This window comes from Stegodyphus dumicola, chromosome 2 (assembly GCF_044657685.1).
Source record: "Stegodyphus dumicola isolate Sdum_Otavi_A_Nest chromosome 2, ASM4465768v1".
NCBI lineage: Eukaryota > Metazoa > Arthropoda > Arachnida > Araneae > Eresidae > Stegodyphus > Stegodyphus dumicola.
This window is the reverse complement of record NC_140769.1, coordinates 105,523,534-105,796,026: the sequence shown is the minus strand read 5'-3', so window position 1 is coordinate 105,796,026 and position 272,493 is coordinate 105,523,534. Positions and strand designations below refer to the sequence as shown.

The 272,493-nt window shown below is 32.8% G+C and overlaps 3 protein-coding genes across 4 annotated transcripts; 2 read left to right on the top strand and 1 right to left on the bottom strand.

Annotated features, from left to right (window-relative positions):
• Positions 1–24,338: 24,338 nt before the first annotated feature.
• On the top strand, positions 24,339–30,470 carry LOC146998535 (uncharacterized). Its single transcript, XM_085810986.1, has 2 exons — positions 24,339–24,592; positions 25,293–30,470. The coding sequence occupies exons 1-2, from the start codon at positions 24,437–24,439 to the stop codon at positions 27,972–27,974; spliced, it is 2,838 nt and encodes a 945-aa protein (XP_085667112.1). The 5' UTR covers positions 24,339–24,436; the 3' UTR covers positions 27,975–30,470.
• Positions 30,471–91,206: 60,736 nt separating this feature from the next.
• Positions 91,207–109,928, top strand: LOC118195839 (uncharacterized). Its single transcript, XM_035367171.2, has 2 exons — positions 91,207–91,489; positions 104,622–109,928. The coding sequence occupies exons 1-2, from the start codon at positions 91,207–91,209 to the stop codon at positions 105,083–105,085; spliced, it is 747 nt and encodes a 248-aa protein (XP_035223062.1). The 3' UTR covers positions 105,086–109,928.
• A 1,372-nt stretch (positions 109,929–111,300) lies between these two features.
• LOC118195838 (betaine--homocysteine S-methyltransferase 1-like) lies at positions 111,301–257,266 on the bottom strand. 2 transcript variants are annotated; one of them, XM_085810984.1, is made up of 9 exons: positions 256,795–257,266; positions 255,610–255,786; positions 232,414–232,552; positions 148,229–148,347; positions 147,827–148,018; positions 141,526–141,673; positions 124,338–124,520; positions 113,185–113,413; positions 111,301–111,696 (listed from the first exon to the last, which is right to left on the bottom strand). In XM_085810984.1, exons 1-9 carry the CDS (start codon positions 256,945–256,947, stop codon positions 111,498–111,500), a joined length of 1,539 nt encoding a protein of 512 aa, XP_085667110.1. In that variant the 5' UTR covers positions 256,948–257,266; the 3' UTR covers positions 111,301–111,497. The 2 variants fall into 2 exon arrangements, with proteins under 2 accessions (XP_085667110.1, XP_085667111.1); XM_085810985.1 differs by lacking the exon at positions 256,795–257,266 and adding an exon at positions 256,664–256,788.
• Positions 257,267–272,493: the final 15,227 nt, after the last annotated feature.

Here is a 272,493-nt window from a genome sequence, read left to right as displayed (position 1 = left end):
GAAAAATTCAAGCTGAGGAACGAAGACTCGAAAAAAATAAAGAAGCAAAGTTTTTTTGAAGTTGAAGACTGAAGTTAAAATTCAAGGTCTGAAACACTCTTTGATGTTTGCTTCAATCTGAAACCAAACATCAAGTGAGCATTTGACAATTTTTTTTTAAAACAATATTTTTTTCCAGTCTTTGGTAAAAGAACCCAGTATTAAAAAAGGTTGTAATAATTAATATGATTAATCTTTTTTTTTTTTTTTTTTTTTTTTTTTTTTTTTTTTTTTTGTAATTTCTGTTGTTTATATTTGAGATTGTTTAGAATCTTACACCAGCTTTCAAAATATCGGGAATTTAACCTTTTTAAATGCTGGGTAATTTTTCCTAATATATGTTAGGTAGTGCAGGTTTCGGGGATCTAATCTGTAGATAAAACACTAATCTCCTTATTTTCTTTCATCAGAGTATTAATTTAGTTCTTAATATATAGCATAACTAGTAACTTAACCATTTAATATGATTAGGTTATTGATTTGTAAATAATATAAATCCGTCTTATCTTACTAATTAAATGGTGTTGGGGGAATCATATTTTAATGCCAATTTCAATTATGGCCTTTGGAGAATTGTAATGAAGTTACTGTGCATAGAAATTTTGTTGCATAATTATATTTGCTTAAATTTATTATATTTATTAAAAAAAAAAAAGTTTGGGATTTTTCCTCTGCTGTCAAAAGCTGTTTTTGATGGTAGAAGAAAGCTTCCTGTTTTGAAAAATGAAAGAACTTTGCAGGTGGTAAGTATAGTTTTTTAAGAAGAGGTTATACCTGTCTAGGCTAGAAGTGTGTAAAAAGAAAAAAAAAAGTGTATCTAATTAATAGTAGTTTACTTATAAATTTGTTTTAAAGGATTCATAACCAGTTAATAAAAAAAATAAATATTTTCATAAGTTTAGCTTGTACTAGAACAAAATATGTGATGTAAATGCTTTATATTAGAAGTATATGGGTGGAAATTACAAGTATTTAAAATTAAGTGTATGTAATTTAGTACAGTTAGTCTCTGGAACCTTTAAAAAACTTTTTAAGGATTTAGAAACGGTTACGAAACAGAAGACTTAACGAAATATGTAATATTCTTCATTTTTAAATTGTTTAATTTGATAGTCCAGATTTAATATTTCAAAATAAGAATTAAAATTTGAATTTTTATTTAACAGTTATAAAATATATGTATATGCAATGAAACCTCAGTTGAAGAACTAAATTCTTTGAGCAGGGTTGCCACACTACCTGGAAAACCGGAAAAAGTCAGGGAATTTAAGTGTTTTAGTCAAAATCTGGAAAAGTCAGGAAATTTCATACAACGATCCTGCCAAAAAAGGGGAGTTTTGCACCGACGTCGGAAGAGATCACTTTTTTGGCGAATTGTGTATCACGTGAGTGTCATTCGGGCAGCTGGCATAGAGCCAATTTTCGCAGCTCCAATTTGATTGTTTTTTAGAAAGGCAAAGCAAGTTTCCAGTAACCTCGAAAATAGCATGTGCAGTGCATGAACTAAAGAAAGTACCTGTTCTCGTATAAAACAAAATGGGTTTAATCCTAGTATACGGTACCGTGAAGGTTAGAATAAAAAAATATGTATTGTAAAGAAGGAAAACCTCTCTGCAACAGACGTGGCTCCTTTCCATCATAGCGGGAAACAGCTGTGCATGCGCGATATATCTGTTGCCAAAGCTCAAAACCGGTGTCGAAGTTCGCAGGTCACGTTATCAAGAGTTCATAAAATGAATATCGTTTAAAATTTCCTTAAACTCTAAAGGAAAAGAAAATATTTTTTGGCGCAAGTAAATTAATTCATGGATTAGTTATTTTGAGGGGGGGAAATTATGAAAATCCGTTTTTAAAATTATTGCGAAAAATTCAAGAAAACTCGTTCTTTGATAAAACGTTTCTTCTTGGATTTTTTCGCAATAATTTAAAAACGGATTTTCGTAGTTTTCTTTTTTGTCAAAGAACGCTTCTTCTTAACACGTGTTTCTCAATTTCCTGTACATATCGCAGAGAGGAAAATTCTGGCCGCCAAATCCCTTGGCAAATTTTCCCTCTGCTTTTTACATAGACGTTCTTTGGTTAGAATAATCTCCATGTATGGTACAGCGGGATTTGGCGACATGATGATGAGCAGTAAACGGGTCATTTTGTTCTTGGCGACAATTTTCAAAATCATGCGAAGGCCGTATCGTATACTAGGATTTTACCGCAAAATCTTCTTCTTCTTCTTCTTCTTCTTTTTTTTTTTTTTTTTTTTTTTTTTTTTTTTAATAAATACCTTGTTATTTTGCAGTAAAATAAAAAATAGTAATCAAATCATCTAGGATAACCATGTAATATAACTATAATTGCTAAAATATCGTTGATTATTCTAATTAAATTTTTAAGTAATTATCCTTATTTTTATGTTATTCATATAATTTAATGTTGCTTCTTCCCTCTAAATTTATTTATCATTAGTAAATAATATTTCCAAATTTCAGGAAATTTTCTCTGGCATAATCCTGAAATTAATTCTAGCAGTATGATGACATCACGAAATTTAATGCACATATTTTTTCCTTATGTATGCTGCGAAATAAATATAAAATACTTCAATTTAGTAAAAAAATATCATTAAATAGATTTCTTTCTTTCGTTTAGCTGCAGAATGTCTGCAAAAAAAAAGCCTTATTTTATTCCAGATTGGGCAGATTCTAATCTTAATCTTCACTGGAGAAAACAACTCCTATTATAATAATATTTGTGTTCTCAAGTGTTAAGGTGCCTTTTAAGAATACACCTCACACAGATTAAATTTACCTAAAATCTAACCTAACTTTTAGCATTGCGTTGTGATTTATAAGAACCGGATTAGCCTCGTGTTGAACTGGGGATGATCATGAACAATAATTAAATAAAACATACAGTTGTTATCCAATGTATATATCTTAAATTTTATTAAGTTTTTTAAGCGGAAAAGTAAAAAAAATTATCAAACAAAGTGTACCAAGAATAATTAAGAATAAATGTTCTCTGGGATTTATTGAATAATTAAGTGAATTTGCTACACAGTACAAGTAATACCATAATTAATTTACCTCTTAGCACAGCCAACGTACATTACGCGGATAGACTAGAATTTTCTCGAAACATACGTGGAAAAGTCGGGGAATTTCATTCTCCTGTTTGAGTGGCAACCCTGTTTGAGGCTGTAACATTTTATCACATCATAAGTATTGATGCAGAAAAGAGAAATCATTTCCTAGACCACAAATGATTGCTTATTTAAAAGTTGTTATAGTACTTTGCAGGCAAGTTCATTAATATGAAAATATTGGAAATAACTTAGTCTTAAACGAAGAAAAAAGAAAGTGCAATATTAAACAGATAAAATAAAGAAAGTTTAATTTTATATACCTGCACATGGGAAATTGGGTGGAATAAGTGGAAAGAGGTGTTATTCTTTGGATGAGGAGTCCACTCCTGTTTTTCTATGACATGTTCATTTCTTTGTCCTGTAGTATCATTGGGTTGTGCTTTAATCCCTAGACCTCTGTTTCACTCCAGATTTATCCTGTGTGATATCCACGTTTTTAAATGTTTCTAAAATGAGATATGTCATTCCTTGCTTATGCTTTATCAGGGTGATATCTTTGCATGAAACATCATATTGCAGTTTGCATTAATTTTGCAGATCGAAGAACTAGCCATATTTTTCTGATTGTTCCTCTCTGTCTCTGAAGATACTCTCTTCACAATCACGTCCCCCTCTTTTAAATGTGTTTCAGTATTTTTTTTTTTTTTTTTTTTTTTAATAAATCATCTAGTAACACCACACCTTCATTAACTTTAAAACCCATAGTTTTGCATAAATGTGCTAGCATAGTTAACAATGTTTTCAGTATCAAATCTTTCAAAAATCTGTTTGCAGCACAGTTTGGCTATATCTTACAGGTCTGATCCACTAATTAACTTGTTGCCAGACTAATAAGCAGTGATCTTTTACAAGTTATGAGTGTTCATGCTTTATTGAGGTTATCCTGGACATCTTTGAAAACCATTTGTTCTTGATCTCTTGTTAACTCAAAACATTGTTCATCATCGGGTACATTTTTTGTTCAAGATCCGAGGTTTTGCTATATATGTGTTTCATAATATTTGATTGGAGCCAAGAAAATAAATAACCACTTGATTAAATATCAGAAATAAAAAACAAAGATGTTTGTTTACATTTTATTTTAGTACCCATTCCTTCTGTGAAGAGTTCTAACTTTTCAGCTATCTTAAAATGGCATTTGTAAATTACTTTTTATTGCATGTTCCCTCTGTGCTTATGATCTTATGCTAGATCAGCTTTGTAAATTACTTTTTATTGCATGTTCCCTCTGTGCTTATGATCTTATGCTAGATCAGCTTCAAAATTGTTAAGAAATCTTCAAACATTGAGAAGTTTTAAGAAAATTGAAAGAGGAGGTCATGATTCTAGTCCTTGTGATGGCTGTTGGAACACTTGAGCTTCTTAGGTGAAAATGTAAGTTGGTTTCTATACAATACAGTTTTTCTTGAAAACTTTGGTTGAATGAAAGTGAGTATTTGCAACAGGTAAAGTTTTACTTATTTTTTATCAGAATAAGATTAATAGTTGCAGTGAAAGCTTTTTAAATTAATTGAACATTGTAATTGTATTTTTAAAAAAGAATGCCAAAGAATTTTTGGACATGGACTTATGAAATATCGGTAAGCTGTCTCTTTTATAAACTTTTAATTATTACATGGTAACACACACTACCAGATGCATCCATGTAATTGCTGCCGAGATTTAATTTATATTTCATGAGCTTGACAAATAATAAATTTTTCTGTTTGGCATTTGCCTAATGGAAGTGACTGAAAGTGTAAGAGCAATAAACACCTTAATAATTTGTACATCATTTTTTGAAATTATATATCCAATTGCAATTTATATATCTGGCTAAGTATTTTAGCATTAAAGGCATTGTAATGATTAAGAGTAGTTTTATTTGTCAAGGTTTTCTTAGAACTGGAAGATGTAAATTTGAAGCCGTATTAAAATTTTGATTATTATATTCCATTTTAAGTTTTAAAAAATAGAAAGAAAATGATAAGAGTTTTCTCTTTTGTTATCACTTTTGCTTGTGAGTCTTATGCAAATTGTAGAAATTTAGAAAGTCTCCCAATAAAAAATGAGATTGTAAGTCATTTGAGGACTGGGAAGTTTTCTAGTGCTGTGTATTTAAAATTTAAATAGTAATGGCATTTAAACATTGATTATGATTACTGTGTAGTCAAGTAACACCTTTATTATAAAATCATTTGTGAAGGATTTCAGGAGGTTTTAATCAATAGAAGTAGATTGCATTCCTTCATAATACTTCTCTTTTCCTTGAGAAATAGAATATAATCTAATTAAATGCATAGATTCCAGGTACTTGAGATTACTGTAATGTAATATTTAAAAGAACCAGTATATAATGTTATGCCATATGTTGAAATTATTTGTAAAATGATGTTAATTCTGATAAGGAATTATCTGAGTTGATCCCTTTTCCCCCCATCATCATGAAAATAAAATTATTACATTTGAAATAATAGGCAAAGGTTCATGTTAAGATAACTTCTCAAAATTGTTAGCTGTTGTGACTTTGTATGTTACATAAGATTTGAGATGAAATTTTGGAAGAAAAGTTTTAGCTGACATTCTGAGTTGTTTTTTACAAGCCTTGAAAGATAAGTGATCTTATTAATAGCTATGCTGTTTTATAATTGCTGATAAGAAAAATTTATTATCTGAAAGATTATTGTTCTGTATGTGATTGAAAAAATTAAAATTCTTTTGCCAAGTTTAATAATCTAAGAGATTAGGGATGATTTGTAGCACAAATTCAAATTTTTCCCCCTTCGAAACATGATAAATATACTGTTCATGTGAAACAAATTGTTCTCTTGAGATTATTATTAAATTTTTTCCAGCAAAGATGGTTTATCCATTTACCTAGGATCTCCAAGTTCTCTTCCGTAAAGTATAATGTTATATATGCAGTTAAATCATGTAACACTTTTTAGTTTCGTTTCAGGTTGAAAACTTTTAGTGTTTCAAGAATTACTGCACTTCTGTCAACGGATATAATAAAGGATATTTTCAGAAATTTCTAATAAAATTTTTTAATTAACTGCCTTATTTCCTTTCACGTAAAAATTACACACAGTGAAGTTATAGTTGAGATCACATGTACAAAATTAATATTATGAAAATCCTTGAACATTGTAGGTATGGTTAAGAAGTAAACATACAGAAAATAACATTAAAATTTGTTTCATTTTATTAATTATCAAAACAATTCATTAACAAACCTTGATACAGAAAAAGGAGTAGTTATACTTGAATATACAATGATAATAGTTTTAAATATATATTTGCAGACTTCATATAAACTTTTATTGTATCCTTGTGCAATAAAATAGCACCTTGATAATTCTTGGACAGCATTAAATAATACCTATTCAAATACATTTAACAGCTGAAGAAAAATAATGTATTACTGGGAAAATTAACAACTTCCAAGAGATAAAAATTTAAAACTGTCATCTTGTTAAAAAGCTTTATCTGTTTGTATGTAAGCTCATATGCCTAAATATTATTTAACATATAACTTACTGTTATGATTAACCTGTCAACCAAGGCATGCACCAGTGTAGAAAGTGTGCCTATTTGATCTTTAAATTGTCTGCATAGAGGGGGATAAAGATAGTATCTCGTTATTTTACAATCGCAAGATTTTGTTCATGCTTCATGCATTTTGTCTGTGCAGAATGTACACAAATAGGCAAGCAAGTGTAGTTTGCTAGCCTAAATGCTTCAGGGTGGTTGCATATCAGAAGGTTAATTGATTGAAGGGAAAGGAAGTTGTTATGTACACAGATAATACCAAAAAACTATGCTTTTGTAATAAAGGGAAAACATATGAAGAGCAGATGATTAAAAGTTTTGATTACCAAGTTTTTATTTATAAAATTCATAAAATAAAGTGAGGAGAGCAATAATTTAACATGTAACGAAAGCTCCCTGGGAGCTAAAGGTTAAAGGATATTCATAACAAAATTCATCTATAATTTTATATCATGAGCAACAAAAGCATGGAGCAGCCTTGATAAATTCAAAGAATATATTTCTGACAGTTTTTGTTATTTAAGCCCTGGGTTTATTAGCTTTATTTTTCTTTAATAACAATGCAAGTATCGGTTTTAATGAACGGAAATTTTTGGGAACTGACTAAAAAAAGTAATATTACAAATCGAGAAGATTAAAAAATGTGATGTTACTTGAAGAATAAACTGCTGAAGTAGTAAATAATTTTGGGGCTATATTTATTAATTTGGCAGTTGTTTTTACAGTTCTCCATCTCATAATTGATTTGATTTGAATAAAATAAAAGATGTTATTCCATTAACCACGTTTAAGCTGTATAATTTTTAAAATCTTTAAACAAATTATCTGTTTTTACTTTCACATAATAGAAGGTATAAAGGAAAGTATTGTAATCGTGAAAAATTTTTGAGTATCGGATTTCAACAGAAGTGTTATAAAGTTTTTTTTTTCCCTTTAAAAATATAGGACGAGCGTATACATATGCATGTCTTGTGGAACTCAAAAATAATTAGCAGTAGAATGTTGAAATTTTGTTCATGGGACAACTGTAGCATCTAGTTATGTACCTCCCTTTTTTTATTGCAATTGGCAGTATGAAGCATATACAATACTGTACATCTGATCTAAGTATATTTGAGTGCATTAAACGGCTGAGTTTATTCAATATTAAAAATTACAGTATTAGTGTTGAACTTATTTAGGAAGGTAGTAACTGACAATCTGAAAATTGAGACCCATATTATTAATTAAAAATTATTTGCAAAATTTTAATTTTTTTATTAAAACAATTTCTATAATTACATGATAAATTTTTGAATTTTTTTATCCATGTTTGTTTTACATTGTTTATTAGCAGACTTTCAATTGTATAAGTTAAGGAACAACATGTTATTTATGTCTAATTTGAGAATGAAACGACTTAAAAAGAAATTTAGAAAACATGTTCACTGAACAGTTCTTTAATGGGTGTGACAGAATACTTCTAAAGTTCAACAAAAACATGAATTACAATGAAAATAATGCATTCTTTGTGGAGAAATAGTATATCAGTTTTTTTTAAGGGAAAATGTAGTAGTAACAACACAGAAATGGATTCTAATAAGGAATGAATTCAACCCTAGGTACAATGCACTGGTGTCAGCCGTAAAAGTTGTCAGTGAGTAAAATAGGAAGCAACAACCAGACAGTAATCCTTATTGAATCTTCATCTGACAACCTTGGAGGAAAACTCAAACCTCGGATTCAGGTCTGGAGATTGAACGGGCCATTCCATCCGCTCCATACCATAACTCTCAAGATATTCCAGAGTCATAACTACAGTTTTCAGCGCCCGGGGAAAGCTGAAGATTTTGCACCCCCTCCTATTTTCTAAGAATGTAAAACATTTACTTCTTTTATTTTTCTAACGTCAGTTTGGTGCCTCCTGAATGCTATGCCCAGGGACAGATGCTCCTTGTCTCACACCGGTCAAAATTCCTCCATGGAACACAGCAGGTCAGTGTCTCTACCGGGATAGTTCCCAGTCCTGAATCTGCCCAGTGTGAACCTGGATTCATCTGAAGAGAACAGACATCCATTGTTGACTCTTCCAGATGCGTTTGCTTGGCCAACATAAATGGTCACCTCTTTGTCCTTGGGTCAATGGGACACAAATAACTGGTCGTCTTGCTTACAGACCTGTATTGTGCAGTACTACTACTACAGTAGCTGAGATTCTTGTTCCAGTTGCTGCTAAATGAGCTCAGGCACAGTAATGTTCCACCTCCTTTGGGCTGAAAGAGCTAAACAGTACTCTCCCATAAGTGTTGTAATGCATGGTCTTCCTGTAACATATCTTCTAGACACAGAATCCTTGGATTGAAAACGATTCTTTAGCGTGTGGACCACGCTATGAATGTCGGGCAGCATCCAGCTTGTGACATCTCTGTTTACATCCATTCAGTCACCCGCCACCTCAACAAATTGCGCAAATGACATCTAGGTATAATAAGAGTATCCTGGATATTGTCAGTGAAATTGTAATAACTGAAGATTAACACTTGTGAACAAAATTTACAATTTTGTTTTCTAGCTACTGTATAAGTAATATTGTTACGAATTTGGTATTTAAAAAGCTAATGTTCAATTATAAATTAAATGGTTTTATTTCTCGCGCAGTGCAGCGCGTGACGAATATTAAAAGAAAGCTAAGCCGGAAAATTGAAAATACAAGAGCGCGTGCATTAAATAAATAAATATCTCTGATTTCGAGAAAGTATTGGAAAATTCTAGCGCGTGATTTTAAAATCTTATGAAAAGGAGGAAAACATCTCAGTTTGTTGTTTAGAAAACTGCTCTTGTCGATTGTAGCGAATTCGCGGATTAGCTTTCTTTAGCTGTTTTGAATTACATTCTATTGGACATTTGAGTAGTTAAAAGATAACTATTGTGAGATATTGTAATGCTGCATGATAATTTGAGAAGATTTAAGCATTTTTGTTGTGATAATAATAAATTTTTTGTTCATTTTTCATCGGACTTGTGCAATCATTTCGTAACGAACCCGTACGCACGCAACAATTTTTGGTGTCAGGAGTGGGATTTGAATGCCAATCACAAGAGCGATGGAAGAGCAGTTAAGACAGTTGATATCAGCCTTTGCTGCATTTAAAGAGGAAATGAAAGATGATATGAAATCTGGTCAGGAAAAGATGGAAGAATCCGTTAAAAAGTAAATGGAAGCCGTTCACGAAAACTTGGAAGCTGTTCAAGTAACTTTTCAAGAAGATATAAAAGCTGTACAAGAAAACATTGAAGCAGGTCAAGACGAAATGAAAAGAGAAATAACCTGCGTAATAGAAAGTAAATTTGAAGCTATGAATAGGAAGGGAATAGGAGCTGTCGAAAATAAAGTTGGGCAAATTGAAGAAAAGGTTTGGCCTGTCAAAGATGAAATAGAAGATAAGAGTGTCGGCCGTCCAACAACAAATTGAAGAGAGAGTTTCTGCAGTTGCCCGAGAAATGGAAACTTTAAAAAAAATTCGCAGCGACGGCAGGGAGCAAGAGTGATGATTTTAAATTCTTACCGATGCCTGTTCGTCCATCTCTGAAGCTATCCACATATGATGGGAAGACATCCTGGCAAGTGTATAAGACCCAGTTTTCTGTCGTTGCGGATGCGAATGGATGGGACTCCCAAGCTAAGGCCTGTCATCTCGCCGCTTCTCTGAGAGCAGACGCAGCGGATATCCTGCAGACGCTTCCCGAAAATCAAAGGCTAGATTTCGAAGTTCTGTCCGGCGCCTTGGAGCTGCGCTTCGGCGAGAAATGTTTAAAAGACTACAGCAGGCTCAAATTAAAATCCCGTCAACAAAAGCTCACCGAAACACTTCAGGAGCTCGCCACGGATGTTGAAAGGCTGTCACATCACATTTCGGAATGCCCGACAGAACTAAGGGAAATCCTGTCCCTGCAATATTTCATCGATGGCATCCGGGACCCTGAAATACAGAAAGCACTGCGAATGGCGGATGTTATAGATCTGAAAAGCGCTTTAGTGTACGCCATGAAATTTGAGGCATCCCAGCAAGCCACCCAATTAGAGCTGCTCATGTCCAGGAACCAAGGGATCAAGTTACTGTTCGTCTAGACGATATAACCAGACAACTCAATGACTTAAGAAGAAATATCAGTGAAAAGAAACCGACCTTAAAATGTTGGAACTGCGGTGCTGAAGGACACATACGACGAAACTGCAGAATACCCCAGGGTACGGATGTTAGGACCACTCCTAACAAACAGCAGGGAAACTAATTAGTGGCCATCTCGCGGGGCGGAGGTTGCCAGATAATGAAAAGCCCCAGTTTAAAGCGTTTCAGATTTCTGCAGTGAGAGGCGGCAGTAATGGACTTTTCATAATAGGACATATTAATGGAGTTCCCTGCAATATGACGATAGATACAGGAGCCAACGTTACCATCATCCGAAAAGATTTGGCTCAACAACTGGGAAACAAACTTATCTGGACGCCGCCCTACGTTACCCTCCAGACTGTGTCTGTCCGGTGAGAAGATCGACATCGACGGAAAAGTAAATGTTAACATCACGTTTGGAAGTGCCACTTACTATCACACGGCATATGTAGCAGAGATCACTGATTCTTGCATACTCGGATTGGACTTTCTAAGGAAATACAATTTTTCCTTGGACTTTAAAAATAACGAATTGCATTCTAGATCTGAGGACATAGCGTTATTTGAAGTTATTGATGAAGAAGGTAAATCTGTCCATAAAATCATAGCACAAGACAATATTACAATACCGGCAAGAACAGAAATTTTACTTCCTGGATCCATAGCCGAAAACAGAAATTTCCGCTACGGCATCATAGAATATCCCAATAACTGTAATAGTCCAAAAGGAGTACTAGTAGCCTCAACACTCGTCGACCTATCCAGAACGGTTATCCCGGTGAGAGTCGCCAATGTAACTGAGAAGGTGAGAATTGTTAAGAAAGGTGAAGTGGTTGCAGCATGTACTCCAGTAACCACCGTTGAAAGAAAGAGTAACATCCAAGAATCCGTGTCTTCAGAAAACATTACATCAGAGTTACTTCAGAATGCGCAATTAAACGATGAAGAGAAGAATGCTGCCGATCGGGTCATTGAAGATCTTCAAGTTGTTTTCTCCCGCTCGTCTTCTGACGTGGGTCGAACCAGTTTGACACAACATAGAATCGATACCGGCAATCATCCCCCGATCAAGCAACCAGGTGACCGTACCAGGTGTGTTTCAAGAATATTCCAGTCTATGCACGTTGGCTGTGATGAGAGATAAATTAATTGTGGTACCACTTGAAAAAACAAATATTTGCCAATTACATGTATATAATCTCGAAAGCATTAGCTATAATAGAAGTTGTTTTCTCCACTGGAGATTGAGATTAGATTCTTTTTAATTCTGATTTATTAATGTTTACACCTGAAAACGAAAACTACAACTCAAAAGAAATTCATGGAATACAGACAACGTGCCACACACCAAAAAACTATCCCGTTTTAAAGAGTAAACTCATATTTCATGGAGCTGGTAATCATTTTTCTTCACATTGCAATGAGAAATAAGGAATTGAAACATTCGTAATCAAAAGTCTAATCTCGGGCTCTTCTTGTCAACTCTGTCATTTAAAACGGGTACATTTCTCTGTTGAGGTGCTTTTACTGCAGGTTGCCTTTAATTTATCCCTAAGTATCAAAGGTCCTGCAAAATCAATGCCGGTAATCTAGAGCAAAGGCATCTTAAAAATCATTGGGCCTAGAGGATTGACACTTTTGCTGGAATATGTTTTAGAAATAATTCAAGATCTGAAGATGGATGAAACAGTTCGTCCACATAGTAACCAGAACCTTTCTCCTAGAGAATTTACGGCGTGAGATACTGCTCTTTTCGTCGTAATGATTCCTTGATCTAGAACTGTATTTAGTGATACTAAACGCTTATCTCCAACTCCAGCAAAAGATTCAGTTTGAATTAAGCACCTTCTCAGCTTCATTAAGCTGAGGAACGTACACCTTTCCTTTTCTTCTCATACTTGCAGTTGTTAATGAATCGACAAATCCGAGCCATCATTCATTAGTCCGGTGGTAAGTTGAGAAACTGAAGAGCAGGTAGCGTAGCTAGAGTTTCCAGCGCCCGGGGACAACTGAAAAATTTGCGCCCCTTTCTGTGTGCCAAGAATGGAAAACATTTCATTAAAAAATTTCGTAGCATCAATTTGGCGCCCCTTGGATGCTGCGCCCGGGGACAGATGTCCCCTCTTGCCCCACCCTAGCTACGCCACTGCTGAAGAGTAGTTCCTAGACCAAAGGTCTAGAAGAGAAACACGCTAATGTGACAATCAAAATCGTAAAAACAACCTTGTATTGAAGCGTATCAATATACTTACGCTATATACAAGGTTGTTTTTACGATTTTGATAGACCAACGGTATTTGTGTTAATCAAAGATGATGCAGTATTCTTTTACTTTCTTCATTTACAATGAAGTCGTTGTTTGGCCAGTTTTCTTTGCGGTGAATCATTCCGGTCCCTTCCAGGAATGAGACGCGACTAAATATCGGGCAGAAAATCCACTACCGGGCAAATTGGCAGAGTTCGTTGTTCCGGGGATGTGTCTCTAGGCGTCCCTTGGAGTAAGTTGTCTTATTTCCATAAATTGTTTGAACAGACGACACATCCCATGCTACATCTCTTCGTATCTAGGCCAATACAATTGAAAAATCGGTCTAAAAACAAATTTTTTCTACTCTTTTAAAAATAGATGAAGCTAAACGAGCGCAAATAAAGCAGGAGTTCTAATCGGTCAATAGAAATCCTTTTTTCCCAGTGCTACTCTAACCCAGTTCTAAAGTCTTGTTTTAGCATGCAACAAATTAACTTTTACAGTCTCCGCTTTCAACACGAATGAAAGCTGCAGTTGAATATGCCAATTTACATGTATTGCAAAAGAAATGAAGTGATATTTCAAACTCGCAATGCAACCACCTAGGTACTAAGTAATTCAAATTATTCATCCACTTCTAAAATTCTGACTTTGTTACAGAATCGACTTCTTGATCCCAAGACAACGTAGCTTTCTGCAGACTCTGAAGCATAAGCTTAGGAAGCAAGGTAATAGGAGATAATATTAGCAGAGGATCAAATACTTTATGAGCAGTTGCTAAAATTCTTCTCTTGGTTCACTTTTCGGGCAGTTCATTAATAATATTTAAGCTTAGTTTGTCCCTATTACGTTTCCATTGCATTCCTAACATATTCTATTTTTTAGGATTAGTATTGTTTAAGGAATTTTTTGATGTATCGGTGTATTCTCATCCATGTAATTCGAATTTCCTATCAGCTAAAATGTCTGTAGCTATCTACAGACATTTTAGCTGATAGGAATCTGTATGAAGTAATTCTTGATAATTTTTGACGCTCCGTACACAATTATCAACATAAAAACTTCTTCAACTTTTCAACCACTTCTGTTAAATATTTTAATTTTCCTTCGAGAGCATCTTTCAAAATGGAATCTAAATGATATTGAATAACAAAACCGAGTAAAAAAGGACTACTGAAGACAGTGGCGTAGCAAGAGGAGAAAAACTGTCCCCGGGCGCAGATTGATGCTACGGAATTTTTGAATGAAAGGTTTTTATTCTTGGCACAAAAAAAGGGGCGCAAATTCTTCAGTTGTCCTCGGGCGCTGGAATCCTAGCTACGCCACTGACTGGAGACGCCAAACACAACAGTGACTGTAATATTTAAGTTGGCTGTAATACTTCTTTGTCGATATGAAGCAACTCCAATGATGGAACAGAGCAATAACTTTTATTTAACACTCAAAAATGGCGACATACAAACAAGAGGAGAAAACATATTCTAACATTTAAAAATAAATTACATTCTTTGTGCGAGAGTCGCACGTTGCACTCGAGTCTGGTTTCAAATATTGCCATTCACAAATACCTCAATGTTCATCTATTTAAATTATTTAAACTATAATATTTTAATAATATGTAAAGCTGTTACAACGTCTCCCCCAACGGAGAGACTTTTGCCGAAGGGAAAAGTTCTGTAAAAATTCGAAAGTTTATAAGCTCGGCTTGCTCAATTGCTTAAAGAGTAAAGGTAATTTCTCTTATAAATTTACAAATTTCAGGCCAAAGATTTTAAGTTTTAAATAAATACTTTTACACCACATTTAAATAAAAAGAAATGGAGATCGTTCAAATACATCAGTTGAGCATACATTAGATAATAAAATAAATTCTAAACGTGGTTACATACTCTTATTATATATTTATATTACTTAATTCTACTCAGAACATCTACGTTCTTGTGCAAAGTTCCTTTGCGATGAATGACCTTAAAATTATAAGGTTGTAATGAGAGTGCCCAGCGCATCAATCTAGAGTTACATTTGGCGTTGGATTGTAGCCAGACCAAAGGGTTATGATCAGTTTGAATCAAGAATTCTTGCTGACCATCCAGATAAAAATGTAATTTCTTGATAGCGTAGATGATAGCAGCGCACTCCTTTTCAGTAGTACAATAATTCTTTTCAAACTTAGTAAATTTTTTGCTTATATACAAGATAGGATGTTCACGTTGTTCATCATCTAATTGGCATAGTACTATACCCATGCCATTGTCTGTGGCATCGGTTTGTATAATAAACCTTTTATCAAAATCGGGAGCATACAGAATTGGTTTCTTGCATAGCAACTCTTTTAAATTTTTAAAAGCTTTGTCACATATTTCAGACCATTGTATATTTCCTTTTCTTGTTACCCCCTTCAAAGCGTCCGTGAGGGGTGAAGCGATTTCCGAAAATCTCGACTGGCGATAATACCCTACCAGTCCTAAGAAAGCACGTACTTCTGTTTTGGTTTTAGGTGTAGGATACTCCTTCATAGCCTGGATCTTTACTTCATCCGGGGTTCGTTGTCCTTGTCCCACGACATGGCCTAGCTATCTCAATTGATCTTGTGCACATTTACATTTTGATGGTTTTAGTCGTAAGTTTGCTTTCTGTATTCTCTCTAGAATAGAAGTTAGGTTTTTAAGGTGCTCTTCCCAGTTTTCTGAGTAAATGGCAATGTCATCTGGCTGTCACCGCTACAGCATCTGGATATTTGGACGACATACACAGAGCTGTAATAATATATTTTTTTCCAGTCTTTGAAATAGGTAGCGGACCAACAGCATCGACATTTATTTTAGTGAATATTTCGGAAATTACTGGTACTAATGTCATTGGAGCCTTCTTTTTGTCATTTCCTTTTCCAACGCGCTGACAAGCATCGCAGGGTCTTACAAAATCCTCAGTTTCTTTGTAACACCTCTTCCAATAAAAATATCTAGCAAGTCTGTCTTTGATCTTTTTGACACCCAAATGACCAGAAGTTCCTTCGTGGCACATCTTTATAATTGACAACTTGAGTTTTTCAGGTATAGCTACAAGCTGTCTTTCAAAGCCCATTTTATCAGTCGTTTTTTTTAACTAAAAGCTCTTTTCTTGTCAGACTATAGTTTTCATTTTTGCATGTACCTTCTTTAACTTCTTGGATGATTTTAGACTGTTCCTTATCAGTAAGCTGAAGTCGTGCAACTTCTTCTGAGTCAATTTTTACCAGTTTCATGAGAGCTTCATCTTCCGTATTTAGTTCCGGTAAATTATCTTCTTTTTCAAAAACATCTCTGGATGCTTTATTTTCTTCCTTCATCGGTTCCAAGAGCTTCTCTTCAGCTATTTCTCTTTCCCTTTGAGCTCTAGTAGAGACAGCATTAACCTGGTGAGGACAACTATCAGGCTCCTTTCCTTGTTTATTCAACAGTGCAAAAGTTCGATTGCCTAATAAATACCTTCCTTTGTCGAGTTCATTTCTAATAATGGCAGCCTTAGTTATTACTCGCCCAAGATCGCAATTTAGTTCGATCTCAGCCAATGGTAAACAGGTTGGATTCAAGTCTAATGGCTGTTGCACCCACACATTTTCACCTGTCAGCATTTCCGGCGTGATGTATTTGCGACAAACTATATCAATACTAGCACCTGAATCCCTTAATATAGGAATTTTATGACCATTTACGTAACCCATACTAGTATAAGGTAATAGAAATTTATCCTCTGGTTTTGCACTAATTCTGTTAAGATTAGCAGGAGATTCAGTACTATTTTTAAGTTTTGGACATTGGGGCCTTAAATGTTGATAGGACCCACACTGATAGCATTGTGGCGTCTTTCGTTTTTCATATTTATCATCTGGACATGGACTTCTAGGTCTATGAAACAAGCTTTGCGTATTAAATCCTGATGACATTTTGTTTTCAGTTTTATTTTTATTATCTGAACTCAATTTATCTTGAGTTATGTATCTTTCTTTCTGCCTATCCACTACAGGCTTTTTTTTAAAGTTTCCGCAAACGTTTTCATAGGCATCAAGTTTTTCAGCTAATTTTTTAGATGAAATCATCTCTACCCACTCATCAAGAAAAATGATCTCGAATTTCAGGAGGAACTCGACGCTTAAGTTGGTCAATCACCATCAAATCTAGCAACTGATCAAAAGTCTTAACTCCTAGACCAATTACCCATTCCTTGCAATAATTTTCTATTTCATAATTGAAATCCACCCATGTGGATTCGGTACTCTTTTGATGTTTCATGAATTTCTGCCTAAACTTTTCCGGGCTTAGTTTAAAACGTCTTAACAACAAATTCTTCACGTGTTCATAGTCTTTAGCTTTATCGGAGGGTTCTCTAGCTATTAACTGGGTTACTTCGTAAGGAAGTAGTCCTAGTAAATGAGATACAAATTCTTCTTTATCAATTTTAGCCCATTCTGCTTGCCTTTCAAACAATAGCAAATATAGACTGATATCTCCTTTCTTGTCATCGAATTTCTGCATAAGGCGACGCAGCTCCGTTTTCTGCCGGATCTGTCCGGTATTTTGAGACTTTGTCTCTGCTTCAAGTCTTAATCTCTCTAATTCATACTGTTCGTTCCTTCTCCGCTCTTCTGCTTCTTCCTGTCTCTTACGTTCTTCTCTTTCCCTTTCCTCCCTCTCTTTCCGTTCTTCTCTTTCCCTTTCCTCTTTCTCTTTCCGTTCTTCTCTTTCCTCTCTCTCTTTTTCTCTTTTCTCCCTCTCTTTCCGTTCTTCTATTATTGTGTCTAAGACTCCTTTGACGAATACTTCATCATAATCACTACTTTCAACAATTTTCTGTTTTAAATCGACTATTTTCATATCTGCAGTCACATGAACTCCCAGTTCAGCCGCGAGATTTTGCAAATCTTCCTTACGAGCTCTTCCCAAGTAGGACATTTTTTTATGTTTAAAATTAACGAACACTGTGTTCTTTATATTTCCTCAAAATAGCTCAATTCAATTACTTTAGTTAATTAATGCAGTCAGGAATCACGAAATTAAATGCACTTTGTTAAGTACGTATACCTCAAAAATGAAATATTTAAATTATATGAAGTTCATTCTCTGTACCACATTAATTGTGATTAAAATAAGAATAATAACATAGAGCAATATATATATCTACCGTCTGGACAACTAAAATGAATATTAAATATAATATCAAATACGGTAATAAAATAAGACAATTTATTATTAACAGGAAGTAATAATCTGGTATCACTAATATTGCGTTCAGTGATGAACTAATAACATAAAGCAATTCTATATAAACATTAAGTAATAATCTGGTATCACTAATATTATGTTCAGTGATGAACTAATAAAATAAAAATACGCACGATTATTCGATCTCGGTCAGTGCCTCCAAAATAATTAAGACTGTGATGCTTCTTTGGCGAAATGAAGCAACTCCAATGATGGAACACAGCAATAACTTTTATTTAACACTCAAAAATGGCGACATACAAACAAGAGGAGAAAACATATTCTAACATTTTAAAATAAATTACATTCTTTGTGCGAGAGTCGCACGTTGCACTCGAGTCTGGTTTCAAATATTGCCATTCACAAATACCTCAATGTTCATCTATTTAAATTATTTAAACTACAAGATTTTAATAATATGTAAAGCTGTTACATGGCCATCGGCTTGATACCATAAGAATCTCAAAATATCGTTGTCTCTATGATAAAGGCTGATTTACAAAAAAGCTTTTCGTATGTCGGATGCATGGAGGTAGGAAGTAAGATGGAGTAGCCCTAAACAGGTTTCTCCCGTACCTGCTCTGAAGCACCGACGATCCCTACGTGGTGACCAAAACATTGGGTCATTTACCGTTAAGTTCAATGGGTTTTGACACGATCGGATGTAAATATTTTGTAATTACGTCGTAAATATACATATAAATGTATATATTTTCTTTTTCTACAACACTTCAGAGTCCTAAGTGTATGAAAACAACATATTTTTAAACATTATTTCATTCTGAACGGAATTAAATGCTATACTTTTCGCAGAACAGTTTTTTCAGAATGGTTTAATTTGAAAGAAATATTTTCACAAGTTTTCGTTAATTACATTAGAAAAAAAAATAAGGCAATTCGATTTTATTCGGTTAAGGTACAAAAATTAAGATCAAAGTTTATTGTATTATTAATATTAAAATTATGCATTATTTCTTTTCTATTTATAGAGCTTCTTCCTAAAATACTTTCTTAAATATGACATGATTTTTTGGCTTCTTTTAAATCGAAAAATATAAGTCAATTTATAATTAATGCTCTATTCGGTTCATTTTAAATTAGAGAATTGTTAGAAATTAGCGAAATACTTTAAATAGTACTTCACTTTCTCTGAACATTTCTGAAAGGGAATAAAAGAAGGATTTGTTTAAAGTATTATTTAAAACTTGTAACTGAGTTATTATAAAATGTAAGGGGAATAATTCTTTTAATTATACTTATCAGATTTTTTTTTTTTACCCTTCATTTCAACAATACATATTCCAAAACTCTTTATTACGTTCTTAAGTGCGCATCTCATAGCATTTGCTTTACAATACCTTTTAACAGATTGCTTTCCAATACGAACAATTCTTGCTTAAATAGTTTTATAACGTATTTGTCAACAGGATTTCTATTTATATTTACAATTCAATATTAAGGTTATTATATATTTAGATAACAATTATAATCATTATAAATTAGATACATTTAATAATTAGATTTCTTCACAGTTGTTTATAAATGAATAAATTCTTCATTTCAAATACATTTATAAACAATTTAATGAATATTTATGTATTTTGTTAAAGGCAGATACATGCTTTTTGCAAACACATTCATAAATACCCATACATATTTCATATTTTTTATTTCCGACACATGCAAATCTTTAATTTCTGTGTATTCACTATATTTTATTTTTAATTAACCCAAATAAGTAAAACGTGTAAGCTCAAAGGGATTATTTTTCAGATATATAAAATTAAAAGGATGAGTTTAAAATGAGCAACAGTAAAGCCTCTCCTCTAAAAAATTTTAAAAGGTACATGTTACAATAATATATGGATGTGAAAAAACTTTATTTTATTTAAAACATTTTGGCGTTTGGAACATAAAATAAAAGTAGCGAATACTCTATCAAGGGTATCGAAAGACGTATACAATTTTAAAGGTACCGTAAGGTATTTTTCATTCTTTAAGCATAACATTTTTGTTAAAATTTATATTTTTGTAGTTCAACTTCTTAGAATTTTATAACACAAAGTCATAATCAAAATCGCTGTTGTTAGTTATCGAAAAATAACCAAGATGTGATTTTTGCGTAAATGTCACTAAACTATACAAATTGCTATTATCTATCACCACTATGAATGTTTCTTTCATGCGGAAGTGTCCCTTTTTCGATTTGTATGGAACTGTCGTGTGTCGAAATACTATCAGAACATTGTCAAGCGAGCTTCTGAATGTAAACAAAGAACACCCCATCTGGTGACCGAAGCTTGGAAGCACTGCTTCACTTCTAGTGCCGGTTAACCACTCCTTCCTTTCTTACCTCCATGGTCGGATGTAACTCCTATTTTGCTCATCCGGAATCGCTGAAGAACTGAAAGAAATGAGTTCAATAAGATTCGACCCCTTTTCAAGGCGGCTGAGGCTATTCACACTAGCGGTGCGATTAGCCGCTTGAGCTATTTGCACCCAAGGTCCTTAGAAAGATTCGCACCAACATTAACCACGCATGCATGCACATTGAGTTGTCGGATCCGTCATTTGAACCCAATCGAAAAGAACGTATTCTATGTAAGCGAACTCCAACTCCAGCACGCTCCTAAGTGTTGTTGTGAATCTTTTTTTTTTTTTTTTTTTTTTTTAAGGCGGATTGTTACCTTGACGTAATTTATCATTTTTTAAGCGTTGGCGACTTTCAAAAGATTAGATAGGTAAATGCGTTCCTTTTTTTATATATATAAAAAGAAAGAACGCATTTCCTTTTATTAAAGTATATATAAAAAGGGCAGATTTTTATGTTCGCGGTGTTTATCGTTTTCCTGAACGGTTGGAATAGTTTAAATGACTGATTTGGGGGTGAATTGCAAAATTTTGTTTACGTTTTTCGTACTTTTTAGAACAAAGATGTGTTTTGCACAATCAACACTTTAATTCGTTCCTCTTTGAAAATTTTAGTCTAAGAAAAGATAATAAAAATTAAACAGAGGATTTCTGTGTAGAAAATTTAGACATGAAATAAGTTAAAAGCAATTAAATCAATTATTAAATGAACAATTAATCATATAATACTGGTTACTAAGACTTTTGAATCCCTGTTTATTTATTTATTTTTTTATGGAAATACTTGGCGTTTTCAGGACATAAAAAGTATTCCAAAGAACTTTCAAATATTAGTAAAAACACATAAATAAATTAAATTTAAATAAATAATCGGATGTAATTCAAAAGACAGAAATAATTTAATGTAAGAGATTTAGATTTAAAAATTTGCACGCACACAAATGATTTATCAGATTTTATACGTTTTTATTTCATAAATAACTTTGATTTTGAAATATGACATTTGAACCTATAAACATGCGTGGATACTGAAAAAGTGATGAATATATAAGAATATTATAATTTTCAGTAAGTTTTCTTATTGAATAATAAATTCTGACGGTCCTATGCTGTAAGACTAGTTTTTAAGTTTGCATAAAAATTCATCTGTTAAATAAAAGAATTTAAGTAAGTTCTGTAGCTTTTTTGTCCATACATTAAAGATTTTTTAAACTAATTACTCGTCCTCGCTTCCAATTAGAACCATCATTAAATCCCTATTTTATCTAATCCTTTCCTGAACATTATCACGCATATAGATTGACCTCCTCTTTGTAACTGATAATTAGTATTACTTGCAAATTATTCTTTTGCTGGTGAATTATTAACAACGCTTTCTATTGCTGACTTAAGGTTAACAACCTTTGCTCTCGCTACCGCCTGCCTTACGGAAATCGGCGTAAAATGCTGGTACCTGGGCTGATTGTGCGCATGCGCGAACGTAGGTGGTGTGAATAGCCTCTTAGCTATTCGCACCGTCGGTGCGACTAACCACTGCGTTCAAGCAAGACCAACTAGGGGCCGTATCCTTCTTGCCTGCGACGAGATCTCGATACGAGAGTGACGTGACATATGACGGGTTTTTCGTGCGGAGCGGTTTTCGGCTGCTTATGTGCAACCGTTTAAAAATCTTGCGATTGAAAAGTAATGTCGTCGGATGAATGTTTAGCGATGTATCTTTTAAATTGAATAAATATATCATCGTAATTCAATTCAAAGAAGAATGTTCCGAAGCAGACTGGATACGTTTGCATTATATGTTAAGCAGTTTATAAAGTTATTTAGAGGAGATAAACAGTTGTATTCTGTTCTGAACTAACAGCTTTTGTTCGAATATTCTTACATTTTACTGGATTGCCGCCTGACCTAAGAGTAAGTTACTTATTTGAATTGTTGAAATTTCAGTGTAAAATTGTAAATAACTTAATCAATTATTCTATAATTTATGTTTATACATTCTACATGTGTTTTGATTTCTGTTCTTCTGATCAATTTCAGTTGTAGAAACATTTTTTATGAATTCTTCTATACTTAACAAATAATTTTCTGCTTAATATTTTTTATGTATCACCTGAAACATTCGAAAAATTTAATTAGAATTAAGTTCCGAATTATATAGTAGTAAACAGAGAAGAATATGTTAGTTAAATTTCTCTCTGGTTTTCATAATAAATTACATCTTTGGTGCATAACATTCTCATTTGTGTTTTGTCGTCAAAAATCAGGATCTGAAAAAAGATAACTAGTTGGATTCATTTGCAGTATTATTTAAAAAGGAATTACAGTGTTTGTTGGGATTTTAGATTTGATATTATTCTTGAAGTCATCTGTTAATATTTTATCTAATTAGAGTGCTTAAAATTTCATGTGAAAAGGGATTGTAATTTTTTACCTATTGATGTCAAATACCCTGTTTCTTCTTATGAAAGATATGTTGTTATGAAATTGTTTGAAAAAACAGTATTCTTTTCTCCATTTTACTTTATCAGTATATTATTATACTATTTTAGAAGCATCCTGTGAAAATATTGCAAGTTTCTCATGTGAAAGATTAATACAGTTTATAAAAACAATTAGTAGGTGTCAGCAGGAGTGTAGCAAGAGGGGGCATCTGTCCCCGGGCGCAGAATCCAAGGGGCGCCAAACTGATGTTACGACATTTTAGAATTAAATGTTTTCCATCCCTGGCAAGCAGTAGGGGGCGCGAAATCTTCAGTTGTTCCTGGGCGCTGAAAACCCTAGCTACGACTCTGGGTGTCAGTAGGTCATTCGGATCTTGATTTTGGACACCACAAATGAGAAGGTTATGTTAATTTTATGAGAGTGTACTCATAATTGTTACATACATGTAAAACTATAAAACTGTGTATTGATTTTTCTGAAGTAGGATTAGTTTTGAATAATAACTGAGCTTTCATAATGTTATACACATGTATCTTTCCATAAATTTGAAATGAGATTTGTATATTGCTTATGTAATTTATTTTCTTAGTAAACCCAAGGATTTTAATTAACACTCCTCAATAATTTTATATTGTATAATATTATTTCATATTAAGTAGATTATTATCATTTAGCTAATAAATTTCAAAGCATTTAAAAGTTATGAAACATATGTATTTCTATAATCCTGATAAAAATTATATTTCCTGTTATTGATAGCATATAGTTCCTTTATTCTTGTTTAAGCCTTTAGATAAGATCTTTATGTACGACAGTAATATTTTGCAGGTTTCTGATTGTAATATGAAGATCTTGGCAATAAATGCAAAATGTTCTTGTCTTCATGACACGTTCATATGAAGACAGTGCAGTTCATAACTTCTTGGCACTGCAGGGAGGGACAAACTAGACCCCTATATTATGGGGTCTAGTCTGGACACCTGTCGAGATCGATATCGGAAAACCAGTAGGGATTCTCTTTCTACTCGACAGCAAACGGGAGAGCGAGTCTGACCAACACCTCCTTATAGAAGGAAGCCGGGACACTGAAGCGAGGGGAAGCTCTGACGTCAAAGGTAGTCGTCTCTGACTCACCTCGCTCCTTCAAACAAAATCAAAGCCCCGTAGTTGAGCCAAGAGCGACGAACGTGGAGCGGTTATTTGCGTTAGCGACAGAGTTTTTATATTGTCTCGTGCTTTTTTTATATAATGTCTCGTGCTTTTATAATTTCATACGATGCCTCATAAATGTGCTGTAGCCACATGTCGTGGTAATTATAAAAACGGACCAAAAGTGGCTGTATTCAAGTTTCCAAATGAGACTGAACTCCGGATGAAATGGATAAGGAGTCTACGAAGAAAAGATGGCTTTCAACCTACTAAACATACCAGAGTAAGTTCAATTTTACTGCATTTTTTATGTTTTGTATCTTTACATTTTTTTATTACTTTTATTGATAGGTATGTGATGTTTATGCTTACGATATTAGATTTTGATCTGTGGGTAAGAAGTTTTATGTTTGAAAGATTTTAATCTTGCCTGTTTTAATCATTTCAAAAAAATATTTTCCTTCAAAGTTTTATGAATGAAATAAAGTTCCATATAACAGGAATAATTCTAAATTTAGTAGTTACATAAATGCCAATAATTTGTAAATGCTTTCTAGTATACTGTGCAGGCAGATTCTGTAGTTATTCCAAATTTATCATAATTTATATGACAAGGAACTACTAAGTAATCATAATAGGTTTCATTTTAAAATTTTTGTAATGATATATGAAAGTTTGGTATGATGTATTCAAGGTAATTATTTGTATTTGGTAACCAGTGTTTGTTGTAAACAATTATCTCAAATATATAATTTTCTTTAAATGTAAATAAAGCTGTAATCATTATGATGAGCATTCCAGATTTTACAAATTACTTAAATTATACACGTAATTGAAATGATATTACTGGTTTTTTAATTCGTATTTATGTATCAAATTATTTATTTAAATCATAGGGCTTATTGACTTCTGTTACTAAATATTAACATGCATCTAACTTTTGTACTCACAACAAGTTGATTTTTGAATATTTTCTTTTATAGGTATGTGAATTACATTTTCGATCAGATGAAATAATACGAGAAATCGAAATGTATGATGAGAAATCAGCGAAGTTAATTAAAGCCCCAATTTCTAGGCCACGTTTGAAAAAAGGATGCATACCTTCTCAGTTCCCTGATGGCCCATCCTACATGTCATCAAATTCTGTATCGAGAATGTCACCAGAAAAGAAGAAAGCTCGTTTAGAAGAGAAATACCTGGAGAAAGAGATAGAAGAAAGTTTGAAAATGAAAGAACGGTATGATAATGAACGATCATTTGAAAGTTTAATTGAATTCAATAATTGCCTAGAACATCAGATTTTAGAAACATTTTGGACAACTGTACATACTGAAAATTCAACTATGTTACTTGATATTTTAAGTGACCCAGCTCCAGAAATTCAGAAATCGGTAGTAATAAATGAGGATTTAACAGTATGTGTTTATATTAAAAACATCGCTATAAAATCTATTGGTAAATTTGTTTTCCCTCTAAAAATTAGTAATGTAAATATGTTTCTAGAAGTACTAAAGGAAGTTGAAAGTCTGTCTCATAACTTACAAAATGAAGAATATATTAAGAATTCTATACAAATTGTGGATGATATGCTTTCAGAATTGAAAAGAGTGTTACCTGAAAAAGAAACTGAACTGAACTTCCTTTCAGAGCAAGTAAATAAACTAAATGTAAAGAAAGAGAAGTATCAATATACTCCAGATTTACTTATTTTTTGCAGTTTGTTAAACTCGATCTCACCGCATGCATACAAGTTTTTACGACATTCAGGTTACATTTCTATTCCCCATCCACGTACTATTCGTAGAATTTGTTCAATGTTTTCTCTTAATCCTATTACTGAGCAATTTAATGATGACTTTTTAGGATATGTTAAACAAAGATGCAAGGATTTAGAAGAAAATGATAAAACTGTAATTATTATGATGGATGAAGTGCATTTAAATTCATGTTTCGATTTTAAAGGAGGAAATTTGTGTGGCATGGCCTACAACTGTGAAAAAGCTGCTACAAGTGCTTATGTTTTTATGATACGTAGCTTATTATCACCTTTCAAGGATGTGGCACATATATTACCAGTTAAATCATTAAATGCTGAGGATCTGTATCAATATCTTAAGAAAATTATAATTGGTTTAGAAAATATAGGTTATAGAATTGTGGCAGTTGTCTCTGACAATAATTCAATAAATAAAAAAGCCATGTCATTATTTTGTATGCCTCCAAAAATTAGTATTGTGTATAAAAACCCTGCAGACTTATCTCGGCCACTATTTTTTGTTATTGACTCAGTGCACATCTTGAAGTGTGTCAGGAACAACTGGATAAATCAAAAAACTTCTGGGCAATGTTTATTTTATCCAAATTTTGAAAATTTTTCCAAGGTCGAAACAACGGCATTTGCATGCATAAAAAGTCTCCATTCATTAGAGGCAGGCAGAATTGTAAAATATAATTATGGTTTGACTCTGAAAGCTCTGTATCCAACCAATTTGGAAAGACAAAATGTCAAGCTAGCATTACAAATATTTGACAGTCGTCTTGCAAAGGCAATAATGGTTATTGGTAAAGAAAATAGTATTTTAAATTACGAAACAACGGCTGAATTTATTAAAATTATATCTACATGGTGGTCAATAGTCAATGTCAAAAGTATCTTTAAAGGACACCATAAGATGAATGAGTATCAAAAGCCGTTAACTGTGCAAAATGATGATGTTAGATATATTTATTTAAATAAGTTACTTGAGTGGTTAGATCAGTGGAAACTTTTAGGCTGTTCTAGTGGTGGACTAACTAAGGAAACACATTTTGTATTAACACATACTAGCTATTCGTTGCTCGAAATGGCAAGGTATTGCATTGAGGAGCTAAAATTTACTTACTTTTTACCAGGAAAAGTTCAGACAGATCTCCTAGAGAATAGATTCGGAAAATATAGACAGCTGGCTGGTTCACAACATAATATTTCTATAAGGCAAGTATATGAAACTGAAGCAAAATTAAGATTACAAAGTCTTCTGCCAACTGTTATTAAATCATCAAAGTATGGAGGAATTCCTATTTATCTAAATTGTAAAAACCTGTGTATTGAATCTCTGGAGCAAGAAAATATTGGATGCACTTTCTCAGGAAGAATAACTATTACAAATGAAGATATACAAAATGTTCAAAATGACATACCAATTTTAATGTATATAGCTGGTTACTGTAGTTATAAAGTTGTGAAACTATTAAGCTGTGATATTTGTAAAGGCAATCTAACTATTGATAAAGAATTAATTGTAGAAAATGAAGGACAGTCTTGGATAAAAAGATTTGATAGAGGACTTCTATATCCTCATCCTGATGTACTAAATTCAGTAATATATAATTATGTTGTTATTCAAAAACTTGTATCTGAAGAATTTGAGAATGAATTTTTATTTTCTGCAAATCAGAGGGATATAGCATGTAACTTAACTCTAGACATACTGATAGAAAATGACATTTTTTTAAATCTAGATGATTGCCCTAAAGCTCATGAGTCACAGAAAGTGTTAAAGCAGATTCTTTGGTCATCAACGAACACATTTTTAAATAATTATTGCAAATTAAAGAATGATACACTAAACCAGAAAAGCATTGCAAAAGAGTGCAAATTGAAAACTTTAAAGCATAAATAAAAATATAATGGGTGTTTAGCAATTAAACATTAAAACAATGTAGGTTTTAATTCAAATGATGCTGTATTTCATAGACTAGTAAGTTTAGTAACTTTAATGCATGTAACAAGACACAAAAAATTAATTTCAAAGCCTAGTGATGTTAGTTCAGATTTATTTCTGTTGAAAAAATATTTTCGCATCTAACAGTTACTGTTACACATTATTGTGAATTCCTTATTATTTTTTTTCTACTCATGTATGCTGTCTGTTTAACCTTGAGATCACTTGAAACGTAATAGTAACGAAAAATTCATTTCTATGCATCTATGTAAATAAGTGTCTGGGTTGTATTTTAAGTGGTCCTTATTATTAATATGGATATCAAATTAGTGTTAACATATGGTAAGATTCTTTATCATTATAATTGACTTGAAATATTGAAAAATTCATTTCCTTGCCCTTAATTTGTTGTGTAAAAAAGTGTCTGCATTATGTTTTTATGTGGCCACTACTTTTATCATTTGGGTATAATTTTGGTGTTAACATGATAAAATACTTTATCAAAGTAACAGTTATATGTTTCAAAATGCTTACAAAATGTTATGTATATAATAACTGCCACTGTTATACTGGTAATGGGTCATTATACTTTTGTTGATATGGACAGATATTGACTGTTTTACATTCAGATGACTTGAAATATTGAAGAAGGCATGTCCTTTTTTTAATTTCTCATCGCGTAAAAAAGTGTCTCGGTTTGTGTTTCAGTGCGGCCACTACTTTTATCATTTGGATATAAGTTTGGTGTTAACATATGGTAATATGCTTTCTCCTGATAAAAGTGATATGTTTCAGCATGGGTACAAAATGATATGTATATAATAACTGCCACTGTTATACTGGTAATGGGTCATTATACTTTTGTTGATATGGACAGATACTGACTGTTTAACATTCAGATGACTTGAAATATTGAAGAAGGCATTTCCTTGCCTTTAAATTGTCATTGCGTAAAAAGGTGTCTCGGTTTGTGTTTTAGCGTAGCCACTACTTTTATCATTTGGGTATAAGTTTGGTGTTGACATATGGTAAAATGCTTTCTCCTGATAAAAGTTATGTTTCAGCATGCTTACCGAATGATATGTATATAATAACTGCCACTGTTATACTGGTAATGGGTCATTATAATTTTGTTGATATGAACATATACTGACTGTTTTATATTTAGATGACTTGAAATATTGAAGAAGGCATGTCCTTTTTTTAATTTGTCATCGCGTAAAAAAGTATCTCGGTTTGTGTTTTAGTGCGGCCACTACTTTTATCATTTGGGTATAAGTTTGGTGTTGACATATGGTAAAATGCTTTCTCCTGATTAAAGTGATGTTTCAGCATGCTTACCGAATGATATGTATATAATAACTGCCACTGTTATACTGGTAATGGGTCATTATAATTTTGTTGATATGAACATATACTGACTGTTTTATATTTAGATGACTTGAAATATTGAAGAAGGCATGTCCTTTTTACTTCCTTGTACGAAGTAAAAAGGAAGTATTGTAATCGCGAAAAGTTTCAGGCAGCATATTTCACCGAAAATATCCATTTTGACCGCTATCGAATGCAATTTAACGATGTTTTTGCACCATATCTGTACGTAAGGACAGAATAAAATACTCTTTTCCTTCAAAAAAATTATAAAACTGCTTAAAAAAACTGAAACTAAAATTAATTCTGAAGAGAATTTTTCGTGGCTTCTGTACGAACGTATGTACGTACGTTCGTGCGTACGTACATATCTCACATAACTCAAAAACGAGTAGCCTCAGAAAGTTGAAATTTTGTATATAGGACTGCTATAACATGTATATGTGCACCTCGTATTTTGGTTGCAATCGGCCACACCAAACGTATATAAATATATTTATATATATATCCACTCTATGACTTGAAATATTGAAGAAGGAATTTCCTTGCCTTTAATTTGTCATCGCATAAAAATGTGTGTGGGTTATGTTTTAAGTGGCCACTACTCTTATCATTTTGATATAATTTTTGTGTTAACATATGGTAAAATGTTTTATCGAGGTAACAGTTATATGTTTCCAGCATGATTAGAAAATTGTATGTTTATAATAGCTGCTGCTATTATACTGGGAATGGGTCATTATAATTTTGTTCATATGGACATGCACTGACTGTTTTATATTCAGAGCACTTGAAAGATGATAATATTGAAAAATTCATTTTCGTGCTGTTGAGTGTTTGCTGCATAAAATGGTATCTGGGTTGTATTTAAATGGCTACCACTTAATGTTTAGTAAGTGGTTATCATTTGGTGTTAACATACTGTAAAATGCTTTCTCATGATAAAAGTTGTGTTTCAGCATGCTTACAAGATGACAAGTTTATGGTAACTGCTGCTTTTATACTGAGAATGGGTCATTATAATTTATATTTTTATATGGGCATGTACTGACTGTTTTACACTTAAAAATATTGAAAAATTCATTTCCTTGTCTTTAATTTGTTGTTGTGTAAAAAAGGGTCTATGTTGTGTCTTTAAGTGGCCATTACTTATATCATTTGAGTATAATTTTCATGTTACCATATGATAAATTACTTTATCAAGATAACAGTTATGTGTTTCAGCATGGCGACAAAATAACAGGTTTGTAATAACTCCTACTATTATTCTGGGAATTGGCTGAATAAAGGGTGTCTCTGATTAGGAGCACTCATTTCACAAACCTGTGATTTTCATGTGCATTTTGAAATTACCGGTGTCCCATAATTAAGACTGGTGGCTTTCTGGACAAATCATTTTGATATATTCTTTGCTTAAATTAAACAAGCCTGATAGCGAGTAACTTAGAAGATCACGATTTTAGCTTGGAAAAATTACAACAAAATTGTGTTGCATGTAGTGACCAGATACTTTCAAATTGGATACTGGTGCATAGGTAAAACATTTTTATTATTTTCTATATTTGAAACATTAACTGATAATCACTTCCTTTACACAACATCAATAAATGTTTTTACATATACTGGTGATGCTGACATCCATTTGCTGTTGAATGTATCTTTATATGCTTCATAAATAATAATAGCCATCGTATAAAATTTAATATCATTTGTGCACCTGAAGTGTTTTAAATGGTAATGGACGGTCTTCTCAAGTGTTTGCCCGATATTTATCCATATTATGGCAGTATCGTAATACATTTTGAAACTATTAATTGGCTGTTGTAAAAAGTTAATAACGGTGTTTGTAATTGCCAGACAAAATGGGTTGAAATTTAACGAATAGAAACTTGAACTTGCAGTATCAAAATTTAAATATTAAGGTCACATAGTCTCATCTTATTGTTTCTGATGAGACCCAATTAATATAGAAGCAGTTTTGAAATTTTCACACCTGTTAATAAATAAGAATTGATGAGATTTCTTAGTATGGCAATATGCTTAATGAGATTTCTGCTTCAATTTTTACAAGAAAGTTTGAACAATTTATTGATAAAAAGAGATCAGCTGGTTTTAACTTATTTGTATGTTATAACTTAGGTGTTGTGTTGTATGGAAATTTCCGGTTATGTTTTTACCACCAATCCTCAAATTCCATATCACAGATTATGTTCTTACTGCATTAATATAAATATTAACAAGACATAGTGCACAATAAAAATTAAACTTTATTTAGAAACATCGCGCATACTCCCCGACAGCCTGCCTGTTTCGCTCTGCTCGCTACTCGTAAGAAACTTCTCCTCTAGGGTTGCCACACTTATCGGAGGGCGCAAGGCGCGCTCCTTATCGCCATCACCACAGAGTTTCCCCCCAGTTCCTTTAATGGCTATTCAAAGGAACGACATAGGTTATGAAATTATCTCAGAGTATCCGTACTGTCGGGTATTTTTACATGATTACAAAATTAGAATATAAAATTAGAAAAGATCAAAATGAAATTCAATATATAACAAGGTATTGACACATATAATAAACATGAAATAACAAGAAATATGTTAAGATATGAATTTAAAAAAAATGTTTTAAATTGTTATGTAAGAAGCAAGTTTCTTAAGGAAGTGAACATGTCTTCCCGATCTGGTGACAGTTTGTGTCTTAGAGAGTTCGTTTGCAGATTTATTCTGCTGAACTGTCTTTAAGTCTTTATTTGTTTTCAGTTCAGGCAAATTAGAGTCCGAAAGCAAATAGGCTGGTTTCACACGGTCTATAGACACAGTAGATTTCAGACCGTTAACATCTATTGTGAAAGTTTTGTCCGTTCTAGAAAGGACTTTATGCGGACCTGTGTATGGTTGGCACAGAGGTGGCTTTACTCGATCGACACGTAAGTATACATGCGTACACGACTTTAAGGTAGCACTTACGTAACATTTTTCTTGGCAATGTGCAGATGTTGCTATTGGATTCAATTGTTGCATTCTATGCCTAAGATTCGTGATAAATTGTGTGTCATACGGAGATATCTTAGATGACGTTATCATATCACTAGGCAGCTTGAGAGTTGTGCCGTACACCAGTTCAGCACAAGATGACTGTAGATCTTCCTTTACGGCTGTCCGAATACCAAGCATAACAACTGGTAGTGTTTCAGTCCAGTTATTGGTCTCGTGAGCCTTGAGAGAAGATTTTAAATGTCGATGAAATCGTTCAACAATGCCGTTTGACATTGGATGATAGGCTGTTGTTGTGATTCTGTTCGTACCCAAAATGCGCGTGAATTCTGCAAAAAGTGCGGATCTCATTTGAGAACCTTGGTCTGTTGTTATGATCGATGGGCAGCCAAAACGAGATATCCAACAGTTGAAGATGGCTCTGCAAATGGTTTCCGTTTTCATATCCGGGATGGGAATGGCTTCAGGCCATCTGGAGAATCTATCTATTAGAGTCAAAAGGTACACATTGCCTTCTGATGGAGGTAACGGTCCGACGATATCCATATGGATTTCTGAAAAACGTGCATCAGGAAGATAGAATGTGCCCAGTGGTGCTTTAGTATGCCTAGTAATTTTCGATTTTTGGCAAGATTCACAGGATTTCACCCAATTTTTGATATGACGTTTCATATCGGGCCATACATAACGAGAACAAATAAGCTTCGTAGTAGCTGCAATTCCTGGATGTGACAGATTATGCAGATGATTAAAGATGAGTCTGCGAAAGGAATTCGGAACAAATGGACGAGGAATGTCTGTTGATATGTCACACAGAATATTACCATCAGAATATTGGCACGGTTTAAATTCCAGTTTCAAAGATGATGTGTTGTTTTTGAGAAGGTCTTGTACCTCCGGATCATGCCGTTGAGCTTCCGAAAATTTTTTAAAATCCAAAAATGGAGATTTTGTTATGGAATCAATTTCGATTCTTGAAAGAGCGTCAGCAACGACGTTTTTTGAACCTTGCACATGCCTAATATCAGTAGAGTACTGAGAAATAAAATCTAAATGGCGCAATTGTCGAGGTGAACATTTATGAGGGTTCTGTTTAAAAGCGTATATTAACGGTTTTTGATCCGTATAAATTATAAAATTTCTGCCCTCTAACATGTGTCGGAATTTCTTAATTGCAGAATAAATAGAAAATAATTCCCTATCGTACGCGGACCATTTCTGTTGACTTTTATTGAGTTTCATAGAGAAAAATGCTATAGGTTCCCATGTTTGTTGAGACAACTGCATAAGTGTGCCGCCTATTGCGACGTCTGAGGCATCTACCCAGATGCTTAGCTGGGCTCCGGGAATAGGGTGTCTCAAAAGGGTAGCCTGAGCAATGGCATTTTTGGCAGCAATAAAGGCTTGTTCAGCATTCTCGTTCCAATTTAATTGTGGGGATGAATCCTGAACAAGAGAACGAGATTTCTTTTTATTAATATAGCCTTCTAACAATTTTATTAAAGGAGAAAGAATATGTGCTGCTTTAGGTATGAAACATCTATAAAAGTTAAACATGCCTAAAAATCGGCGAAGCTGAGTGAGAGTGGTAGGTTGAGGAAAATCTAAAATACATTTGACTTTGTCAGGAAGAGGTTCAATTCCGTTTTCACTAAGGTGAAAACCTAAGAAATCAATAGATGTTTGACCAAAGGTGCATTTTGAAACATTTATGCAAAGTCCATATTCCTGAAGTTTGGAAAATAAAGCTTTCAAATGCCTGCAATGTTCCTCAGAATCTTTAGAGGCTATGAGCAAGTCATCGACAAAAGCGTAAACGCCTTCTAAATCCCGCGTGACTTCATCTATAAAACGTTGAAAAGTCGCAGATGCATTGCATAAGCCGAATTGCATACGGATACTTTCGAATAAACCGAATGGTGTGCATATGGCGGTTTTGTGGATGTCGGCTGGGTTAATTGGTATTTGATGGTATGCCTTAATCAGGTCGACATGACTAAAAATTTTAGTACCGTGCAATGCAGCAGTAAAATCGGCTAAACATGGAATAGGGTATTTGTCTTTTATTGTTTGAGCGTTCAATGCTCGATAATCTCCTACAGGTCTCCATTCCAGCCTTCCCTTTTTTGGAACCATGTGAAGTGGGGATGCATAATTGCTGCTCGAAGGTCTCAAATGCCCCAATTGCATCATAGTTTGAAATTCTTGTTTTGATATTTTTAAGCGATCTGGAGCTAACCGACGAGGTTTTGCAACCACAGGTGGACCTTTAGTTATGATATAATGAACGGTGTTATGTTTAACAGTAATCTAGTAACTGAAGGAAATTCTTTTAAAATTTTGTGATATGGTGTATCACTAAATACAGTTTTTACTGAATAAATGCTTGCATTTTTCACGCAACCGACGGTTTTAAAATGCGTTTTTAAATCTTTGAGACATTTGTTTCTGAGATCAGGCACCAATTCAAAGAAATGGAGAAAATCTGCTCCAAGAATGGGTGTACTAACATTTGCTACAAGAAAAGTCCATGTAAACTGTCGTCTTAATTTGAAATCCAAAGAAAGTGTTTTTTGACCATAAACATGAATAGTAGAAGAATTAGCAGCGAAAAGTGTTTGTTGGGACGAATTCCGTTTTTGAGAATTATTTGCTGGAAGTAAGGACACGTCAGAGCCGGTATCGACCAAGAATGAAAGGTTTGTTCTACGGTCACGAACGAACAGGCGACGTGAAACTTGAGGCAAAGAATAAGTCGCCTCTATTCTTTGCTGGTTTCGTTTCCCTGCCATGAGCAAGGTTTTGTACATTTGTCATCTCTACACTTAGGGATTTACTTCTAAAATTCTGTCGGCAATTTCTGCAGCTTTATCTACAGTTAAATTGGACACCGTTGCCAAAATAGACTGAACAGTCGAAGGCAAACGTTGAAGGAATAATTCTAACATTAAGTTATCAGGAACATTTAAAGATTCTGCTCGACGTTTCATATTTCTAAGCAAATCGGAAGGTTTTCGAGAACCTAATTCTTCTCCAGATAATAATTGGCGAATTTCTTGCTGAGAAGATTCTCCTGAACGATTTATTAACTCAGTTTTGAGCTTTGTATATGGATCAATAGGGTCTGGTTTCATAAGTAAATCCCGTACTATTGATGCAGTATCTGGAGGAAGATGAGCAACTATATAATTATATTTAGTAATGGATTCTGTGATAGGTTTGGGGGTGGCAAGACCAAAGGTACTTTCACACATAATAAACCATAAAGATGGGTCTGATCGGTTATAAACCGGAATTTGGACGGCATGAACATCAGACATTGTGCAAGGTTTTTAAGCCAAAATAAAAGCAAAAATTTAACTAAAGAAAATTAAATTAAATGATAAGTAGAAAACAGAATTATAAAATGATCTATAATTAGTACTCATCTGTGATTCGGAGGATGAAAACCGATGTAATCCATTACTTCTGGTTTGGAGATCTTGAGTGATGGCTTGTAGTCAAAACCGAAAGTGCTTGAGAACTGTTCATACGATTTAACACAGTCCAGGTTACCATTATGGTAATTTCCGGTTATGTTTTTACCACCAATCCTCAAATTCCATATCTGCATTAATATAATATTACTTAGGGAATGTGCCCAGTGGTGCTTTAGTATGCCTAGTAATTTTCGATTTTTGGCAAGATTCACAGGATTTCACCCAATTTTTGATATGACGTTTCATATCGGGTCATACATAACGAGAACAAATAAGCTTCGTAGTAGCTGCAATTCCTGGATGTGACAGATTATGCAGATGATTAAAGATGAGTCTGCGAAAGGAATTCGGAACAAATGGACGAGGAATGTCTGTTGATATGTCACACAGAATATTACCATCAGAATATTGGCACGGTTTAAATTCCAGTTTCAAAGATGATGTGTTGTTTTTGAGAAGGTCTTGTACCTCCGGATCATGCCGTTGAGCTTCCGAAAATTTTTTAAAATCCAAAAATGGAGATTTTGTTATGGAATCAATTTCGATTCTTGAAAGAGCGTCAGCAACGACGTTTTTTGAACCTTGCACATGGGCTCTGACGTGTCCTTACTTCCAGCAAATAATTCTCAAAAACGGAATTCGTCCCAACAAACACTTTTCGCTGCTAATTCTTCTACTATTCATGTTTATGGTCAAAAAACACTTTCTTTGGATTTCAAATTAAGACGACAGTTTACATGGACTTTTCTTATAGCAAATGTTCTTACTGCATTAATATAAATATTAACAAGACATAGTGCACAATAAAAATTAAACTTTATTTAGGAACATCGCGCATACTCCCCGACAGCCTGCCTGTTTCGCTCTGCTCGCTACTCGTAAGAAACTTCTCCTCTAGGGTTGCCACACTTATCGGAGGGCGCAAGGCGCGCTCCTTATCGCCATCACCACAGTTGTTATGCTGACTGCTTGCATAAAATTGTAAATAAAATTTTTTTATTTTTCACTTGTGAATCTTTATTTTCAAGTTCAGCTATATAACTAACACAATACAGTTAAGTATATATACAACTAATATTATTGGTTCTACAGATTTAAGCAATAATTTTAAATTGCACATTGAATTATTTGCTAAGCAAACCTCTGATATACTAATTTATTTGAAACTTGCAAGACACATAGCATATTATAGACAAAATTTAGTGCATTTTTATACCATTTTCTTTTAAAGACAAATTACTGATTGGAAGAAAAATGAAATGATAAGTAATAGTTTGTATGCAGATAATTTGGGTTTTTTTCATAAATATTAGAAAAATATAAAGCAATATTAAATTATGAGGGAAAAGTCAGAAATTCCTTTTTTGAGTTAGTATGGCTGATTTTTAACTTTTTAAATGCTGCTGTGAAACCTACAAGGAAGTATAATTCATTAAAGTAAAGAAATAAGAAACAAAAAATTCTCAAATTTATGTCAAATTTTATTGTGTTAAATTTTGAAGTAATTAAATTATTCATTATATTTATATATAATTGAATAATTGAATAATAATATAATAATTGAATCTCTGAATAAAATCCCACCCAAGTATCTATATCAAATAGTGAAATCAACGTTAAGTACGGCACTAGCGCGCAGCCTGTTTTGTTTCGTTGCTCTCTCGGGGTTTCGACATAGACGACTACGCGTGACGTCACAATCCAGTGTCCCGGCTTCCTTCTATAAGGAGGTGTTGGTCTGACCCCTTCAAATTCCGTCGGCGAAAATGGAGATTCCGTCCGGAAGTGACGTTTATTGCATAGCAACCAGTCTGTCTCACCTCTACATTGCTCGAGGCTCAGAGAAAGGTGGGTAGTTTGTTGTCAAAAGTGCTGCTTCGCACGTGCTTTTCAATGAGGATGGCGGTATCAAAAAAAATTACAATCAGTTGGAGTAAATGGTGAAATTTTTCGAAAACCTCTGCAGCTATTAAGTGATAAACTTGATAGAACATTTAGTAAAGAGCACAGAAAAAAGAAATGGGAAGAGTCAGTGGATATTTTACACAAAACTGCAGATATGTGAAGAGCGTAAGCATAATTTTACGTATGATCTTTTGCAAAATGGAAATTTTCTAAAAGGTTACATGTTTGTAAACTATTTGTTAACAGTTTTATGGTTAAAATATTTTTTGTCTTAAAAGGTTATGTAACAGTGTCATAAATCAAATCATTAAAATATAGCATCGCGTACGCGTGTTTAATATTCCTATTGAATTTGAATCAAAAATTTTTTAAATTTTGTTATCAGCCGATAGATGGCATTGTAGAAAAGCCGCCGATAGGGGGCGCACGATATCAATCGAGAATCGGGAAGCGAGAGATTAGGATTAATGTTAAGAATGTTCCGTAATGATATGTATATATGTATATAATTGTTGTAACAATAAAACATTTTAAAATGCAAGAGTTATCCAGATTGAATGAAAAGTGAAAGCCCGACTTACCCCTAGGCGTCCTGAGATTGATAACGGAGAATAAAGTTAACATTTCAGAAGCGGGATGGATTGATGCAAGCACGCATTGAATGACTCGCGTACCAAGAACGTCGAAGAAGGGGTAAGTTTCGTTTTTTAAGATTTGAATGCATGCGAACTGTAGAATAATTCTAACAGAATTTAGAAGTATAGAATTATATTATTAGGTAATATTATGGATGAGAATACAAAGAAAGCTTTAGATAAAGCAAAAACGAAACGTAAAACTTTAAGAAGGTTAACAACACAAGTAATTAACAGAATATGTGAACTATTGGAACAGGATATTGTAGATACAAAATCATTAGAAGAATGTGATATAAATCTAAAAGAAAAAACAGATCAAGCATTTAAGTTAGATCTAGAAATTGAGAATTTAATTCCTGAAGTATCTGATCTGGAAACGGAAGTCGAGAATAATCAGGAAAACAGAGAACGTATCATCTACGCGAAATCGAAAGTTAAGAATTATCTTCAGAATTCAGATAAAAATAAGGGAGATATTTCGTTGAAGAATAATTCTTCACTTATTTCGAATAGTGAAGCAGACAAACCAAGAATAAATTTGCCGAAACTTCATGTAGAACCGTTTGAGGGTAATTTAGAGAAGTTTCAGGAATTTTGGTCACAGTTTGATAATGCGATTCACAGTAACGAACGCTTATCTAAAGTAGATAAATATAATTATCTTAAAGCTTTCTTGAAAGGACCAGCCTTAATTAGTATTCAAGGACTATTGGTATCGGAAAATAATTATGATTTAGCAGGTGAATTGCTTAAAGAAAGATACGGGAGAAAAGAAATTATTGTAAGATCTCATATTAACCATTTGTTAAATTTAAATGCAGTAAAATCAGCTTCGTATTTGAAACAGTTAAGGGAGTTATACGATACGATAGAAATCCAAGTACGGGGTTTACAAACTCTTGGTGTCGAAATGAATTCATATGGAAGTTTGTTGTTTCCACTACTAACCAAACTTATTCCAGATTCCATTGTGCTAGATTTTTATAGACAGCATGAAAAAGACGATTCTTGGAATGTAACAGAATTATTAAAATTTCTTAGAAGAGAAATAGAAACGCGAGAACGAACATTTTTGTTTCGACAAACAAGGGAAAATAATGAATCAGTTAAAAGCGTAGACTCTAAACTGTCAGTTAATAAATTTTCGGAAAAGGGGAATAGATTTCAGAAGTTTAAAGGAAAGCAGCAAGATTCGATACCTAACGCAACTGCACTTAGCACATTTCAGAAAATTTGCATTTTTTGCAATAATTCTGAGCACAGTTCCGAAAATTGTGATAAGGAACGCGAACAGAAATTAGAAAGTTTAAAACGGAACAGGAGATGTTTTCTATGCTTCCAAAAATTTCACGTGGTCCGCTTATGTAAATCAAAAGAGCGCTGCACGACGTGTAAGCGTAAACATTCTAGCTTGATTTGTGACGCCAAATGCCTCCCGCGTCAGACAGAGAGTCGCGAAGAAATGAAGAAGGACAAAATGAAAGATCAAAATAGTGTCGCGAGGAATCATGATGGATTATCTGACGTTTCAAAGTATTTGAAGAAAGCAATAATTAACGACAGTGAACCTATCGAATGTTTGATTGATACTGGAAGCGCTGTCAGTCTATTAAGATTTTCGGTCTTTTTGAAATTACGATTACCAGTCCAACTCGAAACAAAAAAATTGTTTGGAATCGGGAGCGTAAATAACGCATCTACAACGACCTTGGGAGAAGTTCATGTTTCACTTCGAATCGGCGAAATCCAAACAACCGCGAATTTGTTTATCGTAAATGATGAAGTACAGCCGTATGACCTAATTATTGGTAGAGATATTCTGAACGATCAGATGTTGGCTTATGGGAAAATAGGGGATTCGCTTAATATATGGTATGCTAATAAAATTCCATAAATAATCCTGAAAAGAATTATCGAAATTTTCGCGCAATTGATAAACGAAACGGAGCGTAAACACATTAAGTTATATTCTGAGAAACCAATAGAAATAAAAAGTAACACGATAAACTTTGTGCATTCTGTAGCCCCATATATATATAATGGACTGATTTTATTTCAAAACAAGCATGGAAGTCCGGATTCAGTAATGTAGGTTACAAATGGTAAGGTAACAGTCCCACTTATGAACATAGGACACAATAACATCAGATTAAAAGAAAATCAGTGTATCAGCAGGGTAATAGATATAACAGAAGATTGGGAATTAAAGGAAGTAGACAAGCCCAATATAAACAAAGATAAAGAACGAAACCATGTATTTTCCATTTCTCAAGATATTGACCGAAGAAAGATAGATGATATAAAATTTGATGAGGCAACTACAGATAGTGAAGGAACTGATATCTTAAAATTAGTAAATGAATTTGGGGATTGCTTTGCTCTTAATTTAAGTGAATTAGGTTGCACGAACGTAATAAAAATGGACATCAAAGAAATTGACGGGAGTAAGCCTGTGTCTTCTCGCCCATATAAAACGATTGCAGCTGAACGTAATGTAATAAAAGAAATTGTTAAGGAATGGAAAAATAATGGGATAGTTTCCGAAACTAGATCGCCTTACGCTAGTCCAGTGTTACTAGTAAAGAAAAAAACAGGGGAATACAGACTGGTAATTGATTACCGCAGACTTAATAGTCAGACGATAAAGGTTAAGTTCCCTTTGCCTTGAATAGATGATCTTTTAGAATGTTTAGGAGGATGCAAAATTTTCACTAGTCTGGATTTAGCCCATGGCTATTTGCAAATACCCTTAAGTGAAGAAGCTAAATTGAAGACGGCGTTCATTACTCCAGATGAAACAGGACAGTTTGAAAGGATGACATTTGGGTTAGTAAATGCTCCTGCTCAGTTTCAGCGCCTAATGTCATATGTTCATATGTCCTAGGCCCCTTGTTGAATACTAAGGTGTTGTGTTATATGGATGATATACTTATTCCTGCAAAATCTTGGGAAGAGATGATTTTCAAATTAAAAGAGGTATTAGAATGCCTACGAAAAGCAAATTTAACCTTGAAATTATCTAAATGTGAATTTGGGAAAAGAGAAGTAGATTTCTTAGGTTTTATAAACGAAGACGGTATTAGACCGGGATCTAGAAAAATAAAAGCCATAACAGAGTTTCCGGAACCAAAGAATGTGCACGAAGTGCGAAGATTTTTGGGCCTGACTGGATTTTTTAGACAATTTGTGCCGAAGTATGCGTTAAAGAGAGAACCATTGATCAGATTGACAAAGAAGAATCGAGACTTCGAGTGGAAGCAAGAACAAAAGAAGGCGTTCGAACTATTGAAGAAACAACTGACTGATAAGCCCATATTAGCTCACTATGAACCGCATGCAGATTGTGAAGTCCATTGTGATGCAAGTGCAGAAGGTTTGAGTAGAATGCTAATGCAACGTGATGAAGATCGAAAATGGCATCTTGTTTATTGCGTCAGTAAGAAAACAACAGAAGCAGAGAGAAAGTATCATTCCAGCAAATTGGAGTTAATGGCCATCGTATGGACGTTGGACAGGTTAAGGCAGTTCTTAATCGGCATAAGATTTACAATTATTATTGACTGTCAAGCTCTAATATATATGAATGCGAAGAAGACTGCAAATCCTCAAATAGCCCGTTTGGTGTAGTTTGATTCAAGAATACGATTTTGAGATAAAGCATAGGTCAGGAAAAAGGCTGTCACATATTGATGCTTTGAGCAGAGGTCCTGTATCAGAAGCTGATGATACGATGACGAGAATAGCTGAAAATTTTGAAGTTTGCCAGTCCCTAACCGAAGAAGAGCAAATATTAATGATACAACATGCTGACCAAGACCTGAAAAGAATTATCGAAATTTTCAAGAAGAAACAAGAGGAACGAACTGCTGAGGAGAAAAAAGTAATTATGAATTACGTGTTTAAGAAGAATAGACTGTTTTGGAAAACCTTAGTGAATGGAAAGGAGAGACTACTCTATGTGATTCCAAAAAGCATGAGGAAGAGTGTAGTGGTGAAATTCCATGATTTATTTGGTCACTTTTCTGTGGATAAAACAGTTAGCAAAATTAAGGAATTATATTGGTTCCCATGCATGAAACGATACGTACAAAGACACATATCAGCATGTATTGAGTGCCTTATGAATAAAGCGACAGGTGGCAAGCAACAAGGACTGTTACATCCCATAAAACCTGGTAAAAGACCGTTTGCTATTGTTCACATGGATCACTTGGGTCCTTTCGTAAAGAATTCGAGAGGTAATCAAGAACTATTAGTGATAATTGATAACATGACTAGGTTCGTGAGAATTTTTGCAGTTAAGAATACTAGTGCTAAAAATGTTTTACAGTCTTTGAAAAATTTTGTTAATGATTTTGGACTACCGGAAAGAATAATAAGTGATAGAGGATCTTGTTTTACTTCTCACCAATTTAAGCAGTATTGTACAGATAACGGAATACATCATACTTTGAATTCTACCAAACACCCCCAAGCGAATGGTATGGTAGAGCGCGTCAATAGAACAATTTTAGGAACGATAATGACAAGTTTGATGGATAGACAACACAGAGATTGGGATTCGAAAATAAAAGAGACAGAAAGAAATCTTAACAACATGGTAAACAAAACTACAAATAAGACTCCATTTGAAATGCTATATGGATATTCTCCCAGATTTAATGATGGAATACTTAGGAAGTTAGCAGATGAAGATTCAGATGCATGGAAAGACCCGCGAGAAATCCAAGAGCAAGCGCGAGGAAGAATTGAGGAACAGCAGGTGAAAATGAAAAAGAGATTCGACGGGAAGAGGTGTCGTACACTAATATTCGAGCAAGGAGAAATAGTTGTGATGAGATGTGCTCCTAAGGCTACAGGTCAACCTACCAAAACACAGCCGAAATATCGAAGGCCATTTATAATAACGGAAATATTACCTAGCGATACCTACAGAATAACTCAACTAGAAGCGAAGAATCGAGGTCGCTACTTCACTACCACTGCTGAGCCAGCTGAAGCCATGGAGGTGCGATCCCAGCTCTGACGATGATGATGACGACTGCGACGATGAAGATAATTCCTCGACGGAATCCAATCAGATCTGTTCGTAAGGACTGATGGAAGTGCTCATCCCTGTGATTAAGGTGAGATCTTTCCTTTTTTTTTTGTGTGTGTCTGTGCTTATCTACGTATGTTTGCTGATAGAAAACTTTAGAAACTTTGAACTTTTGAACATTAGCTGAAAGACTTTAGTGCATTTGTTTTGAATTATTTTAGGACTGAAAAACAAAATTGAGTTCTGACAAATATCTGGTGCAACTTTCATTCCTGAGATATTGCTGAAACATTTTGTATTATTTCCGATTTTCTGTATTTTTGTCGTTAATTAAAAATCTTTCAAGCTTTCAGCATTTTCCTATATTCTTCAACTGCATGCAAATAATAATTATTTTAAATAATTTCTTTTTGCCTTAATTATTACGTAGTTTTAAGAGTAATAAACGAAATATTTGGGTGTTATTTAAGGGTGATAACATTAATATTAAATTTGCATTTTACTTTTTTATATACATTCAAGATATTCAGAAAGGGGATTATAACTTGAAACTGTTTTCAGTGTATCATAAATTTATTGATTCAAATTAAAAGTTCTTGTTTTCCTGTCCAAGAAACACTAGTAAACTTTATCTGAAATAGGAAAGATGAAACATATTAATAACAAACAAAGCAATTAATTTGGAAGTCAAAGAACAAAAATCAGCGTTATATTTTCAAATTTTCACAGGACTAGTTTCGATGGTTTTACCGAACCATCATCCTCAGCTGCAAAAGCGCAAACGAACGAGATAAGACACTATAATGAAAATTAGATTGTGAAAATTTGAAAATATAACGCTGATTTTTGTTGTTTGACTTCCAATTTAATGTTTGTTCGGCTTGTTATTGTATCTTAATTAAACAAAGCAATGTTGTTACTCATTAGCTTACAATATAATTTATTCAATATGGTATTTTTGTAAAGAAAGAGTGTTGCTGTACATTTGGTAAAGTATAAATAAGCATTGCATTTAATAATTATAAAAGTTATTAATTATTTAAACAAAAAATTCCGACTGCAAGGGAAATAACATACTAAAATTCTATCACATTCAAAAAAAGCAAATAAAACGAACTTTTATATTATCGTTTCATTGCTTTCCATACAAGCATGGTTATGTATTTATTTAATAGGCTGAAATTCCTTTTATACACATTATGAATGAAAATTATTAATGAACTCTTTAATTAATTTGTATTTCCCCAGGACCATCGAGATATTTTAACATGTACATTGGTCTGTGATTCATTAATCTTGCAGGAATTTTCATTTATGTAATCCAGAGCTTATGTTGAATTTTAAAGTGATTATAAAATGAATCCTTTTCTCAACAAGTATTCAATATAAAATCCACCTATCTTATAATGTTCACATAATTTTGATTTATTAGATAAGCATACAAAATGTATCAATATTAAAGACGTTAATTGTTAATTTAAAGTTGTTTTAGATTTAAATATCTAACTGTTTGGTATATTATTAATTGCTCTGATTTAGATTAAGTCCCATTATACCTTTTATATATTTTTTCTTTTTACAGTTGAATGTATGCAATACCCTATTATATTCTAGGAGCATTTGAGAATGCATTTTGCTCATAGATCATGTAAACAGAAAATTAATGCTAGCTATGCAATGTTCTAAATTTTACTAATTGAAAAAAAACCGTTATAAAATGAAGAATTATAAGTAAAAGAAAACAAACATATAAATTGAATAGTGTTTCACCGTAGTTATTTTAATTTCTGGAGTAGGTTACTGGGTGTTAAAATAACCTGCTAAGTAAAATTGCTACATATTGTAAGCTTACTAGTTTTCACTGTGCATGGTAGCATAAATCCTGATTAGCTTATTAAAGTGTTCCATACACAAATATATATATGAGTTTCTTATACCAATAACGCCTAACTTGTTCCTTGAATTAAGTTTTTATCTAAAAGCACTTACTGGTGTTTGATTTATTTGTAGTTGTTGCAGCCGAATGTAAACATGTTTTATTGTATTAATAAATTATGTAGATTTAAAAAATTTTGAAAAAGTAAAGAAAATCATGTGGAATATAAGCAATCTAAAAATGAGCAATCCACAGCAATATATTGTCAAACACATGATTGTGAAATTTTCACTCAAAAATCACATAAGAGCCTAAAACATTTGATTTCTGCAAGTGAACTCTTAAATATATAAATTCTTGTTTTTCTCTTTTTTATTTCATTACTTTAGCACTTATATTTCTCTTAATAATAATAAAAAAGGAGCAATTTTTTTAATGATTTATTTTTTATGTTCTTAAGTATAAACATACATATGTATACAAGTAAATTTGCACTTCTGGTTGTGAACATGTCAGTTCTCAAAATGTTCAGCAAAAAAGCCAGTAAATTTATATCCGAATGCCAGGAGTGAATGCGGATTGCTTTATCCATCAAATTGATGATTAATCATATTCTGTATTATCAACTTTTTGATTGTACTTCAATAACCAAGTGTTGCCTTCAAATAACTGAAGCGAAAAGTATTTAGGATGTAGCAATTATATGTTACTTGATCTGTGCATTTGGCATATGACAAACAACAAACATGTGCTAATTGTTTACGCTTTCAAAACTTTGCTAAAGCATCCATGGCTCTTTTTAGCTCAAAAGGGTTTTTAATTTTTTTAAACCCATGTCCAGTAGCTCTCGTGTCGTATAGACTCTTCACCTTTTCCGTCGCTAAGTTGACTCGCTCTTGCATCAGCTCAAATCCGGGCATGGAGATCATGGACTTATTCTTCAGGTGATGAAGGTGCATCCGGAGGGCGACCAAAAAAGACATTACATGGAATACGAGGGTCACGACCGATGACGATGGAGAATAGACGGTAGTCTGGTGTTTCTCTTCCCCCCCTCGTATAATTTCGGCAGCTTTCTAAGCAGGATCCTCTAGACAAAGATTCGGCGTTTCCAGGTGAGAATCCCTTTTGATGATGGCTGGTTATATCCTCTGATGCTGAAAGCAGTTTATTGTTTTTTGAGGTAAAAAAAAATTGTATTTCCTTAAAAAGTCCAATCCGAATATGCAGGGATCTATAATATCTGCCACATATACCGCGTGATAGTAAGTGGCACTTCCAAACGTGATGTTAACGTTTAACATCCCATCTATGGCGATTTTATCACCAGACGCAGGGTAACAGCGGATGGCGTCCAAATGAGTTTAAACTAATGAGCTAAATCTCTCCGAATGATGGTAACATTAGCTCCTGTTGTCAATGATCACATTGCAAAGAACTCCATCGATATAGCATTTATAGAAAGTCAATTACTGCTGCCACTCACTTCAGAAATCATGAGTGCTTTAACACGGGATGTTTCACTATCGTTTAAACTTCGCTTCGCGATATGATCATTAATTTGTTTCCTGCGTCGTTACTGGGAAATCGTCTTATATTCCGTGCGCTGGTATGTTCTGCAGTTCTTCCTTATGTGGCTTTTAGCTCCGCAGTTCTAGCACATCTGTTTCCTGTCACTCCTTTTCCATTTCATAGCATTTAATTGTCTATTTAAATCATTTGTCTTATTTTCCGTGCTCTACGGTGTTCTGCTGTTCCTTCGTATGTGGCTTTCAGCACCGCTGTTTCAGTACTTTAGGATTGGTTTCTTTTTATTCCTATTCCGTCTAAAGTCACTGACTTGTCCAGTCAAATCATCTGTTTTATCTTCCGTGCCTTGTGGTGTTCTGCAATGCTGTCGTATGTGGCCTTCAGTGCCACATTTCCAACACTTTAGAGCCAGTTTGTTCAAACTCTTATTCTGTATCAAAGCATTGACTTGTATGGATAAATCATCTAAACGCAGGGGCGTAGCTAGAGTTTCCAGCGCCCGGGGACAACTGAAGAATTTGTGCCCCTTTCTGTGTGCCAAGAATGGAAAACATTTTATTAAAAAAATTCGTAGTATGAATTTGGCGCCCCTTGGATGCTGCGCCCGGGGACAGATGCCCCCCTTGCCCTACCCTAGCTACGCCACTGTCTAAACGAGCCATCAGTTGATCCACTGACTCGTGGACTTGGACAGCTCTGACTGGTTGGTGGTATCTACGAGTTGCTTGCTGGGTTGCCTCGAATTTCATGGCTTATACTAGAGTGCTTTTTAAATTCTTTGCATTCGCAGAGCTTTCTGTATTTCAGGATCCCGGATGCCGTAGATGAAGTGTTGTAGGGACCGGATTTCCCTTGTTTCTGTCGGATGCTCCTAAAAGGCGAGACATACTTTCAACATCCGTGGCAAGTTCCTGGAGTGCTTCCGTGGGCTTCTGTTGACAGGATTTTAATTGAAGCCTGCTGTAATCGTTTACATATTTCTATCCAAAGCGCAGCTCTAACGCGCCGAATACAGCTTCGAAGTCTACTCTGTGGTTTTTGGAAGAGTTTGAAGAATATATCCGCAGCTTCTGCTCTCAGAGAAGCGGCGAAATGACAAGCTTTAGCTTTGGAATCCCATCCATTCGCACCCGCGGCTATAGAAAATTGTATACTTGCCAGGAGGTCTTCCCATCATACGTGAATAGCTTCAGTGAGGGACGAGCAGGTATGGGTAAAAATTTAAAACCACCAGAATTCCTCCTTACCGTCGCTGCGAATTGCTTTAAAGTATCAACTTCTTTGGCAACTGCAGAAACCCTGTCATCAATTTGTTGTTGAACGGCACAACCTCTTCCTTCGATTTGTTCTTTGACAGAAGAAACATTTTCTTCAGTTTTTCCAACTTTTTTTCAACTGCGTCTACTCTGACTTCCATAGCCTCAAATTTGTTTTCTATTATGCAGGTAATTTCTCTTTACATCTCTCCTTGACTAGCTTTCATCTTATTCTTAACGAAATCTTGGCCAGTTTTCATTTTCTAGGCCCGCTTTCATTTCTCCTTTAACAGCTTTCATCTCTCCTTAACGGAATCTTTCACCTCTACTTTAAAAGCAGCAAAAGCTGTCATGAACTGTGTAACGTCGTCAGCTATTTTCCCACGGACTCCCACGAAGTCTGGGAAAAGGAGACTTCAAATGGGCGCCAGATGACCACCCTGATGACACTTACGAATTCTTGAGGTCGAACGTGACCCCCAACAAAAGCATATTGTTGCATAAAAGCTGCGGAAAGCATATTGTTTTTACGAAAGGAGAAAACTTTCATACAAGTTCTCACGGGTTGTGGAGTGTCCATTGTGTGTATGCGGTAGACTGTCGCCAACTGCCTGTTTCTCGAAATAATTTAGATAGACCTCCCAAAAAGACGTTCTGAATTTTCCCACGGAAAATTTCAGTTTCTCAGGCTGTCAAGACAGTATCTGAGAACAAATCAGAGCCTGTTAACCAATGAAGAGATGCTCCGAAAAAGACGTTTAGCGAATCACTGCAGCAGACGCACAAGACACGCCCAGAAAACCTGGACATAAAAACAGTGAGTGAAAATAATTAGAGAGTTTTAGTCTGAAGAATACGCCGTCGTTGCGTAGAGAAGAGAGAGCCTTTCTCTTGTATTTTACGGCTCTTCCCGAGTCGCTAGCAAGCTTTAGAGAGCCCTTTCTCTCTTGTGTATTTCACGGCTCGTCCCGAGTCGCTACTAAGCTCTGTCAAGAGCGGAAAAAGAAACTCTCAAAGAAGCGTAGTCGGACTTTTTCTCCGCTACCTTTGTTTGGACTTTGTTTGAACTCAAGTGATTATCGTTTCCTATGTAAACGGACTATTTTGCTAAGCAAACTACTTTGTTATGATAAGCAGTTGAACTTACCTTAAAATTCAACTTGTGTAATTTAACCCCTATCCTTCAGTAAAAAAAGAAAAAAAAAATTATTTACGCTACCCAAAATAAAAATCTGACTGTTCTCAAATCGCTACAACTGCCTTAATTGGTTTTCCATCGCTGTTGTGATTGGCATTCAAACCCTACCTCGGACACCAAAAAGTGTTGCGTGCTTACGGGTTCTTAATAAATTGAAAGCACAAGGTCAAATAAAAAGTTAATAAAATTTCTTTTTATCACAAGAAATAAAACAAAATGCTGAAATTTTTCCTCAGAAATATCCGTACAATATCACACAGTAGTTATACTTTAAACTACTAAAACGTTAAGTCGAACGCATTCCAAAGCGCAGAGACTAATAAACAACTACTGAGCTGAGATGTTCTCTCTCTCTGGCTTTTATAGCTTTTTAAATCGGCCGCACGAGAGTGTTCTAGGAATTTCTGGAAAGCAAAAAGCGTAGAATTACGGTTACAGTTAACATTGTAGTCAATTACATTTATTCAAATTTAATATCACTTACGGAGCTAAACTTTTATTAAAAGTTAAATGCACGTGCTCTTGTATTTTTACTTTTCTGGCGTAGCTTTCTCTTAAAATTCGTTTCGCGCTGGTTTGCACGGAGAAATAAAAAACAATTTTAATTACTATTCTATTAAAAATAGCCAACAAAATTCAAAATCCGTAACAATATCATTCATATTCATGTAAATATAACGTGTTTATATTAAATAAAATATTTGATAAGCAGACAATAACAATAACATAAAAAATATGTTTATTTTTCTGCTTTTTACTCGTTATCTTATATATGCACAGATTTTTAGCTAAAAGGGTCGTTAACCGAGAAAATTTATTAGTCTCGAAACGGCATTTTGCGTCGAATCACTAAAAGCATTGAATCACATTTCAAAGTGTTGCCACCAGATTTTATTTATATTATATTTAAATAAATTAAATAATAAAGAATCTGGATTAATGATTGTACGTTTCTCACATTGTGAAAAAAGAACGGTACCTAGAGCCATCAAATTCTGAATAACGTAGTCCTCCACCTATGGGCACCTGGAAGCCCGAATTTTGAATTTCGAATTTGTTTTACAAAGTATGAAACAGTTTCGCTAAAGTTTTACAAAGTATGAAACAGTTATCTGTTTCATACTTTGTAAAACTTTAGCGAATTTTTGATTAAAAAACTTCAGAGACTTCAAAGCGAGCAGTCGCAACACTACGAAATAAAACATTTTTATCTCCAGCGCGAGAGACTGTATATTGGAAATTCTAAAGATATGCTGTTTTTAAATATTTTTAGCTTAAAGCGGCGTTAGCTCAAATGCTCTCGAAACGTGTATGTTTTTTTTAATGAGAAAAACGCCTCTTTGGGAGTAATATAAAACGTGGAAGCTTTCAGATTTTTAGCCCAAAGGAGCGTTAGCTCAGAAGAGCTATTAATTTCGTTTTGGAATTTTGGGTGGATTCACTCTTAACGGCGAATCACTTTTGAAATTGTTGCTACGAAATATTATCGCCCGGTATTAAAAGAAATTAAATAATGAAGAATCAGCATAAATGTATGTATGTTTCTCGCACTATAAAACAACGGTACCTAGAGCCATCAAATTTTGAACTCCACCCGAATATGGGCATCTGGAAGCCCAAATTTGGAATTTGTTTTACTATCTTATTTCATATTTTGTAAAGCATTTATGAGTTTTTGATTAAAAAACTCAACAATTTCAAAGCGAGCAATGGCACCACTGTACGAGAAAAAGAAGAATTTTGTCTCCAGCGCTCGAAACTATATCGGAAATTCTAAAGATATGCTCATTTAAGTATTTTGCGATATTGCTGTTGGATTGAATTTTATGATGTAAGTGCGAAGAACATGATATTTAATAAATAAGGATAATACACAAAACGTTTAAAAAAAAGGCCCCTTTGGGGCTGTAATATAAAATTTGAAAGCTTTCAGAGTTTTTATTTATTTATTTATCTATTTTTTTTAAAGCAGCTCAAAGGCCGTTAGTCCAGAAGGGCTATTTTCGTTTTGGCATTTTGCGTTGAATCACTATGAACGGAGCACAATTTATAAGGTATTTCTCCCACTTCCCTAGGGCGCCTTTGTGGTGTAGTGGTTCTGCACGCTGGGCCGGTATTGCCAGAGGTCCGTGGTTCGATTCCCGACGAAGGCGGTTGTTAATTTTTCATCTCTCTGGCTTCTAAAAATCCTAATGACTCTACAAGTGGTGCCCGAACTAAAAGGGTTGTGGATGATGATTCTCCGCACCCAGGATTTGGCGACTAGGTCCCCTAAAACCCTAGTCGCCCTTTAAAAAGGGGAGTATATAAGGTATTTCTCCCACTTCCCTAGGGTGCCTTTGTGGTGTAGTGGTTCTGCACGCTGGGCCGGTTTTTCCAGAGGTCCGTGGTTCGATTCCCGGCGAAGGCGGTTGTTAATTTTTCATCTCTCTGGCTTCCAAAAATCCTAATGACTCTACAAACTTTTCAAATTGTTGCCACCAAATGTTAGAGTCCTACCTTATATTTAAAGAAATTAAATAATGATGAATCTGCATAAATATTTCTCGCATTGTGATAAAACAACGGAACCTAGAGCCATCAAATTTTGAAAAACGTTTTCTTCCACTGAATATGGGCATCAGGAAGCCTTAATTTGGAAATTGTTTTATTGTCAATTTTATATTTTGTAACACTTTAACGAATTTTTAATTACCAAACTTAACGATTTCAAAGCAATGGCAACACTTTACGAGGTGGGAAAGCATTTTTATCTCCAGCGTGCGAGAATTATTTTGCGATATTGCTGTTGAATTGAATTTTGCGGTTTAAGTGCGAAGAACATGATATTTAATAATCAAAAGTGACGCACAAAACGTTTAAAAAATATCCCTTTGGGCGTAATGTAAAATCTGAAAATTGTTAGATTCCCTTCCCCTCTTAAATTTACTCGTCATTAAAAGATAAAATGAAAATGAAACGAATTTAGATATACGTTTTGTATGCAATGAAATTCGCAAATGAAACATAATTCATGACATTTTTTGGTCTGTGCTTGCGTTTGTTATATGAGGCACCACTGTGTATTGCATTTTCCGGAGTTTAGAGTATTATTTCTTCTTCGGTCTGTTGAGTTGAGGAGTAACACAAATTGTATATTATCATTCACAGTTAGCAAACGCTCGTAAATAAGCCTTTTGATATTCAAGCTAAAATTCCTTATTTTGTTTTCTTAGTCTCCTTAAAATATTAAATTTGGCATTTCTGTTAACAGAAAAACAGATATTGGGATATATCACGTTATGTGAATCAGTTTGTGAAGGTTTTTCTCACTTATTTTGCTTGACTCTGGTAGTACTTTTCTTTTTATTTGTTATATTTTAATATATTAATAGAGTTCATCAAATATGGTTCCAGTGAAATTTTAAATGTTTTTGTACACGTATTTAACCCTGTTTTGTTTGTTATTAATAAGCTTTTAGTGGTGATGCAAGTGTATTACATTTTTGATAAGAATAGACTATTCGAAAATCAAATTTATTAGAGAATTATTTCATTTGGTGTATGGGCATATACTGCATCAGACGGGTTACACGTTTAATCTGATATGCTCCTATATTCTGCGCATTAATTGTCCAAATATATTGAAAATGTGCTTTAGCCCACTGCTTGGCGATTTTCAGTAGTGGCGATTTTTTGAAAAAAATCTCAGAATACGTTGTGTAAACAAAGTTACTAAGGCGGAGCTAAGTGACGTCCATAAATGGGTGCGACTAAAATTGTGACGTCACAATGTATTCTTTATAGCTATAGAAATAAGTAATAAATTCTTTATATTTTAAGTTATAATAATGCAGTAAGTGAATTGTACCAGTTATTAAAACGGTAAACATCGTTGGAGTCTCTTATATTTGTATTTCATACAGCTTCAGTATTTTCAAAGATTTTAGAATTTATACAAATAAAAAAAGATTTTTATTATTAAATTTATTGCAGCAATTATATCAGAATGTTGCAAATTATTGTGTGTCTTTTAAATAAAATAGTATATACTTCAATTTATGTTAAATCTATTAATATAAAGGCTTAATAAATTTCAAGACTTACCCCTTTGATGATTTTTTTGATGCTGGATTATATTCTGGATAGCTACTAGAAAAATACTAACTTCTTTTGTGAATGATTCAAAGTAAAATAAATCAAAGATTTTGATTTTTTTTTGGGGGGGTTATGTTGACATAATATTATTTACAATTTTAGTTTAAAAGGATAATAATTTAAAGAACAATATCCGATTACAGCCGATTCAAAAACTACCAAAAATCGAGTTCAAGTTCTAAAAAAAAGTTGCTAGTTCTACGGTTTTCGTCTGGTTTCTCTCTGTTGCCAATACGCCCGAATCAAAAACTATTTCCCCTTATTTTTTTTTTTTTTTTTTTCTTTCTTTCTTTTCCCGGAGTAGTTGCCAACAAATTTAAATTCATATTATCGAACATTTTAATTTATCATTTTTACAAATTACCTTGTTGCTACGTAACGACACAATCCCTTAGGTACTAGTAAGTAGACAATCTTCATTATTTTCTAAAAATTTTAAACTTTACATTAATAAAAAAAAATAATAAATATTTTTATTGCAGAACATCATACACAGCTTTCATATCACTGTTTCTTAAATCACGTCATATTCTATAGTCTTACTAGAATTCTATACATTCTACAAATAAAAAAAATCTAATTTCTCACAATGAAAGAAAATAAACACTACAAATTTAGAACACTAAGCAATGCTTCACACACACACACACATATTATCAATAAACTCATATTATCAAGTGCAATTGCGATAGCAAATACTACGCATTAAAATAAAAAAGAGTATAAGTTATTTATAGGGTCAAATTTTGCTACTACTGAGTAGATCATCGGATTGTCGATATTTTTCGGAAAGCATTATCAACATGTCAAAAGCAAACAATTAAAAATACATTAAAAAAAAAAAAAGATGTCTAAAGTATAACTTTCAATTAAAACAACAATGCAAATTTAAAATACACAAACGACACATTAAACATTGCATATAAAATACGTTACATTACAGCTCGGTATAACATACGGCCCACCAGTGGCCGAGCGGTAACGTCGCTGAACACTGGTAGTTCGGTCCGAGGTTCGAATCCCGCGAACGCGCTGGCTTCATGGGTGTTTTCGTGGTTTTCCCCACGTGTAACGTATATACGAGCCAGTTTCCCTTAAAAAGTCCTCCACGAAGGCATCCCTCCCTTAAGGCAGATAGCCCTCGATTGCTTTTTCCGTAATCTAATAAACCAACCAAGCCAAACCGGTATAACATACAGCCTCGCTTTGTCCATGTGCACAACGATCTGTATTCGCTCGAAAAACTTCAAAGAATTGCAAAAACTTGGTGTCGATGTACACATCCATCTATTTTCACTAAAAAAAAAAAAAAAAAAAAACAGAGAATTGCACAAACTTGGCGTTGCGCATTGCCTTGGCTTTGTCCATGTGCAAGTCGATCTATTTTTACTTAGAAAACATTAGAGAATTCCACAAACTCGGCATTGCACGCTACATTGGTTTTTCCCAAGTACACATCCATTTATTTTCACTAAAAAAATCAGAGAATTACACAAACTTGGCATTGCGCACTGCCTTATGCAAGTCGATCTATTTTTACTTAGAAAACATTAGATAATTGCACAAACTTGGCATTGCGTGCTACATTGGCTTTGCCCTGTACACATCGATCTATTTTCACTAAAAACAACATCAGAGAATTGCACAAACTCGGCATCGCGCACAACCTCCGCATTGCTCACTGCATTGGCTTTGCCCATGTACACATCAACCTATTTTCACTTCGAAAAACATCCCAGAATTGCACGAACTTGGCATAGCGCACAACCTCCGCATTGCGCACCACATTCGCTTGCCCATGTGCACATCGATCTATTTTCACTTAAAAAAACATCCCAGAATTGCACAAACTCGGCATCGCGCACAACCTCGGCATTGCGCACCACATTGGCTTTGCCCATGTGCACATCGATCTATTTTCACTTCAAAAAACATCCCAGAATTGCACAAACTCGGCATCGCGCACAACCTCGGCATTGCGCACTGCATTGGCTTTGTCCATGTACACATCGACCTATTTTCACTTAAAATACATCAGAGAATTGCACAAACTCGGCATCGCGCAGGACCTAGGCATTGTGCACTGCTTTGGCTTTGCCCATGCACACATTGATCTATTTTCACTTAAAAAAATCAGAGAATTGCACAAACTCGGCATTGCGCACTGCATTGGCTTTGCCCATGTATCTATCGATCTATTTTCACTTAAAAAAACATCAGAGAATTGCACAGCCTCAGCTTTTGCAATCTTCTAGGGTCGCACAAACTCGAAAAAGAGAAATACAAAATATTAAAAAAAAAAAGCAACTTTAAAACGAACCATACAAGAAAAGTTTTTTCACTTACTCTTTTCAAGAAAAATGTAAAATCTTTTTGAGGAGTTTTATATATGTATATTGAATTTATCTCAGGGAGAAACCCTTTTGGATCCCCCTCATCTTTAAATAAATTTACTCCGTTTCCGTAATATATGCAGAAAAAACGCAAAAACCCACAGGGAGAAAAATACTCGATTAAAAAAAGAACCACCACATAAGAACATTCGAACCACAACAGAATTAACTGCTCAAATTAATAAGTAAAAATTAAAAAAAAAATAAAACTTTCAGATTTTATATTACGCCCAAAGGGGCGTTTTTTTAACGTTTTGTGTGTTACATTTCTTTATCAAATATAATGTTCTTTACACTTAAACCATAAAATTCAGTTCAACAGCAATATGGCAAAATAATTTTAAAATATCTTTAGAATTTCCGATACACAGTTTTGCGCTTAGCACGTAATTTCCCCCCCCCCCCACGTACTGTGTTGCCGTGGTTTGCTTTGAAATCTTTGAGTTTGTTAATCAAAAATTCGTTCAAGTTTTACAAAATATCAATCAGATAATAAAAAAAAATTCAAAATTCCAAGTTTGGGCTTTCAGATGCCCATATTAGTTTGGAAACGTATGTTATTCCAAATTTGATGGCTCTAGGTACCGTTGTTTTATCACAATGCAAGAAACATTTATGCAGATTTTTCAATATTTAATATCTTTAAATATAACACAGGGCGATAACATCTAGTGGCAAAAGAATAACAACAGAGCTTCAAAACATCGGGTTAGCCATGTTGGCGCGTTTATTGGCCATTGAAAAACAATCGCCAAGCAGTGGGCTAAACCGCATTTCAACCATATATATTTTATTTACTAAAGAGTAGCAAGACAACATGAATTAGAGAAACCTTAGTGGTCAATTTTGCGCACTGAGCTGCAAATTTCTTAAAAATTTTAGAAGTAAGAGGAACGTTTAAAAGCTTATGTTAAAAAATACATTTCACTGTATATTTCCTTAGCAAAAATGTAAAATCATTCAATAACTAGAAACAATAATAAAGTAGTAAAAGCAATCTCATAAAAACTAAATGCTAAAATTACAAGTCGAGATGATTTCAAAATCAAAAAGGGGCGAGAAAAAATTCATAAATTTTAACTCACAAATAATTTTAAAAGGACTTTTGTAAAATTTAAACATATAACAAAAATACATGATATGTACAAAAAAATGCAACAAATGGTAAATAGCTCAATTCGAGGTTTGAGCCGGATTTATCAAGGGAAAAGCAGCTTAAAATTCGAATCAAGTTAATACCTATAGGGCGTTTCGTCAAATGATAATAATTGAGACTATAAACGCAATTTCACTAATAGAAAATTCCAACTTAATGATCTAAAAAAGTAAGGTAAGTCTAAATTATGTCGCTCTTTTCCCGACGCGCCGGAATTTAAATTGAAAATGTAAAACTTACTATTTTACAAGAAAGCTCAGTTATGCAAAGGTACAATTAAAATAAAATACCTAAAAGGCTATTTACAAGCTGTAATTTAAATTGTAAATGTAAAACTTACTATTAAACTACAAAAAAAGATATAAATAAAAATAAAAATAAATAAATAAATACTATACACGAAAGCCTAGTTAGGCAAATGTACAATTAAAATAAATAGCTTAAAAAGCTATTAGTCTAAAAATTACACAGTTTTAAGGGATAACCCTCTAATTTGAAAATTATAAACTTTTTAATGAGAAGACCAAAAGAAACATAATAAAAAAGTATCGAAATGGGTCTTGCAAAGACCAAAGAATAAAACAAAATAAGGACGAAATATACTTACGTCCAAAGCTGTGGTCTATTAAACATAAAGTGATCCAAATAGCTGCACAGGGTTGCCGTAAAATGCAGCTTTCTAGAGGAATGTTACCAGATAAACAAAGTAGCTAAATTTTTCCAATGCGATGAAGCTTCGTAACAAGGGGAAAACTGACGAAAAAAAGGTAATAGCCAATGGTAAGCAACGGCCAAAGGGAGGGAAAGAACTTGCCTGTTTGGTTGGGGGCGGTGTCAAGAAGGTAAATGATGTAAGCTATTTTTTATCAAGATGGCATCTTGTTCAAAACTTTTTCGTGAATATATGTAAAGCTGAAAAACAAAATGGCTAATTTCTAAGAAAGTGCTAATCTGGCCGAAAGGAGTTGAAATTGGAAAAATTAGCAATTTTTTAATGAAAAGTCGTAATTCTTCGCGCTAGAGGGCGGTCAAGCGTCTTTTGAAATGAAAATAGCCCTTAAAATTAATAAAAGAATAGGTATGGCCAGAAAACAGGGATAACAAATAATAAATTTAATATTTTAACTGAGAGTCTGTACCAATTAAGAGAAAAAGGGAGTCAGTAGAAAAAACTGTTACATTTTTATATTAGAATCAATTGAATTAGCCATCCATCAGTTATCTTCCCTTGGGATTTAAGTAAAAATTTCATTATCTAATTCAAATAATCTAAAATAAGAGGTAAATGCCTGCTTTTTTTAAGGAATTTTTAATGATAGCTTTGGGAATAAGATTTTAATGAAGTAGAGCAGTTTTTCTTGAAGGAGGTCTGCGTTATTACAGATTCTTTTGATTCTAAGAAGTTGTGCATTAATGGTATTGATAATGACTTTTTTAGAAATGTTAGAAAACCAATTAGTAAGTTTGGGTGCATAAAAATTGAAGACACTGCGCTTGTCAAATATTTTAATAAGATTGTAATTGAGAATTTGAAGATCTAGGTAAACAATATCATTTTGAATAGCATTAGTGGCTTTAAGTTTGATGCAAGTAGGCTAAATATTAGTATATTCTAGTTTGTAAAAGTTGTTAAAGGCAATAACATCATCTATATATCGATATATGTGTTCGTAATATTTTCGTTCTTCAAGATCAAGTGAACATACAAACTTAAATTCCTGTGTAAAAAGGAATAGCCCACAAAATTCAGTTGAGCAGTTTCTGCCCATAGGTATTCTCTGTACTTGCTTAAAGAATATGTTATTAAATTGCAAATAATTGTTAGAGGTCCACAACCAATTTTTCCAAAAGCCTCAAGTTCATATTTATATCAATTAAAAAACTGAAACAGGTTTCGAATGGAAAGAAACGTCTGATTTTAAACAATCATTAATGACAGTTTGCCTTCAGCATATGATGATATTTCGAAGATAACCCGCAGTTTTATAGCGCCTTTTTTCCTCTGATTACGGCTTGATGCAGTAAAAAAGAACTTTTTCAGTTTCTAATACCACGATATCTTCTTGTAAATGCCTTGTAATGCTCGTGAAATTTCGGATTCTTCTAAAAAGCGACTTTTTCGGCTACCCCAAAATTTTCCCGTTAATATTCCTTTCTTTTTTTGGGTTCACTTAAACTTGGTTTATTTGGTCCATGTTACCACTTGAATTGGATATGCTTGTAATAGAGTTTCGCTTAAACCGACATAAACGGACAGCAGAACTTCGGATAAACGAATTTGTCAGATATTAGGCTGGCGTTAAGGAACAAACTATTAAATGTCATGTTATAATTTACGCATTACGAGCCTAATAGTCATATTTTACAACAAAGCAGGAAAGATTAATTAAAAAAATCTGATGTGGACACCAGACTTTTTTGTGCGGCCTATCACACACATTTTTGGCTGCAATTCATTTAAACTTATTTCCTCGAATTTCATAAGAGATATATTTGTTATTCAATCAATTCAGTTCTCACTCCGCGGTAAAGCAAAAATACATAAAAACTCAAAAGGTATTCATTTTTCTTGCTTTCATTCGTAAGAGCAAACGGTGTTTTGAATTGTTATGAGATGATTCTGGAGGAAAGGAAGATTTACAGGAGGGTTTAGTCTTCGTATTGTTGTAATCAGAAGCTGATGTACAAATCTTAACACCATTCACATCTATGATAAAATGTTTAACCAATTTTTAAGTAACTAGTCAGGAAGGTAAGTTTGCGCATGCGCGAATGTGCAGCTTACAATGAGAAATCGCCGACTAAATAGTTACAGGCGATTCTTCGAGTCGATGTTGGTTTAGACCATTTGTGTCTCAAAAAGCCTTGGTATATAAGATCCATAGATCTTGGCCTTGTAGACCTGACAATATCATGCCGTGGTTGCAGTTTATCTAGACTACTAAATTCGCTTATCGGGACGTTTTGTTAATAATTTTTTCTTCTAAGAAGGTAAAATTTACTCACGGTTACAAAAATATCAGTTTCTCGTTAAATCAGTTTTGTTAATAATTTTAATCTTAATTTTAATGTAGTTTTGTGTCATTCGGGAACAAAGCATTATAACTATAATCTGAAGAGATAATTTTAATACTCTTAATATCATAACTCTGAATATTTTTTATAAAGCAATTCTAAGTTTCTTCTGGGGTAAAAGGCAAAATTTGCTATAAAGGAAAGAAGCACAAAGGAAGACTGTGATGGCCGAGACCCTCTGCGTGAAGCCTACTAGCATTTTGGAAACAAATGAAATAATTAAGGAAGAGTAAGTATTCATTATTTTCATATAGGTACATAAGAGGGAAAATGTAACAAAATATTTTTATGCTCCATAACTGGCAAGACTAAAACGCTACAGATAAAGCGAGAAAGGTGGAAAAAAGTTAAAATAATGGAAGATGCAAAATAATGGAAGGATCATGTAAAATCGTATCTTTTTGTCAGGCAATAAAGTGCGATTCCACACAATCAAGATTTTTTAAAATTAATTTCTGGATAAAATTAAAAAAAATTTGAATAATTTTAAACTATAATTTATGAAAATTGCCCAAAACGAAACAATGGCATTATGATGGCAGTCGAGGAAACAGTGACATTTCGCAAAGCCAAAAGAATTTTCAGAAACAAAAGAATTAATAAAATCAAGAATGAACAGATAATATAAACAATACGAAGCTCTAAAAAAAGCCTGTAACAGACTGATATAGGCCAAAAATTACTAAATAAGCCTTTTATAACAAAATACCCTAAACATCACATTTCACAAAACTAATACAATAATAATAAAACAAAAATTTTATTTTTACAAAAATAATAAAAAACTTTAGTGAAGTAAATATTTAAATAAAAGCATTTTAATGCAAGAAAGAAAATTACGAAAATATTTTGTGTATTAAGAAATTCAGACGAATCTCCAAATTGGAGGAAGTAAGTTGTACGCTGCATCCAGTACTATTTGAATTTTTCTCAAAGGTATCATAAGTACTACATAGTACTTGACGTAAGAGGAATTTTCCTAGAAAAACACATAATTGTATTTGCCAAAGAATTCTTTACTTAAATCGCTGCGATCGAGCTACAGTTTTGGATGTGTGTGTGTGTGTGATTATGGCAAAGCCTCGAGGGCTATCTGCCTAAGGGAAGGGACGCCTTCGTGGAGGACCTTCTAAGGGAAACTGGCTCGTATACACGTTACACATGGGGAAAACCACGAAAACGCCCATGCAGCCAGCCCGTTCGCGGGATTCGAACCTCGGACCGAACTACCAGTGTTCAGCGACTTTTTACCGCTCGGCCGCTGGTGGGCCCAGTTTTGGATGAAAAATAATAATGAAGCTCTCTTTCATCTCTGTGTTTTATCTTGTATTACTAAGTTTTTGGGATTTTCTATCGAATCGCTTATAAATGCGTGGTTTCACTTTTCATTCGAGTCCGTTGCCATTCGGCAAAATGTACGATATTTTTCTTTCAGTCTGAATCTATCCGTTGTGGATTAAAAATCTATGCTATTTGGAAGCAAATAAGATGCGGTTAAGAATATTCGTTTCTTACTTTTGAACTCGACTGATTTAAATAATAGAAATCCATTTAATTTTTGAACTATCAAATTAAAAATATTCAGTATTTTTATAGAATGATGTTATCGATGTTTTGGTACTGTTCTGTTATCGGGATCGGATTTAGAAATGCATGTGTGTGTATACACACACATACAGTCATAAGTTCATATCATATGTGCATGCTTACATGAACACATACATCCATGCATACATGCGCACATACATACATTTCTGACTTCGGTCCTGATAATAGAAGAGTACCGATTTTTTATTATTTATTTCATATTTTGCAAAATTTTAATGAATTTTGATTAACGAACTCAACGATTTGAAAGTAAGCAGTGGCAACAGTGTACGGAAGAAAAATTTTTAACTCCCGGTCGCAGGATTATCTGTCGGAAACCTTAAGGCTGTGCTGTTTTTAAATATTTTGTGATTTTGAGACTAAATCGAATTTTATGTGTCGTAAGTACGAACAACATGATATTTTATTAAATACAACTAACATGCAAAACGTTAATGATAAAAAGACAAAAAAGTTTTGTAAATCTTCTTACTAAAACTGAATATTGATATGATGAACTGAGAAAAGACTGAAAGAAAAAAATAATTAAAAAAAAAAAAAAATGTATGCCAACACATTAACACTGCATCGGAAATTTTAAACATACGGTGGTTTAATTTTTTTTTTTTTTTTTTTTTTTTTTTTTTTTTAAGGGGAGGTTAGCGGGATTGTGTGCAACAGCAGGCTAGTAAACTGTGAGTTCAGGAAGAGCGTAAAAAAATTTAAGAAACGCTTCTGGACGATCGTTAAAATCTAAATATCTTCCAGTTTTGGGGTGGGTGGGAGGGCAGGGCTGAGAATGTTTGCTAACAATTCCTACATGTCTAATGCTTTCAGTTATTAGGGTTAGATTTTTATTGTGTATAGGGTTAATGAACGAAAGGTGTATTTAGTTGAGATCTAGAGCTGAGTCCTTAACGATCTTTGGATTCTTAACTATAAGAAAATTAGTATGAATCTTTCGAAATTCATAGGAAGGAAAAATGATGATTCCTGGGCAAGAGTTAATAACAAAATTGAAATTGTATGCATAGCGTTACACCAGAACTGGGGACTCAGAAACAATGCTAATGGTACTATGATCCATTGTTAATAGAGATGCATGGAACTCAAATTATAATCCCTTAGTTCTCCAAATAATCAAAAGTTTTTACAGATTACAATAAAAATTTTGTTGGAATTTGTTCCATTTTTTAAAGCAAAACTTGATTTTCAGTAATAGTTCAAAGAACTGTTTTGAAATAACTTTTCTTTGAGTTTTGAGTTTCTTTGAGTTGTACTTTGTGTAAGCTAATTTAAAGTATCGCTTATCAGTCTAAGCGAATATCTGCTTTGACTGATAAGCGATTATCGTTTCGTTTATGAAATGACAGCAAAGTCCTAAGAAGTTTTAAATATATATATATATATATATTTAATTTAAAACTTGAGCTTAGGAATTGCACAATTTGTGAGTACAAGTTAAACTCCGCCACGTGTGGATATTAGTTAACAGAAAAGTCGAATTCGCAAATTAAGGTAATTCGTAGCAGGAGACTGCAGTGTAAGTGGCCTAACTAAGCGTTGACTCAAATTCTGATACCCCAAATTAATTTCGGCTAGCAAAATGTCTAATTCCGGCTAACTAACGTAAGCTAACCTACTGTAAGTGCTGGGTGAGAGAAAAGTACATCTGCGAGTATCGCTGTTAAAAGCTCTGTATCTAAAACTTTTAAGAACTCAGTCTTAGAAAAGTAGAAGAGATAGTATAGATTTAAAGATTTAAATTATAAGGAAATGGGTTACTTACAGAAACTATATAAATTGTCTCATCATCTTATAGGAAGATTTTATTTATTTTCAGCCCAGGTTTTAAGTTTTATATTTCTCAAGTGTTTTCTTTTACTAAAGGAAAGATAAACTCCCATGGTTTAGCTACAGCATTAGATTAAAATTTTGTAAGTTATAGCTCTTATAGTTAGTTAAGTAACTAACGTGATGTTAAAAAAATTTTAGCCTATTGTACCGTCATTTTATTCACTAGCAGATTTGTAATTTGTATACCTATCCGTAAAGAAATTAAAAGCAAATGGATAAAAAGTTGAGCATATTTTTAAAATTTGCATTTTTTAGTAATTTTTATAAATCTTTCGAAAAAAAATTTAATTGCAACCAATAACATTTTTACTATCAGCTTAAAATACATGTATTTCTGGTCATACCTGCAAAAATTTAGATTTCTTTATTCAAAATTTTGGAACTTATACATGAATTTATATATTAGCGCGTTCTAAAACCTGACATTTTTTTTATAAGCGGTAATAACCTCAAATGTGATTTATGCTTTTTGTTAAAATAATAGCAAAGCTGAACGATACATTTTTTCCTCCTCGTACACAGTGAAAGGCAAAGGAATATAGGTTACCATAAATTAAGAATTTTGCCGAGTGAATTAGTCTTAGCGCAAACTGAAAAAAGATTGCCAAGATAAATTTTTAAATTTCTCGATAAATTTCCCACCAAACTTTACAAAATTTAATATTTAGGCATAATTTAAGTCCTAGAGTCGAAATATGAAAAGAACGCTTTCTAAACATGAAAACGCAAATTAAATTTCGTCGAGAGCATACCCAAGCTTTGAAACTATTTTAGATGATGAAAACCTTTATGCGGTTTTTATGCTATTTATGCGGTTTGCGCTATTAAATTTGAAGTACCAGCTGACAAAGCAACCGTAAATCCCACTTGCGTTTATAACCGTAAATACCACTGCCAAAGTAAAATCAGAATAAAACATTTATTAATACATCGACTTGACGGTAATACAAACTGAAATTGAACTTCCGCTATCTTGCGAGTAAAATAATAAGCTTCTCAATACAAATTTAAAGTAAACTGCATGTATTCGCAAATTTGAACAAAATCTATCTTATAACTTGGCTTATCCTCACTAACTACCATCGGAGAATTAACACAAACAAATTTTGCTGATAAGCTTAAGCAAAGACGTAAAGTAGAGTAAACGCGGTTCTCTAACTTTGAAACTTGACTTTCATTTCTAAATTAAACTAATTTGTATTTACTTTTTAGTATGTTTAATGCTAAAAATGTAACAATCTCTACCTCTGAACACAGAAAAAAATTATTCTTTCTAATCAGGTGTAAGAATTGTTTATGTTCTTTTTAAATTATTGTTTAATTTAGAAATTCAGTTTCATCATCTGTTAAGATTATAGCTTTGCTAACAAGAAAGATTAAATCCTCTGATTTAAAAATCGATCATTATTAATAACTGCACGATAGTTAAAAAAACGATTTTTTAAAAACCACTAAATTTCGTTAAATAATGTTAGAAATTTCGAAGTATATTCATTTAGAAGATTATTTATGATTTATCTGATAGTGTGAAAATCAAAATTTTCGATCATCAATCAGGGATCTGAAAGAAAATTTCATCACTAAATTCAAAACGAATTTGTATATCATCACAAATACATTTCAGTGAAAATTTCAAGAAAATCGACTAGGTAGAAGTGGGAGTAAACTGTAATTTCAAGATTTGTAGTCACTTGCAACGTTCTTTTTTATAATAATTTAAACGGCAAAACAAAAGGTAGAATATTTTTTTTTTTGAAATATAACATATTTATTTTTATTTGTGGCGCTCGATAAATACTTGTTGATTTTAGTCATGACAACACTTCAAGCTAAGCGAAAGGTGAAATGAAAGTAGTAGTTATTATCTAGTAGAAGTAGTTGTTATTATGATCAATAATAATTGTTGCCTACAGATTCGATACAAGTAAACAAACAGAGAAATCAAGTTAATCAAATCGCGTCAAAAACAATTCCTTTTTTACTTCCTTGTACGAAGTAAAAAGGAAGTATTGTAATCGCGAAAAGTTTCAGGCAGCATATTTCAACGAAAATATCCATTTTGACCGCTATCGAATGCAATTTAACGATGTTTTTGCCTGATATCTGTATTTGTATTTTGCATGGGCGCAGCCCCGGCCCCCCCCCAGCCGATTAAATCGGCCACATGGCCAAAATGGGACAGGCCCGTCCAACACAAAAACGAGAAGCCACCGAGCCGGCTGTGCTCAAAATTTACACAAGGAAAACCACAATTCAAAATTTACCTGAAAAGACTTAATATTTAAACAACCGAGAAACCAAAGCCCGAGACCCGAGTAACAAAAAAGGTTAAAAAAGGAAACATAACAAACACAAAATTACGAGAGCAAATGGTTGCAAGCCTAAGTTAAAACAAAAATCCATCATTCACACAAAAATGAAACTAAGGAAAATAATAAAATCCACAAAGTTAGTAATAACATGAAACCAAGACAAAACAACACAGAACCATTCATACAAAACATAAAAAGAACTTCTTGTAAAATCTTGATCAGCCTTCGAATTAGCACAAAATTATTGAATAGGTCAGAAGATCTTAACTCTCAATTCCGATCTTTTCTTTATTGCCATTAATAATTTTCATTATTTCTTGAGCAAAATCTTTAAATCTGTTACTATTTACGATCATTTCTTCAATCTTCTTGTCTCCATACTTAAGCCTCACACCCCGGGTAAGAATACACGACTCGACGAAGTGATCTGCGTCACCGATCTTATCACAAATGAGGCATTTATTGTTGCCCTGGAGATGGAATCTATGTAAATAGAAGGGAAATCTTCCATGATTGGTTATAATCTGGTTGGCATCAATATTCATATAACATTTCATTCTGTTTGAAACTTCAATAAAATTCAAGAACCTATTTCTTTTAATAGAGGTAGACCAAACCTGCTTCCATTTATCATAGTAAAAATTCTTCATAATTGAGATCATCTTTCTTCTAGCCGGTCTTACATCAAAATAATCCATACCATCCCCCAGGGCAGCCTCCTTTGCCAGTGCGTCCGCCCTCTCATTGCCAGGATGTCCAATATGTGCCTTAATCCAGTGAACATGGATAACATGATATCCTAATGCTCTTTTAAACAGATCTTTAATGTCTTCCAAAATTTCATTTTTAGGCTCTGGCCGGGAGAGAGCCGTTAGCACAGATAGGGCATCTGAGTATATATGTATACAGTGTCTCTTAGTAAGTTCTCTTAATATCCAGTTAAGAGTTTCCCTCAAAGCAGCCATCTCAGCCTGATAAACTGAATTATGTTCAGACATTTTAAATTTCTCTACATGTATCTCAAGTCCATAAAAATAGACAACAAAGGCTGAACCGACTCCCCCCTCGAAGCCAGAGCCATCCGTATAAATTTCAATTTCCTGTAGGTCCAATTTATTGCAATTAAAACTAATGCTACAATAGTCCATAGGAGAAACACTCTCTGGATTAAAATATTTAATAAAATTGGCACAAACTTTAAAATCATTATAATTAAAAGAGTCTCTCAATCCATTACTTAGTAAAAATTTTTCAAAATAAAACTGGTAAAAAATCGAGAGAGGGGGAACACCGGCAAGTATGCACAGAACCTCCGTCGAGACCGTCCTAAAAGCTCTGGTAACAGCCAAGAGCCAGCCTCTCTGCAAAGAGTCTAATTTAGTTCTTAAACGGAGGAGCTTCCCTGCCCGGACACCCCATGCGCCAATGCCATATATGATCTTGGGAAGAATAACGCTGATATAAATTTCTCTCAGGGTGGCACCTTTCTGAGCCAGAGTACTTGGATTAAAATTATAAACATAAAAAGTTAAAACCTTCTCTATCGTTCGTTGTATATCTTTAAAATGGGAAATAAAATTCAATTTCTGGTCTAAAATAACACCCAAATATCCTTAAATCTCATCCTTAAATCCTTAAATCCTTAAAGCGTAGCGTATCTCATCCTTAAAGCGTAGATTTTTTCCGTTAAATTTCAACCTAGGTGGTCTAGTATGGAAGCCACCCTTTGGAAAGAAAATAGCATTTGTTTTATCCAAATTAAAGCGAATAAATTGTTTATGGCTCCATCTATTAAATAAATGATCTATCTGGGAAAACCTTTGTTCCAACTTTTCCAAAGAAGAATCATACACCAACACCAGAATATCATCGGCAAAGCAGTTAATTTCAATATTTGGTAAATCGATAAGTATTTCATTAATTATAAGGCTCCAGAACAGGGGAGCGCTGCAAGAGCCCTGCGGGCATCCTTTCGTGATCTCATATTTCAGGTTAACACCATCACTATTACCTTGAAAGAACACTTGTCTATTTCTTAGATAATCTTCAATTAAGTAGTATAATCTTCCAATAACACCTAATTTCCTAAGGGCAGAAAGGAGTAAAGGCCAGGCAATAGAGTCAAAGGCACCATGTATGTCAAATGAGACAAGTGCAACATGAAAGTCCTTCTTTTCCCTAATCAACTGTATAGTGTGATAAAGTGCAAGTTCAGTAGAACGCCCTCTTCTAAATCCATATTGTCCAGGGCTAATAAAATCTTTCTTGTATAGAATAAAATTAAGACGATTTGTGAAAAGTTTATCTAAAACCTTACCAAAAACTTTCAGAAGACAGATTGGACGATAACGACCTTCACTCTTCGGAACAAGAACAATTTTTCCAATTTTCCAACAGTCAGGGAAAACAGATAAAATTAAACATCGATTATATAAAATTATAAAAAAGGAAGGATATTCACAAAACAATTTTTTAATAATAGTAGCACCTATCCCATCCAAACCAGGAGCAGATCTTGTTCTTAATCTTGAAATCACACAATAAATTTCTTCGTACGTAAAAGGGGAATCATAAACTTCTCTATAATCCTGACTATTTTCTTCATGTCCTATATCTTCTTCATAAGAGTCTCTCATCACAGAGTCCTCCACTCCACCGGAATGGCCCTCATCCAATTTCAAAGCACTGCGGATAATACAGTCATAGTACTGTTCGACTGAATCATTATTCTTATCTTCCCTATCCAAAATAATATGTTGTCTTCTTTTATTTGTAGCAATCCTGTAATACTTATCATAATAATATTTACTATTCAAAAATATTTCTTCTCTATATTGTCTTTTAGTAAACTTAATCTTTTTCTTATAAAATGCAAGGTTTCTTTTATAATCCACTTTCCTTTTAATACGCAACTCATCAGGAATGTTTTTAACTTGGTAGCTTTTCCTAGAGGCTCTTAATTTCCTTCTAAGACTGTTCAATTCATTAGTCCACCATACGGTATAGTTCTTATGTTGCAAGGTCTTCTTAATCAATAGATATCTATTCATATTACTAATCAACAGTCTCTCCATTTCACTAATACAATTATTCAACTCTAAAGCGTTGGAGGAACAACTAACTTTGTCTTCAATATCAAAAATATCCCTGCGACTCTTCTTCACCATTATTTCAATTCTTTTAATGTTTCTAGAGTACTTCTTTCTAATGTCACTATTGACTTTAATATCATTCAAATTAATCAAAATATATCTGTGGTCGCTAAGGGTATCCAAATCTAGAACTTCATATTTAACATTACTGATATCCATACCAGATGAACAAAGTGCAAGGTCAGTCCAGCCACTCCCCACAGAGGAAAAAAAGGTTGGAGTAAAATCTTGAATATTTAAAATTATATTGTACAATAAAATCATAAGTTAAAACTCCTCTTTGATCCATTTCCCTAGCTCCCCAATTAAAATTCTTGGAATTAAAATCACCAACAACTATAAAATCATAACTATAGAGTTTAAAAACATTTTCAAGTTGAAATAAATGCATCTCCAAATCCTCTGCAGGTGAAAAATAAACTGAAATAAGAGCTAATTTAACTTGATCCAGGAAAACAGTGATTGCGACAATACAATCCTGAAGTACATCTACTGTAAACTCTAAATTGTTATCCGCAACAATAATACCAGTCCTGCCATTATCAATTCCTACAACTCTCCAATTTCCAAGTAGATGGGCAATCTTACCCTTAATAGTATAGGGCTCTTGCAGCGTAATCACATTCAAAGGCTCTTTAATGATATCATTAATTGCAGAGAGCTGGCAAGAAGCGGCCGCACAATGATTTAAATTAATATTTAAAATATTCATGTATAACAAAATAAAACCAATCCACATTAAAAGCAATATTTTAAAATCAATATGTACAAATAAAAACAGTATTAAAATCAATCAATTAAAATCCAGTAAAAGTCTTGGCAAAAGTTCAATTGACATAAATAAATAAAATCAACACCAGAAGGTTCAAAGTCTTTATTAAAACCAGAGCAACTTACCAGGGGTGAGGGCAAAATCTTCTTCTTCTACTTCTTCTTTACTGGCTTCCAAAATAAAATACTTACCCAAAGGCCAATCAATAATAACAGAAAAAAGTAAAATAAAATAAACAATATCACACTCCTTTTTAGTATTGAATTAAAAAATAAACAAACAAAAAGTCCCCGCCGACACCTAGTCTCTCAATAGAATCTAGATGTCCAAATGATCCTTTATAAATTTCATTTCCTCTAAGTAAACGGAACAATCCTTAGAAAAAGCATGATGGTGTACATCAAAATCTGTGTGAAATTTCTTATTGAATTCCACACAGTTAATGCAAATAAACTCTTCACTTTGACAATCTTCCTTTCCATGCTCCTTAGAGCAGGCGGCACATATTTTGACATTCTCACAAAATCTTTTTGAATGTCCAAAGGCCAAACAGTTAGTACAACGTTTAGGTCTTAAAAAGATCTTAGTACTATAGGCCTTCCAATCAATCCTTAATCGTTGATCTTCAATAGTGTTACCCTGGCATTCTCTAGTAACCTGATACACACGATGTGACACGAACTGCTCTGACACGAACTGCCTGATATCTGTACGTAAGGACAGAATAAAAGACTCGTTTCCTCCAAAAAAATTATAAAATTGCTTTAAAATTAATTCTGAAGAGAATTTTCCGTGGCGTCTGTACGGACGTATGTACGTATCTCGCATAACTCAAAAACGAGTAGCCTCAGAACGTTGAAATTTTGTATAGAGGGCTGCTATAACATGTAGATGTGTACCTCGTATTTTGGTTGCAATCGGCCGCACCAACAGTATATAAATATATTTATATGTATATATCCACTCTGTTACCCGGCTCAGTGATCTCAGTTTCTTTTCTCGTATATGTTTGCAAATTGTACATTTTTTGCTTTAAAAATGATTGAATTATGGGTTTTTTATCTTCCGGTTTAGGTTTTTATGCCTTTAGTAAATCTGTATGCAATATTTTTAGAATTATCAACAATTTTAAAGTTGTTTAAGTGCTACTAAGCCTTTTTTTTATGGCGGCCACTGATTGTTTACATTTGAAACACAGACTAGAGGATTTGGTGCCAATCTATAGAAACTTAGCTTTGCAAGTACAAAGATGACGCCTTCATTTATTATTGCCAATTAAATCATGCTTAATCCTTTCCGGAATTTTTTCGAGGAAATATGTGTTTAAGATTTACTTCGTAATTTTTAATATAGATGTTTTGAGTTTTTATGTATTTTTGCCTTCTCGCGAAGTGAGAACTGAATTAATTGAATGAGAAATACTCAATCGTCTGTGAAAAACTGTTTCTTTTTTGTTTTGTTTGCTTAATTTCTTTTATACATCATTCTAGCCTTATTATAGTATTTGAATAGAACATGTGGCAACGATTAGATAATTCTATTCTTTAAATGATATAAATTTCGTGCATTATGAGTTATAATATGAACGAAATATAATACTGTTAAGTGAATCTAGCGTCAGAGTGTCGCTATGGTAAACAAATACTAGAGTGAATTTTAAAGAATGCATTTATTCTATTGTGGTTTATGCGCTGTCGGCGAAGTAGATTTAATTCAATCCAATAAGTTTAAATGAAATGCAATAAAAATGCGTATAATTTAATATTCCGTGCAAGGAAGTCATGTGGTGTACACATCAGATTTTTTCTTTCAGTAACCAAGTGACATCCCAGGAAATCATAAATTCTATTTCAGTATTTATGGTACGTGAAGGTGGTTTCCATTCAAAAAAGAATAATTCATGTGGCTTGTGCCATAACAAATATCGAATTGGAGATAGAGTGGCTTGCATACCGTGTGGGCATAATGTAAGTATATGTTTTTCTCGCAGTCATTCGTATATTCTCTTTAGTTTAATTTCATTTATGATAAATATTTTAACCCCTCTGTAGCCTCAATATTTTTATAACTGTCATAAATGTCTTTGTGAAAATTTACTAAATAAATCTAGCTAATAATAAGCAACAGGAATTTGTGTAATGTAAGTGAATTTGCGGAACTTTAGTTTCGAGCGTTAATAACAGCTCTCTTCTTTAGCAAAATGGCGGAAACTAACCGTATGTTAAACGAGTGCCACAGAGACTAATTTTACCTTTAACTGCTGTAAGCGGTCTCTCAGACCGCGCGACATTTTCCATTAAATGCTTCCACCCCTTAGAATAATTAATGGGTATTGCCATTCTAAATCAGTTGTCCAAGGTCACATAGCAAGTTGCATTTGGCTAGCTCAATTTCTTCTTTTATTTTTTAAAATTTTCTCCCCTCAGCAGTTTGTCGGACTGATCACAGCAGATACGATTCAAATTTCGGCCGATAAAGTTCACTTTTCGTTGTTGTTACATATTTCGCTTTTTTATAAATATTCTTGAAATGGCTTCAAATGCGTTCAGCAAACGTTCTATATACCTTACCTAAGACCAAATTGAATAAATAGTTCGAAATTTCTCTAATTTAGAGCTCTCTGAAGTTCCCATGATGAAATTATTGAGAGCGACTACGACACAAATTCAGAAATATCAGCTGATGAAAATGAAAATCCGTGTTCTCTTTCTACAAGAGATTGTTTCATTGGAAAAAATAAATTCAAATGGTCTATTCAAGAGCCCAACAAGGGTGTTCAAACTCGTAGTCACAATTTTATTCTTCGTTCAATCTCTTCAACTGCTCCTCGAACACGACGTTGGCCTATGGCAGTATTCTTCAGAGACTTGGATATCTGTGCAATAAATGCATTCGTATTGTTTCAAGCTTATCCATTAGCTCCGAAAATGAAACGAAAATATTTCAGGATTTCATTAGCAATTCGATTGGTGCAGTCTCATGTAAAACGGAGGATAACTTCATCATTTTTACCTAAGAACTCAAACTTACAATAAGAAGAGTTTTCGGAATAAATGATGATGAAGGAAACATTGCGATCGAAGACGATAAATTAGATAAAAAAAAAAAAAAAAAAAAAAAAAAAACGTGCTATATTTGTTCATCGAGCAAAAAAAGGAAAACAGCTTACAAATGTACAGCATTCAAAGAACCAGTGTGTCTACAATGCAGTAGAAAAGTATTTATAAAATGCAGCTCGAATTATAATTTTTAAAATAAAAATTAATTTTCTATATTCTTATTAAAGCATTCTTATCGCAAATTTTAATGTAAAATAAAAAAGTTCAATTTTAAAATTTAGTTCTTACATCCAGATACGTAAGCGAAGGAATTATTATCATAGTATATATTTTATTTTAATGAACTGATTTAAGTATAAAAATTGCTTTATATCTTCATGAAAAAGTTAAATATATGAAATTAAATAACAATAATTCAAATAAGAAAAATAAAACAATATCTTATTTCGTTTTTAGCAGAAGCGGTCTGAGAGACCGCTCACAGTAGTTATATGACAATTTAAGTCACAGTAGTTAAAGGTTTAAAACGTTCTAGAAAACTAAAACGCTAGTGTAATCTATTAATAAAAAAGAGAGCGAAAAGTAACTAAGAAACAAATTCTTGAAAAAGTGACGATAAAGAAGAATTAGAATTGGAACCATTAAAGAGAAATGAAAGTTTTTTTATACAGATATTAAACTTCTACAGGAAACTAATTCGTCATATAATGAAATGGGCTGTTTAATTATCAAACTGATAGACGCCTAATTCCAGATATGAACTCCTAGGGTATCGGTGATATTCCTGGGCAATGTGGTTTAATACACATTGGTAAAAAAAAAAGAGCTTTGAAATTTCGCACGAAAGAGCATAAAACTTGCGTTTGAATATAAATGCTCTATTGCAAATCAGTGTTTGTCAAAAATTCCCATTACTCTTTCATCTGTAGGCAAAGTTATTCAAAAAATGTCTTCCGTTCGTGAATTAGATTTCTGGAGGATGTTCCCAGTCATAAAAATCCTTCGGTTCTAGTTAATAATCTCAATTTGGATGTAATTTTACCATCATCTTTTCAAAAATTTGTTTTTAAGTTGTTATTTTTGGTTCACTTTTCAATCAATAGATGGTGCCAGCTCCGTAGTTTAGCCAGATTATTCTCGAATTTATTTTCTGTTGTTCTCTTGTAGAGACATGTTTCTTTTCCGTAATTGGTTAATCTTTGGATTATGGCAACTTGGCGATTTTTTGGCGACAAACCCTGCTACAGCAACCTGCTAGTTTTTGTTTGGACGCCATTTTGTTTTCACGAAGTAAAGGCTTTTTTTTTTTTTTTTTTTTTTTAACTCAACATTTTTTTCCAACAATCTGCTAGCCGAATTACGCTTATGCTAGAACTTTTAAGGAACAAAAGTGCTTAATCATGACGAAGATTAGGTGTGAAATTGGGAGGAAATGCAGAATCGCTAACTGCTTGCCGCGTTTTTAAGAATTGCACATACACATTATAGCCTAGTTACTAAGCGTGCACATACACTCTTAGTAACCTTTATCGCCTTACCAATATGTCGCCAAACTACCTGTTACCATATTCCAAAGATTAGCCCCGTAATTTTCACTTCCACAAATAAAAGTATTCCATGATTTCTTCGGATCAAAACAGAGAATAGATTAAATGAATCTTTAAGCCGTCGGAAACAGCTTTGCGCCTAACGAGCGATGCTTAGAATGAAAATTATCGCGAAAGGGGTTACATTCATTGCGCGGAGCACAACTGTACCGTATTGCTTTGCCCTCAAGTCCTTTTATTATTTACTGTCATAAGGTTGAAAGAAATGCTTTCTACATGATGCAAAATTACTCAAGACTGACAGACTTTCATCGCGCATTTATCAGGAATGAAAACTTATAATTTTATTTCAAAACTCAGTAAAGACAACTTAATGTGCTGGAAAAGTTTTGGGTAAAATTTTAAATCTTGGGACTGACGAAACCGATGAAAACACAAAGAGTTCTAGAAAACTGAAATAACCAATTTCAAGTTTAGAAGCGTTAATATTTATGCAAAAGAAAAATAATTTTTACATTATCCAGATAAAGAGTTTTATAAAATTCAGATCTAAAACCTTTGTAGAGCTTTACCTGTGTATATGACACTCTGCATCAGTGGTCTCAAACTGGCGGCGCGAGAGCTTTATGCGGTCCACCGTCCGCCAGTAGCCAAATAGCTGGCAGAGCAAAAATCTAAAGCAGTTATTGTCTGTAGGGCTTCCGAAGGGGTAGGGTAAGAACTTACGGAATTTGCGCGAAAAATGTGCTCTTGGCATTCGATGATGTGTTTTCTGAAAATCCAGAACGTTACAAATTGACAAGAGATTGTCATATGTCGCTTCGTTAAGTAGTTTTTACTTATATCTCTGGCTTTACTTGAACTATCCTTATAATTCGAATATGAATCGCTTTAGAATTAGATTTGCAACATAATACTTGAAATAAACACGTGCAAAGACATCTGAATAGCCGCTGATTCTGTTAAGTAGAAGTGACACAAAGAACTACAAAATAAACTTAATAAATAAATAAATAAACAAATAGAAATAGTACATAATATATGAAACTTAAATTACATAAACATAACCGTAAATATTTACGTAATTTACAACAATAATTTTACCATATGTATGCGACCTAGCATAATTGTGAATAGATTAAGATGAGCTCTTGTATTCTATGCGATAAATGTTAAACCTGCTAATATTATATCCGTAAAATAAAAGATAATCACAAGTTACTTGACTTTCTTTCAAATACACACCACATAAAATAAGTTCATAGACGTGCTTAATTAATTATAAAATTTAATAAACGTGAATTTCAGAATAATTCTTTACTTGCAGTTTCACGAGTACTGCATAGAGAACTGGCTAAAATGGGTGAGACCTGCCTGTCCAATTGATAAAAAAAGTGTGATTCGTGGGAAGAAGTCTAACGAGACGGTCAATATGAAGTAAGTAAGATCAACACAGGATAGTTTGGATATAATTGCGTTATTAATCTCAACAAAGGATCACTAAAATTATTTCCATGCGAGAACTGCGCACTTCATTTTTATAGTCAAAATTTACCTTACTATATTTCCGAACATATGCTGATCTGTGTAGCAGCCAAGAGATAAGATTTCGCTGCAAAAAATTAAGCCAAAACTGAAAATTCGTGTGGAAGACAAATTCGAAATTCTCCCCCCAAATCCTTCAATATGGAGTCAAAATTTACCGCGTTTAACAAAGCATTGAATTGACCATCAGTATATATTTATGAGGCCTTGGTACTGAATGTAGTATTCTTATAGAGTATAATTACTTGTTTTGAAAGTGTTGAAAGTGGATGTTATGCGTATATTTTCTTATTTTCAGATAAATATACCCAAATAAAGTGGATAGATATTATAAAAAAGAAGCCTGATATTGACGAATCCGATTCGGAAGCGAGCAAAAGTCAAGGGCATGTAAGAAAGCAAAATCGTGTTGAAATCGAAAGTATAATGAAAGTTTCTTAAGCTTTGGTTTCACTTGGACCGGAAGTGAAGATCATCCTTTGACGCTATGTATATTTGGTGGTCGTGTGCTTAATGCATGATATAATTAAAGAAAATAAGAGTAGACAATCTCCTATAACAAAAGAATATATTAAGTACTAAATTACAATTTAAATTACATTGCATAGATCAACACAGAGCTCGGAACACAGTTCATGCTACCGTCGCGTACAGTTGTCTCACGAGAAGTCTGAGTGAGTAATGAAGTCGCTTTGCTGCTCCGATTAAGAACTGGATTTTACACGTGGCGCCATCTCATGAATAGAAGTTGAAGTATCTGTCGGAACGCCACAGTACTCCCCCCAAGTACCATCTGTACGTTATAAGTACTTTGGGTTAAATTTAACCTTTCTTCCAGATCTGGTAGTTTTAGGTTGCTCTTTAACGGGATGTAAGCTTTCTTCCGGGAGTGATGTTGATGAGGAAGTTGTTGGATCTTGCATTAGAAATGCTGGTTTGAGACGATCGATTCCAATCACTGATTGTTTGCCATTGCAGATGATGGTGAAATGTTTCGGTGTTCGTTTGACAACTTTGAATGGACCATCATATGAAGGTGTTAAAGTTGGCTTAATTGCATCGTTGCGCACGAATACGTGCGAAGATGTCTCAAGCGCAGGATGTACAAAATAGCTTGGCTGGTTATGCGAAGATGCTGGGGTTGGCGAGATATTGCTCATGGTCTCACGTAAACGTTGAAGGAATGTTGGAGGGTCGATAACTGGAGTAGATTCTGGGTGAAAGAATTTACCTGGCAGACGGAGGGTTGCACCATACAACATTTCAGCACAAGTGCTAACAATGTCTTCTTTGAAAGCTGTGCGAAGACCAAGCAAGACTAGGAGTAAGGCTTCTCTCCAGTGTGTGCTACTGTGGCACTTCAGACCTTGTTTGAGAGATCGGTGAAAGCGTTCCACCATCCCATTTCCAGATGGATGGTATGGTGTTGTGCGAATATGGCGAATGTCAAGAAGAGAGGTGAGGGATGCGGACAAGTTGACATTGAAATTGTCGGCCTTGGTCAGTAGTGATGGTGGTAGGCATGCCAAATCTTGAAAGCCACTGGGAGATGAATGCTCGAGCTACAGTTTCAGCGGATATATTTTCAATAGGAATGACTTCAGGCCATCTTGTGTACCGATCAATACAAGTGAGGAGGTAAGTGTAACGATTTGAAGGAGGCAATGGGCCAACCAAGTCTAAGTGCACATGATCAAAGCGTCTTGCTGGAAGGTTAAATTGTTGAATGGGGCTGTGAGTGTGACGGGATACTTTACACCGTTGACATCTAATACATGAACGAGTCCATTCTGTGATGTCTTGATTCATTGCTGGCCAGACAAATCTGTCTGCGATCAGCTTTTTGGTGGCGCGGATTCCAGGATGTGCCAAATTGTGCAAGGCATTAAACACTTCACGTCTAAAATTGACAGGAATATAGGGACGTATTCTATTGTTCTCTATGTCACAGAAATTTTAAGCGTTGGATCAATGTGCAGCGGTTGTAACTGAAGGGAGGTTTGTGGATTTGAGATTAGGTTCTTGAGTTCCTCATCATGCAATTGAGCTTTTGCAATTTCAGAGAAATCTGGGGTAGTGAGGTTGATATTGTTTACCCGAGACAAGGCATCAGCGACACAATTATCAGTACCAGAGACATATCTGATATCTGTACTAAACTGGGCGATGAAATCCAGATGTCGAAGCTGACGAGGAGAACATGAGTCAGAGTTTTTTCTAAAAGCGAAGGTTAATGGTCGATGATCGGTGAAAATGATGAAGTCGTGTCCTTCCAAGTTGTGCCGGAAGTATTTAACAGCACAGTACACAGCAAGTAGCTCCCTGTCATATGTGCTGTATTTCCTTTCTGCAGTAGTAAGTTTTCTGGAGAAGAATGCCATTGGGGAAAGTCCATTAGTGGTATGGGCTTGAAGCACTGCTCCTATGGCCGTGTCAGATGCATCTACCATTATAGAGAGCTGATCACTAGGTGAGTGATAAGAAAGTGTGGCTGCATTTGCCAGATCGTGTTTGCATTGCACGAATGCTGCAGATGCAGATTCAGTCCAAGGGACAGCTCGTTGATCGTTTTTTTTTTTTTTTTTTTTTCTATTCTTCAGAAACTCATGTAGGCAGGCTTGTGTTTTTGCGGCATTTGGCAGAAAGCGTCGGTAGAAATTTAACATTGCTAGAAAACGCTTCAGTTCAGAGATGGTTTTGGGCTGAGGTAGGTCGTTAATTGCTTTGACTCTTTCCGGTAAAGGTTTGACTCCATTCTGGGTGATAAGACATCCAAAAAAGGAAACTGAGGGTTGACCAAGTACACATTTGGATGGATTTAGTTTTAATCCATGATCTTTAAGGGAGTGAAAATCTGACGCAGATGTTGAAAATGTTCTTCCGCATCTGTAGATGCAACCAGGATATCATCAAAATATGGGATGCAGAAATCGAGGCCAGACAGTACTTGGTGTATGAAACGCTGAAATGTTTCGCCAGCATTGCGAAGGCCAAATGGCATATATAAGTACTCAAAGAGACCAAATGGTGTAGTCACTGCGGTCTTGGGCACATCTTCAGCATGCACTGGGATCTGATGATATGCTCTGGCAAGATCGAGGGTAGAAAATATGTTTGTTCCATGAAAAAGATGGGTACAGTCTTGGATATGTGGGACTAGATATCTGTCAGGGACTGTGACGGCATTAAGTCGACGATAATCTCCACAAGGCCGCCAGTCACCATTAGACTTTTTAACCATGTGAAGTGGACTGGCCCATGGACTTTTAGATGGGCGAATGGTTCCCTGTGCTAGCATGAATTCAAATTCTTTGCGAGCAGCTTTTAGCATCTCTGGAGAAAGACGACGAGGCTTGGAAAATACAGGTGGGCCATGTGTTTCAATGTGATGATACACTTCTGGCTGATGAGTATGCCGACCTGACTTGGATGGGTTTAAAATGTCAGGGAATTTTGCTAATAACCGATGAAACCGTGTGCTGCCCGATACAACACTTATGTTGGTAGGTACGTTCGATAAGTGAGAAGCTTGGCTCTGTGATGTCAGCTGAGTTGTAGCATCAATTAAGCAATTATTCTTGACATCCACTAGAAGGTGGAAATGTGTCAAGAAGTCGACACCAATAATTGCTTGAGTTACATCCGCAATAATAAAAGGCCAGTTGAAAGTCCGGCGCAAGTTTAAATCAAGTGTCAATAGTTTGGTGCCGTAGGTTGCAATTTGGGTACCATTGGCTGCATACAGTACAAGTTTATTAAGTTGGTGAGCATTTGTTTTAGTTCTCGGGAGCACTGATATGTCAGCTCCAGTATCTACTAGAAAACATAACTGAGTTGAACGATCAGCCAGTACTATTCTGTCGATGTGGCGGACATTCTGTTGGCCAGCAGAAGACCGCCCATTTAGTTTCCCGCTTGTTCAAAAGTGCATGGAGGGGCACACCTGCGAGCTTGAGCTCCAAAATTCATATGATAAAAACATATGCCACTTGTGGGTTCTTTGTACTGCGTTCGAGTATTGTGACGAGATCGACTCCTGCTTCGGGCACGAAATTTATTAGGTGGGCCCTGATTTGATCGATTGTATCTCCGTGAAGCATGAAGACTTGTAGAGAGTTCAGATACTTTTTTGGTCGATTCAGCCACTTGTTGTTCGAGGGATGAACTGGAAGGTGCAACATTAGCAGCACTGACATAAGCTGGAGTAACGAGTTCATTAATTTTGTCAGCCATTGCTGCTAAACGGGTTATATCTTCATTGGAAGCAGCAAGAATTATTTGTATGTTATTAGGGAGACGCGAAAGCCATAGTGACTTCAACAAGTCGTCACTAAAATGGCTTGCTGCCAGATCACGCATTCGTGACAGCAAGTATGAAGGTCGCTGATCTCCAAGTTCAAGTCCTTGTAGTAAAGTATGTATTTTTGAAGATTCACTTTATGAATAGATGTTTCAATGAGCCGCTGTTTCAGTTTAGAGTATTTATCACAATCAGGTGGTTTGAGAATTAAGTCATGCACTGAATTCAGAATATCAGACTCAATTGCTGCAACTACATGGTTGAATTTTGTAGAATCCTCACTAATGCGAGCGATTGAAAATCATGCTTCGATCTGAGCGAACCACAATGAAGGATTATTTTTCCAGAAAGGCGGTGGCTTCACCGCAACGCGTGTGATTTGTGGCTCTGGTGGAATATCGTCGGGCATACTGATAGATAATTTTCACTTTAATTAATAAACACTTAACAGCACAAATATTGTAGCATGAGGATACACTATTGATATTTTACTATGATAACAATAAATATTTTAACCATGCAGAAAAAATTTACGTAACGATACACACACAAATAAGACAGGGTCAGAAATTACACACACAAATAATATTTTACCGAAATGCATTTGAAAAGAAACCCCTATTTGAGAAAAAAAAATGATGCGTTCATTTTGTATTGCGCACACACAAAATCACCACTTCACACTGCTAAGGCACTTTCGAAGGAAAAAGGAAATCACTCCTGTAGCACATGGGAAAAAAATTCACTACTTTCGAACACTGAGGGAAGAATTTTGCCGTAGCACGTTGCAGAAAAATTACCGATGTAGCACATTTAGCGAAAATCACTATTGTATCATATTTGTCACAAAAGTTGAATGATCGAAGAATTATTGCAAGACTGGCGAAGTCAGCGGAACGGAACAGATCACATTGATGATTTGCTGAAGCTCCTTGCGATGATATGCACGACTTTGAAAAAAACACAAGCAATATATATCAATACTTCTAGAAATAATTGAAGGGGTATGTTGTAGCATACGTTTAATGTCCATATTCGTTGTTATTTTTAGTCAGTTCTTCAGAATGCCTTGGATGCACGTGGCTTAGGGTCGTTGAAAATCCATTGTCAGTAGCGTGCTCAGTCAAAAGGTCACCACTTTTGGTGGTCGTGTGCTTAATGCATGATATAATTAAAGAAAATAAGAGTAGACTATCTCTTATAACAAAAGAATATATTAAGTACTAAATTACAATTTAAATTACATTGCAGAGATCAACACAGAGCTCGGAACACAGTTCATGCTACCGTTGCGTACGAGAAGTCTGAGTGAGTAATGAAGTCGCTTTGCTGCTCCGATTAAGAACTGGATTTTACACGTGGCGCCATCTCATGAATAGAAGTTGAAGTATCTGTCGGAACGCCACATATAGTATGTGGATGTAAAATGACAAATGAATCATCGTTTCCTAGAAAATTCAGCAATAATTTTAAAACTATACACTTTAATTTACAATATAAAACTGTAAATTTTTTAAGAGTCTGCCTGAACTGCAAACAAAAGTAGCGGAACACACTACATGTACGGATCACGCGTAACATAAGTTTGTAAAGGGACAATAGCCACACATTTATATAAAAATTGTTTTGTAATTTTATATAAAGAAGTGATAGCCATACATTCATATATATATATGTACTATATTGTTGCGTGCGTATGGATTCGTAATAGATTGAATGCACACACACCGATGATAGCTTGATAAAAATTATTTTACCAAAAGAAACACTTCACAGTTCTGAAACTTTCCAAAAAAATACTCGCACAGCTCTTTTCTGTATCACATAATACAAGTAGTTACAAGTAGTTACACTACTTGTATTATGTGATATTGAAAGTATTCACGTTACTACTAAAAACGTTAAACACAACGTAATGTAAAGCACAACTGAAGAGCGAAACTCACACGGAGATATCTTAATATTCCAAAGTGGACTTTTGGACTGAAAAAAACTGAGAACAGTGGCTGAACGGTGCTTTAGCACAAGGGTGCCTAACCCAAATCGAAACCAAAAATACAGTTTCGTAAATCGATTTCAGAGAATCACTAGTTCAAAGGAGTAAAAATTTATGAATTTATGAGAGTTTTTTTTTTTTCAATAATATTTTAAGGCAAGGTACGAATCTAGAAAAATGCTCTTCTGGTGACTAATAATACATAAATTTATATGAATGGTGAAACGATACCATAGGAGGAGTCACCAATAGAAATTAATGAAGTGATGCTATTAATTAATTTACGATTTTCGCTGTCAACCAAAAGATGAAAGTGAGACAAAAGGTCAATGCCTATTATTGGTTTATTAACATCAGCTATCACAAAAGGCCAATAAAATGCTCTTCTCAGTCCCAAATCCAATTTTAGCAACTATTGCTCGTAAGTATTAATTTTAGCTTCATTTGCAGCGAAGAGAAGTTCCAGCTTCGCAACAACTCTTTTTCTTTCTATAATGGTGGGACTCACGGAAATTTCGGGGCCAATATCGATTAAAAGTTGGGTGGCGCTCTGTTTGTCACGAATAAAAAGATGACATATCACTAACCCTTGCCCCTCTGTCGTCTGGGGGAGTCGTAGAACGCTGGTTTTGTCCCCCCCCGGGGTCGACTTAGAGAACTCTGCGAAGCTACTGTCTAGGATCTGTACCTAGGCAGCCTCAGCCACGGAGGTAAAAAAGGTAAAAAATTCATGAACCTAGTGGTTCTGGAGGTTCCGGAAAGGTCACTTATTGGCCGGCCCGTGATCTGGTAAGTCCCATAGCAGACGGCTCTAGTAACCTGGAGTGGCGTCCGGGGACGCTGGGTGATGTCCCTCTGCGACGGGCAGCCCGAGCGACCATGGAGGTAGGAAAGGAAGGAGGGGCCAATCGACACTAGAAGTGAAGCACTGCTTTGAAGCTTGGGTCACCAGATGGGGTATTCTTTGTTTACATTCAGAAGCTCGCTTGACAGGATTCTGATAGTATTTCGACACACGACAGTTCCATACAAATGGAAAAAAGGACACTTTCGCATGAAAAAAAAAAATTCATAGTGTGATGGATAATAGCAATTTGTATAGTTTAGTGACATTTACGCAAAAATCACATCTTGGTTATTTTTCGATAACTAACAACAGCGATTTTGATTATGAATTTGTTTTATAAAATTCTAAGCTGTTGAACTACAAAAATATAGATTTTAAGAAAAATGTTATGCTTAAAGAATGAAAAATACCTTACGGTACATTTAAAATTGTATACGTCTTTCGATACCCTTGATAGAGTATTCGGTACTTTTATTTTATTTTCCAAACGCCAAAATGTTTTAAATAAAACAATTTTTTTTTCACATCCATATATTATTGTTGCATATTATTGCAAAAACCATGTATCTGCCTTCGACAAAATACATAAATATTCATTAAATTATTTATAAATGTATTTGAAATGAAGAATTATTCACTTATAAACAACTGTGAAAGTACTGTGAAGAAATCTAATTATTAAATGTATCTAATTTATAATGATTATAAATGTTATCTAAATATATAATAACCTTAATATTGAATTGTAAACATAAATTGAAATCCTGTTGACAAATACGTTATAAAACTATTTAAGCAAGAATTGTTCGTATTGGAAAGCAATCTGTTAAAAGGTATTGTAAAGCAAATGCTATGAGATGCGCACTTAAGAACGTAATAAAGAGTTTTGGAATATGTATTGTTGAAATGAAGGGTAAAAAAAAAAAAAAATCTGATAAGTATAATTTAAAGAATTATTCCCTTTACATTTTATAATAACTCAGTTACAAGTTTTAAATAATACTTTAAAAAAAAAAAAAAAAAAAAAATTATTTTATTCCCTTTCAGAAATGTTCAGAGAAAGTCAAATACTATTTTCCTAATAATTCTCTAATTTAAAATGAACCGAATAGAGCATTAATTATAAATTGACTTACATTTTTCGATTTAAAAGAAGCCAAAAAATCATGTCATATTTAAGAAAGTATTTTAGGAAGAAGCTCTATAAATAGAAAAGAAATAATGCATAATTTTAATATTAATAATACAATAAACTTTGATCTTAATTTTTGTACCTTAACCGAATAAAATCGAATTACCTTAGTTTTTTTTTCTAATGTAATTAATGAAAACTTGTGAAAATATTTCATTCAAATTAAACCATTCTGAGAAAACTGTCCTGTGAAAGTATGGCATTTAATTCCGTTCAGAATGAAATGTTGTTTAAAAATATGTTGTTTTCACATACTTAGGACTCTGAAGTATTGTAGAAAAAGAAAATATATACATTTATATGTATATTTACGACGTAATTGCAAAATATTTACATCCGAACGCGTCAAATCCCATTGAACTCAATGGTAAAGGACCCAATGTTTTGGTCACCACGTAGGGATCGCCGGTGCTTCAGAGCAGGGTACGGGAGAAACTTGTTTAGGGCGACTCCATCTTACTTTCTACCTCCGTGCGAGCGACTGGCAGGTAGCAAATCAGTCAACGACCGATGTTGCAAAAGCGATGCGCCCTTCTCTCCAAGGTGTGAGGGCGGAGGTTGAAGCTCTGTGCCTGGTTCTAAGGCGTGAAGGGACTCATGCGGTTAAGTCTCCCGATGTGAGGAATGCTCCATATCTAGTTATCTAGTTGGTTTTGTTAGGCCAATTGCAAGGATTATTGCATTTGAAAGCCTTATCGCCAAACCTTGAGTGATAATAACATAAACTTTCATTTCCGCTAATAAGCCTATTAATAGAATTACTTTTAGAGCGGGATCTGAACTACTGACGTCTAGAATAATGTCTTTTATTCAGTTCGATAATTTCTACGGATAACTCTGAAATCTGTTCTTGTTAGTTTAACTAAAACATTGTCATCTATAGAGCAAGCTACAGCGGTATTCTGATATGACGTGGGTTTTATTTCCAACATTTTGTCGGTCGTCGCTAATATGGCTAAATCATCGCCACTGATGGATAAAATGCTCGAGATTGTCGTGGGTAATCTTTGAAGCCAGAGGGTTTTAAGAAAAGCTTTCACCTACCTTATCTGAAGCTAAATTCTACATTTCACATCAAAACTGTGTAGGTTTTCTATCACCCAATCCCCCCTCAGTTTCTAATTTTTGGGTCTTTTGCGTTTCGGTTTCGAAAATTAATCTCTTTTTAATAGCCATGTATTTGTCGTCCCTTGAGGGATTGATTGTCGTCCCTTGGAATGTTCGACACTTGCGATAACATTTCCGCGTCAATGAAACCCACGACATAATCGTATTTCGTTTTATCTCTCGTAATTTAAGCATTTCGAAATTGAGTTTCCAACTGATGAAACCATATCTTTGGGTCCGGTTTCCAAAACGCTGGAATTTTAGAGCTTACCTTAGCGATCGATGTCGAAGTGTCGCTTTTGTTTTCGTCTTCGTTTTCCAGTTTTTTTTTTTTTTTTTTTTTAAATTAAGAAAGCCACATTCTTAGAGTACTTTTACTTTAACACAAGCAAAGCAGCTCTAACACGAGTGTCATTGCTCATTAAATTATTTAAGAACCAGTACAAACATATAAAAATTACACGGAATTAATCAGAATAAAGAGTAATTCAGAAGTCAAACAACAAAAATCAGCGTTATACCTACAAAATTTTCACAGGACTAGTTTCGATGGTTTTACCGAACCATCATCTTCAGCTGCAAAACCGCAAATGAACAAGATAGGAAATAATGTTTAGATAAGATAAGAAAGCCTGGACAAGAATAAGCAAGTGGCGCCATCTGTTGGCGAAACCAGAACTAAAACATAATTTCTCTAAAAGCCGAAGGCAAATTTGGATTGGAATTAGGATCGTTAACTAGAACAGAAAGATTTTTATGAATGTGAAATGCCTCTAGAAAATCCAGTTCTCCAATGGAAGATGTTTTTTGAATAATTTTGGCAGCAGAAAAATTGAAAGTGTGATTTTCGGACCAACAATGTTGAGCAACAGAAGACCTCTGTGTTTCCTTTTTTCTAACATATGTCTCATGTTCTTTGACGCGAAATTTTAAGGCTCTCTTAGTTTGGCCAACGTAAATTAAACCACACTGGCAAGGAATCCTATAAATACCCCAGGAATTCATATCCGGAATGGGGTCCTTGAGTATAGAAGTTGGAATTTTATTGATGGGAGAGTAAATAAACCGAAAGTTAAATTTCTGCAAAATATGTGCAACTTTATAGCTAATTGATGGAAAGAAGGGAATGACAACAGAATTTTTATAATCTCCTAAAATAAGAGTGTGGCTTTTAGTGTGTTGAGATGAGAATTTTTTAACTGCTTGATTAATAATGTTGGGTGAAAAGCCCCTGTCAATAGCTATTGCTTTTAAATAATTTAGTTCTTCATCAAGGGCTAGTTTGGAGGAGCAAACTTGAAGAGCACGGAAAACATAGGAATAAAATGAAGCTAACTTTTGTTTAGTCGGATGACATGATTTAAAGTGTGGTGGAAGGCAAACCGATGAAGGTTTACGGTAAACTGTAGTACTGAAGTTGGATGTGTTACGTGTGACCAGAATGTCGAGAAACGGAAGAGAATTGCAAGTCTCAAGTTCAAAAGTGAACTGAATAGCAGGATCAATAGAATTCATTGTTGAAAGAACTTTATTTAAATCATCTTTATTACCTTCAAACAGGGTAAAAGTATCGTCTACGTAGCGGAACCATGCCGGGAAGTTTAAAGTTTCAAACAATTTTGATTCATAATAATGCATGTAGATATCAGCCAGGATGGGACTGAGGGGACTTCCCATGGCTAATCCCTCAGTTTGCTTGTAATATTTATTTTGGAAAACAAAATGTGTTTGTTTCAAACAGAGTTGAGTGAGAGAAATTAGCTCATCAATTTCGATGCAAGAGAAATGAAATTCGCGAAGTCTGGTTTCTAGACATCTTAATGCACCCTCCACTGGGACATTGGTGAATAATGATTTTACATCAAAAGAAACCATGAGTAAATTACTAGGAGAATAAAGAGATTAACACATCGGTCATTAGATGTGATTAAAAATGTGTCACACATATTACGAACGTCTGTCTTTGATTAAAATTGTCTGTTATTTAACAAATAGTAAGTAGCCTTTTTGAAAACGATATTCCAATGAAGGTTTATCTTTCGAACAGTCTTGCCATCTTACAAAAATTAAAACGTACAGAAAGGAAAGATAAGATGAAGGGAAAACATAGAGGACGCTACAGTTTTTGAATAACTGGACTAAGACATGCATTTGTGCAAGGATCGCTGTGTCATCAGCGTAATGCAAGGGTGTCGTTTACACAGATGTTGAAAAGAGTGGGACCTAATAAGAACTCTTTTGGAACACTGGCTAATATATCCCGGCGACTAGAATATGTATTTGAGATGTGAATGACAAACTGTCTACCTGTTATATAGGATTTAATAATGTTTGTGATGTACTCTGGGAAACCCAGAGTGTGTATTTTGCAGATTAGTACAACCAACCATACACGGTCAAAAGCCTTAGCTATGTTGATGAATAGTCCACCGGTGTATGTTTTGAGTTAAATCCATCAGAGACATATGCTCCACGACTCTATACAGCTGGTGGAATGTTGATAACCAAACTAAAACCAAGCTGTTGACGGATTAAGATAATTTATCAACCAGGTGCTCCTCACCCTTGGCAGAATAACAGTTTCCATGAATTTGCTGAATCATGGTAAAAGTCTTATTGGTCTATATGACGCAGACTCCGAAGTACATTTGTTGGATTTCAATATTGGTGTAATCATTGTACTCGTAATATTGGTGTAATCATTGTACTCGTAATTTTCCGTCATATGCCCTGAAATGCTGCCATCTAATAATGATATTGAAGATTCTTGTCAGCTTGAAAATGAGCTTAAGATGATAACGTCTTGTTCATTTTATTATTGATATAGTAAATGCCAGGACTTTTCTTGGATTTGAGCTTCTTTACATAGCCCAGTATTCCTGACGGTAGGATTGGGACTATGTTGTTTGCGAGTGGGCTTGGTATGTGCCTAGAGGGAAAGTCAGAGACTATGTGTTCTGTTGCTGAGTCATGTATGTTGTTCGTGCTAAACTGAGATTCTTGATGCGTTGCTAAAAATTGTACTTTTTCAATTTCGGTATAGTGGATCCCATCAGGGCGGAATTTGATTGTAGCATTTCTTGAATCTTGAAATTGCTCTCCAGATTGAATTTTCACCCCTGGAAAGGGAATTTAGATAGTTAGTCCAGTCATTTTGTGCCTGTTAATTGATAACAGAACTGATAGCATCATTGAGATGGTTAAGTTGTTGCTTGTCAGTAAGGATTTCTTGTTCTCTGGTAAAGCCTTCGTACTGCATTTCTTTGCTTAACCAGATTGCTTAACGAGATCGCTCGGAGATCTCTCAATATTCCGAAGTCAACTCTGAGCTGAAAAAACTGAGAACTGGTGCTCTCTTCGGGGTTACATAATGCTTCTTCAACCCCGAAGAAATTTCTAGTACTTTCCACTTCTCAAAATTACAGGTAGGCATATATGGTTGAAATTATATATAGGGGCCGTATACGGGTACAGTTGCACATAGGGATCAATAACAACTACTCCATTACGGTACCAGAACAAAATGTCGCCGAATGGTCACCAAGTTGGCAACTTTGGCGAATTTCACCAAATTTGGTGACAAAAAGTAGTCGCTGGGTTGGCGATATCTCGTCATTTTAGCGAGATAGCCATTTACTCAATGTTAAATGAATTTGCCCTGGTATTCTTATTATTCCAGCACAGCATCGTCTCTTTCAAGCATTTCATGTTACCATTATATTAAAAACATTACAATTTCACTAAAATTATTTACTTATGTGCAAAATCTGCAACACTAATATATTTAGTAAAATAATGCAGTCTGGGTTCCTAATATGGAAGAATTCCGTGAATAGACAGTAATTAGATTTAATTCTTTAAAATCCCTTTTTCTTTACATTACATTAACTTATAATACTAATTAGATTGCATGTGGAGAAGAAGAGAGGATAAGGGAATTCAGTTATGGCATTTTAATTGAAATTTGGTGGCTGAATACGCTTTAGAAAATATTTCGCCTAAAATGAAAACAATCTGAGAATAAAAGTGAAAGCTTAAAAAACATAATGAATATTCTTTAGTAAGAATTAGAAAACGAATTAAGTGAAATGGAGGATATGTTTGCGTGAAAACGTAAAACGTTAACTGTCTGTTTAGACATTTAACTGTGCGTTAAGCTTATTTCCATTGATAGTGAATAATAAACTTTATAGGCAATTTAGTCTGTTTTTACCAGTGTAGCTTTTTAAAAAAATGAATAGTTAAAAATAACTTTTTTATACATACTATATATTGTCGATGATAGCTGTAACAACTACTCATTGCAACGGCCATTCCATTTCAATACCGATTCACAAATCTTCAACTGATGGGAGAATATTTAATCTATTTTCTCTAAAACTACTCGCTGTAACGTCCTTTTTCTATAACTCTGAAAAGGTCGTTATAACGGGACACAACTGCATATGTATATTGTATATATATACATATATGAAGGGCCTAATTTAAGCAAAGTCAAAACGTAGCATGTGCCTTGAGCCTCCATAAAATGTAAAATTTTAATTATTTTTGTTTTCAGTTTAGCTTTTAAAACTCAGATGAAGAAAAATTTCAAATTTCGTGTTTATTTGCCCAAATGAGCATTAGCCTAAGATGACTGTTTGCCTCAAAACGGAATTTTTCGCTGAATCACTTTAAATTCCCGAATCACTTTTCAAATTGTTGCCACTAAATATTATCGCCCTGTATTATATTTAAAGAGACTAAATAATCTACATGAATGCATGCATGTTTTTCCCCCTGTGAAAAAACAACGGTACTTGGAATCATCAAATTTGGAATAACATAGTCCTCCACCCGAACCTGGAAGCCGGAATTTGGTGTTTGTTTTATTGTCTATTTCATATTTTGTAAAACTTTAACGAAATGTTTTATTCATCGATTTCAAAGCGAGCAGTGGCAACACGATAGGGAATAAAACATTTTTATTTCCAGCGAGCGAGACTGACTATAGGAAGTTCTAAAGATAGGTTGTTTTTAAATAATTTTAGCACAATTTGACGTTAGCCCAAATGCTTTCGAAACATGTACCTTTGTGAAAATGAAATGAGGGAAAAAACCCGCTCGTTTGGATGTTTGGGTGTAATATAAAACCTGAAAGCTTTCAGATTTTATTTTTTTATACCGTTCATTAAAATTCAAATGCTTTACCATTGTCTTGTATTCTCTTTGGCAATTGATATCATTTAGTTGAGGTTCGATTTGTGAATCAATGATTTTCTCAGTCAATCTCTGTTACTTTGTGACTACTCCATTTGGAATGAATATGAGAACCTGGTCAGATACTTCGTAAACCTTGTCAGATACTTCATTATTAAACTGGTAAACAATTCAAATCAAGATTTGCAGTAAAAGCAGTAAGAATTTTCAGTCTTCTCTTTATCACAGTTTTTTAAAGCGAGAGGGGCGTGAAGGTCCTAGCTTAAAATGCATATATTTTGTACAACATATAGCAAAATGAGACAAGCGCAGTGATTTGTGATTAATATATTTATGAGCAAAGTACAAAATCATGTTCAGAGAAAGTAGAAGTTAATTTAATAAAAACATATGCTTACGTAAACCTTGTCAGATACTTCATTATTAAACTGGTAAACAATTCAAATCAAGATTTGCAATAAAAGCAGTAAGAATTTTCAGTCTTCTCTTTATCACAGTTTTTTAAAGCGAGAGGGGCGTGAAGGTCCTAGCTTAAAATGCATATATTTTGTACAACATATAGCAAAATGAGACAAGCGCAGTGATTTGTGATTAATATATTTATGAGCAAAGTACAAAGTCATGTTCAGGGAAAGTAGAAGTTAATTTAATAAAAACATATGCTTTCAGACCTATGTCAGAAGCGGGCCGTAAAGTTACAACAGATCATCACTTGAATGAATCTGAACAGTCTAGCCTTGTCGAAATAGAAGAAATCTCTACCATTGTTCATCAAAGTAAAAAGGAGAAGAAAGAAAAACTCATTGTCAGGAGTTCAGCGACTAACGAGAACAGTTATTATAAGAAAAAAGAAAAACATAATTTGGCTACATTGCAAGTCAAGAATTCATCACTTAACAGCACTGTAATAGAAGAACCACCACTTTTGACATCCAACGATTTCAAGAAAGTTAAAGGTCTGTATATGCATTAAATGTTGGAAATTTAGATAATTACAGACACATTTACTGCCATTTTTTTTAAGTGTTTAGAATAACGCGTACGCTGCGCAGAAAAAGGGGGAGACAGTTCTATATCTCTCGTTCTACTGAGCCAATTGACAAAAGTCAACTTGCGTTTTTCATATCTCGAAATTGCGACTTAGGATATGTATTATATTTATATATAGCATTGTTCTAATATAGGTATTTTGACACAAAATAGGACTTTTCTGAAATAACATGCTGATTTCTGCCCATATTTTGATTCTGTGACTCAATTTACGCCAAGCTGCCAAATTTCGTAAAAATCGCACGAGTAGTTTTTAAAAGTTTAGCTTTCAAAATATTAGTTCCTCAGTGTTAATTAAATTTAGTATATGTTTATTGATCTCTCTTTTTTTCTATTAAACTTATTTGATTCTTCTTTCACATTTCGAAATTTAGATTCATTCCAAATAAAATTCGCACATTTTTTATGATTTATTTTTAAAATTTATATTTTTTAAAAATTCTTATAAATTTTTCGAAAAACATTTTGAATGTATAATTTTTACCTATATAATTTTTACCATCATCTTAAAGTAGATGTATTTGTAAGTATACCTGCAAAAAATTAGAGTTTTTAATTCAAAATTTCCGAAGATATACGTGAATTTATATATTGGCGCGTTTTGAAGTTTGGCATATTTGTTGAAAGCGATAAAACATCAAATGTGGTTTAAGCACTTTGTTAAAATTATTGAAAGCAGGAACAAAGTGACTTTTCTTCTCTGGTGCACAGTGTAAAAAGGGAAAGGAAAATAAGTTGCCATATATTAAGAAGTTCGCCAGGTGAAGTTTGCGCCAGGTCTTGGCGCAAACTCAGAAAAATAAGCCAAGATAAATTTTTGAATTTTTCCGTAAATTTCGCATCAAATTTTACAAAATTTAATATTTAGGCATAATGAGTCATAGAATCGAAATATGGAAAAAACTGACATATCATTTCAGAAAAAGTCCTATTTGGTGTCAAAATCCCTATGTTAGATTAATGCTATATATAAATCTAATATATATCTTAAGTCGCACTTTCGAGACATGAAAAACACAATTTGGATTTCATTAATCGGTCCAGTAGAACGGGAGATATTGAACTGCCCCTTTTTTTCTTTTTTCACAATGTACATTCACTATACTTTGAGGTAGATTCATTTTACTGCATTTAATGCAATATGACACCAAGAGTGGTCAAATGAATAAAACCTCTTAACACTGGGTGTGATCTTCGCAAGAAAAAGACCATGACACTCATTTAGCAACTCGAGGATGAGTCATTCCTTTGTTGTTGTTAGTCACTTTTGTAACTGACCACGCGGTGTTCGTTTTTTCTTATTAAATGTTGATTTTATCAATTTACTATATTAATAATGCTTAATCATGTTATGCATCGAATTGTAAATTCAGCTACCTTTGGAACAAGAGATTATGTTAGCGTTTATCAGTTTCCGAAAGATGACGCGAAAAAGCTATTCTGCTCTCGAAAACTTCTTCCAGTGAGTTTTATTTCAAGTAAAAGAACTGTTGTTTTTAGTTCAAAGGAGTAATTTGAACAGAAGGCCTATTAATTTCGTTTTGGCATTTTGCGTCGATTCACAAGCGTTGTTTCACTTTTCAAATTGTTGCCACCATATGTTATTGCCCTGTATTATATTTAAAGAAATTCAATAATGAAGAATCTACATGAATGTATGTATGTTTCTCGCACTGTAATAAAACAACGGTACCTAGAGCCACCAAAATTTGAATAACGTAATCTTCCATAGAATATGGGCATGTGGAAGCCCTAATTTGAATTTTAAATTAGTTTTATTAGCGATTTCATGCTTTGCAACACTTCAACGAATTTTTTGATTAACAAACTAAACAATCCCAAAGCGAGCAATGGCAACACTGTGCGGGGGGGGGGGAAATTGTCTTTTAAAATTATTTTACGATATTGCTGTTGAACTGAAGTTTATGGTTTAAGTAAGACAATAATATATTTTATAAATAAAGATAGCTCACAAAATGTTAAAAAAACGCCCCCTTTGGACGTAATTTAAAATCTGAAACCTTTCAGATTTTTCTTTTTTAATTATTTTAGATGAGATATGATTCTTAGAGGAGATATTTTATGCATGTAAAACGGATATTAATAGGAAACCTTTAAATAGAATCTCTATTTGGTTTTCATCGTCAGATGCCAGGGAATGCAATTCTTGTAATTGCATTGGACATATTGAAGGGTGAAGAAAAGCTTCAAGTGTAAAATGGTATAAAATATTTACAAAAGGAATATGTACTATTTTGTGAATAGAAAATTGCAGTTTTATTGTTATTATTTCGTATTTGTAATTTCAAACATTGCATAATTTGTGCCTTTAAAGAATTATTGTTATGTATAATTGTTTGTTAGATCATTATCTTGTGATGAATACGAATGTTTCAATTTAGAGTTTTTTATTATTACAATTAGGTATAATTGTATTTTCATTGCTTAATTTTATATATCTTAACAGTAAAATTAATCGTAACTGAACAAAAGAATATCCATTACATACTGTTCAGTATGAAACGTTATTTAGTTACATTAACTAATGTAAATTAAGCAACGAAAATACAATTTGACAATATAAAAGATGAGTGTTGTAGTTTTTAGCCCAAACGGGCAATTTGCCTAGAAAGGTTACTAATTCAGTTTTAGCATTTCGTGTAGTTCGCTATAAAACGGCGTTTTACTTTTCAAATTGTTGTTACCAATTATTAGAGCCCTGGATTATATTTAAATAAATTAAATAATGAAGAATCTGCATGAATGTATGCGTGTGTCTCGCATTGTGAAAAAACAACGGTACCTAGAGACATCAAATTTTGAATAACGTAGTCCTCCACTCGAGTATGGGCATCTGGAAACCCAAATTTGTAATTTGTTTTATTATCTATTTCATATTTTGTAAATCTTTAACGTATTTATGCTTAAAAAATTCAACGATTTCAAAGCGAGCAATGGCAGCACTAAAAGTGTCTCCAGCACGCGAGACTGTGTATCGGAAATTCTAAAGATATGCTCTTTTTTAAATATTTTGTGATATTGCTCTTGAATTGAATTTTATGGGTTAAGTGCGAAGAACATAATCTTTAATAAATAAAGGTAACAGACAAGCGTTAAAAAAGAACACCCATTGGGGCGTAATATAAAATCGGAAGGCTTTTCACATTTTTTTCTTTTTTCCTGTGGAAAGTAATTCGTGTTTTAGAAAGAAGTATTCATTGAACAATTTAGATTAAACCTATGAATATTTATGAATAAATGAAGTATTTGGAAGGTAAAACATTGATTATAATCATCCTTATTTACATATTCCTTTTTCAATTTTTCATTTATAGAGCGATTTTCGATCTAAGCTTAAATTATTGTAAATGGTTAATTATTATTTAATTAGTCCATCCAGTTATATCTATAGAGAAAGGTCATTAAAATGGTTTTAGAAAGCCTAAAAATGAAGCTTATTTATAAAACCTGTTTCTCGGAAAGCTTACATTAATTAAATAGGCAATATATGAAAGCTATTTTTCAGATGAAATTTTAACATCCAATTCAGTAAACGGATTTACCGTTTGCGATAGTGGATAAAAAGTGCTGCCATGTTTTGCAGTGTCGCCGTCTCATCTTTAATGAAGGCCACACTAGTCGATTCGAAAGTTAGCGAAAGGGCTAACTGTTGAGGCATTTTCATAGTTTTCCTGATGCGTTATGTAAATATGAGTCAGTTGTTCTTAGAAAGTCCGTTACGAAGGATCATTATCCTTAAGCAAAGAGTCTTTAAGTACTTTGCCGTTTCCGATTAAACAAAGTAACGTTAATAACTGTGAAAAAATTTTAAGCTGACCACATTGCATTTATGATTTAGCATAATTGCTGCTGTATGCATATACATTCATTAGCATAGTTTGTAGCAGTTCCCAAATTTCGTAGAAATCGCAAAATATAAGCAAAAATAAGGTTTCACTGATTAAAATAATCCTCCTCTCGACTAACTGAGTTGGAAACAGCTTTGAAGCAGGCTTTTGTTTCCGACCCAATCAGATTATCTTCTTCCTTTACTAGGAAATTATTACCAGCGGTAATGTCACAAAAATAACTATAACAGTCAGAATTATGGTCTAAAAACTGTCGACCATACACTACATTTCTGGGGGGGGGGGAACGAAACGTGAGGCCAGTGTATGGTAGAATAATCCTGGTCCTTTTTCAAGAGAATTGCATTCAGTCTGACCGGCTTTCAATATTCCCTTGCTATTGACAAAGTCCATCTTTCCAGGGAAGAAAAAACCAACTGCACATGGCAGATGCCTTGAAAGATGTTTTTAATTAATGCAACAACCTGAAAACTGCCTTGCTACTTTTATCTAGTCTAACACAAATGGGTCATATTGAGACTGTGAAGAAACTAGATCAATCCCATAACATCTATAAGGAAAGAATATTTTGATACTATTAAATCTACAACAAATTCATTATACTAATATGAATAAAGTTTGGTTTCTTTTGCTAAATATATGGAAATATAATTTCCCTCCTCTTCTCTTATGCAAGTTGTACTATTTCATCATGATAGTTTTGACGTGCACGTTGTTCAGCTTCTGCAGAAGGAATGCATCATCTCTTTTGTCAGTCAAGATGAACTAATTTTTTTCTGTTTATTTAAAATGAACCTGAAATAAAGGTTGAATTTTTTTTAGATTATTAAGGTTCGATTTAGCATACAATTCTTGTAAATAAAGATATTGTTCAACAGTTTTAAGGGCTAAACTGAATTCTCATTAAAGATTTTATAAAATCTAAAAATTCAATTTATCAACTAGAAGAAAATCTCGAAATTGCTGAGGAAAAGGCACGAGAAAGAGCATAACACTTTTATTGAATATCAAACGTATAAAAAGGAGCATTTTAAGATACCAACGAAGAAATAGCGTCTCAAACGCTACTATGTTCTAGTGTTCTAGTAGCTACTACGTTCTTAGTAGTTTGAAGTGGAAACTGCTTATTATACTCTTTTATTGTGAAAGAACTATACGGGTACTGCAGAAACTTCCAGAAATCTAAAGTGTTTCTTTTGGGAAAATACATTTTATCAACTATCATCGGTTCTTTGTGCATTGAACGTATTACAAACCCATACGCATGTAACTGAAATATAATAATATGTTCTATATGAGAACTCGTTGACTGTTAAAAGAAACTTGATATTTTTTATATTCATTTCATAGTGTAAAAGCGTTTAATTAAAAACAGTTTCTTAATGTTGTACTGTTTTTAGGCTTAATATTTGAAACTTTTCAAGATATAAATGACCTTGTGTTACTAAAGAACTTCTTATCTACTAATATCGAAATTTAATTTCCCTAATTATTAGCTTTCTCTGTCCTAGCGTAACTGTTTCCAGTTCTAAATTTTTTAAAAAATATGTTAGTAATATGTAATTTTTATATGCTATTCTCTGTTGGTTTTCAACGTAAAAAATCCAAGAGGGCTGCTCTGTTCTTAAAGTTCTTGAAACATTCATATGCAATAATCAAGCCACATCTTTATTCTTTAGCTATTGAGAATATAAAAATATCAAGAATGGTGGAAGATGGTAGCCAAATGTTTAAAATTTTAAGAGGAAAATGAGATAAGATGCAGAAAACTATAAATGAGTTCTATCAGATAAGATATCCCGTATAAGTTATGTTACCGATAAAGTTCAAAATCCGGCATTCTATACAATGCCTAGGCATTGTATAGAATGCCTAACTATAGGCATTGCATATAATGCCTAAAACTAGCCGACAGTGTATGAAACGATTTATATTGCACACATTTCCTAGGTATTCTATAGAATGCCAAATGAGAAACCGGTAAAGTATAAAATACATTCCTGACATGGACCTTATAAGAAACAGACCAACCCAAATGGGTTTTCTCCCTATTCTGTCGCATTCCCGGCTGTCACCTTGATCACATCCGGAGGAGTAGGGACGACTTTGAGGAATTTAACAGTGGTTGCCTATTGCAGCGTGTATAATTGTCAAGAAAAAGCTGGTTGTAGCGCCTAATTTCACAAATTAGAATTTCTCCATATTTTTATTTTTGAAACTGAGATTGATTTTTAAAAATTTAGCATATTTATCGAGTATAATTAGCGTATAAAATAATTATAAAGCTATTGCATGCTTTCAGAGCTGGATTTGTTTTTAGCTTTTCCTATGTTGTAAGGAAATTTTAACTACTTCTTTTAGAAAATAATATTTTAAATCTGAATTAATAGAAAATTTCAAACAAGCAATTTTCTCTTGCAATTTTTTTGCTTTTTATTGGTAAATAAAAAATACTAAAATATTAAAAAACGAATTTTTGAAAGTTTTGTTTAAAATTCTAAATTGTGCTGCTTTTTTAAAATTATAGATGAGTATTATAGCACAATTTCTATAAAGGAATTTTATTTCAACCATATTTTATAATGCATCATAGTGATAAACACTTTTGACTCCTTAATTTTTATACACTTAATTCTAATATTAAAACTGTATTTAACCGTAATAATTAATTTTGCTTGTATTTTGTAGTGATTATTTTTTAAATTTATTTTTAGTTCTGCATAAGATTTTTTTTATTTACTGTTAATTTACTTTATTAGCTCGAATTATTAGCGCTGTTTCACTATTAATGTCCGTGTCTCCTTGCAAATTGTTGTTACCAAATATTACCGCTCTGTATTATATTTAAAGAAATTAAATCTGCATGAATACATGTATGTTTCTTGCGCTGTGAACGTAATCTAGAGCCATCAAATTTTGAATAACGTAATCCTCCACCCGAACATGGGCATCTGGACGGTCATATTTCGAATTTGTTTTAATCTATTTCACATTTTGTAAAACTTTAACGAATTTTTTATTAACAAACTCAACGAGCTCAAAGCGAGCAATGGTAACACTGTACGGAAAATAACATTTTTATCTCCAGTGCGGAAATTCTAAAGGTATGCTGTTTTCAAAAGTATGTGGTTTACGGGCGATGAACATGATATTCAATAAATATAGGTACCACACAAAACGTTAAAAAAAAAGGCTCCTTTTGGACGTCATATGAAATCTGAGTGCGTCTAGATTTTATTTTATTTTATCCTTTTTTTTTCCTTCATTACACTCAGAAAATTTTATGCTTCGAATTTTATAAATTACTAAAATAAATAATCCACTTTAATGTTAATAATTAAATGATGATATAATCAAATAAAAAATCGTTTTGTAATGTTATTATAGTTTTGAAAATCATTGCCTAAAAATGTTCATTAAATTAAAAAAAAAAAAAAAATCAGATCTTGTTTAATTTTATCTTATTTATTTGAAAGCATCACGTACTATCAATATTATTTAATTTATTTTTACGCAAAAAAGTTCATAAATTTTGTGTTTAGAGTGTTTACCGTTTTACCAAAGTAAAGATGTTTGTACAAGAATTATGCGTGAAAAAAATGCGCGAAATGTAGTAAAAAGTGCTTTAATGAGATTTATTATATCCTATTTGGAAAAAAACTGTGACTTTCATAATCTCATCACTATACAACGAATCACATTTAATAATTAAAAACAGTTATGTGTTACAAACGCCATAGGTTTCAGTATTAAAGTAAACCAGATCGTCCCTACTCTTTCTTGCGGACATGTCGGTGACACGCGCCCCACCTACTGGGTTAGTCTATTTCTTACAAGGTCCATGATCCCTGATTCGTTTCGAATATCACATGGCAAGACACGTGACTTTTAACGTGCGTCTCAAGCTTAGAATTTGTCAGTTGCATTTTGCGGTTTGTACGGGAGTGTCAAAATACGCAATTTTACTTAAATTTGTCCAACAAAGATTACTTTTTTACTGTTTTGCATGAAAATGAAGGAGCAAGCTGTAGTACTCGAGAAGGAGTCATGGTCTATAGACATGAAACAACTATTCGACGATGAACTGTGCAAAATTAGAGTTAACGATTCAAAAATTAGTGTTCGAAACTACTTACCAGAAGTTAATAAATGATGGACAAAATGCCAAAATGACTACTAAGACAGAACCCCGGGACTATTGGTTGCTGAATAGCTACGATGTGATGATTGTGGAAAAGAAATGTAAACTCATTTATCCTGTTAAAGAAGACATCAGTACTATACAGTATTACGTCACGGAATTATTTCACATACTTCATGGAGCTTATTTGTCTATTGGACACGGAGGACGTGATGTTTCCCTTAATAATAAAGGCATAAATTATGTTTTGTACAACTTTCATTTTTCTTTACTCATTTTGAAGAATTTTTTTTTTTTTTTTTTTTGTAATGGCATTCTCATTATTTTTCCAGAGTAACATATGTATTTTTGAGAAATGCACATTATTTACATAATAACCTCATTAGGACGTTTACGTCCGGCATTATATACAATGTCTAGGCATTCTATAGAATGCCGGCGTTTCATACTTTACCGGTAACATATACATATATATACTTTATCTATGTATATATATATATTTCAGAATGGCGAATTCACGATATCCACTATATTTGAAAAGTTTCTAAGATAGTGTTTCGTTTATAAGATTCACGGTGCCGGAAATTTTAACTAAAACATATTATCTGCGGGTTTCCATTTTATTCTGTAAGATTCAATATCTTAATTCAAGATGAAATGAATTAGTTTTGAGCTGTAAGATTTCCTGATAGATAATCTGAAAATGCAAAGCTAGTTAAATTAAAGAGCTAGCAAAGCTAGTTGAATTCTGAAGCTAGTTAACACAAAACTAGTCAAATTAAATAATTTTAACCATTTAATTTGAAATTAATATATTTAAGACAATGTTTCCCTTGAGGGGAAATTTTTATAATTAATACTTAAAATATTTGGAGCTATTTTGTTGCACTTAATTTAGAGCAAATGCCCGATAATCCGACACGCTTGGGAATTCCGTACAAGCATATACTTTATAATGCTGTAGAAATCTCATTCTATATACGACATTTATATATAAAAATGAAAAATATTAAACAAAATTGTACGTGCATCAATCCTACAAATATGTCTAATGCTTGAAAACGTACTACAAAATAAACTATGTACATAACTTAGCACTTCTTAACTAATTTATGTTTGTATACTTGTTGCACTGTCATAAAGTGAAACCTTTCAAGCAGAGTTCGATTATTATCTGCTGTACGCACATTATTTCATGATTTTTTTCATAATGACTGTTGAATACACTCATTAAGAAACAAAAAGAACAACACTCATGACTTCTTATACGCTTCAGTTATTATCCGACGTTATAATGGCTAATTTTATCTTCTAAAACTCTGAGCTTTTTCGAAGCAACATTCTGAAAGTTTTTCAATATTTTATAGCGGCTGAGAGCAAACGACAAGTATTTTCGCCGCCTTCAAAAGCATTTAGCTTCCTAACATTCGGCAACAATTTTAGTTAAATTTCCTGCGGAATATTGAATCATAAGCATACCTCCCCCTTAAAAGTAAATATCCAACATCTTTAAGATCAAGTCTATATGCAGGTGACAGATGACGGAGGACGGGGACGCATGGTGTATAACAGTGGTTAACAAGCAAGTCTATATGCAACTTATATAGCTTAAAATCCTTATTGGTTTTAAAAGGTATTTCTCCCGTAGAAGTAAGTGGTCACCACTCTCGGCGCGTATTCGAGAGGTCCGTGGTTCAAGTCCCGGCGAGGACATTGCTCATTCATCACATCTCCCGCTTTCAAAAAATACCTAATGCCTTTATAGTGGCGCCCGAACTAAAAAAGATTGCGGATGATGATTCTCCACCACCAAGATTTGGCGATTGGGTCCCCTAATCTCCATTTGCTCTTAAAAAGGGGGAGTATATAAAGTATTTCTCCCGCCTTCTTAGCATGCCTTCGTGGTGTAGTGGTTAGCACTCTCGGCGCGTATTCGAGAGGTCCGTGATTCGATTCCCGGCGAGGGCATTGCTCATTTTTCATCTCTCCTGCTTCGAAATAACCTAATGTCTCTACAGTCTTATAGGAAAGGAAGCAGCTGACAAATTAGCTAAAGAAGGAAGCAGCACTTATGAAACAAATGCGTTAAAAATCGCGGCACCTACTTCTCACCTAAAAAGAATTCTTCATAAAAGGACGAAACAACATGAGATATGTAGCATGGGATCTAAAAAAATTAGGATATCTAGAAGAAACTGGTAAACGCACATATGAAGCTTCATTCCTAAAGTCATCAGAAACAGACGTATAGCCAGCCACCTCATAACTATCTAATTTTTATTACGGGTCATGGCCCCTTTCCAATTTATTTTAATCGTTTTTGTCATCTGAAATACAAGTACTCGTACATGTGTCTGCGGATTAGAAGGCTCACCTGATCATTATGCCTTTTACTGTCCACTTACAGCTGCCACTCATTTACCTCAAACGACCTGCAGTGTGGACTCATTAAAAATTTTATTATCAAAAACCGCGCATCAATTAAGGACATCGGCAATACAATCAACATTATTTCAGCTATGAGACAAGATATTTATCAAACAGAATGAAGACGTCAGTAAAGTTAAGAAGCAATAATTGCAACAAAGCAAGTGCTAAAGAACTAGCCAAAGAAACTTTAGATCAAATTCTAAGAATTAACATAGACATTTAGCTATTAAACATAGCAATTAAAATTTTACTTTATGTTATAATGATTATTACATGGCACTTTAAAACATAATTGTAAATATGTTTACATAATTTGACTTCTAAATGCATAAGTGAAAGACCCGTTTGCATCGAAATCTTGAAATTGTCAGTTTTTAATTTACATGATCCTAAATTTAAAATTTGTGTGTACTTTTAATGCTTAATTTAGTTATGTTTGAACTTTTTTATTTAGTTACATTATTATGTTTATTTAATTATGTTTTAGGTGTATTGTATTTATATACATATTTATGTAAATGTAGTATATATGTTATCGTGAAAGACCGAAATTGGAGAATGTCGACTTTCACCGGAGAATATCAACATTCACCAAATACGTCGGTGAAAGACCGAATATTTCACTACATTCTTGTATATTCGGACCCTCACCAGTGTATGTCGACAATCACAGATATGCTCTGGTGAAAGTCGAAAAGAGAGGTCATAAAGTGCCATAATAGTTTAAATTGTTGCAATAAATAAGATTTGAATGACATAATTTAGTAAGTTTTTTATTACTGTTATTTTATTTTCTCATTTAGAACGTACTGTATAATTAAGTAAGTTTTTAACTTCTATTATTTTCCTTTCTCATTTTGAATGTATTGTGTCTAGTAAATTAGTATCCTTATTTGCACATCAGCCTTTAAAACTCATCGCCATTCATTCGTAAAGACACATTCTGCTTCACTGATGAAATATGATTGATTTTCTCAACCATGCCCTGAAGCAACATCATTAATCAATTAAACAATGTCGCCATGTGCGTATAACTCATTGACCACAATTAATCTGCAGAGCAACTGAGATACTTGTTATTGTTTAGTTAAAAGCTGATGACTAGATAGTCATAAATCTAATACTCTGCTTGTAATTACTATTCATTCAAGTAAATTATAATGGTTTAAAACCATCTGCTTATTTTATGCTCCACGAAACTATTTGTAATATTTTAACAATGTTTTCTCGATAAATGGAAGCAACAAAAATGATTAATCAAGTACAGTATTTATTGAGATGGATTAAATTCATCCACTATTATAAAACTGTTACACTAAGCAGGTTAAAAAAAATATGGCGTATATTTAAAATTATAAAAATTACTTTTGCTTTGTATTCAAGATATTTATTAAACACGTCAATAGTTTTGTAGAAAGGATATTATGTATTTAGAAAATACATACCCGCAGATAACAAAGATAAGGTGTAAAAGTTTGCATACCTTTTGGACAAAGTGGTTACGTACTTGAGTAACAACAGTGTGGTCAACCATCAGGCAGTTCGTAAATGGTTAAGATTTTTGAATACTTGCAGTTCAAACCGGGTTCGAACACAGCCCCCCCCCCCAGTGAGCGGGTCGCATGTGTCTCATGGATAGTCTTCTACAGAGGCATCTCTTGTTTTAGACCAGACAGCCTTAGGTTACTTACATCCGTATGATAAAGCTTTCGTATGCTTTTTCATTACTATGTAATCTAACTTGGATTAGGGTATAAGGTATTTCTCATGCCTTCTTAGCGTGCCTTCGTCGTGTAGTGGTCACCACCCTGGGCATGTATTCCAGAGGTCCGTGGTTCGATTCCCAGCGAAGGCTTTGCTCATTTTTCACTTCTTCCCATTTCAAAAATAACCTAATGTTTCTACAGTAGCGCCCGAACTAAAAGGGTGGTGGCTGATGATTCTCCACACCCAGGATATGGCGATTGGGTCCTCAAAACCCCAGTCGCCTTTTAAAAGGGGAAGTATATAAGGTATTTCTCTTGACTTCGTAGTTTAGTGGTCAGCATCCTGTGCGCGTATTCCAGGGGTTCGCGGTTCTATTCCCGGCAAAGGCATTGCTATCTTTTCAATTCTCCTGCTTCCAAAAATATATATAAAGTACTATATAGCGTTCTTAGGAAAGCTGTCCAAAATTATTTTTAATATTTCTTGTACCTTAGCAAATAGTTGATCAGCAGAAATTGCTCTGGAGTGAAACAGCTCTTGAATATTTATAAAATGGGTTTCTAAATAACCCACTTTAAGCGCGGCGAATGGCGAGCAAGTCGGGAATATGGGTATCGGATTAATGGATGCGCCGAACCATTGAATGCCTTATTTTCGGACTTTTGCTGTTTTTTGTTACAAGCTTTTAAGACAACTTTCCTTCTATATGATTATATTTATCACCTATAAAGGAGAAGAAGAAAATACCTACTCATCTTATAGCCTATTTAGCTCTAAACAAATTCTAAACAAGTAATTTGGTTGTTATATTTATAGCTTTGTTGAAAATTCTAAGATATGTATGTTTTAATTTATATCGAACAATTTTAATATGTTTGTGTTCATTTTAAGGGGATAATAATCTACAAGAAGAAAAATGTGAAAGACGACAGCAAGTTTTATCTGTTGGACCAAATGGCTGTTTGCAAAACGTACATGTATCAGATTTCATAAAAGATGCTGAACTTCCTACGCAGCAACATAAAATAAGTTCTCAAACTATAAATTGCTCTTTTCCTGCAGTGAACTCGTACAATGAAAAACAAAGAATAAAGGTCACTAAATATCGCAAAACAGCCACATTTAAAGACACTTTTAGGCAGCTGTGCTTATTTAATGTGAAAAAAGCACTGTCTATTAAAGTACCTGAAGCAAGTAAACAAAGTGAGGTATTTCAAGAATATTTACCTAAGAAGTTTGTGACTTTTTCGGAAGTGAGGAGAAAAGAACGCAAGTCAGAAAAAGTGAATTCTGGTTGGATATTCAAGCACAGTCCCAAAATGTTATGCCTCCGCAGAAAAGATTTTCTTTGGTGACCTGAGAAAGCTTTAATTGTTCGAATAAAACCTAAACCTTGTGCGTAATTTAAGTATCCCACTAACATCCGCGGTCAGGCGGTGAATCCGCTGAATACTGGTAATTCGATTCGGGACATAACGTACATTGTGACTCATAAACGTAATGAGTATTTATTTACTCGAGAGTTGGTGCTGGTGTATTTAATTACGGCAAAGCACACTAGGGCTATCTGCCTAAGGGGAGGGATGCCTTCGTGGAGGACTTTCTAAGGAAAACTGGCTCGTATACACGTTACACATGGGGAAAACCACAAAAACACCCATGCAGCCAGCCCGTTCACGGGATTCGAACCTCAGACCGAACTACCAGTGTTCAGCGATTTTACTGCTCGGCCGCTGGTGGACTATTTACTCGAGAGAAAGCCTGGAATTAAAAGAATAGAACAGAACGATAAGATTTTGATTTCAAAATAGAGAATTGCGTTCAGTAATAATCCAAATAACCTAACACCTTTCGGACATACGAGGTTCAGTATCTTCAGTATAGCACACAACATTCAGCAAAATAGGATGTCTGCTATAGGATTATATGGGTGCCTGCTCAATTCTATGCCAGACTAAATTGAAATCAGAGCTCCATTTCTAAAATCAGAAGGAAAAGAGCCCTACGAAAGCCCTGCTTAGGAAAGATAAGCAAAGTTAAATGAACAAAACAATAAAATTAAACAAAATGTAATAATAGAATTAAACTAAATAAAATGTTGCTAAATTTAATTTATATAATTAAGATAGTTAAATAATAAATTAAAATATGAGAATATATCTTATTTGGGGCTCCGACTGAGATTACGTTTCTGCTCAAAGACTGAGAAGTACTGAGGCCGGATTCCGCTGGGCTCCAACTGAATTTAAACTGTGATTCTAGTATGATGCCCTTTTGAAGATCATATAATATATTACACATTCCTCTGTAACTGTACTGCTGCCCTTTATTTGCTGTCATTCCTTGAAAAATGCTTATATATATATATATATATATATATTCAGTGCTAGTAACAGATGAAGTATGATTTCACCACTGTGACCCAGAAACAAAAGAATGGATTATAGTGGGGGATCTCACAAATACCATAAACCTAGAAATTTCCCAATAAGATTTTTGGCGCCATTTTTTGACATAAAGAGTCACATCTGCTTACTGACTATAGATCGCGGAATTTCATGATAAAAGGAGTCTATTATACAATACTAATCTGTTGATTCAACTCTAACAAAACTCATTCAATCCACTAAGCACTGACAATAAAATCGAGGATCATATCTCGGTGAATAGACTGGCTACATAGGAGTTTTAGCAGTTTTCGCCATATATAAAGTGAACACGCTTCAGATTTCCTCAAAATATCCTTCAAAATGGTGTGTCCCTCCTTTATCCTTACTTATCATTTTTACAATACTTCTTTAAGTGACTAAAACGTAAACAATTCAGACATCTCTTCGGCTGAATGAAAAGCTTAGCTGCGTAAGCTTTCCAACCAAACTGTACTCGATTGCAATTCAAAACTTCCTCTTGACATATAGGAGAAATTTCATAAATTCTGTGAGACACACCATATTCACTTATTTTAATACGAAAAAGAGAACGTACACACTTACCATCGCAAACACAATCCTCTTTTGTTCTAGAACCAAGGGCAACATCATCAACCATATCACTAACATTATATATAATAATCTTGGGTTTAATGAATTTATTACGATGTGTAATAAATTCATTAGACCCAAATATATAGATTAATTATAGTTATACAGAGAACGGTGCCAAATAATCGCCATGTTTGGCGACTTTTGGAAAATTCTCGCCGAATTTGGCGAGAAAATTAATTGCCAAAACCCTCGCCAATTAAACGAGATAGCCACTTAATGATAAACAGACTTGCCCTTGTATTCTTGTTTTTCCGCAGAGCATCATCTCTTTAGATTTCATTATACAAAAAATACTACAGTTTCAGATATAATTTCACTAAAATTATTCACATGTGTACAAAATTCGTAACAATATTTTCTCAAGTGATTTATCACGTAATCACATTTGAAGTAAAAATGCTATGTTCAAAGAAACAGTTCATAAAAAATCAAAAAAGAAGAAAAAAAAAAAGTTTAAATTAAAAAAAAAAAGAGAAAATCTGAAAGGTTTCAGATTTTAAATTACGTCCAAAGGGGCATTTCTTTAACATTTTCTGTATTACCTTTATTTATTAAATATCATTTTCTTCGCACTTAAACCATAAAATTCAGTTCAAGAGCAATATCGGAAAATAATTTTAAGTTGAGCATATCTTTTAGAATTTCCGAGACAGTCTTTTTTTGTATTATCTGCATCCATGTTCCTCTATTCTTCTATCATTACTGTTGTTTTTAATTCTTTTTCTTTAATGTGGCTTCATACTCTAACCTCTAATTCTCTCCAAATGTGTTCTGTTGGGTTAAAATCTGGTGTGGTGGTGTTTTCAGAACTTGTGCACAATTATAGATGCCGTGCGCTTAAGATCATTATCCCAAATAAAAAATAGTTAGTAAAATAAAATAGTTATTCAAATTTGGTAAATAAAATAAAGTTAGTTTTAAATCCAGTTAAAATAAAATTAGCTTCCAGCATCCAAATTTTGAGCGGATATTTTAAATTATCTTTTAAAATATTTAAATAAAGAGAATGGTTAATTGTGATATCAATAAATACTAAATTATTTAATCCTGATGCTAACATCCAACCTCACACAAGAACACCTCCACTGCCATGCTTTACTGTTTCAACCAAGGTCTTGAGATTATGCCCCTCATTTTTTTCCTCCATTATACACCCACAGGAAGCAAATATGTTAAATTTGCTTTCATCTGCAAATAAAACATAATTCCAATACATTTCGGACCTATTTATCATTGATTTTTGAGAAGAAAAGCCTAAGACTTCTATTTTTTTGCATGGATAAAGAAATTTCTTCGAGCAGAGCACCCATGTAATCCAGCTGATCTGAATAATCTTTGAAAAATTTTAGGTGAAAGAGAAAAATTTAAAGTAAATGTCTGTAGAAATTCTTACAACACTCAAATGTGGATTTTTCTCGGATTTCTTAACTATAAAGCACTGATCACGATGAGTCACATTGACTCTTTACCGGACAACCTCTTCTTTCTTTATTTTGAATCAGATTTTCTTCTTTAAAGCATTTTATCACATACTGTACCATAGAATGGGATAAATTTACTAATTTAGCAAGAGCCAGAATTGAATTTTCACCCTTATGATAAAACATGATCAATTTTTGAATGATGCTCGTAGTTTTGTTACGACTATGAGTCATTTTTTAACATTAAATAAAGTATAATGAAGTAAGCAAGCAAAAAATAAAGCCGATCCGAACAAGTATGGCTGGAGTAGCGTGCGAAGCGTGCTGTTTCCAGCTCATGAGGAGAGCCAGCAGGCACATGACGGTAGGAAGTCTGACGTGGTAGGAGTTAAGAGAATGAGGTGAGGCAGAAGGGGGGCAAGCAAGATGCCGCAAGCCTAGGAATTAGGCCAGACAAGAAGACACGCCGCAGATGGAGCCGTGCAAGGTAAAGCAATAATGAGTTTTTAAGATAAGATACTGTGAAAGTATACTACATGACAGAACGAGTTTGTAAGAATACAAACTCTCAAAGGCATAATATAGAGTTACAGTGACAAAAATGCAGTTTGGAAGATCAGAAATCATATAGAAGTTTCGATGAAATAATAAGAAAAGTATTCATAAAAGCTATATACAATATGTACAACTATATACAGGAATGTTCTACTTTATGTAGGAAAGTTCAGATCTCTGGCTAGGTGGGCTGCCAGTGGTCGTAACTCTTTATCTTCCGGCAGTGGAATGTAGTCATATACATGTAATTTTGTCATGTGAGGGCATGTAACTGCTTTCTGGAAAAAGCTGGAGTTTAGGCGATGAAGATGCTCTATGACAGTTTCAATTTTCAAATCTTTGTGTAAAGTCCTATTAGATACAAAATAATGCGCATTCGTGAAGGTGAAAAATAAAGCCAAACATTTTTTAAACATCACATAAATGCCAAAATATAAAAAAAGTGGCAGACAATAATTTCATTTATGAAATTTTCTGAAAATGTTTCAATGTACGATCACTTTTGTCGCCTGTTTTATCTATGCCTCCTTACATTTCCAATTTTAGAAAAATAAAATAACTCAGTTTTAAAAATTAATAAAATTTAAAATACAGTTTGATTTTATTCAAAATCACAAGCAGATGATGTGAAAAAATATTAGGCTTTATTCGAATTCAGTTTCGAGTTACAGCACCTTTTTCTGCAAATTCTTAAAGTGGGCAAACACTTTTAAGAGACATTATATAATAACTTCGATTAAAGCAAGAATTACTTATATGATATTTGTAGCACTTATACGTTAACTACAGGTAAAATCATTTCATGCTGATGGGATATAATAAATGATTTTACAGCTTACAAAACCTGTTTGGTAATTTGACACTTGAATTATTTCATTACTTCAGTGGGAGTAATTATTCAAACTGCAAGGCTTTTCTTACAAATAAGGTTTAGAATTTTTGATAATAGTTTTGAAAATGTTATCATCATTGAAATAATAATAAAAAAAGAAATATTTACTTATGCTTAAATCTTTATTAGATATTTTAATAATTTTTCTTAAAAAGTGAAATAGTTGAATTATTATTTTATAATTTTCATGAAAAATTATCATGTCAGGAAAGCCACCTTCAGCAGCATATTGTAAAATGTTATGGTTGGTCTGACTAAAAAATGGTTGGTCTTTTTAGAACAACAACAAAACTGAAATTAAATATTGTTGACACTCATAAAATTGTATTTAAAGCATATCGTTTGTATTTATGTAAAGCTAACATGCATATATTAAAATAAATACATATTTAACAAGCAGATCATAAATATGCCCCACCATTTTCTGGAGCACGCTTTTAACAAATAGGAGTGATAAATTGTTTATCTATATTCAACCATCTTCTCACATTCACTAGCTTAATCACTATCATGTTCTTCCACTGTTTACTAAATAATAGGGATAAGCATTAACAAAATAGGCTCATAGATTTCTTCCGGTGAGAGAGAACCTAGATGATAAGGGAAAGCAAAAATACCTCCTTTAAAGAAAATTAAGAAAATAATACTATCTCTAGTTTTGATCAATTTTTAATACAAGAGAAAATTTTGGGGGGATGCATATGATTCTTCGTGTGTCTTCTGGGTACGCCACTAAACAAATATTTCTCGCTATAATTCTATTAGCTAGTATGAGGAAAAGAATCACTTTGTTTTTTGGAGTTGGTTGCTTTATTTGTCATTAAATATGCACATTTAATAATTGCTTTCATTAAGCCACAGATATGTTGTATGTTGATTCTGATTTCAAGTTTTGGCAGTATGGATAATTAGTAGGAATACAGGTAGGGGTAAGGTAGTATTGGCAACCCTGAGTTAATGGTGCATTAAAATCATTTATGGCAAAATATGTAAAGTCTACCCTTAAAAGAAGGAATGCTTTCATGAAGGATACTTTTTAAAAGAAACTAGCTTGTACTCACATTAGGAAACCATTAAAACACTTTTTTAAAGTCCTCCCCCCCTTTTTTTTTAAATTGAAAGAGAATATGAGTTAAGCTGACGACTTTACTGTAGCAAAAATAAAAACACTTAATAAAATAAAAATATTTGATGCTTTATTTCTTTCATATTCCAAAAAGCATACTAACTTGTAATCAAATAAAAGTATTTTTAAGTACTTTCTGGAGAAAGATCATGCATGCAAGATATTTACAACTCACAAAGATAATCTTGATTTCTTGTTTTGCGAAAACGGTTTTAAGAAAGAAAAAGGAAAAAAAGAGAGTACAAATTTAAGGCAGAAACAAAATGTACACTTATATAGAACAGATTGCTTACAATTATTGAATTCAGTTCAGTTATAATGAAGCTTTCGAATGCTATGGCTGAAAGACAGAAGGATAAAGCAGATTTTCATGAAGTATTTTGTAAAATGACACTGCTTCATTTTTATGAAACAGATGCAACCTGGTGATTTGAATCATATGTTCAATCAAAAACAATTTAGATCTATGAACATTTTTAAATAAATATTTTCATTTACACACAATGGATGTAATACAAATAATGGACTAAAATTATATTTTACAGTGACAAAATTTTTATTCATAGTCAAAAAATACAAATGCAGTGTGACTAATCCAGATCTGTTTAAAATTAAAAATTACATTCAGTAAAACCTGAAGAATAAAACATTACGTATTATTACCACAGGAACACACTGTGTTCAGGAAATAGTCATCTTGTGAAAACAAGAATTTTTTAAAAAAAAGTATTAAAAACTACATGAAATCCATTTTAATTTAGAGTTACAAGCAAATACTTTCTGCAATTCTTCAGCAGTAGTGGATTCAGCTTTCTGTTTTAACTCCTCAGATCCTGCAGTAACTCCCCAGTTATCTGGTTTAGAAAATGCACTGGAATATGGACGGCCTGTTGCAGGATTCAGGTTTTCCCAGTAAGATCTTCTTGCTCTAAAAATAAAAAATTATTTAAAATTTAATTTTAAAAAAATGTATTATATTTTTTGCTGTGCTTTGCAGAATTATCAGGAATTCCCATTTAGTTAAAAAATGGATTTTTAACTATTATTAATCTATGAAATCTAATTAATAAACATTATTCTTTCTAACTGAACTACAAGCATGCATGCACAAACACTTTCATATAATAATAAATAAAGAGGAAAAAATCACGTTTGCAAAAGATTTAAAAAAAAATTTCTTTGTACTTGTAACAAATAATACAGACTGCCATCTTGGCATAAAATGTAATGCAAAATGTTGTATATAAAGTGAGAGAGAGGCCCTTGATATTTTTACAATTATGACTATTTAAAAATATGTATTACAAAAAAGTGTTTTAGTTTTATAAATAATATTTAATGCTCAATTTCATCTATATATCAAATGCAGCAAGGATCTCTACGTAGACAGGTATCAGCACTTTCTATAGCACTGGAAAAGTAATGATGGTCATTAAACACACAGCAAAAGTGCAATTATATTTATTCTTAACATAACTATCTACAAAGATATAATTTAGAAATTTATTGCAGCTTTTATTCTAGAAGAATTTAGATGATTTTTCTCCAAGATATCCATCTGTGCATCAAGAATTTCTAGCCATTTCAGTTGATGAGATACACTGATGTCGTTTACAAATTAAATAAATAAAATGACGTCCCAGTTCCAGGCACACATATCTAAAGACTGCATTACAGTCATGTATTGCACAAATGATTCAAAAACACATAAAATGATTAGAAAAATTAAAGATACCTATATAATTTAAGGGGACTGAAACAAACAAACAAAAAAAAAAAAACCTCTCCCTGCAGAGTATTAAAATTAGTATCATATGTGCAGTATTAAAAGCTTGGTTGAAAGTAAAATCAATAACATTGGTTTGATCTTGGAGATAGATTCTTCTTAATATAGAAATAAAACATTTAACTAATTGTGAAAAAGTTGTACGACAAAAATTGAAAATCTACAATTTTTCAAAATTACCAGTCGGAAAATATCAAGGAATGGGTATGATAGGCAATTTGACTCAGCCAGACTTCAATACTTAAATGATGCAGATATTGTTTCAAATGTCACAAGAACAAAAGAGGCAGAGGGCAATACTAAAAAGCGAAGATACTCACAATAACGTTAGTCCTGAAACAGCAATAATTTCTGTTGAAATTCTATTTGACTTCATCAATCAGAGCGAATTTGAATACAATGATAAAATATAACATTTCGAAAAATATGCAGCAGACTTTGACAAATATTTAATGGTCTTAAAAACAAAGTAAAATTGCTAATTTTTTTTTAAAGAAATAAACACATACAATATGCATGAAAATTGATAGTTTGGTTTATCTGTGTTTTTCATTTACCAGTAACCTGATTCCTCAGCTTTAGCCCAGATAATTGAAAATACACCGTATAATAAATTTATATTCCCAATACCTAGCTCGAACCCAGGGTTTCGTATGCATCTTTAAGCTTTCACCCCATGGATCATGCTTCTTGGATGATTCTGGTTGTTTTCTTCTTTCCTTAGCAAGCTCCTCTGAAACAGCTCTGATATGATATGATTCAAATCCACAACAGCCACCAATGTATTGAACACCCAGATCATATGCTTCCCTTGCATAACGTTGCATCTCCCATCTTGTACAAACCCTTGGCTCCAATGCTTTAAAAAAAAGTTAGTCATATAGTAAACAGATAAAGGCATAAATACATGGAAAATCATCTAAACATACTTTTACACAAATAAAGTTCCAACATATATTTTACAGGAATTTTATATCAAGGGTCTGGGTTTCTAAATTGTAGACAATCTTAGAAATATCAAGAATAGAAAGTTGTAATTCCTCAATTTTCTGAATGCTTTTATCTATCTTCAGACCAAAATTAGCAATTATGCTCCTGTCATAAGAAATTTTGAGATTTATGACAAAATCTTGAATCTAATTTTAGAGCATTTTGTTCTTTAAATTTCAGAATTCCCAATTTTTCATAAAATTTTTGGAAAATAATAATTAATATTTTAGGCATGATGTATTTTGATAAAAATTCATGGATGTAAATATTATCAAATATGATCAGTAATTGCTTTTAAAAAAGGGGAGCGGCAGAAAGTTTACTACAATGCACAACTGAATGTGGACAACTCAAAATCACACAGCAAAGAAGATAATATTAAAAGATAGAGTAAATCTTTTCAGACGTACCAAATTTCAAATTAGATGTAATATTTTACATTTTGTGTCACTTTGAAGTTTTATTAAAAAAAAAAAAAAAAAAAAAAAAAAAAAAAGATATTTTTCTGTAATTCTGTCCCCAAACACTTCATGCTATTCGTGGGTACTGGCAGATAACATATGATGATTTAATGTTGCTTAGGGAAAGAATCTTTACCATAATCCAGCAATCTATCAAGCTTTGCTATAAGCCTGGATTTAAACTGAAATCTTGAAGGTTCAAAGATCTGATTTGGATTTGAGAGATTAATTTTCATTGCAGTTTTTCATGTTAATTCAAGTGAAAATAATTACTTAAGATATCTAAATACTTTTAGCACTGCGATAAAAATTTTGAAATAAATAAATAAATAAATATTTGCAAATTTATCTGATATTTATGAAAACAATCTCATAAATCTTGCAAAAATAGTCATGGAAAATTATGTCAAAATAAAATTACTATCCAATTAATAAGTACCAGAGAATGTGTACATAGTTATCCTTATTATCATAAAAATGAAAAAGCCAAAACAATAAGATTTTTAATTTAATAATTATTATATATAATGCTTAAAATGAATTCAATTCCTAGTAATCATGTAATAAGGCATGATTAATTTATAAAGCATAATTAATTTTATCAGCAATTCCACTTTTTGTTTGATGGACATCAAAACATGCTTTCGCTTTGTAGAGCCTTTGGCAGCTCCAGAATCGAAAATTCTTTTTGACATAATCGAAAGTTCAAGCTTACTTTTATAAAATTGCTCTAACAGTCTGCAAAAAATAATAAGCCAGATCCAACTAGAAGATTAAGGAACAACTCAATCTGCAACATTAACTGAAATAGATAATCAGGTAATTTTAACTTAGCTTATACCATACATTATACATTTAACGTGCATGAGTAAACGTATTATGTGGATGCGTAAAGGTATTGTTGGCAGTGGTGATAAAGGCAAAGCATATTTTGCTTCCCTTAAATAAAGCTAAGACTAATCTAAATAAAATTCATGCTTTATTCCGTAAATTAAAATAAAAGAGCTAACACTGTAGCCTTTACATTTAAAATCATTTGATTGAAAGCAAACTAGCATTATGCTAACTCATAATAACACAAGAGAACAAAAACATTCGCCGATACCGGCGTACATATATATAATACTCGGCCAACCCGCCGATCTTGACGTCATCGGCCAATCAGCGGCAAACACTTTAGCTTACCGCCGATTGTCCTCTGATCAAAATTTGCATGTGGAAAACTAAAGCCAACAAACAGCCCTCTTTTCCCCATGCAAAGACAAAAACAAAACTTGCACAGAATTACAGAAGTTCATAGTTCAATTCTATTATATGAAAACACTTATTGTCTTTAAACATTGAAAACATCTAAACAAAACTTTCTTAAATTAACAGCAGTCGCTGCTTTTGTAAATAAGTCGGCAGTATTTAATTTACTGGTGATAAATTCAAGGTTATCATTTACTAGTCTTCTAACAAAGTGATATTTTACGTCTATGTGCTTAGTTCGGCGATTTTCTATTGGTGATCTAGAAAAATCAATGGCAGACTTGTTATCACAAAATAGTTTACACTCTCTTAAATTAAACTTTAAAATTTCATCTTGTAAGACATTTTTCGTCCACATTGATTCCTTCGCTGCTTCAGATAAGGCGATATACTCCACTTCCATGGTTGATAAACTTACACATTTTTGTTTAACAGTTTTCCAGATTACAGGTACTTCATCTAAATATAATATAAATCCTCCCATGGACACACGGTCATTTCTATTACTTGCATAATCAGCGTCTGAATAACAATATAAATTTAGATGTTTAATCTTCGATAAGTTTAACTTATATAATTTAGTGCTATTGAGATAACCAAGCAATTTCAACAATGCTTCCCAATGCCTAATTCCAGGATTCTCCTGAAACTGTGATAAGATATTCACTGCATATGTAATATCAGGCCTTGTTCTGTTAGCTACAAAAACTAAACATCCTAACAGATTTCTAAAGGTTAATGTATGCATTTCCGCAATTTCTGCACTTGTAGATGGACAATCTAATTTTGTAAGAATAGTGCCTTTAGCTATGGGAAGTGAAGTTATTGGTACCTGGAAATGTTTCAATTTTTCAAAAATTTCTTCGATATATTTTTGCTGATGTATAAAAACCCCATTCTCATTCTCTAAGAATTCAATTCCAAGTAACGTTTTAGTTTTGCCTAATACTTTAAGATCAAAAAACTTACTCAGCTGTGAAATTACTTTATCTATACTATATTGATATTTACTAAAAATCACAATATCATCTACATATAACAAGAGAATTACATTTGAACTCTTATAAACACAATTACACCATTGTATTTTCTTAAAATGTAGATTTTCTAAAGTACTTTCAAATACACAAAACCATTCACGGCTGACAAATTCCTCTGGTTGGGTCATATATATTTTCTCATTTAGGTTTGCATATACATATGTGTTCTTTACATCTAAATGACAATTAGTCCATCCATATAAACACACCAGGATAGTGAAATATATTTTTATGATTGAAAAATTTACTACAGGACTGTAAATGTCATCAAAATTTTCACCTCTTTTCTGCCTGAATCCCTGTGCTACTAAACGTGCTTTGTATCTAACCACTTGATTCTTTTAATTTCTTTTTAGCGTATAGACCCATTTGTTTCCTATCATAGTTTTATTTTCTGGCTTTTCGACTAATTCCCAAACCTTTCTTTTCTTCATTGTGTCAATTTCTTCTTTCATTGCCTTATCCCATTCTTCGGCATTTAATGATTTTTGTGCTTCTTTAAAATTTTGTGGGATAATTATTTCTACGGAATTTGCCTCTTCAGATACGGAGCTAGTCTGCTGTTCTACAAAATTAACTTTCCCCGACTATTCGTTTTTTCCACTAAAATCAAACTTATTCCTCTAGTCTTTTAAATTTAGGTTTTGTTTTCTGTTCCAGGATGCCATTTGCTGCATACAGTTTTTCATCGAACTTCACATTACAGGTTTCTATTAATCTGTGTTCTTCTGGCAGCCATATCCTATAACCCCTAGTTTCCTTCGCATATCCTACCATGATTCATTATTTGCACCTCATTTGTAAGTTATTTCTAATCTGTTTTGGCACGCCAACATAGGCTTTACAACCAAATATTTTAAAATAAACAACACTGGGTTTTCTATTTAGGAACATTTCATAAGGGTTCGGTTGCTTTTATGACATACTCTGTTCCACGTATGTACGAAACAGCCAAGAGCTTCTGCCCACTATTCTTTTCCCATTTTACCATCATTAAGCATAGCTTTAACTGCGTCTAATGCCGTTCGGTTAAAACGTTCACACACACCGTTCTCTTCTGGGGTGTACGCGTTTGTGCGTTCAACACTAATTCCATTTTCGGCTAAGTACCCTTAGAATTGCCTGTTACAGAATTCCCCACCGTTATCGGTGAGTATACTTATTAATTTTCTATTTGTCAGTCTTTCCATTTGCCTATGATAATTCTTAAAGTTGTAGAACGATTCACTTTTATTTTTCATACAATACACTGTTACTAATCTACTATAGTCATCTACAATAGCAAGGAAATATTTACTCCCACCCTTCGATGGAACTGGTAGTGGGCCACAAACGTCTAAATAAACCAACTGCAATGGTTTATCCGATCTCTTCGGAACAATTTTAAAAGTTATTCTACTAGATTTAGCAATAATACACGGTTCACACCTCTCCATTGGTTTTCCAATTTCTGGTAACCCTTTCACGCTTTGATTCTTACTAGTTTTCTTAATATAATCAAAATTTATGTGGCTAAATCTCCGATGCCATAGCGTTGCATCATCTACTTTATTTAACCTTCCAATTTCTGTACCGTAACCAACCTCTTTTTTATCTAAACAGTTTTACATGATAAAGTCCATCATATCGTTTAGCGTACCATAATCTATCCCAATTATTAAAGTATATCCACATCTTCCCTTTCGAAATTACAAAATGAGCACCTGCCTTTTCTAACCTTGCTCCCGATAGTAAATTTCTCCTTAGATTTGGATTATATAACACATTATGTAACTCAATCCAATTTATCCAATTGCCTACTTTTACTGTAAATTTGAAGGTACCCTTTCCTAGTACTTTACTTTCACAATTTCCTACAGCTAAAGACATACGTATATCGTTTATTTCTTCGAAATTTGTCATTAAATTTTTATTATTACAGAAATGAGTTGTAGCTGCAGTATCTACGACCCAATTAAATTTATCTGCGTTACCTCCTTTATCTATAGTCGTTACATAATTTTCTACTAACATTAATTCTTTATCTTTAAACTGTCCATTTTTATCGTCTATTTTAAACTTCTGATTTTTACTTGTATTTTCTTTACATTGAGCGATTAAGTGCCCAAATTTATGACATCTGAAAAAAGGTCCTATTCTCATATTTCCCATCATCTTTTTCTTAGATTTAATTTTATTTTCAACTTTATCTTTCCCTGCATTTGAATCAATAGTATTAAACACGCTTACCTTGCTGTCTTTTAAATCGGCATTTACCTGGCGAAGTTCTGCCCTTACCAGTTCTTCAGCAATTCTTTCCAGCGTAAAATCTTCGTCCTTCTACCTATAGATCAAATGTACAATGCCGAAGTATTCCGGGGGTAATCTCCTTATTGCTTGAAATCCTTTAAAACGATCTGCCAAGTTGTGACCAGCTTCAGCCAACTTCTTCACAGTCATTCTTATCCTCGCGATGAATAATCCTATTTCTTCATTTGGTGTATATCTAATACTAAAAAATTCATCCAGTAACTGAATTATCCTTGCTCTTGTTTTGAGTTCAAATTGCTTCTGTAGAACTTCCCATGCTTCTTTACCACTTGAACATTCTTGTATCAGCGGCCTGAACTCAGTTTTAATTCCATAATATAATGTAGTGAAGGCTCTGTTCTCTCTCAGTGTGAACTACTGCTTTTCACACCTTGTTGCACTTTTATCTAATTCTTCTTCTTTGTCCTCTATGAAGCTCCAACAATTTCTATCCAGTAACAGCATTTTCATGTCGACTTTCCATCGATCCCAGTTGTCATGGTTTAACAGCTCAAAACCTTCAGGTAGTAATGACATCTTCAATTAAGTGTGAGCACAATGACTTGAACAAACTTCTAAGACAGGTCAGCTTCTTTTCGTGGATAACCGCCCTCTTCACCTACATTCCTTCAATGCTGAGTTGAACTGGATGATGATTAGCTGTTGGTGCTGGGCCCATAACCCTGTTGGCAGTGGTGATAAAGGCAAAGCATATTTTGCTTCCCTTAAATAAAGATAAGACTAATCTAAATAAAATTCATGCTTTATTCCGTAAATTAAAATAAAAGAGCTAACACTGTAGCCTTTACATTTAAAATCATTTGATTGAAAGCAAACTAGCATTATGCTAACTCATAATAACACAAGAGATCAAAAACATTTGCCGATACCGGTGTACATATATATAATACTCGGCCAACCCGCCGATCTTGATGTCATCGGCCAATCAGCGGCAACCACGTTAGCTTACCGCCGATTGACCTCCGATCAAAATTTGCATGTCGAAAACTAAAGCCAACAGGTATTATGCGTTTACGCAAGCGCTAAAAGTTTGTAGCTTTGAGGTCCGGATTATAGATCATTCCGGATTATGGACATCCGGATTAAAGACTTTTGACTGTATTAATTAAATAATTTAAAGCAATTGTTAAACTGTCAATTAAATTGATTACAAATTGATAGAGTAAAAAGTTTATAAAAACTTCATATACTCCAATCTCATTTTAGATGCAAAATTGGAATTATATATATATACATATCACTTATACACAGAAATGCTTAATTCATTGGTGACCTTTTCAAGTTTCCTCCTTTCAGAAAGCAAAATATACAGTCAAAAGTCTTTAATCCGGACGTCCATAATTTGGACCACAAAGATACAAACTTTCTGCGCATACGTCAACACATAATGCGTTAACATAAGCACATAATACCTTTATGCATGTGCATAATACATTTACGCATGCGCGTTTAATGTGTAACGGATGGTATAAGCTAAGCTAAAATTATCTAATTATCTATTTCAGTTAATGTTGCAGATTGCGTTGTTCCTTAATCTTCTAATTGGATCCAGCTTATTATTTTTTGCAGACTGTTAGAGCAATTTTACAAAAGTGAGCTTGAACTTTCGATTATGTCAAAAAGAATTTTCGATTCTGGAGCTACCAAAGGATTTACAAGTATCGGAAAGTATATTCCGATGTCCATCAAACAAAAAGTGGAATTGCTGCAAAAAATGGATAAAGGCATATCCTTTGTTTCTCTAACCATTCCGAAATCTGTTTATCAATTTCAAGCTGCTCTGTGGTGGTGGTGGGGGACGGCACGGTGCGCAATGAACTGGAAGTTGATGTGTTAGCACTATCCTTATCTTCAGGGCAGATGTTTTTATTTTATTCGGCTTATAATTCGTTACTAAATGTAGTATTTCATCTCGATGTACTCCGTCTTTGATATGATTTAAATTAAATTTCTCGTCATTATAAATATCACGAATACACATCAAATAGTTTTCTGGTTGCAATTTTCTAATTTCGACTATGTGAAATGCATACTTGCCAACCTATGACACTAAAAAATCAGGAGATTTTTTTAAGAAATCAGGAGATTTTTCACAATGTTAAAAAGACTTTTTAAATTATAAAAATATAGTTTTTAATAATAAATTAACTTTAAATAGTTACTAAATCTTAAATGCAAGCAACACAAAAACACCTTAGATATAAAAAACATTTTTATTACTTGCATCATTAAAAAAAAAAAAAAAAAAAAGACACTTTAATCAGTTTTCATACAAATGTTATGAACAGTGGCAGATTTTGCTTTCATTAAGAAAGAAACTTCATAATTTTGTTCATAGCAAGTGCCACGTAGGCCTGCTTTCGCTAATAAAAGTTTTTCTAATGTGTCATCACTAATATTAGTTCTAAATTTAGTCCTCGTTTTCGCAACAACACTGAAAATCCTCTCACACTCCGCATTACTATGGGGAACTGTCAAGATAGCCAACATAATTCTAGACAGATCACTATGTTTTAAAATTCCATCAGCACCTTTCAGTTTTCCAATTAAACTCCACTGGGTGTCAATCCTAGCTGATTTTATAACTTCATCCAAGTTTTCTAACTGCAAAACTGCGACTGCAGTATATCAGTAGTAACATCAATATCATCATCTTTCATGACTAAATGAAGTAACACAGGAAATCTGTTCAAAAAATACCTTATATCAGAAAAAGATGCATTTGCTAGAGCAGAAACATCACAAACTTTAGCATGCAAAATCACTTCATCGTTGACTGGAAATTTATGTAGTATGTAATCACATACTCGACAGAAGTAAATTCTAACATGAAGATAAAACTTATTTTTGTCTTTTTCTGAAAGTTCTTCCACTACTTTTGTAGTTGCAGCTCCTATTACCAAATCTTCATCTTTCTTCTGATTTTCTATTTCACCATAAATCACATCATATATAGAATTACAAGACAAAACACAGACTGGTTTTGCAAACTTTGATAAAATGTCTTTAAACAGATCATAAATCATTTATTGCAAAACATGAATTAATGGAATTCCGCTTTGTAGAATTGTATTAAGAACATTGAATGATGGCAAAATGAATTGTAAAAAAAAAGCAAAAAGCTTTGGTAAGGTCCGAAGAAAAAAACATAAATATTCGTTCTTCACAAGATAAATTTACAGTAATCGGAAAATGTTTTGCATGTTGAGCAATTTTTTTATTTTGAGAGAAATTTGTATCAGCTTTACACTTATATTTTGCAGTATTATTTTGAGAACTACCAGTTGAATTGCTGAATGATGCAGAAATTTATTTTTCTCAAACCTATTTTTAACAATGGCAGTAGTAACTACATCTCCATTTACTTTAGGTATTTTATAACTTTCAATAGAGCCTTTTATCTTAACTCTCGAAGCATTTACTTCTTCTTTAAAAAATGCAAGAAGTGGGTTCCATTGATCGAGGATTCTAGATAAGCATTTCTTTAAAGACAGCCAGCGTGTACACACATGTTCCAAAATTTTTCTCATTTCAGTATTATGCAGCTGTTGGAACTGTTTCAATTTTTCCTTTCTTTTAGAACTCCTTTCAAGATAATAATAAATATCAACAATGTGTTCATCCACATTTATTGGTAAAGAAGCTGCCCATTTTTCAGCTGCTAAATTTAAGAGGTGACAGGTGCACCTCATAATCTGCAATTCTGAATTTGCCTTTCTTAAGATGCCTGCAACACCAGTCTTCAAGCCTACCATTACTGGTGCATTATCAGCACCAAGTGCTAAGCAATTATCCAGAGGGACTGCATTTTCTTTAAAAGTCTTAATAATTAGCTGTGCTATATTAAAGCCTGTTGAATGTCCTTCTAAAGTGGGGACAGAAAGTAAACTGCACTCAATTTCTGAAGACTCTGGATTAAAAAAAGAAACAACAATTGGATACAATTTTGAATCGGTATTATTGCTTCCATCCATAGAGAGGCAGAACAAAGCTGTTTTAATGCAATCAATAACTGAAGATTTATTTTTCAAACCCATTTCTTTAACAATTGCACATGTTGTGGTCCTTGCACTTGAGTATTTCTTAGCGATTTCACTATCGGGAAACATTTTTCTAAATAAAGCTGCAGCATGATCCAATGCATTCAGTGGCAGGTTGTACTCCAGTAAAAAGGCAGAGAACAGACATTCTGCATTAATCACTTTTTGGTCTTTTGTTTCCGAAAAAAAATTTAATTTTTCTTTTTTTCAAAACAACTCATGTTGTCCTTGTGTTTTTGTGTACGCACATGTTTGAGAACATCCGCCCTTCCACCATGCGAAATCGAAAAATCACAACGACAGATGGTACACATCGCAAATTTATTACATTTCCTTGAGGAAATAATGAAAGGAAAATCAACTGTGTACGATTTTTGAAACGTGCACGAGTATTTCACCTTTCTCGCAGACATAACAAAAGACGATAATTTCTAAAACTATTTCCCGAAGGCAAGTGTACTCACACAACTCAGGACAAGATGAACGAAATAACGAAAGAAAATCCAAATAACGGCCTTGGGCTTGCTTTGCGCTCATTGGCTAATACATGCCAGATGACATGCAGTGGAGCTCGATGCCCATTGGAGAACTGGAGAACGACGTTTCTGGATACGTATGCTGTCATTCACAAAGCAGAAATTCTCATCTGATTCGCAAGATTTTGTTTTAGATATAATCTAGAGAAAATTCAGTTGCTTTCAGACATCCAAAATCACTTTTTTTTTTGTTTTGTTCATATAACGAAGTATTAAGCCAAGTTCCATAAAAATCGTGAGAAATATTAAGAATAAGAAAAAGTTGGAAGAAATATATTGTAAATCGGGTTGGCGGGAGAGCGGTCGAAAATCGGGAGAGTTGCCAACTCTGGTAATGTATGCTTTACACATGCACCCGTTGAAAAAAATGTTTAATAAAGTAAAAATATAAATATAAAGCTTTTTTTTGTAAATTTTGATACCCTTTAGATCATAAGTGCACTTTATTTCATAAATTAAGATGTCATATTTTTAATTTTATAATTTCTACATGTCATCTTACCAGATTTAAACTGTGATCTATAATCTGGAAAAACCAATAATCCGGAATGGCCGAAGTCCCGACGAGTCCGGATTAAAGACTTTTGACTGTACTAAGAAAAAAGAGCAAACAAAAACATGGTCACAAAGCATTCTAGTAGAAAAGTGATACTAATGCAAGTCTGAAATCTTGACTTTCAAACCCCCAGCAATCCCCCCCAAAAAAATCTAGGAATGGAAAATATAATACCCAACAAAAAGATGCAAGTGTGCAGTAAATGCAATTTTCTCCTGACTGAAAATCCTACATGTAACTTTCAAGCACCCGTTAGCTAGGGTATTGCACTCTGGTCAATGGCAATACAATGATCGACATATTCACACTTTTGGACCTTGAGCGTTGAGGGAAATTGTCAGTTTTCTGCCTGACCTAAACAATAAGTGAAGCCACAATTTGGATATATCTACACGTCATATGATTAAACTAGAGATCTGCACACCAGAAATTTCAAAATTTGGAATCGCTGAAGTCATAATAATTCTGGATCTCAGACTTTGTTCTCTATACCTTTCTTAGAGTTATACTATAAGTGATTGAGTTTCATTCACATTTTTGGTATTATCTTCATTCAACAAAATTCTGTTGCTTAAATATAGAAGGAAAAAAATAGTTACCAAATGGAAACTCTGGCAAATCAATGAAGCCTTGTTTTCCAGTATCAGGTGTATGAAAAGCAAGGGGTTGTGACATCAAATAAGGCTTTAAACCAGCAGCAGACAGAGCTGCTTTCATCATAGCAATAGCTTCTAGCATTTTGAAGGGGTCAAAATGGCAATTGAGTCCCACAACATCTGCGCCTATTAAAAAAATACAATTAGTGAAATGTTTTTGAGTTAAAGAACAAAACAAACCTAAAAAATTGGCCCACAGGCATTGAATATTTTCTATTAAATTTATTAAAAATCCATTAAACAGACAAGTAGGGAAAACAACAATCATAAAAAATTAAGTATAGCTTCAACTATTATTGCACATACACAATCATATTAAAAACTGAAATATTAAACTCGAGATAATTTTAAAACCTGCATCCACTATTTTTTCCCCTTCAGTAAAATATCATAATGTAATTTTTTACATTAATATTTTTATAGTTTCAAGCACAGAAACTATAAGTACATTTCTTTTTTTCTCCCCTCTCCTGTTACCAAATGATTAGCACCAACAACAGCTGATAAAACATGATATTTAGCTTTTATATTAATTACAGTACTGCATTATTATGCACACATTAAGAAAGTTATATTATCAAGAAGAGATCCAGGTTCAAGAATTCATATTTATAAATTACATTGATAATTTCATTCAATGAAATGATTTCTGCATTTATTCTTTACTTAAACTTCCAAACAGCATGAATAATTTTACCCAGTAATGGAATTTATGACCACTTTGTCTATGTTACCTTCTCCCTTAAAATATGTTACTCTCTTATTTTCTTTAATGATTTGAAATTTATAAAAAAAATTATACATAAATAAGTGTACAATTGCAGATAATAAATGCTTTGTAAATAATGCAGCTCAAAGGTAATATGTAACATGCTAAATTTGAAAACAATGATAAAATAAAAAATTCACTGAAGCAAAATATAAAAAGGTTAACTGAAGGTTTGCGAAAGAAAGATGGAAAGCTCTCAGAGCTCTTAAATCTCTCCTTAAAGTGTTCTTAAATTACACTGGGACATTTCCCAACGTGGAGTTAAATACATTGTATTTATATTAATTGAAGTTTTACTAAAATATTTTCATGATTTTGTTACAGCAGGTTCCTTAACCCTTTAACTGTCAAGCTATTTTGATGATTTGGGTACACAAATTGTCAAATTTTTTTATTGCAAAAACCAAATGTTTAGTAAAAAATAAAATATACTTAAATAGTTAAAAATTGATATTTTGACGTACATGGGTAAAATTTTTAAAGTTTTGTAGCCACTGCATATTTTCTTTGAGGCAGCTGTCACTCAACAATGGCAGTTGCAAAGTTCGCTTCTAGTGGAGCATTATTTTCTAAAAATGAAAAAAATTAACTATTTTCTAAAACATAAATAAATATAAGTGAATACCTATTAGTAGTTCAGTAATTCAGTCTTATGTGGTACAACTGGAAAGACTTTTCCAAGCACAAACCAACTCCGCAATAACTACACCAGAATCGTGATTCCTTCCTTATCTTTTCCCCATTTTTATCCTTTTTCGAACAACACACTTTGCACTATCTTGTAGGCTCACGTTTCGCAGGAATAGGAGGAAAATGGGATATAAAATGTCGTTCAGTAAGACGGGCAGGGTTATCTATTGTAGGTGGTCTGCCAACATTCTTTTGTCCAGAAGCTGCATCATCATATTTATGTAAAAGCTCTTCTACAACTTGGATTCGAAATTCTAAAAATGTAATACGTTTCCCAACTACATTTTTATAGAGCAAATATGAGTTCCAGAGTACCTTGTCTAGTAAATGTAAAAGTATCTTTTTATAATATTTTATCTGACGTTTTCGAATTGTTGGATGAAAGGATATTTCCTGATCACAGCGATCTACACCACCCATAGTTAGACCGTAATTAGAAACAATCTTCGGCTTGAGTATATCTCCATTTTTTATTTTTGAGGCTGACCATGGAAGTATCACGAATACTGCTCATCAAACACACATCCTTCATCTTCGGTTGAAGAATCTAAATCATCTATATAACGTTTCAAAGAACTGGACGCTATTTTACAACAAAAAGATCCCATGCACCTTGAACCAAATAACCTCTAACCTTTGAAATCTTCAGTAGAGTGCTGTCATCTATTGAACTGAGCGCACATTAACTTTTCCCGAGATACAGTCGGGTTTGACAAAGAGATGAAGCCGAAATAAACGTCTCCCGATATATATTCGGGTATAACAATACGATGCACTCAAAAAAAAAATTACCCCGAGTAATACTCGGGCGTGACATTTTCGAACACTAGTGCTGTGCACGAGATTATCTCGGGCATGACAGTTAAAAGGTTAAATGATGAAATTCTATGCCTTATGCTAATTTCATTCCTTCCTGATGTCTTAGGGTTTTATTTTGAACATTTTGTTTTAAAAATACATAGAGCTTCATAAAGATGTAAAATTAATATAATTAACTAATATTAATTTTCAGGGTACTTGCGTATTAACGCAACCAGGCCAAAATTCACATAAATTGCGAAATTTGGCGACCCTACTTACGACAACCCTATGTGTTATACGTAGTTTTGTAAAAAGAGCATGTGGAGATTCACAAAATTTTCCTGTATTTTCGTGCAAATTTTTGTAATTTATGAGAAAATAGCAGTGTACATGGATAAAGTCAAGAGTGTGCGCAATGCCATTTTTGTGCAATTCTGGGATTTAAGTAAAAATAAGTCGACGTGTACATGGTTATGGCGAACACGGTTTTCAATCAGTGCTAAAAGCAATAGCCAAAAGATTTCCGCCGAAAAAATAATTCTGCAACTTATTCAAATTTGAAACCGGAAGGGTTTAATTGCAATTTTATATTTTAAAACAAAATCCCACCGTTCCAAAACCAACCATCAAAACTTTCCACCGTTCTATATGCTCATTGGATCTTCAAGCAACTTTTACCATCGGATGTGTAAGCTTTCCAGGAGCATTTTAAGACCAAGCTCAAGTCGTTCTATTAATTAGGGAATTTAATATTATTAAATTTGCGATTTTACACACGGTGTGGAATGCGATTGTGAACTCTGACCTTGAGCAAAAGGTCGTTGCACTAGTCTCCCCCTCCCCAACGGAATTCGCTAAGGAGTGACCGCAAAGAATGCTTCAAAAATAGAGAAGTGGGCGTTTTCATACACAGTGTTTATAGTAGAACTAATTAGTGTACCAAGAGAGGGCTAGCACTTTTTATCTCTGCTCATCGAGACGGATCCAAGTTTTTTTATCTGATGATATTCTGACTAGTGGTTCGCAAATTACGACTTTTTTTTTTTTTTTTTTAAAGCTTAATTATTCATCTTAGTGTGTTACATCAGTTCTCACAGCGTAGTGTGTATCATGGTGAGTGTGTTGACATCAGTTCTTACAGTGTAGTGCTCATTAGTGCGTTATAGTGATCTGTTCTAATTGTGTTGTGCCTTCGCTTTTGGATTACCTAATTCAACAGATGAAATACATAGAAGATAAACGACCAAGGATTTCCCAGCTGAAAAGAGCAATTCACATAGCAGTGTGACGTAGCAGTACGAATCAGAAACTTCGGTTTTCTCAGCTGAAACCAACAATTAACGTAGTAGTGTGAGCTAATTTGTGATACAATGATAGTATTGTGCGAATACAGTGTTCTACAGCGTGTGTGTGCAGTACTCAGCACTATTAGTGTTTAATAAATATTATTGTGTTTACTTCATAGAGAACAAAGGAAGCGCAGAAGAAGCCCTGCAATCAAGGTAGGATTGTTTTAATTATCCGGTAAACAAAATATCCGATAATCCTACGAGCAATAATTAAGATTGCATTACATTTACACAATAGCAGTCACCTAAATAGCATCAGGGTAATAATAGCTGTTTAAAACTTATGATTTTGTGCGTTCAATTAGGAGCTGGTAAATTAGCTGCGTATTCATTCCTTAATCCTGTATACCACCCTCCTAAATATTAGCAGTTTTGCAAGGATTCGTTTCAGTGATCGTATCTTGTATATTTTCAGGGCTAAAGAAAAAGAAGGGCTAGGTCATCCGTTTGAGGGGGAACGATGCCGACACGAACCCAGTTGGGAAGCAGTGTGACGTCACTGGGTTCGTCGCCTCGTCTACTGACCAGAGCTTCACAGTGCGAAAGCTTAAATCTTTACTTCTTATTTCTTTGAAAGAGGTTTCTTTGAACTGAAAATTATAGCTGAGGATATTTTTAAAATGAATTAGTGTTTGTAACGGGAAATTATTCAAAAAAATGGACCCCTGTGCCGTTGCTACCTGCAGTAATGCGTACCATAATACGAAAGAAACAAACGTGATATTTCAACAATTTCTGTACAGAAACCTTCAGTAGACGAAAGAATGGCAGCATAGCAAGCATACGTTTTTCTGTTTTTATTTTTTTTATTATTATTATTTTAAGCCCAAAGGGCTATTAATTTCGTTTTGGCATTCTGCGTTGAATCACTATAAACGTGGTACCACTTTTCAAATTATTGCCAGCAAATGTTAGAGCCCTGCATTATATTTAAAGAAATTAAATAATGAAGAATTTGCATAAATGTATGTATGTTTCTCACATTGTGATAAAATGACAGTACCTAGAGACATCACATTTTGAATAACGTAATCCTCCACCGAATATGGGCATCTGTAAGCCCTAATTTGGAATTTGTTTATTATCGATTTCATATTTTGTAACACTTTAATGAATTTTTGATTAACAAACTCAACGATTTCCATGCGAGCAGTGGCAACATTTCCACCTCCCCCAAAAAAAATTATCTCCAGCGCGCGAGAATCTGAATCGGAAATTCTAAAGAGATGCTCATTTTTAAAATTCTTTTGCGATATTTCTGTTGAATTGAATTTTATGGTTTAAGTGCAAAGGGGGGGTCCAGTATTTAATCAGTTCATCATATCAATATTCAGTTTTCTTACTGAGTTGGCTTTACAAATTTTTTTAGCCTTTTTATTATTAACGTTTTGATGTTTACTTTATTTATCAAACATCCCTTTCTTGGCGTCTCCTACACATAAAATTCGATTCAACATCAAAATCTCAAAATATTTAAAAACATTTTTCTTTAAAATTTCCGACAGACAGTCTCGCGCGCTGGAGATAAAAATGGTTTTTTCCGTACAGTGTTGCCACTGCTTGCTTTGTGATCGTTGAGCTTGTTATTTAAAAATTCATTAAACTTTTTACAAAATATGAAATAGATAATAAAACAAATACAATATTCAGAATTCGAGCTTCCAGGTGGCCATGTTCAAGTGGAGGATTATGTTATTGAAAATTTGGTGGCTCTATGTACAGTTGTTTTTTCACAGTTCGAGAAACATGTATACATTCATGCAGATATTAGTCTCGATAAGGCATATCAAAACTAATATCCCATTCGAGAATAACATCTCTTTCGGGCCTAAAAATTAATCGAGAAAATGGAAAATGAAAATTTATGTTTTAACCATATATACCGAAATACAAATAACTGCATTAGTGAAACAAAAGCGAATTAACTTGTTTCCAAATGGCACTTCAAAAAGCATTGTAATTAAATGATTATGCGTAAAATGATTGGTAGATATCAGCAATTTTCCTTGAGAAGCCTCCCCGAAGGTTGAAAAAAATTCTTCAAAATGTATGGGAGCAATTGAAAATCATATTTCTAAACTTAAAAAATGTCTTTCGTCCCTCAATAGGAACACGATTCGTTTATTTTGCTGATTATGAACAGTCATAAGAGTTTGACACTTAAATTGGAATGCATCCCTTGTGTAGGCAAGAAAAGTTAACCATAAAATAGGTAAATGGAAATAAATCATGTAAACTAATTCATTTTATTGTATTAAAAATAAGATTTTATTATTTGGTTTATTATTCATAATGTGTTATGTGATTTATTTTATACGTTTTTGGTTATTTATGAAACTATACAAAACAAAACATGAAATTCTGCATAGAGATAAATTAGCATTAGAATACATGCTTTTAAAATATAAGACTACACTATTCATAAGAAAGTATATAAATGTCAATTTAAAATATTTTTATTAATTTATGAGTAATGGACACTGCATAGTAATCCTTATGATCAATAATAATGCTTTCATAATAGTCATTGTCAAGACTTACAAAAACCTAATTATCTCATTTCCAGTGCTAGTTGAAAGACAAAATTAAATGAAGTGAAATTTGTTTGGATTTAATATATTATGAAATATGTTGTTAGCATTCATTAGCTTTTAATCAGATGAGTTTGTAAGGACGTATTCTGAATATACGTTTGCATAATTTTATTTGATATTTCTATAACCCAACTTGTGATATTTTAAGAATTATTCGTAAATATAGAAAGAATTATTCGTAAATATAGAAATTTGTCAATGTTTTTTATCGATAAGTTACTATTTACATACATTTCAAAAAATATCGTAAAAAAAAATTAACCATATTTAATGTATATTCGACTTTAAATATTAGTTTAAGGCTTATATTTTACACGTACTATAGTTTAATTAAATCGACCATAGCTACATTACTAGGTCAGCTATATATCCATACACATTGTAATTTCATTAGATAAAATCTCTTCCTCATATTATTTACCGAACAGTTTTTCAAAAACTTTTGATTTTCAAGCAAATACTCATGAAACCGAAGGTGGTATAAGGCACTCTTTCAAAGCAGCAAGCGAACCCATCTATGTCATCACTCTCTTCTTCCGGTTTCAGCGGCGAGGAGCTGATGAGCCAGCCCTTTAGCCCTGGTATATTTTTCTGTTTTATAAATTTAACTATACTTATATTTGTGAGTGTTTATATATCAGTAAGTGCTAGTATGTGGTGTATTATATTTCTAGCTGTGCGTTATATAACTATGGCTTACAATAATTTAACTAATTAAGTATTTATGCTGATATTTTGTGTTATATACTTCTAGCTAATAATAATAATTTAATTGATTTAGTTTTTATACAGAGAATAGTTTCAGCGCTTATATTCTGTGTGATATCATGTTCTATACCTTTATTATGCGGCCCACAGACTTTTTCATTGATCTCTACTAATTAAGCAGTGTACAGCGCTACTGCTACTTTATTAATTGAGCAGTGTGTTACCTGTCATATTTGATTGAGCAGAGTATTTGTCATATTTAATTCAGTCATATTTGATTCAGTGATCGTATCTTGTATATTTTCCTGTTTTATACATTTTACCATACTTAGATCTGTGAGTGTTTATATATCAGTAAGGGCTAGTATCTTGTGTAATGTATTTCTAGCTTACAAAAATTTAATTAATCAAGTTTTCCCCCTAATGTGTTGTATAATTATATAATTCTGGCTTACAATATTTTAGCTAATTAAGTATTTATGCTGATATTTTGTGTTATATACTTCTAGCTAATAATAATAATTTGATTGAATTAATTTTTATACAGAGAATAGTTTCAGTGCTTGTATTCTGTGTGATATCATGTTCTATACCTTTATTATACGGCCCATAGACTTTTAATTGATCTTTACTAATTAAGAAGTGTACAGCTCTACTGCTACTGTTTTAATTGATCAGTGTGTTACCTGTCATATTTGATTGAGCAGAGTATTACTTGCATTACTTGTCACTTTCCCAGATTGAGCAGAGTATTCCCACTTTCCTGATCGAGCACTGTATGACCAGTGCTTATGTATACTTATACAACTTATCTAGCGGCATTTCTACACTGGTAAATACACCAAAATACCCCTTGATTGCTATACTCAACTTCCTCATCACCCATATTCCTTCCAGCACAAACCAGCACTATGCCTGATGCAGAAGCGTCAGTACGCCTTTGCAAATTCGACGCAGCAACAATCGTATTAACTGAAAGTCTTAATTACGAACAAAAGATTAATACACTCTACGAGAAAGCCAAAGACATTGGCACCAGTACAAAAAATAACAAGTACCTGTTACCGACAGAGCAAAGAAAGAAACTATTGGCCATTTTAGAGGCCTTCCGGACTCTAGCCACCAGAGGACCTGCTGCCACTCCACCTCCAGCTAAAACCAACACAGGTGTTAATACTGATTCAGGACTCTCCTACTCTCCACCTCAACCAACAATACACCCAGCAGCAGCTCCGGTTATCGAGCGTTCCTACGCGCAAGTGGCATCACATTCTACGAAACACACACTTCTTATTTACCCAAAAGAAGACTCGAACGCCACAAGGAAAGTACTAAAGGAACACCTGAATGCCAAATTCCCTCTCCCATCACTAGGTGTAAAAATACACTCAGTTAGAAATATCCAGAAGGAGGGGATTGCTGTTGACTGCGCCACCAAAGAGGATCTCACCCACCTCACAAAGACACTAGAAAGCACGCAAGGCAAACAATTTGCCAAAACAAAACTGCCAGCAGTCAGACTACCTAGAGTCGCAATCCACGACGTAAAACTAGACGTCACCAAGGAGGACATTGAACGGGCACTAGGCTCTGAACACAATCTTACCAGCAGCACTACAAAAGTCTTATACCGGCTAAAAGATAAAGCAAATGGCGTCAAATGGGTGCTGGAATGTCAGCCATCAGCCTTCCACCGCATCATGCAATACCCCAGATTGTATCTTGGCTGGAGAGTGCACCGAATTGCTGAATTCTTCAACACCAGACGACGCTTCCAGTGCCAGGAATTCGGGCACACGCAGCAAGACTGCAAGAACAAAGTCTACTGTGAGTACTGCTCCGGAAGCCACAACGTCAAGAACTGCAAATCCGGGACGGCCACCTGCATCAACTGTGCAGACTATAACTACAGAAGTAATAACAAAATATCCTGCGCCCACCCCGCCTATGACATCTCCTGTCCCACCTACAGCAGGTACGTTGAAAGAATCAAACGCAGCACAACCTATGAGTAATAGCACTGCAGACATCCATCAATCTATGCCTACAGACCACAACAACCAAGTAACATTTAGCCCCATAAAATGCGTCCAGATTAATCTACAAAGAGCGCAGGCAGCGACATCTCAAGCAGTCACTCATGCAACATCCTACGATGCAGATCTACTCCTGATACAGGAACCTTATTGTAGAGAGGGTCAAGTAGCAAGCCTTCCCATATCGTGGAAAGTTTATCAGCGTAAAGCAGAAACTAACGAAAAATCCCCCAGAGCCGCAATAGCATGCACCAACCCATCCTGGTCTCCAATAGTCATCAAGCAAGAACGAGACTTCGTTGCCATCTTACTAGCATTCAATAATGCACAGTACATAATAGCTTCAATTTACTCTTCCCCAACGGACAATATCACTGGCACCACCTCATACATTCTTGACACCATACAACGATGCCCTTCAACCCCTCTGCTTCTTAGTGGTGATTTTAATGCGCATAACACCATATGGGGATATGCAGATACTACGACGAAGGGACAGGAGCTTGAGGACTTTCTGGCAGCCAATAACATTCATCTATTAAATACATCCGATTCCCCACCTACATTTGATAATACCTATCATGTGGGCTGGCCAGATCTCACCCTCTGTTCAAGCAGCATCGCAAACCTAGTGCAAGACTGGACTGTGGTCGATGATGAGAGCTGCTCCGATCACAAATACCTTCACTTTCTCATAAACTGTGACACGAAATTCACAGTCCTACGTAGGTACAGGCTTCCAGGCAGCAAGATCCGCCCCCTCAGTCGCTCCTTCACACGCATCTTAAGTAATGAGGAAAACAACCTTGCGCTTCACAACAGCCCAGAAGGCATGGAGATTTTCACAGACCGACTACTTGAAAACCTTAAAGCAGCCTGTAGTGAACTACTCCCCACATGCGCAGCGAAGAAAATACAAGGAGTTAAGTGGTGGACGAAAGAGCTCAGACAACAACGGCAAAAATGCAGAGCTATCAGACGCCGCATATGTTCCACCACCAATGAAGACAGAAAAATCCAACTATTGGCGACATTCCGCAAGGAGCGAGCTCTTTACAAAAACAACATACTAGCAGCCAAAATTACCAGTTGGAGGAAATTTTGCACCGAAAACAGCAATCCGTATGGAATCCTCCACAAGCTAGCCTCAAGTAAAATATATCAGCCAGCTCAAATCTTCATGCAGCCACCAAATACAAGCAACGACAATCCAGTGCAAAATACAGCCACCACAATCCTTAACGAAGTCTTCCCCACAGACAACGCGGAGGAAGATACGCCAGCACAGAAAATTGTTCGCATGAATACCACCATCCCACCGACTCCACATGATATACCATTTAGTGACAAGGAAGTCAAGCAAATTTTCCAACACCTACCCCTGAAAAAGGCCCCGGGTCCAGACGGCTTGGACTATAGCATCATCAAAGTTGCCTACAAAGCACGTCCCTCCTTCTTCTACAAATTCTTTAACCAACTGTTTGACAACCAAATATTCCCGCAGGCATTCAAGAAAGGACAAGTTGTCCTATTCCTGAAAAAGAATAAAAGCCCGCAAGACCCGCGCTCCTTTCGCCCGATATGCCTTTTGCCAACCCTGGGCAAAATTTACGAGAAATTAATTGTTAACAGACTAAAATATCATCTCCATAGCAACAATCATCTCAGCCCCAGGCAGTATGGCTTTCGCACTGGTCTGTCCACTACGCATGCCCTCTGCAAAATTCGTGAAACAATTCAACGCAATAGCACCACAGGTTTCCATACAGCTTTCATATCCATTGACCTCCAGAGTGCATTTGACACACTCTGGTGGCCAGCGATAAGACAGGCCCTCCGAGACGCACAGTGTCCATCCAACCTCTTCAGCATTTTTAGTAGTTATCTAGAGAATCGTAGTCTTCTCATAGTCATCAACAATGACACTACCTTCAAAGTGCAAGAAAGAGGATGTCCCCAAGGCTCTTGTGCTGGACCGATTCTCTGGAATTTAACATTCAACTCTGTACTGGATGCAAACTGGCCACGACATACAAGTGTCATCACCTACGCAGACGACGCAGCTCTTCTTGTCAAAGGTCGCACTCGTGCGGAGCTCGAGAAAAACGGCACCGAAGTCTGCTCCCTCCTCGCCAATATCTGCAGCAACTTAAAGCTTACAATCTCTACCGCAAAGTCATCAGCAATAATAATACCCAAAGCAGGCACGAACCCAACGCGCCGCCCCTGCATCAAACTACAAGGAGCCAACATAAAGATTGTCCAAACGCTAAAATACCTAGGTGTAATCTGGGATAAAAAACTAACCTGGATCCCTCACATCTAAGAACTAAAAAACAAAACATCAGCTATAGCCAGAAAGGCCCGCGCCTTCCAAGGTAAAAACTGGGGTCAGAATCATCATATTCAGAAGATCCTCTACCATGTGGTAGCTGAAAAAATAGTCTTGTATGCTGCTGCCGTATGGGCCCAACCGATGGGAGGACGAAAGATCAAACATCTTACATCTCTTCAACGACCATTCGCCCTGAATCTCTGTAAAGCGTACCGCACCACAGCCACCAGCTCAGCGACAGTCCTTGCAGGGCTCATTCCACTCCACATACGGGCAGAACAAGAGGCAGTGTACACCACCCTCATATACCTCCGCAAAGATGCAACATTTGGCAACATAACATACAGCTCTCTGCAATTTCAAAGCCCAGGTAACACTCTTCACACTCATCCTGCACGTAAAGGCACAGGAATAAGAATTAATATCTCACGGATACAGCCACTGTCAATGACGCGAGTTTCAAGGGATACGCAAATATACACCGATGGCTCTAAGCAGGAAGATGGAATAGGCAGCGCCTTTGCACACTATGACAAAGGAAGAATCATCCATGTATGGAAAGGACGCCTTGACTTAAACAACAGTGTGTTCCAGGCGGAGGTGCAAGCAATTATAACCGCGGTAGATTACATTTTCAATAATAATATAGAACGGGCAAAAATTTTCACTGACAGTATGTCAACGCTTCTAGCACTAGATAATCACAACCACACCTCGCCCTTGATCATCAAATTACAACAACTTTTACAGCGCAACCCACAGAAACATCTCTCCTTAACATGGATCAAGGCACATGCAGAAAATGAGGGGAATGAAGCAGCTGATAGCCTGGCCAAGCAAGCAGCCACTGATCCAGAAGCTGAAAAAATCACAATCCCAGCCCCTCCTTCCTACCTCAAAGGGCTATTACGGGGTCAAGGCCTAAATCTTTGGCAGGAAGACTGGATGCACTGCACAACTGGAAGACGTACATACAGCTACCTCCCGAAAGTCAGCACTGAACGCAACATTGCAATAGCTCCTCTTACGGCTTATATTACGGGACACGGCCCATTCCCGACCTACTTCAATAGACATGGCATAACAACCACGGACATATGCACCTGCGGAGCAGAAGGCTCCCCAGACCACTATGTTTTTGAATGCCATCTGACAGCAGGAAATCACCTCCCTCTTCCTATCAACAATAGTGAAGCTTATCACCGCTTCCTTATAAAGCACAAACCGGCAGTAAATACAATTTGCAAAGTTGTTAACAAGCTCAAGAGAATGGGCCAAGATTTGTGCTCTCCTCATTAACCAAAACTCTCAAGACATGATACACTAACTAAGTCAGCATGCAGTTCCACATTCTCAGACACATAAGTCTACTCCTAAAATTTACATAAGTCCCTATTACAGACACCTTTCAAATAATGTACAATCAAATGTATTTAACATTTCCTTTTCTGTATATGCATAATACTTAATTTTTTTTATTTTTATTTATTTTATTTTATTTTATTTTATTTATTTATTTTTATTTTTTACTTTTTATTTATTTATTTTTTTTTATTTTTTTCCCCCTATGAGCCTGTAATTCGATCCTATTATTTTGTAACTGTATTTTTGTATCTGTATATTTAATTTGTATTTTTATTAGAATTTTATTGTGAATGTGCAAAATTACCATAGCAAATTGCAACAACAAATGTCAAAACGGTATAACGAATGCAATCTGCCCTTGTATGGCCATGTAAATGATCTTGTTAACATCCTAAAAAGCTCCCGAGGCGGCCTCTTGAGGCCCCAGGGAGTTGTTCCTGGTTAGTGGAGGGCACGGGACACATGCCTGTTTACCTCTGTTAGACATCAGGCGTCCCCGTCCTCCGTTACCAACCAACCAACCAACCAACTTATACACATATAAATCCATATATAACTATCCCTCTGTTTCAAAATGTTTGCAAAAATGTTATGTTGTATGCATTAAACTTGCAATATATGAATTTAGGTGCTGAATTCCATTAGTATACTTTTCACAAAAGAAACATTAAATTATGGCCTAGTTGGTATTGTACTGCAAATGGAGTTAAAAAATCTTCTGAGCATAATATATAACATCATATTTTGAGCAAAAAAGCTTGGATTTTGTTTATCAGAAATAGATTACATCATATCACATTATGCCAGATTTCCCAAACTTATCAAACTTCCCGACCCTGCTATTTATTCTTTTCTATCAAGATGTTCTGTGTGTGTGTGTGTGGGGGGGGTAATGTTTATCTAAAACGACATGACAGTCTATAACAAACACTAGAAAAGGCACTCTCTCAGTGCTTCCAAGTATGTCAGGACTAAAGCAAGTGTACCTTCTTCTGGTATATGCTGCATACCTACAGGCATTTTCCCCGAATTTTTTTAGCATAGGAGTATATAAATACATATATAAAGTTTAGAAATTATTAAAGTTGTGCAGTAAGCTGCAAAATTAAATAAAAAATTAAATCAAGTAAGGAGTTAACATTGTAACAAGAAGTATACATGTCAGAACTGAAACAAAAAACAATTCAATGAAATTAATAAAAACTAATTTAAAAAAAAAAAAAAAGAAAGAAGAGAAACCCACATGAATAACCACATTTGGTTGAATTCATTCAGGTTTTATTTTCTTTTTCATATTCCATTCAGATTAATTGAATTAATTGCTTCAGTTTCATTTCAATTTTTTCTAATTTTAGGCTTATTGCCTTTTTTAAATTTTTATTTTAATTATTATTTCTTTTTTTTCCCCATTTTAGGTTATAAGCCTTCAAATTTTTATATTTTTTTACATACAATTTAGAAATTTTTCTGCATTAATTATTATTAAAAATTCTTATTTATTTATTTTACTTTTAGTAGATTTCCTCTAAATAAATTCATTTCCTCAACATATTTTGACTTGAAACATATTTACTTTTGATTTTTAGTATAATTATGTTAAGCTTTTTAGTATAATTATGTTTTTTCTTGGTTCAAAATTTATTTCATATTTTAGCACACTGCTTTCAATTTCTTCAGTGGTTCTTACTTTGGTTCTTCTGGTTTCTTACTTTGAAAATTCTTAATATTCAGTTTATTTTTGTAGTAATTTTTATAGTATTTGTGGTAAATTATGTCTTAATGATTAATTCAAATTTTTAAATGTTTTAAAATTTTTTACTTTATTGCCCTTTTAAAAGACTTAAAATGCTTTCTTAATTTAATTTTTGATTTACAATAATAGCTCGGGAAACACTAAATTCCGGATCTGCAAAAATTCTGGATAACTGAGTGTATAAAAAGTGCAAAGCAAAAAAGACGAATGAAAGAAAACATTTCCAGCCTAAAATTATGAAAAGAATCATTTTATTTGCTGTCAACTAAAATATTAAACATCTACATTTAAATTATGTGAGACTGTCGAAAGAAAAAATGGCATTCTAGACATAAATAGCAAAGTAAAACATCATATTTGATTGTGAAATTTTATTGTTCATGAAAACTGGCAATGATGTCACCAAACTTGTGCAAGTAGTTCGGACAGAAGTTTGAAGGAAAAGATTTCTCTTTCTTTAGTTTATCAACAAGTTACGGGCATTCACTTGTCATAATTTTTTATATTGCATAGTAAGTGTTTATCTATTTTCACTTTAAGTTATACTTTTCTTGAAGTCCGAATCCCATAAATTTGAAAGTACTCTACTGCATGATGTTCCATTGAAGACAAGCCCAAAATTTTAATCATTTTTCCAAAATGCGATCAAAAAATAGATAAAGAGCAGTTAACTTACTTAATTTTTCACAAAAATCAACTTATTGAGAAATAATCAGTTTAAAAAAGCCAAAGCCTTATATCATGCTTATCCATTGTTGGTATTAAATCACACTGTCATCCTCCTTATTTATCATCATGATGGTATATTTTTAATATATGTAATAAGAGACTGGATGTTAATTCTGGTAAAAATCGGTTATTTAAGGCCTTTATAATATTTAAAACAATGTCGTGGTTATTCGCTTAACCCAATATGACTCCTTCAAATTGCACATGTCATGTACAGTTATAAGATTTATGTGTATTCAAAATTCTGATATAATATGGGTATTCTGTGGTTTCTAAAAGTTTGAAGAAATTATTTTGGATATTCTTTATTGGTATTAAGATTTTCAAATAATGTATTTATTATTAAAAAATGAATTTATGTGAATCTACTCAAGCATGTTGTTTCTGAAAATGACGTCAGAAAATACCAACTTATTTATCTTCATAAAGGTATTTTTCTAACCTAAGTAATTACATGTTGTGAATATATATAGAGCTAATATAAAAAGTGTTTTGCATTTGTAGTAAAATTTTGATGTTCGAAGCTTTTGCTTTTTTAAAACATTTTAAAACCTTAAAAATAATGTTCGGGTTACTCATTTAAATTATAAGAACACTATAAAACTATGTGTTTATAATGTTGTAAACTATGTGTTATTAAAATATTTGGTTTATATGAGTGCAATCATATAACTAGTTATGATATACAATTCTGACATTTTATGCTGTAGGCAGCACTAAAAATATAGTTACATGTCAAATGCCTGAGAATCTTTTCAAAGTACGTGTCTAACATTCAGATATTTGGTTTTTCAGTCAGTTTATTAAAAAATGAAACAAGAATATTGGTTGCTCGCTTATTTGACATCATGAAGATAGCTTACTAATACAATAAAACACATTTTATGATAAAATTTAGGCATCTGAAATTGCAAGATAATTTTTTCCATTTTGTAATTTCTTACACTTTTCTGTATACCATTCAGTTAAAACCTGTTTCTCATTTCTTATATTTCTTTATTTTTTAATAATATTTAAATACATGAAACTTTCCTCCAAGATAATTAATTGATTTTTTGGTGAAAATAAAAATTTTGATTGTGTTTTGTTAATTTGCATTTTTTTTACTTTACAAAAGGAATATATATTTCTGTACCTGTTTTGCAAAACTAATTAAAGAACATCTTATGACAAATAATTTTTAAATATTTAATGCTTCAAAAATATTACTTTATAAGTGATGAAAGAATAAATGATGGAATGCATGATACCTGATTAATCACACTATATAAGAGAAACATTTACAAATGCCAATAAACATGCATTGATACTATTTTACCAATTTTTTTTCAATTTAAATTGGCATTTTAAAAAGTTTCCAAAATGAGGCATAAATAATATGATCACAGAAACAAAATGAATGCATATTAGGTATATATAAAGCTGTTAAAATCTGATGTAAGAAAGCATTCTATTATGTTATGCAATGATGAAGTTTAATCATTCGAATGGAAGGGTCGAGTTCAGAAAGAAGTTGTGACATCACGACAGAAATTCCATGGTCATTTCTACTGTTGGCCATGATCGAATCCACCGAGGCAGAATATCAGATGAAATCACAGCAAGACAAAGTAGCAGTTCATTTTGGAATCAAGTACAAAAGGTACAGGCATAAGTAGGCACCACTCCAGAATTTCGCCATAGGTTGTACAGTTATAGTCCCACAGTACTAACTGTGCAACTTCACCCCAATTTTGACGAAGAACACTCTGGAAGCAGTCTGAGGCCTCCCACTGCTCTTTCCCTACTATATACGAAAAGGCAGGTTTATTTTGAAATTGTTAGTACAAAGAAGTACAAGAAAAGTTCTTTTCAAGGTTTTGGAAAACTCTACAGCTTGGGGCCAAACACTCAGCCAAATGAAGTGTTAATTGTTTATAATCAGTAATATGGATCAATAAAAACCTCCAATATTTAATACATGAAGATAAAAATAAAAACAACATATATACTATTGACTTACCAGCTATTGCCATTCGCACTGCACATTCTCCAACAGATTTATTATGTAGATCACCCTCAGTACCAATGCACATTGTTGCTGCAACTGGTAAATCAGTCTCTTTACATACTTCAACAGCCCATTCCATTTCTTCGATATGCTCAAAATACTATGTAAAATAAAATTTAATAACTTGTTAAAAAACTGATATAAATAAAAATCTGAATTATAAAAGGAAAGATAATACACATATGTATGTATGTGTGCACATGTTTGTAATTTTGATAATATGTGAATAATTACTCAGAAAAGATTCTAAAAAAATATAACTCCTGCAAAGTTCTCACAATTTAACAAGTGTTTTGAATGGCCTATATAAATACACTACTTCAGCTACTATTTCAAAGGTACTTGAGTATTTTGCCCCTGACCATTTTCAAAAGGTCACCAAACAACACAATTTATTGCTAAGAATGGTTAAGCAAGACATCACTATACACTCAAAAGAATTTCGCTCTGGTTTTAGGTAATACTGATTTTCAGTAAGCCACATAAGGTTTTGTAAAGATATTATAATATAACTGCTATTTCTCTATTTTTTCCCTATATTTTACAAATAGGGTTAAAATTTGGGACCTGCCTTCAACAGAAAAGTAAGAAGTGGAGAATTATCAAAGTTGTGGGACTTGTTATATCGATGAGGATACTCTAAACAAGAAAAGGCTGTAGAGTTCATCAAAATAGCATGCTAAAGCACATTGTGGAACAACATGATGCCCCTCGGATTTGCATTGAGTTTTAATGAAAGTTTCCTATGACAGAAAATATCATCTGTGCAAACAGTTCGCATTGCCATTTTTAATCATATTTTGTCAAATGATTATTAGCATTTTAATTGAAGAGACTTGCTTTAAAACACAGTGTTGTGAAATTTGTATAAAAATATCATTAAGCACAATGTGTCTGAAATGAAACTACACTAAATCATGTATACAGCTTTCGATACTAATGTTGTATCATATGACACTGAAAGGTTTGGTACTGATAGTTCAAAAACAAAGACTGTGACATTCAAGTAAAGTGCTGTGGCTGGCCTACTGATGTTGATGAGGCCCGCCTGCTAGAACTTGTGAAAGAAAATAAGTATGCAGCCATTCCAGAGCTTCCTAAGGAGTTAGACATTAGTACCATGTCCATAAGTCGCACTATGCATCCCATAAACTTGATGTACAAGTTCAATCGCTGGGTGCACATGAGCTGATTCAAGTAGATAAGGACAGATGTGTTCAGGCTTGCATTAATCTGCTCTATCAATGCAAGGACAAAATTCTGGATTGAATCGTCACTTGTGATGAAAAGTGGATTTACTTCAACAACACAGGCCAAAAAGGTTGTTGGCCTGCACCCGGTGAGCCAGTCGGCAGTGTCACAAACTGCAATTTGACTAACAAAAAGATCATGTTTTATATTTGGTGGGATTGCCGTGGTATTATGCAACAAAGAATATTTGCGAAAAGGCGAAACCCTTGACAGTAAGTTGTACAATGGGACGCTGATATCAAGTAAAAATGTCCAAGTGAGTTTTGGTGCAAAAAAAAGTAATGTTCCATCAAGCTAATGCAAGACCACATGTGTCTGCATTCACCGATTGTAAGGACTCGAAAGGGATCTTCTGCCACACCCTCCATATTGCCCCGACATCGCTCCTTCGGACTTCTACCTTTTTTCATACCTGCAGTTGCATCTTGCTGGTGCCATCTTCCATTTGGCACAGGAAGAACAAAATGAGGTTCATCTGTTTTTGGACTCGCAGCCACAAAGTTTCTGGGTCGAAGACTTTGGAAAACTACCAAAACGTTAGCAGAAAATCATAGATTTGGTGGATTATTACCTGCACTAAGCTGCTTTTATGCGTTTTTCCCCTAACTTTATTAAGAACTTTTTTTGGCAGAAAACTTTTGTTACAAGTAAATATTTAAGCGAATTTATGTGGTATCAGTTACCTAAAGAAGGTAACAGTTTTGTTGTTATGTTATACTTACTCCATTAGGGATTTTTGACTGCCAAAAATTCCGGATCTAGTTTTTAATGAATTTCTTTGTCAGATAACCACAAAGCTTCAACTCATAGGTATTAAGTTTTATCTATTGCTTCAAACTTTCCACTGAAATTGTTGCTGCAGTTTTGGCAAAACCTCCATCAAAATTCACGATTGATGGAAAAATATGCAATGCCATTTTACTTTATCATTTTAATATATATATTAAAATGATAATCTTATATATATATATATATATATATATATATATAAGATTATCGCCATAGTTATTATATTAAAATGATAAACTATATATGTATATATACACAGTTATATTAAAATGATAAACTATATATATACAAGAGTTGGAAATTAAATAGTGGCAACTTAACCTTGAAACTCACAGAAGGGCGGGCATGCGCAAATAGGATATGGGAGTAGTAAGGTGGCGCTGTTATCGATATGTAGAGTGCAAAAAACAGTAAATCTGCTTAGAAGGGTAGTTGTTGTGTGGCGTTAAAGTGAGGAGTTTTGTTTCCATCGCTCTAAAGCATGTTTTCAAAATGTGATCAGTGGTCGTGGCTTAAAATCTTAGGTTGCCCATGGCAAAAATGCAACAGAATGTTATCGAGGATTAGTGGAACCCCGTGGCACATATGCTTTACCGTATAGGATAGTAGCATGATGGGTTCAAGGATTTCGTTCAGGTCAGAATGAGACTGCAGATTTGCAACGCACAGATCGACCCTCCATTCCTCAAGAGCAGATTGACATCCTGAGCGGTCTCCTTACCATAGACCGCCGATGGACTGTCCGAGAATTATCCTTAGAGGTTGGTCTGAGTCATCAAACGTTGTGGTGCATAATGCAAAAATCTCTCAACATGAGGAAAATTGCTTCCCGGTGGATTCCACATCGACTAACCGAAGTACAGAAATGGCATTGGTATGCACTGGCCGGCATCCACTTGGACAGATACCGCAATGAAGGAGACGCATTTCTGCAGCACATTGTTGCCATTGATGAGACATGGGCACGAGCCTATGAGCCTGAATTAAAGCGTCAATCAAATGAATGGTGTCACCAAGGTTCGCTACGTCCACAGAAATTTCGACTGGAATCCAGTCAGGTGAAGGTTATGCTGATTCTGGCATACGACTGGGACGGTGTGATTCTTACACATGCTGTACCTGAAGGACAAATTGTCAAAGCAGATTACTATTGCCGATTTCTACAGCACCATCTGTGACCGGCTAAGCAGCGCAAATGTCCAAGTTTATTGCACAACAATCTCCCTATTGTATTGCATGACAACGCTCATGCCATTTCGCAAACAATGTCACTCTCCTTTTGCGACGGTGACAGTGGGAAATCCTGGAACACTCTCCCTACTCACCCGACATGAGTCCTTGTGACTTCGATCTGTTTCCGAAGTTGAAGGAACCCCTCCGAAGTCAGCGATTTCATGACGTTTTCATCTGCAATCCATGGTCGCTCACATCAACAATCAATACCTTGCCACTGGTCTACAATGGCTTCCCGACATTTGGCAAAAGGTCATAAGCTTTGTTGGAGATTACATAGAAGGAATGAAATGCAAATGTACTTGTAAGTTCATTAAAAATTGATTTATACCTATATTGCCATTACTTAATTTACACCTATATATATTACATTCCTCATATATATACAGTGGCTCCTAAAAGTGTTCGTGCACTTAGATCTTCGTTGAAATAGGGCTCTATCCATTAATTAAAAGTAAACTTGTTGAATGATATTTTAATAATAAGATCTATAATCTATTCGTAACAAAATTACATGAAATATTTTTAAAATATAGCGAAAATTTAGTTTTAAAAAATTAATAATAAAAAATGACAAACATTTTATCTCACAAAAGTCTTCATACACTTAAAAAAATTTTGACATATTAGTAAATATTTTCAATTTTTGTTAAATTAATATTTAGTAGGATATCCTTTAACATCCACAACAGCTTTTAAATGTCTGGGAATAGATTTTATTTAGGTTTTTTTTTTTTTTTTTTTTTTTTTTTTATAATTTCTGTATCAATGTTCATCCATTCTTCCATCATGACTGTTTTGAGTTTCCTTTTCGTACTCTACCCTCCAGTTCTTTCCAAATGTGTTCTATGGGGTTTAAATCTGGCAACTGAGGTGGTGTTTTTAAAACCTGTGGACAATTATACAGACATCACAGGCAAATGTTGAGAGCTGTATGCTTAGGATTGTTATCATGATTAAAAAAAAAGTTGTTCCCAATACCCAAATTTTAGGCTGATAATTTTAAATTGTCTCTTAAAATATTTAAATAAAGAGAATGATTCATTATGCCATCAATAAATACCAAATTACCTAGTCCTGATGCTGCCATGCACCCCCACACAAGAAGACCTCCACCGTTATGCTTAACTGTTCCAACTAAGTTCTTAGAAAGAAGTTCCTCATTTTTCCTTCTCCATACAGTTATTTGACCATCGGAACCAAAAATGTTAAATTTGCTTTCGTCAGCAAATAAGACATTATTCCAGTATGTTTCGGGTGTATTTATCATTGATTCGACGAATGGAAGCCCAAGCTTTTTGTTTTTCTCACTAAAAAAAAAAAAAAAAAAAAAAAAAAAAAAAATTTACGAGCAGAACGCCCATGTAATCCAGCTTCTCTGAGTACTCGTCAAACAGTTTCAGGTGTAACTGAAGTAGAAAACTTTGCATTAAATTCTGCAGAAACTTTTACAGCACTCGAACGTGTGTTTTTCACAGATTTTCTAATAATAAATCTCTCATCATGTTTAGTTAACTTTCTCGATCGACCTCTTCTTACCTTGTTTTCAATCCAATTTTCTTCTTTAAAGCGTTTTATCACATACTGCATTGTAGAATGGGATAAGTTAACTAATTTAGCGATATTTTGAATTGATTTACCACTGCTATGGCGAAAAATTATCAATTTTCGAATCTGTTTGTAATTTTTTTACTACTGATCCATTTTTCAATAATAAATAGAATAAAGTAAACAATAAAAAATTAAAGCAAACAATTTTTTAAATGCCACCACAATGCAAAAATTAAAAAAAGCAGCAAACGATAATTCTAATTTTGATTTTATCCAAAAATATTTTAGGGTATGAAGACTTTTGTGAGATAAAATGTTTGTCATTTTTTGATTATTAATTTCTTAAAAATAAAGTTTTGCTATATTTAAAAAATATTTCATGTAATTTTGTTACGAATAGATTATAGATCTTATTATTAAAATCTAATTAAGAAAGTTTACTTTTAATTAATGGATAGAGCTCTATTTCAATGAAAATCATAAGTGTACGAACACTTTTGGGAGCCACTGTATATATACAGACAGTAAAGTTCAATAAAATTTCTAAAAAGAAATATAATGCATCTAAGACTGACTGGTGAGATTTCATGGGGTTTCAGTGAAGTATGTAATATGTGAAATGGTTTCTATTAATAAATACAATTGCTCAAAAAGGTTATATGTGTATCTTTCTGAGTGATAAATATCATGATTTTGACACTTAATCAATGGTTTTAAATAATTCCAGGTAACAACAGTGTGTAAAAGTGAAAAACAACAAGAAGGCTTAGAACAGAGATGACACTTTAGATATGAGAGGAACTATAAAAAGTCCACACAATAGAAATTTACCAGTACAGAAATAAAAGATGACTTTTAACAAGATTCAATAATTTAACTGACTTGAAACACATTAAAAACGATTTTGAAAAATAAATTTACTTTCACACAGTTTAAATTTTATATAGAAAATTCAGTTTATTCGCGCCCCCCCCAAACAATACTTTGGTAAGAGCAGGCTAAATAATTTCTATATTATTAGATTCAGATTTCTATCATGGATAAAGCATGAATGTTTCTGTGATTGTAATGATTTAGTACTATGAGGTCTCCTAAAATATGCCGAGCTCACAGGCCTCTCAACATTAGGAAAAGAGCAGGTTTGGGTTCCATAGTTAGGATGCTTTTTATCATTAGGGTTTGTTCAGCAAATAGCCTCTGTGTGCTTTTGCCTATAAATAAATCCTGTTCACTTTTTTGTTTTGTTTTTATATCTGTCTGTAGTTGAAGACGTTACTTGTAAAATTCATAACTAAAAAAATTAAAATTTCTAAGGCTGTTCCAAGCAATAGTTTCAAATTGAAAAAGTTAATAACTTTAGTAGATGCATAAAGAGACTTAGCCAATTAATTCACCTATAAAATTTAGCATCAATGCACAAATCACTTACCTCACAAATAAAGAAATCTACTTTGTTCTTAGTAAGAACTTGCACTTGTTTCCTGAATTCTGCTTGAACACTTTCCTTCCCTTTACCACTCAGATATGAAGGAGTCTGTGAAATTCCACCAGCAACTAAAGCATCACCTTCATCTGCTACTTCTCTGGCAATTTTGCAAGCAGCTTCGTTTATATCAATACCCTGCAAAAATAATTTATTTTTAAACCTTTAAACAAGTTCTGAAGAGATTCTTTGCTTTTTATATGACACAAGGTATATTTTAAACAAGGAAATTCTTCAGATTAACAACCAATGTATCCACGTGTTAGTCATTTATGAAACAAAATCAGATTCGAATTTTTAACAATGACCAACATATTTCAGTAATGAAGATATAAAGTTTTTACTTACAGTAAATAATCTTCCAGCTTGATTACCTCTGTTGATTAGTTTGTCATCACTTGCATAAAAAGTAAAAGCTTGCATAACATCAGACCCAGCACGCAAGAATTCTCTATGCAAACTTTTAACTAGAGGAAGAAATTTAGAATTTAAGATTTTCATAGTTTTTTCCCTCCTTTCCAGCTTGAAAATTAATAACATGAATTAAAAAAAAGCATTAGATTTAATTGATTTTTACATAATAATTCAATGAAATGAATAATGCAGTGTGAAATAGCTATTATAAAAGTTAAATAAGTTTTCTGAGATGTACTTGCTACACTACAAATGAAACACAGCGAGTGGGAAAAAGTTCTTTATTTACAGAACATAAATAACTTTGAAAATTTAAAATAATGAAATGGCTCATACAATTAATCATTTGTTAAATGAAACAAAATGGGCATATTCAAAATACATTACAGGGATACACAAGCAGATCTAGAAAAGAAAACATAAAAATATTTTTAAATGGTTATAAAAATCAAAATTTTTTACACGAAGTTACCTACAAGGTCATATCTATCAAAAAAATTAATCTACTCTGTATTTGCTATTGATCACCAAAATATCAAATTAGTTAATATTATTAACTGATTTAATAATATCATTTAACTGAAATACTTTTAGCAGTGATTAAGAACAAGCCTAAGAAATGCTTACATAGTAAGTTAAAACTAATCGTTAAAATCTCAGGATTTCTGCAGAGTTATTGCCTTTTTTTCTAAATGTGATACTGATGAAAAAAATAATTTTAATTTAGAATGAAACCTTTATTCAGCCTGTATTCTCTGACAGGTTATAAAAGTGGAATATAAATTAGATACCACTCCTTGCAAAGGCAACAAAATATATAAAGAACTAATAGCTCAGTTATATTATAAAAATAAGGTACTTAATTTTCATGGGCTCCATTATAAAAACAGCGGCAAGACTATCTCCAAGTTTAACCTACTTGCATATAGTTTGTTGCTGCCATATCTCTGCAGCCGCTTTTAACATAAAATCAAAATGCTTATCTTTCCAAAGGATTTCCACCATATGAATGTAAAAAGACATGACTCTAGATGATGTTGAGCCATACCCCTTTAATTTTTATTTCGCCATTTAACTGAGCCCCACAATCTTTCCACATTTTGTGTGTGATTACCCACTGTTGGATCACCAAAATTAAATGTGTGATCCACAACTAACTGGCTCTAACCAACCTTTTCAAGCTCATGTGTTTTATAGGCTTCCCAGCAATTTGAAGATCCTTCCACTATATGGTCTAGAATCCATGATATAAGTGTGCTTGCTTCCCAGTGCAGAATCTGAACAAGAAAGCATTTGCCACGTTCATGGCATAACCCATCGAATATCCACTCTTGTGGAAGTACACTACCAACATTGTCTTTTTGCCGCATGACAAAACTCTTGTCAATTTTGACTATTTTTTTCAGTGCCACCTATCTGATCATTAAGTTGAAGCAAATCTAGCGAACAAACCTCTCTCATAAAATTGTTCCACTTAATTTTGGTATTTTGACAGATGTTGAGCTGTTTATAATAGAACTTTTGCGACGTTAGCTCTTCTGAATAACAGAAGATGAAATGCAACACTGTTAGGAATGGTATTCAGAGAGTATTAAATTAATTGTCGAATCAAATGCTTTGCAAGGCAACATATCTTTTTCCTGTGAAAAAGATATCTTGCCTTGCAAAGCATTCCTCAGTAATTAAAATTTGTCAGTTTTTTTACCATGTTTATATTAAAAAAACACTATTATGTTACCATTATGATATCACTTGGTTCATCAAATTCAGCAAATAGAAGTCAAAAGTGAAAGTACCTTTTTTAACATTTAACAATTTATCGCGGGAACCATGAAAATCACGTACAGTCAAAAGATGTTAATTCGGACACCCATAATCCGGACCTCGAAGCTAAAAACTTTCTGTGCATGCAGCGCGTTGACACATGCGCATAGGCGGTTACGCGTGCGCGTAAGACGTTTACCACTGCGCGTATGCGTGTGCGCAAGCGCAGAATACGTTTCCGCATGCGCGTTTTATGTATAACGGACGGTATAAGCTAAAATTATCTAATTATCTATTTCAGTTAATGTTGATGATTGTGTTGTTCCTTAATCTTTGAATTGGATCCGGCTTATTATTTTTTGCAGACGTTAAGAGCAATTTTATAAAAGTAAACTTGAACTTTTGATTATGTCAAATAGAATTTTCGATGGAGCTCCCAAAGGATCTGCAAAACGAAAGTATATTTCAATGTCCATCAAACAAAAAGTGGAATTGCTGCAAAAAAATGGATAAAGACATGAAGAATGTAACAGAGAGGTTAGTGAAAACGAAAAAATTTTGATTGACAAGTTAGTCGGTATTCTCGGCACAGCAATTACAGGACTTGAACAGCGGAACTTTGTAACTGAACAAGAAATTATGTCTGTTTATAGAATTAAAGAGAAAGTATTATCACATAAAACGAAGCAACTTAAACAACTTACATTGAAAGAAATGTTTAATAAAGTAAACAAATAAATATTAAACTTTTTTTTTTTTTTGTAAATTTTGATACTCTTTAGATCAGTGCTTCTTAACCTTTCTAGCGAGTCGCACCCCATTGAATCTGAAAATATATTTCTGCACCCCACTGAAAAATGCGTTTGAATTTTTTTAGTCTAGAAAAATACATTTTTTGCGAAACTTATTGTTTATTGAAAAACATTGTACATTTTATATTAATGCAAAACAATATTATTTTTATTAATGACTAGTCTGTTATTGTTTGTTCATTATTATACTGGCAAAGCGAAGTTCCTTTTTTGAAAGACATACGCGTAAGTCATCACTTGCATTTAAGCGATTTCTCGCTTTAGTTTTTATATGCAAAAGCGATGAAAATCCCATTTCGCACAAGTAGGTGGTAGCAAAGAGTAAGAGTAACTGCAGTGCTCCGTTCTCCAACTCTGGATAACATTGTAATTGTGAACACCAGAACTGTTGCAATTCTAATTGTGAACATTCCATTTGAACATGTCCACTTGCTCGCATTTCAATAAGTTGATCTTTTTTCAGATCACTATCATCCATCAAATTTAAATCAAATAGAAATGGATCCAGTATCCATCTCTGAGTTTTGGTAATATTTTCCGGTAGAAAAATATCCATTGAATGTTTCGCTCAATTGTCTGAAATGTATTACAATATCAGGTATAATTGTATTCTTTTCATTTTTTGCAATAACAGAATCAAGCAAGGGAAAGTTTGCGAAATTCCTCTTTTCTACTCAATGTATCCAAATTTCTAATTTTGCGATAAATGAAGATAATTTTTCTCTAGCTATTATTATATTTATACCAAATCCTTGCATTGATAGATTCAATTCATTTAAATGGCTAAATATGTCTGCTAAGTAGGCTAGCCTCAGCATTGCATCATTACTCTCAAAATCTTTTACTATAACAGTTTTGACTAGTAAGTAATTGAATAATTTCCTCACGCAATTCAAAAACTCTGTTAAACATGCGACTCTTAGATAACCATCGTATTTCGGTGTGATATAGGAGCACGGTACGATCAGCACCGATTTCTTCACAAAATGCACGAAAAATGCGATGATTAAGCGCTCGCCCTCGGATGCATTTTACTACATTTACCGCTGTAGTTAGATGTTGTTTTAAACTTTCTGGCAATGCTTTCGACGCAAGTGCATGACGATGCAACATACAATGCGTTATTACACTGACTACCAATAAGTATTTGGACACCTATGCAAATGAGGATATTTGCAGTCCCAAGGTACGCCACGGACTCCGCCGGTATATATCACGTAGAAAACAGCATCGGCTTTAGTCGCATGCAAGATGCCTCGCAGTTAGGAGCTCTCTGATTTCGAGAAAGGTATAATTATCAGGTATCACAAATGTGGCCGATCCTTAAGGGACATATCTAGCGATCTGAAGTACCCAATATCGACAGTGGCCTATGTGATTAAGAAGTGGAAGGTGAGCGGTGATTGTCGGAATGTGCCTCGAGTCGGCAGACCAACGAAACTGGGAGATAGAGACCGACGAGTGCTGTTCAGAGAAATTCGGAAGAACCGCACCCAACCTATAGCCCTAATCTGCGAGGAGTTTCAACAGGCATCCGGGAGCATTGTTTCAATGAATACCATCTGTAAGGAAGCACATCTGCTTGGTTTTCATTATCGTGCTGCTGCCCATAACCCTTTGATCACAAAGTCCAACCGTGCTGCTTGGTTAATGTGGTGCAAAGCACATCGAAATTGGACCGTAAATCGGTGGAAATGAGTTCTTTGGAGTGACGAATCAAGGTTCACCCTTTACCTTTCGGATGGCAGGATCTCGGTCTGGCGTATACCTGAAGAACATCTCCTGCCAGAATGCATTGTGCCTACCTGCAGTTCGGCGGAGGTGGAATTATGGTCTGGGGGTGTTTCTCCTGGTATGGGCTGGGACCCTTGGTTCCCATTCATGGTAAGCTCAACTCCGATGCCTACTGTACTATTTTGGATGACAATGTGCTTCCTACGTTATGGCAGTTTTACGAGTTGGACCCCTGTTACTTACAGGATGACAATGCCAGTTGTCATGTTTCGACGTTAACCAAGGCTTCGTATGGAGCCAATGGAGTTCATTGAACGGACTGGCCTGCCCAGAGTCCAGACCTGAACCCTATCGATAACCTCTGGGACGAGTTGCATCGCCGAATTCAGGGGTGCCCTACCCGTGCAAAATCGGTGAAGGAACTTCTATGTCTTCTCCAAGCCGAGTGGAAGAAAATACCACTAGCTGTCATACAAAGGCTTGTGGAAAGCATACCCCGGAGGGTCCACGCTGTAATTACCTCTCGTGGAGGCTCTACCAACTATTGATTTTGAATAAAGTTAATTTTTCTTTTCTATCACAGGTGTCCAAATACTTATTGGTAGTCAGTGTATAACTTCCGGTAATTCTCTTTTCATGTGTGAAAAAAAATCCTGAATTTTTGCCTAACATTGCTGGGGCTCCATCAGTGCATATTGAGCCAATCACATTCATTGGTAATTGATAATTAGTAAAAAAATTTTTGATGCGATTGAAAACATCAATTCCTCTCGTATTCAACTCCAGTGGCTCACAAAATAGAAATTCTTCTATCACCTCTTTTGTTATGGTGTTTTTTTTTTTTTTTTTGAATTTTTAAATTTTTACCTTCTAATTTTCCTAAGTTACCAAAACGGTACCCTACTAATTTACCATAACACCATAATACTCTTTCCTACCATAACATTCCAGTATCAATAACCTGTTCTAATTGCGTTGTGTTTATTTCGGAATAACCCTAAAATTCATTTGAGTAAGACTGGTAAAAATCATGAACACACAAAATAAATTTAACCTTTGAATGATCTAGAAAAACTTATTTATTTAACTATTAATGCAAATTATATATATATCCATTAGTTGAAAAAAAAATCAAAATATATCCAACAAAATTAGAACTATTGTTTTACACATCCAACATTTCTGAGTAATTATTTTTAACATCCTTGTAATTACTATTAAATTTAATATTGCAAATCTGGTAAAACATACCAAAATAAACTATAAATTTAAGAACACTACCCTCCCCGGGGAGAAAATAATAAAAAAAAATAAATTTAACAAGTTACACTTTCCACTTCACACAGAATTCATCAATACAACAAAAAAATATTGCTTAATATTGCACTCAATACCATCATTTAAATACTATTATTGCACATAATAATTTTTATTATTTAATTTTTTTCCTTTGATTAATTAAATATGGTTTAACCGGATAAAGATAAGTACTGACACATTTACACTTCTACAAACAAGTTCGTCCTGAGAGAAGCAAGAATGCTCTAATACAAGCACTATTACAAATCATCCTCACCAATGAGTAATTCAGAAAAAAATTCAATTAAATAATTTCCTGAAGAACTTAATTTTCTTAACCATTAAGTTAAGTTACAATAATTTTAATAAGGTTATAAATCTTTATTCAATTTAATGCTTTTACTTAATTGATACACCAAAGAAAAATGATTTCAATAGAGTTAGGATAAAGTTATCAACTACAAAAAATTTAAGGTTCAACAAATTAAGTTAATTCAATCATTTTAACTGCAGAAATCTATAATACTTAACTAACCAAGAATTAACCAAAAAAAGAAAAGAACTTATCTGTTCGCTGAGCAGAGGGAAACCAAACAAAAAAAAAAAAAAAAAAAAAAAAAAAAAAAAAAAAAAAAATCCATTGAAGCTCATGAGGAATGCTGGTAGCCTGTTGAAGGGAAAAAAAAAAGTTCGTCGAATTGTATGGAGACATTACGGTAGCCTAGAAGTTCTAGTAGATTTTAGGATGAACAAATGAGGTTCCAATACGGCAAGATAAGTGAAATACAGTTCCGGATTTGGAGATACTAGAAGATTACGATGAACAAATGAGGATCTACACAGGCCAAATAATTGAATACAGTCCCGGATATGGAGATACGAGGAAATTAACAGGAACTAACTTTCAAACCAATTCCCTGACATCTTCAGTGGGAAATGAGGAATCAAATTCTAACAGGTTCCAAAAGCAACGGTTGTAAATTAACGCTCTGTTTCAGAGTATAGCGACGAATCATATGGGTGAGCTGGGAGCACGCATCATTTCTCTAGAAATTTACTTCTGTATATTTTTCTTGAGATACACAAACACACACAACAAAAAAACTGATGAAAGAATTTAGAAATTTTGCGAAGACATAGATGCCCATACCTACGGCCCGCGCTCAAAGCGCTTAGCCAAGAGGCCCGTAGGTCTATAGAGGCGAAGCTCCATTTTCTTCGTAGGAGTCAACCGTCGCCTCCGGCAGATGGAATTCAAAGGGCAAAAGAAGCGTCAAAAAGTGTAAAAAGTCACCTCGTCCCACAAAACAACCCGTTAAAAGGGAGAGCGCCGGACTGCCAAGTTGGCGCAACCCATTCTTCGCCGAAAGTTAAAATAGTTGCAACAACAGCATACCGTCATGTTATCAAACTCGCCAAAACCACTACGTTGAAACCTCAACGGAAAATCTATGTCGCCAAACCCTCGCCAAACAAACACCACCTGTGACAGGGGGAAATTAGGAATTTCAACAACCCAGCAAGGGTCCCAACGAAAGAACGCTGAAAACTCGCAAAAAGTGACTTTCAACCAGAAGGAAGGCATTTCATTCTCCTTTAACTAAATCACAAGCAAAACGAAGAAAAATCTACTAATTAAAGCTCATAACTGAAATGCAATTAAAGTTAGAAAAACGAAAGTTATGCCAAATTAAAGAGCTAATTTTTCTGCAACTAATGATATTAAATACTAAGAAATCAAATTAATTTTTGACATGAAAAATTGAGTTTATTACGTGGAAAAAAATACTTATCCATTGTTTGCGTGTACAAGATTGAAGACGCAGTTCGCCTAAACTCGGAAAGCCAAAATATATTACACTAGAATTAATAGGCCCAAAAAGAATATAACCAAACTTGTGTAGCTCAAATTTTGAATAATTACAAATTAAAATTTTGATTTTTATGAATCACTTAATTAAATTAAATTCGCTACACAACATTAATTTTTTTCCGCGAAGCCAAAAAAATTTTCGGACCCACAGACAATGGAAAAGGTTTACATAAGTTACTAAATACGAAGAGGAAAAAAAAAAAAAAAAAAAAAAAGAGTACATAATGGTACCACATGTTAATCGCCAAACTAATAATCAACTCAAAACTAGTTGTCACGGAGAGCAGTGATAAAAAAAAATTTAAATTCAATTACAAAGCACAAAGTTTAAATCAATTAAATTCAAAATCTAATTCCAACTCGAATAACCAATTAAACAGCAGCAGGAGTGAAGTGTCACAAAAAAAAATCCATTTGCAAAGCAAGTCAACAAAAGTACAGAAACCACAAAAAAAATCACAAGTGAGTGAAAATTACACCTTAACAAATCAGTCAACCAACAGTGACACAAAAAGAAATCCTAAAAATTACACACTGAACTGAACCAGAAGCTGAAAGAAACGGAGAACACCCCTAGGAACGGAAAAAAAAACTTGACCAAAAAAAAATTAGGCCGAAAAAAACTAGAACGCATCTAGAAGCAAAAGGGGAAAAATAATTTAGACAAGCCTACTTGGAAACAAGGAAATTAAAATTTGGACCAGCCGAAAAAATCCTTAAAAACAAAACACTATTGTGTCAAGAACTCGAAACCGAAACTAAAAGAAATTCACCAAATGCAGACAACTCCCAGAACAAACCAGTTGTAAAATGTGGAAGAAAAACCTTTAACTATTCTTTCAAGAAAACAAAACTAACACTCTTAAAAAAAAACCAAATTCATAAACAATTCAAGCTCAAACCAAAAAAAAAAAAAAAAAAAAAAAAAAAAATCAAATTCTGAAAATAGCCAAAATGAATTCAACAGACAGAACTGAAGCAGGTTGGTTACACACAGAATTTACACGTAAACAAGAAGGTGCCAAACAAAAGGGGTTTGCCACAATTTTTAAAGAAAACAATGCTGCACCAATGTTCTCAAAGTCTAGATCCTGGAGAGTAATTAAAGAAAAGAAGAGTATTCATTGCACTCTAGGTAGCAATCGTAAGCATGACTACTTCAGAACAAAACTACAAAACTGCAGGCACAAAAATGCAAAAGCAGACAAGAGGGAAGTGTTTACACAGAAAAATCTCAAAATCCATAATTCTCACGAAACCCAATTCTATACTTTTCCTTAAACCACTTCAAAACCAAAACTCTTTGAAATACACTAAGCCTCAAGAGCAATCACAAATTTTTCAGTAACCACACAGTATAACCAGAAACCAGAAAAGAAAAAGTTTTTGAAAGACAACCAACTTGAAAACAGAAACTCAGTACTAAACTCAGTGGAGTTAATTACTCTTAAAATCCTAAAACCAAATCAAAATTCTTCTCAAAACAAACTTTCACTTTCACTAGTATCAAAGTTTAAATTTCCAAACACATTTCACATCCACTTTTAAAGTTACTACAACACTGCAACAAGTTCAGCCAAAGAAAAAAAAAAATTTAATTTAAAATCAAAACAATAAGCTATTAAGCTCAAAAATTGAGAAACCAAAAAAGAAATACTGTCAAAACAAATGTCACACCACTCACCAGTAACCTCACTATGAAACTACCATTAAAACCACTTGAAAAGCCAAAACTATGAGTAAGAATAATATCTTTTAACTACATTTCCAAAACTTCAAACAAAACCAACTCTACCTTTCCAAAAAAATCTTTGTTTTTCCAAAATTCACAAATCAAAAATTTTGCTGTAAAATGCAAAACTCACTATTCTACTGTTTTCAGACATTTCTCAGACAGCAATAAATGTTCACAAAATTCACAAACTAAGGTAGAAAATTCAATTACTCAAATTCAGAAAGCTAAACAAGAAACTTCAATCCGGCTGAAAATTAACTTCCAAAAAAAAAAAAAAAAAAAAAAAAAAAAAAAAAACAATCAATCCCTAAATAAATAATCACTGGTCCCACGCAACTTTACAAATCTAACCAAAATTAACCCTAAGAAACCAACATTTCAGATTTTTCAACATTTTAAATATCCAAATTTTTAACTCAATTCAATTAGGTACTGATTCCATGGAAAACAAATCCAATAACACATCTCAAGAGGTTTTAAAAGAAAATTACTAATTTCTGAACACAAAAATACTGCTCTGACACTAATTCAATTAATTAAAATTAAAATTCTTCAAAATAATCACTCAAAATGCAATAAGAAAAAAAAAAAAAAAAAACAATTCATTAACACAAATGCAATTCTCACCAAAACTTAAAAGTGATGATAAATGAATATCAGTAATTAGCACATAAATAGCAAGCACATAAATAGGGATGTATCCCAATGTGTGATTAACACGCGTGCCTTATAACCTTATGTTGCAAACATACAGTTGCAAAAGTGTGAAACAGTAATCCTCAAAATTAATATGTAAAAATGCAATACAAAATTTTGCACAAAAAGAAAATACTTAACTAAACAGGTACTGCATGAAAATGTTTGTGTTGGATACAATAGTTTTAAAGTCCAAATGTGTATCAGTAGTACATATCTGGTATGCAACCTCAAACAATAAGTATAAAATAAGCACAGTAATACGACCGCTGTATAGGCCTGTCACTGTAACTAACTAACGAGTATGGTTTCAGTAAAAAGCCTAGACATGTGGAAGAAAACTTTCACATAAATATGCAATAGTACACATGACAATCACCAGTCTCAAGTCAAAATTAAGTTCAACTATAAGAGCAAGCCAAAGGTGGTACAAAAATAAACAGCACAACAAAAATTGTTAAGTGCTAAGTTGGTTCGAAGGGTCAGGGCACCAATAATGTTATGGTGTTTTTTTGTTGTTTTTTTTTGAATTTTTAAATTTTTACCTTCTAATTTTCCTAAGTTACCAAAACGGTACCCTACTAATTTACCATAACACCATAATACTCTTTCCTACCATAACATTCCAGTATCAATAACCTGTTCTAATTGTGTTGTGTTTATTTCGGAATAACCCTAAAATTCATTTGAGTAAGACTGGTAAAAATCATGAACACACAAAATAAATTTAACCTTTGAATGATCTAGAAAAACTTATTTATTTAACTATTAATGCAAATTATATATATATCCATTAGTTGAAAAAAAATCAAAATATATCCAACAAAATTAGAACTATTGTTTTACACATCCAACATTTCTGAGTAATTATTTTTAACATCCTTGTAATTACTATTAAATTTAATATTGCAAATCTGGTAAAACATACCAAAATAAACTATAAATTTAAGAACACTACCCTCCCCGGGGAGAAAATAATAAAAAAAAAATAAATTTAACAAGTTACACTTTCCACTTCACACAGAATTCATCAATACAACAAAAAAATATTGCTTAATATTGCACTCAATACCATCATTTAAATACTATTATTGCACATAATAATTTTTATTATTTAATTTTTTTCCTTTGATTAATTAAATATGGTTTAACCGGATAAAGATAAGTACTGACACATTTACACTTCTACAAACAAGTTCGTCCTGAGAGAAGCAAGAATGCTCTAATACAAGCACTATTACAAATCATCCTCACCAATGAGTAATTCAGAAAAAAATTCAATTAAATAATTTCCTGAAGAACTTAATTTTCTTAACCATTAAGTTAAGTTACAATAATTTTAATAAGGTTATAAATCTTTATTCAATTTAATGCTTTTACTTAATTGATACACCAAAGAAAAATGATTTCAATAGAGTTAGGATAAAGTTATCAACTACAAAAAATTTAAGGTTCAACAAATTAAGTTAATTCAATCATTTTAACTGCAGGAATCTATAATATTTAACTAACCAAGAATTAACCAAAAAAAGAAAAGAACTTATCTGTTCGCTGAGCAGAGGGAAATCAAACAAAAAAAAAAAAAAAAAAAAAAAAAAAATCCATTGAAGCTCATGAGGAATGCTGGCAGCCTGTTGAAGGGAAAAAAAAAAGTTCGTCGAATTGTATGGAGACATTACGGTAGCCTAGAAGTTCTAGTAGATTTTAGGATGAACAAATGAGGTTCCAATACGGCAAGATAAGTGAAATACAGTTCCGGATTTGGAGATACTAGAAGATTACGATGAACAAATGAGGATCTACACAGGCCAAATAATTGAATACAGTCCCGGATATGGAGATACGAGGAAATTAACAGGAACTAACTTTCAAACCAATTCCCTGACATCTTCAGTGGGAAATGAGGAATCAAATTCTAACAGGTTCCAAAAGCAACGATTGTAAATTAACGCTCTGTTTCAGAGTATAGCGACGAATCATATGGGTGAGCTGGGAGCACGCATCATTTAGCGACGAATCATATGGGTAAGCTGGGAGCACGCATCATTTTTCTAGAAATTTACTTCTGTATATTTTTCTTGAGATACACAAACACACACAACAAAAAAACTGATGAAAGAATTTAGAAATTTTGCGAAGACATAGATTCCCATACCTACGGCCCGCGCTCAAAGCGCTTAGCCAAGAGGCCCGTAGGTCTATCGAGGCGAAGCTCCATTTTCTTCATAGGAGTCAACCGTCGCCTCCGGCAGATGGAATTCAAAGGGCAAAAGAAGCGTCAAAAAGTGTAAAAAGTCACCTCGTCCCACAAAACAACCCGTTAAAAGGGAGAGCGTCGGACTGCCAAGTTGGCGCAACCCATTCTTCGCCGAAAGTTAAAATAGTTGCAACAACAGCATACCGTCATGTTATCAAACTCGCCAAAACCACTACGTTGAAACCTCAATGGAAAATCTATGTCGCCAAACAAACACCACCTGTGACAGGGGGAAATTAGGAATTTCAACAACCCAGCAAGGGTCCCAACGAAAGAACGCTGAAAACTCGCAAAAAGTGACTTTCAACCAGAAGGAAGGCATTTCATTCTCCTTTAACTAAATCACAAGCAAAACGAAGAAAAATCTACTAATTAAAGCTCATAACTGAAATGCAATTAAAGTTAGAAAAACGAAAGTTATGCCAAATTAAAGAGCTAATTTTTCTGCAACTAATGATATTAAATACTAAGAAATCAAATTAATTTTTGACATGAAAAACTGAGTTTATTACGTGGAAAAAAATACTTATCCATTGTTTGCGTGTACAAGATTGAAGACGCAGTTCGCGTAAACTCGGAAAGCCAAAATATATTACACTAGAATTAATAGGCCCAAAAAGAATATAACCAAACTTGTGTAGCTCAAATTTTGAATAATTACAAATTAAAATTTTGATTTTTATGAATCACTTAATTAAATTAAATTCGCTACACAACATTAATTTTTTTTCGCGAAGCCAAAAAAATTTTCGGACCCACAGACAATGGAAAAGGTTTACATAAGTTACTAAATACGAAGAGGAAAAAAAAAAAAAAAAAAAAAAGAGTACATAATGGTACCACATGTTAATCGCCAAACTAATAATCAACTCAAAACTAGTTGTCACGGATAGCAGTGATAAAAAAAAAAATTAAATTCAATTACAAAGCACAAAGTTTAAATCAATTAAATTCAAAATCTAATTCCAACTCGAATAACCAATTAAACAGCAGCAGGAGTGAAGTGTCACAAAAAAAAATCCATTTGCAAAGCAAGTCAACAAAAGTACAGAAACCACAAAAAAAATCACAAGTGAGTGAAAATTACACCTTAACAAATCAGTCAACCAACAGTGACACAAAAAGAAATCCTAAAAATTACACACTGAACTGAACCAGAAGCTGAAAGAAACGGAGAACACCCCTAGGAACGGAAAAAAAAACTTGACCAAAAAAAAATTAAGCCGAAAAAAACTAGAACGCATCTAGAAGCAAAAGGGGAAAAATAATTTAGACAAGCTTACTTGGAAACAAGGAAATTAAAATTTGGACCAGCCGAAAAAATCCTTAAAAACAAAACACTATTGTGTCAAGAACTCGAAACCGAAACTAAAAGAAATTCACCAAATGCAGACAACTCCCAGAACAAACCAGTTGTAAAATGTGGAAGAAAAACCTTTAACTATTCTTTCAAGAAAACAAAACTAACACTCTTAAAAAAAAACCAAATTCATAAACAATTCAAGCTCAAACCAAAAAAAAAAAAAAAAAAAAAAAAAAAAAAAAAAATCAAATTCTGAAAATAGCCAAAATGAATTCAACAGACAGAACTGAAGCAGGTTGGTTACACACAGAATTTACACGTAAACAAGAAGGTGCCCAACAAAAGGGGTTTGCCACAATTTTTAAAGAAAACAATGCTGCACCAATGTTCTCAAAGTCTAGATCCTGGAGAGTAATTAAAGAAAAGAAGAGTATTCATTGCACTCTAGGTAGCAATCGTAAGCATGACTACTTCAGAACAAAACTACAAAACTGCAGGCACAAAAATGCAAAAGCAGACAAGAGGGAAGTGTTTACACAGAAAAATCTCAAAATCCATAATTCTCACAAAACCCAATTCTATACTTTTCCTTAAACCACTTCAAAACCAAAACTCTTTGAAATACACTAAGCCTCAAGAGCAATCACAAATTTTTCAGTAACCACACAGTATAACCAGAAACTAGAAAAGAAAAAGTTTTTGAAAGACAACCAACTTGAAAACAGAAACTCAGTACTAAACTCAGTGGAGTAATTACTCTTAAAATCCTAAAACCAAATCAAAATTCTTCTCAAAACAAACTTTCACTTTCACTAGTATCAAAGTTTAAATTTCCAAACACATTTCACATCCACTTTTAAAGTTACTACAACACTGCAACAAGTTCAGCCAAAGAAAAAAAAAATTAATTTAAAATCAAAACAATAAGCTATTAAACTCAAAAATTGACAAACCAAAAAAGAAATACTGTCAAAACAAATGTCACACCACTCACCAGTAACCTCACTATGAAACTACCATTAAAACCACTTGAAAAGCCAAAACTATGAGTAAGAATAATATCTTTTAACTACATTTCCAAAACTTCAAACAAAACCAACTCTACCTTTCCAAAAAAATCTTTGTTTTTCCAAAATTCACAAATCAAAAATTTTGCTGTAAAATGCAAAACTCACTATTCTACTGTTTTCAGACATTTCTCAGACAGCAATAAATGTTCACAAAATTCACAAACTAAGGTAGAAAATTCAATTACTCAAATTCAGAAAGCTAAACAAGAAACTTCAATCCGGCTGAAAATTAACTTCCAAAAAAAAAAAAAAAAAAAAAAAAAAAAAAAAAAATAAAAAAAAAAAAAAAAAATCAATCCCTAAATAAATAATCACTGGTTCCACGCAACTTTACAAATCTAACCAAAATTAACCCTAAGAAACCAACATTTCAGATTTTTCAACATTTTAAATATCCAAATTTTTAACTCAATTCAATTAGGTACTGATTCCATGGAAAACAAATCCAATAACACATCTCAAGAGGTTTTAAAAGAAAATTACTAATTTCTGAACACAAAAATACTGCTCTGACACTAATTCAATTAATTAAAATTAAAATTCTTCAAAATAATCACTCAAAATGCAATAAGAAAAAAAAAAAAAAAAAACAATTCATTAACACAAATGCAATTCTCACCAAAACTTAAAAGTGATGATAAATGAATATCAGTAATTAGCACATAAATAGCAAGCACATAAATAGGGATGTATCCCAATGTGTGATTAACACGCGTGCCTTATAACCTTATGTTGCAAACATACAGTTGCAAAAGTGTGAAACAGTAATCCTCAAAATTAATATGTAAAAATGCAATACAAAATTTTGCACAAAAAGAAAATACTTAACTAAACAGGTACTGCATGAAAATGTTTGTGTTGGATACAATAGTTTTAAAGTCCAAATGTGTATCAGTAGTACATATCTGGTATGCAACCTCAAACAATAAGTATAAAATAAGCACAGTAATACGACCGCTGTATAGGCCTGTCACTGTAACTAACTAACGAGTATGGTTTCAGTAAAAAGCCTAGACATGTGGAAGAAAACTTTCACATAAATATGCAATAGTACACATGACAATCACCAGTCTCAAGTCAAAATTAAGTTCAACTATAAGAGCAAGCCAAAGGTGGTACAAAAATAAACAGCACAACAAAAATTGTTAAGTGCTAAGTTGGTTCGAAGGGTCAGGGCACCAATAATGTTATGGTGTTTTTTTTTTGTTTTTTTTTGAATTTTTAAATTTTTACCTTCTAATTTTCCTAAGTTACCAAAACGGTACCCTACTAATTTACCATAACACCATAATACTCTTTCCTACCATAACATTCCAGTATCAATAACCTGTTCTAATTGTGTTGTGTTTATTTCGGAATAACCCTAAAATTCATTTGAGTAAGACTGGTAAAAATCATGAACACACAAAATAAATTTAACCTTTGAATGATCTAGAAAAACTTATTTATTTAACTATTAATGCAAATTATATATATATCCATTAGTTGAAAAAAAATCAAAATATATCCAACAAAATTAGAACTATTGTTTTACACATCCAACATTTCTGAGTAATTATTTTTAACATCCTTGTAATTACTATTAAATTTAATATTGCAAATCTGGTAAAACATACCAAAATAAACTATAAATTTAAGAACACTACCCTCCCCGGGGAGAAAATAATAAAAAAAAAATAAATTTAACAAGTTACACTTTCCACTTCACACAGAATTCATCAATACAACAAAAAAATATTGCTTAATATTGCACTCAATACCATCATTTAAATACTATTATTGCACATAATAATTTTTATTATTTAATTTTTTTCCTTTGATTAATTAAATATGGTTTAACCGGATAAAGATAAGTACTGACACATTTACACTTCTACAAACAAGTTCGTCCTGAGAGAAGCAAGAATGCTCTAATACAAGCACTATTACAAATCATCCTCACCAATGAGTAATTCAGAAAAAAATTCAATTAAATAATTTCCTGAAGAACTTAATTTTCTTAACCATTAAGTTAAGTTACAATAATTTTAATAAGGTTATAAATCTTTATTCAATTTAATGCTTTTACTTAATTGATACACCAAAGAAAAATGATTTCAATAGAGTTAGGATAAAGTTATCAACTACAAAAAATTTAAGGTTCAACAAATTAAGTTAATTCAATCATTTTAACTGCAGAAATCTATAATATTTAACTAACCAAGAATTAACCAAAAAAAGAAAAGAACTTATCTGTTCGCTGAGCAGAGGGAAATCAAACAACAACAACAAAAAAAAAAAAAAAAATCCATTGAAGCTCATGAGGAATGCTGGCAGCCTGTTGAAGGGAAAAAAAAAAGTTCGTCGAATTGTATGGAGACATTACGGTAGCCTAGAAGTTCTAGTAGATTTTAGGATGAACAAATGAGGTTCCAATACGGCAAGATAAGTGAAATACAGTTCCGGATTTGGAGATACTAGAAGATTACGATGAACAAATGAGGATCTACACAGGCCAAATAATTGAATACAGTCCCGGATATGGAGATACGAGGAAATTAACAGGAACTAACTTTCAAACCAATTCCCTGACATCTTCAGTGGGAAATGAGGAATCAAATTCTAACAGGTTCCAAAAGCAACGATTGTAAATTAACGCTCTGTTTCAGAGTATAGCGACGAATCATATGGGTGAGCTGGGAGCACGCATCATTTAGCGACGAATCATATGGGTAAGCTGGGAGCACGCATCATTTTTCTAGAAATTTACTTCTGTATATTTTTCTTGAGATACACAAACACACACAACAAAAAAACTGATGAAAGAATTTAGAAATTTTGCGAAGACATAGATTCCCATACCTACGGCCCGCGCTCAAAGCGCTTAGCCAAGAGGCCCGTAGGTCTATCGAGGCGAAGCTCCATTTTCTTCATAGGAGTCAACCGTCGCCTCCGGCAGATGGAATTCAAAGGGCAAAAGAAGCGTCAAAAAGTGTAAAAAGTCACCTCGTCCCACAAAACAACCCGTTAAAAGGGAGAGCGTCGGACTGCCAAGTTGGCGCAACCCATTCTTCGCCGAAAGTTAAAATAGTTGCAACAACAGCATACCGTCATGTTATCAAACTCGCCAAAACCACTACGTTGAAACCTCAACGGAAAATCTATGTCGCCAAACCCTCGCCAAACAAACACCACCTGTGACAGGGGGAAATTAGGAATTTCAACAACCCAGCAAGGGTCCCAACGAAAGAACGCTGAAAACTCGCAAAAAGTGACTTTCAACCAGAAGGAAGGCATTTCATTCTCCTTTAACTAAATCACAAGCAAAACGAAGAAAAATCTACTAATTAAAGCTCATAACTGAAATGCAATTAAAGTTAGAAAAACGAAAGTTATGCCAAATTAAAGAGCTAATTTTTCTGCAACTAATGATATTAAATACTAAGAAATCAAATTAATTTTTGACATGAAAAACTGAGTTTATTACGTGGAAAAAAATACTTATCCATTGTTGGCGTGTACAAGATTGAAGACGCAGTTCGCGTAAACTCGGAAAGCCAAAATATATTACACTAGAATTAATAGGCCCAAAAAGAATATAACCAAACTTGTGTAGCTCAAATTTTGAATAATTACAAATTAAAATTTTGATTTTTATGAATCACTTAATTAAATTAAATTCGCTACACAACATTAATTTTTTTTCGCGAAGCCAAAAAAATTTTCGGACCCACAGACAATGGAAAAGGTTTACATAAGTTACTAAATACGAAGAGGAAAAAAAAAAAAAAAAAAAAGAGTACATAATGGTACCACATGTTAATCGCCAAACTAATAATCAACTCAAAACTAGTTGTCACGGATAGCAGTGATAAAAAAAAAAATTAAATTCAATTACAAAGCACAAAGTTTAAATCAATTAAATTCAAAATCTAATTCCAACTCGAATAACCAATTAAACAGCAGCAGGAGTGAAGTGTCACAAAAAAAAATCCATTTGCAAAGCAAGTCAACAAAAGTACAGAAACCACAAAAAAAATCACAAGTGAGTGAAAATTACACCTTAACAAATCAGTCAACCAACAGTGACACAAAAAGAAATCCTAAAAATTACACACTGAACTGAACCAGAAGCTGAAAGAAACGGAGAACACCCCTAGGAACGGAAAAAAAAACTTGACCAAAAAAAAATTAAGCCGAAAAAAACTAGAACGCATCTAGAAGCAAAAGGGGAAAAATAATTTAGACAAGCTTACTTGGAAACAAGGAAATTAAAATTTGGACCAGCCGAAAAAATCCTTAAAAACAAAACACTATTGTGTCAAGAACTCGAAACCGAAACTAAAAGAAATTCACCAAATGCAGACAACTCCCAGAACAAACCAGTTGTAAAATGTGGAAGAAAAACCTTTAACTATTCTTTCAAGAAAACAAAACTAACACTCTTAAAAAAAAACCAAATTCATAAACAATTCAAGCTCAAACCAAAAAAAAAAAAAAAAAAAAAAAAAAAAAAAAAAAAAAAAATCAAATTCTGAAAATAGCCAAAATGAATTCAACAGACAGAACTGAAGCAGGTTGGTTACACACAGAATTTACACGTAAACAAGAAGGTGCCCAACAAAAGGGGTTTGCCACAATTTTTAAAGAAAACAATGCTGCACCAATGTTCTCAAAGTCTAGATCCTGGAGAGTAATTAAAGAAAAGAAGAGTATTCATTGCACTCTAGGTAGCAATCGTAAGCATGACTACTTCAGAACAAAACTACAAAACTGCAGGCACAAAAATGCAAAAGCAGACAAGAGGGAAGTGTTTACACAGAAAAATCTCAAAATCCATAATTCTCACAAAACCCAATTCTATACTTTTCCTTAAACCACTTCAAAACCAAAACTCTTTGAAATACACTAAGCCTCAAGAGCAATCACAAATTTTTCAGTAACCACACAGTATAACCAGAAACTAGAAAAGAAAAAGTTTTTGAAAGACAACCAACTTGAAAACAGAAACTCAGTACTAAACTCAGTGGAGTAATTACTCTTAAAATCCTAAAACCAAATCAAAATTCTTCTCAAAACAAACTTTCACTTTCACTAGTATCAAAGTTTAAATTTCCAAACACATTTCACATCCACTTTTAAAGTTACTACAACACTGCAACAAGTTCAGCCAAAGAAAAAAAAAATTAATTTAAAATCAAAACAATAAGCTATTAAGCTCAAAAATTGACAAACCAAAAAAGAAATACTGTCAAAACAAATGTCACACCACTCACCAGTAACCTCACTATGAAACTACCATTAAAACCACTTGAAAAGCCAAAACTATGAGTAAGAATAATATCTTTTAACTACATTTCCAAAACTTCAAACAAAACCAACTCTACCTTTCCAAAAAAATCTTTGTTTTTCCAAAATTCACAAATCAAAAATTTTGCTGTAAAATGCAAAACTCACTATTCTACTGTTTTCAGACATTTCTCAGACAGCAATAAATGTTCACAAAATTCACAAACTAAGGTAGAAAATTCAATTACTCAAATTCAGAAAGCTAAACAAGAAACTTCAATCCGGCTGAAAATTAACTTCCAAAAAAAAAAAAAAAAAAAAAAAAAAAAAAACAATCAATCCCTAAATAAATAATCACTGGTCCCACGCAACTTTACAAATCTAACCAAAATTAACCCTAAGAAACCAACATTTCAGATTTTTCAACATTTTAAATATCCAAATTTTTAACTCAATTCAATTAGGTACTGATTCCATGGAAAACAAATCCAATAACACATCTCAAGAGGTTTTAAAAGAAAATTACTAATTTCTGAACACAAAAATACTGCTCTGACACTAATTCAATTAATTAAAATTAAAATTCTTCAAAATAATCACTCAAAATGCAATAAGAAAAAAAAAAAAAAAAACAATTCATTAACACAAATGCAATTCTCACCAAAACTTAAAAGTGATGATAAATGAATATCAGTAATTAGCACATAAATAGCAAGCACATAAATAGGGATGTATCCCAATGTGTGATTAACACGCGTGCCTTATAACCTTATGTTGCAAACATACAGTTGCAAAAGTGTGAAACAGTAATCCTCAAAATTAATATGTAAAAATGCAATACAAAATTTTGCACAAAAAGAAAATACTTAACTAAACAGGTACTGCATGAAAATGTTTGTGTTGGATACAATAGTTTTAAAGTCCAAATGTGTATCAGTAGTACATATCTGGTATGCAACCTCAAACAATAAGTATAAAATAAGCACAGTAATACGACCGCTGTATAGGCCTGTCACTGTAACTAACTAACGAGTATGGTTTCAGTAAAAAGCCTAGACATGTGGAAGAAAACTTTCACATAAATATGCAATAGTACACATGACAATCACCAGTCTCAAGTCAAAATTAAGTTCAACTATAAGAGCAAGCCAAAGGTGGTACAAAAATAAACAGCACAACAAAAATTGTTAAGTGCTAAGTTGGTTCGAAGGGTCAGGGCACCAATAATGTTATGGTGTTTTTTTTTTGTTTTTTTTTGAATTTTTAAATTTTTACCTTCTAATTTTCCTAAGTTACCAAAACGGTACCCTACTAATTTACCATAACACCATAATACTCTTTCCTACCATAACATTCCAGTATCAATAACCTGTTCTAATTGTGTTGTGTTTATTTCGGAATAACCCTAAAATTCATTTGAGTAAGACTGGTAAAAATCATGAACACACAAAATAAATTTAACCTTTGAATGATCTAGAAAAACTTATTTATTTAACTATTAATGCAAATTATATATATATCCATTAGTTGAAAAAAAATCAAAATATATCCAACAAAATTAGAACTATTGTTTTACACATCCAACATTTCTGAGTAATTATTTTTAACATCCTTGTAATTACTATTAAATTTAATATTGCAAATCTGGTAAAACATACCAAAATAAACTATAAATTTAAGAACACTACCCTCCCCGGGGAGAAAATAATAAAAAAAAAATAAATTTAACAAGTTACACTTTCCACTTCACACAGAATTCATCAATACAACAAAAAAATATTGCTTAATATTGCACTCAATACCATCATTTAAATACTATTATTGCACATAATAATTTTTATTATTTAATTTTTTTCCTTTGATTAATTAAATATGGTTTAACCGGATAAAGATAAGTACTGACACATTTACACTTCTACAAACAAGTTCGTCCTGAGAGAAGCAAGAATGCTCTAATACAAGCACTATTACAAATCATCCTCACCAATGAGTAATTCAGAAAAAAATTCAATTAAATAATTTCCTGAAGAACTTAATTTTCTTAACCATTAAGTTAAGTTACAATAATTTTAATAAGGTTATAAATCTTTATTCAATTTAATGCTTTTACTTAATTGATACACCAAAGAAAAATGATTTCAATAGAGTTAGGATAAAGTTATCAACTACAAAAAATTTAAGGTTCAACAAATTAAGTTAATTCAATCATTTTAACTGCAGAAATCTATAATATTTAACTAACCAAGAATTAACCAAAAAAAGAAAAGAACTTATCTGTTCGCTGAGCAGAGGGAAATCAAACAACAACAACAAAAAAAAAAAAAAAAATCCATTGAAGCTCATGAGGAATGCTGGCAGCCTGTTGAAGGGAAAAAAAAAAGTTCGTCGAATTGTATGGAGACATTACGGTAGCCTAGAAGTTCTAGTAGATTTTAGGATGAACAAATGAGGTTCCAATACGGCAAGATAAGTGAAATACAGTTCCGGATTTGGAGATACTAGAAGATTACGATGAACAAATGAGGATCTACACAGGCCAAATAATTGAATACAGTCCCGGATATGGAGATACGAGGAAATTAACAGGAACTAACTTTCAAACCAATTCCCTGACATCTTCAGTGGGAAATGAGGAATCAAATTCTAACAGGTTCCAAAAGCAACGATTGTAAATTAACGCTCTGTTTCAGAGTATAGCGACGAATCATATGGGTGAGCTGGGAGCACGCATCATTTAGCGACGAATCATATGGGTAAGCTGGGAGCACGCATCATTTTTCTAGAAATTTACTTCTGTATATTTTTCTTGAGATACACAAACACACACAACAAAAAAACTGATGAAAGAATTTAGAAATTTTGCGAAGACATAGATTCCCATACCTACGGCCCGCGCTCAAAGCGCTTAGCCAAGAGGCCCGTAGGTCTATCGAGGCGAAGCTCCATTTTCTTCATAGGAGTCAACCGTCGCCTCCGGCAGATGGAATTCAAAGGGCAAAAGAAGCGTCAAAAAGTGTAAAAAGTCACCTCGTCCCACAAAACAACCCGTTAAAAGGGAGAGCGTCGGACTGCCAAGTTGGCGCAACCCATTCTTCGCCGAAAGTTAAAATAGTTGCAACAACAGCATACCGTCATGTTATCAAACTCGCCAAAACCACTACGTTGAAACCTCAACGGAAAATCTATGTCGCCAAACAAACACCACCTGTGACAGGGGGAAATTAGGAATTTCAACAACCCAGCAAGGGTCCCAACGAAAGAACGCTGAAAACTCGCAAAAAGTGACTTTCAACCAGAAGGAAGGCATTTCATTCTCCTTTAACTAAATCACAAGCAAAACGAAGAAAAATCTACTAATTAAAGCTCATAACTGAAATGCAATTAAAGTTAGAAAAACGAAAGTTATGCCAAATTAAAGAGCTAATTTTTCTGCAACTAATGATATTAAATACTAAGAAATCAAATTAATTTTTGACATGAAAAACTGAGTTTATTACGTGGAAAAAAATACTTATCCATTGTTTGCGTGTACAAGATTGAAGACGCAGTTCGCGTAAACTCGGAAAGCCAAAATATATTACACTAGAATTAATAGGCCCAAAAAGAATATAACCAAACTTGTGTAGCTCAAATTTTGAATAATTACAAATTAAAATTTTGATTTTTATGAATCACTTAATTAAATTAAATTCGCTACACAACATTAATTTTTTTTCGCGAAGCCAAAAAAATTTTCGGACCCACAGACAATGGAAAAGGTTTACATAAGTTACTAAATACGAAGAGGAAAAAAAAAAAAAAAAAAAGAGTACATAATGGTACCACATGTTAATCGCCAAACTAATAATCAACTCAAAACTAGTTGTCACGGATAGCAGTGATAAAAAAAAAATTAAATTCAATTACAAAGCACAAAGTTTAAATCAATTAAATTCAAAATCTAATTCCAACTCGAATAACCAATTAAACAGCAGCAGGAGTGAAGTGTCACAAAAAAAAATCCATTTGCAAAGCAAGTCAACAAAAGTACAGAAACCACAAAAAAAATCACAAGTGAGTGAAAATTACACCTTAACAAATCAGTCAACCAACAGTGACACAAAAAGAAATCCTAAAAATTACACACTGAACTGAACCAGAAGCTGAAAGAAACGGAGAACACCCCTAGGAACGGAAAAAAAAACTTGACCAAAAAAAAATTAAGCCGAAAAAAACTAGAACGCATCTAGAAGCAAAAGGGGAAAAATAATTTAGACAAGCTTACTTGGAAACAAGGAAATTAAAATTTGGACCAGCCGAAAAAATCCTTAAAAACAAAACACTATTGTGTCAAGAACTCGAAACCGAAACTAAAAGAAATTCACCAAATGCAGACAACTCCCAGAACAAACCAGTTGTAAAATGTGGAAGAAAAACCTTTAACTATTCTTTCAAGAAAACAAAACTAACACTCTTAAAAAAAAACCAAATTCATAAACAATTCAAGCTCAAACCAAAAAAAAAAAAAAAAAAATCAAATTCTGAAAATAGCCAAAATGAATTCAACAGACAGAACTGAAGCAGGTTGGTTACACACAGAATTTACACGTAAACAAGAAGGTGCCCAACAAAAGGGGTTTGCCACAATTTTTAAAGAAAACAATGCTGCACCAATGTTCTCAAAGTCTAGATCCTGGAGAGTAATTAAAGAAAAGAAGAGTATTCATTGCACTCTAGGTAGCAATCGTAAGCATGACTACTTCAGAACAAAACTACAAAACTGCAGGCACAAAAATGCAAAAGCAGACAAGAGGGAAGTGTTTACACAGAAAAATCTCAAAATCCATAATTCTCACAAAACCCAATTCTATACTTTTCCTTAAACCACTTCAAAACCAAAACTCTTTGAAATACACTAAGCCTCAAGAGCAATCACAAATTTTTCAGTAACCACACAGTATAACCAGAAACTAGAAAAGAAAAAGTTTTTGAAAGACAACCAACTTGAAAACAGAAACTCAGTACTAAACTCAGTGGAGTAATTACTCTTAAAATCCTAAAACCAAATCAAAATTCTTCTCAAAACAAACTTTCACTTTCACTAGTATCAAAGTTTAAATTTCCAAACACATTTCACATCCACTTTTAAAGTTACTACAACACTGCAACAAGTTCAGCCAAAGAAAAAAAAAATTAATTTAAAATCAAAACAATAAGCTATTAAGCTCAAAAATTGACAAACCAAAAAAGAAATACTGTCAAAACAAATGTCACACCACTCACCAGTAACCTCACTATGAAACTACCATTAAAACCACTTGAAAAGCCAAAACTATGAGTAAGAATAATATCTTTTAACTACATTTCCAAAACTTCAAACAAAACCAACTCTACCTTTCCAAAAAAATCTTTGTTTTTCCAAAATTCACAAATCAAAAATTTTGCTGTAAAATGCAAAACTCACTATTCTACTGTTTTCAGACATTTCTCAGACAGCAATAAATGTTCACAAAATTCACAAACTAAGGTAGAAAATTCAATTACAATTATTCAGAAAGCTAAACAAGAAACTTCACTCCGGCTGAAAATTAACTTCCCCCCCCCCAAAAAAAAAAAAAAAAAAAAAAAAAAATCAATCAATCCCTAAATAAATAATCACTGGTCCCACGCAACTTTACAAATCTAACCAAAATTAACCCTAAGAAACCAACATTTCAGATTTTTCAACATTTTAAATATCCAAATTTTTAACTCAATTCAATTAGGTACTGATTCCATGGAAAACAAATCCAATAACACATCTCAAGAGGTTTTAAAAGAAAATTACTAATTTCTGAACACAAAAATACTGCTCTGACACTAATTCAATTAATTAAAATTAAAATTCTTCAAAATAATCACTCAAAATGCAATAAGAAAAAAAAAAAAAAAACAATTCATTAACACAAATGCAATTCTCACCAAAACTTAAAAGTGATGATAAATGAATATCAGTAATTAGCACATAAATAGCAAGCACATAAATAGGGATGTATCCCAATGTGTGATTAACACGCGTGACTTATAACCTTATGTTGCAAACATACAGTTGCAAAAGTGTGAAACAGTAATCCTCAAAATTAATATGTAAAAATGCAATACAAAATTTTGCACAAAAAGAAAATACTTAACTAAACAGGTACTGCATGAAAATGTTTGTGTTGGATACAATAGTTTTAAAGTCCAAATGTGTATCAGTAGTACATATCTGGTATGCAACCTCAAACAATAAGTATAAAATAAGCACAGTAATACGACCGCTGTATAGGCCTGTCACTGTAACTAACTAACGAGTATGGTTTCAGTAAAAAGCCTAGACATGTGGAAGAAAACTTTCACATAAATATGCAATAGTACACATGACAATCACCAGTCTCAAGTCAAAATTAAGTTCAACTATAAGAGCAAGCCAAAGGTGGTACAAAAATAAACAGCACAACAAAAATTGTTAAGTGCTAAGTTGGTTCGAAGGGTCAGGGCACCAATAATGTTATGGTGTTTTTTTTTTTGTTTTTTTTTGAATTTTTAAATTTTTACCTTCTAATTTTCCTAAGTTACCAAAACGGTACCCTACTAATTTACCATAACACCATAATACTCTTTCCTACCATAACATTCCAGTATCAATAACCTGTTCTAATTGTGTTGTGTTTATTTCGGAATAACCCTAAAATTCATTTGAGTAAGACTGGTAAAAATCATGAACACACAAAATAAATTTAACCTTTGAATGATCTAGAAAAACTTATTTATTTAACTATTAATGCAAATTATATATATATCCATTAGTTGAAAAAAAATCAAAATATATCCAACAAAATTAGAACTATTGTTTTACACATCCAACATTTCTGAGTAATTATTTTTAACATCCTTGTAATTACTATTAAATTTAATATTGCAAATCTGGTAAAACATACCAAAATAAACTATAAATTTAAGAACACTACCCTCCCCGGGGAGAAAATAATAAAAAAAAAATAAATTTAACAAGTTACACTTTCCACTTCACACAGAATTCATCAATACAACAAAAAAATATTGCTTAATATTGCACTCAATACCATCATTTAAATACTATTATTGCACATAATAATTTTTATTATTTAATTTTTTTCCTTTGATTAATTAAATATGGTTTAACCGGATAAAGATAAGTACTGACACATTTACACTTCTACAAACAAGTTCGTCCTGAGAGAAGCAAGAATGCTCTAATACAAGCACTATTACAAATCATCCTCACCAATGAGTAATTCAGAAAAAAATTCAATTAAATAATTTCCTGAAGAACTTAATTTTCTTAACCATTAAGTTAAGTTACAATAATTTTAATAAGGTTATAAATCTTTATTCAATTTAATGCTTTTACTTAATTGATACACCAAAGAAAAATGATTTCAATAGAGTTAGGATAAAGTTATCAACTACAAAAAATTTAAGGTTCAACAAATTAAGTTAATTCAATCATTTTAACTGCAGAAATCTATAATATTTAACTAACCAAGAATTAACCAAAAAAAGAAAAGAACTTATCTGTTCGCTGAGCAGAGGGAAATCAAACAACAACAAAAAAAAAAAAAATCCATTGAAGCTCATGAGGAATGCTGGCAGCCTGTTGAAGGGAAAAAAAAAAGTTCGTCGAATTGTATGGAGACATTACGGTAGCCTAGAAGTTCTAGTAGATTTTAGGATGAACAAATGAGGTTCCAATACGGCAAGATAAGTGAAATACAGTTCCGGATTTGGAGATACTAGAAGATTACGATGAACAAATGAGGATCTACACAGGCCAAATAATTGAATACAGTCCCGGATATGGAGATACGAGGAAATTAACAGGAACTAACTTTCAAACCAATTCCCTGACATCTTCAGTGGGAAATGAGGAATCAAATTCTAACAGGTTCCAAAAGCAACGATTGTAAATTAACGCTCTGTTTCAGAGTATAGCGACGAATCATATGGGTGAGCTGGGAGCACGCATCATTTAGCGACGAATCATATGGGTAAGCTGGGAGCACGCATCATTTTTCTAGAAATTTACTTCTGTATATTTTTCTTGAGATACACAAACACACACAACAAAAAAACTGATGAAAGAATTTAGAAATTTTGCGAAGACATAGATTCCCATACCTACGGCCCGCGCTCAAAGCGCTTAGCCAAGAGGCCCGTAGGTCTATCGAGGCGAAGCTCCATTTTCTTCATAGGAGTCAACCGTCGCCTCCGGCAGATGGAATTCAAAGGGCAAAAGAAGCGTCAAAAAGTGTAAAAAGTCACCTCGTCCCACAAAACAACCCGTTAAAAGGGAGAGCGTCGGACTGCCAAGTTGGCGCAACCCATTCTTCGCCGAAAGTTAAAATAGTTGCAACAACAGCATACCGTCATGTTATCAAACTCGCCAAAACCACTACGTTGAAACCTCAACGGAAAATCTATGTCGCCAAACAAACACCACCTGTGACAGGGGGAAATTAGGAATTTCAACAACCCAGCAAGGGTCCCAACGAAAGAACGCTGAAAACTCGCAAAAAGTGACTTTCAACCAGAAGGAAGGCATTTCATTCTCCTTTAACTAAATCACAAGCAAAACGAAGAAAAATCTACTAATTAAAGCTCATAACTGAAATGCAATTAAAGTTAGAAAAACGAAAGTTATGCCAAATTAAAGAGCTAATTTTTCTGCAACTAATGATATTAAATACTAAGAAATCAAATTAATTTTTGACATGAAAAACTGAGTTTATTACGTGGAAAAAAATACTTATCCATTGTTTGCGTGTACAAGATTGAAGACGCAGTTCGCGTAAACTCGGAAAGCCAAAATATATTACACTAGAATTAATAGGCCCAAAAAGAATATAACCAAACTTGTGTAGCTCAAATTTTGAATAATTACAAATTAAAATTTTGATTTTTATGAATCACTTAATTAAATTAAATTCACTACACAACATTAATTTTTTTTCGCGAAGCCAAAAAAATTTTCGGACCCACAGACAATGGAAAAGGTTTACATAAGTTACTAAATACGAAGAGGAAAAAAAAAAAAAAAAAAAGAGTACATAATGGTACCACATGTTAATCGCCAAACTAATAATCAACTCAAAACTAGTTGTCACGGATAGCAGTGATAAAAAAAAAAATTAAATTCAATTACAAAGCACAAAGTTTAAATCAATTAAATTCAAAATCTAATTCCAACTCGAATAACCAATTAAACAGCAGCAGGAGTGAAGTGTCACAAAAAAAAATCCATTTGCAAAGCAAGTCAACAAAAGTACAGAAACCACAAAAAAAATCACAAGTGAGTGAAAATTACACCTTAACAAATCAGTCAACCAACAGTGACACAAAAAGAAATCCTAAAAATTACACACTGAACTGAACCAGAAGCTGAAAGAAACGGAGAACACCCCTAGGAACGGAAAAAAAAACTTGACCAAAAAAAAATTAAGCCGAAAAAAACTAGAACGCATCTAGAAGCAAAAGGGGAAAAATAATTTAGACAAGCTTACTTGGAAACAAGGAAATTAAAATTTGGACCAGCCGAAAAAATCCTTAAAAACAAAACACTATTGTGTCAAGAACTCGAAACCGAAACTAAAAGAAATTCACCAAATGCAGACAAATCCCAGAACAAACCAGTTGTAAAATGTGGAAGAAAAACCTTTAACTATTCTTTCAAGAAAACAAAACTAACACTCTTAAAAAAAAACCAAATTCATAAACAATTCAAGCTCAAACCAAAAAAAAAAAAAAAAAAAAAAAAAAAAAAAAAAAAAAAAAAAAAACAAATTCTGAAAATAGCCAAAATGAATTCAACAGACAGAACTGAAGCAGGTTGGTTACACACAGAATTTACACGTAAACAAGAAGGTGCCCAACAAAAGGGGTTTGCCACAATTTTTAAAGAAAACAATGCTGCACCAATGTTCTCAAAGTCTAGATCCTGGAGAGTAATTAAAGAAAAGAAGAGTATTCATTGCACTCTAGGTAGCAATCGTAAGCATGACTACTTCAGAACAAAACTACAAAACTGCAGGCACAAAAATGCAAAAGCAGACAAGAGGGAAGTGTTTACACAGAAAAATCTCAAAATCCATAATTCTCACAAAACCCAATTCTATACTTTTCCTTAAACCACTTCAAAACCAAAACTCTTTGAAATACACTAAGCCTCAAGAGCAATCACAAATTTTTCAGTAACCACACAGTATAACCAGAAACTAGAAAAGAAAAAGTTTTTGAAAGACAACCAACTTGAAAACAGAAACTCAGTACTAAACTCAGTGGAGTAATTACTCCTAAAATCCTAAAACCAAATCAAAATTCTTCTCAAAACAAACTTTCACTTTCACTAGTATCAAAGTTTAAATTTCCAAACACATTTCACATCCACTTTTAAAGTTACTACAACACTGCAACAAGTTCAGCCAAAGAAAAAAAAAATTAATTTAAAATCAAAACAATAAGCTATTAAGCTCAAAAATTGACAAACCAAAAAAGAAATACTGTCAAAACAAATGTCACACCACTCACCAGTAACCTCACTATGAAACTACCATTAAAACCACTTGAAAAGCCAAAACTATGAGTAAGAATAATATCTTTTAACTACATTTCCAAAACTTCAAACAAAACCAACTCTACCTTTCCAAAAAAATCTTTGTTTTTCCAAAATTCACAAATCAAAAATTTTGCTGTAAAATGCAAAACTCACTATTCTACTGTTTTCAGACATTTCTCAGACAGCAATAAATGTTCACAAAATTCACAAACTAAGGTAGAAAATTCAATTACAATTATTCAGAAAGCTAAACAAGAAACTTCACTCCGGCTAAAAATTAACTTCCAAAAAAAAAAAAAAAAAAAAAAAAACAATCAATCCCTAAATAAATAATCACTGGTCCCACGCAACTTTACAAATCTAACCAAAATTAACCCTAAGAAACCAACATTTCAGATTTTTCAACATTTTAAATATCCAAATTTTTAACTCAATTCAATTAGGTACTGATTCCATGGAAAACAAATCCAATAACACATCTCAAGAGGTTTTAAAAGAAAATTACTAATTTCTGAACACAAAAATACTGCTCTGACACTAATTCAATTAATTAAAATTAAAATTCTTCAAAATAATCACTCAAAATGCAATAAGAAAAAAAAAAAAAAAAAAAACAATTCATTAACACAAATGCAATTCTCACCAAAACTTAAAAGTGATGATAAATGAATATCAGTAATTAGCACATAAATAGCAAGCACATAAATAGGGATGTATCCCAATGTGTGATTAACACGCGTGCCTTATAACCTTATGTTGCAAACATACAGTTGCAAAAGTGTGAAACAGTAATCCTCAAAATTAATATGTAAAAATGCAATACAAAATTTTGCACAAAAAGAAAATACTTAACTAAACAGGTACTGCATGAAAATGTTTGTGTTGGATACAATAGTTTTAAAGTCCAAATGTGTATCAGTAGTACATATCTGGTATGCAACCTCAAACAATAAGTATAAAATAAGCACAGTAATACGACCGCTGTATAGGCCTGTCACTGTAACTAACTAACGAGTATGGTTTCAGTAAAAAGCCTAGACATGTGGAAGAAAACTTTCACATAAATATGCAATAGTACACATGACAATCACCAGTCTCAAGTCAAAATTAAGTTCAACTATAAGAGCAAGCCAAAGGTGGTACAAAAATAAACAGCACAACAAAAATTGTTAAGTGCTAAGTTGGTTGGTTCGAAGGGTCAGGGCACCAATAATGTTATGGTGTTTTTTTTTTGTTTTTTTTTGAATTTTTAAATTTTTACCTTCTAATTTTCCTAAGTTACCAAAACGGTACCCTACTAATTTACCATAACACCATAATACTCTTTCCTACCATAACATTCCAGTATCAATAACCTGTTCTAATTGTGTTGTGTTTATTTCGGAATAACCCTAAAATTCATTTGAGTAAGACTGGTAAAAATCATGAACACACAAAATAAATTTAACCTTTGAATGATCTAGAAAAACTTATTTATTTAACTATTAATGCAAATTATATATATATCCATTAGTTGAAAAAAAAATCAAAATATATCCAACAAAATTAGAACTATTGTTTTACACATCCAACATTTCTGAGTAATTATTTTTAACATCCTTGTAATTACTATTAAATTTAATATTGCAAATCTGGTAAAACATACCAAAATAAACTATAAATTTAAGAACACTACCCTCCCCGGGGAGAAAATAATAAAAAAAAAATAAATTTAACAAGTTACACTTTCCACTTCACACAGAATTCATCAATACAACAAAAAAATATTGCTTAATATTGCACTCAATACCATCATTTAAATACTATTATTGCACATAATAATTTTTATTATTTAATTTTTTTCCTTTGATTAATTAAATATGGTTTAACCGGATAAAGATAAGTACTGACACATTTACACTTCTACAAACAAGTTCGTCCTGAGAGAAGCAAGAATGCTCTAATACAAGCACTATTACAAATCATCCTCACCAATGAGTAATTCAGAAAAAAATTCAATTAAATAATTTCCTGAAGAACTTAATTTTCTTAATCATTAAGTTAAGTTACAATAATTTTAATAAGGTTATAAATCTTTATTCAATTTAATGCTTTTACTTAATTGATACACCAAAGAAAAATGATTTCAATAGAGTTAGGATAAAGTTATCAACTACAAAAAATTTAAGGTTCAACAAATTAAGTTAATTCAATCATTTTAACTGCAGAAATCTATAATATTTAACTAACCAAGAATTAACCAAAAAAAGAAAAGAACTTATCTGTTCGCTGAGCAGAGGGAAATCAAACAAAAAAAAAAAAAAAAAAAAAAAAAAAAAAAAATCCATTGAAGCTCATGAGGAATGCTGGCAGCCTGTTGAAGGGAAAAAAAAAAGTTCGTCGAATTGTATGGAGACATTACGGTAGCCTAGAAGTTCTAGTAGATTTTAGGATGAACAAATGAGGTTCCAATACGGCAAGATAAGTGAAATACAGTTCCGGATTTGGAGATACTAGAAGATTACGATGAACAAATGAGGATCTACACAGGCCAAATAATTGAATACAGTCCCGGATATGGAGATACGAGGAAATTAACAGGAACTAACTTTCAAACCAATTCCCTGACATCTTCAGTGGGAAATGAGGAATCAAATTCTAACAGGTTCCAAAAGCAACGATTGTAAATTAACGCTCTGTTTCAGAGTATAGCGACGAATCATATGGGTGAGCTGGGAGCACGCATCATTTAGCGACGAATCATATGGGTAAGCTGGGAGCACGCATCATTTTTCTAGAAATTTACTTCTGTATATTTTTCTTGAGATACACAAACACACACAACAAAAAAACTGATGAAAGAATTTAGAAATTTTGCGAAGACATAGATTCCCATACCTACGGCCCGCGCTCAAAGCGCTTAGCCAAGAGGCCCGTAGGTCTATCGAGGCGAAGCTCCATTTTCTTCATAGGAGTCAACCGTCGCCTCCGGCAGATGGAATTCAAAGGGCAAAAGAAGCGTCAAAAAGTGTAAAAAGTCACCTCGTCCCACAAAACAACCCGTTAAAAGGGAGAGCGTCGGACTGCCAAGTTGGCGCAACCCATTCTTCGCCGAAAGTTAAAATAGTTGCAACAACAGCATACCGTCATGTTATCAAACTCGCCAAAACCACTACGTTGAAACCTCAACGGAAAATCTATGTCGCCAAACAAACACCACCTGTGACAGGGGGAAATTAGGAATTTCAACAACCCAGCAAGGGTCCCAACGAAAGAACGCTGACAACTCGCAAAAAGTGACTTTCAACCAGAAGGAAGGCATTTCATTCTCCTTTAACTAAATCACAAGCAAAACGAAGAAAAATCTACTAATTAAAGCTCATAACTGAAATGCAATTAAAGTTAGAAAAACGAAAGTTATGCCAAATTAAAGAGCTAATTTTTCTGCAACTAATGATATTAAATACTAAGAAATCAAATTAATTTTTGACATGAAAAACTGAGTTTATTACGTGGAAAAAAATACTTATCCATTGTTTGCGTGTACAAGATTGAAGACGCAGTTCGCGTAAACTCGGAAAGCCAAAATATATTACACTAGAATTAAAAGGCCCAAAAAGAATATAACCAAACTTGTGTAGCTCAAATTTTGAATAATTACAAATTAAAATTTTGATTTTTATGAATCACTTAATTAAATTAAATTCGCTACACAACATTAATTTTTTTTCGCGAAGCCAAAAAAATTTTCGGACCCACAGACAATGGAAAAGGTTTACATAAGTTACTAAATACGAAGAGGAAAAAAAAAAAAAAAAAAAAGAGTACATAATGGTACTACATGTTAATCGCCAAACTAATAATCAACTCAAAACTAGTTGTCACGGATAGCAGTGATAAAAAAAAAAAATTAAATTCAATTACAAAGCACAAAGTTTAAATCAATTAAATTCAAAATCTAATTCCAACTCGAATAACCAATTAAACAGCAGCAGGAGTGAAGTGTCACAAAAAAAAATCCATTTGCAAAGCAAGTCAACAAAAGTACAGAAACCACAAAAAAAATCACAAGTGAGTGAAAATTACACCTTAACAAATCAGTCAACCAACAGTGACACAAAAAGAAATCCTAAAAATTACACACTGAACTGAACCAGAAGCTGAAAGAAACGGAGAACACCCCTAGGAACGGAAAAAAAAAACTTGACCAAAAAAAAATTAAGCCGAAAAAAACTAGAACGCATCTAGAAGCAAAAGGGGAAAAATAATTTAGACAAGCTTACTTGGAAACAAGGAAATTAAAATTTGGACCAGCCGAAAAAATCCTTAAAAACAAAACACTATTGTGTCAAGAACTCGAAACCGAAACTAAAAGAAATTCACCAAATGCAGACAACTCCCAGAACAAACCAGTTGTAAAATGTGGAAGAAAAACCTTTAACTATTCTTTCAAGAAAACAAAACTAACACTCTTAAAAAAAAACCAAATTCATAAACAATTCAAGCTCAAACAAAAAAAAAAAAAAAAAAAAAAAAAAAAAAAAAAATCAAATTCTGAAAATAGCCAAAATGAATTCAACAGACAGAACTGAAGCAGGTTGGTTACACACAGAATTTACACGTAAACAAGAAGGTGCCCAACAAAAGGGGTTTGCCACAATTTTTAAAGAAAACAATGCTGCACCAATGTTCTCAAAGTCTAGATCCTGGAGAGTAATTAAAGAAAAGAAGAGTATTCATTGCACTCTAGGTAGCAATCGTAAGCATGACTACTTCAGAACAAAACTACAAAACTGCAGGCACAAAAATGCAAAAGCAGACAAGAGGGAAGTGTTTACACAGAAAAATCTCAAAATCCATAATTCTCACAAAACCCAATTCTATACTTTTCCTTAAACCACTTCAAAACCAAAACTCTTTGAAATACACTAAGCCTCAAGAGCAATCACAAATTTTTCAGTAACCACACAGTATAACCAGAAACTAGAAAAGAAAAAGTTTTTGAAAGACAACCAACTTGAAAACAGAAACTCAGTACTAAACTCAGTGGAGTAATTACTCTTAAAATCCTAAAACCAAATCAAAATTCTTCTCAAAACAAACTTTCACTTTCACTAGTATCAAAGTTTAAATTTCCAAACACATTTCACATCCACTTTTAAAGTTACTACAACACTGCAACAAGTTCAGCCAAAGAAAAAAAAAATTAATTTAAAATCAAAACAATAAGCTATTAAGCTCAAAAATTGACAAACCAAAAAAGAAATACTGTCAAAACAAATGTCACACCACTCACCAGTAACCTCACTATGAAACTACCATTAAAACCACTTGAAAAGCCAAAACTATGAGTAAGAATAATATCTTTTAACTACATTTCCAAAACTTCAAACAAAACCAACTCTACCTTTCCAAAAAAATCTTTGTTTTTCCAAAATTCACAAATCAAAAATTTTGCTGTAAAATGCAAAACTCACTATTCTACTGTTTTCAGACATTTCTCAGACAGCAATAAATGTTCACAAAATTCACAAACTAAGGTAGAAAATTCAATTACAATTATTCAGAAAGCTAAACAAGAAACTTCACTCCGGCTGAAAATTAACTTCCCAAAAAAAAAAAAAAAAAAAAAAAACAATCAATCCCTAAATAAATAATCACTGGTCCCACGCAACTTTACAAATCTAACCAAAATTAACCCTAAGAAACCAACATTTCAGATTTTTCAACATTTTAAATATCCAAATTTTTAACTCAATTCAATTAGGTACTGATTCCATGGAAAACAAATCCAATAACACATCTCAAGAGGTTTTAAAAGAAAATTACTAATTTCTGAACACAAAAATACTGCTCTGACACTAATTCAATTAATTAAAATTAAAATTCTTCAAAATAATCACTCAAAATGCAATAAGAAAAAAAAAAAAAAAAAAAAAAAAAAAAACAATTCATTAACACAAATGCAATTCTCACCAAAACTTAAAAGTGATGATAAATGAATATCAGTAATTAGCACATAAATAGCAAGCACATAAATAGGGATGTATCCCAATGTGTGATTAACACGCGTGCCTTATAACCTTATGTTGCAAACATACAGTTGCAAAAGTGTGAAACAGTAATCCTCAAAATTAATATGTAAAAATGCAATACAAAATTTTGCACAAAAAGAAAATACTTAACTAAACAGGTACTGCATGAAAATGTTTGTGTTGGATACAATAGTTTTAAAGTCCAAATGTGTATCAGTAGTACATATCTGGTATGCAACCTCAAACAATAAGTATAAAATAAGCACAGTAATACGACCGCTGTATAGGCCTGTCACTGTAACTAACTAACGAGTATGGTTTCAGTAAAAAGCCTAGACATGTGGAAGAAAACTTTCACATAAATATGCAATAGTTCACATGACAATCACCAGTCTCAAGTCAAAATTAAGTTCAACTATAAGAGCAAGCCAAAGGTGGTACAAAAATAAACAGCACAACAAAAATTGTTAAGTGCTAAGTTGGTTCGAAGGGTCAGGGCACCAATAATGTTATGGTGTTTTTTTTTTGTTTTTTTTTGAATTTTTAAATTTTTACCTTCTAATTTTCCTAAGTTACCAAAACGGTACCCTACTAATTTACCATAACACCATAATACTCTTTCCTACCATAACATTCCAGTATCAATAACCTGTTCTAATTGTGTTGTGTTTATTTCGGAATAACCCTAAAATTCATTTGAGTAAGACTGGTAAAAATCATGAACACACAAAATAAATTTAACCTTTGAATGATCTAGAAAAACTTATTTATTTAACTATTAATGCAAATTATATATATATCCATTAGTTGAAAAAAAATCAAAATATATCCAACAAAATTAGAACTATTGTTTTACACATCCAACATTTCTGAGTAATTATTTTTAACATCCTTGTAATTACTATTAAATTTAATATTGCAAATCTGGTAAAACATACCAAAATAAACTATAAATTTAAGAACACTACCCTCCCCGGGGAGAAAATAATATAAAAAAAATAAATTTAACAAGTTACACTTTCCACTTCACACAGAATTCATCAATACAACAAAAAAATATTGCTTAATATTGCACTCAATACCATCATTTAAATACTATTATTGCACATAATAATTTTTATTATTTAATTTTTTTCCTTTGATTAATTAAATATGGTTTAACCGGATAAAGATAAGTACTGACACATTTACACTTCTACAAACAAGTTCGTCCTGAGAGAAGCAAGAATGCTCTAATACAAGCACTATTACAAATCATCCTCACCAATGAGTAATTCAGAAAAAAATTCAATTAAATAATTTCCTGAAGAACTTAATTTTCTTAACCATTAAGTTAAGTTACAATAATTTTAATAAGGTTATAAATCTTTATTCAATTTAATGCTTTTACTTAATTGATACACCAAAGAAAAATGATTTCAATAGAGTTAGGATAAAGTTATCAACTACAAAAAATTTAAGGTTCAACAAATTAAGTTAATTCAATCATTTTAACTGCAGAAATCTATAATATTTAACTAACCAAGAATTAACCAAAAAAAGAAAAGAACTTATCTGTTCGCTGAGCAGAGGGAAATCAAACAACAACAACAAAAAAAAAAAAAAAAAAAAAAAAAAAAAAAAAAATCCATTGAAGCTCATGAGGAATGCTGGCAGCCTGTTGAAGGGAAAAAAAAAAGTTCGTCGAATTGTATGGAGACATTACGGTAGCCTAGAAGTTCTAGTAGATTTTAGGATGAACAAATGAGGTTCCAATACGGCAAGATAAGTGAAATACAGTTCCGGATTTGGAGATACTAGAAGATTACGATGAACAAATGAGGATCTACACAGGCCAAATAATTGAATACAGTCCCGGATATGGAGATACGAGGAAATTAACAGGAACTAACTTTCAAACCAATTCCCTGACATCTTCAGTGGGAAATGAGGAATCAAATTCTAACAGGTTCCAAAAGCAACGATTGTAAATTAACGCTCTGTTTCAGAGTATAGCGACGAATCATATGGGTGAGCTGGGAGCACGCATCATTTAGCGACGAATCATATGGGTAAGCTGGGAGCACGCATCATTTTTCTAGAAATTTACTTCTGTATATTTTTCTTGAGATACACAAACACACACAACAAAAAAACTGATGAAAGAATTTAGAAATTTTGCGAAGACATAGATTCCCATACCTACGGCCCGCGCTCAAAGCGCTTAGCCAAGAGGCCCGTAGGTCTATCGAGGCGAAGCTCCATTTTCTTCATAGGAGTCAACCGTCGCCTCCGGCAGATGGAATTCAAAGGGCAAAAGAAGCGTCAAAAAGTGTAAAAAGTCACCTCGTCCCACAAAACAACCCGTTAAAAGGGAGAGCGTCGGACTGCCAAGTTGGCGCAACCCATTCTTCGCCGAAAGTTAAAATAGTTGCAACAACAGCATACCGTCATGTTATCAAACTCGCCAAAACCACTACGTTGAAACCTCAACGGAAAATCTATGTCGCCAAACAAACACCACCTGTGACAGGGGGAAATTAGGAATTTCAACAACCCAGCAAGGGTCCCAACGAAAGAACGCTGACAACTCGCAAAAAGTGACTTTCAACCAGAAGGAAGGCATTTCATTCTCCTTTAACTAAATCACAAGCAAAACGAAGAAAAATCTACTAATTAAAGCTCATAACTGAAATGCAATTAAAGTTAGAAAAACGAAAGTTATGCCAAATTAAAGAGCTAATTTTTCTGCAACTAATGATATTAAATACTAAGAAATCAAATTAATTTTTGACATGAAAAACTGAGTTTATTACGTGGAAAAAAATACTTATCCATTGTTTGCGTGTACAAGATTGAAGACGCAGTTCGCGTAAACTCGGAAAGCCAAAATATATTACACTAGAATTAAAAGGCCCAAAAAGAATATAACCAAACTTGTGTAGCTCAAATTTTGAATAATTACAAATTAAAATTTTGATTTTTATGAATCACTTAATTAAATTAAATTCGCTACACAACATTAATTTTTTTTCGCGAAGCCAAAAAAATTTTCGGACCCACAGACAATGGAAAAGGTTTACATAAGTTACTAAATACGAAGAGGAAAAAAAAAAAAAAAAAAAAGAGTACATAATGGTACTACATGTTAATCGCCAAACTAATAATCAACTCAAAACTAGTTGTCACGGATAGCAGTGATAAAAAAAAAAATTAAATTCAATTACAAAGCACAAAGTTTAAATCAATTAAATTCAAAATCTAATTCCAACTCGAATAACCAATTAAACAGCAGCAGGAGTGAAGTGTCACAAAAAAAAATCCATTTGCAAAGCAAGTCAACAAAAGTACAGAAACCACAAAAAAAATCACAAGTGAGTGAAAATTACACCTTAACAAATCAGTCAACCAACAGTGACACAAAAAGAAATCCTAAAAATTACACACTGAACTGAACCAGAAGCTGAAAGAAACGGAGAACACCCCTAGGAACGGAAAAAAAAACTTGACCAAAAAAAAAATTAAGCCGAAAAAAACTAGAACGCATCTAGAAGCAAAAGGGGAAAAATAATTTAGACAAGCTTACTTGGAAACAAGGAAATTAAAATTTGGACCAGCCGAAAAAATCCTTAAAAACAAAACACTGTTGTGTCAAGAACTCGAAACCGAAACTAAAAGAAATTCACCAAATGCAGACAACTCCCAGAACAAACCAGTTGTAAAATGTGGAAGAAAAACCTTTAACTATTCTTTCAAGAAAACAAAACTAACACTCTTAAAAAAAAACCAAATTCATAAACAATTCAAGCTCAAACCAAAAAAAAAAAAAAAAAAAAAAAAAAAATCAAATTCTGAAAATAGCCAAAATGAATTCAACAGACAGAACTGAAGCAGGTTGGTTACACACAGAATTTACACGTAAACAAGAAGGTGCCCAACAAAAGGGGTTTGCCACAATTTTTAAAGAAAACAATGCTGCACCAATGTTCTCAAAGTCTAGATCCTGGAGAGTAATTAAAGAAAAGAAGAGTATTCATTGCACTCTAGGTAGCAATCGTAAGCATGACTACTTCAGAACAAAACTACAAAACTGCAGGCACAAAAATGCAAAAGCAGACAAGAGGGAAGTGTTTACACAGAAAAATCTCAAAATCCATAATTCTCACAAAACCCAATTCTATACTTTTCCTTAAACCACTTCAAAACCAAAACTCTTTGAAATACACTAAGCCTCAAGAGCAATCACAAATTTTTCAGTAACCACACAGTATAACCAGAAACTAGAAAAGAAAAAGTTTTTGAAAGACAACCAACTTGAAAACAGAAACTCAGTACTAAACTCAGTGGAGTAATTACTCTTAAAATCCTAAAACCAAATCAAAATTCTTCTCAAAACAAACTTTCACTTTCACTAGTATCAAAGTTTAAATTTCCAAACACATTTCACATCCACTTTTAAAGTTACTACAACACTGCAACAAGTTCAGCCAAAGAAAAAAAAAATTAATTTAAAATCAAAACAATAAGCTATTAAGCTCAAAAATTGACAAACCAAAAAAGAAATACTGTCAAAACAAATGTCACACCACTCACCAGTAACCTCACTATGAAACTACCATTAAAACCACTTGAAAAGCCAAAACTATGAGTAAGAATAATATCTTTTAACTACATTTCCAAAACTTCAAACAAAACCAACTCTACCTTTCCAAAAAAATCTTTGTTTTTCCAAAATTCACAAATCAAAAATTTTGCTGTAAAATGCAAAACTCACTATTCTACTGTTTTCAGACATTTCTCAGACAGCAATAAATGTTCACAAAATTCACAAACTAAGGTAGAAAATTCAATTACAATTATTCAGAAAGCTAAACAAGAAACTTCACTCCGGCTGAAAATTAACTTCCCAAAAAAAAAAAAAAAAAAAAAAAAAAAAAAAAAAAAAACAATCAATCCCTAAATAAATAATCACTGGTCCCACGCAACTTTACAAATCTAACCAAAATTAACCCTAAGAAACCAACATTTCAGATTTTTCAACATTTTAAATATCCAAATTTTTAACTCAATTCAATTAGGTACTGATTCCATGGAAAACAAATCCAATAACACATCTCAAGAGGTTTTAAAAGAAAATTACTAATTTCTGAACACAAAAATACTGCTCTGACACTAATTCAATTAATTAAAATTAAAATTCTTCAAAATAATCACTCAAAATGCAATAAGAAAAAAAAAAAAAAAAAAAAAAAAAAAAAAAAAAAAAAAAACAATTCATTAACACAAATGCAATTCTCACCAAAACTTAAAAGTGATGATAAATGAATATCAGTAATTAGCACATAAATAGCAAGCACATAAATAGGGATGTATCCCAATGTGTGATTAACACGCGTGCCTTATAACCTTATGTTGCAAACATACAGTTGCAAAAGTGTGAAACAGTAATCCTCAAAATTAATATGTAAAAATGCAATACAAAATTTTGCACAAAAAGAAAATACTTAACTAAACAGGTACTGCATGAAAATGTTTGTGTTGGATACAATAGTTTTAAAGTCCAAATGTGTATCAGTAGTACATATCTGGTATGCAACCTCAAACAATAAGTATAAAATAAGCACAGTAATACGACCGCTGTATAGGCCTGTCACTGTAACTAACTAACGAGTATGGTTTCAGTAAAAAGCCTAGACATGTGGAAGAAAACTTTCACATAAATATGCAATAGTTCACATGACAATCACCAGTCTCAAGTCAAAATTAAGTTCAACTATAAGAGCAAGCCAAAGGTGGTACAAAAATAAACAGCACAACAAAAATTGTTAAGTGCTAAGTTGGTTCGAAGGGTCAGGGCACCAATAATGTTATGGTGTTTTTTTTTTGTTTTTTTTTGAATTTTTAAATTTTTACCTTCTAATTTTCCTAAGTTACCAAAACGGTACCCTACTAATTTACCATAACACCATAATACTCTTTCCTACCATAACATTCCAGTATCAATAACCTGTTCTAATTGTGTTGTGTTTATTTCGGAATAACCCTAAAATTCATTTGAGTAAGACTGGTAAAAATCATGAACACACAAAATAAATTTAACCTTTGAATGATCTAGAAAAACTTATTTATTTAACTATTAATGCAAATTATATATATATCCATTAGTTGAAAAAAAATCAAAATATATCCAACAAAATTAGAACTATTGTTTTACACATCCAACATTTCTGAGTAATTATTTTTAACATCCTTGTAATTACTATTAAATTTAATATTGCAAATCTGGTAAAACATACCAAAATAAACTATAAATTTAAGAACACTACCCTCCCCGGGGAGAAAATAATATAAAAAAAATAAATTTAACAAGTTACACTTTCCACTTCACACAGAATTCATCAATACAACAAAAAAATATTGCTTAATATTGCACTCAATACCATCATTTAAATACTATTATTGCACATAATAATTTTTATTATTTAATTTTTTTCCTTTGATTAATTAAATATGGTTTAACCGGATAAAGATAAGTACTGACACATTTACACTTCTACAAACAAGTTCGTCCTGAGAGAAGCAAGAATGCTCTAATACAAGCACTATTACAAATCATCCTCACCAATGAGTAATTCAGAAAAAAATTCAATTAAATAATTTCCTGAAGAACTTAATTTTCTTAACCATTAAGTTAAGTTACAATAATTTTAATAAGGTTATAAATCTTTATTCAATTTAATGCTTTTACTTAATTGATACACCAAAGAAAAATGATTTCAATAGAGTTAGGATAAAGTTATCAACTACAAAAAATTTAAGGTTCAACAAATTAAGTTAATTCAATCATTTTAACTGCAGAAATCTATAATATTTAACTAACCAAGAATTAACCAAAAAAAGAAAAGAACTTATCTGTTCGCTGAGCAGAGGGAAATCAAACAACAACAACAAAAAAAAAAAAAAAAAAAAAAAAAAAAAAAAAAAAAAAAAAAAATCCATTGAAGCTCATGAGGAATGCTGGCAGCCTGTTGAAGGGAAAAAAAAAAGTTCGTCGAATTGTATGGAGACATTACGGTAGCCTAGAAGTTCTAGTAGATTTTAGGATGAACAAATGAGGTTCCAATACGGCAAGATAAGTGAAATACAGTTCCGGATTTGGAGATACTAGAAGATTACGATGAACAAATGAGGATCTACACAGGCCAAATAATTGAATACAGTCCCGGATATGGAGATACGAGGAAATTAACAGGAACTAACTTTCAAACCAATTCCCTGACATCTTCAGTGGGAAATGAGGAATCAAATTCTAACAGGTTCCAAAAGCAACGATTGTAAATTAACGCTCTGTTTCAGAGTATAGCGACGAATCATATGGGTGAGCTGGGAGCACGCATCATTTAGCGACGAATCATATGGGTAAGCTGGGAGCACGCATCATTTTTCTAGAAATTTACTTCTGTATATTTTTCTTGAGATACACAAACACACACAACAAAAAAACTGATGAAAGAATTTAGAAATTTTGCGAAGACATAGATTCCCATACCTACGGCCCGCGCTCAAAGCGCTTAGCCAAGAGGCCCGTAGGTCTATTGAGGCGAAGCTCCATTTTCTTCATAGGAGTCAACCGTCGCCTCCGGCAGATGGAATTCAAAGGGCAAAAGAAGCGTCAAAAAGTGTAAAAAGTCACCTCGTCCCACAAAACAACCCGTTAAAAGGGAGAGCGTCGGACTGCCAAGTTGGCGCAACCCATTCTTCGCCGAAAGTTAAAATAGTTGCAACAACAGCATACCGTCATGTTATCAAACTCGCCAAAACCACTACGTTGAAACCTCAACGGAAAATCTATGTCGCCAAACAAACACCACCTGTGACAGGGGGAAATTAGGAATTTCAACAACCCAGCAAGGGTCCCAACGAAAGAACGCTGAAAACTCGCAAAAAGTGACTTTCAACCAGAAGGAAGGCATTTCATTCTCCTTTAACTAAATCACAAGCAAAACGAAGAAAAATCTACTAATTAAAGCTCATAACTGAAATGCAATTAAAGTTAGAAAAACGAAAGTTATGCCAAATTAAAGAGCTAATTTTTCTGCAACTAATGATATTAAATACTAAGAAATCAAATTAATTTTTGACATGAAAAACTGAGTTTATTACGTGGAAAAAAATACTTATCCATTGTTTGCGTGTACAAGATTGAAGACGCAGTTCGCGTAAACTCGGAAAGCCAAAATATATTACACTAGAATTAATAGGCCCAAAAAGAATATAACCAAACTTGTGTAGCTCAAATTTTGAATAATTACAAATTAAAATTTTGATTTTTATGAATCACTTAATTAAATTAAATTCGCTACACAACATTAATTTTTTTTCGCGAAGCCAAAAAAATTTTCGGACCCACAGACAATGGAAAAGGTTTACATAAGTTACTAAATACGAAGAGGAAAAAAAAAAAAAAAAAAAAGAGTACATAATGGTACCACATGTTAATCGCCAAACTAATAATCAACTCAAAACTAGTTGTCACGGATAGCAGTGATAAAAAAAAAAATTAAATTCAATTACAAAGCACAAAGTTTAAATCAATTAAATTCAAAATCTAATTCCAACTCGAATAACCAATTAAACAGCAGCAGGAGTGAAGTGTCACAAAAAAAAATCCATTTGCAAAGCAAGTCAACAAAAGTACAGAAACCACAAAAAAAATCACAAGTGAGTGAAAATTACACCTTAACAAATCAGTCAACCAACAGTGACACAAAAAGAAATCCTAAAAATTACACACTGAACTGAACCAGAAGCTGAAAGAAACGGAGAACACCCCTAGGAACGGAAAAAAAAACTTGACCAAAAAAAAATTAAGCCGAAAAAAACTAGAACGCATCTAGAAGCAAAAGGGGAAAAATAATTTAGACAAGCTTACTTGGAAACAAGGAAATTAAAATTTGGACCAGCCGAAAAAATCCTTAAAAACAAAACACTATTGTGTCAAGAACTCGAAACCGAAACTAAAAGAAATTCACCAAATGCAGACAACTCCCAGAACAAACCAGTTGTAAAATGTGGAAGAAAAACCTTTAACTATTCTTTCAAGAAAACAAAACTAACACTCTTAAAAAAAAACCAAATTCATAAACAATTCAAGCTCAAACCAAAAAAAAAAAAAAAAAAAAAAAAAAAAAATCAAATTCTGAAAATAGCCAAAATGAATTCAACAGACAGAACTGAAGCAGGTTGGTTACACACAGAATTTACACGTAAACAAGAAGGTGCCCAACAAAAGGGGTTTGCCACAATTTTTAAAGAAAACAATGCTGCACCAATGTTCTCAAAGTCTAGATCCTGGAGAGTAATTAAAGAAAAGAAGAGTATTCATTGCACTCTAGGTAGCAATCGTAAGCATGACTACTTCAGAACAAAACTACAAAACTGCAGGCACAAAAATGCAAAAGCAGACAAGAGGGAAGTGTTTACACAGAAAAATCTCAAAATCCATAATTCTCACAAAACCCAATTCTATACTTTTCCTTAAACCACTTCAAAACCAAAACTCTTTGAAATACACTAAGCCTCAAGAGCAATCACAAATTTTTCAGTAACCACACAGTATAACCAGAAACCAGAAAAGAAAAAGTTTTTGAAAGACAACCAACTTGAAAACAGAAACTCAGTACTAAACTCAGTGGAGTTAATTACTCTTAAAATCCTAAAACCAAATCAAAATTCTTCTCAAAACAAACTTTCACTTTCACTAGTATCAAAGTTTAAATTTCCAAACACATTTCACATCCACTTTTAAAGTTACTACAACACTGCAACAAGTTCAGCCAAAGAAAAAAAAATTTAATTTAAAATCAAAACAATAAGCTATTAAGCTCAAAAATTGACAAACCAAAAAAGAAATACTGTCAAAACAAATGTCACACCACTCACCAGTAACCTCACTATGAAACTACCATTAAAACCACTTGAAAAGCCAAAACTATGAGTAAGAATAATATCTTTTAACTACATTTCCAAAACTTCAAACAAAACCAACTCTACCTTTCCAAAAAAATCTTTGTTTTTCCAAAATTCACAAACCAAAAATTTTGCTGTAAAATGCAAAACTCAATATTCTACTGTTTTCAGACATTTCTCAGACAGCAATAAATGTTCACAAAATTCACAAACTAAGGTAGAAAATTCAATTACTCAAATTCAGAACGCTAAACAAGAAACTTCACTCTGGCTGAAAATTAACTTCCAAAAAAAAAAAAAAAAAAAAAAAAACAATCAATCCCTAAATAAATATTCACTGGTCCCACGCAACTTTACAAATCTAACCAAAATTAACCCTAAGAAACCAACATTTCAGATTTTTCAACATTTTAAATATCCAAATTTTTAACTCAATTCAACTAGGTACTGATTCCATGGAAAACAAATCCAATAACACATCTCAAGAGGTTTTAAAAGAAAATTACTAATTTCTGAACACAAAAATACTGCTCTGACACTAATTCAATTAATTAAAATTAAAATTCTTCAAAATAATCACTCAAAATGCAATAAGAAAAAAAAAAAAAAAAAAAAAAAATCAATTCATTAACACAAATGCAATTCTCACCAAAACTTAAAAGTGATGATAAATGAATATCAGTAATTAGCACATAAATAGCAAGCACATAAATAGGGATGTATCCCAATGTGTGATTAACACGCGTGCCTTATAACCTTATGTTGCAAACATACAGTTGCAAAAGTGTGAAACAGTAATCCTCAAAATTAATATGTAAAAATGCAATACAAAATTTTGCACAAAAAGAAAATACTTAACTAAACAGGTACTGCATGAAAATGTTTGTGTTGGATACAATAGTTTTAAAGTCCAAATGTGTATCAGTAGTACATATCTGGTATGCAACCTCAAACAATAAGTATAAAATAAGAACAGTAATACGACCGCTGTATAGGCCTGTCACTGTAACTAACTAACGAGTATGGTTTCAGTAAAAAGCCTAGACATGTGGAAGAAAACTTTCACATAAATATGCAATAGTACACATGACAATCACCAGTCTCAAGTCAAAATTAAGTTCAACTATAAGAGCAAGCCAAAGGTGGTACAAAAATAAACAGCACAACAAAAATTGTTAAGTGCTAAGTTGGTTCGAAGGGTCAGGGCACCAATAATGTTATGGTGTTTTTTTTTTTTTTGTTTTTTTTTTTTGAATTTTTAAATTTTTACCTTCTAATTTTCCTAAGTTACCAAAACGGTACCCTACTAATTTACCATAACACCATAATACTCTTTCCTACCATAACATTCCAGTATCAATAACCTGTTCTAATTGTGTTGTGTTTATTTCGGAATAACCCTAAAATTCATTTGAGTAAGACTGGTAAAAATCATGAACACACAAAATAAATTTAACCTTTGAATGATCTAGAAAAACTTATTTATTTAACTATTAATGCAAATTATATATATATCCATTAGTTGAAAAAAAATCAAAATATATCCAACAAAATTAGAACTATTGTTTTACACATCCAACATTTCTGAGTAATTATTTTTAACATCCTTGTAATTACTATTAAATTTAATATTGCAAATCTGGTAAAACATACCAAAATAAACTATAAATTTAAGAACACTACCCTCCCCGGGGAGAAAATAATAATAAAAAAAAAAAAATTTAACAAGTTACACTTTCCACTTCACACAGAATTCATCAATACAACAAAAAAACATTGCTTAATATTGCACTCAATACCATCATTTAAATACTATTATTGCACATAATAATTTTTATTATTTAATTTTTTTCCTTTGATTAATTAAATATGGTTTAACCGGATAAAGATAAGTACTGACACATTTACACTTCTACAAACAAGTTCGTCCTGAGAGAAGCAAGAATGCTCTAATACAAGCACTATTACAAATCATCCTCACCAATGAGTAATTCAGAAAAAAATTCAATTAAATAATTTCCTGAAGAACTTAATTTTCTTAACCATTAAGTTAAGTTACAATAATTTTAATAAGGTTATAAATCTTTATTCAATTTAATGCTTTTACTTAATTGATACACCAAAGAAAAATGATTTCAATAGAGTTAGGATAAAGTTATCAACTACAAAAAATTTAAGGTTCAACAAATTAAGTTAATTCAATCATTTTAACTGCAGAAATCTATAATATTTAACTAACCAAGAATTAACCAAAAAAAGAAAAGAACTTATCTGTTCGCTGAGCAGAGGGAAATCAAACAACAAAAAAAAAAAAAAAAAAAAAAAAAAATCCATTGAAGCTCATGAGGAATGCTGGCAGCCTGTTGAAGGGAAAAAAAAAAGTTCGTCGAATTGTATGGAGACATTACGGTAGCCTAGAAGTTCTAGTAGATTTTAGGATGAACAAATGAGGTTCCAATACGGCAAGATAAGTGAAATACAGTTCCGGATTTGGAGATACTAGAAGATTACGATGAACAAATGAGGATCTACACAGGCCAAATAATTGAATACAGTCCCGGATATGGAGATACGAGGAAATTAACAGGAACTAACTTTCAAACCAATTCCCTGACATCTTCAGTGGGAAATGAGGAATCAAATTCTAACAGGTTCCAAAAGCAACGATTGTAAATTAACGCTCTGTTTCAGAGTATAGCGACGAATCATATGGGTGAGCTGGGAGCACGCATCATTTAGCGACGAATCATATGGGTAAGCTGGGAGCACGCATCATTTTTCTAGAAATTTACTTCTGTATATTTTTCTTGAGATACACAAACACACACAACAAAAAAACTGATGAAAGAATTTAGAAATTTTGCGAAGACATAGATGCCCATACCTACGGCCCGCGCTCAAAGCGCTTAGCCAAGAGGCCCGTAGGTCTATCGAGGCGAAGCTCCATTTTCTTCATAGGAGTCAACCGTCGCCTCCGGCAGATGGAATTCAAAGGGCAAAAGAAGCGTCAAAAAGTGTAAAAAGTCACCTCGTCCCACAAAACAACCCGTTAAAAGGGAGAGCGCCGGACTGCCAAGTTGGCGCAACCCATTCTTCGCCGAAAGTTAAAATAGTTGCAACAACAGCATACCGTCATGTTATCAAACTCGATAAAACCTCAACGGAAAATCTATGTCGCCAAACAAACACCACCTGTGACAGGGGGAAATTAGGAATTTCAACAACCCAGCAAGGGTCCCAACGAAAGAACGCTGAAAACTCGCAAAAAGTGACTTTCAACCAGAAGGAAGGCATTTCATTCTCCTTTAACTAAATCACAAGCAAAATGAAGAAAAATCTACTAATTAAAGCTCATAACTGAAATGCAATTAAAGTTAGAAAAACGAAAGTTATGCCAAATTAAAGAGCTAATTTTTCTGCAACTAATGATATTAAATACTAAGAAATCAAATTAATTTTTGACATGAAAAACTGAGTTTATTACGTGGAAAAAAATACTTATCCATTGTTTGCGTGTACAAGATTGAAGACGCAGTTCGCGTAAACTCGGAAAGCCAAAATATATTACACTAGAATTAATAGGCCCAAAAAGAATATAACCAAACTTGTGTAGCTCAAATTTTGAATAATTACAAATTAAAATTTTGATTTTTATGAATCACTTAATTAAATTAAATTCGCTACACAACATTAATTTTTTTTTCGCGAAGCCAAAAAAATTTTTGGACCCACAGACAATGGAAAAGGTTTACATAAGTTACTAAATACGAAGAGGAAAAAAAAAAAAAAAAAAAAAAAGAGTACATAATGGTACCACATGTTAATCGCCAAACTAATAATCAACTCAAAACTAGTTGTCACGGATAGCAGTGATAAAAAAAAAAATTTAAATTCAATTACAAAGCACAAAGTTTAAATCAATTAAATTCAAAATCTAATTCCAACTCGAATAACCAATTAAACAGCAGCAGGAGTGAAGTGTCACAAAAAAAAATCCATTTGCAAAGCAAGTCAACAAAAGTACAGAAACCACAAAAAAAATCACAAGTGAGTGAAAATTACACCTTAACAAATCAGTCAACCAACAGTGACACAAAAAGAAATCCTAAAAATTACACACTGAACTGAACCAGAAGCTGAAAGAAACGGAGAACACCCCTAGGAACGGAAAAAAAAACTTGACCAAAAAAAAATTAAGCCGAAAAAAACTAGAACGCATCTAGAAGCAAAAGGGGAAAAATAATTTAGACAAGCTTACTTGGAAACAAGGAAATTAAAATTTGGACCAGCCGAAAAAATCCTTAAAAACAAAACACTATTGTGTCAAGAACTCGAAACCGAAACTAAAAGAAATTCACCAAATGCAGACAACTCCCAGAACAAACCAGTTGTAAAATGTGGAAGAAAAACCTTTAACTATTCTTTCAAGAAAACAAAACTAACACTCTTAAAAAAAAACCAAATTCATAAACAATTCAAGCTCAAACCAAAAAAAAAAAAAAAAAAAAAAAAATCAAATTCTGAAAATAGCCAAAATGAATTCAACAGACAGAACTGAAGCAGGTTGGTTACACACAGAATTTACACGTAAACAAGAAGGTGCCCAACAAAAGGGGTTTGCCACAATTTTTAAAGAAAACAATGCTGCACCAATGTTCTCAAAGTCTAGATCCTGGAGAGTAATTAAAGAAAAGAAGAGTATTCATTGCACTCTAGGTAGCAATCGTAAGCATGACTACTTCAGAACAAAACTACAAAACTGCAGGCACAAAAATGCAAAAGCAGACAAGAGGGAAGTGTTTACACAGAAAAATCTCAAAATCCATAATTCTCACAAAACCCAATTCTATACTTTTCCTTAAACCACTTCAAAAACAAAACTCTTTGAAATACACTAAGCCTCAAGAGCAATCACAAATTTTTCAGTAACCACACAGTATAACCAGAAACCAGAAAAGAAAAAGTTTTTGAAAGACAACCAACTTGAAAACAGAAACTCAGTACTAAACTCAGTGGAGTTAATTACTCTTAAAATCCTAAAACCAAATCAAAATTCTTCTCAAAACAAACTTTCACTTTCACTAGTATCAAAGTTTAAATTTCCAAACACATTTCACATCCACTTTTAAAGTTACTACAACACTGCAACAAGTTCAGCCAAAGAAAAAAAAATTTAATTTAAAATCAAAACAATAAGCTATTAAGCTCAAAAATTGACAAACCAAAAACGAAATACTGTCAAAACAAATGTCACACCACTCACCAGTAACCTCACTATGAAACTACCATTAAAACCACTTGAAAAGCCAAAACTATGAGTAAGAATAATATCTTTTAACTACATTTCCAAAACTTCAAACAAAACCAACTCTACCTTTCCAAAAAAATCTTTGTTTTTCCAAAATTCACAAACCAAAAATTTTGCTGTAAAATGCAAAACTCAATATTCTACTGTTTTCAGACATTTCTCAGACAGCAATAAATGTTCACAAAATTCACAAACTAAGGTAGAAAATTCAATTACTCAAATTCAGAACGCTAAACAAGAAACTTCACTCTGGCTGAAAATTAACTTCCAAAAAAAAAAAAAAAAAAAAAAAAAAACAATCAATCCCTAAATAAATATTCACTGGTCCCACGCAACTTTACAAATCTAACCAAAATTAACCCTAAGAAACCAACATTTCAGATTTTTCAACATTTTAAATATCCAAATTTTTAACTCAATTCAACTAGGTACTGATTCCATGGAAAACAAATCCAATAACACATCTCAAGAGGTTTTAAAAGAAAATTACTAATTTCTGAACACAAAAATACTGCTCTGACACTAATTCAATTAATTAAAATTAAAATTCTTCAAAATAATCACTCAAAATGCAATAAGAAAAAAAAAAAAAAAAAAAAAAAAAAAAAAAAATCAATTCATTAACACAAATGCAATTCTCACCAAAACTTAAAAGTGATGATAAATGAATATCAGTAATTAGCACATAAATAGCAAGCACATAAATAGGGATGTATCCCAATGTGTGATTAACACGCGTGCCTTATAACCTTATGTTGCAAACATACAGTTGCAAAAGTGTGAAACAGTAATCCTCAAAATTAATATGTAAAAATGCAATACAAAATTTTGCACAAAAAGAAAATACTTAACTAAACAGGTACTGCATGAAAATGTTTGTGTTGGATACAATAGTTTTAAAGTCCAAATGTGTATCAGTAGTACATATCTGGTATGCAACCTCAAACAATAAGTATAAAATAAGAACAGTAATACGACCGCTGTATAGGCCTGTCACTGTAACTAACTAACGAGTATGGTTTCAGTAAAAAGCCTAGACATGTGGAAGAAAACTTTCACATAAATATGCAATAGTACACATGACAATCACCAGTCTCAAGTCAAAATTAAGTTCAACTATAAGAGCAAGCCAAAGGTGGTACAAAAATAAACAGCACAACAAAAATTGTTAAGTGCTAAGTTGGTTCGAAGGGTCAGGGCACCAATAATGTTATGGTGTTTTTTTGTTTTTTTTTTTTGAATTTTTAAATTTTTACCTTCTAATTTTCCTAAGTTACCAAAACGGTACCCTACTAATTTACCATAACACCATAATACTCTTTCCTACCATAACATTCCAGTATCAATAACCTGTTCTAATTGTGTTGTGTTTATTTCGGAATAACCCTAAAATTCATTTGAGTAAGACTGGTAAAAATCATGAACACACAAAATAAATTTAACCTTTGAATGATCTAGAAAAACTTATTTATTTAACTATTAATGCAAATTATATATATATCCATTAGTTGAAAAAAAATCAAAATATATCCAACAAAATTAGAACTATTGTTTTACACATCCAACATTTCTGAGTAATTATTTTTAACATCCTTGTAATTACTATTAAATTTAATATTGCAAATCTGGTAAAACATACCAAAATAAACTATAAATTTAAGAACACTACCCTCCCCGGGGAGAAAATAATAATAATAAAAAAAAATTTAACAAGTTACACTTTCCACTTCACACAGAATTCATCAATACAACAAAAAAACATTGCTTAATATTGCACTCAATACCATCATTTAAATACTATTATTGCACATAATAATTTTTATTATTTAATTTTTTTCCTTTGATTAATTAAATATGGTTTAACCGGATAAAGATAAGTACTGACACATTTACACTTCTACAAACAAGTTCGTCCTGAGAGAAGCAAGAATGCTCTAATACAAGCACTATTACAAATCATCCTCACCAATGAGTAATTCAGAAAAAAATTCAATTAAATAATTTCCTGAAGAACTTAATTTTCTTAACCATTAAGTTAAGTTACAATAATTTTAATAAGGTTATAAATCTTTATTCAATTTAATGCTTTTACTTAATTGATACACCAAAGAAAAATGATTTCAATAGAGTTAGGATAAAGTTATCAACTACAAAAAATTTAAGGTTCAACAAATTAAGTTAATTCAATCATTTTAACTGCAGAAATCTATAATATTTAACTAACCAAGAATTAACCAAAAAAAGAAAAGAACTTATCTGTTCGCTGAGCAGAGGGAAATCAAACAACAAAAAAAAAAAAAAAAAAAAAAATCCATTGAAGCTCATGAGGAATGCTGGCAGCCTGTTGAAGGGAAAAAAAAAAGTTCGTCGAATTGTATGGAGACATTACGGTAGCCTAGAAGTTCTAGTAGATTTTAGGATGAACAAATGAGGTTCCAATACGGCAAGATAAGTGAAATACAGTTCCGGATTTGGAGATACTAGAAGATTACGATGAACAAATGAGGATCTACACAGGCCAAATAATTGAATACAGTCCCGGATATGGAGATACGAGGAAATTAACAGGAACTAACTTTCAAACCAATTCCCTGACATCTTCAGTGGGAAATGAGGAATCAAATTCTAACAGGTTCCAAAAGCAACGATTGTAAATTAACGCTCTGTTTCAGAGTATAGCGACGAATCATATGGGTGAGCTGGGAGCACGCATCATTTAGCGACGAATCATATGGGTAAGCTGGGAGCACGCATCATTTTTCTAGAAATTTACTTCTGTATATTTTTCTTGAGATACACAAACACACACAACAAAAAAACTGATGAAAGAATTTAGAAATTTTGCGAAGACATAGATGCCCATACCTACGGCCCGCGCTCAAAGCGCTTAGCCAAGAGGCCCGTAGGTCTATCGAGGCGAAGCTCCATTTTCTTCATAGGAGTCAACCGTCGCCTCCGGCAGATGGAATTCAAAGGGCAAAAGAAGCGTCAAAAAGTGTAAAAAGTCACCTCGTCCCACAAAACAACCCGTTAAAAGGGAGAGCGCCGGACTGCCAAGTTGGCGCAACCCATTCTTCGCCGAAAGTTAAAATAGTTGCAACAACAGCATACCGTCATGTTATCAAACTCGATAAAACCTCAACGGAAAATCTATGTCGCCAAACAAACACCACCTGTGACAGGGGGAAATTAGGAATTTCAACAACCCAGCAAGGGTCCCAACGAAAGAACGCTGAAAACTCGCAAAAAGTGACTTTCAACCAGAAGGAAGGCATTTCATTCTCCTTTAACTAAATCACAAGCAAAACGAAGAAAAATCTACTAATTAAAGCTCATAACTGAAATGCAATTAAAGTTAGAAAAACGAAAGTTATGCCAAATTAAAGAGCTAATTTTTCTGCAACTAATGATATTAAATACTAAGAAATCAAATTAATTTTTGACATGAAAAACTGAGTTTATTACGTGGAAAAAAATACTTATCCATTGTTTGCGTGTACAAGATTGAAGACGCAGTTCGCGTAAACTCGGAAAGCCAAAATATATTACACTAGAATTAATAGGCCCAAAAAGAATATAACCAAACTTGTGTAGCTCAAATTTTGAATAATTACAAATTAAAATTTTAATTTTTATGAATCACTTAATTAAATTAAATTCGCTACACAACATTAATTTTTTTTTCGCGAAGCCAAAAAAATTTTCGGACCCACAGACAATGGAAAAGGTTTACATAAGTTACTAAATACGAAGAGGAAAAAAAAAAAAAAAAAAAGAGTACATAATGGTATAACATGTTAATCGCCAAACTAATAATCAACTCAAAACTAGTTGTCACGGATAGCAGTGATAAAAAAAAAAAATTTAAATTCAATTACAAAGCACAAAGTTTAAATCAATTAAATTCAAAATCTAATTCCATCTCGAATAACCAATTAAACAGCAGCAGGAGTGAAGTGTCACAAAAAAAAATCCATTTGCAAAGCAAGTCAACAAAAGTACAGAAACCACAAAAAAAATCACAAGTGAGTGAAAATTACACCTTAACAAATCAGTCAACCAACAGTGACACAAAAAGAAATCCTAAAAATTACACACTGAACTGAACCAGAAGCTGAAAGAAACGGAGAACACCCCTAGGAACGGAAAAAAAAACTTGACCAAAAAAAAATTAAGCCGAAAAAAACTAGAACGCATCTAGAAGCAAAAGGGGAAAAATAATTTAGACAAGCTTACTTGGAAACAAGGAAATTAAAATTTGGACCAGCCGAAAAAATCCTTAAAAACAAAACACTATTGTGTCAAGAACTCGAAACCGAAACTAAAAGAAATTCACCAAATGCAGACAACTCCCAGAACAAACCAGTTGTAAAATGTGGAAGAAAAACCTTTAACTATTCTTTCAAGAAAACAAAACTAACACTCTTAAAAAAAAACCAAATTCATAAACAATTCAAGCTCAAACCAAAAAAAAAAAAAAAAAAAAAATCAAATTCTGAAAATAGCCAAAATGAATTCAACAGACAGAACTGAAGCAGGTTGGTTACACACAGAATTTACACGTAAACAAGAAGGTGCCCAACAAAAGGGGTTTGCCACAATTTTTAAAGAAAACAATGCTGCACCAATGTTCTCAAAGTCTAGATCCTGGAGAGTAATTAAAGAAAAGAAGAGTATTCATTGCACTCTAGGTAGCAATCGTAAGCATGACTACTTCAGAACAAAACTACAAAACTGCAGGCACAAAAATGCAAAAGCAGACAAGAGGGAAGTGTTTACACAGAAAAATCTCAAAATCCATAATTCTCACAAAACCCAATTCTATACTTTTCCTTAAACCACTTCAAAAACAAAACTCTTTGAAATACACTAAGCCTCAAGAGCAATCACAAATTTTTCAGTAACCACACAGTATAACCAGAAACCAGAAAAGAAAAAGTTTTTGAAAGACAACCAACTTGAAAACAGAAACTCAGTACTAAACTCAGTGGAGTTAATTACTCTTAAAATCCTAAAACCAAATCAAAATTCTTCTCAAAACAAACTTTCACTTTCACTAGTATCAAAGTTTAAATTTCCAAACACATTTCACATCCACTTTTAAAGTTACTACAACACTGCAACAAGTTCAGCCAAAGAAAAAAAAAATTTAATTTAAAATCAAAACAATAAGCTATTAAGCTCAAAAATTGACAAACCAAAAAAGAAATACTGTCAAAACAAATGTCACACCACTCACCAGTAACCTCACTATGAAACTACCATTAAAACCACTTGAAAAGCCAAAACTATGAGTAAGAATAATATCTTTTAACTACATTTCCAAAACTTCAAACAAAACCAACTCTACCTTTCCAAAAAAATCTTTGTTTTTCCAAAATTCACAAACCAAAAAATTTGCTGTAAAATGCAAAACTCAATATTCTACTGCTTTCAGACATTTCTCAGACAGCAATAAATGTTCACAAAATTCACAAACTAAGGTAGAAAATTCAATTACTCAAATTCAGAACGCTAAACAAGAAACTTCACTCTGGCTGAAAATTAACTTCCCCCCCCCAAAAAAAAAAAAAAAAAAAAAAAACAATCAATCCCTAAATAAATAATCACTGGTCCCACGCAACTTTACAAATCTAACCAAAATTAACCCTAAGAAACCAACATTTCAGATTTTTCAACATTTTAAATATCCAAATTTTTAACTCAATTCAACTAGGTACTGATTCCATGGAAAACAAATCCAATAACACATCTCAAGAGGTTTTAAAAGAAAATTACTAATTTCTGAACACAAAAATACTGCTCTGACACTAATTCAATTAATTAAAATTAAAATTCTTCAAAATAATCACTCAAAATGCAATAAGAAAAAAAAAAAAAAAAAAAAATCAATTCATTAACACAAATGCAATTCTCACCAAAACTTAAAAGTGATGATAAATGAATATCAGTAATTAGCACATAAATAGCAAGCACATAAATAGGGATGTATCCCAATGTGTGATTAACACACGTGCCTTATAACCTTATGTTGCAAACATACAGTTGCAAAAGTGTGAAACAGTAATCCTCAAAATTAATATGTAAAAATGCAATACAAAATTTTGCACAAAAAGAAAATACTTAACTAAACAGGTACTGCATGAAAATGTTTGTGTTGGATACAATAGTTTTAAAGTCCAAATGTGTATCAGTAGTACATATCTGGTATGCAACCTCAAACAATAAGTATAAAATAAGAACAGTAATACGACCGCTGTATAGGCCTGTCACTGTAACTAACTAACGAGTATGGTTTCAGTAAAAAGCCTAGACATGTGGAAGAAAACTTTCACATAAATATGCAATAGTACACATGACAATCACCAGTCTCAAGTCAAAATTAAGTTCAACTATAAGAGCAAGCCAAAGGTGGTACAAAAATAAACAGCACAACAAAAATTGTTAAGTGCTAAGTTGGTTCGAAGGGTCAGGGCACCAATAATGTTATGGTGTTTTTTTTTTTTTGTTTTTTTTTTTTTGAATTTTTAAATTTTTACCTTCTAATTTTCCTAAGTTACCAAAACGGTACCCTACTAATTTACCATAACACCATAATACTCTTTCCTACCATAACATTCCAGTATCAATAACCTGTTCTAATTGTGTTGTGTTTATTTCGGAATAACCCTAAAATTCATTTGAGTAAGACTGGTAAAAATCATGAACACACAAAATAAATTTAACCTTTGAATGATCTAGAAAAACTTATTTATTTAACTATTAATGCAAATTATATATATATCCATTAGTTGAAAAAAAATCAAAATATATCCAACAAAATTAGAACTATTGTTTTACACATCCAACATTTCTGAGTAATTATTTTTAACATCCTTGTAATTACTATTAAATTTAATATTGCAAATCTGGTAAAACATACCAAAATAAACTATAAATTTAAGAACACTACCCTCCCCGGGGAGAAAATAATAATAATAAAAAAAAATTTAACAAGTTACACTTTCCACTTCACACAGAATTCATCAATACAACAAAAAAACATTGCTTAATATTGCACTCAATACCATCATTTAAATACTATTATTGCACATAATAATTTTTATTATTTAATTTTTTTCCTTTGATTAATTAAATATGGTTTAACCGGATAAAGATAAGTACTGACACATTTACACTTCTACAAACAAGTTCGTCCTGAGAGAAGCAAGAATGCTCTAATACAAGCACTATTACAAATCATCCTCACCAATGAGTAATTCAGAAAAAAATTCAATTAAATAATTTCCTGAAGAACTTAATTTTCTTAACCATTAAGTTAAGTTACAATAATTTTAATAAGGTTATAAATCTTTATTCAATTTAATGCTTTTACTTAATTGATACACCAAAGAAAAATGATTTCAATAGAGTTAGGATAAAGTTATCAACTACAAAAAATTTAAGGTTCAACAAATTAAGTTAATTCAATCATTTTAACTGCAGAAATCTATAATATTTAACTAACCAAGAATTAACCAAAAAAAGAAAAGAACTTATCTGTTCGCTGAGCAGAGGGAAATCAAACAACAACAACAAAAAAAAAAAAAAAAAATCCATTGAAGCTCATGAGGAATGCTGGCAGCCTGTTGAAGGGAAAAAAAAAAGTTCGTCGAATTGTATGGAGACATTACGGTAGCCTAGAAGTTCTAGTAGATTTTAGGATGAACAAATGAGGTTCCAATACGGCAAGATAAGTGAAATACAGTTCCGGATTTGGAGATACTAGAAGATTACGATGAACAAATGAGGATCTACACAGGCCAAATAATTGAATACAGTCCCGGATATGGAGATACGAGGAAATTAACAGGAACTAACTTTCAAACCAATTCCCTGACATCTTCAGTGGGAAATGAGGAATCAAATTCTAACAGGTTCCAAAAGCAACGATTGTAAATTAACGCTCTGTTTCAGAGTATAGCGACGAATCATATGGGTGAGCTGGGAGCACGCATCATTTAGCGACGAATCATATGGGTAAGCTGGGAGCACGCATCATTTTTCTAGAAATTTACTTCTGTATATTTTTCTTGAGATACACAAACACACACAACAAAAAAACTGATGAAAGAATTTAGAAATTTTGCGAAGACATAGATGCCCATACCTACGGCCCGCGCTCAAAGCGCTTAGCCAAGAGGCCCGTAGGTCTATCGAGGCGAAGCTCCATTTTCTTCATAGGAGTCAACCGTCGCCTTCGGCAGATGGAATTCAAAGGGCAAAAGAAGCGTCAAAAAGTGTAAAAAGTCACCTCGTCCCACAAAACAACCCGTTAAAAGGGAGAGCGCCGGACTGCCAAGTTGGCGCAACCCATTCTTCGCCGAAAGTTAAAATAGTTGCAACAACAGCATACCGTCATGTTATCAAACTCGATAAAACCTCAACGGAAAATCTATGTCGCCAAACAAACACCACCTGTGACAGGGGGAAATTAGGAATTTCAACAACCCAGCAAGGGTCCCAACGAAAGAACGCTGAAAACTCGCAAAAAGTGACTTTCAACCAGAAGGAAGGCATTTCATTCTCCTTTAACTAAATCACAAGCAAAACGAAGAAAAATCTACTAATTAAAGCTCATAACTGAAATGCAATTAAAGTTAGAAAAACGAAAGTTATGCCAAATTAAAGAGCTAATTTTTCTGCAACTAATGATATTAAATACTAAGAAATCAAATTAATTTTTGACATGAAAAACTGAGTTTATTACGTGGAAAAAAATACTTATCCATTGTTTGCGTGTACAAGATTGAAGACGCAGTTCGCGTAAACTCGGAAAGCCAAAATATATTACACTAGAATTAATAGGCCCAAAAAGAATATAACCAAACTTGTGTAGCTCAAATTTTGAATAATTACAAATTAAAATTTTGATTTTTATGAATCACTTAATTAAATTAAATTCGCTACACAACATTAATTTTTTTTTCGCGAAGCCAAAAAAATTTTCGGACCCACAGACAATGGAAAAGGTTTACATAAGTTACTAAATACGAAGAGGAAAAAAAAAAAAAAAAAAAAAAGAGTACATAATGGTACCACATGTTAATCGCCAAACTAATAATCAACTCAAAACTAGTTGTCACGGATAGCAGTGATAAAAAAAAAAATTTAAATTCAATTACAAAGCACAAAGTTTAAATCAATTAAATTCAAAATCTAATTCCAACTCGAATAACCAATTAAACAGCAGCAGGAGTGAAGTGTCACAAAAAAAAATCCATTTGCAAAGCAAGTCAACAAAAGTACAGAAACCACAAAAAAAATCACAAGTGAGTGAAAATTACACCTTAACAAATCAGTCAACCAACAGTGACACAAAAAGAAATCCTAAAAATTACACACTGAACTGAACCAGAAGCTGAAAGAAACGGAGAACACCCCTAGGAACGGAAAAAAAAACTTGACCAAAAAAAAATTAAGCCGAAAAAAACTAGAACGCATCTAGAAGCAAAAGGGGAAAAATAATTTAGACAAGCTTACTTGGAAACAAGGAAATTAAAATTTGGACCAGCCGAAAAAATCCTTAAAAACAAAACACTATTGTGTCAAGAACTCGAAACCGAAACTAAAAGAAATTCACCAAATGCAGACAACTCCCAGAACAAACCAGTTGTAAAATGTGGAAGAAAAACCTTTAACTATTCTTTCAAGAAAACAAAACTAACACTCTTAAAAAAAAACCAAATTCATAAACAATTCAAGCTCAAACCAAAAAAAAAAAAAAAAAAAAAAAAATCAAATTCTGAAAATAGCCAAAATGAATTCAACAGACAGAACTGAAGCAGGTTGGTTACACACAGAATTTACACGTAAACAAGAAGGTGCCCAACAAAAGGGGTTTGCCACAATTTTTAAAGAAAACAATGCTGCACCAATGTTCTCAAAGTCTAGATCCTGGAGAGTAATTAAAGAAAAGAAGAGTATTCATTGCACTCTAGGTAGCAATCGTAAGCATGACTACTTCAGAACAAAACTACAAAACTGCAGGCACAAAAATGCAAAAGCAGACAAGAGGGAAGTGTTTACACAGAAAAATCTCAAAATCCATAATTCTCACAAAACCCAATTCTATACTTTTCCTTAAACCACTTCAAAAACAAAACTCTTTGAAATACACTAAGCCTCAAGAGCAATCACAAATTTTTCAGTAACCACACAGTATAACCAGAAACCAGAAAAGAAAAAGTTTTTGAAAGACAACCAACTTGAAAACAGAAACTCAGTACTAAACTCAGTGGAGTTAATTACTCTTAAAATCCTAAAACCAAATCAAAATTCTTCTCAAAACAAACTTTCACTTTCACTAGTATCAAAGTTTAAATTTCCAAACACATTTCACATCCACTTTTAAAGTTACTACAACACTGCAACAAGTTCAGCCAAAGAAAAAAAAAATTTAATTTAAAATCAAAACAATAAGCTATTAAGCTCAAAAATTGACAAACCAAAAAAGAAATACTGTCAAAACAAATGTCACACCACTCACCAGTAACCTCACTATGAAACTACCATTAAAACCACTTGAAAAGCCAAAACTATGAGTAAGAATAATATCTTTTAACTACATTTCCAAAACTTCAAACAAAACCAACTCTACCTTTCCAAAAAAATCTTTGTTTTTCCAAAATTCACAAACCAAAAATTTTGCTGTAAAATGCAAAACTCAATATTCTACTGTTTTCAGACATTTCTCAGACAGCAATAAATGTTCACAAAATTCACAAACTAAGATAGAAAATTCAATTACTCAAATTCAGAACGCTAAACAAGAAACTTCACTCTGGCTGAAAATTAACTTCCCCCCCCCCAAAAAAAAAAAAAAAAAAACAATCAATCCCTAAATAAATAATCACTGGTCCCACGCAACTTTACAAATCTAACCAAAATTAACCCTAAGAAACCAACATTTCAGATTTTTCAACATTTTAAATATCCAAATTTTTAACTCAATTCAACTAGGTACTGATTCCATGGAAAACAAATCCAATAACACATCTCAAGAGGTTTTAAAAGAAAATTACTAATTTCTGAACACAAAAATACTGCTCTGACACTAATTCAATTAATTAAAATTAAAATTCTTCAAAATAATCACTCAAAATGCAATAAGAAAAAAAAAAAAAAAAAAAATCAATTCATTAACACAAATGCAATTCTCACCAAAACTTAAAAGTGATGATAAATGAATATCAGTAATTAGCACATAAATAGCAAGCACATAAATAGGGATGTATCCCAATGTGTGATTAACACACGTGCCTTATAACCTTATGTTGCAAACATACAGTTGCAAAAGTGTGAAACAGTAATCCTCAAAATTAATATGTAAAAATGCAATACAAAATTTTGCACAAAAAGAAAATACTTAACTAAACAGGTACTGCATGAAAATGTTTGTGTTGGATACAATAGTTTTAAAGTCCAAATGTGTATCAGTAGTACATATCTGGTATGCAACCTCAAACAATAAGTATAAAATAAGAACAGTAATACGACCGCTGTATAGGCCTGTCACTGTAACTAACTAACGAGTATGGTTTCAGTAAAAAGCCTAGACATGTGGAAGAAAACTTTCACATAAATATGCAATAGTACACATGACAATCACCAGTCTCAAGTCAAAATTAAGTTCAACTATAAGAGCAAGCCAAAGGTGGTACAAAAATAAACAGCACAACAAAAATTGTTAAGTGCTAAGTTGGTTCGAAGGGTCAGGGCACCAATAATGTTATGGTGTTTTTTTTTTTTTTTGTTTTTTTTTTTGAATTTTTAAATTTTTACCTTCTAATTTTCCTAAGTTACCAAAACGGTACCCTACTAATTTACCATAACACCATAATACTCTTTCCTACCATAACATTCCAGTATCAATAACCTGTTCTAATTGTGTTGTGTTTATTTCGGAATAACCCTAAAATTCATTTGAGTAAGACTGGTAAAAATCATGAACACACAAAATAAATTTAACCTTTGAATGATCTAGAAAAACTTATTTATTTAACTATTAATGCAAATTATATATATATCCATTAGTTGAAAAAAAATCAAAATATATCCAACAAAATTAGAACTATTGTTTTACACATCCAACATTTCTGAGTAATTATTTTTAACATCCTTGTAATTACTATTAAATTTAATATTGCAAATCTGGTAAAACATACCAAAATAAACTATAAATTTAAGAACACTACCCTCCCCGGGGAGAAAATAATAATAATAAAAAAAAATTTAACAAGTTACACTTTCCACTTCACACAGAATTCATCAATACAACAAAAAAACATTGCTTAATATTGCACTCAATACCATCATTTAAATACTATTATTGCACATAATAATTTTTATTATTTAATTTTTTTCCTTTGATTAATTAAATATGGTTTAACCGGATAAAGATAAGTACTGACACATTTACACTTCTACAAACAAGTTCGTCCTGAGAGAAGCAAGAATGCTCTAATACAAGCACTATTACAAATCATCCTCACCAATGAGTAATTCAGAAAAAAATTCAATTAAATAATTTCCTGAAGAACTTAATTTTCTTAACCATTAAGTTAAGTTACAATAATTTTAATAAGGTTATAAATCTTTATTCAATTTAATGCTTTTACTTAATTGATACACCAAAGAAAAATGATTTCAATAGAGTTAGGATAAAGTTATCAACTACAAAAAATTTAAGGTTCAACAAATTAAGTTAATTCAATCATTTTAACTGCAGAAATCTATAATATTTAACTAACCAAGAATTAACCAAAAAAAGAAAAGAACTTATCTGTTCGCTGAGCAGAGGGAAATCAAACAAAAAAAAAAAAAAAAAAAAAAAAAAATCCATTGAAGCTCATGAGGAATGCTGGCAGCCTGTTGAAGGGAAAAAAAAAAGTTCGTCGAATTGTATGGAGACATTACGGTAGCCTAGAAGTTCTAGTAGATTTTAGGATGAACAAATGAGGTTCCAATACGGCAAGATAAGTGAAATACAGTTCCGGATTTGGAGATACTAGAAGATTACGATGAACAAATGAGGATCTACACAGGCCAAATAATTGAATACAGTCCCGGATATGGAGATACGAGGAAATTAACAGGAACTAACTTTCAAACCAATTCCCTGACATCTTCAGTGGGAAATGAGGAATCAAATTCTAACAGGTTCCAAAAGCAACGATTGTAAATTAACGCTCTGTTTCAGAGTATAGCGACGAATCATATGGGTGAGCTGGGAGCACGCATCATTTAGCGACGAATCATATGGGTAAGCTGGGAGCACGCATCATTTTTCTAGAAATTTACTTCTGTATATTTTTCTTGAGATACACAAACACACACAACAAAAAAACTGATGAAAGAATTTAGAAATTTTGCGAAGACATAGATGCCCATACCTACGGCCCGCGCTCAAAGCGCTTAGCCAAGAGGCCCGTAGGTCTATCGAGGCGAAGCTCCATTTTCTTCATAGGAGTCAACCGTCGCCTTCGGCAGATGGAATTCAAAGGGCAAAAGAAGCGTCAAAAAGTGTAAAAAGTCACCTCGTCCCACAAAACAACCCGTTAAAAGGGAGAGCGCCGGACTGCCAAGTTGGCGCAACCCATTCTTCGCCGAAAGTTAAAATAGTTGCAACAACAGCATACCGTCATGTTATCAAACTCGATAAAACCTCAACGGAAAATCTATGTCGCCAAACAAACACCACCTGTGACAGGGGGAAATTAGGAATTTCAACAACCCAGCAAGGGTCCCAACGAAAGAACGCTGAAAACTCGCAAAAAGTGACTTTCAACCAGAAGGAAGGCATTTCATTCTCCTTTAACTAAATCACAAGCAAAACGAAGAAAAATCTACTAATTAAAGCTCATAACTGAAATGCAATTAAAGTTAGAAAAACGAAAGTTATGCCAAATTAAAGAGCTAATTTTTCTGCAACTAATGATATTAAATACTAAGAAATCAAATTAATTTTTGACATGAAAAACTGAGTTTATTACGTGGAAAAAAATACTTATCCATTGTTTGCGTGTACAAGATTGAAGACGCAGTTCGCGTAAACTCGGAAAGCCAAAATATATTACACTAGAATTAATAGGCCCAAAAAGAATATAACCAAACTTGTGTAGCTCAAATTTTGAATAATTACAAATTAAAATTTTGATTTTTATGAATCACTTAATTAAATTAAATTCGCTACACAACATTAATTTTTTTTTCGCGAAGCCAAAAAAATTTTCGGACCCACAGACAATGGAAAAGGTTTACATAAGTTACTAAATACGAAGAGGAAAAAAAAAAAAAAAAAAAAGAGTACATAATGGTACCACATGTTAATCGCCAAACTAATAATCAACTCAAAACTAGTTGTCACGGATAGCAGTGATAAAAAAAAAAATTTAAATTCAATTACAAAGCACAAAGTTTAAATCAATTAAATTCAAAATCTAATTCCAACTCGAATAACCAATTAAACAGCAGCAGGAGTGAAGTGTCACAAAAAAAAATCCATTTGCAAAGCAAGTCAACAAAAGTACAGAAACCACAAAAAAAATCACAAGTGAGTGAAAATTACACCTTAACAAATCAGTCAACCAACAGTGACACAAAAAGAAATCCTAAAAATTACACACTGAACTGAACCAGAAGCTGAAAGAAACGGAGAACACCCCTAGGAACGGAAAAAAAAACTTGACCAAAAAAAAATTAAGCCGAAAAAAACTAGAACGCATCTAGAAGCAAAAGGGGAAAAATAATTTAGACAAGCTTACTTGGAAACAAGGAAATTAAAATTTGGACCAGCCGAAAAAATCCTTAAAAACAAAACACTATTGTGTCAAGAACTCGAAACCGAAACTAAAAGAAATTCACCAAATGCAGACAACTCCCAGAACAAACCAGTTGTAAAATGTGGAAGAAAAACCTTTAACTATTCTTTCAAGAAAACAAAACTAACACTCTTAAAAAAAAACCAAATTCATAAACAATTCAAGCTCAAACCAAAAAAAAAAAAAAAAAAAAAAAAAATCAAATTCTGAAAATAGCCAAAATGAATTCAACAGACAGAACTGAAGCAGGTTGGTTACACACAGAATTTACACGTAAACAAGAAGGTGCCCAACAAAAGGGGTTTGCCACAATTTTTAAAGAAAACAATGCTGCACCAATGTTCTCAAAGTCTAGATCCTGGAGAGTAATTAAAGAAAAGAAGAGTATTCATTGCACTCTAGGTAGCAATCGTAAGCATGACTACTTCAGAACAAAACTACAAAACTGCAGGCACAAAAATGCAAAAGCAGACAAGAGGGAAGTGTTTACACAGAAAAATCTCAAAATCCATAATTCTCACAAAACCCAATTCTATACTTTTCCTTAAACCACTTCAAAAACAAAACTCTTTGAAATACACTAAGCCTCAAGAGCAATCACAAATTTTTCAGTAACCACACAGTATAACCAGAAACCAGAAAAGAAAAAGTTTTTGAAAGACAACCAACTTGAAAACAGAAACTCAGTACTAAACTCAGTGGAGTTAATTACTCTTAAAATCCTAAAACCAAATCAAAATTCTTCTCAAAACAAACTTTCACTTTCACTAGTATCAAAGTTTAAATTTCCAAACACATTTCACATCCACTTTTAAAGTTACTACAACACTGCAACAAGTTCAGCCAAAGAAAAAAAAAATTTAATTTAAAATCAAAACAATAAGCTATTAAGCTCAAAAATTGACAAACCAAAAAAGAAATACTGTCAAAACAAATGTCACACCACTCACCAGTAACCTCACTATGAAACTACCATTAAAACCACTTGAAAAGCCAAAACTATGAGTAAGAATAATATCTTTTAACTACATTTCCAAAACTTCAAACAAAACCAACTCTACCTTTCCAAAAAAATCTTTGTTTTTCCAAAATTCACAAACCAAAAATTTTGCTGTAAAATGCAAAACTCACTATTCTACTGTTTTCAGACATTTCTCAGACAGCAATAAATGTTCACAAAATTCACAAACTAAGGTAGAAAATTCAATTACTCAAATTCAGAACGCTAAACAAGAAACTTCACTCCGGCTGAAAATTAACTTCCCAAAAAAAAAAAAAAAAAAAAAAAAAAAACAATCAATCCCTAAATAAATAATCACTGGTCCCACGCAACTTTACAAATCTAACCAAAATTAACCCTAAGAAACCAACATTTCAGATTTTTCAACATTTTAAATATCCAAATTTTTAACTCAATTCAATTAGGTACTGATTCCATGGAAAACAAATCCAATAACACATCTCAAGAGGTTTTAAAAGAAAATTACTAATTTCTGAACACAAAAATACTGCTCTGACACTAATTCAATTAATTAAAATTAAAATTCTTCAAAATAATCACTCAAAATGCAATAAGAAAAAAAAAAAAAAAAAAAAAATCAATTCATTAACACAAATGCAATTCTCACCAAAACTTAAAAGTGATGATAAATGAATATCAGTAATTAGCACATAAATAGCAAGCACATAAATAGGGATGTATCCCAATGTGTGATTAACACACGTGCCTTATAACCTTATGTTGCAAACATACAGTTGCAAAAGTGTGAAACAGTAATCCTCAAAATTAATATGTAAAAATGCAATACAAAATTTTGCACAAAAAGAAAATACTTAACTAAACAGGTACTGCATGAAAATGTTTGTGTTGGATACAATAGTTTTAAAGTCCAAATGTGTATCAGTAGTACATATCTGGTATGCAACCTCAAACAATAAGTATAAAATAAGAACAGTAATACGACCGCTGTATAGGCCTGTCACTGTAACTAACTAACGAGTATGGTTTCAGTAAAAAGCCTAGACATGTGGAAGAAAACTTTCACATAAATATGCAATAGTACACATGACAATCACCAGTCTCAAGTCAAAATTAAGTTCAACTATAAGAGCAAGCCAAAGGTGGTACAAAAATAAACAGCACAACAAAAATTGTTAAGTGCTAAGTTGGTTCGAAGGGTCAGGGCACCAATAATGTTATGGTGTTTTTTTTTTTTTTTGTTTTTTTTTTTGAATTTTTAAATTTTTACCTTCTAATTTTCCTAAGTTACCAAAACGGTACCCTACTAATTTACCATAACACCATAATACTCTTTCCTACCATAACATTCCAGTATCAATAACCTGTTCTAATTGTGTTGTGTTTATTTCGGAATAACCCTAAAATTCATTTGAGTAAGACTGGTAAAAATCATGAACACACAAAATAAATTTAACCTTTGAATGATCTAGAAAAACTTATTTATTTAACTATTAATGCAAATTATATATATATCCATTAGTTGAAAAAAAATCAAAATATATCCAACAAAATTAGAACTATTGTTTTACACATCCAACATTTCTGAGTAATTATTTTTAACATCCTTGTAATTACTATTAAATTTAATATTGCAAATCTGGTAAAACATACCAAAATAAACTATAAATTTAAGAACACTACCCTCCCCGGGGAGAAAATAATAATAATAAAAAAAAATTTAACAAGTTACACTTTCCACTTCACACAGAATTCATCAATACAACAAAAAAACATTGCTTAATATTGCACTCAATACCATCATTTAAATACTATTATTGCACATAATAATTTTTATTATTTAATTTTTTTCCTTTGATTAATTAAATATGGTTTAACCGGATAAAGATAAGTACTGACACATTTACACTTCTACAAACAAGTTCGTCCTGAGAGAAGCAAGAATGCTCTAATACAAGCACTATTACAAATCATCCTCACCAATGAGTAATTCAGAAAAAAATTCAATTAAATAATTTCCTGAAGAACTTAATTTTCTTAACCATTAAGTTAAGTTACAATAATTTTAATAAGGTTATAAATCTTTATTCAATTTAATGCTTTTACTTAATTGATACACCAAAGAAAAATGATTTCAATAGAGTTAGGATAAAGTTATCAACTACAAAAAATTTAAGGTTCAACAAATTAAGTTAATTCAATCATTTTAACTGCAGAAATCTATAATATTTAACTAACCAAGAATTAACCAAAAAAAGAAAAGAACTTATCTGTTCGCTGAGCAGAGGGAAATCAAACAACAAAAAAAAAAAAAAAAAAAAATCCATTGAAGCTCATGAGGAATGCTGGCAGCCTGTTGAAGGGAAAAAAAAAAGTTCGTCGAATTGTATGGAGACATTACGGTAGCCTAGAAGTTCTAGTAGATTTTAGGATGAACAAATGAGGTTCCAATACGGCAAGATAAGTGAAATACAGTTCCGGATTTGGAGATACTAGAAGATTACGATGAACAAATGAGGATCTACACAGGCCAAATAATTGAATACAGTCCCGGATATGGAGATACGAGGAAATTAACAGGAACTAACTTTCAAACCAATTCCCTGACATCTTCAGTGGGAAATGAGGAATCAAATTCTAACAGGTTCCAAAAGCAACGATTGTAAATTAACGCTCTGTTTCAGAGTATAGCGACGAATCATATGGGTGAGCTGGGAGCACGCATCATTTAGCGACGAATCATATGGGTAAGCTGGGAGCACGCATCATTTTTCTAGAAATTTACTTCTGTATATTTTTCTTGAGATACACAAACACACACAACAAAAAAACTGATGAAAGAATTTAGAAATTTTGCGAAGACATAGATGCCCATACCTACGGCCCGCGCTCAAAGCGCTTAGCCAAGAGGCCCGTAGGTCTATCGAGGCGAAGCTCCATTTTCTTCATAGGAGTCAACCGTCGCCTCCGGCAGATGGAATTCAAAGGGCAAAAGAAGCGTCAAAAAGTGTAAAAAGTCACCTCGTCCCACAAAACAACCCGTTAAAAGGGAGAGCGCCGGACTGCCAAGTTGGCGCAACCCATTCTTCGCCGAAAGTTAAAATAGTTGCAACAACAGCATACCGTCATGTTATCAAACTCGATAAAACCTCAACGGAAAATCTATGTCGCCAAACAAACACCACCTGTGACAGGGGGAAATTAGGAATTTCAACAACCCAGCAAGGGTCCCAACGAAAGAACGCTGAAAACTCGCAAAAAGTGACTTTCAACCAGAAGGAAGGCATTTCATTCTCCTTTAACTAAATCACAAGCAAAACGAAGAAAAATCTACTAATTAAAGCTCATAACTGAAATGCAATTAAAGTTAGAAAAACGAAAGTTATGCCAAATTAAAGAGCTAATTTTTCTGCAACTAATGATATTAAATACTAAGAAATCAAATTAATTTTTGACATGAAAAACTGAGTTTATTACGTGGAAAAAAATACTTATCCATTGTTTGCGTGTACAAGATTGAAGACGCAGTTCGCGTAAACTCGGAAAGCCAAAATATATTACACTAGAATTAATAGGCCCAAAAAGAATATAACCAAACTTGTGTAGCTCAAATTTTGAATAATTACAAATTAAAATTTTGATTTTTATGAATCACTTAATTAAATTAAATTCGCTACACAACATTAATTTTTTTTTCGCGAAGCCAAAAAAATTTTCGGACCCACAGACAATGGAAAAGGTTTACATAAGTTACTAAATACGAAGAGGAAAAAAAAAAAAAAAAAAAAAGAGTACATAATGGTACCACATGTTAATCGCCAAACTAATAATCAACTCAAAACTAGTTGTCACGGATAGCAGTGATAAAAAAAAAATTTAAATTCAATTACAAAGCACAAAGTTTAAATCAATTAAATTCAAAATCTAATTCCAACTCGAATAACCAATTAAACAGCAGCAGGAGTGAAGTGTCACAAAAAAAAAATCCATTTGCAAAGCAAGTCAACAAAAGTACAGAAACCACAAAAAAAATCACAAGTGAGTGAAAATTACACCTTAACAAATCAGTCAACCAACAGTGACACAAAAAGAAATCCTAAAAATTACACACTGAACTGAACCAGAAGCTGAAAGAAACGGAGAACACCCCTAGGAACGGAAAAAAAAACTTGACCAAAAAAAAATTAAGCCGAAAAAAACTAGAACGCATCTAGAAGCAAAAGGGGAAAAATAATTTAGACAAGCTTACTTGGAAACAAGGAAATTAAAATTTGGACCAGCCGAAAAAATCCTTAAAAACAAAACACTATTGTGTCAAGAACTCGAAACCGAAACTAAAAGAAATTCACCAAATGCAGACAACTCCCAGAACAAACCAGTTGTAAAATGTGGAAGAAAAACCTTTAACTATTCTTTCAAGAAAACAAAACTAACACTCTTAAAAAAAAACCAAATTCATAAACAATTCAAGCTCAAACCAAAAAAAAAAAAAAAAAATCAAATTCTGAAAATAGCCAAAATGAATTCAACAGACAGAACTGAAGCAGGTTGGTTACACACAGAATTTACACGTAAACAAGAAGGTGCCCAACAAAAGGGGTTTGCCACAATTTTTAAAGAAAACAATGCTGCACCAATGTTCTCAAAGTCTAGATCCTGGAGAGTAATTAAAGAAAAGAAGAGTATTCATTGCACTCTAGGTAGCAATCGTAAGCATGACTACTTCAGAACAAAACTACAAAACTGCAGGCACAAAAATGCAAAAGCAGACAAGAGGGAAGTGTTTACACAGAAAAATCTCAAAATCCATAATTCTCACAAAACCCAATTCTATACTTTTCCTTAAACCACTTCAAAAACAAAACTCTTTGAAATACACTAAGCCTCAAGAGCAATCACAAATTTTTCAGTAACCACACAGTATAACCAGAAACCAGAAAAGAAAAAGTTTTTGAAAGACAACCAACTTGAAAACAGAAACTCAGTACTAAACTCAGTGGAGTTAATTACTCTTAAAATCCTAAAACCAAATCAAAATTCTTCTCAAAACAAACTTTCACTTTCACTAGTATCAAAGTTTAAATTTCCAAACACATTTCACATCCACTTTTAAAGTTACTACAACACTGCAACAAGTTCAGCCAAAGAAAAAAAAAATTTAATTTAAAATCAAAACAATAAGCTATTAAGCTCAAAAATTGACAAACCAAAAAAGAAATACTGTCAAAACAAATGTCACACCACTCACCAGTAACCTCACTATGAAACTACCATTAAAACCACTTGAAAAGCCAAAACTATGAGTAAGAATAATATCTTTTAACTACATTTCCAAAACTTCAAACAAAACCAACTCTACCTTTCCAAAAAAATCTTTGTTTTTCCAAAATTCACAAACCAAAAATTTTGCTGTAAAATGCAAAACTCACTATTCTACTGTTTTCAGACATTTCTCAGACAGCAATAAATGTTCACAAAATTCACAAACTAAGGTAGAAAATTCAATTACTCAAATTCAGAACGCTAAACAAGAAACTTCACTCCGGCTGAAAATTAACTTCCCAAAAAAAAAAAAAAAAAAAAAAAAAAAAAAAAAAAAAAATCAATCCCTAAATAAATAATCACTGGTCCCACGCAACTTTACAAATCTAACCAAAATTAACCCTAAGAAACCAACATTTCAGATTTTTCAACATTTTAAATATCCAAATTTTTAACTCAATTCAATTAGGTACTGATTCCATGGAAAACAAATCCAATAACACATCTCAAGAGGTTTTAAAAGAAAATTACTAATTTCTGAACACAAAAATACTGCTCTGACACTAATTCAATTAATTAAAATTAAAATTCTTCAAAATAATCACTCAAAATGCAATAAGAAAAAAAAAAAAAAAAAATCAATTCATTAACACAAATGCAATTCTCACCAAAACTTAAAAGTGATGATAAATGAATATCAGTAATTAGCACATAAATAGCAAGCACATAAATAGGGATGTATCCCAATGTGTGATTAACACACGTGCCTTATAACCTTATGTTGCAAACATACAGTTGCAAAAGTGTGAAACAGTAATCCTCAAAATTAATATGTAAAAATGCAATACAAAATTTTGCACAAAAAGAAAATACTTAACTAAACAGGTACTGCATGAAAATGTTTGTGTTGGATACAATAGTTTTAAAGTCCAAATGTGTATCAGTAGTACATATCTGGTATGCAACCTCAAACAATAAGTATAAAATAAGAACAGTAATACGACCGCTGTATAGGCCTGTCACTGTAACTAACTAACGAGTATGGTTTCAGTAAAAGGCCTAGACATGTGGAAGAAAACTTTCACATAAATATGCAATAGTACACATGACAATCACCAGTCTCAAGTCAAAATTAAGTTCAACTATAAGAGCAAGCCAAAGGTGGTACAAAAATAAACAGCACAACAAAAATTGTTAAGTGCTAAGTTGGTTCGAAGGGTCAGGGCACCAATAATGTTATGGTGTTTTTTTTTTTTTTTTTTTGTTTTTTTTTTTGAATTTTTAAATTTTTACCTTCTAATTTTCCTAAGTTACCAAAACGGTACCCTACTAATTTACCATAACACCATAATACTCTTTCCTACCATAACATTCCAGTATCAATAACCTGTTCTAATTGTGTTGTGTTTATTTCGGAATAACCCTAAAATTCATTTGAGTAAGACTGGTAAAAATCATGAACACACAAAATAAATTTAACCTTTGAATGATCTAGAAAAACTTATTTATTTAACTATTAATGCAAATTATATATATATCCATTAGTTGAAAAAAAATCAAAATATATCCAACAAAATTAGAACTATTGTTTTACACATCCAACATTTCTGAGTAATTATTTTTAACATCCTTGTAATTACTATTAAATTTAATATTGCAAATCTGGTAAAACATACCAAAATAAACTATAAATTTAAGAACACTACCCTCCCCGGGGAGAAAATAATAATAATAAAAAAAAATTTAACAAGTTACACTTTCCACTTCACACAGAATTCATCAATACAACAAAAAAACATTGCTTAATATTGCACTCAATACCATCATTTAAATACTATTATTGCACATAATAATTTTTATTATTTAATTTTTTTCCTTTGATTAATTAAATATGGTTTAACCGGATAAAGATAAGTACTGACACATTTACACTTCTACAAACAAGTTCGTCCTGAGAGAAGCAAGAATGCTCTAATACAAGCACTATTACAAATCATCCTCACCAATGAGTAATTCAGAAAAAAATTCAATTAAATAATTTCCTGAAGAACTTAATTTTCTTAACCATTAAGTTAAGTTACAATAATTTTAATAAGGTTATAAATCTTTATTCAATTTAATGCTTTTACTTAATTGATACACCAAAGAAAAATGATTTCAATAGAGTTAGGATAAAGTTATCAACTACAAAAAATTTAAGGTTCAACAAATTAAGTTAATTCAATCATTTTAACTGCAGAAATCTATAATATTTAACTAACCAAGAATTAACCAAAAAAAGAAAAGAACTTATCTGTTCGCTGAGCAGAGGGAAATCAAACAACAAAAAAAAAAAAAAAAAAAAAAAAAAAAAAAAAAAAAAAAATCCATTGAAGCTCATGAGGAATGCTGGCAGCCTGTTGAAGGGAAAAAAAAAAGTTCGTCGAATTGTATGGAGACATTACGGTAGCCTAGAAGTTCTAGTAGATTTTAGGATGAACAAATGAGGTTCCAATACGGCAAGATAAGTGAAATACAGTTCCGGATTTGGAGATACTAGAAGATTACGATGAACAAATGAGGATCTACACAGGCCAAATAATTGAATACAGTCCCGGATATGGAGATACGAGGAAATTAACAGGAACTAACTTTCAAACCAATTCCCTGACATCTTCAGTGGGAAATGAGGAATCAAATTCTAACAGGTTCCAAAAGCAACGATTGTAAATTAACGCTCTGTTTCAGAGTATAGCGACGAATCATATGGGTGAGCTGGGAGCACGCATCATTTAGCGACGAATCATATGGGTAAGCTGGGAGCACGCATCATTTTTCTAGAAATTTACTTCTGTATATTTTTCTTGAGATACACAAACACACACAACAAAAAAACTGATGAAAGAATTTAGAAATTTTGCGAAGACATAGATGCCCATACCTACGGCCCGCGCTCAAAGCGCTTAGCCAAGAGGCCCGTAGGTCTATCGAGGCGAAGCTCCATTTTCTTCGTAGGAGTCAACCGTCGCCTCCGGCAGATGGAATTCAAAGGGCAAAAGAAGCGTCAAAAAGTGTAAAAAGTCACCTCGTCCCACAAAACAACCCGTTAAAAGGGAGAGCGCCGGACTGCCAAGTTGGCGCAACCCATTCTTCGCCGAAAGTTAAAATAGTTGCAACAACAGCATACCGTCATGTTATCAAACTCGCCAAAACCACTACGTTGAAACCTCAACGGAAAATCTATGTCGCCAAACAAACACCACCTGTGACAGGGGGAAATTAGGAATTTCAACAACCCAGCAAGGGTCCCAACGAAAGAACGCTGAAAACTCGCAAAAAGTGACTTTTCAACCGGAAGGAAGGCATTTCATCCTCCTTTAACTAAATCACAAGCAAAACGAAGAAAAATCTAGTAATTAAAGCTCATAACTGAAATGCAATTAAAGTTAGAAAAACGAAAGTTATGCCAAATTAAAGAGCTAATTTTTCTGCAACTAATGATATTAAATACTAAGAAATCAAATTAATTTTTGACATGAAAAACTGAGTTTATTACGTGGAAAAAAATACTTATCCATTGTTTGCATGTACAAGATTGAAGACGCAGTTCGCGTAAACTCGGAAAGCCAAAATATATTACACTAGAATTAATAGGCCCAAAAAGAATATAACCAAACTTGTGTAGCTCAAATTTTGAATAATTAAAAATTAAAATTTTGATTTTTATGAATCACTTAATTAAATTAAATTCGCTACACAACACTTTTTCCTTCACATACCTGACAAATACCAAAAGTTGGCTACAATTATCAACATCAGTTGACTCATCCAGTTGCATGATTATTTTTTTAGTGGACTGATTTTTATGTCTTCAGTTACTTGCATTAAAATATCTTCACTGAGATCTTGTATTCGCGATCGTCGCGATCTTGTATTCGCGATATCATTTGATAATGGAATCTGTTGGATTTTTTTTATGTGCTCCCGAATCTAAAACTGTTTTAGCAATAATTAAAGCAGAAGGTTTAATCAACTGTTCAGCGATCGTGTAAGGGTTTCTTTCTTTCTTTTTTTTTTTTCTTTTTTTTTTTTTTTTTGCACATAAATATGCCACTTGATATGACACTTCTAATAAAGGTTTTTGAATTGCTGATCCGCACAATTTTATGATAGTTTCCATTGGTATCAAACTGAGCATTCTTTGGCTTCAAGCTGTTCATGCTATGCGCTTTTTCGTCACCATGCAGATTGTTGAAATTCTCTAATAACTTTGATGGTTTGAGATTGCTGTTTGAAAATATCTTGGAACACAAGATGCATTGCGGTCATTGCGTGCCATCTTTTTCGGTTGTGCAGGTAAATCCATAACCGGCATATTTATTGTTCCATTTTCGTTTTTTTGACATAGTTGACATAGTGGGGTTCACTATAATCGATTTAATTATTTAGAAATTATTTAATATAATATATATAATGTTGTTATGTTTGTAATATCATTGAATCCCATTCGGCTTGAATGGGCAATTAAGAATGCATTAGTCTCAAGAGGTTTCTGGACAAGTCAGAATACACAATATACATGTCGCAGACACATTAGTTGACTCAACCTAACACAGGCGCAGTAGATGCAGATACAAATCTGTGAATCTGTACATTCCATTGGAGTAGCACATATTGAACTTAGCGCATGCGCAAGCTGGGATAACGTTCTCCGCATGTATTCCCACAATTTTTTTTTCTTTTCTCCGTCACCTAGCTGCCTGTCCGCGTTCGTTTGAAGCGTTTCATGCCTTTCCATAGTGTAGTGTATACGCCCATCGGCACCGGCTCTTTCCTGTGTCTTTTGCCGATAAGTGAGCTAGGTGCTACCAATTTTTATGAGCTTCAATATTGGGGACACTATTTCAAATTTCAAATATTTTATTATAAGAAATTTAATAAATGATATTTAATAATTTTTATGGTTAGGTATGGGCTTCTCCCGCACCCCTGGTTAAGAACCACTGCTTTAGATCATAATTGTTCTTTATTTCATAAATTACGGTTTCATATTTTTAATTTTATAATTTCTGCATGCCATCTTACGAGATTTAAACTGATGATCAATAATCCGGAAAAATCGATAATCCAGAATCGCCGAAGTCCCGACGAGTCCGGATTAGCGACTTTTGACTGTATTACCTGTAATAATAATAACAGCAGTTATTTAAAATATGGTATAAATAAAGAAGCACAGAAATCCGGAAGTTAAAATCAGTTTTCATATAAATTTTGTACATAATACACCACACACAATCAGTGATCACAAAAATAAAATGACAGCTATCAATAGATGCAAAAGAGAATTGCTTTAATTAAGAGATGCTATAAAATTCCTTAAGGTTTTTTATTGTAATCAAAGAGAAATGCTGACCATCACGAAATGTGAGACAGTACAAAGTCCACAATCCGGACTCGTCCGGACTTTGGCGATTCCGGATTATAAATCATTAGTTTAAATCTGGTAAGATGGCATGCAGAAATTATATAATTAAAAATATGAAACCATAATTTATGAAATACAGAACAATTATAATCTAAAGGGTATCAAAATTTATTTAAAAAAAAGCTTAATATTTATTTGCTTACTTTATTAAACATTTCTTTCAACGTATGTTGTTTAAGTTGCTTTGTTTTTTGTGCTAATACTTTCTCTTTAATTTTATAAACATACATATTTTCATATGTATGTTTATATGAAACATAATTTCTTGTTCAGTTATAAAGTTTCACTGTTCAAGTCCTGTAATTGCTGTGTCAAGAATACTGACTAACTTGTCAATCAAAATTTTTTCGTTTTCAATAACCTCTCTGTCACTTTCTTCGCTATCGGAAGCGGTATTTTCTGGATCTAGAACCATACTAGAGATTTCGCCGTCTGTTAATTGATTGATGATTGGGGCTTTGTCATCACAATGAAAACCTTCTGTTATATCATCTTCATTTATTAAGCTTTTCCAAATTTCTTTACAAAATCCAATAATTGGAAAATTTTACCTTTAGTTTGCGATGTCCGAAAACCTTCAAATTCAAGGCTATCATCTTCATCGTCCTCAACATGCAATATGATACCTGGCTTTGAGGTCCGGATTATTATAGATCATTCCGGATAATGGACATACAGATTATGAACTTTGTACTGTAGTATGTTGTGCAATAATTTAATCAGCATCCCAGACTGATTAATAGAAAAGGCATATCTTACTCCATAACCTAACAAACCACATACAATATGAATAACCCAGTTGATGATCAAAGAATTAGGACACAAAGCTTTGTATTACAACCTTATTCATCAGACACTGTTGTGACAGATTATTATCTGTTTTATCTCTAGAACACTTTCTCTCTGTGTATGTGTGTGTGGTGGGGGGCTCTGAAGTACCCACAGGTCAAAATGGGTGTTGTGGACTTTTTTGCGACCAAATCACATTCCTTTTATAAATGCAAGGTTTTTAAGCATTTCATGGCAAGACAACGAACAGATCATATAATTGATTAGGACATTAAGTATTTTCTGTTCCAACTATTTCCTGTCTGTTATTTCAAAATTGCATTACTTTTCAACTAACCAAATACATAAAGGTAAAACGATATTAGAAATTATTAATTAAGCTGTAACAATTTCTCCTTTCAAGCAAAAAACAAAGATCACACAACTACATTGTTAGGGAAGATCTGTAATTTAATAACATTAGATGACAGTCTGCTATTTCATCTGAGTTTTTTTAACCTTTCAGTCGGCATGGTTACTTTTCTCCATTTGCTGCTGAATCATAGAAATGTATTTCCCAAATACATTATGCTCAATCAAATGTCCATTTTTTTTTTTTTTTTTAAATCTTTTGCAAGACCTCTCAAACTTTTGAACCATCAGTCTCTGCTAGGTAACTTAACAAAGTCTCGAAAGTATGCATTATCATTACAATCAAGGAAACTGTAAAGGTAGTTAACAATTATGTAAACTAAATCACATAACAAGCACACTGGCAATTTCACCAGTTCTGTATAATGAGAGTTGATCCATACATTGGAGATGTAGGGTTAAGTAATATGCAATATTTTAAATCAACATAAACTGGTTTCATAAATCTTAAAAGAAAAAAAAGGGAGACTGTAACAACTATAGCTCAAAAAATCCAATACAGTACCGAAATCTAGATGTCCATTATCCCCAATGATCAATCCGGACCTCAAAGCCACAGATCTTTTTTTTTTTTTTTTTTCGGGGGGGGGGGGGTTATGCTTTACGCATGCACATTTGATTTTTCCTTCCATAATAAAATGTGTGGAGATTTTCACTTAAAAATTCCAATTCTTAATTTCACTCATGCACTAAATAAAATACATTATTATGAAAAAACAATCAAGTAAGCATAAAATATGAGAGATTAATAATTTGGCTCTGCAGCTCAGTGTCTGCTTAGCATCACATCTCAAACCGAAACATTCACCTATTTTATATCCCTGACGCCGACCTGGTAAGTCATTATTATATTTTGCTTTCAACACTGCATGGTTATCAATACATGACAGCTTCAGTAATAACTCATGCAGTGATGTGCCTAAACTTTTTTTTATATATTAGTAATTGAATAAATAACAAGAGTAAGGCAACCTTTTCTGCTAACATGATGTTTGGCAATGATTATAGATTTTTTAAATGCTCTAAGAAATATTGACGAGAAAAAATTCAACAAAAATTTCTTTTCATATGCTAAAAATAGATTTTGTTAATGAAACTCATAGGCCAAAAGATTACATTTTGTGCTATTTTAACTAAGAATAACTGATATGTTATTCACCATAAACCCAGAAGCGGCTGCAGAATTTAGGGAAGACACAATTTCTGGTATTTGGGAAGCACCGAGCGGCAAAATTAAGGGATGAGAAGTTTTTTATAATTTAGGGAGGAAAGCACTGGAATCCAAAGTTTAGGCGAGGCGAAAATTTAGATCTTAGGAAGGCACTTTGTAGCAGAATTTAGAGACTGCACCAGGTGGTATCTAGCGCCGGCCCTAGATAAAGCCTAAGTAATGTGCGAGTTTATTTATTCAGAAGTCAGATTAGTTTTAAGCATGTGCAAGAAATAAACGTAGTTATAGTAAATAACTAATACAATTCAGGCTTAATTCAGTACGCAATAAGAGCAAGACAAAATTTAGCGGAACAACTTGGCTTTCGTCACCAATCTTGTGATACACAGCCAATAATGTATAACGGACGCTATTAAGCTAGGCTAAAATTATCTTAACTGATTCCAAGGCATTTCAGTTAATGTAGCAGACTGTGCTGCTCCTTAATCTTCTAATTCGATCCAGCTTATTATTTTTTGCAGGATGTTATTATTACAGCAATTTTATAAAAATGAAACTTGAACTTTCGATTATATCGAAAAGAGTTTCCAGTTCTGGAGCTGCCAAAGGATCTACAAAGCAAAACCATGTTTTGATGTCCATTAAACAAAAAGTAGAATTGCTGCAAAAAAATGGATAAAGGCATATATATCTGTCCCAAAATTATGCGAGGAGTATGGCATTGGAAAGTCAACTGTATATGACATAATAAAAACAAACTTTTTGAATTTTTTATGGAAGCAACTTAAACAACTTACATTGAAAGAAATGTTTAATAAAGCAAACAAATAAATATTAAGGTCTTTTTTGTAAATTTTGATACCCTTTAGAACATAATTGTTCTTTATTTCATATTTTTAATTGTATAATTTCTGCATGCCATCTTACAAGATTTAAATTGATCATTTATTATCCGGAAAAATCCCAAATCCGGACTTGTCGGGACTTCGACGATTCCAGATTTCGAACTTTGTACTGTATTAAAGTATCTATTTATTCAATAAATAATTATTATTTAGAGAAAAAAGACACACTGAATTTAATTTTTATTCTCATGATGTAAAATTATCTAAATTAACTAACATTTGCCTTTGAAGACAAAGACTACTTTCTATACCGGTTTCTGCCAATTTCAAAATTATTTTGTAAAATCACTAACCTGAAAGGGTTATCAATTTCAAACCTCAATTTTTCCTCATATCAATTTTGATATCCAAATCAAAATTAATATCCAAATCAATTTTGAAATAAAAGATGCACAATGTCTAACTGTTTATCACAAGATTTCCATGGACAACATAACTGTAGCAAAATTTATACAGCCAGTGATATATGCATGCACGAGTTTGTTGCATGTATTTAAAAGCATACCCTATTGTTTCATAGTTTAACTCTCAGCAATTCTCAGTCATTTTGTGCAGTATTTAGACTTTAACTGCTTTGCAATGGCATGTTGCAGAACTAAAAACCCTTCTGCTGATGGGTGTGTCGTATATGCATCAATCCCAAATGTCGCTAGCAGCCGGGTGATGCACTGGTGCATTGCAGCTTGTATTGATCTTCCAGAGAGGTGTTGCACATATGCATTCTCAAACATACACATTCTTTCAGAATTTTTTAAATCACTAGATAGCACTCCATGTCCACTACAGTTAGCTTCTTTGAACATATATGTACTTTGCTGACCTTGTATCAGTGAAGTACTTTCCGATTCTAGTGATTTGTTTAGATGTACAAGCAGATGATATAAAGTAAACAAAACCCAGCTGACCCGCAGTTGGCTTCATGTGATATAAACATTGAACAGTTTCCGATGCTTTAAATTTGTTTTTTGTTTTTCTAAGAGAAGATTGGGAGTGGAGCTGTGGTTTTAAGAACTCCGGTTTGTATTCAGTTTGCATCTTCTTTAGATAAGACATAAGTTTTTTGCTTCAGGTAATATAATTAAACTAATAATGTGATGAGAAAGAAGTTTTCAATGGAAGACGAGTATATTCAAATTGTAAAGCCCATGAGTATTCATTCGAGCCCACAAGTGACTATTTTGACACTGAAAACTCTAGATTTAAGTGAGAACAGTGATTTTGATACCGAAATTTTCTCAGAGACTGAATTGGAAGTTTGTTTTGCTTTCATCTCACAATCCAGCAGAACAGTGGCTACTCAGTCATGAACTTGATCTGTTAAATAATTGACTTATGAATTTATAGAAATTGCAGAAGTAAACTTAATTCAAAGTTATGAAAATGAAATTGATTTTTCACCCTTTTTTTATTATCTAATGAACATAATAGTTGAAGAAACTAATAATTTATATGAACAAAAGATGAGTGAAAGTCCATCTTCATCCAAAATAAGCATACTCCTCTAGATGTGCCTAAAATGATGGGATTCATGGGATTAATTATTCTGCTGGGATGGAATAATTAAAGAGCTTGACCTGAAAATGTGTTTCATAACTAACGAAATGATAGTGGCTAGATTATCACACACTAACTCCTTTCTCAATTATTTATACTATAATATTTGATCATATATTTTATTATTTTTTACATATGTTTAGATAGAGATTTAAGTAAATTTTTTTACATTTTATCAAGATGAGTCAAATATTTTATTTTGTATTTATAGTTTAACGACTTTCTTTTTTTAAAGTTAGGCTTAGTCATGCGAAATATCCTGTCTTGCAATGCAACAACACACCATCTACAAAGTGCGTTGCTCTAAGTGGCATGACATCTCATGAGAAGATTAACTGCTGATGCACCCGTCTTGAAGAGGTTAAATCAAGTTTGGTCAACAGATGAGGCAGGTGGTCCACTAAATTTCATATACCATATTCATTTGTGTAAATTTCATGAATTGGTTTTCCCTCTCTTATTCTTTATGTATAAAAAATATGTAATTTTTTAAGCAATTTGACTGAGAAACTGAGCAGTCAGAGAGTTTACCGAAAAGGAAAAGTTTTTATCACATGAAAAATGACCGAGAAGCTTATGCAACAAACAAAAAAAGGAACAACAGAAAATAGCATAAAAATCAAACAATCTAGAAACAAACATTTCAAACATCCATTATCAGAGGAAGAAGAGCTGACATCATGGGGAAAATGACTCCTTTGGAAAACATTAAAATCTGAATCTTTTCAGATTTTGTTTGTTTGTTGCTGTTATTATGCCACTAAAATAGGATTAACCAACTGGTACTTGTTCCTAATGCTAACAAATAAGTAATTACGCATTTATTAATTTAAAAATTACACTACCATTTTTCGCTAGATGAAGATATTATTATAGAAAATTTCTTTAATCTTGCAGAAATCATATCATTTTACCCCTTGAATGAATTATGTCAAAATTTGCTATAATGATTCTATGAAATGAAATTACAGAAATTATTTTATTTATAAAAGAATAAATGGTAAATTATTTTCTCAATGAAAATCTCAGTTAATGCACAATTAATATTTACCAGCATCTGGGTGTTCTACAGCTGCTTCTGGAGTCCACGGTCCTGCTTTGACGTAACCTCGTTTTTCTAATGAAAACACAAATCCACCATCACCTATAACAATGCCCTCCTTGAGACGATCTAAAAGACCTTTTTTTACCTGAAATTTATATGTATCAAAATTTATTATTCCGAAGAAAATTCCCTTAGTTAAATATTATTTTTGTGTAACTGAATATACCCCTATCAAAAAATAGCAATCTGACTCATTAACTATTCATTAGCTGAATATATATAGATTAACCATTCATTAGCTGAATATATATGAATTTAATGTAGGATCCTTATTCAAAGCAGAAAACAGCTAATATGGAAAAAACATTTTACTTCAAATTAATACCCTAATATAAATGAAATCATTGCTTTATTGATGAAATAATAGCTCAAAATACTCATGGATAATTTAATTATTTTGAATGATGAAAAAAATATAATCTTGAATATATTACAATTCAGTTCCCACCTTTTATGCAGGAAAAAAAAAAAAAATAAATAAAGCCAGTCTTGAATTCAATCAAATCATTTACAGAATAAATTTGAAAACAATATGTTTTAAGTCTAATTTAAAATAAAAATGAAAAGTACAAAGATCACCTTAAAGAAAATAATGTATTATCACACTATTCTACAAATTTTTATTTTATTTTATTTATTTATTTATTTTTTTTTTTTTTTTTTCAGTTACAAAGATGAAATAACCCTTCCATCTCCTGAATAGGAATATAAATTTTGTTTTCTAAAATTGGCTCTTGTTTAGAAGATAAAGCAAATTTCATGTTATCTTTGAACATTCAAAAGCAATATTTTGCTCATAATTTAAGAATCTGGCATTACTGAAATAAGAAATGATTGGCTTTTCTTTAATAACTATGGTAAAATTTAGAAGTCGATATTTTTCCTAAAAATATATATAGAGAGACAATAACAAAACATTAATAATGTTTGGATTAAAAAAAATGCACATCTAAAAACTGAAAATATCTGCACCTTTTCAGCTTGTCATTTGCAACTAACTAGTGCCCCATCATTTCTAATACTTCTGCAGAAATTAGTCAACTTCATTGGATACAACTTCCCTTTGAATCTATCTCCTATTATTGCAATTTGCTGATGAAAGATTCTCCACGTTCATCAGAATGAGGGGGGGGGGGTGAGACCAGAACTTCAGATTTTTAATGCTTCTCTGTATCATCTCCATCTTATATATCCAGCTTGAAACATTCTAGTACATCCCGACTACACGCAATTGCGTGTCTAGGTGAGAACAGATTCAGGTGCACAAATGTGCTCTTTTTATTACATCTTTTATAAAATACACGACTAAATAGAAATAGCAGATTTGATAATAAATAGAATGTTGCCTCCTCATGGGCCCTCCAAACTGCATATGGTGACCTTTCCCACACCCTTATGCATGAAGAATAGAAAAACATGTGGTGCATCATACATGAGCCCAAAATCATTCCTGATCTCTAACTTTGTATTAAAAGTGTAAGAAGTAAGCCTTGCTTGTTTTAGGATTAATAGCATATATTCTACACTTAAACATAACTCCTTCGTATATATAGAAAAAACTGTTTGGTTTATTCACAAGCATATGTGGCATGTTTCACTAGCACTTTTCACCCAGAATGAAACCCATTGTTCTGTGACTTAGCGCTCTGCTACTGGTGCGTCCCCAAGTAGCGCAAGACTTTTCAGATGAGTATTTACTGACATTCAACTGCATGACTGAATAAATTTTCATTTCCCAGAAATGTTATTATTTTTAGAATAAAGAGGAAATAACTAAATTAAGAAACAGCAATTAAGAAAATAAAAAATGTGAAAATCAAATTTATAATTTAATTAAGCTGATTTACATTATTTTTATCTTACACACACACACACACACACACATATATATATATAATTATGGTTCAGCAGCTGATGACACAGCAGACAACACGCCTATGCTATTAGCATTCAGTTAGTCTTATATGGCATGTCGTAATTTTGAAATAATGAAGTTTAGACCAATTTATTATAAACAGTTACAACTTTTAGGACAGAAAAGGGAAATAACTGAACTAAAATAGAGAGTTAACTCTCTAAGAGGCCAAGGAACTGCTTTGAAACCCTAAAGTTTCCCTAAAGGTCCATGAGTAAGTGGTATTTTCTTGATTATAACTCCAAAATTACCCGTCCACTTTATACCTCGACTCATTTCCTCCCAATATATTTAGTACCTCAATTGCCTTGGTACATTTCAGGATGTATATGTGTGAATTTAGATTTATCATGACAAATAAGTTTGATCTCATATTCATATGTATAAGATATAAAATATGAAAGAAAATTACTAACAAATTATTAACTAATTTGACAACAGCCTTTTCAACTCCTGATTTTAATTTAGCTAGGTAACTTTCAAAGGAACTGTATTGTGTCACCTTCATCCTTGACTGATACTTTTTTTCGCCACATATAAAACTTATGTCAGGTATTTGGTAATAAATACGAGCAATGAATTACGAGAGATAATGGAGATGATTCAAAATAAAACTAACTAAGTTAGACCACACAAATATTTAATTATTTACATAATGTACAAAGTTACACAAGTTAGGTGCTCTATTAGTACAAACAAAGTGGAACGAGTGAACACACTATAGGTCCGCTGTGTACATTCTTCAGCTAACTAAACTAAATTTTGCTCCTCTCACAAGAGGGTGCTGATCCTGGATGGTGCTATATTAAACCGAACATCAGGCCTGTTTTGGAGTATAGGGCTGAACTTATAGCCAGTGCCTCTTGTACCTGTCAAGAAGATATTGACTTGATGCAAAATAAGGCACTTAGGATTGTTACTGATGCAGCTGGTTCCACTCCAGTCACTGTCATGGAGATTCAGACTGGCACTGAGCCTTTAAAGTTTATAAAAAAGCAGGTTTCAAAACTCCATGATAAGTGTAAAAGATTGAATTTGCAACACTGGAAACAGTACTCCCCTGCCACCCCTAGACTGAAAACACATAAATCATTTATCTCTTGTGCTGAGGAACTCTGTACTTTACATATTAGCATGCCTACTTTACTCCACCCCTATCCCGTTTGGCCTCTCTCCTCCTACTTATAATTTTGCCATTGATATGCCTCAGAAGCAATATGATGCAGTTCCTGATGCTCTTAAAGCTCTTTCTTTAGAAGTTATAGCTACAAATTACCCTAGCTCTGAGTGGATCATATTTATACTGATGGCTCTGCATGTGAGGAAAATACTGGTGCTGGCTTGTACTGTGAAGGATATTTTGAGGAATCCTATGCTGTTGGTTCTAATGCCTTTAACTTTGATGCAAAGATAAAATGCTATGGGAAAAGCAATTTTAAATCTTCTTGGACTTGACACCAACTTTAGCAAGGTATTTGCCACTTTGCACACTTTTAGCAATGTAAAGTCTGAGTAAAAACTTTAAGGCCAGTAAAAATTTTTGAGAAAATGGAAACATTTAAACTGAGGAATTAAAATACCATTTGATTGATAATTATTGAGCTTAAATAAAAGTAAAAAAAGTAGAAAAATTAAGTTGAAAATATTTTATTATTAGAATATATTACAGAAAACACAGATGAATATTTGAGCCTGAGTAAAAACTTTAAGGCTGACATAGAAAATAACATATAAGAAAAAAATTACAAATTCTTAGAAGGTTGTGTAGGAGTCATTTCTTCGAATTACTTCAAATATTCTTATTTTCATGGATGAAACGATTTTTTACAAAGGGTATGGTCAGTTTTATACCATTCATCTTTGATAGTAGATTTCAGCTCTGTTGTTGATGTAAAATGTCACCCATTTGCATAAACTCTTCTTGCTAAGTCACCCCAAAGGTTTTCGATTGGGTTGAGGTCAGGTGATCTAGCTGGCCATTTCACAGTTTCAACATTGTTGACCAATTTTTTTTTCCGTTACTCGAGTGGATCGATGCATTGTCTTGCTGATATTTCCAATTTTCTCCAGCAAGACATTCAACATTTGGCAAAAGATGATTTGTTAGGACATTTTGGTATCCTTGTGAATTCATTCTACCTGAAACGAATGCAATTGAGCCCACACCATTGTAAGCAAAACAGCCTCAAGTCATGACAGACCCTCCACCTAATTGGCACTTGGAGAATATTTCTTTTTCATTTCTTATATCATGCCAATAAAAATTCCAGCCATCTGGTCCATCCAAATTCCATTTTTTTCGTCAGAAAAAATAATTTCTATCCATTGGTTGTCCCAGGTCATGACATTTTGGCCAAAGTTCAAACACTCTATTTTGTGTCTCTGCAGTAACTGAGGTTTAGTCAATTTTGCTATATAAGTGAACCTTCCAGACCTTCTAATTGTGTTATAAATCGTTTTTTGACAAACTTTTAAACCTGTCGTCGGAATCAGTTTCCTGGTTGAGTACTTTCCAGTAGATACAAGTTGGCAAACTCTTCTTTCATCCCGCGAGGACAAAGCTTTAGGTCTTCCAGTATTCTTTTTACCATAATTGTCTTTCAATTAAAAAAATTATTGACTACAGTCTTTGATCTTCCTATCTTTATCGTAATAGCACGACTACTCATTCCTGTTGAAGACAAAGCTTCGATCTCTCCTCTTTCAAAATCAGTTAACTTCTGACCCTGTGCCATCTTCACAAAGATCACCAATACTTCGAAGAAATGTATGACAAATATGAAAATTGCAGCGTTGTCACAAGCTAGTAGTTGCAATGGTAATTACATGATTATATTATATTTATTTTTAAAATTGACTGGTGGCCTTAAAGTTTTTACTCAGGCAGAAATACTAACTTTGTAAATAACCACGTTTCTCATAATTATGTATTTACAAATTATGTTTATAGTATTTATTTCTTATCAATGAACTTTAATAATTAATATTATTTGAATCCCTTTTTTTTTCATTTTACATTTTCTCAAAAATGTTTACTGGCCTTCAAGTTTTTACTCAGGCTGTATATGCCACTTGTTTGTTGACTCCTGGGCTGCAATTACAGCAGAAGTCTCCTATATGACTAGTAATTATTTTCTTGTTGAAGAGACTAAGATAAATGTATCCAAACCATTGCCTCTGGCTGGGAGCTTATTTTTCAATGGATCTCCAGCCGTTGTGGGGTACCTGGAAATGAAAAAGCCAATCTTTTGCCTAAAAATAGCTATAAGCTGCCCCAACCACATTTCCTCTATCCAGCCATCAGTTTAGTTCTGAGATAAAGAAGAAAGTGAGCCAAATCTGAAAACAAAAGTACAAATTAGTTCAACTGATAAAGTGTGGAATACTCTTGCATTTTTGCCTATCCCAATGGACAATCTGCATGGGGCAATATCTAATGCCCCGTGCAGATTTTTCGGCAAATTTTCAACTCTCGACAGGACATGACTTTTTACATAAACACTTGCACCACATTGGTGTAGTTGCCGATGATGTCTGTTCTTTTTGTCTGTTGGGTGAAACCATAGACATTCTTCATTTGACAACTAGCACTGCACTTGGTTTTATGACTTTTAATTCTGATAACTTTACCAAGACTAAATTTTATTGGGTTGCCAGAAGTTTCAGGGCAGATATTGCTACAGACTGATGTAGGGGGGTAAAAAACCTTCATCTGCAGTGGTCCACAATGCTGCAGAGCTCTTGACTACTTGCCATTCAAAACTTAAACGATTCCGGCCTTATTTATAGGCCCTGCTTAGTCTACAATCACTTTCTGTTTGTTCTAGCTATTCATGTCTCTTCAGTTAGCTATATCCTCTATTACTTAAAATTTGATCAGTGTCTATAGAATAGTGGTATGCTTGTCACACCATCAGTGACATGAAGAAAAGTAAATATGCCCTAAGTTTGTCTTCTTGGAAAGTTAAGGGACTATTTAAAATAACAAACAGAATGTTGATTTTAGATATTTTTTTTTATATACAGATAATTTAAATTCGAAATCAAAAATCATATTCAGATACAGTTAAATAAAAACACAATTTATTCAATAGAGTGTAAATATTCAGTTGGCTTATTTCATTGCATACTACAGTCAAAAGTCGTTAATTCGGACCTCAAAGCTACAAACTTTCTGCGCATGCGTCGCTTTGACGCGTGCGCGTAAGACCTTTACCGCTGCTAATATGCGTGTGCGCAAAATATGTTTGCGAATGCGCGTTTAATGTATAACGGACGGGATAAGCTAAGCTAAAATTATCTAATTATATATTTCAGTTAATGTTGCAGATTGCGTTGTTCCTTAATCTTCGAATTGGATCCGGATTATTATTTTTTGCAGACTGTTATAGCAATTTTATAAAAGTAAGCTTGAACTTTCGATTATGTCAAATAGAATTTCCGATATATATTTACTAATATGTAAAGGATATACAAAGCGAAAGTATCTTACAGAGTCCATTAAACAAAAAGTGGAATTGCTGCAAAAAATGGATAAAGTTTATCTAAACTTTGTTTATCTTTAACGCCGCTGCGGAAGTTGATCTGTCAGCACTATCCTTATCTTAAGGGCAGATGTTTTTATTTTATTTGGCTTATAATTGCTTACTCAATGTAGTATTTCATCTCGTCTTTGATATGATTTAAATCAAATGCCTCGTCATTATAATTCGCTTCCAATAGCGAAGAAAGTGACAGAGGTTATTGAAAACGAAAAAATTTCGATTGACAAATTAGTCGGTATTCTCGACACAGCAATTATAGGACTTGAACAGCGGAACTTTGTAACTGAACAAGAAATTATGTCTGTTTATAGAATTAAAGAGAATTTATTATAACATAAAAAACGAAGCAACTTAAACAACTTACATTGAAAGAAATGTTTAATAAAGTAAACAAATATATATTATGCTTTTTTTTTTTTGTAAATTTTGATACCCTTTAGATCATAATTGTTCTTTATTTCATAAATTACGGTTTCATATTTTTAATTTTAGAATTTCTGCATGCCATCTTACGCGATTTAAACTGATGATCTATAATCCGAAAAAATCGATAATCCGGAATCGCCGAAGTCCCGACGAGTCCGGATTAACGACTTTTGACTGTACATATTTTTGTTATTGCTGTACAGCCAAGCAGAAATGTTTCTTTAAAGAGGGAAATGATATTAGGACAAAGTTGTTGCAGTTACAAATTTTTTCATAAAATTATAAATACCAAGAAAGAAATTTCATGATTTATCTTTGAACCACCAACACATTTTAATCCCGACGAGTCCGGATTAAAGACTTTTGTACTATTTTTAATTTGAAGATTTCTCCTGAAGTTGCCTTTGTGGGAGACAGAATTTATATTTTTTCAATGCGCACACACACAAAAAGGGAGACATTTTAGACATTTTCATTTTTGTCTATATTCTTTCATTTATCCCTCAGATCTGTTTGCATAACTCTAATTTGGGAACACTAAGTCAACCTGCATTTTAAAAAGCATCAAGGCCAGTTTATACGACAATTTTTAAAATTAGATTAGCATATATAGTCAAAAGTCTTTAATCCGGACTCGTCGGGACTTCAGCGATTCCGGATTATCGGTTTTTCCTGATTATAGATCGTCAATTTAAATCTGGTAAGATGGCATGTAGAAATTATAAAATTAAAAATATGAAACCGTAATTTATGAAATAAAGAGTATATATGATCTAAAGGGTATCAAAATTTACAAAAAAAAAAAAAAAAAAAAAAAAAAAAAAAAAAAAAAAAAAAAGCTTAGTATTTATTGTTTACTTTATTAAATATTTCTTTCAATGTGCGCATGCATAAAGCATATATTACGCATAGTCGAAATTAGAAAATTGTAACCAGAAAACTATTTGATGTGTATTCGTGATATTTATAATGACGAGGAATTTGATTTAAATCATATCAAAGACGCAGTACATTGACATGAAATACTACATTTAGTAGTTCCTTGTCCTTCTTGGAAATTTTAGAAAATGTCATGTAATTTCATCTTCAAAGTTAATAGCATACTACGAAAATTTTAAGCATTCACTGAATTTAACTACTGCCAGGAAAGTATCCTGTTCTAGGCTATCACTTATTGGCATAAAATTTTGATTAATCTAATTTCAATAACTATCTTTTTAATATACCGAGCACTGAGATTTCTCTTCATTTTGCAAAACTTTCTTCAACACTCATGTGTAGGAGATTGAAAGCGCTGTGAAATTTATTATGTTAAAATAAGAAGTATATATATAAAAAAAGAAGTGGGAATGTTTTTCTTATGTTTAGATAGACTTCCAACTTCTTTTATTACGTGACTTGATTTGATAAAAGAAATTCAAATCCAAGTTTTATGTCACCAACCAACAAAAGTCTTATGAATCATGCTAAAATAGAATTCAATTTAAGCACTATAAATGAAAGCTCACTCATTCTGGAAATTGGCATTTGAAAGAAAAAGTTATTTAAACTAGTTGCATGTGGTAAACGTGTTAATTTCTTACTAATACTTTCAGATACATTCAGAGCTTGAACTTCATGAATTATATTATAATTTTCTGAGGTAGTATCTTTTGTAGAATAAAATATGTTTTAATTAATAAACTGATCACTAAAATTTAGAGGTACTGGAATAAATCTAATTTTTATAGAGGTAATAAATAAAGTTACACTTTGGCAAACATGTAGATCTATTTGCAACTGCAGATCTATTTGAAAACATAAGATTGCATACATAAAGTAAATTACTGAACAAACATACCCCCCTCTTTACTTAACTAAGTAACAAAATGAAGGTATCTTTCTTGAATACTTTACTTTTGCATAAACTTTTTTATACTTTAAAGTAGTGGCATTACTATAACATACTGTATATTATAGTACTACCTAATAATTATAGCAGAAAGCATGATCAGAAATACAGGAGAAATTAGATCATTGGAGACAAAACGAAAGATTCAAAAGGTCCTGTTATAAATGTTCAATAGGACTTATGACTAGGGTTAGTAGGAGAAGAAGCTAAAGTTCTAGAGTGCGGTTTTTCAGTTAGAAATATTGTTTAAGTTTCACAACATTTGCCACCATCATTAGTAACAAAAAAGGTCTGAAAGGTTTCGGATTTTAAATTATGTCCAAAGTGCCGTTTTTTTAATTTATTTATTGAATATCACATCCTTTGCATTTAAACCATAAAATTCAGTTCAACAGCAATATCGCAAAATAATTTTAAAATGAGCACATCTTTAGAATTTCCGATACAGAGTCTTGCGCTCTGAAGATAAAAATGTTTTTTTCGTACATTGTTGCCATTGGTCGCTTTGAAATCTTTTAGTTTGTTAATCAAAAATTCGTTGAAGTGTTACAAAAGATGAAATCAATAAAAACACAAATTTCAAATTAAAATTAGGGCTTCCACATGCCCATATTCTATGGAAGATTATGTTATTCAAATTTTGATGGCTCTAGGTACTGTCGTTTTATCACAATGTGAGAAACATATTTAATTTCTTTAAATATAATACAGGGTGACAATATTTGGTGGTAACAATTTGAAAAGTGAAACAATGCTTATTGTGAGTCGACGCAAAACGCCAAAATGAAATTAATAGTCCTTCTCAGCAAATTGCCCCAATTGACTAAAAAACCAAAATCTACTTTTATGAAATAATATGACTAAATTGCTTCCATGAATTATATAATCTCATGTAAAATAAATCTTAAAATTTAAGTCTTCAAAGATTGGTCTTGAAATTCAAATTTGAATCACTACAGTATTTGATATGTATTTCTGTTGCTGATTTGCACACTTGGATATACTAGCAGTGGAGAAGCCTTCATGAATGTTTATGGGTGGGGCGAGAGAACAGCTTTCATTCACCATGGCCTAAGCGCATATCTGGAGACAGAATAACTTTACTAAATTTTATCCGAGTTTCGCCTAGGAATACTTTACGAAAATCCTAGGGTCTCTTAACCCTCTTCTTCTAAGACCAGCCTCTCAAGGGGACTTTGCCTTCAGTAGTTTTCAAATGCCCACATACCAGAAAATCACTATACATTTATAAAGCATCTGTACCTTCTCTGAGATTTGAACTCAGACTAACGATATAACATCTAGCTTTTCAAACCACCCTATAGATCTACTATTTTATCATCGACAATCGTGGATACTTTTGCACAGAGCAGGTGTTATATATTGTCGTACTGTGTTCCATATTTCTGATTGTTGTTTCGTAAAAGCTTAATTTGTGTCAATATTTCCACATGAGGAATGGTCTCATCGAAATGGTTATCTCTGTGACCAAATTTGCAAAGTATGAAGCCTTGAAAACTTGCACTTGTTTATCATTCTTCCTTCCATCTTTTCACATATTATTGTTTGATTTGCCACATTAAGGCAACAAATTACTGAGTCAGTATTTTTTAACACAATAATAAATGCTGAACCTTGCAAGGCACTGTCTATTAATTCACTGTTTCATTGCAGAAGAATGAACATCATTACTGAATGTTAACAAGCAAGTCAGAATATAAGATAGGGAAAAACTACATTTTGTCACTAAAAATATGTAGATAAATGCATTAAATTGGGGCATTATATTAACATATAATGTGGCCCACCAGCAGCCAAGTGGTAAAGTCGTTAAACATTCGTAGTTTGACCTGGGTTTGAGTCAGACAAACGGGCTGGCTGCATCGATGTTTTTGTGGTTTTTTTTCCATTTGTAACATGCATACGAGCCAGTTTCCCTTACAAAGTCCTCCACAAAGGCACCCCTTCCTTTAAGCAGACAGCCTTCAGTGTTTTGTCATAATAAAATAAATCAGTTAGCATATGATGTATACAAACAAGGTATGCTTCAAAAATATCCACACATACCATTTTTATGAAGAGTCCACTTTTAAAATGAACATCTTGTATTATAAAAAATGAACAAATTTTAAATTGTGTAACAGGTATTGCAACTGCAAAGTAATAAGCACATGTATGAATACAAGTCTTTTGTAAAATGATGAAACTAGTTTTGGTATCATAATTTTAAAATGTAATATCAATTCCAGAAACAGAAAATAAATCCAAAACCGTTTCAAAAATTTTTTTTAATGCAATGCAAAAACAGAATACACACTATAACTAAAATGCAGATGAAAATCAGAAAAAAGGGTCAAACTATTAATAAAATTATTTTTTTCAAGAACAAAGCAACTTTTAGATCAAGAATTAATTTTACTGTTAATTATATTACATGAAAAACTGTATCATTTTTAAATGAGTAGTATGCCTGATTTTCTTTTTTTTATCAGCTAGTACAAACAAAAAATACTAAACTATATTGCAAAATATCTAGATCTTATGTAACTTATAATTAACTCAGCATTCAATGAGTAGTGACTTTTAGCCTACTAACAGTATATACCGTGGACGTTTAACAAAGTCTTTAATCCGGAATGATCTATAATCCGGACCACAAAGCTACAAACTTTCTGCGCATGTGCATAACACCTTTACGCATGCGCGTTTAATGTATACAGACGGTATAGGCTAGGCTATAATTATCTATTTAAGTTAATGTTGCAGATTGCATTGTTCCTTAATCTTCTAATTGGATCCGGCTTATTATTTTTCTCAAACTGTTAGAGCAATTTTATGAAAAGTAAGCTTGAACTTTCGATTATGTCAAAAAGAGTTTCCGATTCTGGAGCTGCCAAAGGATCTACAAAGCGAAAGCATGTTTCGATGTACCGCTTCTGATAGTGAAGAAAGTGACAGAGAGGTTATTGAAAATGAAAAAATTTCGATTGACAAGTTAGTCGGTATTCTCGACACAGCAATTACAGGACTTGAACAGTGGAACTGAACAAGAAATTATGTCTGTCTATAGAATTAAAGAGAAAGTATTACACAAAAAACGAAGCAACTTAAACAACTTACATTGAAAGAAATGTTTAATAAAGTAAACAAATTAATATTAAGCTTTTGTAAATTTTGATACCCTTTAGGTCATAATTGCTCTTTATTTCATACATTACGGTTTCATATTTTTAATTTTATAATTTCTGCATGCCATCTTACCAGATTTAAATTGATTATCTATAATCCGGAAAAAACCCTAATCCGGAAGTCCCGACAAATCCGGATTAAAGACTTTGTACTGTATATGTATGTATGCCAAAATTAATAGTCACAACTCTAAGGTATGAAAATAAATGGCATAAGTTACACTTTTCACGATACAGTGTGTTGTGGAAGCGTACAAAGAATGTGGAGTACAAAATGTTGCTTCAATCATGGGATGTTTAACACAAAAATGTTTGACATTATAAGAATAGTTTAAATAAACTATTATTAACAACAATATATGCATTATGATGATGGCATACACTTTGAAAGATGCCCAGCATGTCATATACTTCAGCAGCACCAATGCTAATTCTAATGACAGGAGAGTCAATCATAGATGAGATCCATTGTCCTTGTGATGTATATATTGCAGCTGCTGGTCATCCATTTGAACAATTCTTTTAAATATAGGACACTATTTCTTGTAAATATCTGTGTTTAAAATGACTTCTCATTTTCATATTTTTCATACTCATTGTGCTTTTGCTCTCTCATACCACCAGCACCCTTAAACCATCAATTCTGTACACCCTCTATATATGTATACTGTTAGTTTGGCTGACATATATAGCATGCCAGCTTTGATAATAGACTATGTCAGCGAATATCTCTTCAAAAGCTCTCTCTAATAGCAATCTTCCCAGGAAGAATATTCTTGTATATCTTGCTGTAACCATAACCAACTACCAAGAATTTCAGCAAATTTAATTAAATTAAATCACATAAAATAAAATACAGAAGAATTTTTATTTTCACATAGTTAAGTTTTTTCACACGTTGTAAGTTAAAAATGATTTATGTTCAGAATTAATTTTCATTGAATGAACAGTAATACATAATATGAAATATTATGCAGCTTGTCTACTTAATATGATATGAGATCAATATGATTCTTTTCTGTGGTGGCTGAGAGCAGACATACGACTGGAACGGTGAAAATGCTTTGGTGGTTGAGAGTAGATATATGACTGCAATGGGTTAAAATAACAAAATGAAACTATTTTAAGTTTATTATTAAAGCATATAAGTTTGCTCAGCATATTCTGAATATCCGCATCCCCACCAAAAAGTGCAAACTCATTGTTGAAACTAGAGAGAAACGATTGGTTGGGGATGATTGCGTTTATTTCAGTGACGCATCCAACGCTGTTCATTTTATTACATTCTTCTTTTCCCATACAAGATATGCACACGTCTTGTTTTTTTGTTTTGTGCTTTTGCTCTTCCTGTGTATACAGCAACCAGTCTTCCTTAAAAAAGCATCACAGAAATGCACAAATTTGGCATTGCATATAACCTCAGCACCAAAATCCTAAAATGAAGAGTCGAAAAGAGGCCCACTTAGCCTTTAAGCGAGGCATATTGTTCTGTATGTCTGCAGAAATTTAAGTCTGAGATTTTGCTGAAAATGGCAAAAACTGCAGGATCCACTTCACTGCTATGCTAAAATGCTGAAATTCCTATAGGAGGGATCAAGATCTGCAGTCACACTGACAAAAATAGCTGGAGAAATGGAAAGCCATCTGGAAAGATGCTAAGCATTGACCTGGGTTACTTTACATTTTTGCATACAGCATTTTACTTATTGTATACATGGAAATATTAATTTGAAACATAAAACAAAGTTTATTGCTGCTTCTCAGTTCAGTATGCAATACAGATGTGAGATACTATAAATAGAAATTTAAATTTTTAATGATAAATTGTTCCTTCCATTTTATATTACTAAAATTCTGTTTATACTGCAAAATATATATTTCTTTAATTTATTTAACTAAATTTTTATTTATGTCGAAAATGAAATATAACAATATTTATGTAGCAAATGAAATACAAGGTGGTGGTAATGATAGGTACTATTTGGGATGTCAATAAAAACCAAACCACATAAAGCAAACATTTTTTTTTGAAATCTACATTTCATGCCATTTAGGAACGTTATTTTTTTAAAACGAAATCTTTTAAATGACGGCCATTATTGTCGATGCACTCTTGTAGGTTCTCACGGAAGCGTGTCATTACTTGATAAATCATTTCTTGGGGAATTGCGGCAATTTCTTGTCTTATGGCTGCCTTTAACTCTTCCAAAATCCATGGACGATGTGTAAAAACTCTCGATTTGAGGTAACCCTAAAGAAAAAAGTCGCAAGGCGACAAATCAGGTGAACGCGGCGGCCAGCTGAGATCACCCCGTAATGACACCACTTTGTTTGGGAACATTTCTTGAAGAAGATTAAGTGAACGACGCATGGTGTGCGATGTAGCACCATCCTGTAGGAACCAGATTATCGTTCAACTTGTTAACTTTTGGACGCAGGAAATAGTAAAGCATATCAAAATATCGATCTCCGTTGACTGTTACCGTTATTCCATCTTTTTCGAAAAAGTAAGGACCCCACAGACGGTAACCTTTGGACTGTGAAGTGGTCATTCATGAAGTTCCTGTGGATTATTTGCTGACCAATAACGGAAATTTTGCTTATTTACGGTGCCAGATAGGTGAAAGTGAGCTTCATCACTAGACATGAATACAGCACCTTGGCGAATGTTTTGAAGAATATCCCATTATGAATTTGTATGGGTTTCAAAATCTCTTTCACTTAATTCCTGCACTACCATCATTTTGTACAGATGCATTTGGAGTGAGTTGTGTAAAATTCTTCGAACACTTCCCAAAGCAGCTGCATGCTTATGAGCTGAACACTTTGGAGACTGTTGTACCGAAACTCTTACTGCATTCATATTTTCTGGTGTTCTTACTGCCCTTGGTCGGTTAGTAGATTTTTGTTTAAGCGCAGAACCTGTTTCTCTGAAATGTAAAACCCACCGACGAATTGTTCTTTCATCCAGAACCGCGCCATGCTGACCAACATCAAACTGTTTACGGAAGGCATGCTGCGTCGCTATTACAGATTCCCCATTTCTAAAAAACTCCTCGACAATGAAAGCACGAGGCACTCCTCTCCAAGCCATGTCGATAACTGACAATTGTATACTTTTGTCTACCTAACACGACTGCGTGCACAGTGTTGCCGGTTTTACAAACCGAGAAACCACTATTTGAAATCCTGCCTACCTTTTTCCGGCATGCTGACCAACATCAAACTGTTTACGGAAGGCATGCTGCGTCGCTATTACAGATTTCCCATTTCTAAAAAACTCCTCGACAATGAAAGCACGAGGCACTCCTCTCCAAGCCATGTCGATAACTGACAATTGTATACTTTTGTCTACCTAACACGACTGCGTGCACAGTGTTGCCGGTTTTACAAACCGAGAAATCACTATTTGAAATCCTGCCTACCTTTTTCCGGCATGCTGACCAACATCAAACTGTTTACGGAAGGCATGCTGCGTCGCTATTACAGATTCCCCATTTCTAAAAAACTCCTCGACAATGAAAGCACGAGGCACTCCTCTCCAAGCCATGTCGATAACTGACAATTGTATACTTTTGTCTACCTAACACGACTGCGTGCACAGTGTTGCCGGTTTTACAAACTGAGAAACCACTATTTGAAATCCTGCCTACCTTTTTGCAGCACTCTGTATAACAATGTATTTTACGAGTTGTTGTACAAGAGCTGGAAGCATTAAACATGTCAGACAGCATACAACTTTACTGCATATGTATGTGGACATTCGCTCCTACAACACAGCCTTTTCCTAAATCTGGCAACAGCTACAGTAGCGAGATACTTCTTCCAGCTGCATGAGGAAATGAACAGACTTCCATTCCGATGAGGTTGTGACGTGGTGATGGATGGAACTGAACTATGCTGTTCGACAATGATGATTGTTGATTGATGATGTGATTTCGTTTCATGATGAATAGAACTTTTTATCTTACTTCCTTTCACTCTGTACATACCATAATCATGTTTATTCTTTCAGCATTAAATACCTTTAAAATGCCACTGCCTTCCTCTACTTTAATCCTAACCTCATCCCACATGGGGTCTCGGCCCCGCGAACTCTTTCGACTTCTTGAACTAAAATCTGTTTTTCTCTTCAACTTTTTAAACCCCCTAGACTACCATATAACATACCGAATATAACTATAAATGATGGACTATTGTGGAATAATATCGCAAGATACCCGTTGTTGTGATTCGTCAGCACGTAAGTAGAGCTAATTTTATTTGATGAAGTAATGCTAATGAGGAAGTAATATTCTTTCAAGTTATTATGAATATTTGATGACGCCTTTTTATGAAGTTTATTTGAAAAAGCGAAAGGCATTTGATTTTGATGAAAATTCATTTTGTTTTTGAATGATTATTACTTTGAAGAATTAACACTTCCGTTTTCGAATTTGATGTTGATGGCAATTAATTAAACAGTTTTGATGAAGTTTAATTGAATAAACTAAAGGTATTTGATTTTGATGGAAATACATTACTGACTATTTACAGAATTGTGATATATTAAAAAAGTTACTTTGAAGAATTACTTTCGTTTTCGAATTTGGTGCATAAATTTCTTATTTCTTGTGATGCCTATATTTTACAAGGACTGTAGAATATTATTTGAAGTTATTAATTTTGATATCATATTTTAACGTGAAATTCTATTTTCCATTCTTAAAATAGTCTTATATGAAGATTTGTTTGACGATATATTTTACCATTTGTTTGAATCATATGTTCACAATTTTATTTATGATATTTGAGTGTTTTACCATCATAGTTATTGTGTAATATACTAAGAAGAATTAATATTATTTTGAAAAATATGAAAAATTAAGAGTATATTTTGGTATACTAATTTCTGAAACCAGATAAATAATATTTGATGAAATCGAAACATATATATTTTGTGGAATTTCATATTTGGTTAAAACAAAACTGATAAATAATGGCTACACTTAACGATTATCCCAACATTGCACAGTCATTAAAAACTGCCAGTACCAAGCATATCAAGCTTTTACATCGTTTAGTTTCTCGCTCCGATGGTGATCGGCAGAATCGTGCTAGGTTACGCAGTTTTTCTGGTTTTCCCAAACCATTTCACTTTGAAGATACAAAACAAAAAATTATACAAGAATTTTCTCTCACAGATTTAATTGCCATATCTTAGCGTACTGCATTTAGAATTTTCCACCGATATTGAGAACTGTGCTAACAATATTCTTACGAACCTAGCTGATGTCTCATTATTAAAATCAGATTCCGCTGACCACAGCGACCTTGAAGAAGAAGCTTTGGTGCAAAGTTCACCCTCAACGCACAGCGCTGCCCAAACAGGCATTAACCCTTTAACTGTCAAGTTATTTTGATGATTTGGGTACACAAATTGTCAAATTTTTTTATTGGAAAAACCAAATATAGCTGAAATAAACATCTCCCGATATATATTCGGGTATGACAATACGATGCAATCAAAAAAAAAAAAAAAAAAAAATTACCCCGAGAAATACTCGGGCGTGACATTTTCGAACACCAGTGCTATCTCGGGCATGACAGTTAAAAGGTTAATCACACTCCAGATGAATCTTTATGTAAACAAATGGAGGCAAAAATCTCTCTTGAAAGTGCGCCTGCAAATTTATTGGTATCAATTAACCCGCAAACACAGACTGTTCCGTTTCAATGTTTTGGCTTAATAGACATTGTTGATTTGATCAAACCCTTTTCCTCTCGGGATAATTACAGCGTTGAAACTTTTATTTCTGACATAGAAGATATTTTTAATCTCTATGAAATCACGAATCCTGTACACCAAGTAATTTTTGTTAAAAAATGTCTTACAGGTCCAGCTTTAACATTAATAAGATCAATTCGTGGAATTACTAATGCGGAACAATTAAAACACCATTTATTAGATGAATTTTCGGAAAAAATTAATAGCCTTCAATTACATAAAATAATGGAATCTCGTCACATGAAACCACTTGAAACCTTACAAGAATATTTTTTAGCTATGAGAGACCTCACACACAAAGGTTCTATGGATGATTCTTCTTTGATTGAGTATGTTATAAATGGTATTCCTGGTTCATCAAACAACAAAATAATTTTATACGGTTGTAAATCCATTCCTGAATTTAAAGAAAAACTGAAGATTTATGAAAAACTCTTTAACAATTCAAAACATGTGAAGCAAAATACTCCAAAGAAATTTACAAATTCCTTTCCCAATGCTAAAATTCATGCTAAACATACATCAGATACTCAACCAGTATGTTATTCCTGTGGTCTAAAAGGACACAAACGCATTAATTGTACAAATAAATCTAATGGCGAATTCTGTTATGGCTGCCAAAATTATGGTCACATTCATTCCAACTGTCCCAAACGTTCTGGTACTTCTACCACGGAATCTTCTAATTGTTCTACATCTGATAGTACTGTACATCCCCTTTCCACGCAAAAATTTTCTAAGCACCCTATGCATGTTGACATTCAACTTGCGGGAAACATCTTAACTGCTGTCTATGACAGTGGATCACAAACAACACTTATTACGGAGAAAACATACTGCAAAATTGGTTCTCCACCATTACATCCTTCCAGAATTACATTCTCAGGACTTGGCCGAGACACAGTTCAAAGCATTGGATTCTTTCAGGACTACAGTCAAAAGTCGTTAATCCGGACTCATCGGGACTTCGGCGATTCCGGATTATCGATTTTTCCGGATTATAGATCATCAGTTTAAATCTCGTAAGATGGCATGCAGAAATTACAAAATTAAAAATATGAAACCGTAATTTATGAAATAAAGAACAATTATGATCTAAAGGGTATCAAAATTTACAAAAAGAAAAAGCTTAATATTTATTTGTTTACTTTAGTAAACATTTCCTTCAATGTAAGTTGCTTCGTTTCATGTGATAATACTTTCTCTTTAATTCTATTAAACAGACATAATTTCTTGTTTAGTTACAAAGTTCCGCTGTTCAAGTCCTATAATTGCTGTGTTGAGAATACCGACTAATTTGTCAATCGAAATGTTTTCGTTTTCAAAAACCTCTGGGTCACTTTCTTCACTATCGAAAGCGAATTATAATGACGAGGAACTTGATTTAAATCATATCAAAGACGGAGTATATCGAGATGAAAAGTACGGAATTATAAACCAAATAAAAATAAAAACATCTGCCCTGAAGATAAGGATAGTGCTGACAGATCAACTTCCAATCCGCCCCGTGAAATTGATAAACAGATTTCGGATTTCAAAACATACTTTCGCTTTGTAGATACAAATTACATATTAGTAAATATATATCGGAAATTCTATTTGACATAATCTTTCTAATCTATCATAATCTAATAATGACGTTTCTGCCCCCCCCCCTCTGCCGCAGAGCAGCGTGAAATTGATAAACAGATTTCGGATTTCAAAACATACTTTCGCTTTGTAGTAAATATATATCGGAAATTCTGTTTGTCATAATCGAAAGTTCAAGCTTACTTTTATAAAACTGGTCTAACAGTCTGCAAAAAATAATAAGCCGGATCCAATTCGAAGATTAAGGAACAACGCAATCAGCAACATTAACTGAATTAGATAACTTTAGCTTAGCGTATAACTCCGTTACACATTAAACGCGCATGCGCACAAACATATTCACAGTCGTAAGGGTCTTACGCGCTCTCGTAAATGCCTGTGCGCATGTACGAATGAACGCATGCGCAGAAAGTTTGTAGCTTTGAGGTCCGGATTATAGATCATTCCGGATTATGGGTGTCCGAATTAACGACTTTTGACTGTACATTCAAATTCAAAACACTATTTTCCCTGCTAAAATCCATGTAGTAAAAGACAATATGATTCCTCTTGATGCCATTTTCTCATAAACTCCTCTTCTATTTTCTCTTAAATTACAAAAATTTGCACAAAAATGAAGGAAAATTTTCTGAATCTTTAAACTCGGTAAAAAGCACATATATATGAAATTCCCGATCGCGAAAAAGTATATACCCTTTCCAACGATGAACATTTCCACGTATAAAATAAATAAAATATCCAAAAACATTTACCTCTAAATTATCTATTATATTATAAATGTCACCAACGAATTTTTACCGCAAACATTAAAAATAGTGACAAATACTTAAATTATTTCCATACACCTTTACTTCAACTGAAACGTATATAAAATTGCTACAAACATAAAATTCACAAAATAACTATCATTTAATTAAAATATCACTAAAGCATGCGTACTTCGACTTATTTTTACTTAAAAAAACATCCCAGAATTGCACAAAAATGACATTGCGCACACTCTTCACTATATCCATGTACACTGCTTTTTTGTCATAAATTAGAAAAATTTCACGAAAATACATGAAAATTTTGTGAATCTTTAAATCCGGTAAAAAGAACATATATGAAAATCCCAGATCGCGAAAAAGTATATACCCTTTCCAAATATGAACATTTCCACGTATAAAATAAATAAAATATCCAAAAACTTTTACCTCTAAATTATCTATTATATTATAAATGTCACCAACGAATTCATACCGCAAGCATTACAAATACTTAGTGTCAAATATTTAAATTATTTCTATGCACGTTTACTTCAACTAAAACGTATACCAAATTCCTACAAACATAAAATTCACAAAATAACTATCATTTAATTCAAATATCACTAAACCATGTACACGTCGACTTATTTTTACTTAAAAAAAAATCCCAGAACTGCACAAAAATGGCATTGCGCACACTCTTCACCATATCCATGTACACTGCTTTTTTCTCATAAATTAGAAAAATTTCACGAAAGTGCATGACAATTTTCTGAATCTTGAAACCCGTTAAAAAGAACATATATGAAATTACCTAATAACGAAAAAGTATATACCCTTTCCAAATATGAACATTTCCATGTATAAAATAAATAAAATATCCAAAAACTTTTACCTCTAAATTATATATTATATTATAAACGTCACCAACGAATTCATACCGCAAACATTACAAATACTTAGTGTCAAATATTTAAATTATTTCCATGCACGTTTACTTCAACTAGAACGTATACCAAATTTCAACAAACATAAAATCACAAAATAACTATCATTTAATTAAAATATAATTAAATTCAAAAACACTACTTAAAATATAAATAAGCACATACATTAAATTAATAAAAATTAGCTTACAATCCTAATTACTTTAAACTAAATCATTGCTAATAACAATTTTCCCAATAATACCAAATTACTTTACTTCCACCTTACATTTAGAACAATGCATAAAAATAATATCCTCAAATAATTAAAAATACTAACTTACCTAATCTTCTTCAGAATCTTGCTTACATGATGGATACACTTTTATTATGAATTCAATAAAATTATTGAACAATTTTTTCTGCGAATTTTTCCTCCACACTTCCTCCGCTAAATAAAAAGCAAAATTCTCTTTATCACAATGCCTCAGAATGGCGCTTTTTATAGCACTCCACGTGCCCTCTATTGTATTGGTATGTGCACCTGTTTCTGGATCTTTAAAATAATATTTGTGGTTCACAGCAAGATGTTTAAAACCTTCATCTTCCAAACATTCATACAATTTAAAGCAATCTGAAATAATTATAGTATCCGGTAGAATATATTCTTTTATAAAACTTAATAAACAATCTTTACTTCTATCTCACACAACCTTAAAAAAACATTTGTTACTACCCCTTTCAATCCCACCAAACACCCATTTTCCTTCCACTCTCCTACCTCTCTGATACTTCCGCTTCCCAAACTTACTCTCATCAATTTCCACAATAACGTTCATACCACCAAGCATACCCATATCATTTTCGCAAAATTCCACGCACACTTCCGTACAAAAAGAATTCCAATCAGCTGCAGTCCTACTGCTAATTTCTAAATCCGAAATCCAATAGTCAACTGGCAATCTATTCACCCAATAATAAGAAATCAATAAAATCTCACCCATACTCAAACGACTTTCAGCAAACCACGTACCCTTCCTTACACTCCGTTTCACAAAATGTCCATTTTCACCAGATTTCTTGCACCGCCATTCAAACTTATCAGTAATATCCTTCCTTTCACACAATCTCATTTCATTCCCACATTTTGAACATTCATACTTATCCGCAATTAAACCTACACTCATGCACCATTCAACCAATTCTTTTGAATTATCACACAAATGCATTAAAAATCTAGAATTCACTTTAGACAGCGCCATACAATCCCAAAATTATTCAACCCTACTTCACACAACACACAATGAAGCTTAATACAAAATAATATACAGCTACAGATATTTTTCCAAATTCCCCCCTTTTCCGATTAAAGAACCGTAATTCGTCCATTAATATCACATGACATATCCCATGATCTCTCATTTCCCTCACACAAAATAATGCGTAATCGGAACTGAGTACTGCTCACATTATTACCAAAGTCCCAGGTAGTAACCTTTATCGCCTCCAAAATGTCGCCAAACTACCAGTTACCATATTCTAAAGATCAGCCTAAAATTGTGTTGTATAACCCACTTCTGAGGAGGAAGACTTAGACAAGACATATAGGACATTAAAATAAATGTATTATTACTACATTACCATATTATTGTATTACACAAGATTAAACTAATTAATTTCAGTACTATTTCTTTTACTTATGCCACGCCATGTATATTCCTCTCTACTTATCTAAAATTTTAAATTAAGCAAAAAAGCAACTTTAGTTTAATTCAGATTTTGAACAAAACTCTTTCACCTTTGATGGAAATCAGATACATGTTTCTCTTGTTCAGCAACAAATTTGAAGAAAACAGACCCATGTATGACTGACCTCGAAAAACTACAAAAACTTCATCAAATTGAGGTTGCTTTTATGCCTAATTTTAAATATATGTATAATAACAGCAAAATTTCAGTCGACATTATAAAATATTATATCTTATTAAAAATTTTAATTTTTTAATATAATCTTAGGCATTATAATTAAAGCTTTATTATATAATGCCTTAATTTCAATATTTTGCTTTCTTATAAAGCAAATTAGTCCATTTGTAATTTTTAAAATATTTTTTTTATGAAAACCATAAAAATAAAAAGCACATACATTACAAAAATTGGATGTCACTGAATGATGCTTTAGTAAACCAATGCCTTTCAGATGCTGTGGAGTCAACAGTTGTGGAGGATTAGGCACATTGAAAAGAGTTGGCACAGCATTGGGCTTTAGTTTTTTACGTCCATCTTGCCTAGAGCATTCATATTGATTTTCTTCAAAATGTACCTGCAAATTTATCAAAAGCATGCATGAAATTTAACAGTAAAATCAAAAGCACTAGTATTTACTTAAAGTTATATGTATTATATTAATTTAATCATTCTTTTAAGAATGCAATTTCCTGATATATTTTAATTTTTATACAAAAATAGAACAAAATTAAGAAAATGTAATTAAGTTTGTAAAACAACTTAAAACATATTTCCTGTTCATACACTGAAAATAAATTTAACATAACTACAGTTAAAAATACAACATGAAGATTTACAGGTGAAGTGCAAAATCAATCACCCACTTGTTTGGCACTTTTTACAAGAGTAAGAAGAACTGGATTTTTGTCAATTTTCTTTGACGTTTTAAATGAAAATACGTTGATGTGTACATGGACAAAGTCAAGGAAGTGTGCAATGCCGAATTTGTGCAATTGTCTGGTGTTCTTTTTAAGTGAAAATAGGTCGATGTGTACATAAATACAGAGTTTGTGCAATTTTTAAAAACGCGCCCTTTTCCCGATTTACTACTACATAAAGTGTGATAATGGGACCAAAATGATTCGTCGAATATTTAAATGAACACTTAACGTCTTCAAAATGCATAAAAAGTACAGAATATATTTATTTTACTGTAAAGAAAAACCAAAATAATTCATTATTTAGATCATACTATCCAGTTTCCAGTTTACTGGCGCCAACTAACAGATTTAGCGTTAGAATCATACGGTACAGTAAAATTAAATAAAAAAAGGCACATCACATTTCTAACCGAGCACAAAGTTTACATGAAATGTAGGATACAATTTTACAAACACTGTAAACTCTTTACGATAATAAAAGAAACAACATCATAAACAGTATTGCCGATATTTTACAGCACAAACACATACACATTCTGCAATTGATTTTGTATTTATAAAATCAGTTGATCGTCTATAAGTGATAGCTGAATGAAAATGCATATTTTGAAGGAAGAGTAATTTTTCTAACATTCTATGGAAAAGTACGAAGCTGAACTTACTTCACAAAGATACGCTCCTGGGCCCGGAATCCATTGATCTCGACGAGAATTAATTATCCATTTTCTTCGTCTTTCTTCATTTCTTGGGAAACGAAACAACCTAAAGTTATTTTTGGATTGATTCGAACAATTTGGGGCAGCACAACCACCCATATTTTTAAATATTAAGAGTGAATCGATCAACAAAATAATAATGATCCAAAATAGAGAATAACAACAAACGTGCTTAGTTAGCTTCAAAATGGACGACGAGTCAGCTTCCCTTTATCATCCCCCATTCGCGAGCCCCAGTGGGAATATTAATGGTGGCTGCACAGTTAGCGACAACGAGGTTAGAATAGAAGGAAGGAGGGTTCACACACACACAGATCGTATTTTATTCTCGAGTGTCAAGATGTAGAAATATCTTTTTACTCGACTTCTGATAAGGATCGGGTGAGGGGAGAAGGAGTAGGGTGAAAGAGTGTGGGAGCAGTACCTCCTATAAACGAAGCCACGGCACGCCGCACACTACGTCACTAAAGTCGTCCTTATGTACAGAAAGCATGGTTGCCACATGAAACCACTTATCGCTGTTATTCCTTTAAGAGGAGAGAAAATGAAAAGTAGTTTTTATTTCCTTGCATAAGGCTTACTATATCGTTTGGTTTTAAATATATATATTCCGATTTGATTTCATCGACTGCATTTTCTAATTTCAAATACCTAACCTTACTTTCCTTATATATTTTTATGCTTAAAATAATAACAGTATAGTAAAGAAATTAATTCAACATACTTCAGATTAGTAGTAATAAATATATACTGAATATCTGGCTGATGCTGGTTTGCTTTCTGAAGAATATATATTTTATTAGATATTTTCTTCCTTAACAAAGAGGATAACGCATAATTAAGCAAGTTTACAATTGATTAACACTAAAAATCCTTAAATTAATTTTAATCAATTTTTAACGGCATTTTCTGTTTCTCATAAATACAAATTTACACATAATTGTTTAGTCATTTTCCGCTTTTTTTTCACTTCAGTGTGGGACTGAATTTCTTAACAGATGAGAAACCTGGAGAATGATTTGAAAAATACTATTTTTTAGCATCTATCAATATTTATTCATTGGTAGTTTTAAAATACGGTAGCAAAACATTTCATATATTTAGGCATTTTAAATTAGATCATTATTTGAGAATACATAACTGCATCTTCCCCAATAATAAAAAAAAGAAAAATTGTAAAAATTCAACAAACTTGACACTTGCTAGGAATTCAAAATTCTTATGTTTCATTCTTATTGTTAAATGTTTGTAACACCCCTTTTGTCTAATTATGTGCATATAATTTTTTTTTGTAACTTGTAAATTTTTGTTCCTGAAAGCATTTCATTGTAACTTATTTGAGAATTTTTTAGCAAATGATAAATATGAAGTTTATATATGTATTTATTGGAATTTTTATCAGGGTAATCAGTAGGAACTTTTAAAACATCTAAATAGATCAAATGTCCTCAATTCTTAGAATTGAAAGAATAACAAGTTTTATGTATTTTCCTATTAGAAATGAAAATAAATATAGCCTGATTGTTAAGATGTAAAGTAAGATTTAAAATTTTCAAAATAATTCAGATTTTTATTAAAGGAAAGCAACACAATTAGGATGCAAAACATATAAAAAGGATTTTATTTATTTTTTTTTGGCCTGAATTTTTTGTACCAGTAAATTTATAACTGGAAGTAATAGGAAATGGCATTGCATACTACAGTGGGAAAAAGGGTGGGATGACTATTTATTTATGTAACTTGATGCTACTTATTTTTTATTACAGTTAAGTCTTTTTAATATCAAAATAGTTTAATATAACTGCATGAAGCCTTACAGCTGGGAAGGATTAAAAATATTTTTTTACTCAATTTATTTTTGATAAGTTTTCCCCTGTATATGTACAACCACATCATTAGAAATTTTAATTCCAAAGTATTTTATTTTAGTTTTGACAGAATTTAGCATGTATTACAATGAAAATATTGTATAAGAATACAGTGAATTTCCTCCATAAAAATGCATGAATATCTATAAAAATGACTCATATGGAATTGTAGGTAAAAACAAATTGTATTTATTTTCTTCTTACAGTGTAAAATTAATGTAATAAACATGTCTGCTTCAATTAAAATAATATTAAAAAATTGCAAGATACTGATTTCAAAATCTAAACAATAGTAATATTAATTGGCAAAGTATTTTATCTTCAAAAATCAATATTTCTCTAGTTTACAATAAATACACCTATTTTGCACAAAATGATATTATATAAGAAACTTAACAACTTTACTGTCATAATTAGTTAACTATTACAAATGCTTTTTTTTTTTTTTTGTGTGTGTGTGTGTGTGCATGCATTTTGAAAGAGTTGGTAAAGATTTCACAACACAAATAGAAAAAGCACTATTTTTTTATTTAACATACTATCTACATTCTGCAAAAAATATTCATTTAGATAAAATGAATTACAAATTAAGTCTGAAGATAATAAGAAACAATAGATTAGTATCACTATCTTATTTTATAAAGTTTACTAACTTATAAACATAGTATATGTCATTTCTGCTGTATGCATAAATTATTTTTTTAATGTTTTCAATTTCTGTTGCTTATTTAAATTGTTACTTAAAAGATTATCATTCAACTTTTTGTAGTAATTATTTAGAAAAATATTCGTTGATGCTTGTATGATGTTTTTCAAAATAATTTGAGGGTCATGAAGTTTAGGACAGTCATTCAACTCTAAAAAAAAATTTTCATGAAGTAAATTTAGAGTAATTTTACACACTGTAACTCGTGGATTTGCCGCAAATAAAAATTTTTGCTCATATTCATCTGAAATAAGTTTCTTAACAACAATAAAATTGTATATAACAGCATGTAAAATATCAGGATGAGGATACATAAGACCTCTATCAAAAACCTTAATCCATGAATGAATATTTTCATCGTTTTCTAAAGCTAACTCCTTATCAATAGTAATATTGGATTTACATACATCACATTTTAACTTTTTTAGCATACTATAACAGCAATATCCAGCTATATAAGTCAAAATAGGTACATCCAATTTTATGTCGTGTATATCACTATCTTCAACTGTTATTTCATCTATGAATGTTTGTACATCAGTGTCATCAAAAGTTTGTTCTTCAGTGTCTTTAAAATCAGATACATGAAGAGGAATATTTCCAAATTTTGAAGAATTTATTAGGGTTGGTAATGTACTCTGAAGTCTTAATTTACCCTCTATTTCATAAACCTGTCTGATAGAAATATTATGGTGAGCTCCAGCCAGTTTGCCTGTACTTACCAAATCTAGCCTCTAACATATCTGTTTGTACTTTTCCAAGTAAAAGGTATTTAAAACCCAACTCATTTATACAATACCTTGATATCTCAATTAAAGCATACATTGTATGGTATACTACAAAGTGAGTTTCTTTGGTTAGGCAACCAGAGGTTAAATTCAAATTTTTCCAACTATCTAGCCAATTCAAAAAGTTATTCATAAAAACATATTTTTCATCATTTTCTGCCACAGTGAAAGGTGTTTCAAATACATTATTTTTATGAACCCCCTTTAAAAATAGATTTCACATTTACAATTGACCACCATGTGTTTATTATTTTAATAAAGTTTCCAGTTTCTTGGAAATATATTATTTCTTTCTGCTGCCCAAAAGAAAATAATGCTTCAACAACATTATCATTAAAAATCTGCAATGCAAGCTTTACACTTTGTTTTTCTAAGTTAGTTGGATATAGAGCTTTTATTGTCAGACCATAAGCATACTTTAATAACCTACCAGTTTCAGATTCATGTAATTTTTTAATACAAGAAAAAGATGCAGTTTCAATATGTGAAGCATCATCAAAACTGGGGAAAAACATACTCTGATTATTATTTTTTTGATTTATCCAGTTATTTCTAATGCATTTTAAAATATGCACTGTATCAATAATAAAAAACATTGACCTAGATTTGTCAACAGGGTTTTGATAAACAATACTAACTTTAGGTGGTTCGGAAAACAGAGACATAGCCTTTTTATTAATCGAATTATTGTCAGTGACAATAGCAGTAATTTTAAACCCAATATTTTCTAATCCCACAACAATTTTTTTAATATAAATATACAAATTATCCGCACTAAGTGTTTTCACCGGCAAAATATGTACAACATCCTTATAAACAGATAATAGGCTGCGAATCATGAAAACATATGCACTAGATGCAGCATTTTTGCAATTATATGCCATTCCACACAAATTACCACCTTTATAATCAAATGCTTGATTTAGATGAATTTCATCAATCATTAAAATAACAAGCAGATCTTTTTCTGATAGTTCTTGAAATTTAAATTTTATGTAGCTTAGGAACTTTTGGTTATATTGTTCATTTATTGGATATATATTAAAATCTGAAAAAATTTTCTGAATGGTCCATGGATGAGGCATAATAATATTTTCTGAATTTCGAATAAAATTATATGCATGCGGTGAAATTGTGTGAAGTAAAGTGGAAAATATTAGAAAGTCTGCAGAATACCTATATTGTTGTTTTTCTGAATTCAAGTTTGATAGTTGCTCAATGAGAAAATTTATTTCATTGTTTTTATGTGGAATTTTCTCTTTTAAAATTGTCATTAATTCATTTACAATTTGTAAATAATTTTGAATACTGTCTTCAGATGAATCATTTGAGGCCAATAGGTCTAATTTCTCTAAAATACTTAAAAGATCTTTAAGGTTGTTAATTTTTGATGGGATTACATATTGCTTCAGTGATTTAATAGGTATATTTCTAATTGCTACAGATATATTCAAATTACAATCAATCAATAATGATTTTAGAATTCTTGGATGATTGTCATTAGAAATATTAAGAATCATAGTATTAAGGCCTGTGTATAACTATCCAGTTATCTGGTAAATTCACAGTATTAAAACAAATTTTTAGTTCATCTAAATTATAAAACATTTGTTTTCGTTCATACTCTTCCTTTTCAGCTAAGCTACAGGCTAAGGCTTTTTCGAGTGCATCTTGTTCTCTTTTGAGTCTTTTATGCTCTGGTGATTCCCTTGATGAAACACTGGAACTAAGATGACTCGGACCATCAGGAAACAGACTTGGAATTGCACCATTCTTTAAACGAGGATATGACAATGGTATAATGATCTTCTTTCCAGTTTTCTCATCAAAGAATTCAGTTTGCCTCAGAACATCCTCTTGCTTGAAGTGAAGTTCACACACCTTTTAATATGAAAAAGAACAAATAAATAAACATGTATCAAAAGGTTAAACAATTATAAAATCGTAAGCATTCGCCATCCTTTAAATACATGCACAGTCTAATAAGGGTTTTATTGTATTTTTATTTAATCATGGCAAAGCACTCAAGAGCTATCTGCTTAAGGGAAGGGTTACCATTGTGGAAAACGTTCATCATTTAATTTCTTTAAAAATAATACAGGGCGATAATGTTTGGATGGTAACAATTTGAAGAGATATAGCCATTTAAAGTGCACAACGCAAAAAAGTGATGCAGCCATTTAGAGTGAATAATGCAAAATCTTAAAACAAAACTATTAACTCTTTTGGGCTAAAAAGAGCCATGGATACTGTCAAAAAGTTTTGAAAAGTGCAAATAATTAGCACATGTTTGTTGTCATATGTCAAATGCATATAACATAAGTAATATTTAATTGATACATCCTCAGGTAACATACAATTGCTCATGTATATATAATTGCTACATCCTAAATATTTCTTTCTTCAGTTATTTGAAAACAACACTTGGTTATGGAATTACATTCAAAATGGTGATAATACAGTTATAAAAAGAATAAGATTAACCATCAGTTGATGGATAAGAATACGATTAACCACATTCATTCGTACCATTCAAATATAAAGTTACTGGCTCTTTTTCTAAACATTTTTACAAATGATATGTTCACAACCAGAAGTACAAATTTACTTGTGTGCCTATGAATGTTTATATTTAAGAGCATAAAACATCATTAGTCATTAAAAAAATTCATTTTTCTTGAATTATTGAAAACATGTATAAGTGCTAAAATATGATACACAAAGAAAAAACAAGAATTTGTATATTTAACAGTTTATTTGCAGTAATTAAATATTTTAGGCTATTCTTATGTAATTTTGGAGTGAAATATTCACATTCATCAATCGTGTTTGACATTATATTACTGTGGAAGGCTCACTAGATTGCTTATTTTCCATATAATTTTCTTAACTTTTTTCAAAAATTTTAAGTTATATAACTTATTAATACAATGAAACATTTTCATATTCCACTGCAACAAGTATAAATAAACAAAACCCCTTATATAAGTGTTTTTAGATAAGAAATTAATGTAAATTTCAAGCCCACAAGAACTTACTGCCAGTAGCAAGTGAACCACTGTAACAAGGTAGGTGTTATTGGCATAAGAAACTTGTACTTTTATAGATGTGTGTGTGCATGAAACAATTTAATAGGCTAATTAGGATTTATGCTAACATGTAATGAAAACTAGTAAGCTTACAATCTTATGCAATATTATTTGAACAAGACAGTTTAATTTAAACACCTTGTACTTTATTCCAGAAATTAAAATAATTACTGTCAAAACTAGTCCATTTATACGATTGTTTTCTTTTACATATATTTCATAATTTTTTTAAGGATTTTAGAATTAATAAAGTTTAGAACATTGCATAATTAGCATTAATTTCCTGTTCACATGAGTTACGAGCAAAATGCATTCTCAAATGCTCCTAGCATATAATAAAGGGGCATTGCATACATTCAGTTTTAAAAAGAAAAAAAAAAAAAAAAAAATACAAATAAAATAGGTGGAACGAGACTTATCTAAATCAAAAGAAATAGTATACCCAAACAGTTAAATACTTATATCTAAAACAACTTTAAATTAACGGCTTTAAAATTACGACTTGAAGCATTTTATATTTATCTACTTAAAGTTATAATATGAACTTTATAAGGTTGGTGGATTTTCTATTGACTAGTTATTGAGAAAAGGGTCCATTTTATAATCACTTTAAAATTCAGTATAAGCTCTGTATAACATAAATTCCTGAAAGATTAATCAATCCCAAATCAATGTGCGTGTTATAAAGATCCCGACGCCGAAAATATAAATTACTGAAAGAATTCATTAATAATACTCATTCATAATGAGATAAGAGAAATTTCTGCCTAGTAAATAAATATATAACTATGCTTGTATAGAAAGTAATTAAAACTTCGTTTTATTTTCTATGGTTGAATGCAATGGAACTTTAGTAAATTATTTCCCTTGCATTGAGAATTTTTTGTTTTCGCATTTTCAAGTCATGTTTCTTTCAATGACATTAATCTTTCAGGAATTTTCTAATTTAAAAATGAAATGCATGCTTACCTTTGAATGTTTCGTAGGCTTGAATCCATCTTTTCGTTTGCAGTTCCAAATCCATTGTTTTCTCAGTTGTTCTTCCGTAGGAAAACTAAATACAGCCACCTTCGGGCCATTCTTATAATTTCCTTTGCATGTTGCAACACAGCATTTATGTGGCATAATAAAAAATAAATAAAGTAATTTAAATGAAAAATGTTCTATTAGAGCACACTACACTTTCAAACAACAGTCAGTTCACTACGCTACGACACCGAAGTATATTCTTTCATTCTTTGCCACGAGGAAGATGGTAGGAATGACGACTTAGATGACGTCAGACCGTTCAAGCAACCCTAGAGGCTTGGCTTCGTATATAGGAGGTACTGGTGAGGTCCGCACAAGCGGCGGCGAAAAAAGGGGGGGTGGCAAGTACAGTGTCGTTATAAGATGTAGCCGCGGGTCGTAAACCGCAGACTCAGTTTAGCGTGAATGAGTCAATTAAGGGGTTGTGATTCTTATGTGGGAAAGATGTCACATGGGTAACGATGTTTTTGTCTGGGATACGGGAAGAGTCTGAGAGTGCTAATAAGGCTATTACTGTGGGTCTGTACTGAATAAAAGAAGTTGACCGCTAATCGTTTAATATACTCTTGAATAAGTTCGATTTGAAGGTCTCTGTGAATGTAGATGTTTGGAATATACCAAGGAGCATTGATAATTTCTCTTAGAATTTTATTTTGTAGAATTTGTAATTGTTTAATATTGGTTTTAGCTGCATGTCCCCAGATCGGTGCTGCATAAAGGAGGGCTGGGCGCAGTATGGAGCGATATAGAATTAATTTGTTTGTAGTAGATAAGTTGCTTTTTCTACCAAGAAGAGGTCGCATAGTAGCTGTGGTGATTTTAAATTTTTGTACTACGGACCGGAAGTGGGTTCTGAAGGTAAGTTTTTTGGTCAAAGGTGACTCCAAGGTATTTGGTTTCATTAATCCAGTCTATTTCTTCGTCAAATATTTCAGGGAGTGGAGGATAGTATTTCATGTTTCCTCTATGGAAAATTATTGCCTTAGTTTTATCAGTGTTAATTTTAATCCTCCAAAGGGTAAGCCATTTCTCCAGTTTTATGAGATAGCTTTGGAGTTGGTTTCTTACGGCGATAACTGTGCAGGCTTTATTAAGTATGGCGGTGTCATCGGCAAAGAGTGCAAGATGAACAGAAGGGTCTTTAGGGATATCTTGTGTATAAATATTAAAAAGGTACGGCTAAAGTGCCGACCCCTGTGGATCACCAGCATTGATTACTCTGGTGGTAGAGTAAGCAGTACCGATTTTGATTCTGAATGTTCTGTTGCTGAGAAAAGAGGCTATTAAGGTATCCGACCTCGTACAAAAGACGATTTTTGGACAAAATTTCGATTTTTACTTTATTATATGATCTTGAAGAATACATCTTTAGCTATCAAATACAAGTTTTTGCTTGTTGATATGTTAATTAGAACTGAAGTTAAGTTATAAGCATTTTTCTGTACCGGAATAAACCGGAAGTTCCAATATTCTGGACCGAAAGTGAGCGTTTAAATAGACATACTTATTTAGAAACTTTATTTATCATCAAGATTTTGTAAATTATAAACCATCGTACTAAGTTTAGATATTTTGTAATACATTTTAAGAATCTGGCGGTAGTTTTCCCCCTTAATTTCGTATTTAGTTTGGCGCAGAGGCTATTCGATGTTGAATGGATGTGTTACTGCTTTGTCGATTAGCGTTGACAGTCTTGATTTGAAGGCTATGTCACATTTTTGCATCATTTGCAACAAACTAAACAAAATGGAATGCAATCTTCAGCACGACATATAGTTCATAATATATATAGCGTAACATAATTATTCTGCAAATTATAAAGAAGCAGCTTCGGGTATGGAAGCAGTTGGTGTTTATTCGCTTTTTGAATGATCTATTAAATTACGAAAGCTGAAGTACACGGAGTATTATGAGGATGGAGATTCTAAGGGGTTTTTAATTGGGAAAAATATATATGGTAAAGATTCGGTCAAGAAACTTGAATGCATTGGACATGTACCGAAAAGGGTTAGTAGTGTACTACGAAAAATAAAAAACTCCACTCCTGGATTGAAAGGGAAAGGTAAACTGATTGGTTCTTTTATTGATAAACTACAGAATTAGGGATTGCAATCCGAAGTAATGTTGGAAACTTAATTGAGATGCAGCAGGCTGTACTAGCTGCTTGTTCCATTGTAGCTCTTCTTCGAAGCCAATGCCCTCCTCAATCAACGAGTTGGTGCAACTATCAATGTGCGATTGCAGAAAAGAAAACAATCAGCCAAAAACCTCTGGTATATCAACATATATTTTGAATTTAATTAAACCTATACATAAATGGAGTTGACTAAATAAACTATAGTTATTAAAAAAGTGCATACATGGCAAAACTCAAAATATCAAAGAACGTTTTAATGACATTTTATTGCAAATTGTTCCTCGCGAACATTAATGTTTGGAGCAATCATTAAGTAACATTAAATGACAAGTGTTGTTATTTAATGTTATTTAATGATGGATTTATAGGTTTGCTTGAAGCATTTTTAAGGTTAGCTGTGTGTTCTGAATTTTACACTGAGCAAGAAATTCTAAAACTTGATATAGTGCAAAATCATGACTCTTGGCGCCATTCCGCAAGTTTTACAAAAATCCAAAGACAAAAATTACGCTTTGTTCGAAAGAAAAAGCGCAATGTTTGTGAAAATACAAACAAGGTGTCAATTAAAAAGAAGGGGATTTTAATTATCAGGAATGCATTTTTCACTAAGAAATTGTTTTATGAAAACTTTAAACTTGTTTTCTGAAAAATGTGTTTTTCAGTAAATATTGCCAATGGTAACAGCCATAATTCCCAATTTTATGAATAAAACTAAATGATACTTTCTATGCATGTTTCATATAATCTGATGCATGCTCTGAAGCAGAAGATTTTAGAAATATTAATTAGAAGTTGAATTGTTACTTTTTATTCTTAAATTTTGGATGCAATAATAGGAAAATATGCAGTTAATACTATATATTTTGACATATCTCAAGAACATATAAATATTTCTTAATTATTTTGCTTCATTGCATACAAAATAAGTGTAAACATAAATACAAATTAAGAAAACTGTATATTTATGTATACATTGTTCACCGTGGTTGTTGCCGTAATGACAAAATTTAAGCAAAAATTATCCTTTTTTTCATTATTTTTCAAAATTAAAATTACTTAGCATTACTTTTTAAGCTGTTTTCACTCATTAGTATGCTTATCTTCAAATTAATACGTTTATAGTTAAAGTGCTGACACCAGCATGCTGGAGTTCTAGATGTTTCTCGTAAATTAGTCTCTCAACAAGAATATGTTTTGAAGGTAAAATTATAGGATATCGGAAATTTTCATTATCTTGACGCTGTAGGACGTTCGTTTTGGCTCTTAAAATTCCATTTTGGTCTACGATTGGTCTCAGCGCACGAATAGCGGGATCGTTTATGCCTGTAAATGATTCTTTCTGTACCAATCTACAAAGTGCCTTTTCAGCATTCTCCAATTCATCAACTGAGACATCAAGAGTGAGTTTTTTATCTTTGTTCTTTAAATTGTGATAAAACCTGAAAATCCAAGCGATCATTCTCACGGTTTTTCTAAATGAAGAGAAATATTTGTAGTACCGGTCCAAATTGTCTCCATGATCTAGAAGAGTCAAAATCGTTTTCCTTTTTTCTTTGTTTATAAGTTCTTCATCAGGCTTTTCTTCTACATGGGGCCACTCGTCTTTTGGTAAGTAAAGCCACGATGGGCCCTCCCACCATGCCGATTTCTGTAATTGCTCAATAGTACATCTTCTCGATGGGAGATCCGCTGGATTTAAACTTCCAGGTACATGCCTCCAGTCAGATATTCTGGTCAGCGATCTTATTTCTTGTACTCGATTGTGAACAAACTTACCCCATGCTTGATCCCTTCTTATCCACCCCAAAGCTGTAGAAGAATCACTCCAGAACACTATTCTACAATTCTTAAGTTTCAAATCTGATAGAATTGTTTTGGCAAGCCTGGCATCTATCAGACAGGAAAGAAGTTCAAACCGTGGAATCGTAAGCTCCTTAATAGGGGCTATTCGACTTCTCGCGCTAATTAACTGAACCTTTACACCTTCGATTGTTTCAACTCTTAAAAATGCACATGTGGCATAGGCTCTTTTACTAGCATCCGAAAAACGTGGAGCACTACGGTATCTTCGTTTTCGTAATCAATATTTAACCAACGAGGAATTTCAATCTGAGATAGCAGAGGCAATTGGTTCAACCAAGTCCCAAACTGCTGACTTAGGGGAAGAGGAAGATCTTCATCCCACTTAATCTTCTGGTTCCAGGTTTCTTGCAAAATTAGTTTAGGAATTACAGTTAACAGTGCAGTAAAGCCAATGGGATAAAAAAATTTTCTGGGTAATTGACAAAACTTTTCTTTTGGTAGTAGGTTCCCTCAAGTTAAATATTTCTTCGATCTTACAACTCAAACTATCTTTTTCTAAATCCCATACTAATCCTAATACTGGGACAACTTTCGTCTTGTTCTCTATCTCATCAATCATGTCAATGCGAAAATTTGATCGCCAACATCTCAAATTGAAATGCCCTGAAGCCAAAATCAATCTTGCTTCTTGAACGAAATTTTCGGCTTCATCTACGTGATTTAAGCTAATTAACGAATTATCGAGGTAAAATGAATCCTTCAAAATATTAGAAGTTTCTACAAACTTTTCTGGGACTGTAGTCAAAAGGTGACTAAGTGTAGCGGCTAGCAAAACCGGACTTGATGTGAGTCCTAAAACAACTCGGTTATGTCTGTAAATTTTAAACTTATGTTGATTATCGAACCATAGAAACCTTAAAAAAATCTCTATCCTTTTCTGCTATTTTGATTTGACAAAAGGCCTTTTCGATGTCAGATGACACTCCTATGAGATATTTTCGAAAACGATTCAATATACGTGGAATAATTTCTATTAAATTTGGTCCTTTACTCAAACAATCATTGAGAGAAGGTGAATTCTTAGAACGTGCAGACGCATTGAAAACAGGCCGTATCTTTGTAGTTTCACTAGACTCTTTTATTACAGGTCTGTGTGACAAGTAGTGCACTCCTTCCTCCTTTTCCCCAGTTACTACCTCAATAATGTTCTTCGCTTCCCACTCATCAAATATTTCTTCGTAATCTTTTGTTCTGCGTGTGTTAATAGTTTACTTTCGGTTTTGACGAGGTGTCTTTCTATCATAGTACGGTTACTGGATAAGATGGATTTATCTAAAATAAAGGGTAAGGTTACTTCATATCTCCCTGAGCTATCTCGTTTTACACTTTTTAAGAAATGTTTTCGAGTTTCTTCTTCCAAGACACTTTTCGTTTTGTTTTCCTCGCTTGAAATCCCCAAAGTGTCTAAACGCCAAAGATTGGACAAATTTGTATCGGAAACATGTAAGGATAAAGAAAGAACGGACAGGGAACTCGACGTATTCGCATTCTCTTTAATCTTTCCCATTAATGTCCAGCCTAACTTAGTCTCAAAGGCTGCGTAATCCCCCGCAAAATGTTCAATTCTTTCAGTGAACAATTGGGCTGCGGTGTCCGCTCCTAACAGCATATGAATCTCTTCCGGATTTTCTTGAAACAGACAGAGATTTCCATTCTCAAGATTGTCGTTGATAAGGATTCCCCTTTTCCCATTACTTTAATTAACTTTTCGTCTTTGATCTTAGGTAGTGACGAACAAATTTTCCTCTGGTCTAGTGCTTCGATTTTACACCTGTACTTTCCATCTAAAGTAGTTAAATCTATTTGATAACGATTATGATCTTCCGAAACTTCTACACCCCCAAATAACCCATGTTTAATTCTTTCAGTTCCTATCTTTTCTAATTTCAACGTTTTAGCAGCATATTGACTTACGTACGAGTTCTGACTTCCGGTGTCTATTAGCAATCTTAAATAATCCTTTAAGGTTTTCCCAGCTACCCCTACGACCAAAGTTTGTAAATAAACTTCAGAACGGTCGCTTTGATTCGAAAGTACTTTATTTTCAACTTCCTGGACAGTTTTGATCGTTCCCTTCCTACTCTCGGAATTAATTCTGTTTCACATAATCGTAGAATGGTTAGAGTGACAATGGGAGCAAAAAAATGTTAGAATCACAGAATTTGCTGATGTGACCGTTATTTTGTAAACACCTAAAACAAGTGCCATTTTTGCGTAGTATTTCAACCTTTTCGTCATTCGTTTGTTTCTGGGCAATAGGACATTTATGGCTTGAATGGGAAAAATCTCCGCAAGAAACGCATGCCTTAATCAATTTTTCTTTAATACCCTTGGACACTAAATTAGAAGCAGAAGCTTTCGTTTCTAATTTATTGCTCTTTCCATCGCTGAAATGACGAGTGTTTATTTTCTGGACTGCATACACAGACTAACGGCGCCCACTATTCGCTGTCGAATGCTCTGAATTCTTATTTATGACTTCCGCCCTTTCGCGTGAATCTAAACATTGAGCTATAATCAAGCACAGGCTTTTAATATTACAATACGCACTTCCATTACTCATTCTGTTAATCTCAAGCAAAATATCTTGGGGAAGTGATTTCAGAATTATTGGACATAACACACTCGATAAATTCTCGAGAGACTGACCCAAATTTTCTAAACATCTTAATTCGATAGAAATATTATCATAAAATTTTCTAAAGGCACGAACATCATTCGAGATTTTCAACGGTTTAGTGTTCAAAATGTTATTTATGTGAGTGTTGTAAGGATCTTAAGTTTTACTAACGTTTATTTTATTTTAAATCTTTACTATCACTTCTTATTTTCTACTTCCGGCCAGAATTATAAGCGTGAAGGTTTTTATGCAAAGTTTGTCTGGCGAACGCCAAGTACTTAAGTTGTGGCTTTTTGCCAAGCAAGAAAGAGAGGAAGCAGTAAGTCAACACAGGCCGCTTACCTTAGAAGTTACGCAGTTGCTGTTCGCCTTCCAGGCCAGAGGTTTTAATCCTCTTGATAAATTAAACGTATTGTAGTGTTCACAGTCTCTGTGCTACATACGCTTCCTGTTATTATAAGGCCAATCTTCCACGTGTATTATTCTAAAGTTAAATTAGAGTTTAGTTTTATTTTTATACTTTTTTACGTTAGACCCCGAGTGGAGGGTCAGTGTATTCCGAAGTACGGAAGTTATTGTATATAGAGAAAAATAAAGGGTTTTGTATACCCTTCGTCTGTATCCTGTCTACTTACCACAATTAGTGAACATAGCTTTAGTAAGCTCTCTGTTCCGAGTAAGTTCCTTGTATGTTCCCGAAGAAGGTTAGAAGGAACAGTGAACCTGATAGTGGCGCCCAACGAAGAAGAATAACCATGGCCGAGTTTCAAGAAGAACCTGTGCTGCCTGCAGAAACGGCTCAGAATCCAGAAATGCCAGCTGCCGCCCTGGAAGGATTTGGGTACATCGTCCAGACCATGCGCGCTTCGATGAAACCAGAAGCAACATTTAACGGAAACTCACCGGTAACCAATTTTTTGGAAAAATTGGATGACCACTTCATGCTCTACCCCGTGCACGAGTTTCAAAAAGTTACCTTAGCTACCAGCGTTTTGAGGGGCCAAGCGCTTAACTGGTTCAAATGTACAGTCGGTCACAAAAGTATTCGAACACCGGTACCCTATCAGAAAATGACAAGATGGCGTTTTTTTTCTCTTTCTCTCTGTGTGTCGTGTTATTCCATCCTAGGTTTTCTTCTCCCCCCTCATCTTGGAAAAAAACTGGAAAAAATTGGTCACGATCTCTTTTTGAATGGGGAGATGACATTTTGAGAAAAAGCTGACGACCCTATATTGGAGAATAAACATGACCGCTCTACACACCCTTTCACTCTCTCTCTCTGAATTGGGAACGACCCTATATTGGAGAATGAACATGACCGCTCTACACACCCTTTCACTCTCTCTCTCTGAATTGGGAAGCCATTTTGGGAAAATGCAGACGACCCTATCTTGGAGAATGGAAATGAACGCCTCTCCCTCTCTCTTTGAAATGGAAAGCCATTTTGGGACCCTCTATTCTTGGGGAGGGAGAAAAACTGAAGTCTGCACTTCGCTGTCTCTGAATGCGGAAAGCCCTTTTGGGAAAAGCGGACCCTCTTCTTCT

Excerpts from the sequence above, each read along its gene's own strand:
- LOC118195839 (XM_035367171.2), top strand. The coding sequence starts at position 91,207 with ATGTCAGAAGCGGGCCGTAAAGTTACAACAGATCATCACTTGAATGAA. Across the intron at positions 91,490-104,621 it reads CGATTTCAAGAAAGTTAAAG|GGGATAATAATCTACAAGAA; the intron begins GTCTGTATATGC and ends GTTCATTTTAAG.
- LOC146998535 (XM_085810986.1), top strand. The coding sequence starts at position 24,437 with ATGCCTCATAAATGTGCTGTAGCCACATGTCGTGGTAATTATAAAAAC. Across the intron at positions 24,593-25,292 it reads AACCTACTAAACATACCAGA|GTATGTGAATTACATTTTCG; the intron begins GTAAGTTCAATT and ends TTTCTTTTATAG.
- LOC118195838 (XM_085810984.1), bottom strand. The coding sequence starts at position 256,947 with ATGGGTGGTTGTGCTGCCCCAAATTGTTCGAATCAATCCAAAAATAAC. Across the intron at positions 124,521-141,525 it reads AGTGCGAATGGCAATAGCTG|GCGCAGATGTTGTGGGACTC; the intron begins GTAAGTCAATAG and ends TTTTTTTAATAG. Across the intron at positions 111,697-113,184 it reads AAACCCTGGGTTCGAGCTAG|AGCAAGAAGATCTTACTGGG; the intron begins GTATTGGGAATA and ends TTTTATTTTTAG.